Source organism: Myotis myotis, unplaced genomic scaffold (assembly GCF_014108235.1).
Source record: "Myotis myotis isolate mMyoMyo1 unplaced genomic scaffold, mMyoMyo1.p scaffold_m19_p_3, whole genome shotgun sequence".
Taxonomy (NCBI): domain Eukaryota; kingdom Metazoa; phylum Chordata; class Mammalia; order Chiroptera; family Vespertilionidae; genus Myotis; species Myotis myotis.
Window position 1 is genome coordinate 130,442,734 of NW_023416335.1, and position 288,358 is coordinate 130,731,091.

The 288,358-nt window shown below is 37.6% G+C and overlaps 4 protein-coding genes, 1 non-coding gene and 1 pseudogene across 18 annotated transcripts; 3 read left to right on the forward strand and 3 right to left on the reverse strand.

The window, feature by feature from the left end:
* Window positions 1-2,612: 2,612 nt before the first annotated feature.
* On the reverse strand, window positions 2,613-68,905 carry TMTC3 (transmembrane O-mannosyltransferase targeting cadherins 3). 5 transcript variants are annotated; one of them, XM_036301414.1, is made up of 15 exons: window positions 68,804-68,905; window positions 51,552-51,767; window positions 46,112-46,330; window positions 44,173-44,272; window positions 36,564-36,679; window positions 35,982-36,154; window positions 35,710-35,766; window positions 30,953-31,205; window positions 25,653-25,801; window positions 23,662-23,782; window positions 19,944-20,055; window positions 12,582-12,685; window positions 10,966-11,135; window positions 6,999-7,225; window positions 2,613-5,132 (listed from the first exon to the last, which is right to left on the reverse strand). In XM_036301414.1, the coding sequence occupies exons 2-15, from the start codon at window positions 51,738-51,740 to the stop codon at window positions 4,327-4,329; spliced, it is 2,796 nt and encodes a 931-aa protein (XP_036157307.1). In that variant the 5' UTR covers window positions 51,741-51,767; window positions 68,804-68,905; the 3' UTR covers window positions 2,613-4,326. The 5 variants fall into 5 exon arrangements, with proteins under 5 accessions (XP_036157307.1, XP_036157309.1, XP_036157306.1 ...); XM_036301416.1 differs by having other exon boundaries at window positions 19,944-19,962; window positions 68,713-68,874; XM_036301413.1 differs by having other exon boundaries at window positions 68,713-68,874.
* Window positions 68,906-69,142: 237 nt separating this feature from the next.
* CEP290 (centrosomal protein 290) lies at window positions 69,143-187,266 on the forward strand. 7 transcript variants are annotated; one of them, XM_036301405.1, is made up of 55 exons: window positions 69,143-69,343; window positions 69,887-70,016; window positions 70,168-70,245; window positions 71,508-71,577; window positions 72,029-72,075; window positions 76,692-76,835; window positions 81,998-82,051; window positions 82,650-82,670; window positions 82,797-82,949; window positions 83,346-83,528; window positions 85,224-85,313; window positions 91,466-91,588; window positions 92,741-92,864; window positions 98,029-98,201; window positions 99,138-99,300; window positions 100,825-100,925; window positions 100,997-101,084; window positions 102,098-102,210; window positions 103,369-103,461; window positions 103,746-103,830; window positions 104,585-104,727; window positions 107,711-107,875; window positions 108,175-108,324; window positions 110,800-110,915; window positions 118,248-118,350; window positions 118,603-118,833; window positions 122,282-122,455; window positions 127,961-128,072; window positions 130,916-131,121; window positions 132,160-132,311; window positions 133,766-133,877; window positions 134,548-135,003; window positions 135,700-135,864; window positions 137,527-137,634; window positions 137,844-137,978; window positions 139,465-139,731; window positions 140,454-140,561; window positions 141,172-141,371; window positions 144,553-144,766; window positions 145,900-146,037; window positions 148,942-149,163; window positions 149,493-149,615; window positions 153,992-154,137; window positions 154,476-154,631; window positions 160,802-160,925; window positions 164,414-164,548; window positions 172,609-172,695; window positions 174,106-174,270; window positions 174,813-174,935; window positions 176,054-176,226; window positions 180,338-180,479; window positions 181,827-181,900; window positions 182,450-182,544; window positions 185,534-185,613; window positions 187,011-187,266. In XM_036301405.1, the coding sequence occupies exons 2-55, from the start codon at window positions 69,915-69,917 to the stop codon at window positions 187,239-187,241; spliced, it is 7,536 nt and encodes a 2,511-aa protein (XP_036157298.1). In that variant the 5' UTR covers window positions 69,143-69,343; window positions 69,887-69,914; the 3' UTR covers window positions 187,242-187,266. The 7 variants fall into 7 exon arrangements, with proteins under 7 accessions (XP_036157298.1, XP_036157300.1, XP_036157299.1 ...); XM_036301407.1 differs by lacking the exon at window positions 103,369-103,461 and having other exon boundaries at window positions 69,143-69,310; XM_036301406.1 differs by lacking the exon at window positions 82,650-82,670 and having other exon boundaries at window positions 69,143-69,310.
* Window positions 90,703-90,825, reverse strand: LOC118652393. The gene has a single exon (XR_004966625.1). It is a non-coding gene; the product is annotated as a U6atac minor spliceosomal RNA (small nuclear RNA).
* On the forward strand, window positions 96,503-97,801 carry LOC118651831 (annotated as a pseudogene).
* Window positions 186,282-200,760, reverse strand: CUNH12orf29 (chromosome unknown C12orf29 homolog). Of its 3 annotated transcripts, XM_036301421.1 has the most exons (8): window positions 200,534-200,749; window positions 199,988-200,262; window positions 196,633-196,750; window positions 193,826-193,921; window positions 192,739-192,855; window positions 190,930-191,127; window positions 189,536-189,705; window positions 186,282-188,242 (listed from the first exon to the last, which is right to left on the reverse strand). In XM_036301421.1, exons 2-8 carry the CDS (start codon window positions 199,994-199,996, stop codon window positions 188,054-188,056), a joined length of 897 nt encoding a protein of 298 aa, XP_036157314.1. In that variant the 5' UTR covers window positions 199,997-200,262; window positions 200,534-200,749; the 3' UTR covers window positions 186,282-188,053. The 3 variants fall into 3 exon arrangements, with proteins under 3 accessions (XP_036157314.1, XP_036157313.1, XP_036157312.1); XM_036301420.1 differs by lacking the exon at window positions 199,988-200,262 and having other exon boundaries at window positions 200,570-200,760; XM_036301419.1 differs by lacking the exon at window positions 199,988-200,262 and having other exon boundaries at window positions 200,534-200,760.
* A 5,952-nt stretch (window positions 200,761-206,712) lies between these two features.
* Window positions 206,713-235,787, forward strand: CUNH12orf50 (chromosome unknown C12orf50 homolog). 2 transcript variants are annotated; one of them, XM_036297117.1, is made up of 12 exons: window positions 206,713-206,739; window positions 207,249-207,369; window positions 218,315-218,473; window positions 221,134-221,211; window positions 221,293-221,406; window positions 223,692-223,802; window positions 226,206-226,301; window positions 228,183-228,299; window positions 229,934-230,038; window positions 230,263-230,469; window positions 232,293-232,385; window positions 235,762-235,787. In XM_036297117.1, exons 1-12 carry the CDS (start codon window positions 206,728-206,730, stop codon window positions 235,785-235,787), a joined length of 1,239 nt encoding a protein of 412 aa, XP_036153010.1. In that variant the 5' UTR covers window positions 206,713-206,727. The 2 variants fall into 2 exon arrangements, with proteins under 2 accessions (XP_036153010.1, XP_036153012.1); XM_036297119.1 differs by lacking the exon at window positions 228,183-228,299 and having other exon boundaries at window positions 206,728-206,739.
* Window positions 235,788-288,358: the final 52,571 nt, after the last annotated feature.

A 288,358-nucleotide genomic window follows, 5' to 3' on the forward strand; every position in this document is an offset into this window, starting at 1 on the left:
GGAGGGGGGCAATGAAGGGAAAAAAGAGGGGGACATCTGTAATTCTTTCAACAATAAAGATTTTTTAAAAATGTATCACTGTTAGGAGCTAATTTAACACATGCCTTTCTTAGATGACTGCTAATAAAACTATCTGCCAGATTGTCTTTTTCATTTTAACACTAAAAGGCAGTTCCGGTTAAGGTTTTAAAAAGTATCAATTTAATACTGAATATTTAGAAATATGGTACACACAGACACCATAGTCATATAAAATGCATACAATTTTGAATTACTTTCTTATGAACTGTTAACATGGATGGCTGACAGTTTCTAATAGATAAAATTTTGGACAGTTACCAGACATTTTAAAGGGGTTCATTTTAAATACCATTTAGTCATGCAAATAGAGGTTTTTATAAAAATAAATATGACAAATGTGGATTTCTAAGTATAAATTGACATACAAATCTATATCTTTTCATAATGCTTCTCATTGAAATATCTTTAAAGCACTGTGTAACATGAAGTTGAAACCTCAAATTAGATGTAATAAAAGCCATGGTTTTATTAAAATTGTGCAAGTCACATAACAAATATTTACATAAAAGTAAACACAAAATTGCAAACATATTTTTGTCCTACAAGCCATCAACCTCATAAAATTACTTACTGAAATACTGTGAGATAAAGTTCCCAATTTTGAATGTTCATTAAGCAAACACATATAGGAACAATATATGAAAAACTTTATTTTTCCTTCTGAGAAGCAGTGAAGGATTAACAAATTACCCCTTGGGGATTGTCAAAGCTTTCCTAGAACTCAAGGGGAGTAGATTCTTTTGTAAAACAGAACTAAAATCACATCCTTCACCAGCACACAAACCTTTTATAAATTTTCTTTTCCAAACTTATATATGCTCACAACTCTGAATCACAGGTTAGTGAACTGGGCTAAAATGTTCCTACCCTCTAAAAGGGCAGCTCCAAAGGGGGAAAAAACACATTCCCTTTTTCTGACCTAAACAGCTTGAATAAATTTCTATTATGAATAAAAAGAGAAGAAATAATTACCTTACACATAAGTAAACTTGATGGAACTTAGATGGAATAAATACAGCAAGTACTCAAGAATCATTTTGTTCAACACCATTTTGATGTTATGTTGATGAGGAAAAAAAAAATCAATTCCCAGCTTGGGCCATGTCTGTGTGGAATTTGTATGTTCTCCCATGTCTGCCTGGGTTTTCTCCAGATACTCAGTATCTTCCCACTTCCCAGTTTTGCACATGAGATTAACTGGAGTGTCTATACAGTCCCAGTCTGATTGAGTATGGGTGTGTAGTGTTTCCTGTAATGGGAGGGCATTCTGTCCAGGATGGGTGCCTGCCTGGTGCTCTGAGCTGCTGGGAACAGCTCCAGCCTTCCTTGACATTGAACTGGTATAAATGGGTTGGAAACTAATTCTCTTACTTATTTTTATTAATCTTTCCTAAATGTATGTAGAACTCATTTATTTCAATGTTTATTATCAGGAGTGTTTTGGGTCTTTATTTAGAAGTTTGGTGAGGTTTTCATGACGGGAAATATGCTGTAGAAAAGTAACTGTTATTTATATCAATTAGCCTGTGGCAAAACTGGTTTCATCATATGTTGTTTCACTGAAAGTAGCAGTTTCCAAGAAGCTACTGATGACATTATGTGAAGACATATTGTACTAGTTATCAGAAGAGCGTATTTCTTAATGGAACTTAAATATTCAAAGCTTAATTGGAGAGCATGGCCAGCATGTCTCAGTGGTTGAGCCTCGACCTATAAACCAGAAGGTTGTGGTTCAATTCCTGGTCAAGGCACATGCCTGGGTTGTGGGCTTGATTCCCAGTGGGGGGTGGGCAGTAGGCAGCCGATCAATGATTCTCTCTCATCATTGATGCTTCTCTCTCCCCCTTCTTTTCTGAAATCAATAAAAATATATATTTTTTAAAAACTTAATTGGGTTATATTACTTATTTAAAAAGTTAATACAGAAGAAATAATAGGATTTTAAAAATTAAGTTAGATCAGTGGTCTTTAACGCTGACCACAACTTAGAATAACTTGGGGAACTTTTAGAAAAACTTAATAGCTCCAACCCTAAAAAATTCAGATTTAACTGTTGTGGGTAGATTCACATTAAGATCCCTGTAGATGATTGTAATATAAAGTGAGGGTTGCAAAACATTGATTTGGAAAAATTACTAACTTCAGGTTGAACCTGATTTAAATAAATTATTTAAAATTCAAATATATGAGCACTTCGTACATGGTAGGCACTGTTCTAAGAGTTAGTAAAGAGGAAATTCTTTTTTCTATAAAAATCATTGGATAACAATATATTTTTTATCTTTTGAATGTTATATAACTTTACTAAAATATTGCTCAAAGCTTTTATTATGGTCTGCTGTCATGAAACATTTCCTTCTACTTTTCTAAACTATACTCACTTGCTACTGTACCCAAAGAGATCAAACCAAGAAGCTTTTTTTCCCAAGGTATGTGGAAAGAAGATAAGAATAACACAGATTTCCTTTTTTTCAAGTCATAGCATATGAGGTATTCTCACTATATATCTGGAGTCACAAAGCCATAAGAACTGAAATTAGGTTATTTAATGAATAACAGAATCTCCTGCATCAAGAATGAACTACCATTAGTGTCAGTGCTTGCTTTACATTGCCTAAAAAGTAATCCAGGAGAGAGCCTCAGGGAACATAGTACAAGTGTGTCCTTAATACAAACCATATTTCTTGTGACCTATTTATAAAACATTTCTTTTAACAAGTTACAGGGATATGGTTTTTGAAACAATATGCAATTAGAAATGTTATCTCAAAAAACGGAAGACAAAAGCAATATATAGTTTTTCAAATACTTCATAATTTGCTACTATCCCAGGATGTTAGCATTAACATTTTAAGTCAACACCAACTTTATTAAGTATTATGAAATTCATTTGAAATGCATTTAAGTCAAGAAAAATATATGATTTAAATTAATAAATTTGCTTTGTATTTACTCTTTTAACAGTTTTCAGGTTCAAATATGCTGAAACCAAATGATCAAGTTATTAATTCAATTATTGGCTAATTATAATTAGAGCTGGACAGCAGGACAAAATGATGAAATTTTGGTTAAAGTGTAATACACGCACACATAGGAAAATGCAATAGCAATTTGTTTTCCATACTTAATAGAATTAAAACAGCTTTAAAAATTTTATGAAAGCTCAGTAGTCAAAATAAATATTTAATAAAAATATACACCATAACACAATATTAAGAACTTAGTGTTTAAAAATAAACATCACATTGTTTGCCTTCAGTTAAACAGAACTCAATTTAGTTGCTTAAGAAATCTAAGAATAATTGAGTTTTTAGAAACAAAATTAAAATTTAAATAACACTAGAGAGATAATACATCTTAAGATGAAAGAGAAACCATGTTTTAAATCAAAAGTTTAAATAAAGTTATAATTTTTGAGACTTCTTAGTATGACTATGATCCTAAGAAATATGAATAGTTTGGGGAATATAAGTCAAAGATAATCATGATTATGTGGTTCATGCTGTGAAATTCTCAGTATGTTAAGAAAATAAAAATACAGTATATATGAGCACCATTAGAAATGTATTGTATGTACATACATATATTTAAAACTTTACCTGACTGAAATTTGCATTTTAGAGTGAAGGACAGCACACAATTATAAAAATACATTCTTAATCTTACATGTCATGACCTATTTTAAAATGTTTCATCTAGCATTCCTTCTAAAAATCAACAAAAGAATACACACAAAGCCAGTATTCTCTTATAGGCAAAGTCCCTTGGTTAAACAGAAAGTCACTAAAGAAAAAATAAGTGTTCATTAAGTGTTTTCAATTCATAGACAAATTTCAACAGGTGAAGGAAAAATAAATTCAGTAATAAATGGGAATTCACAGAATGAAATAGCAAATGTTGGATTTGCTCCCAAAGGATTATCATTTAGGCCTCAGACTATTTTTAATTGATAGTAGTCACGATTATTCTGCTGGAAGAATCTTCCTTCTATAATATAAGGTACAAATTAGCCACCTGTAATTTAATATTTCAGCTATATTAACCAAAACTCAGAAAACTATGTGGTATCTTAGAATACATAATCTGGTGTAAGGTAGGTGTTTAATAAAAATCTTATTTTGATCCTACATAGAGGCAGCTCATGATACTGTTATGAATCCTTGCTATTTTTCAAAGTTGCCATAAGCAATCAACTGATATAGTCTGAAGTTCTTTGAAACCATTGTCACATAATAAAGAGTAATGCTATTCACCATTTAAAATACGTTCAATCTCTTCTAGTCTTTTTAAAGCAGCAACTCTTTTCTTCTCAATTTCTTTTATTTCTTTTGTTGTTTTGTGAGGGGTCTCACTGTCGGTATCTTTTCCTAACTGCTTGTTGGTTTTAGATGAACTTTTATTATCACTTGTTTTGATTACCTGTGTGGGTCGGGGTTCACTTCTTATTTCTCTTGCATTTTCAGTTGGAATTTTGTTTCCTGAAGTCTTACTAACTGGGAATATTGGTTGTTCTATTAAACTAGATGCGGAAATTTTATCCCTGACTATATTCAAATGGCGCTGGATATATTCTTCATGTGGTGCTAATGCCAATGTTTCAAGCAGGCATCTTTCAGCTTTTAGTAAGTCTTTCTCTTCAAAATAAACAACACAAAGATTGTGCTTTCCTTGCACATTCCTTGGATCCATCTCCAAAATCTTTTCGAAACATTTTTTTGCTCCAAGTATATCTTTCTTTTGATTCATCAGAATGTCTCCCTTTAAAATGAGACCCTTGATATGATCAGGATAGTATTTGAGTAACTCTTCTAAAACTGGCAAAGCCAGTAATTCCTTTGCAGTCTGAGAATACAGCAGAGCCAGATTAAACAAAGCACTTCTGAAGTCAGGTTGTAATTTTATGGCTTTCTTCATCCACATCTCTGCTTCAGAGTCCTTTTTGTCATCCATGGCAAGCATTCCCAGATTGAAATAACCATTGGCATCTTGTGGCTCTTCATTTATATAACTTAAAAGTCGTTTTCTAGCTTCAGGTCTGAGCTTAACCTCACCTATGAGTAATTTTAAAAAAACAACAACACAAAAACATTATATTGTTAGCAAATAAATTTAATCTTGAGGAAAAAAGCCACTTTCATATTTTATCTAGTTAGATTACAAAAAGAGAGCATCAAAACAACTAATTGCTGTACCTAAATCAAAAGCAGAGAGGGAAATCTTAGTCTTCATAGGAAAGAGAGAGTGTGTTCGACACTGAAATGTTCGCAAAATATCTCCTTACAGTTTAGAAGCTAACTGGGAGTAGCAGAGAAAGAATAGAGAATTAAAAGAAAGGCATGCGATTTGCCAACAGACATGCAATCAATCTTGATTCCGTTAACGTTGTGACTTTATACATTGAACAAGATATAGGACTTCTCTGGGTTTACTTACGAATTTTCTTGGAACTACATGAGATGGATGTAAAAATGCTTAGTAAACATTAACTATTATTGGGTAACAAAATGTTTCTGTCTTAAGATTTTTGTATGTTATTTCAAATTTTTTTTGATGTTTCAAAGGTAAAAATATACCATGAGTATAGTTTATAAATATATATTTGGATTTAATAAACAAATATTTATTGAGATAACTTTATTGTAAGTAAATACAAATGAATTCAAGGTCTACAACTATAAAACTTAAGGTACAAACTTGTGTGGGATAATGGGCCCTTTCATGATTACTAAAGTTAGCTAACTTCCCGAACTTAACCGGTTTGGCTCAGTGGATAGAGCGTCAGCCTGTGGACTGAAGGGTCCCAGGTTCAATTCCGGTTAAGGGCATGTACCTTGGTTGCGAACACATCCCCAGTAGGGGGTGTGCAGGAGGCAGCTAATCGATGTTTCTCTCTCATCGATGTTTCTAACTTTCTATCCCTCTCCCTTCCTGTCTGTAAATAAATAAATAAATAAATAAATAAATAAATAAATAAATGTTAGCTAACTTCACAAAAATATTAGCTCTTCTCTAAATTTATACTTTTTTGAATACCAGGCTAAAGCCCTCTTCTATTCTTTTATTTGACAATATGGTAAATAAAGAAAACTTGAAAATAAATCAGTAGGCTTAAGCTCCTATCTTGGACTAATTACTACAGGCAATATAAAGTTGGGGTAGTTATTATATATATTTGGTCCTCACTTTCTAATCCACTTTATAGAAGATTGGTAAAAGTAAACTTGCAAGTCTTCTTGCTCTAAAATAATATGATTTTATGATTCATTCATTTTTTCTGTAAAAGTTTTAAAAAGAATTGACTTAATATGTAACTCTATTTTCCAAATATAGAAGATTATAAATCATACAGTTTTCTTAGTACTAAAATCCCCATATATAAAAAAATCCTGATTTATTATAATTCATAATTTAGTTTTGCTAAATCATAGAAAATCATAAGAAATTATAATATTTCAAAAATAGTAAAACTGGATATAAAATAATACCAAAAGTATTTGGTCTTATAAATCAAGAGAAGATAGAATATTTCTTCCTAAAACATACAATGCTATTAGCTTCCTAGAAATAATTATGTAAAAATTTTTACAAATTCAGATTATTTGAGCAATATATATGTGAGATTATATTTTCGTGCATAAAGTGACAGGATTAATAAGACATTGCTTAAGAGATTGCCTAAAAACTCAGTCTTAACATATATATACCAGAAGAACAATTAGACTTGTCATATATGTAAGTGTATATTCCTTGAGAAGTTTAAGTATGTTAAAAATTCTACTTATAAATCATTTATACAATTTTGATACAAACTATCCATTCACAAAATGTTTGCTACAGGCAATATATTTTAAATTAAGATTTTATTATATTTCTAATTACAACGTGTTTAAATGTAGAACTATTTTGAGAAAACATACCTGATTCTTGCATTAATATACCAGAATTGAATAATGCTAGCTTATGTTTTGGATTTAGTTCTAAAGCACGATTAAAGTTTTTAAGAGCTTCATTTGGTTCTTTAAGTTCAATTTGAACAATCGCCAAGTTGTACCAAAGATCTGCATTATTTCTGTCCAACTCTAGTGCTTTAAGATATGCTTCTTTTGCTTTGAAAGGTTTATTCATTTTTAAAAGCAATTCTCCTCTGTGGAAAAATCAAGCACAAGCTTTAGTTACAATATTACCATGTCAGTTGGTAGATACTATTTTTCACACATTTTAAGCTTTTTCATATATTCACAGCTTTCTTTTTTCCTTTTAACTGAGGTTCTTAAAGTTTTCTTCCAAAATCATCGACTAGCCAAAGTAATACTGAGAAAAAGAACAAAGCCAGAGGTATCACACTCCCTGATTTAAAACTATACTACAAAGCCACAGTAGTCAAAAACATTACACGGAGCTGGCAGAAACGGAATTGACAGTCTAGAAATAAACCATACATATATGGATAACTAACTTTCAACAAAGGAACCAAGAATATACAATGGAGAAAGGAAAGTCTCTTCAATAAATGGTGTTGGGAGAATTGAAGAGCCACATGCAAAAGAATGAAACTAGATTACTATCTTACATCATAAACAAAAATTGACTCAAAATGGATTAAAGACTTGAATGTAAGCCCTGAAACAACAAAATAAATAGAAGAAAATATAGGTGCTAAACTTATGGACCTTGGTGTCAGAAGGTTTGTGAACTAGACCCTAAACTTAAGGGAAGTAAAAGCAAAAATAAAGGAATGAATCTACAACAAACTAAAAAGCTTCTGCACAGCAAAAGAAAAAAACCCCAAAATAAATATCAACAAAACAAAAAGGCAACCAACTGAATGGGAGAAGGTATTTGCAAACAACATCTCCAAAAGAGGCTAATATCCAATATATATAAAAAACTTACACAACTTAACAAAAAACGATCCTATTAATAAATGAACTAGCTATACAGATGGCCAACAGATATATGAAAAGCTATTCAACATCACTAGTTATTAGGGAAAGGCAAATCAAAACATCACTGAGATACCACCTCAACACCTGTTAGAATGGCTATTATAAAAAGACAAGAAATAACAAGTGTTGGAGAGGTGGGAAGAAAAGGGGAAACTTATAGACTGTTTGTGGGAATGTAAATTAGTGCAGCCATATGGAAACCAGTATGGCGGTTTTTCAAAAAATTAAGACTAGAACTACTATATAATCCAGGAATTCCTCTTCTGGATATTTACCCGAAAAATATGAAAAAACTTACCATGAAGATATCTACATCTCTATTTACAATAGCCAAGACATGAAAATAATCTATGTATATATATATTACTCATCCATAAAAAGTAACAAATATTGCATTTGTGATGACATGGATGAATCTTGAAAGTATTATGCCAAATAAAATAAGTCAGATGTATGATTTCACTCATACATAGAATTAAAACAAAAAGCAATAAACAAATAACAATACAGAGAAAATTCACAGATACAGACAACAGGATGGTGGCTGCTAGAGGGGGAAGAGGTTGTTGGGGGGAAGGGCGAAGTGGGGAAAGGGGGTTAAATATATAGGGATGGAAGGAAACTAAACTTTGGGTGGGAAACCACACAATGGAGTATATAGATGTCAAATTATAATCTTGTATACCTGAAAATTATATAATGTTATTAACCAATGTTATCCCAATAAGTTTAATAATAATAATAATGACAACAGTAAAAAAACAAACAACTTTTGGAAACTGTCCTCAAACATGAAGTCATAGCTTTGGCAAATATGACTTGATTTGTTTTCAAATATTATTTAAAAACAAAAGCATGCCTGATTTTAGAGAGTAAGATGTGGGGAGGTATTCACAGAAAAATATATTCTTTGAATATAACTTGAAAGGAAGCAGACTAGATTACTTCAGAAAAATAATAGCTACCAGAGGGAGAGATAATTTGTCAGAAAACCAGGTGATAGTATTTTAAGAAAGAAAAGAAAAACATAGTGATAGGGCATTTTAATATATAAGTCTTACTATCCAAAAAGTAGAACATTAGAAAAATTTTAACCCTTATCTTCTATGCATCCTTTAAACATTTTTTATTTTATTGATTTTTTTTTAGAGAGGAAAGGGGAGGGAGGAAGGAAGGGAGAGGGAGGGAGGGAAACATGGATGTGAAAGAGAAACATGGATCAGCTGACTCCCGCATGGGTCTGACCAGGGCATCGAATGTGCCACCTTTTGGTGTAGGGCAGTGGTTCTCAACCTTCCTAATGCCGTGACCCTTTAATACAGTTCTTCATGTTGTGGTGACCCCCAACCATAAAATTATTTTCGTTGCTACTTCATAACTGTAATTTTGCTACTGTTATGAATCGTAATGTAAATATCTGATATGCAGGATGTATTTTCATTGTTACAAATTGAACATAATTAAAGCATAGTGATTAATCACAAAAACAATATGTAATTATATATGTGTTTTCCAATGGTCTTAGGCGACCTGTGAAAGGGTCATTCAACCCCCAAAGGGGTCGCGACCCACAGGTTGAGTACTGCTGGTGTAGGGGATGACACTCCTACCAAGTGAGCCACACAGGCCTGGGTCAGTGTATTCTTATAAAATGACCATTCATTGGGGGTTGGGGGATGGGGGGTAAAGGGAGCTGGGGGAGAATTAAAAAAGCTGATCTGGAAGGGGCATTGGTGCCACCTGCAGATACCTTTGAGAAATATTGCTGGAACTGAGGATCACAATTTGAAAATTATTTTATAAATCTTTCTAATATGGTTCTATTTCCTGTTAGAGAGTTTAAAACATCATTTTTATTAAGTACATATATGAAAATCAATTTAAGTATGGATGTATTATAATATTCTTTCCTAAAGTATCAGCATAGGAATGAAATCAAATGAATGACTATTAGTATTCTTTTTTTGTTGTTGTTAGAACTCAGCAAAATAATATTCCCATTTATTTTTGGACAACATTGTTTCACACATATATCAAATAGGCAAAAAAATAAAAATAAACAGCAACTTCATAAACAAAAAAAATGGAAAAAAAGAAACCTTTTTATCTTTGGCCTTTTTAATCATTTCATACAAACAGACTACTTATACTACAGTAAGTACATACACAAAAAGTTACTGGAATGCTTGGAATAAGATTGTTTGTTGTCATTCTTGATTTTTACCAGGTTTTTTTCCTATTAATAATCTTTATTAGGGAAATTTTAGATGAGTGTTTTTCTAAAATGTTATCTTTTTAAGTTGAGACTGTTAAATAATTCTTTATGTATTAACACAAGAAAGGTTTTATTTACAGATGCAACCCCACTAAACCTAGAGAATTTCAAAAAGCACTGAATAAGGCTGAACAATGATGGCTCCCTAATAATTTCAAGATCAAAAACTTATTAAATTCTGAATGCATTTTCCACGTAGAAACAATGTCATAAATTATGCATAGGTTAACATGTGATACCAAAAACTTATTTTTAATGACAACTAAATAGTTTCTTTGTGGTAAAGGCATTAATAACCAGTCAACTCTCAGCATTTATTTAAGAAAGCTCTGAGAGTTAGATATTAAAAGTACGAATTATAAAATGTAAGTTTTAGGTGTTTTACATAAAATAAATTTGGTGATAAGAAGCAAATGAAACTAAGGAGCTTCTTTCACATAAAACCTAAAGTTTGCTGTTATAAGTTATGGACTCCCCTGTCAATTTCAAATCAAATCAATTTAATTTTGATTGCTAGTCCAAAATGGGCTATGTTTCTATGTTAGTTGCAACTAAGATTGTGGAGGGGGAAAAAGCTAATTTAATCAAAATAGTCAAAATGTAACATGCAGATAGATGCCGCATCAATTTTCTATAACAACAGCTTAACATGAACTATAATACCTGCTAATGTAAGCCTGTTTGAAGTCGGGCCTCATGCTTATCGCTTGTCGATACAGCTGATCAGCTTCTTCTAGCCGGGACTCATCTGCTCGGATCAGGTTGGCCAGATTAATATAAACGTTTAGGTGGTTAGGGGCAATTCTGGCTGCATATTTTTTACCAGGAATAATCTGTTCAAAAGAAAAGGCATTTCCTTAAGTTGATATTTCATTACCAAATAAAAGTCAAAAGTAAGTAAGCCTAGAAGCTTATTTAAAATATACACAGAATGTAAAAAGATAATGCTATTAGTTTTACTGCTACTATATTAAAATAAGTCATAAAAATGTGAAAGCATCTATAGTCAGAGCATGCAAAATAATATCTTCTTGCACTAAAGAATATATTTTTTTAATTCATGCCAGCTTAAGAGAATGAAGTCATATAAATCAGAACTTTTACAGGTTAAGGTATCAGTATGTTTATGTCAGACCAGAAATAGAACTTAAGACTCTTTTCTCTGTCTAGTGTATTTGTTAAATCATGTCAACTTTCATGTTGTTAGCAAAATATATTTTTTTTTTTAAATATATTTTATTGATTTTTCACAGAGAGGAAGGGAGAGAGATAGAGAGTCAGAAACATCGATGAGAGAGAAACATCGATCAGCTGCCTCCTGCACATCTCCCACTGGGGATGTGCCCGCAACCCAGGTACATGCCCTTGACCGGAATCGAACCCGGGACCCTTCAGTCCGCAGGCCGACGCTCTATCCACTGAGCCAAACCGGCTTCGGCAGCAAAATATTTATTTACTGGTTGTGACAATAAGGTAGTTAATTACATTTCATAGTTATACTAAATCCTCGCTTGTCTGGTGGAGTTAAATTATCTTATTAATTGATTATTCATGTTAAATAAACATTATCATAAATAATATATGGACCCAAATTTTCAATGAGCAGAATGAATTATATCTGATAAAAATCCACACTGAACACAATTTAACTTTAGAATCTTAGGAATGAATTCTTAAGGTATCATGTGGTCCAATTTTGTTTTTTAAAACATTTATCAAACTAACCATTCATTTTAATATTACTACTATTAATATAATATTAATACATACTAAAATCAAAAAAACTGTAGCCAGGGTAAACCATCTTATCCCGATGATGCATAGTTAGGTCAAGGGCAGGATCAGATTTTCCAAAATATGAAGAGAATCTTGTATCATTGTAACAATTAATGGACACAATATAGCAATAGAGATGTATCCATTTGTTTTATTCATTTATTTTTTTTTGGTAGGACTAATGCTAAATTTAGTGCTTAATGTACATACATACAATTCTCTTCATCTAAAGTAATTTAACTCACTGATAACTTGTAATAAAAAATATCAAAAATTCATTAACTATGAATTTAGTTTTTATAGACTATATGAAAATTTTTTTTAAATTGAGCTAGCAAAGTAAGTTTATTCCTTTATTATACTTATACTAAATAGATGGTTCATTGGACACCTTACTTTTATATCAATAAATTGAAGGAAAGATAAGGATTTTCCATCTAGATAATTTTATTCAATATGGATATTTAATAGACATGACACAACAGGAATAAATGATAACTTACTTGAGGCATCAGTGACTTGGCCATCATATAAGATTCTTCAGCTTCTTTGGTTCTATTTAAGTTTTTATAAGTTCTTCCTACATTCATGTGGGCACCAATATCATCTAAAATTTTAAAGAAATTATTTGTTGAAAATATGCGAAATAGAATTCAATGTAAACTACTAAGAGGACATGTTTCTTGCAACAAAAACAATAGCAAAAAATGTAAAAGCAGGCATTCCTCCTCAAAGTTCTAATACAACTTGTTATGATTTATGATCAATGTAGCAAACTATTAAATAAAGTAAAGACAGAAAATACACATATAACATGAAAAAACTATCTGAATGTACCGCTGATGCATTAAGACATGAGAAGAAAGAAAAAGAGGCAATGAAGAAATGTACATCATTTTTCTTCACTGTATTTTAATATACTATATACTAAGGCTTGCTTCCATTTCCTAAGCTCAGAGCTTTGGCATTTACTCAAAAAGTGTGGCTCAACTAACTCTAAAAGTAAAAAAGGATATACAAGTAAAAGGATCATCATAATCTCTAGAATTATTTTCAGTGTTATAACTAACAAATATGCCATAGTGGGATAGGGGCAAAGAGATATGAAAACACTTTGTGACTTTGTTTTATAAAATGTTTGTGAAATGTGGTTGGAATGCAAGTATAATGGAATGTTAGTATTATATAATACTACTTAATATGCAGCAGCCCATCTCTCTTAAATAATAAATTCCTATATAATTTATTTAAAACTTTTTGAAAGTTTTAAATATCAGAATGTCAGAAAATTTTGTCTCATTTTCTGATGCAGAAAATTGAATCCTCAGCAAATTTATTCAGGCGTAGAAAAACGTGCAAATATAATAAAAAAGATATGAGAGTTTAAGATACATTTCCCAGTAAATATTTCAAAGGTCTGGAATAAAGACAGAAAGAAGGGAGATCTTAAATCAGACAAATTTTAGCCAACATGAATCTCTAACAGACACGACAAGGTTTCAAATTGTGATTACTACTTGCCTGTGACACCGATGATTTTGCAATTGTGGAATAGGTCTCTGCCTGCAACTCCCAGGACACATAGGGGCCAAGCATATATATCTTAGGCATTCCCCTAGGAGGAGAGTAACAGTCCTAAGATCTTATTACATTATGTTTCAGGCTGGCAATTGTGTGCACCACACCAAAATGGTCAGGTGCAGTACAGGTTTGATTAGAGAACTAGGGGACAAGATTGGGAAGGAGGTTGATTTTAGTTTTTAGACGTATTACTGAATCTTATGAGATCTCAGGAGGCGGGGGTAAAAAAAAATGCTTAGGCCAACCATTCCCAATCCTGCTTTTAAAAATTTTATCTTAGCCCCACACAGCTCTATCCAAATAGAATCTTCAGGAATAGAATCTGCAGAAATGTTTTTAAAACGTTTAAAAGGCAATTTTGATGTAGAGCCAAGGTTGAAATTCACTGCATTACCAAGTGCACATAAAATAGGTAGTCTTTGCTTCTAGGTAGCTCAATTTTTTTAAACATTAGATAAACTTACGCCATTTACTATAGAGATCAGAAATGTAGTCAGGCAAAACTAAGAATATGTAAAACCTGAAAAAAATTAGTGTAAATAAAAATGTAATTGTCAGCTAAGTATTTAAAATGTTACTGAAATCAGTTCTAACCAGTCTTAAAAAAAGCTTATCTATTTGGATGAAAAACTAGGAAAATGGCTACCCACTAGAATCAGATCTCAGAATTATGGAGAGCAGATATTGTCATCAATGAATATTTCAGACACTAGAGTAAGCAGTCCCACTTTCTCAAAGAACAAATGATAGCAATTAGATAGCCTTTAGCATCAAAAGGATTACCCAATACAGCTAATAAAATGACAGACATAAGTTACAAAGTTTTAGGATTGCAGAGGAAGAAACAGCATTACTGGTAAGACACATTTAAATTTGGGGCGGGGGGGAGGTAAGCAAAGCAAGCAAGATGTAAAATTTGGTGACATTTAAATGACTAAAAAGCTATAAAATTTCAAAGAACAATCTTGCTATTATGAGTGCACTATCCAGGCCAACAGCAGCAGTCTGTCTTTAATTCAATGTAAAGGAGGAATGGCAAGTGTCAGGCAGCTCAGTGCCTAATGATTCCTCAGCCACCAACAATGAAGGTGAGTATTCCCACATTGAGGGTGAGGCATCTGTGTTGCTTCCCAGTATTTCCTATTCGAAACTTGTCTGTCAATACATTTATAAAGGTAAATTATAAACATATGGAAACTCCTAAAAACTCTTTAAAAGTCATTTATTTCCATCTTGATGGCATTCAAGTTGAATCACAGGTCCATGATTCTTTTCTAATATAAACAATTTTAAAGATTTGGACTTAGATAAAAACGAAATTATTGATTTTATGGTAAAAACAACCTTGAAGAATTCTGGTGGTTCTTGAGAAATATCTATCCTTGTCATGTAATGGTGTTTATGGAAACTGTAATTCCAACTGCAAAACTTTTATCCTTGCAATACTTTTATCTTTTTAAAACACTTGTAACCAGCAAAACAAAACAAAAAATGCAAACAGTTGTTCATTTAACATGATATGCATATCTCATGGTCCAAGTCTATTGTATAGTTTATATTCTCATTCTGGCTAAGAAAAGCCTTTAGACCAGTGGTTCTCAACCTGTGGGTCGCCTAAGACCATCCTGCATATCAGATATTTACATTACGATTCATTACAGTAGCAACGAAAATAATTTTATGGTTGGGTCACAACATGAGGAACTGTATTTAAAGGGCCAGAAGGTTGAGAACCACTGCTTTAGACTGATTTTTTTTTTTAAGTTAACTTTACAATGTTACAGATTCCTACTCCATGCGATGCTATACCGTTCTAGGGCTTAAATAGCATCTTTATGTTTGTTACTCCAAAGGTTTATATCTAGCCTTGACCATTCCCCCTTATCTCCAGTATTATAAATCTCTATCAGTATATCTAACAGGGACAAAAAAGGACTTCTGACTCTCCTCCCTATGTGTCATTTCATTTGTCAAATCTATCTAAGAAGAGCATAGCTAGAAAACAAAGACTAATTTGAAAAGCCCCTGAATGACAAATTCCATGTTTCTAAGTATGTGTACTTTTTCATAATAAATTGCAATACACTGGTTTACCTGTTTTCTTAGTCCATGGCTTATTAGAAACAATAATTTTGAGAGTATGGTCAGGAAATCATACTAAAGGAGAGAGGTTTAGCAAAGTACCTCCAAATCAGCAAAATAACAACTGACAATGAAAGGAAGTTATTTTAAAACTGAGTGCCTATACCTGGCAACATCCTATAATATGCACTCTACTCACTAAATAGAATTAAACATGCACATAAACATCCACTTACACCATTTAATTTAGTCTTTACAACAATGCAATGAGAAAGAATAACTTCTGATTCAGAAATGAGAAAGATAAAGCTGAAGGGGCTTAAATAACATCTTCTAAGTCTCAATGTCCCCTGTTTATTTAACATCAAAGATAACTCTGCTTCTCAAAAAACTCTAAAAGACTTTATGAATAAATTAAAACTATTACAATTAGTGACCACTGATTGTGGATAAGACCATGCTAGATGATGCAGAGGGTATGAAGATGAGTAAGATGTTCATGCTGACCCTGGGGAGTTCCTCAGTTTAAAATAGATAAATATTTTTCATAAATAAACAGAAATAAATATTATATAGTACTAAATAGGAAATTACAAATATCACAGGAACGACAGAAGTTGTAAAAAGTTTTAAAGATGAGCAATATTTGCTTCTAACAAAATACAGGGTTTTGTTTTTTGTGGTTTTTTTTTAGAAAAGAAGCCAGGTAAAAAGGGTTGTAAAAGATGGGTAGGATGTGATATAAGGTGGACTGAAAAGAAGGGAGAAGCGAAGAATTTAGACTCAAAGAAGCAGAGGTGAGGAAACCTGAGATATGTACCCTATGTTTCAAGAAAAACAAAACTATATAGAGAGCCAGGGGAGATAGAACTGGGTAGCTAGACCATCAGTTATACTTTTACAAATTTCTCTTCACCATTCTCTGACTGACATTTGGCTTTGCCTTGGGGACTTGACACTGTGGCTCTTCCAAGCGGTGCCTGTGTTCTATCCTGTGCAGCTCATGGCCAGGAGGAACGGTAGGTGTCCTCTTTGAGCCTTACCACTCCAGACCATTCCTATTCCTTTTTAAAAATCAATCATCTCTAAATTTCAGGTCACTAAACTGTATTGTCTACTATCCTCCTTGTTGCAGTCACCGATCTTTGGGTCAGGGATCCTGGCTCCTTGTCATTCTCTCCATCATCACAGTTGTAAAAATTCTTGGTGATTTCAAAATTTACGTTGACAAAATCTTCTACTACTTCGTGGCCTTGATGTCTTTTCTCCCGATGATTTTCACCTCCTGCCACTCCCTATGCCTCCAAGAGCATTTAGAAATGTGTGTATGGGGGTACTTTTTGGTCATCATTCTGAATGGGAATTACGGTATTTTGTGTGTGGGGGTCAGGTTTGATACATATCCTGAAAAACAGTTCTGCACACTCGAACAGTATTCCTACTGAAAAATATTTATACTCTAGCTGGATTCTACTCAGACACTAAAACTTTCCAGGCCTATAAACCTATCACCCTCCATTATTTCACCCTCCCTCACATCCTTTCTTAACTATCTTAGATTCTGTGTCCCATTAATATAATCATCATCTTGTGCCTTTCTTGTTTAATAATACATAGGACAAAATCCTAACCCTAGCTAACCAAATTCTCCATGCCTGTACCACTTCAGCGGCAAAGTAGTAGGAAACAAACATACAACCACATCAACTGGTTTAATTTTAATTTCAGTATTCCTAACCCAAATAGGGTATTAGAGCTGCTTGGCAATTAAACCACATTTTCCTAGTCTATACACTTTCTTAGACCTTTGTTTCTCAAAGTGTGATCCACAGGCTAAGCATCACCTGTGAATTTAATAGAAATGAGGAACTTCAGGTTCTACTCTAAACCTTCATTTATCAGAACAAGCACCATAAACAATATCTCCAAGTGATTCTTAGGCCCATTAAAGTTTGTAAAGTACTACCTAGAAAACTGCTTCACACCTTTTCCTATTCTTAGATGGCCAACACTTCCCCCTCCTCCCTCACTCTCTACTGGTGGTTTATTTCACTGAAAAAACAGCAGCAAACAAAGGGCACCTTCTAGAAACTTCCTGCATGTCATCTATTCACCTGCCCATATCCATGTCCATATACTGAGTCTTCCCTGTTACCAAAGGTTAACTATTGGTTCCACAACTGAATCAAGTCCCCAATCTGTACACCAGATCCTATTTATCTCTTCTCATGTACTCAAGAACATTGACCCTGTAATTCATTCCCTCACCTTGAATTATTACTTTTCCCAGCTTCAATAGATTTAGCTGCACACATGCTCTGCCTCTCCCACCTTAAAATGAAAAACAAAAACAAACAAACATCCTACCATGGTCTCTTGACCCCATGCCCAGCACCACTGTTTCAGAGTTATCATCATTATCAACTATTTCCAATTATTTCCCCACCTTTCTCCTAAACCAGTGATGGCGAACCTTTGAGCTCAGCGTGTCAGCATTTTGAAAAACCCTAACTTAACTCTGGTGCTGTGTCACATATAGAATTTTTTTGATATTTGCAACCATAGTAAGAAAAAGATTTATATTTTTGATATTTATTTTATATATTTAAATGCCATTTAACAAAAAAAATCAACCAAAAAAATGAGTTCGTGTGTCACCTCTGACACGCATGTCATAGGTTCACCATCACTGTCCTAAACTCACTTCTATCAGGCTTTTGCATCTACTACTCTACCAACAACTCCATTATGTCTTTAAAAAATTCCATTTTTTGGTGTCTTCTTCAATGTTTTTAAATGTCTTCCAGTTATCAGTGTATAGGTCCTCCGCACCCTTTGCCAGGTTTGTTCTGAGGTATTTCATTCTTTTTGTTGGAATTGCAAAATAAATTGTATTTTTTTTTTCTTTTCTGAAATTTCATAGGTAGTATATAGAAATGCAATGGATTTTTGTGCATTGATTTTGTATCCTGCAGCCTTACTGTATTCGTTTATTGTTTCTAATAGTTTTTTAGTGGAGTCTTTAGGGTTTTCTATATAAAGAATCATGTATGCAAAAAGCGACAATTTTATTTCTTCATTCCAATTTGGATGCCTTTTCTTTCTCTTGCCTGATTGCTCTGCTTGGATTTATGGTACTATGCTGAATAACAGTGGTAAGAATGAATTTCCTTGTCTTGTTCCTAATCTTGCAGGAAAAGCTTTTGTTTCTCACCATTGAGTATGATAATGGTTTAGGGTTTGTCATATATGGCCTTTATTATGTGGTACTTTCCTTCTATACCTATGTTGGAGAGGTTGTGGGGGAAAAGGAACCCTCATTCACTAGGAATGTAAATTGGTACAGACACTATAAAAACAGGATGGAGGTGCCTCAAGAAATTAAGACTATAACTACTATATGACCCAACAACCCCTTTTTTGGGTATCTTCTGAAAAATGTGAAAACATTTATTTGTAAAGTTATATACACCCCTATGTTCACTGCAACATTATTCATGATGGCCAAGACATGGAAATAATCAAAGTGTCCCTCAGTAAATGATTGGATAAAGATATGGTACATATACACAGTGGAATACTACTCAATTATTTGCCATTCGCGACAACATCAATGGATCTTGAGTGTATCATACTAAGCAAAATAAGTCAGACAGAAAAAGCCAAGAGTCATATGAATTCACTTATATGTGAGATATAAAACTGAGAGCAACAAACCATCTTTTTTTTAGGGTTGTCTTACTGTCCAATGTGTAAAAGAAAATCAAAACTGAAAGCAACACATGAACATGACAAACAAACAAACACTCATAAACAGAGACAACAGTATAGTGGTTGCCAGAGGGAAAGGAGGGGAGGTAATAATGATTAAAAGATGTCAAATATTCGGTGACGGAAGGAGATTTGGCTTTGGGTAGTAAATACACAATGCAACATACAGATGATATAGAAATATACACTTGAAACCTATATAATTTTATTAACCAATGTCATCCTAATAAATTTAATAATAAAAATTCCTTAAATATCTTACGTATTTCTAACAATTAATCAAATTCAAAATAAGCCAGTATTAAAAACTGGTAGTATTCAAATCACGGGAAATAAAGATTGAAAATAAACTCGACTCTATTTTCCTCAAACATAACTGAGCTTTTAAAAAGAAAATAAACTATTCAAATCGTTTTATTAATAATGCTTACCTGGCTGAACATGGGTAGCCTGTAGAAAATATTTCAAAGCTCTCTCAAAGTTCTTTTCATTTTCCAGAGCATGACCCACATTATTCCATAATTTGGCATTATTTTTATTTACCTTAAACATACAAATACAGTTAGAAATTAATTACAATTAAAATATGACTCCAATTAACAGCTATTTGTTTGATATACTATTAGAAATGGAGCGGTCCATGGAGATGTCCATAAATGGGTGAAGGTGGTCCAAAGGTACATACTTCCAATTATAAGGTAAGTTAGTTTGGGGGATGTAATGTGCAACATGGAGACTATAGCCAACAATACTGTAATGTATATTTGGAAATTGGTAAGAGAGAAGATCTTAAAGGTTTTCATCAAGAGGAAAAAAAATGTCTAAATGTGTACGATGATATGTATTAACTAAACTTTTAATTATTTCATAATATATACATGTTATATATCTTAAAAAGTTTATGTCAATTATATCTCAAACAGGAAAAAAAATCATTTTGATTTTCTCCCAGAAAAAAAAATAATGACTTCAATTAATGAAGATACTCATTTCGTATACTACTGGAATACAGTGTTCCACTGAGATGCCCTGGATATGAGGAAGAAGCCAATGAACACTTCTTCACTCAATTTACCCTCTCTCTCCTTTCAACATCAACATACTAAAACCACAGCAGTTTAAGTTCATCTATTTTATATATTAGAATTTTACTAAAAATTTTATTTAATCAAAGCATAGTGCTATTTGAAAACTCTACTTGTATTCTTTTGGAAGAAGAGATATTTGACTATGAGAATACATTTAAACATTGCACTAATTACTTACTTTTAGGCTGGACTTACTTATGTAGTTTATTATTGAAAGGGAACCCCAAGACTAAAGTTCTAAGTGATCTGTACTTTCAGAGTTAACAGATGGGCATGGTGTTACTGCAGGTAGAGGAGGGTATCTAGCTAGCCAAGGTATTAGCTACAGTGATTGAGGCTGTCGTTTTGAGCATTGTCCTGTGAGTAAGGACAAGCAAAGTTCCTGAAAACCATGGGGCTCCACTGGTAATCTGAAAGGGGAATTAATAATAATGGAAATGAGGTCTCATCTGTTTGCAGATTTCTGAGCTAGGGGAGACAGTAGAGTTACTTAGCAGTAAAGAGGACAGTCATTTGACCTTAAATAGATGTCAAATCAAGAAATGAGGCAGTGATCCAATAAAGTTAGGCAATGGAGAGTACTAAAATAGCCAAAAGGAAGTTAAGAATTTACTGATTTGAAGAGAGGCACTGGCAAGGGAGCACCTGAAAAAAAAAATTTTTGCTTTTAACTTTTATAGAAAACAAATTTTATGATTTTTTAAAAGACCTTATCCGAAAGAAGGCAAAAACCACCGAGGTAATAAAAGCTTAAGAGGGGGGAAAAATAACAACAAACCCCCCCCCAAAAAAAGCCTTATCCTATTTATATTGCTCATCCATAGGAATGCTGTATCAATCCTTTCTGCCAGTTCCTATCCTTCCTATAGGATTTTAAAAAAATTTATCTTTATTGTTAGAAGTATTACAGATGTTTTAACCATTGGTTGGTTATCTTCCACATAGTAGGTTGCCATTTTTTTGGTCATGTATGTTAATTTCATTGAATGTAACACGGCATCAATTTTATAAGAAACAAGGTAACAAATTAATTGTAAGATACCTTTCACTATAAGATTTATTATAATTTCAGGTATTAAAAGGTTAAAAAATGTGTACCTTAAGAACCAATGAACACAGCACTCTTATTTAAACATGTCTCATTTGAGTTTCTAATGACTGTATAGTGTTTAAGGAATTATTCATATGTGTTGTGGACATACAGGTCAGTACTATTAAATGCACTGGTTAAGGTATCCTATCTAATAAAAGAGAAACATGGTAATTAGCTGTACCTCCGCTACCCTTCCCATTGGCTAATCAGGACGATATGCAAATTAACTGCCAGCTAAGATGGCGGCCGGCAGCCAGGCAGCTTGAAGCGAACATGAGGCTTGCTTGCTTCAGTGACGGAGGAAGCCAAAGTTCCCCGCCTGCCGCTGCCAGCCTCTGAGCTTGCAGTTTGAAACACTGTTACAAATATAGAAACTAAACAAACTCCAGAAACCTGCTTTCAGCCAGCTGGGATCTCAGAGCTGGAGTTGAAACAGTGTTTCTATTATAGAACCCAAACAAACCAGATACCTGCTTTCAGCAGTCAAGGCCTCAGAGCAGGAGCCAAGCCTCAGAGCTAAAGCTGGCCCAGAATAAAAAAAAAAGAAAAAGAAAAAAAGGAGCGGTTGGGAGCTTCAGTCACCCGCCAGCCTGAAAACAGCCCTCAGCCCCTCACCCAGACTGGCCAGGCACCCCAGTGGGGACCCTCACCCTGAAGGGGGTATGACCAGCTGCAAACAGCCATCAACCCCTCACCCAGGCTGGCCAGGCACCCAAGCGGGACCCCAACCCTGATCCAGGACACCCTTCAGGGCAAACCAGCCGGCCCCCACCCATGCAACAGGCCTCTATCCTATATAGTAAAAGGGTAATATGCCTCCCAGCACCGGGATCAGCGGAGCCGCGAGGCCTCCTGGCACCGGGATCAGCGTGACAGGGGGCAGCGCCCAAACCCCCTGATCGCCCTGCGGCTCTGTGTGTGACAGGGGGTGGGGCCACAACCTCCCTATCTGCCCTGCTCTGTTCGTGACAGGGGAAGGCGCCCCAACCCCTTGATCAGCCCTGCTCTGTGCCTGATAGCGGGGAGCTCCCCAACCCCGATTGCCCTGTGGCTTTGTGTGTAACAGGGTGCGGTGCCCTAACCCCCCCCCCCCCCACGGGCTCTGCTCTGTGTGTGATGGGGTAGAGCCATAACTTCCCCATCGGCCCTGCCCTGAGTGTGACAGTGGCGGCACCCCAACCCCCTGATCGGCCCTGCTCTGTGGGTGATAGAAGGCAGCGCCCCAACCGCCCCCCACGGGCCCTGCTCTGTGTGTGACGGGGTAGAGCCATAACCTCCCCATCGGCCCTGCCCTGAGTATGACAGGGTGCGGCGACCCAACCCCCTTATCCGCCCTGCTCTGTGTGTGACAGGGGTCGGTGCCCCAATTCCCTATCGGCCCTACTCTGTGAGAGGGGGAAGCTCCTCAACCCCCTGATCGGCCCTGCTCTGTGCGTGACAGGGGGGAGCTCCCCAACCCCCTGATCGACCCTGCTCTGTGCGTGACAGGGGACGGAGCCCCAACCCCCTGATGGGCCCTGCTCTGTGCGTGACAGGGGGCGGCGCCCCAACCCCCCAGTCGGCCTTACCCTGAGCGTGACTGAGGGTGGTATCGCAACCTCCCAATCCGCCCTGCTCTGTGCATGACAGGGGTCGGCGCCCCAACTCCCCAATCAGCCCTGCTCTGAGCCCGACCAGGGGCTGCACCTAGGGATTGGGCCTAAGCCAGCAGGTCGTTATATCCCGAGGGGTCCCAGACTGCGAGAGGGCACAGGCCAGGCTGAGGGACCCCCCCCCTCCCCCCGAGTGCACAAATTTTTGTGCACCTGGCCTCGAGTATTATATAAAGAACAAACTATATTTTTTTTAGTGAAGTAATTAATAATGATAGTTAAATGTCTAATTAAAAGCAAAGGTAAAGCATCTTAGATATGGCTATAAAAAGTAATTGATGACATACTTTCCTGTCATTCTTGGATAATACTTTACCTTCAAGGCTGACATAAACAACGTATATTCAGACTCCCAATCCCAATTTCTGTGGATTGTTTTTAAGGCATGAGTGAATACCACCAAAGACAGACAAACCCAGGATAACTTTTTAAATACACTGTTTAAGAGAATAAAAGAAAAAAAACAAGAAAAATTCTTATCACCCAAAGCATTTTATCTTTTAGAACAGAAGAAATATGTTAAATATCCCCAATGTCATGTCTGAATTTATTCTAAGAATAGAGATTGTTCTAATAATCATCCTACTTCAGAGGGACCAACGCCAAAAACTTAAATAGCTGAATACTACCTTCCACTTCACTCTTCAATTACATTAAATACTCTAATATTTACCTCTATTTCTAAAGCATTGTTTAGATTTAATAAAAAGTTGATGAAGCCAGCTTTTAATTATGAATTTTTATATTTAGAGTCCTTTGTACCATTACCTACAACATGAATATTCTTACTTGCATTTAAAAAGGGTGAACCTTATCACTGGCTACATTTAAAAACATTTCTGCTTACAATTAATATACCATAGGTTATCATGACATTCTTGGAATAATTTTACATTTTAAAACTAGAACTGTTTATTAAAAGTCATAGTAAACTTAACTCTTTGTAAAATAGATGCACATTACTTATATACTTTAGGCTAATTATTTGGGACTCAATTCGTCTATAAAAAAGATGATTATACTTCAATAATCCCTATGATCTCATTTAGTACTAATGTTCTTTAACTCTGTGTTTTTGCCCTGGTAACACAGTTCAATTTATTTCATTTTGATAGACACACTTAACCAGAATATGAGTGCATGCATCAGAAAGAACATGGAATAGGAAATAGTCAGATGTACATTTGAAGACTCTGCTATTTACTAGCTGTGTGATCCTGCATAATACAGGTAACCTGTATGATCTTTAATTTTAAATATGTGCAAAACAGAATTAAGGAGTATCAAGAATGAAATGAGAAAATAAATCCAAACAGTCTATCAGGGCATCTGATACATGGTAGGCACTAAAAAATTGGTATTGATTAAAATAGGATATATGGGTCAAAGCTAAGGGAGAAGGTTTGGTAGATAGTAATGAAAATTGTAGACACAGAAGAGATCATACAGGGAAAATATGCAGTGTGAAAAAAATGGCTACGGTAAAACTCTGAGAAATAATATTTAAAGAGCAGGCAGAGGAAGAAGAAATCAGAGAAAAGAGAGAGCAGAAATAAAAAGATATAAAAAAGAATCAAGAGAGAAAGACTTTTTACAGATGCCTGGGAAATAAATTTTAAATACAAGCACTGACCAAATTTAGCTACCAGGAGGCAATTTATTATCTGTGTTAGTAGATGATACAGAGAGAAGTCAGAATTCTATGTGCTGAATGGTGACTGGAAGTGAGAAAGAAGAGACAGTGCTCATTTCTTGTATACATACAGCTAACTATTCTGTTCCTTAACTGTTAGTTTAAGGCAATTACGACATGGTGGTTATGAAGATAGTAATGACAGCATGAAATTATAGTACTCACAGTTGTGCGTACACAAAACAGAGTTTATTCTAGTATTATTTATTGTTATATTATTTTCCATGTGAACAATTGTAAACCTACTTTTTATATATAACTGTACATTTTATATATGACTCACTTAAGTAAGAAGATTATATTTTAGTTCATTGCATATAAAGTGGCAATGGTCATTTTTAACTTTAGTTTCAATAATATCCTTGTTTTCATTTGGGTCTGACTCAAAGTTTATGTCTCAGCCTGCAAAATAAAATTATATCAATATGGAGAACATAAGATGCAGTAGATGCTATGGAGCTTTCCTAACCTGAATTACACAAAAATGAGACTATCAAGATGAAAAATAGAAATGTATAAAAGTATGACTTATAAAACTGAATTAAAATAAACTTATTTAAATGTATCACATTTGATTTTATAGTTAGTCGCATGAAATAAATATTTAAATTCACCTTTTGTTTGATATTTTGTGCCATCCATGGGCTACCAAAATACAGAATCCCATGCTAGGAACATATAATACTCGTTCAGCAACAACAAATCCAACTGGAAAAAAAAGGTTCGATGCAGGAATAAATGGTAATGCCATTAAACAAAGCGCCTACAAAGAAAAAGAAGATATTTTATTAAATTAAACATATATGAACACTCAAGAGTCAAATCCAAATATTTTGTCATTTAATTTGGAAATGTACTGGTGGTCAAAAAAGAACTATTTTTAAAAGCCAGTTTTTATGTTACTACTAGAGGCCAGGTGCACAAAATTTGTGCGGGAGGGGTGGGGGGTGGAGTTCCCCCTCAGCCTAGCCTGCTCCCTTTCCAATCCAGGACCCCTCGGGTGATGTCCAACTGTCGGTTTATGTCCTCAGGACCGGCAGTTGGACATCCCTCTCACAATGCGGGACCACTGGCTCCTAACTGCTCACCTGCCTGTCTGCCTGCCTGATCGCCCCTAACTGCCCCCTGCCCCTGCCAGCCTAGTCGCCCCCAACTGCACTCCTGCTGGCCTGGCCACCCCATACAGCCTGCTGCTCAGTTGCTGGTCGGCCCTCACTAACCCCCCTGCTTTGTCCTGGTTGCCCCACGCAGCCTGCTTGTTCCGTCATTTCGTTGTCCCTCACCAACCCCCCTGCCGGCCTAGTTGCCCCACACAGCCTGTTCGGTCGTCCATTTGGTTGCGATGGTTGCTTACGCTTTTATTATTTTAGATTATAAGTAACCACATCATCTTGGAAATTAATAAGGTGTGTTTCAGACAAGACAGCAGACTATAACTTTAATACCTCAGCATTACTTTGCATTATATTCTGATGAGTCACATACATGTAACATAAGCTTAGTATATGTTTAAGAATAAAACTGCCTCCCTTTAAAACAATAGTCTTTTAGTCTTTTTTTCCTAAGACTTTGAAGAAATACTATGCTTGAAGCCACTGCCTGACTGGCAGTCTTTTCTTACTTAGGCAGGCAATAATTCCAAGCTTGTTTTATCCTCTGAAATATTCGGTTAAGTTAAATGACCCCAACAGATTATCTACACTAGCAATCTTCACTTCCTCATCTCCTAATCAAATCACTCCACAGAAATAAATTTCACTAAAGTAACTAACACACCTAAAAGAGGTCAACTCCAACTTTTCTACCCGACAGCACTGTTAGTGTTTGGCATTCTGTCTTTCTTGAAACTTTCCTACTCTTCTGTCCATTTATTTGGTCTAGCTGCTATTTAGGTTTATTGTCCTCTGCAATTCTAAATGATGGAAATTTTTCAGACCTAGTAGTAGGCTTCTTCTCTTTCACTTTATTCAGGCCCTTCAGCTATTTTCTGAGAGAGAATTGTGACCAAATACTCTAAGGCAGCCCTTTAAATACAGTTCCTCATGTTGTGACCCAACCATAAAATTATTTTCGTTGCTACTTCATAACTGTAATGTTGCTACTGTTATGAATCATAAATGTAAATATCTGATATGCAGTCTTAGGCCACTCCTGTGAAAGGGTCGTTCAACCACCAAAGGAGTTGCGACCCACAGGTTGAGAACCGCTGCTCTAAGGCATTCATTATAAGTATGAATGAACCATTCTATGAATCTAGAATCTACTAGCTAGTTACCATCTTTTAGAAATGTGAAAAAACCCCAGTTGAGAAAGGCTGCTCAAAAATGTCTCTACAGGCCTTTTTATCCACATTCTGGTTTCAATTTCTATCTCTATGCCAACTAATCAAATTTTTATCAGTAGCTTAGGTTTCTCTGAGCTCTAGGTACAAAGTGATATTCAAAATCTTCACTACACTAGGATGTTTCAAGGGTACCTAAACTCAACAGGTCTGAAGATAATAGTAAATATAATCTTTCCCCTAAACCCTTTATTCTATCGATCTTCTCTTTATCTCAGAAATAGGCTTTAAATTTTTCTAGAATAAAATTTCCCTGGAAATGAGGACTCGGAATTTCTTTTTATTATATCATTAGTGTCCAAATGCTGCCTGGTATATAGGTTGCAATAAAAAATTTTAATATATTCAATAAATCTAGTGGCTGCAAATTGAAAAGAGATAGTTGCAAATTATTAAAAACACTTTTGAGTAAATGCTCATGAAAGAATTAAAGACTATTAACATCTTCAGTAATTTGAAAGAAGGGAATTATAACTATTATGAATAAGAAGTGAGGGCAGAATAGCCCTAACTGGCTAGGCTCACTGGATAGAGCGTTGGCCTGGGGACTGAAAGTCCCAGGTTCAATTCCAGTGAAGGGCAGATGCCTGCGTTGCAGGCTTGATCCCCAGTAGGTGATGTGCAGAAGGCAGCCAATCAACAATTCTCTCTCTTCATTGATGTTTCTCTCTCTCTTCCTTCCTCTCTAAAATCAATTTTATATATATTGATATAGAGGCCACACACACACACACACACTAGAGGCCCGGAGCACAAAAATTTGTGCACTCAGGGGTAGGGGAGTCCCTCAGCCCGGCCTGTGCCCTCTCGGTCTGGGACCCCTCGGGGGTGACCACTTGCTGGCTTAGGCCTGCTCCCCGGAGGGATTGGGCCTAAGATGGCAAGCAGACATCCCTCTGGCAGCCCGGCAGCCCTTAGGGGATGTCCATTTGCCAGCGGGGAGCAGACCTAAGCTGCTGTCAGACATCCTTAGCGCTGCTGAGGAGGCAGGAGAGGCTCCCACCACCACTGCTGTACTGGCAGCCATCAGCCTGGCTTGTGGCTGAGCAGAGCTCCCCGCTGTGAGAGCGCACTGACAATCAGAGGGCAGCTCCTGCATTGAGCGTCTGCCCCCTGGTGGTCAGTGTGTGTCATAGTGACCAGTCATTCCCAGTCTTTCTGCTGTTAGGGTCAGTTTTCATATTACCCTTTTACTATATAGGATAGAGGCCTGGTGCATGGGTGGGGCCGGCTGGTTTGCCCTGAAGGGTGTCCTGGATCAGGGTGGGGGTCCCGCTGGGGTGCCTGCCCAGCCTGGATGAGGGGCTGATGGCTGTTTGCAGCTGGTCACACCCCCTTCAGGGTGGGGGTCCCCACTGGGGTGCCTGGCCAGTCTGGGTGAGGGGCTCTCCAGTGAAGTTCTTCTGTCTCTAGAGAATGTTCTGTGTAGGTTCTGTGCCTAGGTTCTGTCTCTCTTGGTTCCGTATCCTAAGTTCTGTCTCTTGCTGTCTTATTACATCTGTATTTATACCAGTTGATTCAATCCTATCAATCTTTATTACAAAGGTTAGGGCGTTTCTTATCTCCATTCCAGGGAGTAAAGATTATGTAGCTTAAGCATGATTGTTCGTAGTTAAAATGATTAATTACCCACCTGGCACTAGTTAAGAGGTTTTATTCCCTCCCTAACTTCAGGGGAAAATCCCTACCTGGGGAAACAACCTTTCTCAGAGAGGAGACCTTGGTTAAAACACACAGTGCCAAGAAGGCGAGCAAACACATCAAGAACAGTATGCCATATATGCGAGGTCCCTTGAAACAGCAAGCATGGACCGGCTCCCAGCAGGGCTGAGGGCCGTTTCCAGGCTGGCGGGTGACTGAAGCTCCCAGCCTCTTTTTTTTTTCTTTTCTTTTCTTTTTTTTCTGGGATTTATTTACCTTCTATGGCTGTCATTGGAGCTGAGAGCCGGCTCCAGCTCTGAGGCCAAGCTCCAGCTCTGAGGCCGTGGCTGGCTGAAAGCAGGTATCTGGGTTTGTTTAGCTTCTATAATTGAAACTCTGTTGCCATCACTGGCGCTCTAAGCTCTGAGGCCCCGGCTGGCTGAAAGCAGGTATCTGGGGTTTGTTTAGCCTCTATAATTGAAACATTGTTGCTTTCAGACTCAGAGCTGGGTCGCGGCAGGCGGGGAACCTTGGCTTCCTCCATCACTGGAGCAAGCAAACCTCCTGCTCGCTTCAGCTGCGTGGCTGCCGTCCGCCATCTTTGTTGGTAGTTAATTTGCATATCCTGCTGATTAGCCAATGGGAAGCATAGCAGAGGTATGGTCAATTACCATGCTTGTCTATTATTAGATAGGAGATATATATATATATAAAGTGAGGGCAGAATAAGAAATTTACAAAGAACTGGACTTCAGAAAAACAACAAAAAGACTTCCAGAGTTCTCTGAACAGACTAAGAAATACCTTAGGGAGTAATGATAATCTTGCTAATGAGAATTAAAGTGCTATATGTTTCTAGCTGCACATCTTAGATGACACTCTTCTCTGTGCCAAAAAAACAAAGAAGCATACAATATGATCTATTTCTTCAAAAAGTATATAATCTAGTTATGTAAAACGGTAAAAAATTGCCAGGAGCCGGTCCATGCTTGCTGTTTCAAAGGACCTGGCATATATGGCATACTGCTCTTAAAATGTTTGCTCACCTTCTTGGCACTATGTGTTTTAACCAAGGTCTCTGAGAAAGGTTGTTTCCCCAGGTAGGGATTTTCCCCTGAAGTTAGGGAGGGAATAAAACCTCTTAACTAAGTGCCAGGCGGGTAATTAATCACTTTAACTACGAACAATCGTGCTTAAGCTACATAATCTTTACTCCCTGGAATGAAGATAAGAAACACCCTAACCTTTGTAATAGAGATTGATAGGATTGAATCAACTGGTATAAATACAGATGCAATAAGACAGCAAGAGACAGAACTTAGAACTCAGAACTTAGAACACAGAACTTAGAACTCAGAACTTAGAACACAGAACCAAGAGAGACAGAACCTAGGCACAGAACCTACACAGAACGTTCTCTAGAGACAGAAGAACTTCGCTGGAGAGAACATGGCAAAAGTTCCTGGACAGAAACTGGCCTCAGAACCTAGAGACAGAACCTAGCGAGAGAACATGGCAAAAGATCCTGGACTGAACCTGACTACAAAAATTGGCAAGAGAACCCGACTAGAACCTGGTGACTGAACCTGGCTGGAGAACCTGGACAGAACCTGGCTGGAGAACCTAGCAAGAGAACATCGACACAGAACCTGGCTGGAGATCCAAACCAGAACTTCACTGGAGATCCTAAGCAGAACTTCGCTGGAGATCCAGACCAGAACTTGGCTGGAGATCCTGGCTGGAGAAATTAAGAAAATGATGCCAAAAGAGATGCCTCATGATTTCAGAGTTCCTACCAAATTAGGAAAATTTATATATTTTTTAACATTCTAAATACATTTCAAATTATACCTGCATATCAAATTCTGATATATAATTTTAGGATAACCCAAAATAAGTTCACAAATTAAAAAAATGAAGAATGTTCCTTACCATTAAAACAGTTTTGGAGGAATTACTGGGATATCTGAGACTGAATACTCCCAAAGCTCCCAAAAAACAAAAGAAAGTGAATGTGGCAACATTTCGAATATCTAGAAATGACTCTATAAGTGGTATTGTTCCCATGGTCCAGTCACAGCAGAGCTCTGAAGGATTTAATAGAAGCCAAGCATTGACAGGAAGGAGGTAGTTGAAAGTTAGCTGCCTCGTAGGAGTTGGGCTTACAGCAGCTGGGTTATCAAACCTGTATAAAGAACAACAACAACAAAAAAGTTATTCAAACTAAACCACTTTCTAAACATAAAATTAATATATAACTAAAGCACTAAATAATAATAAAAGCAATAAAACAGAAGACATAAGTATTTTTTATGAATACCTAAGATTTCTGCCAGAAGTTAAAGTGTTTAATCTTTATGGAATGTGATTAAAGGGCAAGAAGGTTATCTATTTCTAGTTTTTCTTATTAGAATAATTCATTCAGAAATGCATACTACAATATTATGATACTATAGAAGCACTATTATTAAATTATGACCTTCTGATTAAAAATAGTAAGAAAAGTTGGGTCAGATTCATTATTGCATGTGATGTATGAATGCTCCTGGAAAGTTTCTTTCAGCACTAAATGCTAAAAAATTACGCTCCTAGAAAAAATTACTATGTTCTTCTCTTGTCATAGGCAGAGACCCTATATCACTTATGAGCTTTTCGTGTATGTTTAGACTTCTATAATGCTAAAAACCAAATTTTCAGCAGAGTACTAACTATATAGGACTATGTAACATTTTATTTGTGTTCTATTTTTTCTCCTAGTATCTATAATAATAAAAGCGTAACATACTAATTATACCAGACGTCCTTCTGGATGACGTTCCGGATGAAGTCAGGGCTGCCAGGAAAGCCCGGGTCCCGGGTGCCAGAGGGAAGCTGGGTGCTGGCAGCTGGGGGAAGGCCTACTCTTGCATGAATATCGTGCATTAGGCCTCTAGTATATTAATATAAGCTTATGTCCTAGTTTATATTTCCCCAGGCCATGATATATTTAATGTACATTTTATTAAGATAGTCTACTTCTTGAAAACCAAGTCAAATCATTTTTTACAAGTACATTTCAAAAGAATGACTTCCTTTTATTTATGCTATGTTCTAAATTTTATTGACTATATTAATATACATAGTCCTGTTAAAAAATAATTTTTCATTTTAAAATGAGTAAGTTAATGAAAAATCAACCTCTACCATTTGTTTGACTTGGTCTTCTTAAAAATATCAAATGATTGAGAAAAGTAGATAATATTTAAAAAAATATTTTTTTAAAAAATTTAAATTTATCATTTAAATTTTTTAAAAAAATATTTTAATATCTATATATATGAAAAGTAATAAATCTTGAGAATTAGGGCTTAAATTCTTAAATAACCAACAGAACTGAATACAAAACTTTGTTTTTTTCCTGTAATCCACTATTCAGAGTTTATTTATTATAACGAATAACTTATTTAGGATAGCTGATTTAATAATTGAACTGTAGAGAAAGAGAGCATGTCAAAGCAAATTAAATCATATTATAATCAACTTCATAGGGTAAGATAGCAGAATAATATTTACATATACACACACAAATATATACTTATATTTAACATACCCCATACACTCAGCTACACATATATACATACACAAAACAAATACATTCAGACATTTTCATACTGTAGAGTTAGAAACAAGATATCCAATTTTCTAAAAGAAATGATAAACGGAATAAAAGCATTGAAACTAAGGGGTGAAGAAGAAAACATAAACTATCTATCTACAATTCAATCTATTTCCCATACTTTAATACTTAAATGAGTTGTTCACTTTTGCATGGCTAGACCTGAAGGTAAATATTCAAGAAGTTAAAAAATAATTGTCCTTTAATGAAAAAGATAGTGTTGGACATACGAGAATTATCTGAGTAAAATTTATTCTGAAAAGAAACGCACTTTATCATGGATAGCAACAAGAACACTATTTTGGCCTTTTGTTAAAATAAATAAATAAATAAAAAGTTCTTGCTTATAATGTCAGCCATGTAAATAAAATTCATTTAAATTTTAGCCAAGTATGGTGAAATGGAAAAAAAATGTTAAATGTTACAACAGTAAAAAATGACATGTAGATTATTAAAATTCAGTGCAAATTTTGCTTGTAGCCTTCAACAACTGAAAAACTGGACAAAACATATAAAGCTTTTTTTTTTTTAAATCCTCACCCGAGGATATTTTTCCATTGACTTTTAGGGAGAGTGGAAGAGAGAGGGAAAGACAGAGAGAAACATGGATGTGAGAGAAACACACTGATTGGTTGCCTCCTGCACAAGCCCCGACCAAGGGCCTGGGCTGGGGAGAGCCTGCAACCAAGTATGTGCCCTTGACCAGAATCCAAGCGGGATCCTTTGTTCCATAGGCCAATGCTCTATCCACTGAGCCAAACTTGCTAGGGCTATAAAGCTTTTTTTTTTTTAAACACACTGAATATCAAGTAAAGAAGGACAGTAATATCTGGGAGAAAAAAAACAGCCCTACTGGGAGAGGTTAGTACCTGGATAGAGTTTTTTTAGTCTGTGGAGCTGTGAGGGAGAACCCAGGCAGAGTCCAGGGAACTAGAGTTAGTGAGCAGAATATCATCAAGAATAAATGTGCTGAGAAAGACGACTCAGGAGATCTATAAAGAGTCTCTCTCCAGTTTTCAATACTGATGAGAACTTGAAGAAATACTCAAGGTTAGTGTCGTGGGTTGAATCGTGTCTCTCACAAATTCATGACTACCCAGCACCCCAGAATGTGACTTAATTTGGAAATAGGGTTTTTAGTTAATATGAGGTAATACTAGGTTAGGCTGGACGATGAATCCAGTGACTGCTATTGTTATACAAGAAGCAGAGAATACAGAGAAACACACAAGTAAAGAAGATTGAAGTGCTGCAGCAACATGCCAAGGAATGCCAAAGATTGTCAACAACCACCAGAAGCTTGCAAAGAGGCATGGAACAGATTCTTCCTCAGAGATCTCAGAAGGAAATCACTCTGGCCCGACACCCTGATTTTGGACTTCTGGCCTCCAGCATGGCGAGAATAATTTCTGATGCTTTAAACCACCCAATTTCTGGTAATTTGTTATAGCAGCTCTAGGAAAACTAATACAAATAGGACAGTACCTCCTGAAAGGATGACAGAAAAATCCCCAAATATCATACAGAGTTGGGAACAGTTTCTCAGCAGCAGCCAGAGTGGAAATCCTTACAATTCACAGTTCATATGGTAGTCAGAGGGTCATGTGTCAGAAGTGGAGCAATATTAGCCCTAAGGAAACGCTACTGTTATCTCACGAAACAAAACTTAAAAAAGCAAGGTTAGCCCTGGCTGGTCTGGCTCATTGGACAGAGCATTGGCCTATGGACTGAAGGGCCTGGGTTTGATTCTGGTCAAGAACACATGCCCGGGTTGCGGGCTTGATCCCCAGTGTGGGGCGTGCAGGAGGCAGTTGATCAATGTTTCTCTCTCATCCTGGATGTTTCTATCTCTCTCTCCCTTTCCCTTCTTCTCTGAAATCAAAAATATATTTTAAAAAACATCTGAGTCTATTCCTTTAAAAAAATAAATAAATAAAGAGCAGCCCTAGGCAGTTTGTCTCAGTGGATAGAGCATCAGCCTACGGACTGGGACTTGGCTTGATCCAGGTTGTGGGCTTGATCCCCAGTTTGGGGTGTGGGCTTAATCCCCTGTGTGGGGTGTGCAGGAGGCAGCCAATCAATGATTCTCTCTCATCATTGATGTTTCTATCTCCTTCTACCTTCCTCTCTAAAATCAATTTTAAAAAAAAGCAAGGCTAGAAGATGAAACTTTATATATATATAAAACAAAGTATATGCTATTTATAGAAAAACATTAAGGTAATGTTTTTCAGAACAAGGTATATGCTATTTATAGAAAAACATTAAGGTAAATTTCACATATGGTATCTATTAGAAAATTACCAGGAACGTGAAGAAGTTGAAAAATATAATCTATGAGGAGAAAATTCATTTAATCTAAATTGAATAAGAAATGACACATGATAAAATTAGTGGACAGGAACATTAAACATGTAGAGACATGGAACACACAAAAAAGGCTCAAGTAGAAGTTTTACTTGAACAAGATGGTAGATTTACATCAAATTATATCAATAATCATATTAAAGGTAAGTAACTGAAAAACTTCATTTAAAAGACAGATAATCTGACCAAACAAAAAAGAAAGACCCAACTCTATGCAGACTACAAGAAATCCACTTTAAATATAAAAATATAGATGGATTAAAAAGTAACAGGATGGAAAAAGTTAAACTATGTGACACTAAAAGAAGCTCATTTAATAATTATAAAGGGATCAATTCACTAAAAGAAAATTACAACCCAAAATATTTATGCACATTAATAGAGCTTTTAAACACACACACACAAAAAGATTAAACTGAAAGGGAAAACAGACAAACCTACAATCATAGTCTGAGATTTTTAACATCCTTCTCAATAATTAATAGAACAAGTAGACAAAAATCATTAAGAATACAGAAGACTTCATACTTTACCAATTTGAGGGTCATTGTATCTTGACTGTGCTGGTTTCATTAGTGTATATGTATCTCAAAATTTATTAATTTCTACATTTTAAATATATGCAGGTTTAAAAAATTAATTATAACTTAAGAAAGCTGTTAAAAACCTCAATGTAAACTGAAGACTTGGGTGGTGAAGGCCTGGGGTGGAGGGCGAGGGCAGGCTGGGGGGGGCGAATGGGGGAAAAAGGGAACATATGTAATACTTTCAACAATAAAGGTTTATAAAATTAAAAAACAAAAGATTTATAAAACAAAAAAGGTGCAATGAGAAAAAAAAAACACCCTGAAGACTTTCTGGAATATTTGCAATCACTTAAAATCCAAAGTGAATTTTAAAAGGATAGAAAAACAACAACAACGACACAGAAATTCATACCTGGTGAACACTGGAAGTTGAGACTGAATAATCTGGACTCTAATCACAACCAGTAATAATGTACTGAACATCAAAACAATGAGTTTTACTAATGTCTGCAGCATAGAAAATGGAATACTACTCTTGCCACGGAGAAACTGTCCAGCAGTAGTACATAATAATGGTAAAGTATACTGGAAAAGAAAAAAAAATGTTTTAAATAAATAACCATGTACAACAATGTTTTCAACAATGTAGTACTTTCTAAATGCAAGATTAAATAGAAACTGACTGTAATTATAAAATCGATACGGAACAATTTGTGGAACTGTAAAGTATTATTGTAAAGTATTCCAAATTGCTTACAATTCCATTATTTAAACTTTAAAAGCAGCCTTTAAAAAGCTGAAGGTGTTAAAATGTTAATACTTTTCAGTGGTGTGAGGGAAAACATGCTTGTTTCTTGAAAAAATTTGGTATTTTTATTATTATTATTGGTCAACAGATTTATTTGCATAATGATACGTTTAGAAAGTAAGTTTATTATAATCAGATCCAAATGGGATAAAAGAGAGCATCAAGAAAATTTATATTTCTCCTTACCCCCTGAGCAATAAATACTTCATACACACAGCAAATTCCCACAACTGTTATTCCTTGTTCTTTACACAATGTTGCAACAGCCACTAAAAACACTGTCAATGCAATTGGAGTCCATACTGCAATTTAAGAAGAGAAAAATATAAATTGACACAAAAAATTTTATAATATCACAAAAGGATATTTAAAGTTACAACTATTAGACATTATTCAAAAACTTTACTTGTGATTCTATATTCACATTTGTGCTATTTCCCAATGACTTACACTTTATATTTTAAAATGTACCAGTATAAGTAATTTATGCTTTGAACATTAAAAATAAAACATCAAGTTATATAATTTAAACTAAAATGTTTTTGTGGAGATAAAGATTATCTAACCAAATACTAACTTTTAAAACAAATGTAGGGTGGCCAATTTGGAGAAGAGAAACTTACAAGCTTGAATGTCATGATTAATGATCAATTTGAAATAAAGACAAATACCTAAAGTTAACACACAGATATAAACATACTTCATTTACTAAAAACCTGAAACTAAAAACTACTAGGAAAGGGAGAATACCATTCTTACTAAAAAGACTAGAAAAACTGAAACAGGTTAATAGTAAGAATATAAATCAATACCGTTATTTTAAAAATTCACAATAAAATATTCACATTTCTATTTAAATGAAAAATCGACATCAAGTTTAAGTATGTTTACTACTCAGTAATTTAATTAAAGAACAATGACTTGTGAGAGTAATTCTGGATCTACTAATAACTTGCTTTGTGACACTGGGCAACTGTTCTGAGCTTCAGTTTTCTTACTGGAAATATGACTTTCATTTTATCCAGTTAAAAAAAAGTGGTAGTATGATATGTGACCTCATTTTTTACTCATTAAAAATACTAATCAAAGCAAAAACTCAAATAAATGACTTATAACCAGGAGGAAATAAGAACACAACTCATGTATCTAATTTATTTTCTTTAGACTTAGGCTTAATATAGAAATTCATCTATTTTTGAAATTGTTTTTAATTTTAATGTATATTCTATAGATTAAAATTACTGAAAGTAAAAACAACTTAAAAAAAACAAAACACTGTTGGGGATACTAAGTATAATAGTATTTGTTCCTTGAAAAAATTGTCTGAATACTTTACAATACAGGCCAAAACCATCAATAGTGGTAAACATTCCTAGCTGGTTTGGTTCAGTGGATAGAGCGTTGGGTCCCGGCTTCAATTCCGGTTAAGGGCACATGCCTGGATTGCGGGCTCGGCCCCCAGTAGGGGGTGTGCAAGAGACAGCCAATCAATGATTCTCTCATCATTGATGTTTCTATCTCTCTTTTCCTCTCCCTTCCTTTCTGAAATCAATAAAAATATTTAAAAAAATATTGGTAAACAAATTATACCAAGGACTGAAATATCATGCTAAATTCAACAAGAAATTCATAAAGGAAAAAATCAGTAGATAATTATTTACAAAACAAGCTGAACCTAAATTTGGACTGTGAAGAATATATAAGACATGGGAAAATTGGGAAGTGGGTATGTATGAATAAAGGAATAAGGAAAGAATGGAATAAAGAATAGTATGACCGGATGCATATACATATAAAAAATTACTGGAAAATTATGGCCTTGAAAACAGATATTTTAAAAACATATTAAGCAGTTTATAAGACCAGTTTAGCATATATTATTTCATTGGGTCTCAAAAATCACCCTATGGCATAAGAAGGCAGATGTAATTGTACCCATTTGTAAGCTGAGGAAGAATTTTGGAGTTTTTAAAAGGTAATGCACAACAAGGAGCCAATGACTTTAACTTGCTTCTTTTAATATTAAATTCAGAACTTTTTACTAATTTGTATTTCCACTCCAAGGAAGAGAAAGCAAACAGTTGCCTTCCACAATGTTGGGTTCGCTCTCAGCAACTAATAGCTCTAAAACAGGCAAAAGCTTTACTAAAACCAGTTACTTCAGTTCTTTAAACTTCGGTGACTAAATTGCTGTATGGAACAGATACATTTTGAATTTTATAGTCAGGTATCTGTAGCCAAAATTACCATGTATGATTCTGTCCAAAACAAGTACCTCTACTAAGTAAGTTAACAACACATTAAAAGAAAGAATTGTAAGTATCAAATATGAAGAGATATACACTTTCAGCTGTCATGTATTCAACTAGTTATTTTAAGTATCTAGTCATTTTGTGAGGGAGCATGATAACAATCAAATAAACAAGTAAACATATATTTTGTCAAATGCTGACCGGTGACCAAAGTGTTATAGAGAAAAATAGAAGGTGAAGGGAAATAAAAAGGAGTGGGGAAGATGAGTAGTGCTACTGGTGACTAAGCAGAAACTTAAAGTAATGGAAAAGCAAGTGCAAAGGCCTTGGGATGGATCATGCTTATAAAAAGGGTGTGGGGTGCAAATAACTTAGAAATGAAAATCTTTGCATAGGAAAACAAACATTAGATAGAATGGAGGACACAAAGGTGATGACACAACTCTGTAGTCTCACATGTAAAATTATGTAATGTGGAGTGAGAAGTACCACAGGGCTTAAAAGGACAGAGTGAGGTCGACACAGGTTTTAGCATCTTATCCATTAGATTTTAAAATACAATATATTTAGGCCAGCCAGGGTGACTCAATGATTGAGCATCGACCCAGGCACCAAGGCACTGGTTCAATTCTGGTCAGGGCACAGGCTCGGGCTGTGGGCTCAATCCCCAGCAAGGGGCGTGCAGGAGGCAGCGGATCAATGTTGATGTTTCTATCATCATTGATGTTTCTTCCTCTCTCTCTAAAATCAATGAAAAACATATTAAAACTATACAATACACTTATTCACTTGACTATTTCCTCAGTAAATACCTGTATATACTGAATACCTACTGTGTACCAGGAACCACTCTAGGAAACGGAGATAGAAAAGGAGATAAAGATATCTACCTTAATAAATGCTACATTTTACTGTGAGAGAACAAGCAATGAAGAAGTAAAAGAAAAACGCAAAATATGTATTCTCAGGTTAGAAATGACCCTTATGAGTAGTGCGGGATAAAGGGATAAAAAGCAACATAATTTGATTTTTGTTTTGGTCAAGTGATAAACTAGCATAACCTGTTGACCTGTTGGCCTCTTCTGCAAAAACCCTAGAAAAAAATTAAGTGAGAGGAGCTAAGGCTTCTAAGTTATTTAAAAGCAAAAACAAAACAAACAACCCTAAAAAAACTAACTCCTGGGGACTGAAGGTTCTCCCTAACATGCCTGTGGGGTGCTATGAGGGACTGAATCTAAAGCACAAGAGGAAAAAAACACCTTTAATAACTTCTGCTGTAGCCAATCCTGGCTGTCTTGGGCAGATCCTTCTGTGCTCCTTTACTGTAGAAATCTGCAGATTGTGGGCATCCCCAGGATTAAATCAGAGCATTTCAGAAGTCTTGCTGGGTTAAAGGGTAGATTTTATTTTAAAAGGTATAAGTTTGGGAGATGGAAGGAGAGGGAGGCTGGGTGGAGGATAAAAATGAAGAAGAGGTGGAAGAAGGGAGGAAGAGGAAGGAGGTCAAATCTATAAGACAGTTTGATATTTTCTCAGACCAAAAGGAAATTTCCAGTAAATACTCCAGAACCTTATAGGACTGTTCCCTGGTTGTCAGCTGTTCTCTGATTATCTGGCAGGATCTCAAAGTGTCTTTGTGGTACTGGGAGGGTCTTAGCATTCTGAAATTTGTCAAACAGTTTGATAAACCAAATGTGCAACAGCAACAGATCTGAAGGGAACATCAGCTGGAATAAGGGGAATATTATCAGTAACTATTAAACTCACAACTGGAGGGGACCCTCACACACTTTGGCCCCAAGAAATCAAATTCTGCCCTCGTGGCTAAAAAAGATGCATGTTAATGGGGCAGATTAAATTTCCCATTCCTCTCTTGGAATAAATGCTTAAACTCAAGATCAATTTGACTTATCAAAATTATCAGAAAGAAATATTTCTTGCTAAAATTCATAGCAGTTTCATTAACTGCTTCCATTCTAGGTACTGAGTCATAGAAGTGGAAAAAAGTAGAATTGGAGATGTACTGGCATAAATGACTCAATTTTTAATACATATTTAGCTAATTTGCTTCAACCTCTGCTGTGACTGCAGTGAAGAATGGAATTAAAGATTGCTGACTGAACCATGTCTGTAAGTCATGACTAAATGGTTTCAGTAAAGATATAGGAAGTGTTGTAAAATAATAGTAAGGAGATATGGGTGTACAGTGGGGCCTTGACTTATGAGTATCCTGACTAATGAGTTTTTTGAGATACCAGCTGTCTCTCGCCAATTTTTTGCATTGAGTTGATAGAGTAATTTCAGTTAACTAGCTCCTTAACGAGCTCAGTCTCCGAATGAATTAAACTCATAAGTCAAGGCCCCACTGTATTTTATCTTGTCCTTTACGTTTTTATTTATTTATTTTATAATATTAAATGAAAAGTAGGGGAAGTATGGCTGTAAAAAAAAAAAAAAGGTATAAGTTGACCAACCACCCCTCGGCAGTCACTTCCACACATCTCCCATCTAAATGCAGAAGGGTAGACTGGCCTCTTCTCAACGCTGATTCTTTTTAAGAGACCAAGGTGGCATTTGGTAGAATGGTAACAACAATAGAGAGCAACAAAGGCCCTGGGGAACCTGAAGCTCTCCACCCTGGGTTTTCATGAATTGACAGGATGGAAAGAGTGACCCTTTCTCCTTAACAGACACAGTGATCAGTAACTTTAGGACATCATGTGGCTTGAGCTCGCAAGCCAAAGTAAGTAGAAATCTGGAGGATACAACAGTCGTAAAAGAGAGATAGCAAACATAATAACATATACTACTACAGCAGAAATTACTTGAAAAGATAGACCAAGAATTTAAAGTAAGTAATTCTAAAGGAAACAAGGGAAGATACAGGAGTTATGAAGGATAGGAAATCATTAAAAAGAACCAAGTAAAATTATGAGGAATACAAAATATAATACAGTGGAACCTTCATTCTCAAACTTAATTCTGGAAGGCTGTTCAAAAACCAAAGCATATTTTCCTATTAGAAACCATGTAAATTCAATTAATCTGATCCAGACCCCCAAATGATTCCATTTTCACCTTTCTTATATACCACAGATGTCTAATTTACTGTTTAATCTACAAGTAAACACTTAAAAAACAAAAAGGATATGATAATTTAACAAAAAGGAAATGAAATGTACAGTAAAAAATGAAACTTTTATAATAAGTAGCAACAAAAGCAAAAAAAAAAAAAAAAAAAAAGAGAGAGAAAATATTCACAGCACAATATCCTGAGATGTTAATAGTGGTAAACTGACTGCACTCTCGCATTCTCTCCTTTGTTGCCTGAGGGACTCGCGACTGATCATTCAGGTATCAGCATGCAAGATTTGCCGGTTGAGATCGAACTGTTCAAGATGGGAGATGCTTGAGAAACAAAGGAGGTTTGACTGAAAGTGAAAGTTTATTTTAGTTAGACTAGGAAAGGTTTCCTTAAGAGGGAAACAGCTGAGCTGAGGCCTGATGATATAAAGAAAAATATAAGTAAGACAATTATGTGAAGATTTAAGGGACGAAAATTCAAAAAAGAGGGAATAATAGCAAGTATACACAGGTGCTTCACCTATGTGAGGAAGAGAAAGGTCTCTTTGGTTATAGGGAAGGTACGCAGGGCAAAATGGCAGGGAAATAGGGTTAAAGAGGTAGGCAGGAGCCTGATCATGGTCTCGTAGGTCACAGTATTTTCTAAGTTAATTGCTCATGCTTTACTTAGGAAATTCTATATTAGTTACTGTACTACCTCTGACTGCATGAAGGCCAATAGGGAAAATAGGTACACTGCTTACTATGAGCCATGTACTAAATGCCTTACATGTTTAACTCATCCTGAGGCAGGAAAAGTGAGAACAAGTAACAGAGGCCTAAAGCTCTGCCCCTCCCCTTTTCCATTTGGCTGGAATATCATAGGTGTAATCTTCACTGACCACCTGTTACCCTGCTTCCCTCTCCTCAATATCCTGTAATTAAGACAAACAAATGGTCTTACCGAAATTTGGCAGCCTACTGACCTAAAAGTGACCAATAGGGCCATTGTAATATCTTTATCATAAATCTGCATTACGGTTTTGGGGCCCTCTCCCCTTACCCCTCGAATTGCCATGACAGTATTAGGAGGACCAAAAAAAGAAATTGCTACCTGGAGAAGAGGGATGAAGATGAGCCATTTCGGCAGGCACCCCACCAGTGCCAGAAATCAAGCCACCCTATGCCCACCTTGCCCTCATTTAATAAAAACCTTCCAGACCCCCACTGGGGCATCTTGTTCTCTGAGGCTGCCCAACTCTCACTTGAGTGGGTACTATCACTTTAAGAAATCTAATGTGCTTTGCTAAATCTTCCTATCACACTCTCAAATCCTTTATTGGGCCGTGATAAGATCCTGGACCTTGGTATTAGATTGAGGCCTCCCTTGGCCTCCTCAGATGCTATCTGGCATCAATCTAACCCTCACAACAGGTAAGAAAGGTTATTATTTACACTTATAGACAAAGAAACTAAAGCACAGAGAGGTTAAGTAATTTACTCAAAGAAGTAAATGGAGGTAGGAAATGGTGGATCTGGCATGTGAAACTAGGCTCTGGAGTCCATGCTCTTAATCTCCATGGTATGTTGCCCCTCAAACTGTTTTAAGAAGGTATTGTGCATAGCAGTGGAGGCAAACTCATTTATACAAATCTGAGAAGACATTAAAGCTGTTCTACTAAGTCACTTATTTCCTGAGCCTTAGTTTTAGTTTCTATACACAGAATATTAGGCTTCTTATCATAGGTACTTTGGGTCTATAGTGAGAAAATTCTCTAAGAATGCAGGAAAAAAAACTCAGCGTTAAACTTTAAGAACAATCAAATACAGATTAAAGACATTATGTACCCCGACCACCTGTTACCCTGCTTCCTTCTCCTCAATATCCTGTAATTAAGGCCCCTTTCACGCCACTGTGTTCACACTCATAAAAAGTCACTTTTATTGCTTGGAACTTGTTTTCTGACAATGCCAGGCATTATCAGCACTGATGAGCTACTGCATACAAAGCATTTTCCAGGGGTAGGCCACATGGTAAGGACTCAATAAACAGCTGAATTATGATCAACACATAATAAAAGTTACACTCTAATAGGCTTTTAACTTTGCCTAATAATATAATTTACAGTCTTCAGAGGTGTTTATTTACAGAAAGACAACTGAAATATTGGTACACACTTATATCATTTATAGGAAAAAGCAGACAGAACTAAAAATAATCCTAAAACTCCTATATTCTAGAATAAATTTTTAAAAATTAGATCATACAGAATCTGTCATGAGAAAATATAAACTACATGCAAGAAACTTTAATATTAACAATGTTGCATACTTTCATATATCCATAATGCTAAAGTAGAATAATATATAATGATAAGCCCCAAGTGTGGCATATGTTTTAGAAGCAGCACTAAAGTAGATAAAAATTACCTGATCAAGTTTTATAGCTACAGAAAAAAACTGAATGTTAAGACATTTACCTATGGAATTATTCGGTCCTTTAGATTTGGTATATGACAAAAATGCAGCTAGAAAAAAGATAGACGACAAAAGTTCTGCTCTTCCTACAACACCCGTTACCTATAAAGGGAAGGGGGGGGGGGTCATATTAATGAAGAGCATCTTGAAAACTTAAAGGTACATAACAGCAACAGCACTCTAACGAGAAACTAAATTGCCACAACTTTTCAAGTGAAAATTTCATTTAGACATTCTTTGAGTGCCCTCATGTGGTGAATTTGTATATCTTCCATAAAAATAAATTTGTCAGTGACTCCAAAGTCCTTTTATCATTAACTAGTGACCCAGTGCATGGATTCGTGCACATTGACAGGAAATTAGTTAGAAGGTGGCCGGCAGGGCGGGACTGGGTGAGACAGGCTGGACACATCCTGGAGCCAACCTCCTGCGGTCTCTCCCCAGCCAGCAGCACCTGGGGTGACACTGTGGCTTGAAGGGCATTTGCGGAGTGAATGGGGTCCCTCTGGCAAGTGGAGTCCCTCGGCCTGGCCTGTGGGGATCAGGCCGAAACTGGCTCTCCGACATCTCCCGAGGGATCCCAGAGTGTGAGAGGGCACTCTGCAAAGTTTTTGTTATACAGGGTGTGGAACACAAACCCAACTGTGCAGTAAACCAGATTTGGGGCTGACAGTGCCCCAGCAACAACATAACCCATGGCTGACAGTGGAATTGCGCGGTCCCGTGAGGAATTGGCTCCCTCCTTTCTGATTTCAGGGTCCATTACCCAAGAACTGCCACTGCCAACTCACTGCAGCTCCTGCATTGAGCATCCGCCTCCTCGTGATCAGTGTGCATCATAGCTACCAGTTGGAGGACACTTAGCATATTAGCCTTTTATTATATAGGATAATATTTTGAAGTAATTATAAACACACAGAAAGTTACAAAAATAGTAGGTAGAGGTCCCATGTACCCTTTACCCAGCTTCCCTCAATGGTAACATTTAAGGAATTCTTAAATATTTTCTTAAAATATAAGTGCTCTAAAAAAAAGTACCATAACTTCAACGAGTTATATCTCACAATAAGCCAGCAAATTAAAGTTTAAAAAGACAATCAACTTTAAAGTCCTTTTAAATTCTAAAAATTTAAATATAAAACACCAAGCCTCTCTCCCTTTAAAATATTCTGAACTCACTCTAAAATTTAAAACAACCTATCATTTTTGTAAATGTATGGAAAACTGCTAGATTCCAAAAAGTTCAAGATAGTGGGAGACACAAGTCCCCTGCAACACATACACAGAATTTAAACATAATTTTTTGCTTAGAATCAAAACAAAGCAATTGAACAGAGTCCTCTTTACTCTGCTGAGAGGCAATTTTGGAGTTTTAAGGTTAACAACAAAAACATTTATCATTTGAAGTATGTCTTGGTAGGTAGGGGCTGATGGACATATTGGCAATAGCAAGAACAGCCCACAGTTTTGAAATACATGGCAACAGACAACTTGAAACTACTGAGTATCATTCCTTGTTAGGATGTCTGTTCATGTTTGCATATATTTTAATATATTTTCATCCCTTATTTAAATCTGCCTTATTATTTTCTGTCCTTTGAAAACAATACCAAATTTAAAAAATATTTTACATTTATATTTATAAAACATTTAGCAAAGAATAAAATTGTATTCATTTACATATTATATTACTAAGACTGAACGATTAGATCTTGTTTTTGAATAATAAATGTTTATGTTTCAAAAACTGCTTTAAATTTTAAAATTTTATGTAGTACAAAGTTAGATTCTGTGCAGTGGGGAATTAGGACTTATTGCAGTAATTTAAGATTCTACAATAAAGTCATGGTTAAACATTATTCTTAAAAATATATACCATATAATCACAGTGTAGACTTTATAAAAAATAATGAAATAAATATTAATTTACAGTGTACTTACTGCTTCTGTGTGTATTGGGTGTACTGCAAAGAGTAAAGAAGCAATCACACTACTTCTGCTGTCCAGAAAAAGTTTGCAGACTTTAAGAAATATTATAGTGACCACAGCATGTAAAATCATATTTAGGAGATGATATGACATCGGTTTAAGTTCACTAAACAGATAATTTAGGCGAAATGTCAAGACTGTTAAGGGACGGTAAGACTTGTGACTTCTCTCCTAAAAGGAAAAAACAATCACTGATTACTAAGTACCCTGGTTCTTTGGGATATATGAACTAATCATTTAATTAACTTAAAAAAAAATCTTTATTCAAAGTATTACAGATGTTCCTTTTTCTTCCCCCATTGTCCATAATGTATAAACCTGAATTATATTACACCGAAAATCTCCAAATACTACACAGAGAGTAATGTAAGAGCAAAACCTTCTTAGAATAAGAGAATAGACACCTTTGCTATGGCAGTCTCCAACAGCAATACATCCAACATCCAATTTTATATGAAGTACTAAATTTCTTTATAAATGACAAGTCACATTTAACCAGAAATATTTTTGCTCTAAGACAAAATCAAGTCAGATTTAAGAATAAAACACACAGATGAAAACTATATAAAATATTATCTTAGTTATTTCCTGTAATTTTATATAAGGGAATGCACACTCAACATCTTTGCTCTCCTACCCCTTACATAGTTTGGTGTGTAGGTACAGACTTCAGCCTGTTCATACCTACTAGAGAACATACGGAAGCACAAGCAACAAATACTGCCCATTTTGAACTAGGAACATTTTAATCTCTCTGTTTGTATTGACTACACACACCATGCATGATGTCTACCTAGAGTGTTCTTTCCTGCTAGGCTAATAATTATACATCCTTTTTATTTCAGCTCAGGCATACAACTTTTATTTTAAGGCACTATATCAAACTGACATGATTTGTACCAGAAAGCAGAAAAAGGTTCGAGAAAATAGAAACACTGTGAGTGCCTGAAATGTTACTGTGGCTCCATTGGAACATATTTGCCAATTGAAAGGATGAAGCAAGAAAGGGGCAGGGAATAGGTATTTTTAATTGCAGTATACATAACTGCTTTGTTAGGTTTATTAGATGTATATATGCCATAGGTAATAACAACTAAAAACAGATTGTTAATATAACTAATTATTCACAGAAATCATTAACATTCTATTTAATAAGACTCCACTGTTGTAGATAATCATCAGCTTATATATCAAATTTACTCTGAAAATCTAGTAAAACAGCTAGTTTCATTATAAACAAGACAATTCTGATCATTATTATATTCAACTATATTAAAGAAAAAATTACTCATGTATTGGTTGGCAATAGAAACATAAGCACAAATATAATGAAAAAATAAGCAGTTAATGTAAATCTACATATATGGATGGCAAAACAAAGTAAGAAAGGATACCTGCAGAAGTTACCTTAACGCAGGTGGCTTTACAGCTCAGTGGTTCTCAACCATGGCTGCACCTAACTTACACAGTCCCTTCTTGCCCCCACCCCAACCCCACAAAAACAAGAAAGCAAACACACAAACGAAACAGGACAAAAAATACTGATGCCAGCATCCCACTCTGAGATAACTGTAATTAATAGTTTTGGGTAGATCCTTGGTAATATATATTTTTAAAGTGACCCAGGCAGATTCTATGTGCAGCTGGGGTTGCAATACAAGAAAACATCAATAAACAGAGTATTACATATTTAAAAAAATGGGCTTACTAAAGAGATTCATCTAAACAACGAGAGCACCAGAGGAGTCTAATGATTCCCTAATGTGGTAGTATTCATGTAGCTCAGGAGAATGTGTCTCTAAGATCTACACTGGTACAAATATCATTATAAAGATTGTGCCTGTGCAAGCTTCCAGGTTACCATTACTTGATAACATCAATCATTATGTCTTTGAAAGTGCTAATTCCAGGCTTGTCAAAAAACCTTATGACAACTAAATACTAGTTAGAATAATTTTTCCATAGTAGCACAGTTTCCTACAGGGAGAGAACATGTTTATCAGAAAATAAGAGGAAGCAACACTCTTCACTATAAATTGTTATTCTAATTTGTTTATACATTTTGGGTTTATTGTTTCTTAGGGTATTCTCTTACAGGTGCTCCGCACAAAATCAAATTTTCATCTGCAAAGCTGAGAAAATCATAAAATATAGCATTAATACCATGGTATAACTTTCATGAGCCCTTTAATCTGATCATCTAACTTTTCAGGTTAAAAATCTCAATGTCATGATTAAATCACAAAAGACACTACCATAAGATAGGCAAATGGACACTTACTTCTCAGGGTCTCTGTGGATTAAATGATAGAGGTCAAGGGGAAATAAACTGTTTCCCCTTCTTAACAAAAGACTTATTTTTTAAAGGCTAGAATTGGGTAAGAATAGCAAGGTTGCAAGAAAATAGAGACTGCTTATTTTATTTATTACTAGAGGCCTGGTGCACGAGATTTGTGCACTTGGGAAAGGGTTGAGAGTGGGGTTGGTCCCTCAGCCCAGCCTGCACCCTCTCACAGTCTGGGAGCCCTCAGGCCTAAGCCATCAGTCGGACATCCTTAGCGCTGCCTTGTTGTTGAATCATTAGACTCAACAACTGTGCTTGCCAGCAGTGAGCCCGGCTTTTGGCTGAGCGGTGCTGTGGGAGTGCACTGACTACCAGGGGGCAGCTCCTGCATTGAGCGTTTGCCCCTTGGTGGTCAGTGCATGTCATAGTGACTGGTCGATCTGCCATTCAGTTGATTTGCATATTAGCTTTTTATTATATAGGACTGTCTTTTAGTCCTCACCCGAGAATATATTTTTATCGATTTTTAGAGGGAGAGGGAGACACAGAGAGAAACATCGATGTAAGAGAGAAACATTTATGGGTTGCCTCCTATACACACCCTGACCGGGGACTGAACCTGAAACCTAGGCATGTGCCCTGATGGGGAATTGAACTCAGAGCCTTTTTAGTGTGTGAGACGATACTCCAACCAACTGAGCCACTCATTCAGGGCTAGAGTCTGCCTATCTGTACTAATAAAAGCCTAGGTGGCCCTCACGTGCGACGTCATCACAAGATGGCTACGTGCACAGTGGAAGCGGGGCCCAGTGGCTGCTTCACACGGTGAGGCCTGGAGATCCTGTGGCTCTGCGTGGCACGGAGGAGTCCGGTCACGGCGACTCCACTGCCTCGCACAGAGGAGGCGGGTCCTGGCAGAGGAGGCAGGTCGCAGCAGGGGTGGGCAGTTGTGGGTGATCAGGTCGGCAGGGGAGGGAAGTTGTGGGCAATCAGACTGACAGGGGAGGGCAACTGGGGGCTATCGGGACAGCAGGGGAGGGCAGTTGGGGCAATCGGGCCGGGAGAGGAGGGCAGTTGTGGGCAATTGGGCTAGCAGGGGAGGGCAGGTATGGGCGGTTGGGCTGGCAGGGGAGGGCAGTTGAGGGAGATCAGGCTGGCAGGGGAGGGCAGGTGTGGGCGATTGGGCAGGCAGGCGAGGGCAGTTGGGGGCAATCAGGCAGGCAGGCAGGCAGGCAGGCGCGAGGTTAGGAGTTAGTCATCCCAGATTGTGAGAGGGATGTCCGACTGCCAGTTTAGGCCCAATCCCGCAGCAGTCGGATATCCCCCAAGGGGTCCCAGATTGGAGAGGGTGCAGGCCGGGTTGAGGGACACCCCCCACCCCGTGCACAAATTTCGTCCACTGAGCCTCTAGTTTCATAAGAAAAAATACTTATTATGTGCTAGTGATGAGAGAAAGGAAAGAGTCCATCCATCCCCTATGCTTGTGAAGCTTCCAAATGTAGAAATGTGGGCTAGGCCATGAATAATGACTGACAAACTATAACTGTAACAAAATTTTATATATTATATTTCAACAACTATGTGCCAGGTAATGTAGATATATCAATTCATTTATTTATCCTCAAGATATAGAGTGGTAGGAAACTGACTTACCATCTAAAAGCTGCTTTCCCAACTATTTCACACAGCTATTACATAATATAATAAAAGGCTAATATGCAAATCGACCAAACAGCAGAAGGACCAGTTGCTATGATGCGCACTGACCACCAGGGGGCTGACACTCACCGCAGGAACTACCCCATAGTGGTCAGTGCACTCCCACAGGGGGAGCTCCGCTCAGCCAGAAGCCGGGCTTACGGCTGGCGAGTACAGCAGCAATGACCAGCCTTTCCCGCCTCTGCTAAGCCATCACCCGGACATCCCCTGAGGGCTCCTGAACTGTGAAAGGGCACAGGCCAGGCTGAGGGACCCCTTCTCGAGTGCACAAATCTTGTGCACCAGGCCTCTAGTTACATAATAAAACTAAAATTAGAATCCAATCTATATAATCCCAAACTGACAAGGGTTTAATCCAGCCCTGGGCAAACTACGGACCAAGGGCCAGATCCGGCCCGTTTGAAATGAATAAAACTAAAAAAAAAAGAAGACCGTACCCTTTTATGTAATGATGTTTACTTTGAATTTATATTAGTTCACACAAACACTCCATCCAAGCTTTTGTTCCGACCCTCCGGTCCAGTTTAAGAACCCATTGTGGCCCTCAAGTCAAAAAGTTTGCCCACCCCTGGTTTAATCCCAACTTAACATTGACCTTCAAAATGAAATTTCTGGCAAAGTAAAATTACCCTCATAAGAATGAAATGAGCTTTTGGGTTCTCAAATAATAATAAAAAAAAAACCTGTTAGATAAGAGAGATGATATTTAATGTTTTTAATAAGTCACTTTTTTTCCTGCAGAAAAATTGCCAATATATATGTGTACTTACTATTTTTTCACTTAAGGTCTAATTTATATTAAAGTTGCATGCATTTTTAAATAAATATATCACAAGTAGTCATCTCTTTTGCCTCATTCAGAAGAGAGGGAAAAAAAAGAAAGCCAGTGAGCAAGAAACAGACTTGCATTTTTTGCTAACACATTTGCTTTTCATACACATACATTATTTTTTAAAAGACTAAGCTAAGGTACACAACCAAGAAAGGAAACAAGTAATGCTTTAAAAAGATAAACACATCTTAAATTTCCTACCCAATTTTTTATAAACATGCTATGCCTAAAATTTTGGGGTAAAAAAATCTATTAATTGCTATGATGACAATGCTCGTAAAGAAAGAAATAGGGCCTGGCTAGTGTGCTCAGTGGTTGATCTGTGACCTATGAACCAAGAAGTCACAGTTCAATTCCCAGTCAGGGAACATGCCTAGGTTGCAGGCTCGATCCCTGGAAGGGGGTGTGCAGGAGGCAGCCAATTGATGATTCTCTCATTAGTATTGGTTCTAGCTCTCCCTCTCCCTTCCTCTCTGAAATCAATAAAAAAGAAATAGGAGTAATAAACTACCAAAATACTTTAAAATCTGAGATTCTTATAATATGTAATTACTTACCTCAGACATAGGGGTTCCCCAGAAGTCATTCTGAAATAAAGTTTTTAAAGGTGTAGATGGATGCAGGTCTTTATTATCCAGTATTGCTGACACATCATCAAAAACAAAACCACAAAAGAGGCTGTTCCAATAGCAGGCAGTAACCACACCTACTATTAAGGTTATTTCCTTGAGGTTAATATGAGCCATCTTTTCCAAAGCACTTGTACACAAAATCTGGGGGGTGGGGGGGGAGAGAGATTATAAAGATAAAATGAAATAAGCAACGTGTGTTTATTTTTAAAATAAGTACAACTTTAATAGATGGAGAGTAAGCAAATGAAGACTGAATGCTAATTATCTCAGAGAATTCATTCTTCAAAGCTCAGCTTAAATGTCATCCATCCTCTCCATATTCCTAATATAAGACAGAATTAATTGCTCCTTTATATGTGCTTTCAATCCTCTATTAGAGTCCTTTATTACACCACTTAATCTTTAGACTTATCTTTCTAGCAAGCTAGATAGTGAACTCCTTATCAATTGTCACAGGTCAGGTTACCTGGGAAATAAATAAATAAATAGATATGATAACTTTTAAAAACTAGTAGGAAGTGCTACTATTTTATTATTTTACTAGAGGCCCGGTGCACAAACATTTGTGCCCTGGGGGGGGGGGGTCCCTCAGCCCAGCCTGTGCCCTCTCGCAGTCTGGGACCCCTCGGGGGATGTCCACCTGCTGGCTTAGGCTCGCTCCCTGGGGGAGCGGGTCTAAGCTGGCAGTCAGACATCCCCCTGGCAGTGCAGGAGCCCTCGGGGGATGTCCGCTTGCCAGCGGGGAGCAGGCCTAAGCTGCAGTCAGACATCCTTAGCGCTGCTGAGGAGGCGGGAGAGGCTCCGACCACCATCGCTGTGCTGGCAGCCATGAGCCTGGCTTGTGGCTGAGCAGAGCTCCCCCTGTGGGAGCTCACTGACCACCAGGGGGCAGCTCCTGCATTGAGCATCTGCCCCCTAGTGGTCAGTGTGTGTCACAGTGACCAGTCATTCCCAGTGGTTCTGCTATTAGGGTCAATTTGCATTTTACCCTTTTATTATATAGGATAGAGGCCTGGTGCATGGGTGGGGGCAAGCTGGTTTGCCCTGAAAGGTGTCCTGGATCAGGGTGGGGTCCCACTGGGATAACTGGCCAGCCTGGATGAGGGCCGTTTTCAGGCTGGCCACACCCCCTTCAGGGTGGGGGTCCCCACTGGGGTGCCTGGGCAGCCTGGGTGAGGAGCTGATAGCTGTTTGCAGGCTGGTCAAGCCCCCGAGTGGGGACCCTCACCCCATGGGGGTTTGGACAGCCTGGGTGAGGGGCTGAGGGCTGTTTTCAGGCTGGCCACGGCCGTGGGCTGGAAGCAAATATCTGGGATTTATTTATCTTCTATAATTGAAACTTTGTAGCCTTGAGTGGAGCCCAAGTCCTGGAAGCCGGGGTTGCCCCTTGGCAACCCAGGCTCCCAGCCACTCCTTGAGCGGAGGCCATGGCAGCTGGAAGCAGGTATCAGGGATTTATTTGACTTCTATAATTGAAACTTTGTAGTCTTGAGCGGAAGCTCAGGGCCGGCAGGGCAGGCGGGAAGCTTGGCTTCCTCTATTGCCGGGGGCAACCCAACCCTCCTGCTCACTCCAGCTCTGTGGCTGCTGCCATCTTAGTTGGGTTAATTTGCATATTCGCCCCTGATTGGCTTGTGGGCGTGGCTTGTGTGTGTAGCAGAGGTATGGTCAATTTGCATGTTTCTCTTCTATTAGATTAGATGGATCTAAAGATCAACTATTACCTAAATCAAGGGTCCAAACTTGTAGCCTGAAGCCCTGTTTAGTTTGATCAAAAGGTTTTAAAAAATGTGTCTTGAATGCTATTATGCTGTTAACAACAGTTCCATTCTCTTTACTCAGACTGATTTGATTGATTTATGCTATCTACCTGACCCCTGGGGCATATGAGTTTATAACCTAGGTCTAAATCATGGCTTTTCTTTTTCCCATTACAAGACTTTTAATCTAGAGAACAAACTTTATATGTGATAATATGTAATTAAATCATTGCGTAGGAAGGATTCATTGAGAGAATGGTTTAGAATAGAAAGGACTACATTAACTGGAAGATACTGAAGAATCCACCCTATGATAAAAATAAGGTTGAGAGGTATTCTTACAAGCTGATGATATACTTTTCCAGTCAGAGTAGTGTCATTAATATCATTTTAGTGTTATCACTTGTGGATGGCTCCCCAAATTGTCCATATCCAAATCCCATTATCCTGTGAATATGTTACCTTACATGGCAAATGAGACTTTGCAGGTGTGTTTAAATTGAGGATTCTGAGATAAGGAGATTATCCTGGATTATCTGGGTAAACCAATTCAATGGGAAGAGACCTGTCAAATGAAGAGTTAAAAGGAGTCTAAAAGCAGAGGTCAGACTGATATGATGGCTGGCTGGAGGCCACAAGCTAAGAAGTCAGGGCAGACTCTAGTAGCTGGAAAAGACAAAGAAACACATTTGTCATTAGAGCTTCTAAAAGGACCACAACCCCATTGACATCTCAATTTTAGTCCAGGGAGACCTATTCTGAACTTGATTTATAGAACTGGAAAATAATAAATTTGTGTTATTTTAAGCTACTACATTTGTGGTCATTTGTTATAACAGCAATAGGAAACTAATAATCACTCACAGAGCCAGATGATCTGAGATCTGAGGTATACATGTATAAGAGTTCTGGTTAGATCAGAGAGAAAGAATAGGGTAGAAAGGGTAGGCAAAAATTTAAAATCATATGTAAGATTTGGGGGATGAAAAAGGGAGTATGTACAAGTTCAGTGATCAAAAGTAATCTCACAGGGTGATCTGACATAAATTCCCAACTAGGAAAGTCATGATGGGTATTAACCTCCAGGCCTAAAACGTTTACCCTTATTGTTTCTGTGCATCTAGGTCAACACACCTTTGAAATGCCTCTTTTTCAGATCCCTCAGAGGCATAAACACCCTCAAGTGAGCACATAATATAGTTTACTATCATGTACCTTGCTTTCTTTCACTTTCATGTCAATCTTCTTCCTTACATTCCCTCCTTAATTACAAATGTAGAAAAGAAACTGAAAAACAGTCATCCTTTGGGGTATTTGAGATCTTGATTCCCAGCAATGTCATCAGTGTGGCTCAAATAAACTCATAAAAATTCTCTGCAGGTTTGGATGTTTCTTACATTGATAATTTACATAGAGATATACAAAAGCCTATGGGAAAACATTAACTTATCTTTAGAACCAGAAAGAAAATCTTAGAAAGAAATGAAACCTTTTCATTAAAACATTTTTCATTTCTTTAAAAACGTTTTTATTTTTATTTATTTTTTAAAAACGTTTTTAAAGAAATGAAAAACCCAATCCAACAAATCAGGAGTGGAAATTAGCTGTATCTTTTGAAGAAATATAGTTTTCAATGAAAAGAAAGGGCTTTTTCCATTATGTAAGGTTTCCTTCCTTCCTTCCCTTTTTCCTTCCCCCCTTCCTTCCTTCCTTATAAGAAAAAGTTTATTTAGAAAGGTATAAAGGTAGTAGGAGTGAGCCAGCTGGGCTACTTAGGCTCAGGAAACAAGTTAGAGGCAAAAGAGGGCTCTGGGAGCTCAGGAGTGAGAAGGGCAAAGGTAATATGCCTTGGGGGAAGGAGAAGGGGAAGGGGAAGGTGTAGGCATCAGGCATGCTCCCAGAGAGAGCTCTGTAGGGCTTCTATTGAATCCCGAAGTGATTTACCATCTCTAAATGGTACTTACACACTTATTATCACACAAAAAAGTTAATGGTGCTTGTTTAAAGACTGAACAGGTAGGTATTTGTTTGCCTCAGCTCCTTCCCAAACATGCTAACATGACACTAAAGGTGTTAATTAAAAAAGAAAGAAAAAAAAGGCTATAAATTCACAAGAATGAAGACAATTGTGTAAATGAAAGAGGAGTTCCATGGAAAGTAATCTCACAGGGTTACTGATCATAAATTCCTAATTGGGAGGGTCATACTGGGTAGTCATGCCCCAGGTATATAGCATTTTACTAAAAGAATTATCTTTGCTATAAGCAGGCTGTGTCCATTATTCCTGTGCATCTAAGTTAACATATCTTTGAAATAAACTGTAATTATCCTCAAGAAAGCACACACAGTGGAACCTTGGCTTTCCAACTTAATTCGCTCTGGAAGGCAATTTGAGAAGTGATTTGTTTGAAAATGGAATCATTTTTCCCCATTAGAAATGATATAATGAATTAATTCATTCCAGACCCACCAATGATTCCGTTTTTACCTTTCTTACTAGTATATACAGTAAATGTTTAATCTATAAATAAACATCTCTTGCTTATATTTATCAAACCACCCCCTACTAGCCTAAACAAATTGATATTGTTGTAATAACCTGGTTATTAATTAAGAGGAAAGGAGTAAAGAGAAGGCCAGATAATATAGGCATGGCATTTATGCCAGGAAGCTGCAATTTAACATTCTGGTCTGTTCCCCACATGGGGGAAGGGACTGGATATTAGATGCATGTCCACTAAGGTCTGGATGACCTGGGAAAGTGCTTATCTGTCAATCACACCTGGGAGGGAATCACTGTCTAGAACAGGCATGGCCACCGCAAAGGTACAAAATCTGAGATACATAGGCACCTGAACAAAGGGAGTGCCCTCTCTTGCACACTGGGTTCTTGGTTCACTTGTTGCTCACATGGACTAAAGTCAGCCTGATGCTGTGGTGGACTCAACTCCACCATGACAGAAACTTTGGACACTGGCTTTGCTTCTAGCTCTGCTGAAGCCCCCAGCTGCACCTTTTCCAGGACTTGTTTAAGGGAAATAGGACTTTGGAAACCGAGCAATATAATTACACACAAATAAAAATCACTCATTCTTCCTGAGATTCTTAGAAAATTCTTTTTCTCAAGATATCATAAGAACTCCACTTCTACTAGCAACAGAAATTCCACCCAAGCAATTCTCCAATAACAGAATCACTTTCAGCCCTGGTTCCAGGGGTAACTTTCAGGAAGTCCACATGTAGCATCTTCGCTTTTTCACATATCACTGCTTCACTGCTTCAGAAATGCTGTCACTAGCTAACTGCTTTCCTTTATCCAAATGAACAATTTTGCTACCTCTTTAATTGCCTGTGATTACTGTTTTGTGTGCACTTTCACATCCTTAACATTAGCATTCTTGATGGCCTCTTTATGTTTTAAAATTGTGCAAATAATCGATTTTGCCAGCAACAAAAGCATTCTCGCCTTTCTTTGTGCTGGAGAGATGCTTTTTGTCATGCTGAGGTATCAGCATGAAAGGGCCGCCAGGTCCAAAACTGAGTTTTTTTCTATGAACAACTTGGTCAAAAACCGAAGTGTTTGAGATGGGATACCCTGGTCACGGATCAAACCTGCAACCTTGACATATAAGGACGATGCTCTAACCAACTGGGCCACCTGGCCAGGGACCCAATGTTCATTTTTAAATCAGAACCTATTCCCTTTCAACTAGGGAATGTTACAGGGCAACATATATTTTTGCTAGTCAAATCTGACCCAATTCCCAGTTGGGGAATTCCCTCTGAGTTATGTAGTAACTGAGGGACTCCTTTCATTGGGCAAATAATGCAATCGATTATAACATTTTGCCTATTCTACAGCATTTTCATTGTGCTTATCACCCCCAGTCTTCTGGAATGGTGGGTCTTACAAATGGTACAATTAAAACTCAACAAGCTAAGTTTTCAGAAGCTTTTAGTCTCCTTTGACCAAAAGGTCTCCCTACAGTGCTTCTCAACCTGAGAACTACTCCTTGAAAACACCGCCTTTCTCCTTATGAAATAGTCACTGGTTGCTCTATGCATCTGGAAGAAAGGGCATGTGAACCAATTTTACTCAGAGGAGACTTTATGCATTATTATCAAGGACTTAATTGGCTAAAATAAATTGACAAATTAGTGACTGATCCATTTTTTAGTGTGCTAAAAGGAGATACAAAGACTTCAAAGACTGTAGCTTACAACCAGGAGATTTCGTCTGCTGCAGCAATTTTCAACCTTTTTCATTTCATGGCACACATAAACAAATTACTAAAATTCTGCAGCACACCAAAAAATATTACTATATTTTTGGCCTATCTGACAAAAAATATATATATAATTTTGATTCATTCACACTGGTTGGTTATTGTATTAGCTGTTGTCATTTTTTCTTATGACAATTGAAGGGACAAGAGGTCAGTGCCCTGACTGAATAGTCAGGTATTTCATGTTTTAAAAATTCTTGTGGCTCACCAATGAAAACTGCTGGCTTACATAATACTAGAAAAATGACACAGAAGGCCATAGTTCATAGGATAGAAATAATCCAGACTGTTTTTTTGTTTGTTTGTTTGTTTCATAATATATATAATGCTTGATTGCCTTCCCTTTACCTGCCCCTCCCATTTTGGGAAAATTCAGCCTCAATTCAAATCTCATGGGTTACAGTATTGCCCCATCCCCCAAAAATCAATAAGACAATGAGGATACTGAGACTTCCTAGAAATGAGCCTTCTGGGAGCTGTGAGACCACACTATCTATCTACCAAAAGGCTGGACATCAGTGCATCCTTCGGATTGATTTATGACCAAAAGGGGGACCTGTGGACAAAAAGTGTGCTTCTATGGAAAGTAACCTCACAAGGTGATCTGATCATAAATTCCTAACTGGGTAGGTCATGGTGGATAGTAATGCCCCAGGCATGTAACTTTTTAGTAAAAGGTTTACCTTTGCCTTAAGCAAGCCCCCTCCATTGTTTCTATGCATCCAGGTTAACACATTTTTTAAACTCTCAAGAAAGACATAATTTTATTATCTATCCTGTAATCCCATCCCGCCTTACTTTCTCTCACCTCCAAGTAATTTTCCTTCCATTCCCTCCTCCCTCTTTAATTTCAAATGTATAAAAATCTGCAAAATTGTTGTTCTCCAGAACATTTGAGATCTTATTCCCTCTCCAGCACATATTGTTTAAAAAAATAAAAGTAAAAGGGCTTAGCCAAGTTTACATTTAGTATTGAAGTATGGTACCTATTTGCTTTGTTTAACAATGGACAGGTTACTTTGATTTTCTAAATTGTATAAGTCATCCCATTCGATTGAATGCCTTATCAATTGAATGACTATTCCGTTAATTGTTATCATACTGGTCTTAGAGAGCACATTCTTCTGTACCTGGGAAACAGGACAGCACAATTACCCTAAACTGTTTTAGTGGCCACAGGTGGTGTGTTCCAGCTGCCTCAGTGGTCCCGAGACCAGGACAGCACAATTACTCTAAACTGTCCTGACAACTCAGTGGTCGGGAGACCCGAGGGCTCTAGATAATGTGTTTCTATCAACTCAGTGATCCGGAGACCCAAAACTGTAATTTAGATAACATGCCTAATTTTAACCCAGGTTACCCAAGGACTCTAGATAATGTATTTCTGTCAATTCAGTGACCCCAAGAACGGGAAGTGCAATTAACATGCTTAATTCTGCTTCTGTAATCTGCTTTTTTGGGAGCCAGGTGCCACATTCCAAACCCTGGGATGTAATCAATACCTTTGTGACTTTTGCCTATATAAGTCTGGTTTTGCCACCATCTTATGGCTATGAGATTTGGGAATGGCCCCTCATAGTCCCGGATTGCAATAAATGTGACTCTTTAATTCGACTTCTTGAGGCGTCCTTCTGTGATTCGCAGGGTACATTACAACAGTATTGGAATTTTTATAGAATTTGAGTTGCTTTAGTGTTAAATGTAATCTACAGGCATTATTGTTTTGTTGTTCTTTTTTGTCTGTTGTTTTTATTTCATTTCAATATATTAGCTTTATAAAAGTTTTTTAAGTATTGAGAACATTTGACTTGTTAAGTCTAGCATCTAAATTCCTTCTATACAAATAAACATATTAAAATTACAAATGCAGTTTTAAATTAAGTCAACTTAACCAAGTTTTAAATGTAAATGATTAAGGTAATTTAGTTCTTTCAATTGGAGTTATCTATTATTTTAAAAAATGATACTTTACAAACAATATTTTTAGGCTGAATTTAAAGAATTAAAAACCACAAAGTTATAAAAATGTTACTTTAAGAAACTTGAATACCATGATTTCTAAATACAGTTAGGTAATTAAAAGTTATGCAATCACTTTAAGTTGTAAAACAGTTTCATTCAGTAATTGAAATGCTCAGTGCCAAAACAATAATCAAAAGTCTAAACTTCATTTAACTTTTGGGCTTATCCTCTATCCCAGGCTTGGGCTCATTGTAAATGAGAAGCCTGTTGTAATGAAATAGGGATTATGTTTCCTTTTTCTTTTCTTTTTTTTTTTCCAACCTAGAGATAAACTTTACATTCTTGTTAAACATAGTTTTTGAACACTATAAAGTTAAAGCAGAATGGAGATGGAAAAAAAAGAAAGAAAAGCAAAAGGGCTTACTTGACCACTTGATTAATCAATAATGAGACTATCAGGTGGTTAAGGGTTCTTTGGGACAAAACCCCACATCACTGGTGACTGTCACCTAAAGTTCCCTTTATATCAATTTCTTCTTCCTTCACTAGAAGGAAGCTCTCTGCTCCCTTCTTAGAAACTGGTGATACCTACCCAGCTTTTCTTTGTTGAGGTCCCACCCCTACCTCCAACCTCTCCTTCCACAGGTGGCTTTTTTGGGCAGAACCTCAGGTAAGTCCACAACTGGGCTCACAAGCATGCACTAGAACTACCTCTCTTTTTCTCCTTATTAAGCAACCTTGGGTAATCTTTAAAAGTTCCATTATCAGCCCTGGAAAGTGTGGCTCAGTTGGCTGGAGCATCGTCCCATGCACTGAAGCTTGATTCCTGGTCAGAACACATATCTAGGTGTGGTTTGGTCCCAATTGGGGTACGTTCAAGAGGCAGCTGATCATTATTTCTCTGGAACATCAATGTTTCTCTCTCTCTCTCTCCCTCTCCCTTCCTCACTCTTAAACTTGGTATAGATAGGGGTTTAACGATGAGGTGATAATGTTTACTGAGTGGATAGCATTAAAAAATGTTTATTAGTTGGACATGTGAACTTGGCTAGGCAACAGTAGTAATACTAGTATTCTAACACTAACCTAGGAGTTGCTATGAAGGTATTTTGTAAATGTGGTTAAGGTCTACAACCAGGTGACTTTAAGTAGCCCTGGCTGGGTAACTCTGTTGCTTGGAGTGTTATCCAGATACATCAAGGTTGTGGGTTTGATCCCATCAGGGCACACAGAAGAATCAACCAATGAATGCATAAATAAGTGGACAGCAAATAGATGTTTTTCTCTCTAAAATCAATAAATGTTTTAAAAATTTTTTTAAAGATGAATTTAAGTAAAGGAGATTACACTCCATAATGTGGCTAGACCTCATCTAATCAGCTGAATCACCTTAAAAGCAAAACTGAAGTTACCTACCCTAAGAAAAAAATTCCACCTCAAGACTATAGCATTAGGTCCTCCTGGAGAGCTTCTAGCCTGCCAGCCTACTCTGCAATTTCAGACTAAGAGACCCATAATATTGTAACTCCATTGTCTTTATTTGATGTATACCTACGTACAAATGTGTGTGTGTGTGTGTGTGTGTGTGTGTGTGTGTGTGTGTATCCACCCACACATTTCTTCTGCTGGTTGTGCCTGGGGACACTCCTGCCTATGGTTATCCTGCTTGATTAAGACTAGATATCCTGGCTGGCATGGCTCAGTGGCTGACCATTGATCGGTTCGATTCCCGGTCAGGGCACATGCCTGGGTTGTGGGCTCGATCCCCCAGTGTGGGGGGTGCAGGAGGCAGCTGATCAATGATTCTCTCTCATCATTGATGTTTCTATCTCACTCTCCCTTCCTTTCTGAATTCAGTAAAAATATATTAAAAAAAAAAAAAAAAAAAAAACCGGATATCTAAAAGGTAAGGGAAGGGGAGGGGTCTCAGCTTAAAAAGCTAGTCTAGTACTTGTGGCCATATCATCTAGTAGGTTAGCCGGAACGTCTTAAATGGTGACTTTAGGAGAGCAGGAAGGCAAGTCCCAGTGTGCAAGCTCTTTTCAAGTCTCTGCTTACTGCATTTATACTTTTAAACATCAACAAGCAATGTAAACCCAGAATAAATGTGAGAGAGGTTATAAATGGGCCAAAATAATAGATTTTTTGAAGGTTCTTCAAGGGAGGGAGAGAGAGCTAGTTCTCATGCAGGTCATAAGCTCAGTTGTGGAGTCATCTTAGATTCTGTCCAAAAGAGCTATCTTTAAGGGTAGAGGTTAGGGCAGCCGTGGGCAAACTACGGCCCGTGGCCGGATCCGGCCCGTTTGAAATGAATAAAACTAAAAAAAAAAAGACCGTACCCTTTTATGTAATGATGTTTACTCTGAATTTATATTAGTTCACACAAACACTCCATCCATGCTTTTGTTCCGGGCCTCCGGTCCAGTTTAAGAACCCATTGTGGCCCTCGAGTCAAAAAGTTTGCCCACCCCTGGGTTAGGGGAAAGAGGGTAGAGGTAAGGGGAAAGGGCATAGACAGGGGGAGACATGATTCACTGGAGGCCATTACTATAACAACGTAACACATTACTGTTACATGTTAGCTGTGGGAATGCTACAAACTAGATGCTGATGTTCCCCCCCCCCCAAATCAAGTTAAATCCTAAGGCAACGCCCAATATGATGGCATTTGGAGGTGGGGCCTGTAGGATGTGATTACATTGTGGGGGTGGGGCCCTCATAAATGTGATTAGTGTCCTTATAAAAGAGATTCCTTGCCCCTTCTGCCATGAGAGGATACAGAGAAAAGACCCCCTCTATGAATCAGGAAGTGGGTCTTCACCAGACACTGACTGAATCTGCTGATGCTTTGATTTTGGACTTAACCGGACTCTAGAACCGTGAGAAATAAATTCCTGTTGTTTATAAATCACCTAATCTCGAGTACCGTGTTAAAAGCAGCATGAACAGACTAAGGCAGGGAACTTTAAGTTCTTTTTCTAGGCACACAAGCATATTCACACAGATGCATATGATCTGAGTGGATGGGATGACTGATTTATGCTTGCTTGCAAAAACAGGATGTCACAACATATGTGTAAAAAGTTCAACTGCAAATGAAGACCACTCATGAGCTACATTACAGACATACAAAACAATATAATTCCTTCAAAAAAATTGTACTGATTGTTCACTTTTTCTAATAATACAACATTTTAACTGTAGAAAAAAAATTAACCTGCAGGAAAATTTTATATAGATCTGGGAAAATTTAGCCTGAAAAGGAAAGTCTTCTCAGTTCAATAATTTCATGATTATACCTTTTTCAATAGGAATAATCGACTATATTTTATCAATATTTTATAGCTCATAAAACTTGGCCTGTTAAGTTTGCAAAGTCTGCATTCACTATGACTCCCACTAATCTTTCCAGTCTCCTCAAGTTGAGAGAAGACAAGTACCTGCTTGCTGCATAGATTCCTCTCCATGACAACAAGGCAAAACAAAACATTTATTATAGACAAGTGGATATTAAATTGCTCATGGCCTTGCCTTATTTCAGAAGTTGGAAAAGCTACAACTCATTTTCTTGATAAGGCAGCAAAACGGCAATGGGAGTAACATCTAAGGAATGAACATAGGTTGATTGATAAAGAGAACAGAGGTAGCAATTACTAAAAGCAAGTCTTTCTTGTGAAATGAATTTGGTCAGATAAAACTAGCCATAAAACCACAGAGAAGAAAGAAGGCAAGTCCAGGCAGGTGTTCCTGTAGTAAAGCCATTTATAAAATTGTCACATAAACCTTTTCTCTTGAAAAGGTGAAAAATGACTAATGAAGAAAATATGCTAAAAAAAATAATGGTGAGTTTTAGCAATTTTCCTCAAAATTATAGAAAGTGACAGAACTAGAACTTGAGTTAAATGTCTTGATTCTGAGTTAGTTACAAACATACTATAGTGCATTATGACCTAGACCAGTGGTCGGCAAACTGCGGCTCGCGAGACACATGCGGCTCTTTGGCCCCTCGAATGTGGCCACGAAGTTTCAATCGCACTGTAAGTACGCGCCCGCACGTGGTGTTTTGTGGAAGAGCCACACTCAAGGGGCCGCAGTTTGCCGACCACTGACCTAGACCATAGATAACTCATTTTAGCTCAAAATTATTTTTAGAATGAGTAAAATAATAAAATTTAAGCAAGATTTTGCATTTAGCCAGGACTGTAATTGAGATCTAGGTTGCAACCTTAGCTTCCTTAAGTATTAGGGAATTATTTAGTTTCTCTGAACCTGTTTTCACTATTAAAAAATGGGAATAAAACATATTATTAAAAAGAAAACGAACAACAACAAAAATTTACCATTAGACCAGATACCTTGAGTTGTTGGGAATATAAATATGAACAACAGGGTGAGGGAAATAAATGGTAGAAAAAAACAATACAGACAAAATAAAACTAGTAAAAGAATAAAAAGGGCCCTGGCTCATGTGTCTCAGTGGTTGAGTGTCGTCCCTTGCAGGTTTACTGAAAGGTTGCATGTTTGCTTGTCAGTCAGGGCACATACCCAGGTTTCAGGGTTGATCCCCAGTTGGGGGGGTGCAGGAGGCAGCCGATTGATATTTTGCTCTCACATCAATGTTTCTCCCTCTCCCTTCCTCTCTAAAAATCAATACAAAAAATAAAAACAAATAGGAACTAATAGCTACCTACAATGAATGAAAAAAACAAGAAAAGTAAGGTTCTAATATGTGCTTAAGAAATACTATTCCATTTCATACCTATCTTCCCCTGCTAAATTATGACTTAAAAACACTGAACATGAACAGTATTTAATTTGCCCTGGCCAAATGGCTCAGCTAGTTGGAGCATTGTCCTGTAAACCAAAGGGTTGCTGGTTGAATTCTGGATTGAGGGTTCAATCACTGATCTGAGCACAAATGGGAGGCAACTGATGGATATTTCTTTCTCCCTTCCTTTCTAAAAGTCAATAAAAATAATATCCTCGGGTGAGGATAAAAAAAAAAGGCTTATTACTGGGAAAAGGAGATTATTTAATTCACCTTCTTGAGTAAACAAAGTTATATAATTAGAGTATGAAATATTTACTATAAATTGCAAGAATGAAGTACAAGCACTTTATGAATATTAGTTAACAGCATGCCTGAGGAGGCAGTATAGCAGATTCAGGCAGGTTCCTCCAGCCAGAAAGATTGTGTTCAATCACATAATTTAAAATTGATTGAGCAGAATACTTAACCTCGCCAAGTCTAGTTGGAAAATGAGAACAATATAAGCACCCATTCCACTGGATTGCTATGAAGATTTAATGACAAAGCTGTAATACTCAGATCAGTACAGTATTGGTATAAAAACAAGCACATAGATCAATAAACAGAATACAGAGCCTAGAGAAGCTCTCCCACTGCAGACACAGCGGACTCTCATAGCCAGTTAGCCTGGAGGTCAAATCACCCCCGGTATTGCCACCAACAATCAAGGCTTAACTACAACAAGACTGCGCACAAAGACCACTAGGGGGTGCACGAAGAAAGCATAAAAAATGCGGAGACAAAGAAACAGGACAAAACTGTCAATGGAGGATATTGAGTTCAGAACCACACTTTTAAGGTCTCTTAAGAACTGTCTAGAAGCCGCCGATAAATGTAGTGAGATCCTCAAGAAATCTAATGAGACCCTCGATATTATGATAAAGAACCAACTAGAAATTAAGCATACACGGACTGAAATAACGAATACTATACAGACTCCCAACAGCAGACCAGAGGAGCGCAAAAATCAAGGCAAAGATTTGAAATGTGAAGAAGCAAAAAACACCCAACCAGAAAAGCAAAATGAAAAAAAAATCTGAAAATACGAAGATAGTGTAAGGAGCCTCTGGGACAGCTTCAAGCGTACCAACATCAGAATTATAGGGGTGCCAGAAGATGAGAGAGACCAAGATATTGAAAACCTATTTGAAGAAATAATGACAGAAAACTTCCCCCACCTGGTGAAAGAAATAGACTTACAGGTCCAGGAAGTGCAGAGAACCCCAAACAAAAGGAATCCAAAGAGGACCACACCAAGACACATCATAATTAAAATGCCAAAAGCAAAAGATAAAGAGAGAATCTTAAAAGCAGCAAGAGAAAGAAACTCAGTTACCTACAAGGGAATACCCATACGACTGTCAGAGGATTTCTCAACAGAAACTTTGCAGGCCAGAAGGGAATGGCAAGAAATATTCAAAGTGATGAATGCCAAGAACCTACAACCAAGATTACTTTATCCAGCAAAGCTATCATTCAGAACTGAAGGTCAGATAAAGAGCTTCACAGATAAGGAAAAGCTAAAGGAGTTCATCACCACCAAACCAGCATTATATGAAATGCTGAAAGGTATCCTTTAAGAAGAGGAAGAAGAAGAAAAAGGTAAAGATACAAATTATAGCCGAAACCGGTTTGGCTCAGTGGATAGAGCGTCGGCCTGCGGACTGAAGGGTCCCAGGTTCGATTCCGGTCAAGGGCATGTACCTGGGTTGAGGGCACATCCCCAGGGGCTGTGCAGGAGGCAGCTGATCGATCTTTCTCTCTCATTGATGTTTCTAACTCTCTATCTCTCTCCCTTCCTCTCTGTGAGAAATCAATAAAATATATTTTTTTAAAAAAAGATACAAATTATAAACAACAAACATGCATCTATCAACAAGTGAATCTAAGAATCAAGTGAATAAATAATCTGATGATCATAATAGAAAAAAAGAAAAAAAAGAAAAAAGAATACAGAGCCCAGAAATAAAGAAACCAGGAGTATACAACGAGGAAAGGATAACCTCTTCAATAAATGGTGCTGGGAAAACTGGAGAGCCACCAGAGGCAGAAAAATGAAAGTGAACCCGCTACCTTACACTACTCACAAAAATCAACTCAAAATGAATTGAAGATTTGAACATAAGTCCTGAAATAAAAATCCTAGAAGACAACAGGGGGTAACCCCTTGACACTGCTCTCTTGGCAATGGATTTTTGGATTTAAAACCAAAAGCAAAGACAACCAAAGTAAAAATAAACAAGTGGGACCAGATCAAACTAAAAAGCTTCTGAACAGCAAAGGTAATCATCAGCAAAATGAAAACAAAACCTATGGAACAGGAGAAAATATTTGCAAATATATATCTGTATAAAGCATTCATATTAACTCAATAGCAAAAAAACAAACAAACCCCTCCCCCCACCCCCCAACAATCAGATTAAAAATGGGCCGCGGAACTTTTCCCAAAGACACAAATGGCCAACAGGTAAATGAAAAGCTGCTCATCACCAATCATCAGAGAAATGCAAATGAAAACCACAATGTAGATTTCACCTTACACCTGTTAGAATGGCTGTCATCAAAAAACAAGAGATAAGTATTGTCAAGAATGTGGAGACAAGAACCCTGTGCACTGCTGGTGGGAATGTAAACTGGTGCAGCCACTGTGGAAAATAGTATGGAGGTTCCTCAAAATTTAAACATAAAACTACCATATTATCCCTAATTCTACCCTAATTCTATCCCTAATTCTACCCAGAAGGAAACAAAATCATTCTCGAAGAAATATCTGCAACCCCATATTTATTGCAGACTGTTTACAACAGCCAAATCATGGAAACAAACTAAGTGTCCATGGAGAGATGAATGGATACAAAAAATGTGGTGTATATACACGATGAAATATTAATCAGCCATAAAAACGAAGAAAATCCTGTCATTTGCATGAATGGACCTTGAGGGTATTAAGTGAAATAAAGTCAGATAGAGAAGGAGAAATATTGTACACTCTCACATTTGGAATCTTAAAAAAAAAAAAAATGAACACATAGAAAAGATTGATCAAAAGTTACAAATTTCCAGTTATAAGTTCTGCAGATATAATGTAGAACATAGGTTTTTTTTTTTAAATTAATGAATAGTATTTGACATATTTCAGTAAAGGATTAGGAAAAATGATAAATCTGATGTCTTTAAATAGCTCTCTCAAAAGTTATTTGTTTTTATTTTTTACTAAGCTATTTCTACTGAACCATGTGTTTTGTAAAGAAACCTATCATTTATTTTAATAGGAAAATTTATTATCAATTATAGTAAGGAAAAAAAAGTGCTTTTAAAAAAAAGATCGATGAAAGACACGAGTCCAAACAGTTGAAAATGCCTTTTAGAGTTCAAATCTATTTTTTTCAAGTTTAAAAATTTTTTATCTTTATTGTTTAAAGTATTACAGTTGTAAAAAAGAGGTCAGCATTTTTATTTTTCCAAAACATGCTGCTATAAAATATTAGAGCCCTGACAACAGAGATGGGAGGAAATAAAGTTAAGACATATTTAGATGTTAAAATCTACTACAGTTGTTAATGACTTGAACATGACCGCTAAGAGTTGAAATATAAGGGGAAGGAAGGCATCATGGATGGCATTCAGGTGTCTGAAGAGTTTTTGTAATAATCCAGAGGAAATTTCAAATGAGTAGGTATTGGGGACCCTATGAAAGCTGTAGCTTCTTGAGAACGTATCGTACTCCAGAATGGCCGAGAGAAGAGGGAAGAGCAAGACTTGCACCAACAAGAGTTGTAAACACCAAAGGTGCTTTCTGAGAAGGGCACCTGCGGGCCCAGGTGAATGACGGGAACCGTGAGAGCCGGGCCCCTTCCCCAGGCACACCCCGCAGTGGCCGCACCAGTTCCAGCCTCCCCTCCGGAGCCTGCACTCCCCGCCAACTCCTCCGGCGCAAAGGTCCCGGCGCCGCAGGTGAGGCGGCGGGTGCGCGGGGGCGGGGTCCTCTCGCCGATTCTTCACTCGCGCCCAGAGGAGGATCTCCACCGCGCGCCCCTCGCTCCACTTCACACAGATTCTGAAACCAAAAAAAGGCTAAAACTTTTTTCTCCCTAGTCTTCCTACAGAGAGCGGCACCCGGGCCGCAGCTAGCAAACGCCTAAGGAGAAGGTGGGGTCTCCCCACCTCTTCAGACTCGCACCGGGCCCTTCCTCCCCAATGGAAAGAGCTCCCCTAAGCCGGGACAGCTCCCCTAAACTCCTCCCCGGCCGCTGCCCGCCCGCCCATACCTGCGAGCGGTTCCACCAGGAGGTGGCTTAGGGAAACCTCAGGAAAAGCGGGCCAGCGAGCAACGCCACCGAAGGGACAGTCATGGTCTACCTCGTCCAGGTCAGTAGCGCAGACGCGCCCCGGCCGCGGCTGCGCCTCCCGCCTCCGGGTGGATCCCCACCGCCCCAGTTCGCTCGCAGCCTCGCACTGCACGCCGGGAAAGGCCTCCCTCCACTGTTCCGATACTTCAGTTCCCAGGATGCACAAGCCTCCAAGAAGAACTGCACCCTGGGATTTGGAGTCCTAATTCTACGCCTTGTCCTCGTCCTTAACGCAGAATCCTGGGAACCTGCTAGGGGATCTAAACGTAAAGCATCACCCACGGTCGTGAAATGTAGGCTCTTTTTGCATCCGGGACCTTGTCCCAGTCTTGGCTGGGTGGAGAATGGTGTCGCCTAGCAGCCGCCGCCGCTATTGCTTGCTGGGAACCAGTTGGCGGGATCCAGTGTCCGCTTGGAATCGCGCTGTGGAGCGGTCGGGCATAGCTGCGGGCCCGGCTTGGTGGATGCGGTAGATAAGAAACCTCCGCTGGTTGCCAGGCGTGCTGGGTGGATCCTGGTGAGCAGGAGCTGCGAACCTCTTCCCACGCAGGTTCTTTAAGCCTCAGGGCCCGTGTGCAATAGCCCAGCTTCTCCGCCCCTTAGTCTTTGCTTCGAAATCCGTCTGCCTTCTTGCTTCAGCCCTGTTTACTCCGACCCAGATGCACTCCTTTCAGTCGTTTATTTCTGCACTCCACCTCACGCCCCCTCCCCCCTCCCCCCGTGCCAGCTCCTCCGAATCAGGGGTCAGCCTTCCAAGCACCCCCGCGCTTGGCACCATTAGATGTTCGCGCGCCTTTGGTGGTAAAGAGCTTGGAGAAGGTTACTCAAAACCTTAGTTCTGACCTAAATTAGTTTTAGCAAGAGCGTTGTCATAGTTTATTTAGCCGGTACAATAATTATGGTTTGTACCAACTGCTCTAATTTTGAGGAAGTCTGTTTTACTCACGTATTTGTTACACAATTAAGGAGCCATAGCATAGCTCTTTGCTAACACCACAGTTATAGTAACGTAACCTATAAAAAGTGTAAATTACTGTAAAAACAGTAATGCTGTTTACCTTGAAAATGCTAATATCCACCTGTTTTGTTTCAGACGTTAAAGCATTGCTAAAGAATTCAAGATGCCACCTAATATAAACTGGAAAGAAATAATAAAAGTTGACCCAGATGACCTTCCTCGTCAAGAAAAATTGGCAGATAATTTATTGGTTTCTTTATCCAAGGTGCTTAATTGACAGATAATGCGTAGATATAAACATATAACCATGCTGAATCTAAGTTGTCCGTGAAGTCATGAGTGGTTTAACTGGAAGAATTTTTATATTTTGGTTGAGAGTTATAAAATATAAAATAGTTGCTTTTCTGTTTACTTAGGTGGAAGTAAATGAGCTAAAAAACGAAAGTCAAGAAAACGTGATACACCTTTTCAGAATTACTCAGTCACTAATGAAGGTTTGTATGTAGTAGGTTTTAAAAACAGCTTTGACTATTAGAAAAATTTAATGATCTATTCTTAAATAAGTTAATCTTTCTGAAAGTGCCTAAATCACCACTAAAAAAGATATCATCACATGTGATTTGAGATCTCACATGAGATTTTAGTGTGTAAAACATTGCTAGTTTTTGCTCTAAAGTTCCTAAAAGAATATGTAGGGGAAACAGAATGGGTATGTTTAAAAATAACATAGGGAGGTCCTCTGTTAATTATATTAACATAATCCTGAGGTAGAAATGAAAAATGCAGATGACTGCTATAGGGATTTGTTAGAAGGGGAAGAGAGTTAAGTGTGAGAAGACCTCATAAAGGTCAAAGACTGATGTTGTTTTAGGTAAGTGGAAGGCAGTGGGAAAATGTTAAGGAGCTTCTAGAGCTGGAGGCTGCCATAAATAAAAACTGGGAATTGAAAATGTGTATATTCTTTACAGTTGAGGAGACACGTGCAAAAAGTTTATAGCAGCTTACAGAGGAAACATGGTGGGTATTTGTATAGTTTGACAGCCTTGTTATTTTATGTTGTCAGCAGTGAGGACTCATTAAAGCGTTTTGAGCCACAATTGATAGATACAAAAATATGCATTAGGAAGGCTAACGTGGATATGTTAATAGGACAAATTGAAGGATATAACATAAAGAAGGAGACTAAACATAAAATTATGGACTAGAACAGCCGTGGGCAAACTACGGACCAAGGGCCGGATCCGGCCCGTTGAAATGAATAAAACTATTGAAAAAAAAGACCGTACCCTCTTATGTAATGATGTTTACTTTGAATTTATATTAGTTCACACAAACACTCCATCCATGCTTTTGTTCTGGCCCTCCGGTCCAGTTTAAGAACCCATTGTGGCCCTCGAGTCAAAAAGTTTGCCCACCCCTGGACTAGAATAATGACAGAATTGAAAAAAGAAATAGAAAAGAGAAAAAAAAGATATTGGAAAACATTACAAAAGGAAACATTAGCAATACTTGATGTAAGACTTGAGAGGAAAAGAGGAAACAAAGATGTTTTAAACTGTTAAGAATCTAGAAATTATAGCCTTAAGGAAATCATGTAGTATTCATGTAACAAATATTTATTGACTGCCACTGTGTGACAAGCACTGCAGACACTAAGTATTGGGAGAGCAAATAAAATTCTCATTTTCAGTTCTTACATTCTAGTTTAAAGGCATATTAATGTTAGCTTTTTTTTTTTTTTTAAAAAAATACTTAGATGAAAGCTCAAGAAGCAGAGCTAGCTTTGGAAGAAATTGATAAAGCCGGAGAAGAACAAGCAAAAGTTGGTAAATACCTTGAGAAAAGTTTATGGTATTAAGAGATTAGCCAAAGAACATCTGTGCAAATTCCATGGACACAGACAGCAATGTGGTGAAGACCAGAGGGAGGTGGGGTTGGGTGCTGCGTGGAGGTGGGCAACGGGAGGGGAAAGAAGACACATCTCTAATAGCATCAACAATAATTTTTAGAAAGTTTATGCTGTTAGATAGTGGAATCCATTTATTCACTAAACAATAGAGAATTAGCTTTAATATAATCTATAAAATTTGTATATTCTATTTTGAAAGATCACTCCAACTTTATGGGTCTGGTATAAAATAGTATTTTTCCTCTTACATAACAACCATATAAAATCATAATGTAATCTTTAAAAAGAATTAATTTTATTGAAATGTATTTAAAAGCTTGATAAATCTGACCATTTGAAACATTTATTTATTTATTTATTTTAAACAGAAAATAAATTCCAAACTGAATTAATGAGACTGGAAAGTGAACTGGAGGTATGTCCTTTTGTATTCTCTAGGGTATAATTGTTGTTACTTTTATTATTTGGAATTGTTGTTTTTATATTTTTATTTTTATTGGTTGGAAAAATCACAAGAATGATATTATATTCATACTTATTTGTTCAATATTTATTTTACATGCCTATTATGTACCTTAAATTCTATTAAGAATTGAGCATTCAATTGTGAACAAAACAAAAACATTCAATAATCCTATAGAGGCTATGGTTTAGAGAGGTATACAAAGGATTACTAATAACTGGTAGAGTGAGGCATGTGGAAATTTGAGGAATAGTGACAGAAGGTATAATAGAAGCATCTTTTGAGAAAGCCAAGCAAGAGTCAAAATAAGAAATTTATTGTTAAGGAGCTGAATATATTGAGATTCCTGAGAATGTGGGACAGAATGTGATACAAATGGGTTAGATTTTAAAAGGAGGAAGGGAGCATGAATGGATGTGTACAGAAGCCTTTAGTTTGTAGGTTTTGTGCCTGGAAATTGAGAGAATGCAGAGAAGGTCTTCTGCTAAAATTAAGAGTAGGAGATGTGTAGTCCAGTTTTAAGGAAGTCAGATAAAGCAGGACATATAGAGATTACTAGATCTGGAGTAAGACTATGTGAGTTCAAATCCTGATTCTTTTATATGTTAACTCAGTGAATTTTGTTTTTTATTTCCTATTGTATATTCTGCTTCTAGGATAATACCAACTACTCTCAATACTTACTAAGTAAATTAAAAAGTCTGATCCATTCTGTGTTAGTGTATGGCCTGAGAGTTGCTGTTAGAAGAATAGAGCTATTGGAGATGTTGGTAAGAAAGTGGTTGAAGTGATGATTATGAAATCCTAGCTGAATAGGCAAGTAAGTCAAGATTAGAGTGGTATGAGAAGTTAGGAAGAAGAGGAGTCAAGGATTAAAGGGCCCCATGAGGTCAAAGGCAGATATCTACACTAATAAAAGAGAAACATGCAAATTGGTGTCATTCCACTACACCTGCCAGCCAATCAGGGCAAGTATGCAAGTTAACCCAATAAAGATTGCGGCCGGCTACGGAGCTGGAGGCTTGGGTTGCCCCCAGTGATGGAGGAAGCTAAGCTTCCCGCCGCCCTGGCCGCTGCTCAAGGAGTGGCTGGGGGCCTGGCTCACCAAGGGCGACCCAGGCTTCCAGCCTGCCCTGGCCGCCGCTCAAGGGAGAGAATAACACACAGGCGCTGCCAGGAGCCTGAGAGATCAATACAGAGGGGCTCCTGTTCCAAGACTCCACGGTGCAGCTGGGGCAAGCCCCCAGCGGACACACACACACACGGGGCGCCTGCTCCGAGCCTCTTCTGCTAGACTGTATGACATCTACTGAGGGCTCATGGACTATGAGAGGGGGCAGGCTGGGCTGAGGGACCCTCCCCCCCCCCAGTGCACAAATTTCATGCACCGGGCCTCCAGTCCTGGAAATAAAGCAGAGAAAGCTCCTTCCTGAACAAGGTCCTGGTGTGGGTGTGGGAGTGGGAATTAATAATGAATTCTAGAAGCAAGTTAAAAAAAAAAAAGGCCAAGAATGAAAGTTATCTAATCTAATAAAACACAAACATGCAAATTGACCATACCTTCACTACGCCTTAAGCCACGCTTACCAGCCAGTCAGAGCAAGTATATGCAAATTAACCCAACCAAGATGGCGGCTGACAGCCACGGAGCTGGAGCGAGCAGGAGTCTTGGTTGCTCCGGTGATGGAGGAAGCCAAGCTTCCCGCCTGCCATGGCCGGTTCTTAGCTCCACTGAAGGCAACAAAGTTTCAATTATAGAAGATAAATAAACCCCAGTTACCTGCTTTCAGCCAGCCACGGAGCTGGAGCGAGCAGGAGCCAGCTCTGAGCTCCACTGAAGGCAACAAAGTTTCAATTATAGAAGGTTAATAAATCCCAGAATAATAAAAAAAAAAGAGGCTGGGAGATTCCGTCGCCGGGGGGGGCTTGGCCAGCCTAAAAACGGCCCACAGGCCCTCAGGCTGGCCAGGCACCCTAGTGGGGACCCCCACCCTGAAGGGGGTGTGACCAGATGCAAACAGCCATCAGCCCCTTCCCCAGGCTGGCCAGGCACCCCAGCGGACCCCCCCCCCCCCCCCCGATCCAGGACACCCTTCAGGGCAAACCAGCCAGCCGCCACCTATGCACCAGGCCTCTATCCTATATAATAAAAGGGTAAAATGCAAACTGACCCTAACAGCAGAACAACTAGGAATGACTGGTCACTATGGCACACTCTGACCACCAGGGGCAGATGCAAAATGCAGGAGCTGCCCCCTGGTGGTCGTGCACTCCCACAGGGTGAGCTCTGCTTAGCCACAAGCAAGGCTGATGGCTGCCAACACAGTGATGGTGGTGGGAACCTCTCCCTCCTCCTCAGCAGCACTAAGGATGTCCGACTGCAGCTTAGGCCTGGTCCCTGCTGGCAAGTGGACATCCCCTGAGGGCTCCCGGGCTGCCAGAGGGATGTCTGATTGCCAGCTTAGGCCCAATCCCCTGGGGAACGGGCCTAAGCCGGCAGGTGGTCATCCCCCGAGGGTCCAAGACTGCAAGAGGGCACAGGCCGTGCTGAGGGACTCCCCCCACTAGTGCACAAATTTTTGTGCACCGGGCCTGTAGTCCTATTAATAAAAGCCCAGCAACCGAACAGCAGAATGACCAGAATGATCGATCAACCAGTTGCTATGATGCACACTGACCTCCAGAGGGCAGATGCTCAATGCAGGATAAGTAGCACTTCTACAGCAGGCAGATCCCCACAGGCCACGCCTTCCACCAGTGCACGAATCCCATACACCGGGCCTCTAGTATAGATATAAATATTGCTTAGAGCAGTGGTTCTCAAACTGTGGGTTGCGACCCCTTTGGGGGTTGAACGACCCTTTCACAGGGGTCACCTAAGACCATCAGAGAACACATATGTAATTATATATATTGTTTTTGTGATTAATCACTATGCTTTATGTTCAATTTGTAACAATGAAAATACATCCTGCATATCAGATATTTACATTACGATTCATAACAGTAGCAAAATTACAGTTATGAAGTAGCAACGAAAATAATTTTATGGTTGAGGGTCACCACAACATGAGGAACTGTGTTAAAGGGTCGTGGCATTAGGAAGGTTGAGAACCACTGGCTTAGAGAGTCTTTTGATGGAAGACTATGACCATGTGCCAAAAATTCTCAATGAATTTTTTGAGTGATTGGGAAGTTGGTAGTTTGCTTCTGTCCTGAGTAGGTAGAGATCTGTAGCTGGGTGTATTGAGGTTTTGCAGAATAGTGCAGGGATGATAGCTTGGAAGTTGCATAAGTAAATCATCACCTCTTGACCCTGAGATATGTGGATGTAAATGAGCATTTTCTGATTGACAGAGTTTCAAAGCAACTTAGTATACTAAAGGAGCCAATTGCAACTACGGCAAAGATTTGGAAAGGATGATTCAGTAAAAAAGATTGAGGATGTAAAATATTACCTCATCTTGAAGAGGATTTTCAATAGCACGAAGGAAAATTTTTGAAGCATGGGGAAAAGGAGGAAAATTTAGTTAAGGTAGGGTAACAGAATCTGGTGAAGTGATGAATGTAAGACAGATTAGATGACCAAAGGATTCGAAGTTTTGGATCATGACCCAAAATAACAGGAATGTGAAGTGAAATGGATTTAGTCTGCTGCAATATTTTAAAGATAATCAGATGAATAACTAAATTCATTGTAATTAAAATTAAGCATTCAGTTCTTTAGTTGCACTAGCCACATTTCAAGTGCTCACTAGGTACATGTGGATAGTGGCTCCTATGCTGAACAGTGCAGAGAACATTCTATTCTAGAAAGTCCTATTGGATAATACTGGTCTAAATAGTCTGTGATATAATAGTAAGGGCAGGTTCAGTCAGAAAAAGACAAGTATCACATTTTCTCACTTATATGTGGAATCTGATGAACAAAATAAACTGATGAACAAAATAGATCCAGAGGCCTTAAAGCATGAAACAAACTGATGAATTTCAGAGGGAAGTGGGTAGGGGGGATGGGTAGAGATTAACCAAAGAATTTATATGCATATACGCATAACCCATGGACAGACAATAGTTTGATGAAGGGCTGGGGAGGGGGCAGGAGCAGGGTGGAGGGGGGTCAATGGGGAAAAAAGGTGACATTTTTAACACTTCCAACAATAAAATAAAATTTAAAAAAAAGAGTAAGGGCAGGTTAACACCAGAGTTCAGTGACTGGGATGAAGGTTCTGGTAGTTTGTAGCCTGGTTTCAGAGCTCTGTTATTCAGGGGAAACCTAGATAGTTCATCTGTTTTCTGTGCCTTGGCAGTTTAGTTTGGCTCAGAAGCTATAACAGAGCCTGAGTAATTCACCGTCTGTTCTTCATAGGTCTGGGTGGCTCAGGAAGAGCTTAGAGGGTTGTCATCCTATGAACTAAATCTTAAATAAGCTAAATTTTAAAATGTATTTCTTAAGGTAATGTGACTTTAAATATTATAATATACATTTAAAGTCAAGATAGTTGTTTGTTGTTGATTTATTTTAATCTCTGAATATGGGACTAATTTATACTTTTGGTTTATTTAAGATGGCACAACAGTCTACAGGTGGACGTGACACTCGGTTTTTACGTGATGAAATTCACCAGCTTGAAAAGCAATTGGAACAAAAAGATAGAGAATTGGAGGACATGGAAAAGGAGTTGGAGAAAGAGAAGAAAGTTAATGAACAAGTAAGGCACAGTTTTTCAGTGAATCTTAACTGTTTAAGTTATCTAAAATACACCTGTTTATGCTTTTTATAGTTATTCATAACTATCAGTTTTTATGGTTGTATTTTTATGTGAAAATTGATGTAAACTTATCTCTAAAGTTTTATATTATAACTAGAGGCCCGATGCACGAAAATTCGTGCAAGAGTAGGCCTTCCTTCCTCCAGCTGCCAGTACCAGCTTCCCTCCTGAACCCGGGTCCCAGTTTTCCGTCCTCCAGCCTCCGGCAGGCACCCGGGACCTGGGCTGGCTTCCCCCGGGCTGTCTGCAGGCACCCGGGACCCGGGCTGGCTTCCCCTGGGCTGTCCGCAGGCACCTGGGACCCGGGCTGGCTTCCCCCGGGCTGTCCGCAGGCACCCAGGACCTGGACTGGCTTCCCCCGGGCTGTCCGCAGGCACCCAGGACCCGGACTGGCTTCCCCCGGGCTGTCCGCGGGCACCTGGGACCTGGACTGGCTTCCCTCTGGCCTCGGCTTCATCAGGTAGGAAGTCTGGAATGAGGTCCGGGAGACGTTGGTCTAATTAGCATATTACCTTTTTATTATTATAGATTTGTGTGGTCATCACATCTTCATAATGGATCGGGTACTTCTAGTGAATATGACTTGGAGATTAATTCTTTATATTTGGAGGTACATTTTTCTCAGGATTACAATAGTTTTACATAAAATTTATTATTTGGTCTGGAAAATTGGTATGAAGAAATTAATAGACATTTGAAATATTGTTTTTTATATCTGCCATAGTTTATTTTGGGAAAAAAGGTATTTTTTATAATCCATTTATATTAGTAATAGACTTAGAAATTAATCCTTTAATGATGTATTCATAATGATTAATCAGATTTCTTGTTTTGAGGTGTACTTCACATTATGTAATATATAGGTTCTTAAAAAGTTGTGCTAATGCCAGCATTTTGTAAATCAATGCATACTTTATTTATTTATTTATTTTCCAATGCATACTTTAAATCATGACATTTCATCTTTTATACGAGCATAATTTCCTATTACCTCTTACTTTAGTCCTTATAAAATAATTTATGCTGTGTTCACTTAAATTTTGTTTGAGGAAAACATTTTTTTGTAGATAAGTTCGTATTTCCTGTCAGAAAATAACATGTTTTAATTTTGGCTCAGCTGTCAGTAAAATTAGTACAGAATTGGATGCCTACCTGTTGTAACTGTTTCATACCTGATGCCCAGAAGCTTTTCCTAACTTTGTGTCCTTTAGAAGGTCAATGTTGTATTACATCTTGATAATCTTCTTCCATCCATTGGTTATACATTTTAAGTAAACAACAGAGATTTTTAGGTGATTTGCTATTTAAAGAGAATCCATCATAAATTAATTTGTAAGAAAAAGCATCCCCATTCTTGATATGTCTGTTTTACTACGTAATTTTGAAAAATCATACAGTGTAAAAAGTATGGATTGATGCCATCTAAAGGTTAGGATTAAACTCTTAGAGCATTATCTGTTTTGTTGACTCAATAAAACATAACAGACCTGTGGATTTCTTAATAATCATAACGGATCCAACATATGCTATACAGTAATACAGTTGCTTAGGGGGATGTCTGTTTGTGTGGTTTTCTGTCTGGCCCATATATTAGTCAGCTTCTTACTACTCATATCACACACCCTTAGCTAATCATAGCTACCTGTTCATTCAGATCTTAGACTACTATCTTTATTCATAGTCACACACACAGAAAACGTGAATCAGGCCTACGTACTTTGCAGCTGTTAGGTTCCTTAAGATGGAATACGTCTATGAGTTGCTCTGACAATTTCTTTTTTGTTCATAACCAGTCATTCGGTTTTACTGAGTATTTACAGCATGCCAGATAATATGCTAAGTACTAGGGATATAGTGGGTAACTAATTGTATTCTGTTTCTCCATGATATTCACTGTCAATAATAATTGTAACATAGAGATAATATAATACTTTGGGGGTACATATGTATATAAGAATATTTTGGGATATTCTGGGGAGTAATACCTAAATCAGTCTTGATATTCAGGAAGTGATCTGTAAACTGAGACCTGAAGTATGAGTTAGCCTGGCAAAGACAATGGGATGTACATGGTGGTTAAGAAAAGTGCATCTGAGTAGAAGATAAAGCACTTGGTAAGACCTAGAATATTTATTTTGGCTTGAATGTAGATAAAAATAGCTAGTGTAGAGTTCTTACTATGTGCCAGACACTACATATACATTAGTTGATTATTCCTTATTTGATACTTATATGAAATAGGTGACATTTCTTTCATGCTACAGATGAAGAAACAGACACAGAAAGGGTAATTGCCCATAGTTACACAACTAAGAAGTTATAAAGCCATGATTTGAATCCAAACTTACTCAAGAATTTGTGCTCTTAATCAATGCACTATATCCTGCCTTCCTGTTTTGTTTTTTAATTAAAAAAAAATGATTTTGGAGAGGAAGAGAGAGAGACAGAGACAGAGACATCGATCATCAGTGTGAGAGAGATACATTGATTGGGTGCCTCCTTACCAGCCCTGGCAGGGGGTTGAAGCTCCAGCCTTCTGGTGCACAGGATAACACTCCAACCAACTGAGTCACATGGTCCAGGGTCTGCCCTTCAGTTTTAACATTCATGATCCTCTGGAGAGATAAGCAAAGGCCTGTTCCTGAGAAATTTGGTCTTTTTTTGAAAGGAGCCAATGAAGAATTTTGAACACAGGGATATCATGATCAATTCTATGCTTTTAAAGTTTACTTTGTAGAGAGTGGATTGACGGGGGTAAAGACTAATTAAGAGACATTTCAGGCAAGTGTTGAAGTAATGACTGAGTGGGGGGGTTAGGGACATAAATACATTTGAGTGATGTAGATGTAATTGGACATGATGAAGGATTGCTTGTTGGTGAGGAGGGAGGAATGGGGAGTCCACCTAATTTTCTGGGTTGGACCACTGGATAGATGGAGTACAGGAGAAACACTGGATAGATGATAAGGATTTGTAGGTTATCAGTCTAGATATTGAAGCCATAGAAATTCTTGTTAGGCAGATCTCTGAGACATAGAAATGTCTAATGAAGTAGGAAGAGATGCTTCAAGGAACAGCTCAAGGAAGGACAACTAACAAGAGTGTGATGCTTCAAAAACGAAGGGAAAAAAGGGCGTAGGTAGTGGTAAATGCTTTAGCCTTAAGTTCTTGACATCTCTCTACTTGTTAACACGTTTCAATTCAAAACAGCAAGACTGTTTCTTAGCTCCCATATAATAATAACTAGAGGCCCGATGCACGAAATTTGTGTGTGTGTGTGTGTGTGTGGGGGGGGGTCCCTCAGCCCGGCCTGCGCCCTCTTGCAATCTGGGACCCCTCACTCCTAACCTCCCGCCTGCTCACTTCTTACCACTTGTCTTGCTACTCATTAGCACTGCCACAGAGCCGGGAGAGGCTCCTGCCTCCGCTGCTGCGCTCACCAGCCGTGAGCCTGGCTTCTGGCTGAGTAGCCCTCCAGCTGTGGGAGTGAACTGACCACTAGTGGGCAGCTCCTGCATTGAGTGTCTGCTCCCTGGTGGTCAGTGCACCTCATAGTGACTGGTTGTTCCAGTCATTCCGCCATAATGGTCGCTGGGCTTTTATTATATAGACTAGAGGCCTGATGCACGAAAATCGTGCAAGAGTAGGCCTTCTTTCCCCTGGCTGCCGGCACCGGCCTCCCTCCGGCACCCAGCACCCGGGCTTCCCTCTAGCCATTGGCAGGCACCCGGGACCTGGGCTTCCCTAGCAACCCTGGCTTCGTCTGGAAGGTTGTCGGAAGGACATCCAGGAAGACATCTGGTCTAATTAGCATATTATACTTCTATTATTATAGATAATAATAAGAAGAAGTAATTTTTAAGATTTATATAGCACATTGCATTTTATTATGAACTTTCTTTAAATTTTAAAAACCTGCATATCGTCATAATGATTGCAAGAAAAATAATACTCTTATACTGTTCACATAGGCTCAGAAGTTAACATTTTGCCACATTCTGTGTGTCTTTATACACAGAAACTTATTTCTCTCTCATTACTGAGCCATTGATAATTGATTTCAGATCTTATGATACTTCCTATTAAATATGCAGATATCATGATACTTCATACTTAAATATTCAGTATGTTTCACCTGAAAAGTGAGGTATTTTCTAACATAACTGCTCTATAATTAGCATAGTAGGGAAATATAATATATTTTATCTATTGACTCAATAATGCCCATCATAGTCTCCCTACCCACTATCCAAGGTTCAATCAAGGATCTCATATTGTGATTAGTTATGTATTTCAGACTTTTAAATATATTATAGTTGGCACACATTGTGATTCTGTCTTCTTCTTGAGATAAGGAGGAAAAGCAGAAAAGTGAAAGGTCATAAGAGAGATTGGATTTGACCATAGGTGAAAAAAATCCACAATAGTGGTAATAATATGTGCCTGTTTAGAGAAACTAAAGAAAAGAGTCACAAATGTGGAGAAGAGAACAACACTTCAAAATTTTTTGATATTCCATGCATTGAATATTGTGCTAAGGACTTTATATGCATCATACTTAATTCTATGTCAACATATGAGATGAGAAAACTGAATTTCAGAGATGTTAACTGACTTGTTCACACTTAATTAGAAAGTGTTGAACAAGGTATATAAACCTAGGCCAGTCTGATTTCAAATTTCTTCTTTTTAACCATTATGTTTTACTACCTTATATTTATAAATAATTTAATGTTCACTGGGAGCAAAGAGTATTCTAGCCCTGACATAGTACAACTGTGAAATGATAGAGAGCTTGGACAGAACACTATTCATTATTAGGATATATGGGTAGAGGAAGGAATAATGTTTTTTGCTTTCTGTATCCTTGGTTAGAATTTTTTGCCTTTTTATTTTTGTAATTTTTGAACTCAACCTGTTTTACTTCCTAATCTTAGTTTTCAAAAATTTTGTCTTATTATTTATGTCTTGGGTTGATATGAAGTCCTTAGTAATTAAATATACTTTCCTTTATTGGAGAGGATTTAAAATTTAAATTGATTAGATGAAAATCCTGCGTATTAAATTACTGCTGAATTTTATTTATTCATTTGCTCTTTTAGTTGGCTCTTCGAAATGAGGAAGCAGAAAATGAAAACAGCAAATTAAGAAGAGAGGTTGGTAAAAAAATTTTAGTATCTGTGGTGTTTCAACAAAGATACTTTTAAAAAAATTTTTTAAAAATTTATGCTGTAACCAGAACTGGAATCATCTAAGTAAGTGATGTTTTCAAACTGGCTGATTTTATGACATGACTTTGTGTCAGGGAAATAGAAAATGAATCTAGAGGTGAGGCCATTAAGTAATACATTCATCTCTTATGCCTATTTGGATAAATCTTGCTTCCTGTTGTATAAACTATTCTTTGTTAGTTTCCTAACTGAATATATGACTGGATTTCTGTCTTATTTTCTTATATTTATCCAGCGTCCTTTTAAGATTTTTGTTGATGAAATCTTGTCAGTTCTAATTATTATTTGGTTTTTCTGAGCCAAATAATGTTTGTACATTGTTTATCTTGATACGAATTTTTATCTTTTTAACACAATCAAGATGTTTTTTTGTTGATAATTAATATTCTTGCTTTCTTTGTTTATCCAAAATAATATCTCATCCTTTTAGAATTTCCCTTTATTTTTTTTTAATTTCTGATTATTATTTTTAATTATATTGCCTTTTTCATTTCTAATTACTCTTTCCTGTCCTTTTCTGGAGAACAAACGTCTAAAGAAAAAGGTGAGGCTTTAGGGGTGGTGAAATCTGGGAATTTTAAAGATGTGTTTTGAGATCACTTTTTAGAGGATAACATTTTCTTTTTCTGGATAGTTTCTTAATAGAATTTTGTATTTGGTCTACCTTCAGAATGAACAGCTTCGTCAAGATGTTATTGACTATCAGAAACAAATAGATTCACAAAAAGAAACACTGTTATCAAGAAGAGGAGAAGACAGTGACTATCGATCACAATTGTCTAAAAAAAACTATGAACTTGTTCAATATCTGGATGAAATTCAGGTAAAATAGATAGAAGTCAGTTCAAGGCAGTGCTTCTTATAAAACTTTAAGTTCATTATAGAATTAAACTATTTAGCCCTACATTTAAATTCTTTTGTATAAATCTATAACTGTGTATTTGTAAAACATGAAATAAATTGTATCTTGGAAGGTGCAAATCTTGCAAATTATTCTTTTTATATGCCTATCTTGGGCATTGTTTAAGAAGAAGTAAGATCCGTAGGTAAAGTGTTCTTGATATTAATTTGATTTAATTGGTCAACAACAGTTGATACTAAAGATCTATGAAGAATTCTCTTTTCTCCAGCAGATACTTATGATGCCATTTAATTTTAATTTAGCTTAAATTTCAGTTTCTTAAATTGTTTTTAATCAGAATGTCTTTAACTTTCTTAGACTTTAACAGAAGCTAATGAGAAAATTGAAGTTCAGAATCAAGAAATGAGAAAAAATCTAGAAGAGTCTGTACAGGAAATGGAGAAGATGACTGATGAATATAATAGAATGAAAGCTATTGTGCATCAGACAGATAATATAATGGACCAATTAAAAAAAGAAAATGAGCATTATCGGCTTCAAGTAAGAATTTCTGTTGAACTAACTTATTTTTACAGACCTCATAATGCCTTGTTACTAATTATTTGAAACTAGATAGTACTTTAACGCTCTAGGATATGAATTTTTGTTTTATGCTGCAGTATGTCATTTTATACTGTAATATGTTGCCTTGCTGATATATCTTCTTTATATATAAAAGGCTAATGTGCAAAGTGTTCCCTTGGGACTGGGAGTTCAATTGCTTGCCATGACATGCACTGACCACCAGTAGGTGGCACGAAATGAAGGGATGCCCTAGTCAGCAGCCTGCAGCTGGGGAAGGGAGGCCCCAGCTGGCAGCTGGAAGGAAGGCCCTGGCCGGCAGCCAGAAGGGCCCGATCAGCCCTGATCGCCGGCCAGGCTTAGGGACCCTACCCATACAGAATTTCATGCACCAGGCCTCTAGTTTATCCATATCTAGTTCTCTAATTTTCTTACATGTACCTCATAATTCTTGCCATGTAGGACGTATAGGTGATACGTAACGAATGTGTAGATCAGTGGTTCTCAACCTGTGGATCGCGACCCCTTTGGCAGTCGAACGACCCTTTCACAGGGGTTGCCTAAGACCATCCTGCATATCAGATATTTCCATTACGATTCATAACCGTAGCAACATTATAGTTATGAAGTAGCAATGAAAATAATTTTATGGTTGGGTCACAACATGACGAACTGTATTTAAAGGACCAGAAGGTTGAGAACCACTGGTGTAGATAGTAGTCCTAAAAAGCTAATAATTATGGGAATTTTCTACAAAGACTCTTAGGAGTACTGTGAAACATAAAGTTTAATTTTACATCATAAATATACAATAAAAATCAAACCAATATGTTGTTCACACATGGGTTTAAACTTTATTTAAGAAAATATATTAATACTTAAAAATATAATTTTCTAGTAATGAAAAATAATTATACAACTCTAAAGATGCAGTAACCATTAAATGTCAACTCTAACTAGATAACTGCTCCAATAATCTATACTAATAAAAGGATAATATGCTAATTAGACAGGGAGACCTTCCAGGAGACCTTCTGGATGTCCTTCTGGACAAAGCCATGGTGGCAGGGCCAAGGCAGAAGCGGTTAGGGGCGATCAGGCTGGCACAGGAGGGTATTTGGGGCAGTCAGGGGAGCAGGGGAGGGCAGTTGGGAGCATGCAGGCTGGCAGTGGGGGGCAGTTGGGGGCTATCAGGCCGACAGGGAGGCAGTTGGAGGCAATCAGGCCAGCAGGGGGGGCATCTGGGGGCGATCAAGCTGGCGGGGGGGCAGGTGGGGGTGATCAGGCTGGCAGGGGGGGCAGTTAGGGGTGATCAGGCCGGAAGGGGGGACAGTTGGAGTCGATCAGGCTGGCAGGCAGAGTGGTTAGGGGCGATCAGGCAGTCAGGCAGGTGAACGGTTAGGAGCCAGTGATCCCACATTATGAGAGGGATGTCCGACTGCTGAGGGGTCCCAGATTGGAGAGTGTGCAGGCCGTGCTGAGGGACCCCCCCCCACCCCGTGCACGAATTTCATGCACTGAGCCACTAGTGAATATACATTAATAATGTACATGTGTATATGTGTATGTAAATGCATATTGTGTGTGTAATATATTTATAAGTATTCATATATAATAAGTGTATTTATATTACACTAATTTGCAATAATTCTAGAGATGATTGTTGCCTTCTAGGTGCAGGAGCTTACAGATCTTCTAAAAGCAAAAAATGAAGAAGATGATCCAATCATGGTAGCTGTTAATGCAAAAGTAGAAGAATGGAAGGTGCCTTTTCCAATTGACATAATGGTTTTTTCATTTGCAGTTTAGATTTCAATTTTTAGTCCTGTTTTCTTTAAAGGCCTTATAACAGTTAATGACATATTTATTAGGCATTTAAAAAAGTATATTAAATGTCCTAGCTAGAAAAACTCCTTTGTCCTGCATAGTCCTCTAGCTTATTTGTTGTTGAATGAGCTCTTCCACATTCAGTGAGTTCAACTTGTAACGAAAATTTTTGATAGAAATCTAAGTCCAAAATATAATGTATTTGTCATCTAAAATAGACAATTCTAAATAGACTTAATTACTTTAACATAAATCATAGTTACCTTAAATATGTTAGATATGTAGTTCCAGGTTACATTTTAGTGTAGCCAATTTTTCTGCCTCTCCTTCCACGTCAGAGTAATTAAGCTTTTGGCATTCAGTGGGAATGGGAGTAAGGAAAGGGATCTTTCAGAATCATCTGTGATGTCTTTTCAAAAATGTCTTCCTCCTCACTGCTCTCCAACCACAGCATATCCCCAGGCTTACCATATCAGAAGTAGGATCCTAACAGTTACATATTTTCAAAAAATCTGAAATGATTCTGAATAAATTATATTTATATTTATAAAAGCCTAAGCAACCCTTATGACCAAATGACCGGAACGACCGGCCAACCAATTGCTATGACCTGCACTGACCACCAGGGGTCAGACGCTCAACACAGGAGCTACCCCCTGGTGATCAGTGCACTCCCACAGCCAATCTCTTGCAGCCCCTCCCCCTGGCCAGCCCCCTGATGGCCCCGATCAGGGGGCGCCATCCGGCCAACCTCCCACAGTCCTGCTCCACCCCGCCCCCCCCCTCCCCCCCCAACCAGCCAACCTCCTGCAGTCCTTCAGGCTGGCCAACCTCCCGGGGTCCCTTCCCCCAGCCAGCCGGCCCCCCACAATAGGCCTCAGTTGCAGGCCCACCTGTGCATGAATTTGTGCACCAGGCTTCTAGGCTATATATATAAAAGCCTAAGCGACTGACTATTCAACCAGTAGCTATGATGCACACTGACCACCAGGTGGCAGACACTCAATGCACAGGCATGGAAACATGGAACAGACTGATGAATCTCAGAGGGGTGGGGGAAGGGGGAAGGGTGGGAAGAGATTAACCAAAGTTCTTAATTGCATACTAGAGGCCTGGTGCATGGATTCGTGCACCAGTGGGGTCCCTCGGCCTGGCCTGCAGGGATCGGGCCAAATCTGTGCACTGGGCCCCCAACATCCCCCGAGGGGTCCCGGATTACGTGAGAGCTCCGGCCAGGCCTAGAGGCCCACCAGTGCACAAATCTGTGTACTGGGCCTCTAGTTTTAATTATAAAAGCCATCACTTTAGTCAATGTTTCTAACAGGGTTCACATAAATCTTACTGATTATTTGGAATTGGTTATCACTTGGGAAGCTCAGATAATCTATATTTTAAACAAAGGCAAATGAGTCCTATAGAATCAATTAGAGGACAATAAACCTGTAAAAGACCAGGGAATAAATATTTTAGACCATTTGGTCTTTGGTATCATTACTCAACTCTGCTATTGTAGCGTGAAAGCAATTGTAGACAGTACATAAATGAATGAGCAAAGTACTAATACATCTTTACAAAAATAGGTAGCAGGCCATATTTGACTTGTGAGGCATAATTTACCAATCCCTAGGGAAAAAAAAGTTGTTTTTACCATATTTAATTTTGGGAGGAGAGATGGTAGCATATGTATTCTTTTGTACTTTGTTTTTCCTTAGTATCTTTTTTTGTTCAGATATTTCTTTTTAAAATCTTTATTGTTAAAAGTATTACATACATCCACTTTTTCCCCATTGACTCTTTCTAGCCCACCCTCTTAGTATCTATCTTTTTGCTTAGTATTTTTTTTTTTAATTAAATCTTTATTGTTCAGATTATTACATTTGTTCCTCTTTTTTTCCCCCCATAACTCCCCTCCTCCCAGTTCCCGCCCCACCCTCCGCCCTCACTCCCCACCCACTGTCCTCATCCATAGGTGCACGATTTTTGTCCAGTCTCTTCCCGCATCTCCCACACCCCTTTCCCCCCCAAGAATAGTCAGTCCATTCCCTTTCTATGTCCCTGATTCTATTATAATCAACAGTTCATTCTGTTCATCAGATTATTTATTCACTTGATTCTTAGATTCACTTGTTGATAGACGCATATTTGTTGTTCATAATTTGTATCTTTACCTTTTTCTTCCTCTTCCTCTTCTTAAAGGATACCTTTCAGCATTTCATATAATCCTGGTTTGGTGGTGATGAACTCCTTTAGCTTTTCCTTATCTGTGAAGCTCTTTATCTGACCTTCAATTCTGAATGATAGCTTTGCTGGATAAAGTAATCTTGGTTGTAGGTTCTTGGTATTCATCACTTTGAATATTTCTTGCCACTCCCTTCTGGCCTGCAAAGTTTCTGTTGAGAAATCAGCTGACAGTCGTATGGGTATTCCCTTGTAGGTAACTGAGTTTCTTTCTCTTGCTGTTTTTAAGATTCTCTCTTTATCTTTTGCTCTTGGCATTTTAATGATGATGTGTCTTGGTGTGGTCCTCTTTGGATTCCTTTTGTTTGGGGTTCTCCGCGCTTCTTGGACCTGTAAGTCCATTTCTTTCACCAGGTGGGGGAAGTTTTCTGTCATTATTTCTTCAAATAGGTTTTCAATATCTTGCTCTCTCTCATCTTCTGGCACCCCTATAATTCTGATGTTGGTACGCTTGAAGCTGTCCCAGAGGCTCCTTACACTATCCTCGCATTTTTGGATTCTTTTTTCATTTTGCTTTTCCGGTTGGGTGTTTTTTGCTTCCTCGCATTTCAAATCATTGACTTGATTCTTGCGCTCCTCTGGTCTGCTGTCGGGAGTCTGTATAATATTCGTTATTTCAGTCCGTGTATGCTTAATTTCTAGTTGGTTCCCCAATATAAGATCGAGGGTCTCATTAGTTTTCTTGTAGATCTCATTAAGTTTATCGGCGGCTTCTAAACAGTTCTTGAGAGACCTTAAAAGTGTGGTTCTGAACTCTATATCTTCCATTGACAATTTTGTCCTGTTTCTTTGTCTCCACATTTTGTTATGCTTCCTTGGTGCACCCCCTAGTGGTCTTTGTGCGCAGTCTTATAGTTAAATCTTGATTGTTGTAGCTAATTCCAGGGAGGGTTTGACCTCCAGGCCAAGTGGCTATGAGAATCAGCTGTGTCAGCAGTGAGAGAACTTCTGTCTTCTAGGGAGGTGCTAATCTAGCGTTTGCCTGAGGCTATCCGGCAAATGCCTCTGTGCAGGGCTTGGGTGGGGCGGGTCGCACAGGATCAACAGGGTGGGCTGGAGAGAGCAGTTATGGCGGCTCTCAGTCCTGTCCCCAGGGGCTCTGCCTCTCTGAGTCCCAGCACCCGCTGCAAAGCTCGGAGAGAAAGCTGCACTCGCTCTGACCGAAGCCAGACAGTCCCGCTTCTCCCGTTTGAGTCTGGGTCGCTAAAGACTCGCCCGGATCTGGAGCTCAGAGTCTGCGACTCCCTCCCGATTGAAAACGCCAACCGCGCCCTCCGCCGCCAGCCCGCTCGCGCACTCTGCACCTCAGAATTTGACTTCAGCACTGCGCCTCCTCTGAGTGTCCGTATGCGTTTCTCTTTCCTCCTAGTTGTAGGACTTCCACTCAGCCGGCGTTCCTGTGGTTCTGGGTGATGTCCCTTCCGTTTTTTGGTTTCACTTTTGAAGTAGTTGTTCAAAGCAGCAAACTCCGGCGTTAACCTATGCCGCCATCTTGGTTCTCCCTGCTTAGTATTTTTAAAAATTTTTATAAATAGATTTTTTAATGTTTTTTTAATTGATTTCAGAAAGAGGAAGGGAGAGGGAGAGAGAAAGAAAAACATTAATGATGAGAGAGAATCATTGATTGGTTGCACGCCCCCCAGCAAGGATCAAGCCCACAACCCAGGCATGTGCCCTGACTGGGAATTGAACTGTGACCTCCTGGTTCATGGGTCTACTCAACCACTGAGCAACACAGGCCAGGCTGCTTTTTAAGAAACATTATATCAGTGCATATAATATTGCATTGTTCTTTTTAATGGCTGTGTAATTTTTCTTAGTGTAATATTTAGGAGGTTTCCATTTTTTTCTGTTGGAAACTATTTTAATGAAATATCTGTGTATATTCATTATTTTGAAAATCTGTATCTATAGAATAAATTGATACAAGTATAATTGTGATACACTTTGCAACTATATTCTTTCAGTTTGTCATTTGTGTTTTGGCTTATGGTATTTTTTTTTTTTTTTTGGCATCCCTGGGGGGGCTTATGGTATTTTTTTGCTATGAAATATTTTTTATGCATTATATAGTTGTATATTTTATGGCTTTTGGCCATTATATTATAATTAGAAAGGATTCTGAATATAAAATTATTTCCTCATATTCTAGTATCTTTTACTTCCATTTTTTACATTTAGATCTTTGAAGTATATGTAATTCATTTTGGTATAAAAAATGAGATATGTATGCACTTAGAGCTAGTGTTGTCCAAACATAATTTATTGAATATTTTATCATTCTCCTACTAAAATATGGTTCCATTTTTTTTACAACAAACTCCTGTTCAATTTGAATTTATTTTAGTACTTCCTTTTTTTATATCGATTGATCTATTTTTAACCATGTACACTTGTTTTAATTATTGTTATGTGTAAATATTTGGAAAAAGCTGTTCTCATTTTTCTATTTTTAGACTCTTCCCTATAAATGTGTTTTTTAATACAAATTTTATATATGTGTGTGTATATACATATATTTTTTTTGGTTAATCCTCACCCAAGAATATTTTTCCATTGATTTTTAGAGATAGTGGAAAGGAGGGGGAGAGACACAGAGAGAGAAACATTGATGTGAGAGAGACACATTGATTAGTTGCTTCCTGCACACGCCCCAACCAGGGCCAGGGATCGAGCCTGCAACGGGGGTATGTGCCCTTGACCAGAATCAAATTCAGACCCTTCAGTCTATGGGCCGATGCTCTATTCACTGAGCCAAACTGGCTAGGCTAGAAATAATTTTAAAAAATATTTGTTATTTTATTGTGTATGTATTCAATTTATAAATGAATTTATAGATTGCTGTTGATATTTGGTCCTACTAGCAAAGAACACAAGATTCTTTTTTTTAAATTGAGGTGTAATTGACATAACATAACATTATTTCAAGTGCACAGTGTAATGATTTCATATTTGAATATATAGGAAAATGATCATCACTGCAATAAATTCAGTTAACATCCATCACTATATAGTTACAGTTTTTTTGTGTGATGAAAACTTTCAAGATCCACTCTCCTAACTATTTTCAAATACGCAATACAATATTAAAAAACAAAGGTTAGCTGCTGTGAAGTAGGTGGCAATGCCTTAATCCTATGCATGTTGTCATGCCCGAGCACCTTTTCCATCCTTGTCATGGGGAGGGCTAACCTCTCCTTTCATACAACACTATAAGATACCTTTCATTCATTCAAGGTATTTTATGCTTCTCAGTGGTACTTTAATGTTTCCTTCATAAAGATTAGTTATACTGCCTGGCTGATGTGGCAGTGGTTGAGTGTCGACCTATGAACTAGGAGATCACTGTCAATTCCCTGTCAGGGCCCATGCCCGGGTTGCAGGCTCAATCCCCAGTGTGGGGCATGCAGAAGGCAGCCAATTAGTGATTCTCTCTCGTCATTAATGCTTCTATCTCCCTCTCCTTCGCCCTTCCTCTCTGAAATCAATAAAATATATATGTAAAAAAAAAGATTAGTTGTACAAAACTTTTTGTAATACATGGAAGTATTTGTAACTTCTTGTTTTAGGAATGGGTTTTGAAAGTCTGAGATTGTTTAGAGAATCAATTTCTAGAATAGCAAAAACCACAGTATGTATTTTTGAATCATTTCCTATTTGAAATTCAAGTTGTACACACAAAAGGAACAATGATTACTCAACTGTTGTTGATACTTTTTCACTTCAAAGAATTGTATTTCCTGTATTTTTTTTAAATCTCCTGATGGTATATATTAGAGTATTTATCATAATTGAGGAATGGTTTGTTCGTTTTTCTCTTACGTAACAGGTCCTTTTTCATTTATTTCCAGTTAATTTTGTCTTCTAAAGATGATGAAATTATTGAATATCAGCAAATGTTACATAACCTAAGGGAGAAACTGAAAAATGCCCAGCTTGATGCTGATAAAAGTAATGTTATGGCTCTACAACAGGTAAAATTTGGTTTATCAATCTGTTTTATTAAAGTAGGCTATGAAACTTTGCACTGTCATTTAATCACCAGTGCCAATTATAGTGGCTTGCACTATTGGATATATAATAAAGTCTCTTGAAGTTTCTTATACCATCCAGTCCCACAAAAAAATTAGAATTAAGTTTTGAGTTGGGAATATAATTATTTTGTGTACTTTTCTGCATTGATATAGATAATATATTCATTGTTTTGATTTTGGAATTATTTAATATGAAACTATTAAAAACTTTAGAAGTTTAAAACATCTTAATACTCTGTTATTAAAGTTTATTATATTGTATTTTAGTGCTAAAATATCCTGTACAATGTGAAATAGGCTAAAAGTGTGGTTATAAGACTGTACTACATAAGGATTTCTAGTTTTAGTACAAATGTATTTGTAGAGAAAGAATTCACACTTTCATTTTCAGTGCTCTATAGTCATAATTCAAAAGAGAAGGAAATTTTGGAAGTATTTGGTGAATAACAATTTCAGGGGACAATGATTTTGAGTTCTGCAAGATTAAAAGCTAAGTTAAGTAAGTGAGGATGCACAGGGCTAAACACAAACATACAAAATGGTAAAAAAGATGGAATTGGGTGGATGATGGGAAAAAGTAACATAAAAGGAACCCTAAGAAACTACAAATATTAGAGTTCTAGAATTCCTGTTTGCTGGAGTGTTAGTCATTAAATCGTCTTTAAGTTATTAGAATGACAGCATTGTACTTAATGTTGTATAGTGCAATTGAGATATATAAGATAGTAAAAGGCATGTTTTGACCCATAAAAAATATATTCTAGTCTTAATAAAAAAAACAAGACCTACCTTTTTATTTTAAGAATTTCTTTTTAAAAATATGTTTTATTGACTTTTAGAGAAAGAGGAAGGGAGAGGGAGAGAAATAGAAACATGGTTAAGCTGCCTATTGCACACATGCCCCTACTGGGGATCGAGCCCTCAACCCGGGCATGTGCCGTGACCTGGAATCAGTCTGGTGACTTCTTGGTTCATGGGTCAATACTCAACCACCGAGCCCATTGGCTGGCAAGACCTACCTTTTTCTTACTTTAAAAATGTATGTTAATATTGATGAAAAGATAATATGTAATATTAAAAAATATTTTATAGGGTATACAAGAACGAGACAGTCATATTAAGATGCTCACTGAGCAAGTAGAACAATATACAAAGGAAATGGAAAAAAATACGTTTATTATTGAAGATTTGAAAAATGAGCTCCAAAGAAACAAAGGTAATTTAATATTTTATAACTATATCATTATTTTATATACCATCACATTTTAAAATATTTTTAAAAAATAAAATCATGTCATGTCAATAGATATATTATTGCTTTTTCTCTATATGAATTTTATTATATTTTCAAAAAATTGTATGGGATATCATTAAGTACTTTACATATCCTCCTAGTGTTTCAATTCGTAAATCATGCAGATGTTTTCTATAATTTTTCTCTAATGAAAATCACATTAACCTTTATTACTAGGTTGGCTGAATGAAAGAAATGAAAATGGTGATATAATTGATTTTTTTTATTTAAAACCCCTTTTAATAATTAATATAAAATGGAAGACAATAAAGTTTTGATCAATGTAGCAGCATTGCACCTAGTTTTCAGGGTAATTTGACTTGTCAACATTTGAATTAATCTTACCCAACTTAATGTCTTATCATATTCTTCCTATCCTGGGTCATACTACCTTGTTTAACACATTAAGCCCTCTGAACATAAGCCTGTAAAACATCAGTGGTCTTCTACTTCCACAGTACTGCATACCATAGATATATCAGAGCACAGTAATGCAAACTATTCACAGTAAGTTTATGATATATCTATCCATATAAAAGCCTAAGTGACCGGTATGACCAGTCGAACGAACGACTGGTCAGTATGATGATGCACTGACCACCACCAGGGGGCAGATGCTCAATGCAGGAGCTGCCCCCTGGAGATCAGTGTGCTTCCACAGCCAAACTCCCACGGCCGGCCAACCTCCCACAGTCCCTCCCCCCTGGCTAGCCGGCCCCGATCAGCCCCGATTGGCCCGATCAGCAGCCAGGTCGAGGGACCCCACCAGTGCACGAATTTGTGCACTGGGCCTCTAGTTTATTATAATCCTGAAGATAAAAGAAATAGGCACAAAGGAGAGTTAATGGGTGAGCCTATGTGTGTGTATGTAACTGTCAGTGATAGAATGGTGATTGTGGTTGGTGGTGTGGTTGGTGTGATATCTGAACAAAAACTTAAAGGGAGTAAGGAAGTGAGCTATGTAAATGTCACCTAAGTAGTGGATATAAGTGCAAAGGTGCTGAAGCAGGAGTGTACCAGGTATATTTGAGGAACAACAAGCTTTTGTGACTGGAGCAGAGTGCCAAGTGGGCAGTAGTTGGTGAAGAGATCAGAAATCAATAGTCAGGAGTCATATCATATGGAGCCTTAAAGTTCATTGTAAAGACTTTGGCTTTTTTTTAAGTGAGAAGGGACACTAAAGAAAGTTTCTGAAGACAGAAGTGATATAATTTGACTTAGGCTGTGTCTGCCATAGAGTATAGGAGGGGGAAGGACAGAATCAGGGAGACCTGCTATAAAACTATTGCAATAATCCTGTATAATAAAAGGCTAATATGCAAATTGTCCCCTCGCCTGGGAGTTCCACCAGGTGGTGGGGCCGGCCAGCCTACTGCCCCGCCCGTGGCCCCTCCCCCTGGCCCGCACCACCCCTGATTGGCCTTGATGGTGATGAAAAGGGTCAACTAGCTTAAGACAAGAAGGGGGGCAGGGTCCAAGAAGGATGCAGGCATTTCTGGCCTGAACAACTAAAACAGCCATAAGTTAGATCTAAAACAGCCCTGACCTAAGGGGTAATAAAACATCTCTGGCTAGGACAACTAAAAGGAAGCCATAGGGTGGTCTAAAATAACTCCAACCGGAACAAATAAAATAACCAAAAAAACAACAACATGAAAATGGGTATCGTGAAAACTTATTACAAGACTAAGGTTCCATGGTGGAAGAGACACAATAAGGAAAAGAATGGTCTTCAGAATACATAATAAATACCTCAGACAAAAAACTACAGCCTATAGGAACTCAGAGACAAAAAGACTCAACAAATTACAAATTACAGATTCAAATTTTGGATTTTTTCCCATGAAAGAGGAAGAAAGCAAGCCTTTCCCATTTGGAGTTTGTATCTGCTTCCAATAAACTTCTACGTTTTTTATTAAAGAAGCGTTTTTGTACACAAATTTATTCAAACTTTGTAGGGCAGAAACTGACAGAAGAAGTCTGCACCCTGAACTCCACGTTTCAGTGAGAACTTGCAGAATTTCTCTGATTGCTTCTGTTTTCTCAGTAAACAGGAAGCAAGGTTTTCAGCTGAAAGTGGGGATAGGGGAATATGTATTAGAAGTTTGAGGAGAGAATAGAAAAGAAATATGAAATGGTCATGTGCAAGAATGAACAGACTAGGAAAATGTAGTGTGATTGTTGAGCAACATCAAGACCCACTTGATATACATATTTCTATATGTGTGTGTATTATGTATGAGAATTATACTTTGACAGTAGTTTAAAGTGCTTTAAAAGGATGACTGATATTATGGGTGTTACATATTCCAGCCAACAGGAGAAAGTGGCAATTGATCTCTGCTGTTGAATAAGGAAGAGGTCTTTTCTAATGACACCTCAGTCAGTCACAGCATTTGACCTCTAAAGCCCACAGATGTGTGTATTGGAGTATACTCTATGTCTTGATCAACTTGTAAATATGACAGCTAATGGTCTTTCCCCTTTCATTGGTTAGGATTAGGTTTAGCTGTCAGAAACATCAGAAAAATAGTAACAAAATCAAGATAGAAATGTATTCCTCATTTGTGCATTGGAATTAGGAAATACCTAAATCAAGACCATTGCACAGGGGTGTTGCCCTCATCTGCCTTATTTGAAATGGAGCTTTAGTGTCACATCCACGTTTCAGACAGCAAGATGAAGGAAGAAGGGGAAAGAGGCAAAGAGCACATACTGAAGTATAGGCAGGTAAATGTAATGGAGGGCCTTGTGGAAGAAAGGGAGAATGGATATTGGGGGCCACTCAGCCTCTGTCACATTCTCCATCTAAGGCTAGGCTATTCACTCCAGAGAACAGGGCTCCTTTTTTTTTAAATATATTTTATTGATTTTTTACAGAGAGGAAGGGAGAGAGATAGAGAGTTAGAAACATCGCTGAGAGAGAAACATTGATCAGCTGCCTCCTGCACACACACTACTGGGAATGTGCCTGCAACCAAGGTACATGCCCTTGACCGGAATTGAACCTGGGACCCTTCAATCCGCAGGCCAGCGCTCTATCCACTGAGCCAAACCGGTTAGGGCAGGGCTCATTTCTTATACAAAAGTGATCTCCCACACTAGTCCAATACCAATACGTAAGTATATACCCAATAAATCAGTAGATGTTTATTATGGATGAGTATAAGAATTATTTGTGTCAATAAATTTTACAATGATGGGAATACTATATTTTGGTCTAGTTAAGATAATAAAGTAGTGATTTTTTTTAGCTATTAGTTAGGTTTAAGTTTAGCTGCAGGTGACAGAAATATCAAATGTAACAATGGTTTAAGCAGGATAGAAATCTCTGTTTTCATGATATAAACAAAATTGAGGCAACTAGTTGAGGGTTAGTGTGATAACTACACAAATCAGATATCAGATAGTCTGTATACTCTGCCTATCTTGACATCTGGTTTCCATCTCCTGTCCTAAGAAGACCGTGTGAGTTCCAGCCTCAATGCATATATTCCAGCTGCCAGGAGGGAGGAAAGAGAAAAGAAAGATTCACTTCTTTCCTTTAAAAGCATTTCTTGACCAGCATCCAGGAACAGAATGAATGGAGACCAGAAGTTGGATGTTTTTGACCAAAAAAAGCAGAATTTCATCCAGCACTTATCCCAGATTGTCAGGGTATTAACTGAGGGTGACATGGGGCACCCAGATACAAGAGATGCTATTGCCTGGCTCAAGGAGGTCCTGGAGTACAATGTAATTGAGGGTAAGTACCAGCAGGATGTGACGGTACTCATAACACTCCAGGACCTGGTGGAACCCAGAAAGCAGGATGCTCATAGTCTCCAGGAGGCATAATTGTGGGCTGGTGTGTGGAACTGCTCCAGGCTTTCTTTCTGGTGTCAGACAACATTATGGATTCATCCCTCACCTGACAGGGGCTAGATCTGCTGGTATCAGAAGCCAGGCATAGGCTTGGATGTCATCCGCCATGCTATGCTTACAGAAGCATGTATCTACCAACAGCTGAAGTTCTGCTGGGAGCAGCCTATTACTCGAACCTAATCAAGCTCTTTCTGTAGAGTTCCTATCAGGCTGAGATTGGACAGAGCCTGGACTTCATCACAGCACTGCAGGGCAACACGGGTATTGGCATATTCACTGAAAAGAGGTACAAATCTGTTGTTAAGTATAAGTTAGCTTTCTACTCTGCCTTCTTGTAGTGGCTGCCATGTATATGGTGGGCATTGAGAAGAGAAGGAACATGCCAATGCCAAGAAGTTCCTGCTGGAGATGGGAGAGCTCTTTCACATTAAGGATGACTACCTTGACCTCTTTGGGGACTCTAGTGTGACACACAATATTGGCATTGACATCCAGGACAACAGATGCAGCTGGCTGCGGTTTAGTGTCTGCGACGGGCCTCTTTGGAACAGCGCCAGATACTGCAGCGGAATTATGGGCAGAAAGAGGCTGAGAAGGTGGCCCAGATGAAGGCACTCTATGAGGAGCTGCAATCTGCAGGCTCTGTTCATGCAGTTACGGCCACTTTGTGGGTCTCATCAAGCAGTGCTCTGCAACCCTGCCCCTAGCCGTCTTCCTGAGGCTCACACACAAGATCTATAAGAGGAAAGAGTGGTCTAGAGACTGCAAAGGCGGGGAGGGGATGCTCTCAATAAGAGACAGTAAATCCTAAAAAAAACCCACCCATTTCTTGAAATGTGCACATGGCTTTTCTGTCTGTATCGCATTAGTTATGTGGTCATATGTCCAGCTAAAATTCCATAGTTTATTACAGTGGACAAAGAGAGGTTAAATATTAGAAAAATGTTAGCAGTTTTCGCATAGTGATCATTCTTTGTATAGCAGTGTTTTGCAATCTTTTACAATCCATAACCCTTCAGCTGAGGTTTTATTGAACTTTGTTTTTTTAGTTTGTTTTATTAATACAACCAAATTAGAGCTTTATTTTATAAATAAGAAATTGTGATATTAAAAGGGCGTTTTTAGTGATATATCACTTTTTCTGCACCTATATTGGAATCAGTGATTTAAAGGAATGAGTAATCAATTCAACTCATTTATGATTTTCACTTGTACCTTGTAGGTGCTTCAACACTTTCTCAACAGACTCATTATATGAAAATGCAATCTAAGGTTCACATTTTAGAACAGAAGACTAAAGAGGCTGAGAGAACAGCTGAACTGGCTGAGGCTGATGCTAAGGAAAAGGATAAGGAACTAATTGAGACTCTGAAGCGATTAAAAGATTATGAATCTGTATGTATTCTTATCTTGTCAATCAAGTTTAGAATTTTTCTTGACACAGTTAAACTGTCCTATGCCATTTACTGCATACCATCTAAACGCATTTCAGAAATATAATAAAGATTATCCTGCCCTGACAGGTTTGGCTCAGTGGATAGAGCATCGGCCTGTGGACTCAGGGGTCCTGGGTTCGATTCTGGTCAAGGGCATGTACCTTGGTTGCAGGCACATCCCCAGTGGGGAGTGTGCAGGAGGCAGCTGATCGATGTTTCTCATCTATGTTTCTGGCTCTCTATCCTTCTCCCTTCCTCTGTGTAGAAAATCAATAAAATATATATTTTTTAAAAAAGATTATCCTAATCAATTTATATTAAAGTGTTCAAACTTTTGAGTAGCATTTACTTTTTGGCAGGAGAATTATTTTCAAACCATTTGCCAGATAATCAGCTTTGGTGAGGCAGCAAGGTTAGGTTCTTTGTAATCTGTGTCAGTATGCCACCATGTAGATGTGACACCTGGTTAGTTTGATAAAAGTTATAACAAGGACTGTTTTATTGCCTACCATGGCAACACAGCCTGACTTTGTACTTTTTTTTAATATTTTTAAATCTGATTACCACTAAGTAAGGCAAGAAATGATTTACTTATTGTAATGGTATTGCCGATTGACCCTTAGTATTTATTTTTTATGTTTTGTGAATCCTTTTAATGTAATATTCTGAGTCACTTTGCCATTAGGGTGCTGTTTTGAGAAGTTTCAACTCTTCCATTTTCTGTCATCATTATTGGACTTTTTTTTAAAAAGCACAATAAAAAACACAGTTTAATGATGCAAACCTTAGGTATATGTGCACTTTCCCACAGACTTAATAAGAAAATAAATTCATGAGTTTAATAATTTATTCCAAATAAATCATGTTATATTTAAATTAGATGGGTATTTTTTAGGGAGTATATGGTTTAGAAGATGCTGTTATTGAAATAAAGAATTGTAAAAACCAAATTAAAATAAGAGATCGAGAGATTGAAGGATTGACAAAGGAAATCAATAAACTTGAGATGAAGATCAATGATTTCCTCGATGAAAATGAGGCACTTAGAGAGCGTGTGGGTGAGTCATCTTTTAAGATATGTATTTTGCTCAATCCTAATTGTCAAGTCATTTTCAGTTTCCTTTTTGATTGTTTATTATTTTTAAATAGTTGTCTTAAAAAAATACATTCTTTTATAAAAATGTTTAAAACAAATAAAAGTGGAGCTACTCTGATTGACGTGGGATTGGGGATTTGGTTGGGCTGGGATGGCGGGGGGCAGGCCTGGAGCACTGCTCTGTGCAGGCCAGGATCTCCTCAGTAGTAACTGCTGGTCTAAAAATGAAAGTCTGCTAAGTTAATACCACATATTAAAAGTGAACCCTTTAATTTTTTTCAATCAGAGTAATGTCTATGTGACCCATGTCAGTTTGTAAGATGCCTTTGTTTCATAAGAATTCTTGAGGACATTTAGAAATACTATATAAACCTTTTTAAGACTTTTAAGTACTTGACTTTTATAATTTAGACTACTTAAGTTTTTCTTCGGTTGAGTATTTTAAGGTTACTATTGATTCTAAGAAGAAATATAGCTTCAGAAGTTATATATTGATTTCAATAAATACCTTATTAGTGAATATTACCAATTTTAATGTTTTGCCATTCCAATCTAAATTGCTACTTTAAAATGAAAATAAAGATCTAAATAATGATTTTATTTTACTTGGTAAATACCAGTTAATGCTTTCTTAGAATTAACGTGATCATCTGTAAAAACTGTTATCTAGAGGAAAGAAAAGTAAATATTTTATACAGACGATTTATCTGTAAAAATGTGTCTGACTAGGACCCAGAGTTGTGCTAGGACCTCAAGTTACACTTCTGATAGATGACTTATCACTTGATTAGCCAGCTTTGATCTGGAAGTTCCTAAAGTTGACTGAGCCATCCAGATAGCTGTCAAAACAGCAGATTTTCTGTACTGTAAAGGCTGCAAAACTTGGTTATAATTATTTGAGACAGTCTTAATGTCTGGTTTTCAGAACATAGCTGCTTAAGTAATAGAAAGTTATGAGACATGCACACTGGAAGCACCAGATTAGTCATGATAATATACGAAAGAGAGTGTATTAGTGAAGCACTGAGACAGAGTGGCTACTCCACAAGCAGAGCAGCCAATATTGTTGATATTAATATTAAATAATGACTACTATGTGCCAGGCACTGCACTAACTCTTTATTTGGGTTGATTTTAATATATCCCTGACAACAAGCCAAAATATATATAGTTATACAGTTTTATCCCTATGACTTAATTATGTTAATTACTACATTTATAGTACCTCACTGACAGCCAAACATAGACAAGATAGATCCTAAATATTTTTTGTCAGGATTTTCATCAATAATTGTGACAAAATTTAAACTTGGAGGGTTATAGTTCAAACATCAGGAAAGTTCTTGCACAAAATATACCCTCTTCTGTAGTGATGCTGACTTAATAAATTATAACGAGTTGCTTGATGATAACTAGCTGCTATATGAACCTTTTGTAGTTCATTTGAATGTTGATAAGGTTTTAATCACATTACTTTCTATTTTAGGCCTTGAACCGAAGACAATGATTGATTTAACTGAATTTAGAAATAGCAAAAGTTTAAAACAGCATCAGTACCGAGCCGAAAACCAGATTCTTTTGAAAGAGGCAAGTGCAGTAGTCAGTTGGTTATTTTTCTTGTTGCGCTAAAGAAAATACTAATCATTTTTACTTTATAGATTGAAAGTTTAGAGGAAGAACGACTTGACCTGAAAAAAAAAATCCGCCAAATGGCTCAAGAAAAAGGAAAAAGAACTGCAACTTCAGGTATACTCAGTTATTTCAAACCTTTAAAAAAATCATTGGAAAATGAATCGTCTGTATCTGAAATTTTCTGTATGTTAAAAATGTCATCTCTATATTACTGTGGTTCTGCTACAAGTTTAGTAAATGAAAATAATGGCCTGATGAAGATTATATAAATGAGTGTCATTGGGTTCAGTCCTAAGTATGGAACTGGTAAACAAATAAACAAAACAAAAACCAACAAAACAAGTGAATAAAAACCAAACTTTCAGCATTGTGAACTTCTGAAAGTTTACAGTGAAGTTTGTATTAATTTGTAGACAATGCCAGTAAGTTGTGATTAGTAATGATAAAACAGTAATTTTTATGTTAATATGTTACTGATGATATTTTTTCTTAAGAGAGTTATGTATTGAAAAATTTTTAGACATTATTTACTGTATAATGTTTTGTTGAATAAAAATTAGCATTTTTTGTTTGTTTATCTTACATGATATAAAGAGAACAGTTGGTTAAGTGTCTTATAGCTGTTGAAGACCACAGAAAAGAAATTTGTTTTTAACTAAGTTCATAAATACCTATGAGTAATATATTTTTTTGTTTTGTATTTTTTTTTTTTTTTTTTAGCATTTTAGTTCCTATAGTACATCAAAAAATTTCTAGAAGGGCAAAACTTCATAATTTATTAGTATATTAACCAGTTTTCTCATTATTCAAGATTTTTGTCTACTTTCTTTTTTTAAATTTTGTTTTATTGCTTAAAGTATTACAAAGAGTTATATGTGTTTTTAACTATATATAGAACGGATAGGAATGATAGAGAGGATACAGTATATATTAGTTTCTCATACTAATATCTTGTTAAAAGTGAATTAAATGAGAAGGTTGTATAGGCTACATGTTTATCAGGGATTTTAGAAATAATTATTCTATCATTTTTGAGTTAAAACTTGATTCTAGTTTTAAAGAGTGAAAGTATTAAAATAATAGGAGAGTTAGTTCTATGTCTAATTTGTTATATTTTTTATATGTAGGCTTAATAGTTGAGGACCTGAACCTAACAGAAAACTTTTCTCAAGAAAATAGAATGGGAGAAAGAAAATTTGATTTCATGAGCCTTGGTAATATGAATGCAGCACATTCAAAGGTAAACAGTATTTGCTATGACAGAGAAAATAAAGAAAATTGTCAGTTCTTTAATTTTTGCTGTATTATCTCATTTTAGACATTGCTATTTTTTTATAGTTGTTAAATTAAAAAATGTTTTCTTACTTAAATAATCTGTTGATTCAAAGGTTGATTAATGAGACATTATTTATTCTGAATACAGATTAGGAGTTCAGATAAAGTAGAGCTGCTGCATAGGAGAGCGTCAATCAGTATTCCAGAATCTTACCAGAAAGAGTCAGAAGAGAACATGACTATAGGATCATTACCAAGAATGTTATCAGAAGTTCATCATAGTGTAGCGAGTGAAGTGGATCCTTTTGTCTCTTTAACTAGACATTCCTCATCTACACAAGTAAATGATAATACACCTCCAGAGTCTATTACAATAAGGGAGATTTTTAAAGCACCATGTCTACAATCGTTAGTCAGTGCCTTTAGTAGGGAGAGTCATGAAGAAATAAACAACTTCCTATACTCTTCTTCTGATGACTCTCTGAAGAAAGTGTCAGAAAGCCATCAAGCACCTGAGAAGACAAGTTTCACACAAGAAAGCAATTTGTCTTTACAAGCCTTATCAACAGCTTCTGACTTAATGTGGAAGTTATCACTTAGGCAAAAATCTGCAATATTTTGTCCACAAATTCATGATAATAAATCTGACATGGATAATTCACGAGTAGCAGCACCAGAAGATGAGCGGGTTCATTCCCAAATAAAATGTGCTGATAGTTTGAAAGAAGATAAAAGAAAAAGTGAAGTACCCTTACAGGCAGAGATTTTGAAAAGTAAACTTGAAGTTAATCTTCCAGATCCTGTGCGTGTTACTGCACAATTAGAATTATCTCAGGTAGATCCAGTTGAAAATGTTACAGAACAGCTATGGAGAGAACTAATATTTCTTAGATCTGAGGTGAGCTTTCCTCCAAATTGCATTCCTGGGATTGCTTTTTTATTAACTCTTTTTTTTTTTAAATTTCTTTTCTAACAAAGTTCTATAAATAGTAATTACAATAAGATTTTTTTAATGTTTGAACATTAGCATTAATTTATGCACATTCTTTTTTTTTAAATCTAAAAATGCAGTACATTTGATATGAACTTATCAACTTGCCTAATTTATTAAATATTTCTTTAGAATGAAATCATAGCACAGGATTTATTGATCAAGGAAGCACAGAGTAGAAATGCAGAAATAGAGCTTGAACGTCATAGAAGCCAGGCAAAACAGGTAGTGTGAATATTAAAACAGTTGATTGTGGTACTAAAGACAAAAACCTTCATTATATCTGTTTGCTTTTTGCCATGGGTATGGGTGGGGAGGGCAGAGAAGGGAGAAGATGGGAAGAGGATCACCGTCTGTTTTATCATTTAGATTTTACTTTTATGACTGCTATTATGTCTCTATAACTTGTATTTGGTGTGTTAAACCTCAACCAAACTTTGTTAAAAGTTCAGAACTAAACTATTGTGATATTTTGTAAAAAAAAATAATTTTATTTATGTTTTGTTCAGTGTGAATTTCTTTCAAGAGAACTAATTGAAAAAGAAAGAGATTTAGAAAGAAGTAAAACAATAATAGCCAAATTTCAGAGTAAATGTAAGTTACTATTATCTCTTATTTTTCTTTACCTATTTATCTTATACTGAAAATCATGGATCTGAAAGGACTTTAATACATTCTGTTTTCTAATCTGTTTTAGTCTTAATTACCTCTATAAGGTATAGACCAGCCGTGGGCAAACTACGGCCCGCGGGCCGGAATCCGGCCCGTTTGAAATGAATAAAACTAAAAAAAAAAAAAAAAGACCGTGCCCTTCTATGTAATGATGTTTACTTTGAATTTATATTAGTTCACACAAACACTCCATCCATGCTTTTGTTCCGGCCCTCGGTCCAGTTTAAGAACCCATTGTGGCCCTCGAGTCAACAAGTTTGCCCACCCCTGGTATAGACGTTAGTTTCTCTCTTTCATCCATTTGGTTTGCTCTGCTGTATTCATAGTCTGAGAATGTTCTTAGTCTGAATATTTTTGTGATTATAAATAACTAATTTTTCTGTTTTATTCTTTCATGAAAGTAAACAAATTTTTAAAAAATTTAATAAAGTGAAGGCAAATATGCTTATGATTTATTTCTTTGAGCTATGAGATATGTATATGTATATAATTTCAATATGTATATCATTTAGCTCAACTATTCACACATTGGATTTATAGTTGAACTTTTTTTGTATATTTATTTGCATTTTACAAATGAGTTATTTTTCCTATACGTGAACTACTTGTCATCGATATAGAATAGTGCAAATGGTGTAAAATTTATTCATTCAATGAGAAACATATGTCATTATAGTAAAAGAATTAGTTGAAGAAAATAAACAACTTGAAGGAGGTATGAGAGAAATATTGCAAGCTATTAAGGAAATGCAGAAAGATCCTGATGTTAATGGAGGAGAAACATCTCTAATAATTCCTAGTCTTGAAAGACTAGTTAATGTAAGTTATGTTTTTATATTAATGGTTTCATTTTGTTGTTTCATCAACTTTAATGATATTGTTCACTGTCTACTAGTCTAGACAGTTTCTGATGACATTTGCTGTCAGCTGAGTCATTGTTGCCTGTATGTAATGTGTATTTTTTTTCTCAGGCTGCTTTCAAAACTTTCTCTTTATATTTGTTTTTTACCAGTTTGACTATAATGTGCCTGTGTGTATGCACACACATTTGTATATATGTATATGTATCTTGTTCGGTGTTTGCTGAGCTTCTTGAATCTGTTTTCTTAATGTTATTCACCATAATTAGGAAGTTTTCTACCACTAATTTCTTTAATTACTTTTTTCTGTATGATTCTCTCTGGAATTCCAGTGAAACACTTTATATTTTTTATAAGAGAGAGTATGTTCTTTAATTTAAAAAAAAATTATTTTAGAGAGGAAAGGAGAAAGAAACAAAGAAACATCGATTGGCTGCCTCCTGAATGTGCCTGGACCAGGGATCGAACCCTCACCTCAGCTTGGGTATATGCCCTGACTAGAAATAGAACCCGTCACTTTTTGGTGTCTGGGACGACATTCCCACCAACTGAGCCACACCATCCAGAGCCCCAGTGAAACATTTTAGACCTTTTGATGTCCAGAGGTCCCTGAAGCTGGTTCATTTTTTTCCTAATTTGTTATTTTTTTCTTCTCCCAGTTGTGTAGTTGCTATTGCTTTTTCTTTAGGTTCACTGATACTTGCCTCTGTCAACTCCATTCTTTTGCCTCAACAGTCAACCTTAGACCTGGCATAGTTTTTACACAGAATTTGAAAATCCCTTTTGCTAGCTTTTTTCTTTCGTGTGGCTTTAGGCTGGCTCTGACCTCTGGTTTTCTAGGCCAGAAAGTAACTGCAGGCTGCCCTCAGAGGAAAGCTTTAAAAATGGCAAATCACTCCTGGCTATTGCCATTTTTAAAGTAACAAGTCCTCTCCAAAATCTGTTTGCTTTTGTTTATTTTCTAGAACCTTTAAGTAATCGTTTTTGTATTTACTTGTTAAATGTGGGAGGGTAGGTCTGTTAGGATCTTATGCCATAAAACTAGAAGTGTAATAGATTGTAGTAAGAATATTTTAAATATATAAAGAATTAAGCATTGCTACAGGAAATATTTTAGCCATCAAGTAATATTCTATTTATATTTACCATATAAGGACTTAAAAAGTTTCACAGTATTAATGATATTAGATAAACTTTAATAAAATATGCATTTTATATTTAGATTTTTACTATGTTGTTTATGTAATCTGACCACATTTATGTTGTTTCCCAAATTTGTGGTTGATTTAAATATTAAAAACACCTCATTATTCATTGAATTGTTTTTTTAATAATGACCAGTCAATAGTTGAATACTTTTTTTAATGACATTATATTATTAGGAGAGAGAGATAGATGATGAAAACTTCCTGAGGCAAGAAAACCATTTGACATAAGTTATGAGAACAATTTGATTCCTTCTATGTGTTACTCATTCTGACTTTTCTTTTGCCTCTGCTATTTTGAATGTCTAAAATGATTCTATCTTTTGTCTATTATGCTGCCCACTACTAGTATTATATCTCAGATCAAACTTTATTCTCCAAGGGAAACTATTTAGTAAATGAATAGACTAGCAAATTTTTACTTCTATTTCAATTCATAGTCCCTGGCCTTCCTACAGCCACCGCTTCCCTAGGTTTTTATCTGCATTTATTCTGGGTTGTCATTCTTTTTTTCTGAAATATATCCCTGTCTAAAACTCACAAATAACCTAATAATACCTCCTTGTAAGAAATCTTCAGAATCTTGAGATCAGATAATTCTGGTTTATGCACTTCAGTTCACTTTCTATTATTACAGGTTTTTGTTTTGTTTTTTTTCAGTGCCCTGAGTCACTATCTAATTTAGTATTATTTTACCAAAAGACCATGTAGACAGGATGGTGCTATTTCTTAGCAACAGAACTAACTAGACTTACTTTGTTGTCTGTCAGAAATCCCCTTCTGCCTATTTCTGTCTTCCTGGTATCCCTTTGAATTAGTATATCTTGTTACTTTACATGTCCTTCTCTGAGCTCTTAGTGTAAAGGCTTCCTTTTATAAATCTGCTGCCCAGAGTTCAACACTAGTTCACCTTCCTGAGTATAAGATTACATTTGGTTTTACTCATCCTACCACTTTGTCTTCAGCCTTCACTTTTGAAGCTTTACTTTGCATTTAACAGGTTTCTTCCATATAGTTCTTTTAAAGTCATAATGTGTGTGTGTGTGTGTGTGTGTGTGTGTGTTTAGATTTTTGATAGTTGGAGAATTAGGACAATGAAGGCGCTTTGATATTCTAATATTTTGACATATTACTTTTGCTTACCTAGCACTCTTGGATAATACTATGTTATCATACTTTGCCTTTGTTACCATGTGTACTGTGGAGAGAAAGCAATGGAAAATTCACTTAATTGGATGTAGTAACTTTCATTTCTTTGCTCATGCTTTAAATTCAGGTGCTCCATAGTTTCAAAGTATTTTCATGTATATCTCATTATGACTGCCAATATTGTGAAGTTGACAGAGCTAATATTATTTACTCTTCTTTAGAGATAAGGAAACTAAAGTATAAAGAATTTAAGTCACTTGCCAAGCTAGTAAGAGATTGGTTAAGATATGAACCCTTGTCATCCTGTTCCTATTCAGTTGATTTACTAGGCTACCAGTCTACTAAGGTTAGCTAGATGTTTGCTAATTTTTATAATAAAGTAGTTACTAAACTTGGTAATACTGTTGTAAGTTAAAATAGTTTTATAAACAAATTCATTAATGAGAAATAGATTTGGCTTATTTTGTTATTATACATGGCAGTGGGAATAGTAAAATGCTTAAATGTGGATTTTATTTAAAAATAGATTTTTAAACTATGATTTTAATGTTTTTTTCACATTTCTGAAATATAACCTAAATCTATTAGGCAATGGAATCAAAGAATGCAGAAGGAATCTTTGATGCCAATCTCCATTTGAAAACCCAAGTTGACCAATTTACTGGGAGGAATGAAGAATTAAGACAGGAGCTCAGGGAAGCTCGGAAGGAGGCTATAAATTATTCTCAGCAGTTGGCAAAAGCAAATTTAAAGGTGAGAATTTTATCAAATAAAAGATAATGTTAAGCACTGAACATAGGTCTAATATGAAACTTTTAATTTTTTAAAAAATGACTACTTTATTAGAAAATGCCCCTTGAATTAATTATTTTATCATTAAGAAAACACCTGTTTGGGTTTTTCTTATAAAATTAAGTGGAAAAATAAGTGTATTATAATATAACAAGGTATTCATATATCTACTTTAAAAAAATATTCAGTTACTGCTTTTAAATTTGTCTTCCTTTTGGTATAAGAGATGTGATTCTCATTCCTGAACTCTTGGTTTCCAGATTGATCATCTTGAAAAAGAAACCAGTCTTTTACGGAAATCAGAAGGATCAAATGTTGTTTTTAAAGGAGTAGACTTACCTGATGGAATAGCACCATCTAGTGCCAATATTATTAATTCTCTGAATGAATATTTAATACATATTTTACAGGTACTGAAATTTTTATATCTGAATAACAATTGATAGTATGTTTTTCAATTTAGTCTTCACATATTTTTTGAGTTCTTAACATATTAACAGAGATATATTTGAATGGATTTTGATGTTAGATGGAATGTTATGGATAAAATTAATTTATTCCATTTATCTGCATGAGAAGCATACTGACACACCTTGTTCACTGGATATTATTTATATAAAATATATGATTGACAGTTGGAATAATATACAGCTGCTCTAACCTAGTAATGTATAAATGAAGTGAGCATTTTTATTTATGTATTTATTTTATTATTTTTTTTATCCTCACCTAAGGATATGTTTTTTAAAAGAGAGGAAGGAAGAGAGAGAGAGAGAGAGAGAGACAGAGAGACAGAGAGACAGAGAGACACAGAGAGAGACATCAATTGGTTGCCTCCTGTATACACCCCAACCTGGGATCAAACACTCAACATAGATATGTGCCCTGACTGGAAAACGAACCCACAATCTTTTGATATATGGGATAATGCTCCAACCAAAAGAGCCATCTGGCCAGGGCTAACATGGGCACTTTTGTTTATTGCTGGTTAGAAAAGCAATTGAAGTGAATAAAGTCTGACACTGCTTTTTAGTATGATGGTTAAAATTACTCCTTTTTTTTAACTGCAAGAAGAAGAAAAATAAATTCTCTTTTATTTATTTTTTTTCATTTACTCTGTAAAGTGTTAGTTAATCCATCAGCAAATTAGATTGTGGACTGCTTGCCCTCTGTTTCTCAGTTTTGCCATCTATATCGTGGTCATTATGAATGGCCTCATGAAGGATGCTTTTCATTATTTCATTTGAAGTGTGATGACCCATAACATTACATACATTACAGTATAATTACAAAAATGAGTTCAAAATAAGTGAGAATATATTTTTTATTATAAGCACTTCTGTTTTCCTTTCCTAGATAATCCATGTCTGAATATACTTGAGTTAAGATGATCAAATTCTTATTTTTATATTTGTAAGTTTCATTAATGAATCTTTTTCTGGATATTGGAATTTATATGTTACCTTAGGGAGCAACAACCTTAACTACTTAGAACATCACTGTATATTTAGTATTATACATTACTTTTAATGTAGGCCCTGGCCAGCAGCCAGCAGTTGGAGAAGGAAGGCCCCGATCAGCCATGATCACTGGCCAGGCCTAGGGACCCTACCTGTGCATGAATTTTGTTCACTGAGCCTCTAGTCTTTATATAAAAAAACATGAGAAGCACTGTGGTAGCATAGAGAGAGACCTCTGATTGGGAATCTGAAAACCTTTTCAAAGTGGTAAAACAGGTAATTGGACTTAAATCCTAAAACAGCATAGAGTGAGGGAAGTAGCAAGGCCTTTGGAGTCAGACAGACATGACCTACAGTGTTGCATGTACATATATTTAAGGTACCTGGCGCCAAACTCAGCATTAATGCTTAGGAAATGGTTGCTAAAGATACTGATAATGAGTTTTAATGTTGAGTAAGTTACTTAATCTTCTAAGTCTCAGTTTCTTCATCTTTGAAAAGAATTAGGATAATTCAAGTGGAGAAACATATATATACATACATATATATACATACATACATATATATGTATATATATGTATATATATACATATATGTATATATATATATACACACACACACACTAGAGGCCCAGTGCACAACAGTTGTGCACTAAGGGGTTGGGGGGTCCTTCAGCCCAGCCTGCGCCCTCTCGCAGTCTGGGACCCCTCGGGGGATGTCCACCTGCCAGCTTACGCCCGCTCACCTGGCTTCTGGCTGAGCGGCACTCTCCCGTGGGAGAACACTGGCTACCAGGGGACAGATCCTGTGTTGAGTGTCTGCCTCCTGATGGTCAATGTGTGTCATAGCAACTGGTCGTTCCACCGTTCAGTTGATTTGCATATTAGGGTTTTATTATATAGAATACTAGAGGCCCAGTGCATGAAATTGTGCACGGGAAGGGTCCCTAGGCCTGGCCAGCGATCTGGGCCAATCGGGCCCCTCTGGCTGTTGGCTGGGACCTTTATTCCGCACTGTCCACTGGTGGTCAGCCCATGTCATAGCGAGCAGTCAAACTCCCAAGGGGACAATTTGCATATTAGCCTTTTATTATATAGGATGTTCATGAAAGGGTATGTGGGACTGAGTGACTAAAGGTAAGTATACAACTACTGCATCTGATAATTTGTGTGGTTACTGTAACTATCATATATGATAAAATTAATTTTACCTGTTTTATAGTACTTCTCTTTTATATATATTGCCTCATTCCATATGCCTTAAACAAAGATATTCAAAATAATCATAGAAATGATCTGTGTTACTTAAGGTGATTTTTCTCCTTTATATAGTTCTCTGTACTCTTGCCAGAATATAAATTTCTACCTTCAGATTTAAAATGTATTCTGATGTTTTTCACATTCTTATTTCTAAACCCATTTTTAGGAACTAGAATATAAAGAAAATAAGTTAAAGGATTTAGAAGATTCTCTTGAAGAGTATAACAGAAAATTTGCAGTAATTCGTCATCAACAAAGCTTATTATATAAAGAATATCTAAGGTATAAGTGTTGGCAACATTTTATAAACGTAATTGCAGCATATTCATGTTAATAATGAACAGAATATAAGAAATTTACATATTTTGTTTACCCTTCCCTCCTGCCTCTCCCACTCCACTTTATCTGTGTCAGTTTAGTATCTGTAAAATTCTGTGATAATAATACCTTTTTCATGGAGTGTTCTGAAACAGGTGAGTTATATGAAAATGGTCAGATATGAGATTTTTGTAAATGTCATGGCACATATGAACATTTTGTGTCAGCTGTTGGCATCATTTTTTATCATCACCATCATCATTCATATTTTCATAGGGGACTAATGTGTTTCTTCTTATCTCTGCCAACCCATTTATATCAATAGAAAAAAAAATTTTAGTAGTAGTTAGAATACTTGATGAAAGGTGATTTAAACTCTAAGGGTGATTATTATCTGATCTAATAAGAAACCCATAGCTAATTATAGGTAGGTCATATTCTTTCCTACTGACGTTATAAAATAGATACAGGAGTACAAGGAAGATAGAACTATTTCGCCCATTGAAGAAGAGGGGCATTTTTTCCACACAACTTTTTATTTTTTGATAAAATTTTTTTCCCAGAGACAATTGCAGACTGTGATTTAGATCTTATTAGCCAGAATTGGGCTAATGAGCTAAGTCTTAAACATGTCAGTGTCAGACAGAATGACAGCATAATTAGTTTATGCCAAGCTGATTGCAGGTGACTTTGGAATATCTCTTGGTTATGCAACAGTGTCTAACACATCTTTTTTATTTTTTAAAATTTATCTTTATTGTTGAAAGTATTGCAGATGTCCCCTTTTCTCCCCCCATTAACTCCCTCCACCCTACACCTACCCCCTCCCCAGGCCTTCCCTGTACTATTATCTGTCCATGAGCTATGCATATATGCATATAAGTTCTTTGGTTAATCTCTTCCCAACCCTCACCCCCTTCCCTCTGAAGTTAGTCAGTCTGTTGCAGGCGTTAATGTCTCTGGGTCTATTTTGTTCAGAAGATTCCACATATAAGTGAGATCACATGATACTTGTTTTTCTCTGGCTGGCTTATTTTGCTTAGCATAGTACTTTCCAGGTTCTTCCATGCTGTCTCAAAGGGAAAGAGAGCCTTCTTTTTTACAGATGCATATTGTTCCATGCTGTAAATGTACCATAGCATTTTTATCCTTTCATCTACTGATGGGCACTTGGGCTGTTTCCAGAGCGAGCTATCTATCTATCTATCTATCTATCTATCTATCTATCTAAAATAGAGAAATATGCTAATTAACTGGGACGCCATAACGTATCGACTGGACAGGAGAAGGCTGTGCATGCAGCATCAGGGGTGGGGTGGCAGGGGCCTGCACTGGAGGAGGGTCTGGTCTGCAGCCGCTGAGGCTGCTTCAAGGGCTGGAGAGAGAGGCGGGGTTGGACCCGCAGTGGCTGCGGCTGCTGTGGGGCCCGGGGAGCCAGGCAGGGCCAGACTGGCAACTCCAGGGTGGGTGGCGCAGCCGACCCGCCCCGAGGCGGGTTCGGCTGTGCAGCTTGACAGCAGACAGTAGGGCCTGCTTGGCTGTAGCCGCAGTGACCCACGAGCAGGCAAGTGTGGCCCAGAGGCAGCGCTCAGCAGGGCCTGCTTGGCCGTTGCCATGGCGATGTGCAGGCAGGCAAGCATGGCATACAGGCAGCACCCAGCAGGGCCTGCTTGCCTATCGCCGTGGTGTGGAGCAGGCAAGCCCTGCAGAGAGCAGAGAACCACGGGGAGTGGGCCTAAGCCATCAGTAGGACATCCCCTGAGGGCTCCCGGATTGGAGAGGGTGCGGGTTGAGCTGAGGGACCACCCCCCGCCTGCATGAATTTCGTGCAGTGGGCCTCTAGTTGTAAATAATACTGCTATGAACATAGGGGTGCATGCATTCTTTCTGATTGGTGTTTCTGGCTTCTTAGGATGGATTCCTAGACGTGGAATTATTGGGTCAAATGGCAGTTCCATTTTTAATTTTTTGAGGAAACTCCATACTGTTTTCAATAGTGGTTGTACCAGTTTGCATTCCCACCAGCAGTGTACTAGGGTTCCTTTTTTTCCACATCCTCGCCAGCACTTGTGTTAATGTGTTGATGATAGTCATTCTGGCAGGTGTAAGATGGTACCTCATTATCATTTTAATGTGCATCTCTCTACTAATTAGTGACGTTGGACATTTTTCATATGTCTCTTTGCCATTTATATGTCCTCTTTAGAGAAGTGTCTATTCTCAGGTCCTCTGCTTATTTTTTAATTGGGTTGTTTGTCTTCCTTTTTTGAGTTGTATGAGTACTTTATAAATTTTGGAAATTAACCCCTTATCAGATATATCATTGGAAAATATGTTCTCCCATACAGTGGGTTCCGTTTTTATTTTGATGCTTGTTTCTTTTGCTGTGCAGAAGCTTTTTAGTTTGATGTAGTCCCATTTGTTTATTTTTTCCTTTGTTTCTTTTGCCCTACTCATTGTATCAGTGAAAATTCTGCTATTTGAGATGTTTGTTATTTTGCTGCTTATATTTTCTTCTAGAATTTTTATGGTTTCATGATTTACATTTAAGTATTTTATCCAATTTGAATTTATTATTGTGTATGGTGTAAGTTGGTGGTCTAGTTTAAATTTTTTTGCATGTATCTGTCCAGTTTTTCCAACACCATTTATTGAAAGATACTGTCTTTACTCCATTTTATGCTCTTGCCTCCTTTGTCAAATATTAACTGAGCATAATGGCTTGGGTCAATTTCTGGGATCTCTGTTCTGTTCCATTGATCTATATGCCTTTTCTTACTCCAGTACCAGGCTGTTTTGATTACAGTGGCTTTTTAGTATAATGTGATATCTGGTATTGTGATCCCTTCAACTTTGTTCCTCTTTCTCAAGATTGCTGTGGCTATTTTTTCTTTCCATATGAATATTTGGAGTATTTGTTCTAGATCTGTGAAATATGTCATTGGTATTTTGATAGGAATTTCATTGGATCTATAGATTGCTTTGGGAAGTATGGACATTTTAATGATACTAATTCTACCAGTCCATGAACACAGTATATTCTTCCACTTGTTTATGTCTTCTTCCATTTTTTTAAACAATCTATAGTTTTCTTACTAGAGGTGTTTTACCTCCTAGTTAAGTTTATTACTAAGTATCTTAATTTTTTTTTTTTACAATGGTAAATGGGATTTTTTTTTAGTTTCTGTTTCTGAAAGTTCATTATTGATGTATAAAAATGCCATCGATTTCTGGATGTTAAATTTGTATCTGCTACATTACCGAATTCATTTATTAAATCTAGAAATTTTTGATGGAGTTTCTAAGGTTTTCTATGTGTAATATCATGTCATCTATGAATAATGACAGTTTTACACCACCTTTCCAGTTTGGATGTCTTTTTTTTTTTTTCTTTTCTTTTCTGATTAGTGTGTGTAGGACTTTCGGTACGATGTCGAATAAAAGTGGTAAAAGTGGACATCTCTGTCTTGTTCCTATTCTTAGGGGAAATGGTTTTAGTTTTTGTCCATTGAGTATGATGTTGGCTGTAGGTTTGTCATCTATGACCTTTATTATGTTGAGGTATGATCCCTCTATTCTTACTTTGTTGAGAGTTTTTATCACCAACTAGAGGCCCAGTTCACGAAATTCATGCACTGGTGTGGTCCCTAGGCCTGGCTGGCAATTGAAGTGGGAGCGTGTGATATGGAAGGGCAGGTCCCAGCTGACCTTTGGGTCCTGGGCAGCACCTGGGCCCTACTCCCCCCCCCCCCCCCCCCCGCCACCACCACTGGTCGCTGTCTGTAGGGCTATTGGCAGGGCGCTCGGTCACCTGCTCCACCATCCCACCATGGTCCTGCTCTCATTGGGGCCCATTGAGGCCAGCAGAGTATCCACTGCCACCTGCTGCCAGCTCCACATTGCCGATGCCCACCATGTTCCATGCCGCTCCTTGGTGGTCAGCACATGTCATAGCAAGCAAACTCCCAGTTGAGGGAACAGTTTGCATATTAGGCTTTCATTATATTGAATGGGTGTTGGATTTTGTCAAATGCATTTTCTGGGTCTATTGATGTGATGATGTGATTTTTGTCTTTCAATTTGTTTATGTAATGTATCTCATTTATTGATTTGAGAATATTGTACCAGCCTTACATCCCTGAAATAAATTCCACTTGATCATGGTGTATGATCTTTTTAATATATTGCTGAATCTGATTTGGTAATATTTTTTTGAGGATTTTAGTATCTGTGTTCATCAGGGATATTGGCCTGTAATTCTTTTTCTTTGTAGTGTCTTTAGTTTTAGATTTAGGATAATGCTTGCCTCATGGAAAGTGCTTGAAAGTATTCCTTCCTCTTGGATTTTTGGACTAGTTTGAGGAGCGTATGTATTAATTCTTATTTAATTATTTGGTAGAACTTCCTGTTGAAGCTATCTGTACCAGGGCTTTTGTTTGCTGGGAGGTTTTTTTTTTTTTTCCTCATTATTGCTTCAATTTCATGGTTGTTATCACTCTATTCAAATTTCATGATGCTTGATTAAACTTTGGAAGATTATAGTTTTCGAGGAATTTTTTCATTTTGTCCAAGTTTCTAACTTATTGGCAAACAGATGTTTAGTATTTTCTTACAATCCTTTGTATTTCTGTGGTGTCAGTTGTTACATCACCTCTTTCATTTCTGATTCTATTTATTTGGGTCCTCTCTCATTGTTTCTTGATGATTCTGGCTAAAGGTTCATCAATCTTGTTTATTTTTTAAAGAACCAGCTCTTGGTTTCATTGATCTTTAGTATTGTTTTTTAGTCTTTGTCATTTATTTCCCTTCTGATCTTTATTATTTTCTTCCTTCTACTTACTCTGGGCTTTTCTTGTTGTTCTTTTTCTAATTCTTTAAGTTGTGGGATTAGATTGTTTATTGGAAATTTTCCTTATTTCTTGAGATAGGCCTGTAGTGCTATGAACTTTGCTATCTGTACTGCTTTTGCTGTGGCCCATAGATTTTGGATTGTTGGGTGTTCATTTTCATTTGTTTCCAGGAAGTTTTTTATTTCTTCTTTGATCTCATTGGTAACCCATTCATTCTTTAATAACATACCATTTAACCTCCATGTGTTTGACTTTTTTTGGATGCTTTTATTGCAGGTGATTTTTAGTGTAGGCCATTGTGATCTGAGAAGATGCTTGATATGATTCAATCTTCTTGAACTTGTAGAGACTTAGTATGGTCCTAACATGTGGTCTGTCTTTGAGAATGCCCCATGTGCACTTGAGAAGAATGTATGTTTTCTAACTTTGGGTAAAAATGTTCTGTAAATGCCAATTGAATTCATTTAATCTAGTATGTTGTTTAGGGTCACTGTTTCCTTGTTGGTTTTTTGTCTAGAAGATATATCCAATGATCTAGTGGTTTATTAAAGTCCCCTACTATAATTGTATTCTTGTCGATCTCTCACCTAAAATCCTCCAGAAATTTTTTTTATATATTTGGGTGCTCCTGTATTGGGTGCATATATGTTTATCAGGGTTATGTCATCTTTTTGGATCCATCTCTTTAGTATTATGAAGTAGCCTTCATTGTCTCTTACTATGGCATTTTTTGAAGTCTATTTTGTCAGATCTGAATATTGTTACCCCTGCGTGTTTCATTTCCATTTGCATGGACAATTTTTTTTCTATTTTTCACTTTTCATCCTGTGTGAGTCTTTTGTTCCAAAGTTGGTCTATATAGACAGCATATAAATGGGTCATGTTTTCTTATCCATTCAGCTACCCTATGTCTTTTTTAAAATAATTTTATTGATTTCAGAAAGGGAGAGAGAGATAGAAACATCAATGATGAGAGAGAATCATTGATCAGGAGCCTTCTGCACGCCCCCTCCTGGGATTGAGCCCACAACCTGGATATTGCCCTTAACTGTAATTGAACCAGGGCGCCTTCAGTCTGCAGGCCGACACTCTATCCACTGAGCCAAACCGGCTAGGGCTACTCTGTGTTTTTTGATTGGAGCATTTAAGTCATTTACATTTAAGGTTATTATTGATAGGTACCTATTTGTTGCCATTTTTATTCTTTATGCCTGTGACACATCTTTTTTTTTATTGTTTAACATTGTACATATGTCTTCTTTTTCCCGATTGACCCCCCAGCCACTCCCACCCCCGAGGGTAAGCCCCAACTACCCCAGTGTCTGTGTCCATTGGTTATGCAAATATGCATGCATACAAGTCCTTTGGTTGATCTCTAACTCCCCCCCCACCCCCCCGCCATTTGTCTCTGGCTCTATTTTTGTTCATCAGTTTATGTTGATCATTATATCCCACATATGAGTGAGATTATGTGATATTTATCTTTCTCTGACTGGCTTATTTTGCTTAGCATAATGCTCTCCAATTCCATCCATGCTGTTGCAAATGGTAAAAGTTCCTTCTTTTCTATAGCGGCATACTATTCCATTGTGTAGATATACCAAAAGTTTCTTAATTTACTCATTTGCTGATGGGCACTTAGGTTGTTTCTAAATCTTAGCTATTGTAAAATGTGCTGCTGTGAACATAGGGGTGCATATATTCTTTCTGATTGGTGTTTCTGGTTTCTTGGGATATAGTCCTAGAAATGAGATTACTGGGTCAAATGGGAGTTTCATTTTTAATTTTTTGAGGAAACTCCATACTGTCTTCTTTTACGTCCTATGATTTCTAATTTGATTTATATTCTAAATATTTTGCAAATATTTAACACTCAAGTTTAAGAGTAGGGTCAGAATATTGAGACTTGATTTCCAGAATTAGTTTGAGGGATTGTCTATTTTCCTAATGATTTTCTATTTTTAATAAAATGTTTATAAGATTCAGCAGCAGTTGTTATATTGGTACAATTGTAGGGTGATGATTCATGGTATAATGAAAATTATTGATAAAATAATTTTTTTGCCTTTCATTTACTACATAAAAATGTCACTTTCAGGCTAAATCTTTTTTTGAAGAGAATTTTGATATTCTTATTAGGTACTGAGTAGCTACAGTGACTCTTTAAAAATACATTTTAATTGATTTCATAGAGAGGAAGGGAGAGAAAAATAGAAACACTAATTATGAGAGTGAATCATTGATTGGATGCCTCCTGGACGTCCTCTACTAGGGATCGAGCCTGCAACCCACGCACGTGCCCTGATGGAATCGAACTGTGACATGGTTTATAGGCGACGCACAACCACTGAGACTAGGGACTCTTGTTTTATGAGACATTTTCTCTTCCTGCGGTAAATATTTTATTAGGTTTAGCATATTGTCACTTTTATTTTTATTTTTTTAGTGAAAAGGAGACCTGGAAAACAGAATCTGAAACAATGAAAGAAGAAAAGAAAAAACTTGATAGTCAAATTCAACAAGATGCTATAAAAGTAAAAGAATATAATGTAAGTAAAACATTTTTGAAGTCAATGTACGATATTGTAGCCTGGCCTGAGTTGCTCAGTGGTTGAGTGTCTACCCATGAACCCGGAGGTCACAGTTCAATTCCAGGTCAGTGCACATGCGGGCTCGATCCTCTGTAGGTAGTGTCCAGAAGGCAGCAGATCAATGATTCTTTCACATGAGGGAATATATATGATAGTGTGTAAACTAAGATAGCTAAAATTAACAAGTAATGTAAACATGTCTTTGTGCAGAACTTGCTCAGTACTCTTCAGATGGATTCAGATGAAATGAAAAGAACACTTTCCGATTATAGTAGAAAAATCACTGTCTTGCAAGTCAATGAAAAGTCACTCATAAGACAGTATACTACTTTAATAGAAATGGAGCACCAACTTAGAAAAGAAAATGACAAACAGAAGAATGAATTGATATCAATGGAAGCTGAAGTTGGTGAAAAAATCGGACGTTTACAACGATTTAAGGTATATCTGAATATCTTTGAAAATTTTCAAACATGAAGAAGAAAGGATAGTATAATGAACACCTAATATCTGGATTAATAGCTAACGTTTATTACCACTGTGCCATAATTGCTTCTATTTTTTGTAGGAGTATTTAAATTACAGACATTGTTCTCCTAAGTATTTTAGCACGCATCTCTAAAATCAAAACTTTTTTGACATAACCACTATAACTTTATTACACCTATTAAAATTGATAAGAATTTCTTTTTTTTTTTTTAATATATTTTATTGATTTTTCACAGAGAGGAAGGGAGAGAGATAGAAAGTTAGAAACATCGATCAGCTGCCTCCTGCACATCTCCCACTGGGGATGTGCCCGCAATCCAGGTACATGCCCTTGACCGGAATCGAACCTGGGACCCTTCAGTCCACAGGCCGACGCTCTATCCACTGAGCCAAACCGGTTTCGGCGATAAGAATTTCTTATATCATCTAATGTCCAGACAATATTTGTATTTACTTAGTTGTCCTAGGATTCAGTTAAGGACCTTGCATTTTTTTTAAATGTTACATGTCTTTTTAATATAGAATCCCATAGTTTTTTTCTCTCTGAAAAATGTTGATGATTTATTCTATCTAATAAAGAGAGAACATGCTAATTGAACCTCACACCATTGCAAAGATGGTGGCGCCCACAGCCAATAAGGAGTAAATATGCTAATTGACTGTCCCACCCTCAAAGAGGGCGGCGCCCACAGCCAATAAGGAGGGAATATGCTCATTGACTGCCGTGCCCTCAAAGATGGCGGCGCCCACAACCACAAGATGGTGGCACCCAGTCCCCTCAGCCCTGCTGGGGTGGCAGGCGCGCACCAAGGCTAGGCCTGCCCCCAGGCGGGCCTGGCTGCTCTGCTGCCTGCCTCCAAAGTCCCCCAGTCCCCTCAGCCCCCCAGCCACCCAGGGCTGGCCTGAGGCACAGGTAACCAGGGCCGGCCGAGACTTGCACTGCCGGCAGGGGCAGCAGCAGAGGTGTGATGGGGCATCACCTTCCCCTGAGCCCCGGGTCTCCTCCCGCCCCTGAGGGCTCCCAGACTGTGAGAGGGTGCAGGCCGGGCTGAGGGACCCCCCCCCCTTCCAGTGCATGACTTTTCATGCACCAGGCCTCTAGTATGATAATAGTTATTTTCTTTTTTTGCATAATTCTACTTGTTTCTCTATCCATTGCATTTGCTAAAGTTACCCTGAAAGCCTTGGTTATATGCAGGTTAAATATTTTTGACAAAAATACTTTATAAGTAATGTTTTTTGCTTTATAAGTGCCCAGAGGCCTGGTGCACAAAAATTTGAGCACTTGGCGGGGGGCGGGGGGGCGGTCCCCTTAGCCCGGCCTGTGTCCTCTTGCAGTCTGGGACCGCTCGGGGGATGTCCAACTGCTGGCTTAGGCCCGCTTCCCGGGGGATCGGGCCTAAGCCGGCAGTCAGACATACCCTCTGACTGCCAGCCTGGGAGCCCTTGGGGGATGTCCACTTGCCAGTGGGGAGCAGACCTAAGCTGGAGAGGGTACAGAATTTTGTGCACTGGGCCTCTAGTTTAATATATATTGAAGCTCATTTGTTTTTAATTTCAGGGATTGCTTTTTTCCTTTTTTTTTTAGTTGAATTTGAATTTAGATGTATTTGCATATTCAAAAAAAGTCAGAGAAATCTTCTTACCCTGTACCTTTTACCCCCTATATGTAACTGATTATCCTTCTAATGTTTCAGTTTGCAAATGTTAACAAAGACACAAAATGTTACCTGCTTATATGTACTCCTCTGCACCTTGTTCTAAATCTGATCTTATTATATAGCTTCTTTAAAAAATATATTTTTATTGATTTCAGAGAGGAAGAGAAAGGGAGAGAGAGATAGAAACATCAATGATGAGAGAGAATCATTGAGCGGCTGCCTCCTGCACATCCCCCATTGGGGATCGAGCCCACAACCTGGGTGTGTGCCCTTCACTGAAATCAAACCTGGGACCCTTCAGTCCACAGGCCGATGGTCTATCCACTGAGCCAAACAAGCTAGGGCAATGTAGCTTATTTTAAGCATGTGTATGCTCAGTTGACATGTCTAAATTTACATAGCATCATATAAACAGAAGAATTTAAAGTAAAATTAAAATGAATTTGAGTTCCTTATCATCCCCTTTTAAATATAGTAATGGGTGAAATTACTATGCTAAGAACCCTATTTTCAATGTAATCTTAAAGCTGAATCATGATGCAACAAAAAACCTGTTGAAAATAAAAGCTATTTTTACTTGGACATATTATAAGAAAATATTAGCACTTAAATATTCTTGTTTTTATTTGTGCATTAGATTTTGTAGAATATACTTTTCTTGAGGTATTACAAATACAGCTGGTGTATAAGATAGAAGGGATAAAAGAACTAGAATTTTATTCCTCTTCAACCTGATTGTTCAACCTGGATTTTTTTTTCCAACAATTAAAAAAACAAAATAAAACAAAACAAAAAAGGGACTTTAAAAGGGATCAGAAGAATAACTTCCCTCACCCTCCACAAAGAAAAAGTGAAAACAAATCTCAAGGGTATTGTAGAATAGTGTATACTTATTTACATGGAGAAGAAAGGTTGTCAAAATAAGATCTGAAGCACCGTTACAAATATTTGATTTCCTTACTACTCAACTTCAGAATGAATTATAACTATAAATTCTTTATCTTTTTCACTTCATAAAATTGGTTGTTCTTTGCCCTACTTCTTTATCAACTTACTTTGAAGAAAGCTGAAAGTTTAGATATTTTTTTTTGATGTTAAATTATGTATTTGAATAGTGACTTTTTTAGCTGTGTAATGAGTAGAACATGAGCCAAGTAACTTAAAAATTTTAATACTATTTATTATAGATAGATATGATAAAGATAACTCTTTTCTCTTAATTAATGTTTCCTTTCTGTGAACAAAAAAATATTTTATTACAGTTAGTCTTTGTAACTATGATAACCAGAAATAGCTAAGCTGTAAAGGTTACTTGTGGCAATGCTAATTTTGCCATCCAGTTATCAAAAGAGAAGTTATTTTTTTAATTTTATGAAATTTAGAGAAGCCAGCGAAAGATAGTCTAAATTATGTATTTTCCTGCTGCTTCTTTTATTTTGCTCAAATTAGCTGAATTTTATTTTATTATGATAAGAGTTATTAAAGGATTCACTTTATTTTTATTATGATTAAAAATTCCAAATAAGATTTGTTATATGAAAGAAAATTAATTATTATTGCAATATTTTTCTTATATGAGAAATCTATTCTTTTTCTTTTTTGAGAAATCTTATTTTTAAAATTATTCTCAAAGCCTCTTTTGTTTTTGATTGTATTATGTTATCTTTCTCAAAAGTGGCTAGTGCCTCACCAGAAGAAACAGTACAGTAATTTAACTGATTATATCCTTATTTACATAGGAGATGGCCATTTTCAAGATTGCTGCTCTCCAAAAAGTTATGGATAATAGTGTTTCTCTGTCTGAACTAGAATTGGCCAATAAACAATACAATGAATTGACTGCTAAGTACAGGGACATCTTGCAAAAAGATAATGTGCTTGTTCAAAGAACAAACAACTTGGAACACCTAGAGGTAAGTTTGTGTGATCTGAGAACCCTGTGGTATCAGCCATTTTTCTTTGGCCATATGCATCTGTAAGTGCAGAATGCCTTCCGGTCATCCGGGTCATCCTCCGTAGCCAACTTGCTTGATATTGCTGAATCAAACCTCTTTCCATCAGGAAATTAAGAAAGAAATAGGAACATGGAACAGATAGAATATTATAATCAAAAGAAGCAGCAGCATTAAGTACCCATCCCTTTTTCTTACCTTTGCTCCTGGAACAAATTATTCTCTCATGGCCCCTGGCTTTTCTGTTTCTTGTGGTGGTTGTAACTGAGAGTGGGTGAGATATTAATGGCTCTTCCCCAGCCATGGATGAGCTTGGCAAATTCCCATTCTTTCTTATGGTAGAGATACAGAAGAGCAGGATGAAGTAGCATACGTTTAAATCTGTTAGTGAATATGGCCCAGAGCCTTTGTGTGGCCACTTAACTCTTCTAGCCACTTAACCTCCATACCCTTTATGGTAGGCAAATTAAGCTTCTGATTTGTTCATCTTCCTTATCAGAAACTAGAGGCCCATTGCATGAAATTTTGTGCACTGTGGGGGAGAGGGGATTCCCTTAGCCCGGCCTGCACCCTCTTGCAGTCCAGGACCCCTTGCTCCTTACTGCCTGCCTGCAGCAGAGGCGGGAGAGGCTCCCACCACCGCCGCTGTGCTCATCAGTCATGAGCCCAGCTTTTGCCTACACAGTGCTCCCCCTGTGGGAGTGCACTGACTACCAGGAGGCAGCTCTTACGTTGAGCCCCTGCCCCCTGGTGGTCAGTGCGTGTCATAGCGACCAGTCCTTCCACCATTCGGTCAATTTGCCTATGAGGGTTTTATTATATAGGATACGATTATATGCCTTTTGGCTTACTATTTATTCTCTTTTATGATCCTCTAATGGGGTGGAATGACAGAGAATTCTATTGACTCAAAAGCCTTTATTTGCTTAGGGGAACACAGTCAATAAAACAAAGCATTATTAGGCAAAAAAAAAAAACACAAAACAAAAACAAACAAACAAAAAAAACAAAGCATTATTACCAATAGCTTTCAATGACTCCTACAAAATTAACATGATTTATTAATACTAACTAGAAATAATGTTAGTTTAATTTTGTTTTTTGCCAAGGAGAGATAATTATGTTACTTTTTATGAAAATTGTGATTATTTAGCTGTAAAAGTAATTCATTTATTTTTATTAACCTTCACTCGGATATTTTTTTCATTAATTTTGAGAGAGAGAGAGAGAGAGAGAGAGAGAGAGAGAAACATTGATGTGAGAGACACATTGATTGGGTGCCTCCCACATGTGCCTACAAGGCCAGGGATCAAACCTGCAACCCAGGTATGTACCCTTGACCAGGAATCCAACCAAGATCTCTTTGATGCATAGGCCCATACTCTAACCATTGAGCAACTGGCCACGGCTTTTTTTTTTTTTTTTCATGTCCTCTGTCCTCTTTGTCATTAGAAAATTAGGTAAGCAGTCTTCTGTAGATAACATATCAATGAGAAATTTTAACTTTATTTTATCTATTTTTTAAAAAATATATTTTCATTGATTTTAGGGAGGGAGAGAAACATTAATGATGAGAATCATTGATCAGCTGCCTCCTGCATGCCTTCTATTAGGGATTGAGCCCACAACTTGGCATGTGCCCTTGACTGGAATCGAACCTGGGACCCTTCAATGTGCAAATCCACTGAACCTTTCTCAAAATTAAAAAAAAAAATTATATTTGTATTATATCCTTTTCCTCATATTTCAGTTATAATTCTGAACATATATTTATCTTTATTGGTGATGTCTTTTTTTCTTTATTATCTTTATTGTGGTAGTCATTACTCATATCCCTGTCTCCAGTGTTACATCCTTCCTTCTGTCACTAGAATGATAATTCTCAACATGAATCTATGTCACTCCCTTGCTTAAAACCTTTCAAAAGCTGCCATTCACATAAAGAATAAAAGTCAACCTCCTTTTGTGATTAGCCTTCATTTAATTCTCTTCATCTCCTATAACACTCTAAGGCAGTGGTTCTCAACCTGTGGGTCGTGACCCCTTTGGCGGTTGAACGACCCTTTCACAGGGGTCGCCTAAGACCATCCTGCATATCAGATATTTACATTACAATTCATAACAGTAGCAACATTACAGTTATGAAATAGCAACGAAAATAATTTTATGGTTGGGTCGCAACATGAGGAACTGTATTTAAAGGGCCAGAAGGTTGAAAACCACTGCTCTAAGGAGTTTCATTATGTATGTTTTAGAAACTGAACTACCAGTTTTTTGTAACACGGTGTTTTTTCTTACATATATTCTTTTGTATATGCTCTTACCTTTATCTAGAAACCCCTTCCCCTCTCCCAGTTCATCTGCTCAGTGTATTTCTATTCATGTTTCAAAACTTTGTTCAGACTCCTTTTCTCTGAAGTATTCTTCATAGAACAAATTCCTTCCCCCTGTCTATATTAGTTCTATATCTTGTACCTAGTTCTGCTGTTTATCACTCATATTATATGTATTTCTATGCCTGCCTCCCTCTTGGAATAGTAGCCTCTTAATATCAGAATCTCTGCTTAATTCATGTGTGTATTTAGTATTTCGTATTTGGCACAGAGTTAGAGCTAGTAAATGTTGACCTCAGACGGTAATTAATAGTATAGAGCCATGGTGCAAAGATCATCATATATGGTGACTAGGAAATCACCTTTGCCTTTTAAAGGTAAAGATACATGAAAGTAAAGGTAATTAAAATTGAATTTCCAAATTTTAAACAAAAGGGTAGGTGATTAGAAAGTACAAAAACTGAATTATGCAATAGAAGAATTGGAAATCTGATAATAGAAGAGAAATAAATATATATTGAATTAGAATCAAGAGGAGGATTAGTTTTATCAATTTTTTTTTTTTTAGTGAGACCAGTGAAGTTTGAAGGGAGAGGGAAAGAAACTTTAGAGCCAGTAAGGAGAGAATGATTAATGACCAGATTAGAGATTGGAATGGTAATAAGTGAAGCTGCAATACCAGGGTGGGGGTGAAAATGGGCTCTGGAGCAAGACCAGAGTTTTACTTTGAAAGAGTATGGAAATAAAAGGGTAGAATTTAAAATACCCTAAGCCCTTGTTTGTTTTTCCCCTATGTATTTACAGTATCTAGAATAGGGTTTTAATTGTGCATGTTACCAAAAGGCAAGTTTATTCTTTTATCTTGCTTTTCTTTTTATCATAACATCCCCTTTTTAAAAAACTCTCATTATTCTACTTTAATGTTCTTCATAAATCTTTTGACCTGACATCTATAATAACTAAAGCATAATATGCTAATTAGACTGGACAGGCAAATGACCTTCCAGACGTCCTTCTGGACAAAGCCGGGGCTGCGAGGGCGAGCCCCTTGCACGAATTTCGTGCATCGGGCCTCTAGTTGTGTTATATGTTAGCTTATTGCCCAACTGCTTCACTGAAATGCAAATTCTAGGATGGGATTTGTTTACCATTGATGTCTAGTGTGTAAAATACCTGGCATATAGTAGGCATTTTATCCATTAAAAGAAAGAATAAATGAGCTTAAAATAGACTACGAGCCAACTTCTACTTTTATGTCCCCAGCCTGACTTCAAAGCTGTCTTCTACTGTGTGAAATTACCACTTTACAACTAATATTTCAAGGGGTCTCACATTTAATATATCCAAAATGAACTCCTGATGTCTATTTTTCTCATAGTCATTCCTATTTCAATATGTATATGCCATATTAGGAGTTCAGTTAGTTAAAGGCAGATACCTTACAGTTGTTCTCTAGTCACTGTTTTTGCTATCATTTTTATTTCCCAAATGTAATTAATTCATGTATATCCTCTTTTCTCCTTCTTTACTGCTATTACCCTAGTCTAAACCAGCATCATCACTCATCTGGACTTTATAGTATCTTCCTAATTTCTGATTTTTCTGTTTACCCCTTTATTCTCTACATTGCATCCTGGAATTGTTTAAAACTTCCTCCTTAACATTTTAAACGATTCCCTTTTATTTATTAAGTTAAATTCCAGTTCGTCATCTTGACATACCATGCCCTGTTATCTTTTTGTTGTTGTTCTTTTTTTTTCATTTGTTTTATTTTCATTGTTTTAAAGTATATTTTTATTGATTTTAGAGAGAGAGGAAGAGAGAGGGATAGAGAGGTAGAAACTTCGATGACAGAGAAACGTAAGTCATCTGCCTCATGTGCTCCCCCTACTGGGGATTGAGACCGAATGTGCCCTGACCAGGAATTAATCCAGTGACTGATTCATGGGTTGATGCTCAACCACTGAGCCACACAGGCTGGGCTATTTTTTTTTTAATTTTTTCTCTTTATTTTGTGTGTGTATATCTCCCTGTTATTTTTCCAACTTTATCTTATTCCACTCTTCACTCTTATTTTTTTCTCACTATGCTCAAGTCCTCTGGCACTTCAACATCTTTCTTTCCTGCTTTAGAGCACTTGGGTTCACCAGTATATCATTTCATTCTATGGCTGCTTTCTTGTCAAGACTGGCCCCTTCTCATGTCTTCGGTCTCAACTTAAAAACCACCTCTTCCATGGTTAATACCTTCTTTATCCACTCTGTCTAGACATGCCTCCTTTTATTATTCCCTGGGTCCATACTTTGTTTCTTTCTAGATCTTGACATTTTAAATGATTTGTTGTTAGTTTGCTTACCTGTTTACTGTCTGCCATCTTACACATCCTTCCCAATACCTGCCATACATACATACCCACAGACACCAAAGGTCAGGCCTTTTAAGGCCAAAATGTTTTTTGTTTCTCTTCACCATTAACATATAGTACCTGTCACTGATAACATGCTAGGGATGTTCGGTGACTATTTGTGTGAATGAGGAAGAAAGCTCTAGTGTGTGAAGGTTTTGAAGCTGTGAGTATTCTAGCTTAACCAAAGGTACATGGCAGCCTCTAGGGCCACATATTTGATATACAAGATTTTGATTATTTTAAAATAATGTTTTATATTATACTAGAGGCCCAGTACACAAAATTTCATGCACTGGGAGGGTTGGGGGGGGGGGGTGTCCCTCAGCCATCCTGCACCCTCTCGCAGTTCAGGACCCCTCGCTCCTTACCGCTCCCCTGCAGCAGAGTCACCACTGCCTCGCTCGCCAGCTGTGAGCCTGGCTTCGGGCTCCCCCCCTGTGGGAGCGCACTGACCACCAGCAGGCAGCTCCTGCGTTAAGCATCTGCCCCTGGTGGTCAGTGCACACCATAGCGACTGGTCGTTCCGCCCTTTGGTCCTTTTGCATATTAGGGTTTTATTATGTAGAATATGTATAAACCTAATGTGTGAGAACTTCTAATTTTATTAAAAAAAAAAACTGGATTGTAAGTTTTAGGAGATATTATATAAAGTTGAGATAATGTCATTTTTGGGGTAGTAGTCTGAATTATAATGTATTTTCTCAATGATGTTTCTGTTTTATTCAGTGTGAAAATGCATCTCTAAAAGAGCAAATAGAGTCTATAAATAAAGAACTAGAGATTACTAAGGAAAAACTTCACACTATTGAACAAGCCTGGGAAAAAGAAACTAAATTAGGTAAGTGCTATGACTCTAATAATATAAAATGATTTAAGATCTAATAGAGAATATTTTGCACTTAAAGTTCTTTTTCTATACCACATGGAAAGGAAGTATTTTGATAAAAGTGAATTCTCTATGTTACAGTTTAATTTAGCAGGCAGTTGAATAATATCTTGGACTAAACTCTACCAAAATTTGGTTTTTAGTTATAAAATTAGATTTGTTCCAAATAAAATCATATGTTAAAAAACAGCATTTTCTGTTTTGAACCATTTAACAGTGAATACTGGTGATAATTTTGAAATACCTGTATTTTAATGAGAGTAATATGAGTTCTTTCACTATGTATAAAATTTTACAATATCAAATAGATCATTTGATATTTTTAAGATAAAAGTTTAGTATATAGCATCAAAAAATTAAATTTATATTACCCATAGTTCCACCACTATATTGTAATTTTTTGTATAACCTTGTGTACACTTAAATATTGCACATTAAATTATAATAAACATACACTATATTTATTTAGTAGATGTCAAACTATTGCTATGTTTTATTCATTATACTTTTAAATGTTTATGTAGTACCTTTCTGTGTTCGAGTGATTACATCACTAGCTTTTCTCATTTCTGTTATTGCTTGTAGTGCTACAGTGAATATTCATGTATATCTAGCAGATGTTATTGTCTCCGAGGGTATTAAAATATTTGTTGCTCCTGCTAGGGTTTCCATATTAGTTTTCAATAGGTTATCTTAGTTTATAGCATTTAAATCATTTTATCTTGCTAGCATTATGATTTATAATTTTCAAATAAATTTGCTGCTTTGGTTAAGGTCTTTTCATGTTTTTGTTTTCTAGACCTTAGAGCTCTAAGCTGTGCAAACTTTCTGTTACTAAATACTAGAAGAGCTGTGTTATTATATTGGTAACTGAGATATATAGTTTACAGAGACCTAACAATGGGAAGTCTAAAATAAGCTACTTTTAGAAATGTAAATTTTAATTCATTAAGAGATTTAAAGCGAATTGATTTCCATGTAGCTTCTACATGACAGAAGATACCATTTAAGATATAAAAAGTGTATTACATAAAATATTAGTAAATTTTCTGTTTATTTTATCCTATCTCTTTTTAATAAGGTCTGAATATCTTTAGAAATTTCTTAATTTTCAAATACCTTCATCTTTCCCATACATGGCTTTATGTCATGGAAGTTTAAAAGCTTTTCTTAATTTCTGTTGTTATATCTTTGTTTAAAAGTGTCACTTTATTAGGTTTTATTATCCAGGAGTTTGTTGATGATGGGTTGTTGTGGACTACCCCCTCTCTCTAAGAAAACTCCAAACACAAGAATGTACACATGGCTAATCTGCTGCAGCCCCGGTGATCTGCCTCTCTTCATTAGCATAGTTTAGCACAGAAATGAATGATGAAGGGGTTTTATTTTCTTTGTATATTTATATTTAGAGCTTTCTTTTCTTTCATTCATGGTGTTAAGGGTTGCCTGGACTGATTTACTAACACTTTTAGCTTCTTCAGTAACTGTTACTGTTAGTTATTTATCACTGCGTACAGTAGCTATTCTAAATTCATTTGTTTAAAGATACATACAGAACCAAATGAAGTACTTTTTAAAAACTGAGGCAGACACCAGAACTGTTTTTTTTTAAATAATATATGTCTTTTTGCAAATTCATTTCTAAAACTCAAGCTTATTATTAGTGTTATGAATTACTACTTAGTTTCTTAAAATAATTGATTTCCCTGAATATATTATTAATTGATTCTCCAAAAATATAAAACACTGTACCAAATTTGTTTTTTGTTTTTCTCCTGTAGTATGTGGGTTATGCAAATCAAAAGTATTAGTTTTCTCCTTTTCAGAAAACAACTAAGTAATTAATGGTAATCCTGTGTGATGACTTCTCATGGTAATTTTTTTTTTTATTTTGTTCTCATTTGATTTAACCACAGACTTTTATGTCCAAAGACAAGCCATATCATATATGTATTATATAATCTTCGATATACAAATATGCATATATGTATCTATAATATTGATGAGATTAATAACCAGTACAATAATTTAAAATATTTGATATTCAATGTTTACAAAGGCCAAGTAATACTCATAGTTAAAGAAGATATTTGGTGAGATCCCTAAATTATATGGCTTCATATTTTACTTTCAGTTTGACTCCATGAGACTTTAAAATAAAGTCACTGCATTTATATTCACAAAATAGTGTTGTTTTATTGAGTTGCTTCTTATACCGTTTTTCTCCTTTTAGTTACAAAATACACATATTTTCCCTTTTTTGATTCTCTGCCTGTGACACCATCTACAGTATACCTTTTACATTTCAATAATTCCATGAGGAATTTTTTCTCCTATTAATGCTCACTTGAGAATATTTTTCTATTGATTTTAGAGAGTATGAGAGAGGGAGAGAGACAGAGAAAGAAACAGTGATGGCAGAGACACATCAGTTGGTTGCCTCCCACAAGCACCCCAGCCAGGGCTAAGGATTGAACCTGCAACTAATGTATGTGCCCTTCTTTGGAATCTAACCTGGGACCTTTCAGTCCTTGGTTGAAGCTCTATCACCTGAGCCAAACCGGTTAGGGCGAGGAATAGTTTTTGTTATCATTTGAATGATGAAGAACCTAAATTCCAGAGAGATTAAATGGGATAGGCAGCCGGTAGACAGAAAATAATAGAGCTATGACTGGAATTTGGATCTGTCATAATTTAAAAGCCTCGTGTTATCCCTTGAACATAATGTCTAAAATATCTAGAATATAATTTTGATAAGAACAGCATAAGAGTAACTTAAATATTGTTGTATACAGGAAATGAATCTAACATGGATAAGACAAAGAAATCAATAACCAACAGTGAGATTGCTTCTATTTCAAAAAAAATCACTATGCTAGAGATGAAGGAATTAAATGAAAGGCAGCGGGCTGAACATTCTCAGAAAATGTATGAACACATAAAGACTTCATTAAAACAAATGGAAGAACGTAATTTTGAATTGGAAACCAAATTTGCTGAGGTTCGATGTTACCGTTTTTATCATGTAATTGGAAAATAAGGAATTAGTCATGGTAGACATTGTATTATGTAAGAGGTTTGTTTGTATCTCTGAAGTAGCATATTAATATAGTGCTTGTGTTTTATGTAATGGATAAAAATAAAAGATGTTTTTAAATGTTTATAAAGAAAGCAAATATTTTTTGAGAATGAGTTTTTATTTCTCACTAGCATTACATGATTAGATTTAATATGCAGAAAAGTTTATTTGCTTAATAATGAAATGCCTTTCCACCCATTCATTTAACAAATATTTATTGAGTGCCTATTTCATTTCAGACACTGCATAAGGAGTTATAGCAGGAAACAAAATACCGCAAACAGCAATCCATGCTCTCAGAGACTTTATATTCTAATACAAGGTTTTAGACTTTTTTGACATGTTCAGAATAATTAAAGTGGATGGCAATAAATAGAGTTTACAAAAATTCAGCAATTTATGATGAAGTAGCATTCATGTAACATTTGTTTTACCTTGAGAATTAGTATAATTTTTAAAGCATGATGTTGTTTATTTTACTGTCACTAAATATATATTAAGACTTTAACTCATTTAGATTATTTATAGGTTATATAATTAAAGTAAAATATAATAAGTGTACTGCATTCCTAGCAAATTAAGAATATCAGAAATTCTGATATCATTGGGTTGTGAGCTGCCTAACATAAATGACTTTATGTGGGTTGGTATATAATCAGAGTTTGCATAATTTGTTTCTGACTCTTTCCCTCTTTACCCTTTTCAGTCTATTCTTAATACCTCACACTCAATTCAGTATCTGGATTAATGCAAAGCAAAGAGGACTGCAGTATGCTAAAGCTAAATTAAAAGGAAAACCTTTTTGGGGTGGTGGTGGGTGCACGATGGAGGAGGTCAATGGGGAAAAAGAGGCATCTGTAATACTTTTAACAATAAAGATAAATTTAAAAAATAACAATAAAGGGAAATCTCTTCAAAAGCTGATATATCTGAATATTTTTTTTTGTTATTTTTTCTTAGCTTACCAAAATAAACTTGGAAGCCCAGAAGGTGGAACAGATGTTAAGAGATGAACTAGCTGGTAGTGTGAGCAAGACAGTAAGTGATGCTGATAGACAACGGATTCTAGAATTAGAGAAGAATGAAATGGAACTAAAAGTGGAAGTGTCAAAGTGAGTGCATGTAACTTTTTGTTCATTTGATTAGATGTGTCTATTCTAATTTGTCTTTAAGAAACCTAATTACAGTGATACAGGAGTAATATTCTTAGTGGCAATTAATACTGGTTTCCTTTTAAAAGAATATGGTTAAATAATATTAAGTAGTTCTTCTGCATATTAAATAATTTGGGGGGAGGACCATTAATTTATTTAAACTGAAGTTTTTTCACTTTATTAAGGAAGGAATAGTATGTCTTTTATCTGTATAGAAGGTTACTGTGAAAATATAATAAAACATTTCAGATTTTGGTTCCATTTTGGGTATCTACTATGTATACTGTGCTAGGTATTGAACAGATGTTAACTCATACAATTACACTTACTAACCCTGAAGTAACATTGTTATTTTCATTTTACGTGTGGAAACAGTTTATTTGCTTAGAACACAAAATATATGTAAGGTGTAAATACTCTGTGCCAGTAAATACTGTGTAGTCACTCTCCTTTGTAATCATGCGTTACTTCAGTGGAAAAGTGTGAGGATCCCAGTTGGGGTGGTGAACACACAATACAACATACAGATGATGTCTTACACAATTGTACACCTGAAACCTATATAATTTTGTTAACCAGTGTCATCCCAACAAAATAAATAAATAAATAAATAAATAAATAAATAAATAAATAAATAAATAAATAAATAGAAAAGTATAAGGATCCCTGAGTTGATCTGTCAAGTACAAATAATTAGTGAAAAAGGTTTTATGGCCTTTTGTAGTTATAGCCATTTTTTGGAGCTTTGATATCCTTTTGGGAATATCAGTCATTTCTAACCATTTTCACTGTGAAGAATACTTCTTTTTAATTCTTCCTTTCATCTCATGCACCTTACCTTTTGAAATAAACTTATATTATTCATTTTAATTAATTATATTGTAATTCATTATTATATTTTAATTAATCAAAACTTATAGAACTGTTATTGAGAACTTCTAATCAATATGAGGAAACCTAAGTTATCTGTCACACGGAACTAAAATTATTTCAGCCTACAGTAAAGTGCATTTTACTTTATCTGTGTAGTCTTCTCATAGTAGTCATAGGAAATCTAATAAATTACCATAAAGCCCCCCCTTTTATTGGCCACATACATTTGGAAAATGCTATATATGTATAGTTTCAGATAATTTTCACTTTAAAACTTCTCAGAATATTTAATACGATACTGTGTATTATGAATTTTCAAGGGAGGATGGGTGTTGAAAATGGAGTTTTTCCATGAAACATATGTTAACCTCTCAGGGCATTGTGTTTCATGAAACAACTTCGGAAACTTTGCTTTAGCATTTCATATGAAGAAGAGATGATGGAATCTAATGGCTTTTCCAAGGCTCTAAAAATTTGAAATCCTGGTATTTATTTCCTTAAAAAATGTACCTAATTGTTTCTGAAATATTACTTCCTAGACTGAGAGAGATTTCTGACATTGCCAAAAGGCAAGTTGAAATTTTGAATGTACAACAACAGTCCAGAGAAAAGGAAGTAGAGTCCATCAGAATGCAACTGTTAGACTATCAGGTATGCACAGCGTTGCTCTTCTACATAGATTTTTTCTTTTTTCTAAATTCACATTAGATATTGGGATGATTTTATAGTTTTAACTAAAGAATATATCAAGGAGGCTCATATTCTTGTTAATTATAGTCTGATTAGGTTACAACTTAATGTGAAAAACCATAATACAGAAAAGCATTTAAATGCCTATAAATGCATTGTGCTGACTGCTGATCAGAGTTAAGACAGTGAAGAGAAATAGTAAGCCTTTCATAACAATATTTTCTCTTATAGCTTTTCACATATTCTCACATTATTTTTTTAAGAATTAATAAAAAAGAAAAAGAAATGCGTGAGGATCCCTGAGTTGATCTGTCAAGTACTAATAATTAGTGAAAAACACTGTACACATCAGTATTATAGTTTACATATGGAAGTTAAAAAAAAGCCACCGTAATATCCCAACTGTTACTTAGCCAGTTGCCAGATTTGGATTTTACACATATTTGATTCTGTTTTTCTGCTGTTTTTGCTTTTTAATTTTTTGGTAATTTGTCTTAAAGCAAGGTTAGATTTTTATAGGATCTCATGTAGCGCACTTTTAAATGTTTAGTAAATTTTGATATTAAATTCATGATAAATTTCATAGGAAAAACTTGAAACTTGGAACAAATATATGCATTTTTTATATTAGGCACAGTCGGACGAAAAGGCACTAATTGCCAAGTTGCACCAACACCTTGTCTCTCTTCAAATTAGTGAGGTTACTGCTCTTGGTAAGTTGGAGTCAGTCACATCAAAACTGCAGAAGATGGAGGCCTATAATTTGCGTTTAGAACAGAAACTGGATGAAAAAGAACAGGCTCTCTATTATGCCCGTTTGGAGGGGAGAAACAGAGCAAAACATCTGCGCCAAACAATTCAGTCCCTGCGACGCCAGTTCAGTGGAGCTTTGCCCTTGGCACAGCAGGAGAAGTTCTCTAAGACAATGATTCAGTTACAAAATGACAAACTGCAGATAATGCAAGAAATGAAAAATTCTCTACAAGAACGTAGAAATATGGAGAACAAAACAATGGAGATGGAATTAAAGTTAAAGGGGTTAGAAGAGTTAGTAAGCACTTTAAAGGATGCCCGGGGAGCCCAAAAGGTAAAACAGTGATTTTTAAATTAAGTATTTCCAGAAGAGTTACATAATTTTAAGTTCTTAATATGTACCTATATGAGAAACATTTAACGTATATTTTAATTTATTTAGAATTTATAAATTAGGGGTTTTGCCTATTTGAATGTCTGTTTGTGAAAATTAAATGAGAGTCATCTAAGCAATGGTTTTAGTAGAAGTACTTAGGTTTTAAAATAACAGAATTTTAAATACTCTTAAGAAGTTTATATATTAATAAAATACTAATTATAATTTTAAACATTATAGTGCTTATCAATTCAATTCTACTCTTTGTAATCATTAGTTGTTTAAAATTTACAAGTAGTAGGCCTGCATGTATTTTTAATATAATTTTGTTTTAACCTTTTTTTGAAGCAATTAAGTGAAAAATAATTATCTTGCAACTAAACTTTATTCTCTAGGCTAGAAATATAGGGTGGCCCAAAAAATGTATACACAATCTTTGAATCATTATAAAGGCATTGTTTATTAAAATACATTTCATTTTCAAAATTGAGCTATCAGCTGTTAAAGTGTATATACATTTTTGGGGGACACCAAAATAATTTTATATTTTATTTTATTATAGTGTCTATTAATTTGAATTAAAATCATTAGGGTATGGAGAAATATTTATTTATATAGTATTGACATTTGTATGTATAATTTATAAATCTTTAGGTAATCAGTTGGCATATGAAAATAGAAGAACTCCGTCTTCAAGAGCTTAAATTAAATCGAGAATTAGTCAAGGATAAAGAAGAAATAAAATATTTGAATAATATAATTTCTGAATATGAGCATACAATCAGCAGTCTGGAGGAAGAAATTGTACAGCAGAACAAGGTTTCATTTTATATTTATTTTGATGTTTTGTTGCTAAGATTTTCTTTTTAAAAATATTTTTTTATTGATTTCAGAGAGGAAGGGAGAGATAGAAACATCAATGATGAGCGAGAATTGGCTGCCTCCAACAACCCTGGGCGTGTGCTCTGACCGGAATCAAACCATGGCCTGCTAATTCATAGGTTGATGCTCAACCACTAAGCAACACCAGCTGGGCTGTTGCTAAGATTTTAAACATAAGAACAAACCTAACCGGTTTGGCTCAGTGGATAGAGCATTGGCCTGTGGACTCAAGGGTCCCAGGTTCGATTCCGGTCAAGGGCATGTACCTTGGTTTCGGGCACATCCCCAGTGGGGAGTGTGCAGGAGGAAGCTGATCGATGTTTCTCATCGATGTTTCTTAACTCTCTATCCCTCTCCTTCCTCTCTGTAAAAAAATCAATAATATATATATATATATATATATATATATATATATATATACACACACACATATATATATACATATGTATATATATATAAAAGAACATTGTATAAGTGACTACATCACTCTCTTACTTGAATTTAGCTTCCATTATTATGGTATAAAATATTCCAATTTCTGTTTTCTAAACCATTATACAAATGCATATTTATTTATGTTGAAACTATGAAACTAGAAGCCTAGTACATTAATTCATGCACGGGCGGGGTGGGGTGGGGGGGTGTGGGGTTGGTTTCAGCTGGCCTGGTCCCAGTTGGGGTGGATCAGGGCCAGGCCTGCTGGGGGGAGGGGCTGTGGATGGTTGGCTGGTGGGCCCCACCCCAATTGGGGTGGGGGGCCAATCGAAGGTCAGCGGCCAGGGTAGGGGCCATGGAAGGTTGGCCGGCTAGCCCTACCCTCAATAGGTGTGGGGGGGCCGGTTGGGGGTGGAGCTGGCTGGAGGGAGGGGCTGTGGGCCAATTGGGGTGATGGGGGCTGGGGGAGGCCATGGGGAGGGACAGTGGGCTGGCCAGCCCTGCCCTGCCCTTGAATGGGGGTGGGAGGCCGATTGAGGGCCGGTGGCCTGGGGGAGGGGCCATGGGTGGTTGGCCAGCCGGCCCTGACCCTGATCAGAGTCAGGGGCCAATCTGGGGTGTGGCCAGGTGGGGGAGAGGGGCTGCAGGAGGTTGGCTGGCCAGCCCCACCCCAGAATGGGGTGGGCGGGGCTGGCCAGGGGAAGGGGCTGCAGGCTGATCGGAAGTGGGGCTGGTTAGGGGGAGGGGCCATGGGGGGTTGGTCAGCGCCCCGCCCTCCATGGGGGTGGGAGAGGCCGGTCAGGGGCGGGGCCAGCTGGGGTGAGGGGCTGCGGGACTTGGCTTTGTTTACTGTTATGCTTGCATCGCCTAGAATAGTGATTGTCATATAGTACATGTCATTAAATATATTTTGGATAGATAGGTGGATAGATGGATGAATAGATGAATGCATGGATGGATTAAAATCCTTACTCCATATCTGCCTATCTCTTTGATGGAAAGATACTTTACCTCTCTTGAGTTTACTTCCTTTCCCCATAAAATAATAGTAGTGACCTCAAAGGGTTGTTGTGAGAATTAAATAAGAAAATGTATGTAAAAATTTCTGTTGTTTGCTTGGTGAGTGTTTCTATGTATGTCTGATGCAAAATACCTTTTTTTCAGTTTCATGAAGAAAGGGAAATGGCCTGGGATCAAAGAGAAGTTGAGCTGGAACGTCAACTAGACATTTTTGACCGTCAGCAAAATGAAATACTAAATGCAGCACAAAAGGTCTGAGTGATTAATTCTATTTGCTACTCTGTAGCATGGCCTATAATGTTAGCCATAGTAATGTTTTCTAATGTCAGAGATGGAATTTTAACTTTCTTTTTATATTTCAAATATAAGTGGGCTTTAACCATGTCTTGTCATATAGTTGTAAAAATTAATGTTCTTTCCTTCAATGCTACAACTGTTTTTTTTAATGCTATTTTTAATAGTTTGAAGATGTTATAGGATCAATGCCAGACCCGAGCTTGCCCCTTCCAAATCAACTTGAGATTGCTCTAAGAAAAATTAAGGAGAATGTTCGAATAATTCTAGAAACACGGGCAACTTGTAAATCACTAGAGGAGGTAATTAGAAAAATTTGCATTTTGATTAGTATATTATTGGATATGTAGAATTTTTTAAATGAGTAATATATTTTAATGAGGACGATGTATAGAATGATGAATCTGTTGCTAGTTTTACCCTCCTTTTCTACTCTCCCATAATGCTTGTAATAGGCAATAAAGAAAAACAGATATGGCTAATTAGAATTAATTATTCATTTAATTACTACTTGTTACTTTGGGGCACACTAATAGTTGTATTGAAACAAAAAGAACATTTGTAGTTTTATGAGCAATATATTACCTTCTTTTGTATGATCAAGAATTGTTTTCAGCCTTGTTTATTTGAAGTGTACGTTGTATACTCTGAATCAGTTTCAGTTAATTCCTTTTGTGTGTGGTTAAAGGGTTTGAAGGAGAGCTAGAAATTAGTACTTGTTTCTTTAATGTAGGCCAGTGGTTCTCAACCTGTGGGCCATGACCCCTTTGGGGGTCGAACGACCCTTTCACAGGGGTCGCCTAAGACCATTGGAAAACACATATATAATTACATATTGTTTTTGTGATTAATCACTATGCTTTATGTTCAATTTGTAACAATGAAAATACATCCTGTATATCAGATATTTACATTATGATTCATAACAGTAGCAAAATTACAGTTATGAAGTAGAAACGAAAATAATTTTATGGTTGGGGGTCACCACAACATGAGGAACTGTATTAAAGGGTCGCGGCATTAGGAAGGTTGAGAACCACTGTTCTAGGCCTACAGCTTGATTAAGAGGATCAAATATCTCCTTTATTTAATTATATGGAAAGTAATTTAAACTGAATATGATTTCATCTTAGTTTGCATCTAAATCTATTGTAAATACATTTAAAAATAATTTTGCTAGTAAAATTGTATATTTTTAGTCGATTGAGGACACTTAGATTTTCTTCAGTAATTGTAAGATTTATCATTTATGTGAATTTTCATTGAGTTACTGCATTTAAAATATCTGCCTTAATCCTATTGAATAGGCAACACTTTTTTTTCTATTTTGTTTTCATAATCCACAGATTTTATAATAGTGATTTATTGACTTGAGCCAGTAAAGTTCCAATTTTTATACCCAGCTGATTTATGAATTACTCTTCTAGTGCTTTGATAGTCAATGGGCTGAAGTAAGAGGAACAATTTATTACAGTTTTTTTCCAAATTTAGCACCACCTCACATTTCTAGTTCTAAAACTATAACATCTAAATAAAGTACCTTAAATTTCATTTTCATAATAATTGTTTCTTAACACATGCAATAGTCTTACAAATAAAATATGCATCCAGATAACTTAGCTGTCACATAAAAATATCAGTTTAACTTTATTAATATCTTTTAGCTATTTTAAGTATGTTGTGAAAAATAAAGGGAAACTCCTCTCTAAACTTGTAACTAATTTAAAATTCAGATGAAACATTTTAAAAGAAAAAATATACTTTAATAATATGATTTGATCATTGCAGAAGCTAAAAGAAAAAGAATCTGCTTTACGGTTAGCAGAGCAAAATATTTTGTCAAGAGACAAAGTAATCAACGAACTCAGGCTTCGTTTACCTGCCACCGCAGAACGAGAAAAGCTTATAGCTGAACTAGGCAGAAAGGAGGTAGAGCCACAGTTCTATCACACATTGAAAATTGCTCAGCAGACTATTGCAAACATGCAAGCAAGGCTGAATCAGAAGGAAGACATGTTAAAGAAGTATCAGTGTCTTCTGGAAAAAGCCAGAGAGGTAATTTATTTGTTTGTTTGTTTGTTTGTTCTATCTATCTATCTATCTATCTATCTATCTATCTATCTATCTATCTATCTATCTATCTATCTATCTATCTACCTACCTACCTACCTATTTAATGCAAATATTATTCTGCCCTGAAGTGGTAGTGCATTTCTTGCCTTTCAAATGATTCTATTTAGGAATTATCACTTTCATGTGATTAGATTACAGATCTGTCAGAAAAACTGGCAGTGTATATATGTGAATCTTTCCCGTATGGATTGACTAAATCAGGAATAGCTGTCACAGAGAAACCATGATAATGAAAAATACCAGCTGAATTTATGATATTGAAAAATACCAGTTGAGTTTATAGGTCAGAAAGTTAGAAATCTGTCTCACTAGTAGTAATAAGTGAAATCAGATTTGCTAGAACTTTGGTGGTGGTGGACAGGGGAAATCTGCATTTAAAACGTAAAAATTTTTTTTTAGAAACAAGTTAAAAGTTGATAGGTACATATTATTCTAATATTAAAATTAAATTATGATCTAAGGCTGGACTTGTCAACTTGAAATGTGTACTAGTGAAAATGCATACTGGTGTAAATATATGCATGCAGATATTCTTTCCCTGTCTCAGGGATTTTGGAAGATTAAAGATAACAGATATTTAAGATTCTAATGTGAATTTATTTAAATCACTATTTAAGATATAGTTTTGATTTTCTATAAAACAGGAGCAAAGAGAAATTGTTAAGAAACATGAAGAAGATCTTCATATTCTTCATCATAAATTAGAACTACAAGCTGATAGTTCACTCAATAAATTCAAACAAACAGCTTGGGTAAGAGTCTAAGAACTTTGTTCTATTCTTTACAGTTTTTTGAGATCGTATACTTGAAAATTTAGCTCTCTTTTTTGGGGGGGTGAGGGAATAGAAGCCACCCTATTTTTTATTTTTTGCCAGAATAATCTTATGAAAACACAACTCTGATCATTCTTCCCCCTAGACTGATGCTTATTAAATCTTGCTTATCTGTAGCCATGTACTAAAAGCCTTCCATGATCTGACCTCAGTTTTTGTTTTTGTTTTCAAATTTTGCTCATTATAACTGATTTTCATGTTCTGAATTCAGCTTATACTTGGTGCTGATCTTGTCTTCTGTATGTGTGAAATGACCTTTCATCTCCTAATATGCAAACCTTATCATCCTTGAGCCTTAACTCATTAATTCAAAACACATTTCTTGATACATCACTACATGTAGGGACTTCGCTAGATACTGGGAATACAAAGAACCCAATCTCTATTAACTGTTTTCTTTAAGCTTTCATTGCTTATTAAATTTTAGATTAGATATTATTTTTGATTATTTGAGGAATGCATTAAAATTATGGAATAAGCATTGCATTGAATTATACATGTTTATAGCTAATTTATTCACATTTCATAGGATTTACTAAAACAGTCTCCTACTCCAGTTCCTACCAACAAGCATTTTATTCGTTTGGCTGAGATGGAACAGACAGTAGCAGAACAAGATGACTCTCTTGCTTCACTTTTGATAAAACTAAAAAAAGTGTCTCAAGAATTGGAGAGACAAAAAGAAATCACTGAGTTAAAAATCAAAGATTTTGAAAATACCAAATTACGGTAAGCCTTAGAAATGTATTATAACAATAGGCAAATAGTAATAATGATATAATGAGGATAAACCTGTTTTCTATGTGCACTGTTCTGAAAACTTTATGTATATTATCTTGTTTTATCCTCAGGACACTTATGACATAGGTCATATTCTCCCCATTCTTCACATAGGAAACTAGGCTACAGGGAGGCTCAGTTACAGGCCTGGGAGCAGGTGGAAAAGTCAAAATTTGAATCTAGTCAGTCTAGTTTCAAGCACCAACCCAGAATCTTGTCCAGAATCTTGTTTTTAACCTCTATGCTTCTGTTTCATCATCTGTAATATGGAAATGACAATATTTAACCTGGTTCCTTCAGGATGATTATTTGAAGGCCAGATGCTCTTATATAAGAAAGTAATTTCAAAATTGTAAAGTAACAAATAAATATAAAATTTTTGTTATATGCCTATAACAATTCCTGGCACACAGTAGAGGTTCAGTAAATATTTGTTGTATGAAAAATTAACTATTTTTTTTTATTATAGTGACAGTAGAGGGTTCACGGCATTCATTCTCTGCATTAGAGATTTTAAACATTGCTCAATTAATTTATCAGAATATAGATTTTTAAACCTAAAGTAGATTTATAGTTATGTATTTTATAATCATTGTAGAACTAACTCTCTGCACCTTGATTTCTTATCTGAATAAATGAGAGAGCTGAACAACTTATAGTTGCATTCCAGCTCTGAAACTCTTACTAGAACCTTTTTGACTCACTTATCCAAGATGCGTCTAACAAAATAAACATTATTTTTGCTTTAGTAAGAAGCTACCACTTTAAAGAGATTATTCTCTAAAAGAGAATTAGCAATAGCATATGGTGTCCTTTAAATCAAATTTTCCCCATTCTATTAAATTTTATAACTGAGATGTTATTTTGATAAAGTAAGTCTCTGTCATGTTTTAGAGTATAAAGTTGCTTCTGCTTTTCAACCCAATCCCTGGGTACAGAAAATAATCATCTTTTGAAATTACCTTGTATATGTAATTTCTTTTGCCAGTTGAAATATTTGAGTTAGTTTTTTTTAGTCATGTCATTTTAGTGTAAAATTATACTTTTATCCTCTGTGTGCAAATTGGTATTATTGACAGAGAACATTAAATCTGTAGAAAAATTTTGTAAGAGTTTATTAGAGTTTAATTTGAACTGAACATATGCCTGGAAGCAAGATCTCTATAGACAGAACAATGCTTCCCAGGACAGTTTGCGGTTTCTTTTTTGCATTTGGAATTAAGGAAAGAACGGCAAGGAAGATTACATGAAAGGTGGGAGAAAGCAAGGCAGGGATTACGGAATAATAAGATTGTGTGCTCTCTTCCAGGGGTCTAAAAAATAGGCCTTTCAAAGGTTTCTGAACTTAGATGTACAAAAACAATGGGCAGAGCTCGCTTGGAGCAAAGATAAACCTTTTACTAAAGAAGTTAAAGTCTCTGGAGCATGGCTACCTACCATGACCTGCTCAGTTAAGAATTTATAATCAGAGCATCCTGAGGTTATTTTCCATTAGATTTATTACAGTATCCCTTTTTTGTCCACAGTATGCATATTTTAATGTCTTAGAAGTGTATAGAAAATTATAGATTCTTGTGTTTTCTTATGACAAGTTTTTCTGCTGAAAACAACAAGCCTCAGAGTGTTTAACACTTGTTCATAATTTAATACAATCTTCTCTTTGGTCAAAGTTTAATTTATTTGTATCTCCATATTGCTGACACTATTAATGCAGTGTTTAAATGCAAAGTGAACTGGATATAATTTAGTATGACTTATTAAAGATGAATGAACAATAGGATTAATCACATTAACTAAGTCTGCTGATAGTATCTATTTCCATGTCTATAGATATAAGTATTATAGATGTAATACTAGTGACTTTGTAACCATAAACAATAATACATGTAATTTCTGTGAAAGTGTACATTTTGTCTTTGAATAATGACAATATAGAGCAGTGGTTCTCAGCTGAGGTAATTATTGCTGCCCTCCTTCCTCCGGGGACATTTGGTAATGTCTGGAGACATTTTCCATTGTCACAACTAGGAGGTACTATTGGCACCTACTGTGTAGAAGCAAAGGATACTATTAAACACCTTGCCATTAATGCAGAGGACAGTTCATAAAGAATTATTCAGTCAAACAGTCAGTAGTGCCATGATTGAGAAACCCTGATCAGAGGAAAGTCACATCTTGCCTGGCACATGGTATTTAAAGTGCTGTATGTTCATTTTCTGTATTATTTGTCTAGAGCAGCGGTTCTCAACCTGTGGGTCGCGACCCCTTTGGGGGTCGAACGACACAGGGGTCGCCTAAGACCATCGGAAAACATATATAATTACATATTGTTTTTGTGATTAATCACTATGCTTTAATTACGTTCAATTTGTAACAATGAAATTGGGGGTCACCACAACATGAAGAACTGTATTAAAGGGTCACGGAATTAAAAAGGTTGAGAACCACTGGGCTAGAGTCACAAAATTGCTTGATGCAATCATTACCAAAAATAGTAGACAGAAACTAGAAAGAAAAAGTATGTTAAGTTTAAGAGTGGTCAAGTGGAATAAATAAAGAATTGCATTTATTTGGCCCCAGTCAGTGTTGTCCAATAGCTGAGTGCCAACCAGGAGGTCACAGTTCGATTTTGGTCAGGGCACATGCCCATGTTGTGGGCTCGATCTCCTGATCCCCAGGGAGGGACGTACAGGGGGCAACCGATCAGTGATTCTCTCTCATCATTGATGTTTCTATCTCTCCCTTTCCTTCCTCTCTGAAATCAATAAAAATATATATTTTTTAAAAAGATTAGGTTGTGCCCTGACCGGTTTGGCTCAGTGGATAGAGCGTCAGCCTACGGACTCAAGGGTCCCAGGTTCAATTCCGGTCAGGGGCGTGTGCCTTGGTTGCAGGCACATCCCCAGTGGGGAGTGTGCGGGTGGTGGCTGATGGATGTTTCGGTCAATGTTTCTAACTCTCTGTCCCTCTCCCTTCCTCTCTGTGAAAAATCAATAAAATATATATTTTTTAAAAAGATTAGGTTGTAAGAATATTTAGGACAAACGTTTGCTTTTATATAAAATTTTTGTCAATCAAAGTGTTAATTGCAGCAACCACTTTACTGAATACATATGTTTGCTGATATTAGGCTCCAAGAAAATCATGCAGCTGAAGTGAAAAAAGTGAAAGCACAAGTAGAGGATTTAAGGTGCCTTCTGGCCCAGTCCCAAAATGACTTACAGAGTTTAAAATCTGAACTTCAGGCTCAAAAAGAAGCAAATTCAAGAGCTCCAACAAGGACAATGAAAAATCTAGTGGAAAGGTTAAAGAGCCAATTATCCCTTAAAGAGAAACAGCAAAAAGTAAGTAACAACATTGTCAACATTCAGGAAATACATGTGGTAGATTGCTTTTAGAGTAGAGTTGTAAGAGATGATGTTATCTCTCTCTCTGTTGTAGGAAAAAGTTTGAGCCTCATTTTATGCTATGAAGTAGGGTTTGTTAAGATAATTGTTTTAAACAGCCTGATTTGTGGGTTATTTGTAGAAAATAAGAGGAGATCTTATTTTATTATTTCCTTTCCTTTTCTACTGGGATTTTATGCTACTGTGAGGCTATTTTGAACAATTTAAATAACTGAACAATTTTGAAAAATTTGGGGATTAGTTGGGGGATATGACAGTGAATAAGAAAGGCTAAAGAAGAAGGTTACAGCCGAAACCGGTTTGGCTCAGTGGATGGAGCGTCGGCCTGCGGACTGAAAGGTCCCGGGTTCGATTCCGGTCAGGGGCATGTACCTGGGTTGTGGGCACATCCCCAGTAGATGTGCAGGAGGCAGCTGATCGATGTTTCTCTCTCATCAATGTTTCTAACTCTCTATCCCTCTCCCTTCCTCTCTGTAAAAAATCAATAAAATATATTTAAAAAAAAAAGAAGAAGAAGGTTACAGAGATACTTTTATGAAAAGAAGTTGGTCACTGGGTTATCTGATTAGTTTTTTAATTTATCAGATTTGATATATTCAAATGTCTTAGAAGTTACTGTTGTTTTTCTGTGCTAGCTCAAGTAATTTATTGGCAAATTCTAAGCCCTTTTTTAATCTTGTGACTTTCCTAATGTACTTAAATTCAATTAATTTCATATGGAAGTTTGTCTTGAGTAATTTGGATAAATACCTAAATTTGGATATTTGAAACCAAAACATACCTGGTTTTTATAATAAAAGTTTCCTGATTTAATGCTATGTTCCCAAACTTATTAATGTCAAGATTTTGAACTCTCATACTCAATTTTAAAATAATTGAATTCAGTTACTAAAGGAAATTTATTTGAAAAAGTTGGGTTATTAGTTTGTGATTATATTTGCTTAAACATATGGCATTTTAGGAAAATAGTTGAAAGTAATAAAGCCTACCTATATTTAGTATTATATATTGCTCATATAAAATATCAGATTTTCCAAAAAAAAAAGTGGTATATCTGTTATAATTTTTAGGCACTTAGTCGAGCACTTTTGGAACTCAGAGCGGAAATGACAGCAGCGGCTGAAGAACGTATTATTTCTGCAACCTCTCAGAAAGAGGCGAATCTCAATGTTCAACAGATTGTTGATCGACATACCAAAGAGCTAAAGGTGAACATCAACACATTTATTAATATTAAAAATCCTGATAATTCCATTAGAAGAGAATCCACCTTTTTTTGTTAATAATAAGTATCTTTATTATACTTATTATACTTTATTATACTTTATTATACATCTTGGAATTAGCAAAATATAGGCTATTATAAGCTACTCTTCCTAATAGAATTAAATTTAAGAAACATTTACATATGATTTTTAGTGTGTATATTTTTTTTTTCTTTCTTTTGCTATATCAGAATTTTCTGTCTGGTTTTTGCTAGTTTATGAGTTAATTAGCTTTCCTTTTTTATCCCCTGAAATAGTTTATGAGAATCATGTAGTTCTTGACTTTTAATCTGTAGAGCTACTTGGCTCTGAAAACTATTTTTGAAATTATTATTTTGGGGCAATGTATTTTATTATTTTGTTACCTGACTGTTAGGTTTGGTAGTTTAAACTTTTTTCCCCCCAAAATATATATATTTCATAATGATTTTTAAATTTCTTTACGCAAGTTTCATATACTATATTCTAAGTAAAATGAAAAATCTTTTTATATATTGTTTTTGTTTATAATTTTGACTTGCTCTTTGTTTATATGTATATGCACTTCATTACCATTAAACTGTATAATGATTAGATTTTACTCAGACTTTTTAAAATAAATTTTTTTTTTAAATATATTTTATTGATTTTTTACAGAGAGGAAGGGAGAGAGATAGAGAGTTAGAAACATTGATGAGAGAGAAACATCGGTCAGCTGCCTCCTGCACATCTCCCACTGGGGATGTGCTCGCAACCCAGGTACATGCCCTTGACCGGAATCGAACCTGGGACCTTTCAGTCCGCAGGCCGACGCTCTATCCACTAAGCCAAACCGGTTTCGGCATTAAAATAAATTTTTAATATATTATTGACTAAGGGCCCAGTGCACGAATTTGTGCACCTCGAAAGGAACTGTGGGCTGCGAGGCTGCGGTGGGCACAGGGCGGGTCTCGGCCCATCCTCTGCGCCCCCGCCAGCCCCTCCCAACGTGGCCCCTGGTCTCCTATCTGCTGGCAGCCCTGCTCCCACCGCTGCCGCTCCCACATGCTGACAGCGCCAGCCTCACTCGCACCTTCTGATGATGCGGAACAATTGGGGCCGGTGCCAGCAACGTGTGCAAGCGGGACCAGTGCCATCAGCAGGTGCGAGCGGCGGCTGCCAGCCCTGATTGCCCCTCAGGAGCAGGGGGAGGTGGAGAAGTCCTCAGGAGCAATCAGGGCCTACAGCCGCTGTTTGCACTTGCTGACGGTGCTGAGTGATTGGGGCCGGCGCCAGGTGCCGGCAGCAGGTATGAGCGGCGGCTCCGGCAGCCAGTGCAAGTGGAGCCAGCACCAGCAGCAGGTGTGAGTCTCCAGCGGGACTGTGGCATGTGGGAGCAAAGAATTTTCCGTAACGACCAGAGGCTCGCCCCAATGACAGCCACCAGCGCCCCGCCTTGGTCTGGCGCCCCTGCTCACCTGCTACACCATCCACTGCGGCCGACGCCCGCCATGTTCTGCGTGTGCCCCCGGTGGTCAGCGCACATCATAGCGACTGGTTGTTCGGTTCCGCTGTTTGGTCTCTTTGCATATTAGCCTTTTATTATGTAGGATTTCAGAGAGGAAGGGAGAAGGAGAGAGAGATAGAAACATCAATGATGAGAATCATTGACTGCCTCCTGCATGCCCCCCACTGGGGATCAAGCCCACAACCCAGGCATGTATGTGCCCTGACAGGGAATTAAACGGTGACCTCTTGGTTTATAGGTCAATGCTCAAGCACTAAGCAACACCGGCTGGGCTTACTCAGATTTTTTCAATCTTCCATTGCACCTATCAAGATTATGAGCATAGTCAACAGTAAAAATCCATTATTTAATAATTATAAATAAGTAATAACCCTGTGTTAATGTCTTCTTTAATACCTTTCTCTTTTCCTGTAATGGCTTCTCAGAATTCTTCACATTCTTCAACTCCTTTTCCTCAAAGCTTAATCTAATTTCTCCGGGAAAATTTATGTTTTTCTCCTAGCTGCATTATATACTACTCATTTCTATGATTATTATTACTAGCAATACTTTTTGCCTGCATTAATTTACTCAAAACATTTTTTAAAATATTTTTTTATTGATTTCAGAGATGAAGGGAGAGGGAGAGAGAGATAGAAATATCAATGATGAGAGAGAATCATTGATTGGCTGCCTCCTGCATGTCCCCCACTGGGGATCGAGCCCGCAACCTGGGCATGTGCCCTGACTGGGAATCGAATTATGACCTCCTGGCTCATGGGTCAATGCTCAACCACTGAACCATGCTGGCCAGGCTCAACAAAATATATTTTAAGTACCAGTATTTCCATCACTGTTAATGTATAGGACAGCAAAGACCTCCTTCCTATGTGTACTTTCTTAAGCATATTGTCTAGTATTGCCAGTTACCCTTTTATGTCTTGTCTTTACAAAGTAAATTAGAAATTAATTCAAATCAGAGATTTCATTTATACTATTCTGAAGTTTCATAGTGTTTAAAACACTGCTGTATACCTTCTACATTGTACTTGTTTCTTTAATAAATTTGTTCAGCCACAATGAAACATTTACTTATCCTTATTTGATAAAATTTTGGCCCGAGGTATTTGTTGAAGATGAATTGCTTTAGATTGTTTCTTCATGTTTTGTTTTATATTTTTTTCTCAAAGTAGACTTGATTAATTGTAATGAAGATGGAAGAATATATATAGTTTGTGGTTGATTTTTTTCCATTATATTTAAACATTTAGATTAAAACTTTTTTCTTAAGTCTTAATGGTGTAATTTCATATTATATTGCTTTTATCATTAATATTTGGTGAAGATTCATGAATTAAATTTTTCTGTATTTTATATATTAGTCACAAATTGAAGATTTAAGTGAAAATCTTTTAACATTGAAAGAAGCTCTTAAAACAAGTAAAAACAGAGAAAATTCACTAACTGATAATTTGAATGACTTAACTAATGAACTACAAAAAAACCAAAAAGCCTATAATAAAGTGCTTAAAGAGAAAGATGAAATTGAACAAGAGAATGATGAACTGAAAAGGCAAATAAAAAGACTAACCAGTGGATTACAGGTAATTTTATATTGTGATAATATCTTTGATTTATATGTAGATAGCAGTTCATTCCCACTTTTTAATTGCACATATATTTGCTGGAACTAGCTTGCATGTCCCCTTGATTAATTTAGCTAATTCCTTCAGTGATCTCCACTGTATTTATAATTTTAAAGAAGTATATCTTATTGAAATGCAGAAACAATTACCATGTTATATATCAGTAGTGTCATTTAGAATGTTTGGTAAACTATAGTCTCAGAAAATTTCTGTAGTTGGAATATTTGGTGTGTATTTTGTTGATACTTTTTTACTTATAAAATGTTAAAATGCATATTATTTTTCAGGGCAAAACTCTGATAGATAATAAACAAAGTTTAATTGAAGAACTCCAAAAGAGAATTAAAAAGCTAGAAAGCCAACTAGAAAGAAAAGTGGATGAGGTAGAAATAAAGCCTATGAAAGAAAAGGTATGTGGAGAAACATATTGATCTACTTAAGGTGGTGCAAGACTAAGTTAAATAAGTAATTGATGAATAGCTAATATACTATATTAATTTGAGGACCTAACATATTTTAAGTGATACTGAATAATGTAGAGAAGTCTAAGACAAGTGTACTTGAGGAGACCCGTATAATGTCACTCTTACTTGGAAATTACTACATCATGTCCATGTCATCTTCCTGACATCCAAAAATCTCTGCACATTTTGCTTATTTATTTATCACTTCTCCCAATGTAGTTGTTGACATTTGGTGATTTGACCTTTGGGGGAAAAGCTGGGCATTTTTCTCCTCTACCTTGACCCAAATGTGTCCTTTTATCCTTTAGTAGGCAGCACTGTTCTTTCAGGGTAAACAATGTGACTTGGAATATAGTCAGTATTTACAGCAAATTAAAGTAACCAACCCACTCTTAAATTGATTCTATAATGTAAGAAAAATGGCTTAAAATTTTCATACAATTTAAGTAAACTATCCTATCTAATAATAGACAAAGATGGTAATAGACTGCACCTTTACTACACCTACCATTAGCTAATCAGCACGATATGCAAAATAACCGCCAACAAAGATGACAGTTAATTTGCATACTGCAGGCAGGGCGGGACAGTGCGAGCCGCCATCCGGGCCCCATGTGCAGACCTGGGTGGCGGGGCTTAGGGGAGCAGGCCTAAGCCGCAGTCAGACATCCCCCCAAGAGCTCCCCAGCTGCCAGAGGGATGTCTGACTGACAGCTTAGTCCCGATCCTCTGGGGAGCAGGCCTAAGTTGACAGGTGGACATCACCTGAGGGGTCCCGGACTGCGAGAGTGCACAGGCTGGGCTGAGGAACCTCCCCTCCCCCGAGTGCACGAATTTTCGTGCACCAGGCCTCTAGTTTTATAATAAAAATTACTGATAGAGCCCTGGCCAGATGGCTCAGTTGGTTGGAGCATCATCCTGGTCAGGCACATGCTAAGGTTGCAGATTGATCCCTGATCAGGGAGCAACCAATCGATGTTTCTCTCTCACAGCGATACCTCTCTCTGTGTCTCACTCTTTCTTCCTTCCCCTCTCCAAAATCAGTAAAGATGCCCTTGGCTGAGGATTAAAAATAGAATTAATCAATCCAAAGAAAAACTAACATTAGCTAAAATATATGTAATTAATTTTGGATAAATGATAAACTGAAGACTTTTATCTTGTTGGTAGCATTGAAATATCAGTAGTGCCCTGGGAAATATTGATGCTAGTAGTAATGTTTGCCCCTGAAGAAAATCACAGTGGAGGAACTATGGTTAGGAAAAATTTATCCAGAAAATATTCGGTACCTATAAAATAAATTTTCATAACATGAAAACTACATATTTTAATGACTCTGTATAGAAAATAGGTAATGGGACTAAATGTTTTAACAGAGTACATTACAAAAAGTGTCAAAATTGACCAATGTCAGTATAATTTTGATGAAAATGCTTGCATTTATATACATGGAACCACAACATACTTGCTGTCAGAAGCTTTATTGGTGAAAACTGGAAGATCAAAATGTCTTTACCCTTCTAGATTGCTCTCTTTGCTCTCTCCTTCCTGGGGAAAAGGTCTAAATAATCCTTGGATACCAGTTCCTAATCTGATTGCCATCAGAATACCTCAATAGCCTTGTGGCTTTCCCTGGACTCCTAATCTGTTTCAGTTTATTACTCCTTAAATTAGATAATACTATTTCTATTAGCAATTTCTCAAGATTATTTTGACAGTGAAATAATTTGTGAAAGTTTTTTGTAAGCCATCAAGTTCATCCCAGTGTACGACGTTATTACTAACTAGAAATAAAAAGAGAACACAGAAAGTTACACTAATAGTAAAATTTATAGCTAGGAGTCTAGTGAGAATGTTCTTTCAGATTACACAGTGCTGGGCATTCCTAATTCATGAATGTTTTTATACTCAAAGAATCCTTTCATTGAGTATAAAAACAAATTTCAACACCTTTTCCTCTGTAAACAGTGTTTGTAGCCTGTCTGTATTTAAAAAAACCCACCCCGATGCCTTGCAGTCTTATTTTTCTTATGATACTTTACTTTTCTCCATAGGACTTATTACTATCTGACAGACTAGAGATTTCCTTAGCTATGTGTTCATCTTTTGGTCTGAAAGCTTTGATGGCAAGAAATGGCCTGTTTGGTTTATTGTTGTCTCCTTAGCACCTAGAAGAGTCCCTGACACATAGTAGAGACTCAGTATTTGATGAGTGAATGAAAAAATTTAAATGCAGTAACATTATTCTGAAATCTACATGTAAGAAGCTGTTGGAACAGAAAATATGAAAGGATTACTTCTCTCTCCATCCTCTCTTCTTGCCTTCTCTTCCCCAGTCTAGAACAGACCCTTGGTGACATTTGCCTTTGTTGTTTTTATTGTTGTTATTGTTCATTTTTAAATTTTTTTCTTTCCTAAATCTTACTTAAGAGGGTAATGTCAGATGGGATAGAATTACTCAATCCCTACAAAGCAATATATGATGCAGAAAAATTTGCCTACATACGTTATGCCCCCAACTAATATTTATATTTCTGGAGGTACATAAAATTCCTGGTTATATTTCAGGGGAAAAAAAAAAAGAAGTTAATGATTATCAAACACTTAGTGAAGTTTTTACATTTTTTTAAAGGATAATTTTTAGCTGAACTAAATAAAAGAGATTAAAAACTTAGCCAGTATGAGAAAGGTTAGTTTTGAGAGGGCAACGTTTTAAAAATGTTTTTTATTAATTTTTAAAGAGAAAGGAAGGGAGAGATAAAAACATTGATGAGGGAGAAACATCATTGATTGGCTGCCTTTGCATGCCCCCCTACTGGGATCCAGCCCACAACCAGGGCGTGTACCCTGACTGGGAATCGAACCAGCAACCTCTTGATTCATGGATTGACACTCAATCATTGAGCCACACCAGCTAGGCACCTTATGTTAGTTGGGCATTTGACTTTCAACTGGGTGTTTGACTTAAAGTTATGGTTGTTAACCCTTTCAACCCCAACATTCTTTTTTTATAGTAAATACAGTGTTTCATAATGTCTTCTTTACTATTCCAAATGAAAGTCCTTGTTAATATAAACTAGTACCTACATGCTTAATTTCAAATTTATCATTATAAATGTCCTAAATAAAAGATAAAGGAAAAGCATAAAAGAAAAAATTTATGAAAATAGTATATTTATATATTTTGCATATTTCAGCACATGTAAATGCTCTGGCATGACTACCCTAAAGTCATAATGGGGTAGTCTTGTCCTTGCATCTCTAGGTTGTGTTAATGTGAATTCAGAGCTATGAATTCAGACTAATACTAGTACAATATATTCTATTGGCAGCTCGTATGTCACAGTGGCATTTCCATTTATAATCTCATTTCTAAAATGATACACAATTGTTGGTACAGTTTTTAGCAAAATTATATGTACAGATTTTCCTTTTATAAGGCTGTTGGCATTCCTAGAAAGTTTATTACATAGTAAAATAATTAAAACTTGCTTGGTAGAATGAAGATATAAGTTCTTAGCTCAGATAGTTGTGAACAGAATTTTTAACTATATGAGTGCCCAGTAGGACATCTGAAACTTGTGCAGTACATGGACTGTTTTGCTCTTTTCTTGGACACTTTATCTTAATTATCACAAAGCATGACACCTATCCCTAAAAGGCCCTAATTCCTTCCCTGTCCCCCAGCCATTTTAGCACTTATGACACTAACATAACTACAATTTTTCTTTTCTTGTTTTTTGTTTGTTTTTTTTCTATATTTTGCTCCATTTCCCTAATCCATACACTCAACCAACATAAACTGGACTCTAATATTCATGAAGATAGGTTTTTTTTGTTAGATTTATTCATTGCTTCTATTCTTAGGTAGTACTTAGTACATATCTAGCACTAAATAAATAATTTGTTGAATCAGAAAAGTAACGTTCATTGAAGATTTGAAGGGGCCATGATGCTAGGATATTGCTATGGGGTGACAGAATTGGGTTGATCATTTACACATATAGATTCTTTGATACAAGCTTACTGTAGTCATGATTGTCTATTTTAAAAATCTTCATGTAAAGACTCCGTAAGGGTGTTATTATTAGTTCAAACTGTTCTCCAGAATTGTAATTGTCAAGTTATAAAATACAGGCTACTTAAACTGAAGGTCATTTTTGCTAATAGCTTGGCATGTCTAACAATTGTAGAAGTTAGAACCTATTTACTTATTTTCTAAGAAGAATTATTTTACCATTGTTCTAGTAAGTTGTAACTGATAACTCTTAAAATTGAAAATAATACTGGTAATTTTCTTCCTCCTTTATTATTGTTTATAGAGTGCTAGAGAAGAATTAATTAAGTGGGAAGAAGGTAAAAAATGGCAAAGCAAAATAGAGGGAATGCGAAACAAGTTAAAAGAGAAAGAAGGGGAAATCTATATTCTAACAAAGCAGTTGAATACTGTGAAGGATCTTTTTGCCAAGTGAGTGTAAAGTAAACCTAATTAATTATGTGTAAAGTCTTTAATTGACCTGGAAGTTATATAGTTTTATTGTTCTTGATACTATAAGAAATTCTCTAATTTTAATTATGAATTATTATCTATTATTTTTTATTTTCTTTCTTTAAAATGTGTTTTGAATATATTTTAACAACTTATAAATGGGGTTTCCTATAATTTAAAAATAAGTTAGCTCCTAGGAAATGCAGAACAATCTGATTTTTGTATATTGGTCTTGTAATGAATAAGCTGCAGTTCAATAAATTGAACAAGCCACCCAGTGGATGGTATGTTTTCATGTTTCTTATTTAATCCCACAGAGTTGATAAAGAGAAACTAACTTTGCAGAGGAAACTAAAAACAACTGGCATGACTGTTAATCAAGTTATGGGAGTGCAAGCTTTGGAGTCAGAAAAAGAGTTGGAAGAATTAAAAAAGAGAAATCTTGACTTAGAAAATGAGATATCATATATGAGGTACACTATTACTTGGAAATGTGCTATCTATACTAATAAAAGGGTAATATGCTAATTAGACCAGATAGACTGGATGTCTTCCAGACATCATTCCAGACATCCCTCCTGACAAAGCTGGGGGCATGGCAGGCCTGAAAACTGCCCGTGGCCCCTTGCCCAGGCTGGCCCCGCCCCAGCAGGGACTGCCACCCCAATCAGGGGCATGGCCAACCTGCAAACCGCTAGCAGCCCCTCACCCAGGCCGGCCCTGTCCCTAGCATGGACTTCCACCCCAATCCGGGGCCCCCTTAAGGCCAGGCCAGCTGGCCCCCATCCGTGCACCAGGTCTCTATGCTGTGTAATTTGCAAATTGACCCTAATGACAGAACAACCACTGAACCAGTCACTATGAGGTACACTGACCACCTCTTGGTTCCTTTCCCTGGCCGGCAGGCTCCAATCGCCTGATGGTGAACAGCGAACCAGGGGTGGGTGGTGGCAGGGGGCAGGGCCAGCTGAGGGCAGCTTGGGAAGATGGCCCTGATCACAGGCCAGGCCCAGGGACCATACCGGCGCATGAATTTTGTGCGCCAGGCCTCTAGTTCATTATAATGAAGGAAACTGGTTGACCCATAGAAACTGATAAAATACTAGTAAAAATGTTATGTATTTTAAAGTTGGGTTCTGTTGATGGCTTTTCTGAATTGAGATATTCCTTTTTTATATGCCATGTAATTTTGAATTGTATTCTTGAAATTTTGAATAATACAGGACACTGGATTTTGGTTAAATGCTCGGAAAATTCTATTATAATAAAAATAGCTACATAGCAGGTAGTTGGTCTGGATAGGTTCAGGCCCAAAATTCCCACCTGTTTTCTGTGGGCTGTGATTCCATTATCAGTGCTATTGGCATCTGTCCTGCCTGTGTACCTCCCAGTTGACAGTCTGGTACGTGTCTTCTCTCTGTTAGTTCAGTCCTCAGAGTCTTCAGTGTTCACAATAGGATCAGATCCATGCATGTACAGCTCAAGGGTGAGCCCAGAAGTTCATAAACAACTTTATAATTGTTGAAGCTCCTCCCTTTCTGTTTCCCTACAGCCCCTTTAGGTACTTTCAGCCAAATAGGCACTTTAGTTACCCTGTTATCCTGTGTACTTCAGCAATTGTGTACATTTGCAGCCAGGCAAACAACAGAAGGGCAGGAAGTAGGTGAGGGTAGGTGGGGGAACTACTTTCTTCCTACCACCTTACCAATCACAGCTAATTGGAGGAAATGATTTCCCTCCATAAAATTTTGCCACCTCTGGATTCCCATTGCTGTCTCTGCCACCACTGCCTATGGTATTGCTTGAGGGTTGAGGCATGAAAGACCAGACAGAAGAAAGAAAGAGTGAGGGATTCTTGTACTCTTCGCGCTAGAACTTGAAGGCTTCCCCAGAACACTCTCCCTCAGTGTTAATACTCACTTTAATGTTTCAAGTAATATGTTTGAGCTAGTAAATATCAGAGGAAAAGAAAACGTAAATTCATCACCTGTTTGCTAATACTTCAAAGTCTGGAATTTTGTCCCAATCTGTAAACTATTTAACTTTTCAAGTTCTTAAGTAGATGCTCCATGCATTTGGGAGACAAGATTGGGTGTGTTTACTCCACTTTACCTAGAACCAGAACCCTGAAGGCCACTTTTTAGTAAATACTTTGAGATTTTCCTGCTTTGCTGTCTCTTTCCAAGCTTTGTCTTGGTAGTACATAGAAAAATAAAATCATATCCTAACAACAGGAGTTAAAACCGTTTATAGATTTCTGTTTCACTCTTTTCTTCCAAGATGAAGGTAGATTTGCTTTACCTAATTCATTTCTTCCTCTTCAAGGTGTTTATAAATGATCTGGAATCATGTTAAATGATCATTGTAAAGTTGGGTACCTACCTATAATATTTGGATATGAGGATACTTAACATTCTTCAATTTATTCTACTTCGTTTTTCTTTCTATTAATCTTCAAAAATCACCATTAGTGTTTCTTCATTAACATGTCCTGTTGTGTCAGTATTAAGTAGTGTGAGCATGTGAAGTTGAACTCCTTTATAGGAATACTCATGAGCTTCTAACTTACATACCATCTGCTTTTCTTCTAAGTCAGCGGTTCTCAACCTGTGGGTCGCGAACAATGAAAATACATCCTGCATATTAGATATTTACATTACGATTCATAACAGTAGCAAAATTACAATTATGAAATAGCAACAAAAATAATTTTATGGTTGGGGGTCACCACAACATGAGGAACTGTATTAAAGGGTTAGGCATTAGGAAGGTTGAGAACCACTGTTAAGTCATTGTTTCCTTAATCCTTCAGAATTTCACTTGATGGAGAAGGAAAATGTGGTTGAAGAATTCTTCTTTCCTTTGACACCTATTTATAGTTACTATATGGTCTTGGCAGTGGCATCTTCCCTCTTATTTTTTTTTCTTAGTCAACCTATATATTCAGAGCAAAACTAAATCCTTTTATTCTCCTTTTCGGTTTTTACAGGAATCAAAATATTTTAGATTGAAAACTTCAAATACTTTAGAGGTTTAATTGCTCTTTTTTTCCTTAATGATGTGAATCTGTGTGGGCTGAAGTATTTGGAAAAGATTTTTTGTGGTCTATCCTTTGTCCTAACATGTGGTCTCTCTTTGTGAATGATCCGTGTGCACTTGAGAAGAATGTATATTCTGTTGCGTTGGGGTGAAATGTTCTATAAATGTCTATTAAATCCATCTGTCCTTCAGAGTTTTGGTCTGGAAGATCTGTCCAGTGAAGTCAGAGGGGTGTTAAAGTCCCCTACTGTGACTGTATTGTTATAAATCTCTTCACTAAAGCCCTCTAGAAGTTTTTTTATATATTTAAGTGCACCTATATTGGGTACATATATGTTTACCAGGGTTATATTCTCTTGTTGGATCTATCCCTTTAGGATTATGTAGTGACTTTTGTTGTCTCATGATGGCCTTAATTTTAAAGTCTATTATGTTAGATATGAGTATTGCTACTCCAGCTTTTTTTCCATTTGCAAGGAAAAATTTTTTCTAGCCCTTCACTTCCATCCAGTGTGTGTCTTTTGTTTTGAGGTGGGTCTCTTGTAGACAGCATATAGTTGGATCATGTTTTTGTATCCATTCAGTTACCCAACACCTTTTGATTGGAGCATTTAATCCATTTACATTTAGGGTTATTATTGAGAGGACCTTATTTATAGCCATTTTAATTCTGTATGGCCAGGTTTTCTCTCTCTATTTCTTCTTCTCAGCAATCCCTTACAGCAGTACCTTTAGCATGTCTTGTAATGCTGGCTTGGTGGTGATGAATTCCTTTAGCCTTTTTTTGTCTGGGAAGCTCTTTATTTGACCATCTATTTTTGAATGATAGCCTTGCTGGATACAGTAATATTGGTCTCAGGTCCTTGCTTTCCATTACCTTGAGTACTTCATGTCATTCCCTTCTGGCCTGTAGAGTTTCTGATGAGAAATCAGGTGTCAACCTTATGGGAACTCCTTTGTAGGTAACAGTTTTCTTTTATCTTGCTGCCTTTGAGATTCTCTCGTTGTCTTTAATTTTTGGCATTTTAATTATGATGTGTCTTGGCTGGGATCTGTTTGGGTTCTTCTTGTTTAGGGTTCTTTGTGCCTCCTGAACTTTTATGACTTTTTCCTTTACCAGGTTAGGAAAGTTTTCTACCTTATTTCTTCAAACACCTTCTCTATTCCTTTCTCCCTTTCTGTCCCCCTGGCACACCTGCTATTCTAATATTGGTATGTTTCACGTTGTCCTACAGCTCCCTTAAGCTGTCCTCCTGTTTTTTTAATTGCTTTTCCATTTTAGTTCTCTGATTAAGTCATATTTTCAATTCTGTCTTCTAATTCACTGGTTTGATCCTCAGCTTCCCCCATTCTGCTGTGTATTCCTTCCAATGTTTTCTTTAGTTGTGTTATGTCATTCTTTATCTCAGACTGTTCTTTTTTCATAGTTACTATATCTTTTTTCATACTGTTTAACATTTTTTTTTAAATTAAATCTTTATTGTTCAGATTATTACATTTGCTCCTCTTTTTTTCCCCCCCATAACTCCCCTCCTCCCAGTTCCCGCCCCACCCTCCGCCCTCACTCCCTACCCACTGTCCTCATCCATAGGTGCACAATTTTTGTCCAGTCTCTTCCCGCATCTCCCACACCCCTTTCCCCCCCAAGAATAGTCAGTCCATTCCCTTTCTATGTCCCTGATTCTATTATAATCACCAGTTCATTCTGTTCATCAGATTATTTATTCACTTGATTCTTAGATTCACTTGTTGATAGATGCATATTTGTTGTTCATAATTTGTATCTTTACCTTTTTCTTCCTCTTCCTCTTCTTAAAGGATACCTTTCAGCATTTCATATAATCCTGGTTTGGTGGTGATGAACTCCTTTAGCTTTTCCTTATCTGTGAAGCTCTTTATCTGACCTTCAATTCTGAATGATAGCTTTGCTGGATAAAGTAATCTTGGTTGTAGGTTCTTGGTATTCATCACTTTGAATATTTCTTGCCACTCCCTTCTGGCCTGCAAAGTTTCTGTTGAGAAATCAGCTGACAGTCATATGGGTATTCCCTTGTAGGTAACTGAGTTTCTTTCTCTTGCTGTTTTTAAGATTCTCTCTTTATCTTTTGCTCTTGGCATTTTAATGATGATGTGTCTTGGTGTGGTCCTCTTTAGATTCCTTTTGTTTGGGGTTCTCCACGCTTCTTGGACCTGTAAGTCCATTTCTTTCACCAGGTGGGGGAAGTTTTCTGTCATTATTTCTTCAAATAGGTTTTCAATATCTTGCTCTCTCTCATCTTCTGGCACCCCTATAATTCTGATGTTGGTACGCTTGAAGCTGTCCCAGAGGCTCCTTACACTATCCTCGCATTTTTGGATTCTTTTTTCATTTTGCTTTTCCGGTTGGGTGTTTTTTGCTTCCTCGCATTTCAAATCATTGACTTGATTCTTGCGCTCCTCTGGTCTGCTGTCGGGAGTCTGTATAATATTCGTTATTTCAGTCCGTGTATGCTTAATTTCTAGTTGGTTCCCCAATATAAGATCGAGGGTCTCATTAGTTTTCTTGTAGATCTCATTAAGTTTATCGGCGGCTTCTAAACAGTTCTTGAGAGACCTTAAAAGTGTGGTTCTGAACTCTATATCTTCCATTGACAATTTTGTCCTGTTTCTTTGTCTCCGCATTTTGTTATGCTTCCTTGGTGCACCCCCTAGTGGTCTTTGTGCGCAGTCTTATAGTTAAATCTTGATTGTTGTAGCTAATTCCAGGGAGGGTTTGACCTCCAGGCCAAGTGGCTATGAGAATCAGCTGTGTCAGCAGTGAGAGAACTTCTGTCTTCTAGGGAGGTGCTAATCTAGCGTTTGCCTGAGGCTATCCGGCAAATGCCTCTGTGCAGGGCTTGGGTGGGGCGGGTCGCACAGGATCAACAGGGTGGGCTGGAGAGAGCAGTTATGGCGGCTCTCAGTCCTGTCCCCAGGGGCTCTGCCTCTCTGAGTCCCAGCACCCGCTGCAAAGCTCGGAGAGAAAGCTGCACTCGCTCTGACCGAAGCCAGACAGTCCCGCTTCTCCCGTTTGAGTCTGGGTCGCTAAAGACTCGCCCGGATCTGGAGCTCAGAGTCTGCGACTCCCTCCCGATTGAAAACGCCAACCGCGCCCTCCGCCGCCAGCCCGCTCGCGCACTCCGCACCTCAGAATTTGACTTCAGCACTGCGCCTCCTCTGAGTGTCCGTATGCGTTTCTCTTTCCTCCTAGTTGTAGGACTTCCACTCAGCCAGCGTTCCTGTGGTTCTGGGTGATGTCCCTTCCGTTTTTTGGTTTCACTTTTGAAGTAGTTGTTCAAAGCAGCAAACTCCGGCGTTAACCTATGCCGCCATCTTGGTTCTCATACTGTTTAACATTTTTACCATCATTACTCTGCTGCCATATTTAATGTGAGGATCATTTTATAATGTAAATAGTCATGTCCTAATTTAATTTTATAAAGTTTATAAGTTTTTTTGAATTTAAAATAAGTACAGTGTAAATAAATATGTTATATATTTTCATTCTCTCCTGTATAGTTTAATATAAAAAACACAGTGAAAAGTTGAAGTTTGATAGTAAAGAGAGTGTGGTTGTTGTTTTTAGGACCCATCAGGCTCTTCCTCGAGATTCTGTTATAGAAGATTTACGTTTACAAAACAGATACCTCCAAGAAAAACTTCATGCTTTGGAGAAACAGTCTTCAAAGGATGCCTCTTCTAGGCCTTCTGTAAGTGCTTTTCTTTTCATATTTTTAATGGTCAACTTTGGAAGTAAAATCAATTTTTACCTTTATCTGGGCAAAACCAGTATATCTCTGTGCTTAATATGTATTAATACAATAAATTCAACTTTTATTTTTAGTAGTTACTGATATATATTAACTTCTTTAATCCTTCTTATATAATAACTGTAAACTTAAGATTCTTATGATGCTTGTATAACTTCATTACAAATGATTTCTAGAGACTTTAAATGTAGTTGTTATGAGTTTGCTGTGGCAAGACTATGCGATTAAGTAAAGTAGAAAAATATGTTATTGCATTATTATCCATCAAGCATGTGACAATGTTTTTAGTGTTCTTTATAAAGACTCATTAATGAAAAATTGTTAGACTCTTACTTTAAATCACTCAGTGTGTACCCTTTTATTATTGTTTTTCTTTTCTTTTCATGTTTTTTCTTTTTCTGCCTGAAGCAGAATCTGTTACATAACACAAGTACTCTTTCTATCCTTTCTAACAGTGTAAATAAATACAGGCACAATATTTTTCACAAAAAGAACACTTTATACAGGAATAACAACAACAACAACAAAACCCTAAGAGTGCTCAGAATTAAAAATGGGAAGGGAGCCCTGACTGGTTTGGCTCAGTGGATAGAGCGTCGGCCTGTGGACCGAAGGGTCCCGGGTTCAATTCCAGTCAAGGGCATGTACCTTGGTTGCGGGCATATCCCCAGTGTGGGGTGTGCAGGAGGCAGCTGATTGATGTTCCTCTCTCATCAATGTTTCTAACTCTTTATCCCTCTCCCTTCCTCGCTGTAAAAAATCAATAAAATATATTTAATAAAAATAAAAATGGGAAGGGAATAGTTACCAGTGACAACTTATATCATCAGGAATTGAGAAATACTCTACAGCAGCGGTTCTCAACCTGTGGGTCGCGACCCCTTTGGGGGTCGAACGACCCTTTCACAGGGGTCACCTAAGACCATCGGAAAACACATATATAATTACATATTGTTTTTGTGATTATACACTATGCTTTAATTATGTTCAATTTGTAACAATGAAATTGGGGTCACCAGAACACGAGGAACTGTATTAAAGGGTCGTGGCATTAGGAAAGTTGAGAACCACTGCTCTACAGTATCATAGTAAGAAGAGAAAACACAAAGCAGACTATGTTGTAGATCCTACTGAGTTAAATATACCTGAGGCAAGGCCAAACAATAAATCAGGTCTACTTAGGCTAAATGATGATACCTTGGCAGATTTTAACTCCAGTTTAGAAAATGATCCATATCCTGAAATTGAGAAAATTAATCAAGACTGTTGTGAAAATAATAAGCAGGAATATAAAGTCAAAGAAGAGAATGAACTAGTGAAGAATGGGAAAGGAAAGGAACACATAGCTGAAGACCTCAGTCACAGCAGCTGCACAGACCCAGAAGAATCTCCCGGGGAGGACCAGGCTCCTGCCGCAGTTGCTGCTGCAGTGGATCAATGTGCTGAGGAGGCTAACTCTGAGACTGACGTACCAGTCCAGCCAGGAAATGGCGGGCCCCAGGTTTGAGTACATGGCAGTCCTTTATTTCTTTGGTAGCTGAATTTTCTTATAGCAAGTAGTATGCATATGTAGTACAAATGAAAAAGTTGTGTAGGATTTGTAAAAGATATTAATTATTAGTAAACTTCTCCTTAAACTAACATTTGACTAGTTCTTACAAAATTAATGATTATGCATTTCCTAAATCATTTTAGTACTCCCTGTTTTACCATTGGTGCTCACTTGAAATGATTAGATTAGGTAACAGAGTAACAAAAGTAAGGCACTTTAGAGGTGTTTGTTTTGCCTTAGAAATTTCTAATTCAGCATGCTATAAAATCTCAATACAAGTAAAATTTCATACAGTGAAAATATCAATAAAAATTTGTTGTGATGCTGTGTGACATTCTAACATACATAGCAAGTTCCTTCAGTGGTTTTTTTTCCAGGTATTATAAAGATACTTTTTTATAATGAAAAAAGGGAACTTACATGTATTGCTATCTATGTTGTGTTAGACTCTCTATCTGCGTTTAATATCCACAATACTTTGCAGATTATTATTGGTGATTTACATGGGAAGCTTAGAGAATAACATCTCTAGTGATTGATGCAGAACACTTCCTCTCTCTGTAACCAATCAAAATATGTTTAAAACAAAAGAATTACTTATAAAAAAAAACATGCAGAACAGAATTTCATTGCAGGTCTAACAGCCTAACTCTACAGTTTATGAACTTTTTGTGTACACATCCTTTTGGGCAGTTTACACAATGTGGAATAAGACAAGTTTTTTCCCAATTGAAGTCAAATAGCATTTCTTTTTTTTTTCTTTATCCTTTCCACCTTAGATATTTCAGTCACCTAAGTTCTCAAAACACTTACTAAAATCACACCTTTAAATGTTCAGAGAAAATGGATGAAAGTTAATTCTCATTTCTTTTGTCAGGTTCATAATGGTTCCTTTTCCGCCCACTACATAAGTAACTGAGAATTTGAGACTTTCCACTTTATAGAAAAAAGTAATCAAGCACAGATTTCTCTTTCAAATAACCTGTGGTTTAGAATGAGATTAAAAATGAACATAAGTAAAACCTAAGGAGGATTTATGCCAAGAGAAATGCAAATATACTGTTCCTGATGAGGGAGTGATTGCTTCAGCTCAAGGAATGAGGAAAGCTTTCAGAAGGAGGAAGGAATTGACGCACTTATTTTTGTAGGCTTGTGTGTATTGGTTTGCTATGGCTACCATAACAAAGTACCACAGATATGATGGCTGAAATAACACGAATGCATTCTCACAGTTCTGGAAGCCAGAAATCCAAAATTAAGGTATTAGCAGGGTTAATTCCTTCTTCAGGCTGTGAGGGAGTATCTGTCCAGCCCTCTCTCATTATCTGTTACCTGGCAGTCTTCTCCCTGTGTCTTCACATGTCATTCTTTGTTATATGTCTGAGTGCAAATTTCCTTTTTGTGTAAGAACACTAGTCATTGGAGTAGGGCCCAACCTAATGACCGTATTTTAACTTGATTTTCTCTGCAAAGGCCCTATCTCCAAATAAGGTCCTGAGGTACTGAGAGTTAGGATTTCAGCATATGAATTTGGGAGTGGGGTACAGGTAGAGTATAATACAGTCATACTTTATTATTGGACTGAAAATAAAAACATTAAAGTTTAGTTGTTATGAGAGTATTTATGGAAGCATTCATTATATGTGTAGATGCTGTTAAGTGATACTTGACTTTTCTTTCAATATTAATTAAAATATATGACCTTTTCTCCTGCAAATTTTATATTCTTACTTATTTTTGGTTGTTTTCGCCAGAGCTCTCCATATTCTTTTGAGGAAAATGTTCCATTTTAGCATTGTGTTTTCTGATTCAGTATGTCTTATGCAGGTTTTATTTATTAAATCTTAAAAGTATTTCTAACTGTATTTTCCTGAAGACTTCAGAAATAGAGTCAGATGATCATTGGCAAAGAGAACAGGAGCTTCAGAGGGAAAACTTGAAGTTGTCATCTGAAAATATTGAACTAAAATTTCAGCTTGAACAAGCAAATAAAGATTTGCCAAGATTGAAGGTAAATTTAGTATTCTTTATTACAGTTAGGAAATCTAATGCCTGAAAACCATTTTCTTCCTATTTAATTGTTATGCTTACCATATTCGTTTATGAAGAAGTAAAAAACTCATATTCATAAAAATGTTATACTTTCTACATTTATTCTTTTAACAATTATTTGTTGAGGGCCTACTTTGTTGGTTTTTTTTTTAAATATATATATTTTATTGATTTTTTACAGAGAGGAAAGGAGAGGGATAGAGAGTTAGAAACATTGATGAGAGAGAAACATCGATCAGCTGCCTTCTGCACACCCCCTACTGGGGAGATGCCCGTAACCAAGGTACATGCCCTTGACTGGAATCGAACCTGGGACCCCTCAGTCTGCAGGCCAACGCTCTATCCACTGAGCCAAACCAGTCAGGGGAGGGCCTACTTTGTGTCAAGCACTCTTCTAGATGCTGAGAAACAGCAATGAAAAAAATCTTGCACTCAAGGAATGTACATTTTAGTGGGGAAGGCTGATAAACAAGTATACAGGTCAATATCTATAATAATAAAAGTGTAATATGCAAATCAACCAAATGGCTGAACAGTGGAATGACTGTCCAGACAACCTTCTGGACAAAGCCTGGGCTGCGAGGGCGGCCCTACTCTTCGCCCTGCGAAGGCAAAGGCCTACTCTTGCATGAATTTTGTGCACTGGGCCTCTGGTAGGATGATAAGAGGATAATCGACTGAACAGTGGAACGACGGGTCGCTATGACGCACACTGACCACCAGGGGTCAGACGCTTAATGCAGGAGCTGCCCCTTGGTGGCACAGTGGGAGTGCTGCTCCTCCAGAAACCCTGACCCAGGCTCATGGCTGGTGAGCGCAGTGGTGGTGGCAGGAGCCTCTCCCACCTCCATGGCAGCACTAAGGATATCAGACTGACGGCTTAGGGGAGTGGGCCTAAGCCATCAGTCAGACATCACCCAAGGACTCCGGGATTGCGAGAGGGAGCAGGTTGGGCTGAGAGATGCCTCCGAGTGCACGAATTTCATGCACCAGGCCTCTAGCCCTATATAATAAAAGGCTAATATGCAAATAGACCAAATAGCAGAACAACTGGTCACTATGACATGCGCTGACCACGAGGGAGCATGCGCAGAACATGGCAGGCGTCGGCCGTGGTGGGATGGTGGAGCAGGTGAGCGGGGGTGCCAGACCAAGGCGGGGCACTGGTCATTGTAATCGGGGCGAGCCTCTGGTGGTTACTGAAAATTGTTTGCTCCTGTGTGCCGTGGACCCACCGGCGCTCACACCTGCTGCTGACACTGGCCCTGCTCACACCCGCTGTTGGCACCAGAGCTGCCACTTGCACCCACTACTGGCACTGGAGCCACAGGTCATACACACTGCTGGTGACGGCCCTGCTCGTACCCCCTGCCAGCACCGGAGCCGCCGCTTACACCCACTGACAGCGCCTGGCACTGGTCCCGATCGCTTGGCGCCATCAGCGGGTGGGAGTGGTGGCTGCCAGCCCCAAATGCCCCTGAGGGCTTCTCCATCTCCCACTACTCCTGAAGGGCAATCGGGGCAGCAGCCACCACTTGCACCCACTGTCGGTTCCAGCCCTGCTCGCACCGTTGTTGTCGCCAGCCCCAATCGCTCCATGCCGTTAGCATGTAGGAATGGTGGCAGTGGGAGTGGGGCTGCTGGCAGACAGGGGAACAAGGGCCACAGTGGGAGGGGCCGGGCAGGGGCATGGAGGATGGCCCGAGACCCGCTATTGTGCCCACTGTAGCCTCACAGCCCACAGTTCCTTTTGAGGTGCACAAATTCGTGCACTGGGCCCCTAGTCTATCCTATCTAATAAAAGAGAAACATGGTAATTAGTGTGCGTCTGCTACTTTTCCCATTGGCTAATCAGTGAGATATGCAAATTAACTGCCAGCCAAGATGGCAGCCGGCAGCCAGGCAGCTTGAAGCTAACATGAGGCTTGCTTGCTTCAGTGACGGAGGACTCCAACGTTCCCGCCTGCCTTGCCGGTCTCTGAGCTTGCAGTTTAAAATATTGTTACAAATATAGAAGCTAAACAAAACCCCAGAAACCTGCTTTCAGCCCCCCAGGAACTCAGAGCTGGAGTTGATACAGTGTTTCGATTATAGAACCCAAACAAACCAGATACCAGCTTTCAGCAGCAGAGGCCTCAGAGCTGGAGCCAGAGCTAAAGCTGGCCCAGAATAAAAAAAGAAAAAGAAAAAAAGGAGCGGTTGGGAGCTTCAGTCACCCGCCAGCCTGAAAACAGCCCTCAGCCCCTCACCCAGACTGGCCAAGCACCCCAGTGGGGACCCCCACCCTAAAGGGTGTGTGACCAGCTACAAACAGCCATCATCCCCTCACCAAGGCTGGCCAGGCACCCCAGTGGGGACCCCCACCCTGATTCAGGACACCCTTCAGGGCAAACCAGCCGGCCCCCACCTGTGCACCAGGCCTCTATCCTATATAGTAAAAGGGTAATATGCCTCCCAGCACCGGGATAAGCGGAGCTGAGAGGCCTCCTGGCACCGGGATCAGTGTGACAGGGGTCAGTGCCCAAACCCCCTGATCGCCCTGCGGCTCTGTGTGTGACGGGGGTGGGGCCACAACCTTTCTATCTGCCCTGCTCTGTTCATGACAGGGGAAGGCGCCCCTACCCCCTGATCAGCTCTGCTCTGTGCCTGATAGGGGGGAGCTCCCCAACCCCCTGATCTCCCTGCGGCTCTGTGTGTGACAGGGTGCGACACCCCAATCCCCTGATCGGCCCTGCTCTGTGGGTGATAGAGGGCGGCGCCCCAACCCCCCCTCCACGGGCCCTGCTCTGTGTTTGATGGGGTAGAGCCATAACCTCCCCATCGGCCCTGCCCTGAGTGTGACAGTGGCGGTGTCCCCCCCTGATCAGCCCTGCTCTGTGTGTGACGGGGGAGTTCCCCAACCCCCTGATGGGCCCTGCTCTGTGCGTGACAGAGGGCAGTGCCCCAACCCTCTGATTGGCCCTGCTCTGTGCGTGACAGGGTACGGAGCCCCAACCCCCCTGATGGGCCCTGCTCTGTGCGTGACGGGGCAGCGCCGCAACCTCCCCATCGACCCTGCCTTGAGTAGGACAGGGGGCGGTGCCCCAACCCCCCAATCGGCCCTACCCTGAGCGTGACTGAGGGTGGCATCACAACCTCCCGATCCGCCCTGCTCTGTGCATGACAGGGGCGGCGCCCCAACTCCCCAATCGGCCCTGCTCTGAGCCCGACCAGGGGCTGCACCTAGGGATTGGGCCTGCCCTCTGCCACCGGGAGCAGGCCTAAGCCAGCAGGTCGTTATTTCCCGAAGGGTCCCAGTCTGCGAGAGGGCACAGGCCGGGCTGAGGGACGTCCCCCCCCCCCCCCCGAGTGCACAAATTTTCGTGCACTGGGCCTCTAGTATATATATAAAAGGCAAGCAACTGGAACGACCGGTCACTATGACAGGCAGTGTGGCCAGCCAACTGGCCCGATGGAGGTGGGCCCGGCCGGCCCACCTCCCACAGCCCCTCCCCTGGCCAGCCATCCCTGATCTGCCTGATCAGGGCGGGCTGGCCAGACCCCATCCGTGCACGATTTCATGCACATGCCTCTAGTATAGTATGTCAGCTTATGTTAAGTGCTAAGGAGAAACGGCATGGTTGATGTGAATGTGGTGTGTGAGGGGGAGGTGGGGGGTTGAGGAATTGCTATTTAAAATATCGAATTGCCCTGGCCGGTGTGACTCAGTTGGTTGGGCATCGTCCCGTGCACTAAAATGATTCCTCATCATGGTACATGGCTGGGATGTGGGCTTGATTCCAAGTAGGGGGCATATAGCGGGTAGCCAATTGACATTTTGCTCTCACATCGATGTTTCTCTTTCCCTCTCCCTCTCTCTCTAAAACAAACATGTCAAACTCAAAGGCTAACATGAACCAAATAAACAAGGTTTAAGTTTATGTGGGCCACAAAAAAACAAAAGCTTCAATTTTCATAGAAACGTAGGTTTATTTCGATAGAGACATGCTGAATACAAAGGACTAAAATAAATGAGACATAGTTATCATAAAATAATAGAATATTTTAATAAAATTAATATTTTTTCTTGTACATTAACTTACCAGACACTGAATAACTGCACAAATTAATAAATGTAGCTCAAATAAACCTATTTTTCTTGTTCTCTGAAAGCACAATATTTCCCATTGCGCACGCCAAACAAGTCAGTCTAAGGCTAATGACGTGGCAGTCGGCTGCTAAAATATTCGCTGCTAGTATTAGTGGGGAGAAATGGTACACCTGTATGTAAGGCGCATAAGGAAATGAATGCAACATGATTATAGTAATAAGTCATTAGCAAACGTTATAATTCGTTATTAATAACTAGAGGCCCGGTGCACAGATTCATGCACTGTTGGGGGGTCCCTTGGCATGGCCTGCGGGGATCAGGCCAAAACAAGAAGTCCAACACCGCCTGCCGCTCCTGCCTGCTGCTCTTGCTCATCTTGGCCCCACTGTGCCTGCCACCACCGCCACTCAGTAGGCTTGCCGCTACTCCGCTGTGGTGTCCGCCCGCCCATCCTAGTATGATACTGGCGTGCCCATGACCAGGAAGCAGCCGTGGGCTCGCACCCAGCCGGTCCAATCCTGGTCCTGGTCCTGGTCCTGGTCCAAATGGGGGAGGGGTGCGCAGGGGAAGTTTCCACAAGAGAGGCTCATGCCACTGCAAATGCGCTCGCCAGCTGTGAGCCCAGTGTCTGGTGCCTATCAATCAGCTGAGCAGCGCTCCTGCTGTGGGAGCGCATTGACTACCGGGGGCAGCTCCTGCATTGAGAGTCTGCCTTCTGGTGGTCAGTGCACATCATAGTGACCAGTTGACCAGTTGCTTATGATTTTATATACATAGATTATGTATAACAGGATATTTTAGAAATTAAGTTACAAAATTTTTATTAAAATACTAGGGGCCTGGTGCACAAAATTCATGCACTGGGTGTGGGTGTGGGGGGGGGGGGAGCGTCCCTCAGCCTAGCCTGCCCCCTCTCACATACTGGGAGCCCTCAGGCGTTGACCCCCATCACCCTCCAATCGCAGGATCGGCCCCTTGCCCAGGCCTGACGCCTCTGACAGAGGCATCAGTCCTGGGCAGGGGACCCTCATTTCCCCCCATCACTGGTTCTGCCCCCAGCCCAGGCCTGATGCCTCTGACCCAGGCGTCAGGCCTGGGCAGGGGACCCCCAGACCCCTCCGATTGCTGGCTCTGCCCCTTGCCCAGGGCTGATGCCTCAGCCAGATGCGTAGACCTCCATCACCCTCCTATTGCCTGATCGGCCCCTTGCCCAGTTCTGACGCCTCCGCCAGAGGTGTCAGGCTTGGACAGGGGACCCCCATCTCCCCCCGATCACTGGCTCTGACCCCTGCCCAGGCCTGAGGCCTCTGGTCCAGGAATCATGCCTGGGCAGGGGACCCCCATCTCCCTCTGATCGCTTGCTCCACCCCCCGCCCAAGCCTGACGCCTCTGACCCAGGCTTCAGGCCTGGGCAAGGGGACCATCATATCCCCCCAATCCCCGGCTCCGCCCCCCACCCAGGCCTGATGCCTTTGGCCCAGGCATCAGGCCTGGGCAGGGGACCCCCAGCCCCCTGACCAGGCCTGATGCCTCTGCCAGAGGAGTTGACCCTCATCACCCTCCAATCACCAATCACCGGATCAGCCCCTTGACCAGGCGTGAGGCCTCCAGCAGAGGTGTCAGGCCTGGGCAGGGGACCCCCAGCTCCCCACGGTTGCAGGCTCCACCCCTGCCCAGGCCTAACGCCTCTGGCCTAGGCGTTAGGCCTGTGCAGGGGATTCCCAGCTCCCCACGATCTCCCGCTCTGCCCCTGCCCAGGCCTAACACCTCTGGCCAAGGCATTAGGCCTGGGCAGGGGACTCCCAGCTCCCCGCGATCTCCCGCTCTGCCCCTTCCCAGGCCTAACGCCTCTGGCCAAGGCATTAGGCCTGGGCAGGGGACCCCCAGCTCCCTGCGGTTGCAGGCTCCGCCCCTGCCCAGGCCTAACGCCTCTGGCCTAGGCATCCGGCCTGGGCAGCGGGGACCCGCAGTGGCAGCGGGGGGCGCCGCGATCGCGCGGGCTCCGCCCCTGCTCCTGCAGGACGCCTCTGGCTGAGGCGTCTGGCCCGGGCAGTGGGGACCCGCAGCTGCAGCGGCCCCGCGATCATGGGCTCCGCTTTAGGCCCAGGGAAGGGACCCCTAGCTCCCGGGACTGCCAGCTTCAACCGTGCCCAGCTCCCATCGCTGGCTCCACCCCTACTTCCTGCTATCACTGGCCAGGGCGGCAAAGGCGCCTGATTCTCTGATCATGGCTGGGGGGCAGGGCAAAGGCCGCCCCAGGGCCGCCTTTGCCCTGCCCCCCAGCTCTTAGCTCCCCCCTGGTTTTCCGATCACTGTCAGTGGCAGGGGGCTTCTTCCTGCTTTCCCTTTCGCCTCCCTGCATTGTGCCTACATATGCAAATTAACCGCCATCTTTGTTGGCAGTTAACTGCCATCTTAGTTGGCAGTTAATTTGCATATAGCCCTGATTAGCCAATGAAAAGGGTAGCGTCATACGCCAATTACCATTTTTCTCTTTTATTAGTGTAGACTTCTTACAGACCGTTACATTGGTTGGGCTGCAGAAATATTCGTTGTGGGCCACATGTGGACCATGGGCCACAAGTTTGACATGCTTGCTCTAAAAATAATATAATAATAATAATAATAATAATAATAAATAAAAATTTTTAAAATACCCTAGTAAGGAAGCTCTGCCCAGTAGCTCAGTTGGTTAGAGCATTGTGCCAATACACCAAGGTTGCAGGTTCGATCCCTGTTCAGGGCACATACAAGAATCAACCAAAGAATGCATACATAGTGGAACAACAAAGCAATGTTTTCTCTTTCTCTCTCAAATCAATCAATTTAAAAAATATATGGTAGTTAGCAAAATATGATATTTTAGCAGATAGCTAGGGACAAATAAAGAAGTGGGTCATGCAAATAATTGAAAAAGAGTTCCAGACAACAAATAGCAAGTTCAAATGCCCAGCACTAAGAGGATTCCTGGTGTACTTCATTAACAGTTTTCACACTTTAAGATATTAGGATATCTCTAAAAAAAAATAAATCTTAAAATTAAAAATATATTAGGTTAATTGTCTCTCTTAGAAATGTTATTTATTTTGATGTTTGTATAAAGTTTATCTTTGGTTTTTCAAATCTTATGCTATTTATGGGAATCTTCTTTTTCTCTTGGCTGGTTAATTGTTTCAGTTCTGTTTCTAAACCTAAAATATCAGCAATCTGTTAGTTCCACTGGTAATCATATAATTTATCTATTTCTTGCTTCACATTGTGATTTTTACACTGTTAGAGCCAGTGTTAGAAGTTCAGTTGTCTGTTTCTCTATACCAGGGGTTCTCAACCTTCCTAATGCCGCGACCCTTTAATACAGTTTCTCATGTTGTAGTGACCCTCAACCATAAAATTATTTTCGTTGCTACTTCATAACTGTAATTTTGCCACTGTAATGAATCATAATGTAAATATCTGATATGTAGGATGTATTTTCATTGTTACAAATTGAACATAATTAAAGCATAGTGATTAATCACAAAAACAATATGTAATTATATATGTGTATTCCGATGGTCTTAGGCGACCCCTGTGAAAGGGTTGTTCGACCTCCAAAGAGGTTGCGACCCACAGGTTGAGAACCGCTACTCTATTCCAAATGGGTTTACATATGTAATTTATGGGACATTTAAAATCAGGGTCCTAAACTCAAATTTATATTGCACATTAAGGCAAAAATAGTTCTTGAAATTCATATACATAATACGCTGTATTTATACACTTTAATTCAACATATGTATTAGTTCAAAATCCTTTTTGTTGCTAGAGATCCACTAGTTGAGTTTGGCTATTCATTTATAGCGATTGCTAGTTCAGATGCATGGTTTATCTTTTCTTTCCTATTGCGGTAGCTGTGTTAAATTGTTATATGTTTGCTTTTAATCTTACAGAATCAAGTAAGAGATTTGAAGGAAATGTGTGAATTTCTTAAAAAAGAAAAAGCAGAAGTTGAGCGGAAACTTGGCCATGTTAGAGGGGTAAGTTTTGGAGAATATGCCATATATTTGTTTTGGTTTCAGAAGTGGAAATGAAAAAGTAAGTATGGGTATGTCCTAACAGCAGTGATATGCCTTTACTAGTTTACAGTTTCAGTTTTTATTCTGCTGCATCTACAATATAAAACATTATTAAGCTTTTCTGTGTTTCAAGTTAATGTTTTATCATCTGTCACACCTACATGCATTTTATTTCACTTGTACTCCACTTCATCTCTTTTTTTGTTGCATATCTTTCCACACCTTGAAAACATTTAACTTTCAGGAATCATCCTTTTGTTCATTAAGGTAACTACTAAGTGCTCCTTGGTCCAATTCTAACATTTTGTAATTATTTTATGCTGTCCACAGCAACTTCTTAATATAATGCTCTGTAAACATGTTTCCCAAATTTTTTTTTTATTATTGCTTTTTTCTTTCCATGTATTTTGTATTCACCTTTTACAATAAATAAATGTTGCCTACGAGGTCAAGACCAAATATTTAACCCCTGTTGATATATTGTTAACTGGTACAAGTGGAAGCAATCATAATGGACAAAAGCTTTGTCAAGTAATAATCTTAAATATGTGATAGATTTGATAAAAATATTTAATGTCATTACAAAAGTATTCAGACAAATATCTGTTGGCAGTCAGCAACATTCATTTCATCAATAAAAATCTATTTGTTAATTTAACCTTTTCTAAGTTAATTATGAAAGTATTATTGAAATTATGTAAAAGTTTATATTTTAGGGTTATTTATTACAGTGTGAATACTGCATAAAATGCCAAACAAGTAAGCAGATTATTTTACTTGACTATTAAAAAACTTTTTACTTTAAATTATAAGCAGTTAAACTTATTAAGTGCTTACCCAGCTCTTTTGATAACTTTACACCAGGTTTTTAATTTCAGCTATCTCTTCTATTAGTCAGAAACTGAATTTCTAGTCAATGGTTATTCTTAAAGAAAATCATCTTTGTTATGCTGCAATTCAAATTTGATAACTTATGAGCTCTTTAAAGACAATGTGTGTGGGGGTTTAGGGGGTTATCAAATATAAAGAAAACTGGTATATTGTAATGAACATTAGCTAAATAGAATATTTAGGTTCTTATGTTTATTTATTTGGAACAGGCATCAAGGATAGAGTATTTAAGCTGTTACTTAACAGCTGCATGACTTTAGGAATATCAAATCTTTGACTCTTAATTTTCTTGTATGTAAAATGAGAATTATAATTCTCAGAGGGTTATTATAATGATAAATTGAAATAATATAAGCTCTGGCTTCAAATGTTAGAAATCAATAATATGAGTATAATAATGAGTTTGGTATGTTATTATTACTTTATATTATATTCTCTAAAATATTTAACTTAATTGAAAGTTAATATATTCTTTTGTAGTCCGGCAGAAGTGGAAAGACAATCCCAGAACTAGAAAAAACCATTGGTTTAATGAAAAAAGTAGTTGAAAAAGTCCAAAGAGAAAATGAACAGTTGAAAAAAGCATCAGGAATACTGACCAGTGAAAAAATGGCTAATATTGAGCTGGAAAATGAAAAGTTGAAGGTAATATTTTAAATATGATCATTTGTATGGAATATTTTACTATTATAATTTTTATTAATTTTTAAAGGAAAATTTTAAATATCCATCTACATAAATGGCTTTAATGACTGCAGGAGATATTTTGCACATACAGAAAAGCTTACTGGAAACAAGACTAGGGGTAGTTAGAATAACTATTTGATCATTTTATTATTTCAAGACCAATGGTTCTTATTCTGGCAGCATAAAATTAATTACTTGTATCTATTTTCAAAAATATAGATGCCTAAGTCCCCATCCTGGGATTGATTAGATTCCTCTGGGGTGGGTGCTATCATAGGTATTGTGATTTAAAATTTTCAAGTCATCAGTTCATTATAGTGTGTATAAGCAGGGTTGGGAACCTATGCTGTAGATGACTAGTATTAGATAGAAGACTTTAATTATAATTACGTCAAATATTATCTTTGCAACTACTTTGAATTAAGTTTGATAAGTTTATAAGATCATCTTTTACTGTATTTCATTGTTTTAATAATGTACAGTTAATTTTTTATTGCTAGGCTGAATTAGAAAAACTTAAAGCTCATCTTGGACGACAGTTGAGCATGCACTATGAATCCAAGACCAAAGGCACAGAGAAAATTGTTGCTGAAAATGAACGTCTTCGTAAAGAACTTAAAAAAGTATGACTTTCATTAGGGATTATAATTTTATGTTAATTAACTAATACATCTTGGAAAAACTGAATGAAAAAAGTTGATGGCATGTTTATTCAAAGTAGTTACTAAGGCTTCTGTGAATTATGTTTTTATTTTTGCCATCCTTTCACCATGAGGAATGTTGAAAATAAAAACTTAATGAATTAAGAGGCAGTATAATGTAGAAGCTGGGATTTAAATCTTAGCTCTGTCATTTATTAGCCATGGTAACTAGGTGAAACTACTAACCTGTATCCCTAGTTTCCTCATCTGTAAAGTTGGGAATAATAAGTATATCTGTTTTACAGAGCTGCTGTAGGGTTTAAGTGAGTGACTTTTTGTACACATGACTTAGAACAATGCCTACTGTGCAGTAAGATGTATATGAAACTGTTTTGTTAAATGAGCAGTAAGATTCCTTTCGAAGTAGCAAAATATATTCTTTGCCCGAACAAGTAGGTATTATTATTTATATGGATGATCTAGTGAATAAGTTGAAATTAGTATTTTTAATGTTTCCCTTTTTTATTAAATTTATTGGGGTGATATTGGTTAACATGATCATATAAGTTTCAGGTGTGGGTTTCTATGTTACTAAGATCTGTATATTGCACTGTGTATCTACCACCCAAAGTCGAATCTTCAGAGTGATGCCATTCTTTGAACATGGGTGTTTAATAGTGGAAATAATCTGTGGTACTTATACATAATATATGCGTATGGGTAGGTCTCTCAATTAGAGTCAAAACAAAACATTTTTAATGTGTAAAGACATAAACTACCCATTATTCTGTAAGTATTATAGACAACGATGACAAACTTAAAGTAACCAAACAAAATGACAAATTTAGAGTAACCACTAGAATTAAATACTTGTAAATATATTTTTCTAACCCCATTTAAGTGATCTGTTGTTCTAATTATTCTGATTATATTGCTGTTTTAGAGTAAAGCAACATGGGATTTTTATTGGAATTTTAATCAGCATTTAGAACTCCAGATTATTTTTATTTTCTAATTTATAGTGATCATTTTGAATATATTGCATCTGTGACAACAGTGTGACATTTTGTCATAATATACTAATTAGCTCTTAATGACAGGAAACTGAAGCTGCAGAGAAATTGCGGATAGCCAAGAATAACTTAGAGATATTGAATGAGAAGATGACAGTTCAGCTAGAAGAGATGGGAAAGAGGTTACAGTTGGCGGAAAGTAGAGGTCCACAGCTCGAGGGTGCTGACAGCAAGAGCTGGAAATCAATTGTTGTTACAAGGTACGAATAAGTAGTCTAAAACTAAAACACAATTGAATTAGTTCTAGTTCTGCCATTTTAAAAGAATATGACATTCTTCTGATTCACTTAGTTCTTTCCTGATGAACTGTTCGGTGGTTTGTTTTAACATGATACTTATTCTTTTTTTGATCCTAGCATTGCCAGAGTCTTTTTCTTCCTTCAACTAATTTGGGTGGCAGGGCCTGGGACAGAGCAGAGCTGAGCTGGGCTGAGCTCCTGGAGCTGGATGGGCATCTGGAGGCTGCTGTCAGCCAGGTGCCTAGACTGCTGTGCCATCTCCTCCTGGGCACTGCTTTTGTCCAGCTTACTCAAGTATAAGCCAGGCATAATTGAGCCGTTTTGTCACAACCTGTGGCACATTGGTTCTGGCCCGGGCTGTCATTTTGGCATTGTATTCTGTGCAACTTGTTCTTTAAATAACCCCAACAGATGAATTCAGCAACCACTGTAGTGTCTCACTGGCCTCTGCTCCCTTTCACTTGCTTTTCTCCTACTCCGTGAACCTTTTCTACAAGTATGTGTGGTGCCTGACTGTCAAATAAACCTTGTGGCTATGAAAGAGGTGATGGGAATTCACAAGGAAACATTCCTGTGTGCATTGCCACTGTCACTTCAGTCGTTCATCATGACTGATGAGTCAATAAAAGGCTTGATGTCAATCTCATTTCCAACCATAAGCAGCTGCTTATCCTATATAATAAAAGCACAGTATGTAAATTGTCCCCTCAACTGGGAGTTTGTCCGGGAGTTCAACGAGGTGGCGGGGCCAGCCAGGCGAAGGGAGGGAGTACCTGGCCAGCAGCCGGCAGCCACTAGGGACCCTACCAGTGTACAAATTTCGTGCACTGGGCCTTTAGTAATAGTACAAAAGCCTATTTAGTAATAGTACAAAAGAATGGGCAATGAAATCTTGCCCATTCTTTTCCCATTAAAGCCATCCTGTATTACTTGTGTTCTTTATTTCTGCTGGCCCCATTTCAAAGGCAAACACATCTTTATCTTCCCATATTCGTAGGGTTCTTTATGTCCATGCATCCCTAGTTTCCCTTTCATTGTTTACCTGCTATTTAGGATGGACTTGATGAGGGATGGGATGGCAATCACCACTCCTACAACTAGGATGGAAGCCTCAGCATTGTGAGGCTACAAGTCCCTTAGTGGACCTGCACTTGGCTGACAAGACTTCCTTGTCAGCCAAGTCTAAGGAAAAAAGAAGGTTATGCAGGTAATTAGAGGGCAGCCCAGGTGGCCAGGCGGTCCTGGTGAGGGGTCCTTGGTTCCTGTCCTAATATACTGAGAAATCAAAGCCACTGTTCCCCATTCTAGCCTTCTCTTACTCCCGTCAGAGGGCAAGTGTAGGAGCTAAGTGAAATAACGTGTAACAGGATAAAGGGGAGAAGGTGTTTCTTCTTTTGTCTGCTTGGACCCCAGCAGAGGCTCTCAATCAGCAACAGTGTCAGTTGATTTTTTTGGTCCTTTATTTTATTCTATAATAATGTATGGGCTCAAGGGATTTTGAGTTGCTTTAAGATGTATTTATTCAGCAAATATTTGCTCAGTACCTGCTGCATGCCAGACTCTGTGCTTTTTGTTTTCCTAACAGGCCTACTTTGCTTAGCTTCCTTCAGAGAGCCAGGCAGCTTCATGGAGAAACACCTAATTTCACTGTGACCTTAACTACATTACATCTCTTCTCTGTGAGATCAAGTTTTTTATCTATGAAAATGATAACCCCTGTCCTTCCTTTTCTAAAAAGGGCTCTGTGAGCCTTTAGAGAAGATTATTAATGTGAAAAGGGTTTCTGAAGTTCATAAATATTTGAGAGGGGTGGTAATATTTAACTGAAGGTGACTTTGCCTTTTAGATTGTGTGTTTAATCTGAGAACAGTACAGGTAACTGAGCATACTCTAGGCCAGTGGTCGGCAAACTCATTAGTCAACAGAGCCAAATATCAACAGTACAATTATTGAAATTTCTTTTGAGAGCCAAATTTTTTAAACTTAAACTATATAGGTAGTTACATTGTTACTAACTTAATTAGAGTACTCCTAAACTAGCCTTTGCTAAAAACGTCCTCAATCTGATTGAGGTACGTTCGCTGAGGTCGACCCCTTCCAACTCTCCCATCCACACTCGTCTTGTATACTTATTTCGTCTATCTCCTTTTGTTCATCCTCTCTATATGTCCAAACCATCTCAACATACAGGGCACCTAAAAAAATGTTTCATTTTATAATAATAAAGCCACCAACACAAAATAATTACAATTCTTAAATTGATGACAAAAATACCTGTAGGATTTGCAGCTGGTTGGAAAAATACAGGTAACTTTATGCTTCGAGTAGGTACTTTTGTCACCCGTGCGCGATTTGCAGACGCGACTAGCACTAACCACTGCACAATGAGGCTGCTGACTGACTGGCTTACTCAACTCATGCATGAATCACAGGCGCCTCCCCCGTGCTGCATATCCTGCAGCCTGCCTGCTCCGCATCTCCGGTTGCCTGACCGACCGACCGACCGACACCCCCCACTTCTTCTAACGCCACTTCTTCAAAATAGACTGGCCCAGGCCAAAAACCGACTTCTGCGCATGGGCCACGAAGTTTCAATCACACTGTACGTGCGCGCCCACACATGGTATTTTGTGGAAGAGCCACACTCAAGGGGCCAAAGAGCCCCATGTGGCTCGCGAGCCGCGGTTTGCCGACCACTGCACTAGTCATTCAGTAAACCCTCTTGAAAACTACATAGTAGAATCCACTTGACAGAAAACTCATTTTGATCCTTGGCCTCCAGCCTCTCTAAATACACCAAAGAAATTGCTACAGTCTGTAGCTGGGATCCATGTCAGGCCTTATACTGACTGCTGAGACAGGCTGGGTGATGCAGCCCTAGGCGATCAGAGAAGGCCCCTCTGATTGGCTGGCATTTCAGCAAGAAAATTGAATGAAATGAAGAAGTGAGCTTCTAAAATTTTACCACTTTGGTTGATAGTCTTTGTTAGGGTAAGAACATTGCCTTCTAATCTGAGTTTCTAAGATTTATCAAAAGCTTTTGGAATGTATTGAGATAATAATTTTTCTTGCTTGTACTGGCCTTACCTGATTTTGTTACCATAAAATTCCTTCTTTTCTCTGGAAAAGTTATAATATTATAAGCATTGTCTCCCTTTAAGGTGTTATGATGTGCTTGTAAAACCATTTTGGCTCAATGTTTTAAAATTTTTTATTGGCATTTGGGTTTGTTGTTATGTGTTTTTTTTCTGAACTATTTATCATTTTTCTAAAGGTTATGTATCTATTCAGATTTTTATAAGCTTCATCCCTCCCCATCATAGGCCATTTCACTCATCCATGCTTTTGTACATTCTCTCTCTTCTCCCAGCAGTGTCCTGTGTCCTTTTGATTTTGTTCTACCTGGATACCTTTTTGGTGTCTGTGTGTGTGTGTGTGTGTGTGTGTGTGTGTGTGTGTGTATGAAATGCTTTAACTGGTGATCTTTAACTATATTCATAATATTCTCCAACAGCCCAGCTGGTACAGCTCAGTGGATTGAGTGTAGTCCCATGCACCCGGAGGTTGCTGGTTCGATTCCCGATCAAGGCATATGCCTGGGCTGCAGGCTGGATCCCTAGTAGGGAGTGTTAAGGAGGCAGCTAATCTATGTTTCTCTTTCATCAATATGTCTATCTTTCTCGCACTTTCCCTTTCTTTCTCTGAAATCAATAAAAACATATTTTTAAAAAAAGAATATCCAAGAATATAGAATTTGATATTCTAATGAATTTTACTTTTAATTTTTTGTTTTGCGACTGAAAAATACATTTAATATTTTACATTGATCAAATTCAGGCTCCACCCTTATTTATAACCTTGGGAAACACCTAACTTCTCTTTTTTAATTGGCCTGTCTGTTAGTTATGAGTACTTACTGTCAGCTAATGCTAAATAAGTAGGTAGCAAAAGGTTTGACTTAAACAGTATAATAAGATATTCTTTATTATTTTTAGTGCAATAATTTGAACTGTCTTAAATCAATGAAATTATTTTCCATGTTTACACCTATTATTTTCCTTAATACTTTTAGAATGTATGAAACCAAATTGAAAGAATTGGAAACTGATATTGCCAAAAAAGCACAAAGTCTTACTGATCTTAAACAGCTTGTAAGACAAGCAACAAAGAGGGAACAAAAAGTTAAGAAATACACCGAAGACCTTGAGCAACAGGCAAGTAATGTAATTTTTATTTACATGATAAAATAATGTATTAAATCTCAAGCCCTTCCTTGGTATTGTCTAATATAGCTAAAAATGAACTCTTGACTAATTTCTACCCTGGAAGGCCCATCTAAGAGAATGACATCATCATTCACCCATTTGTTTAAGCCCCAAACCTTAGATCATCAGCTCCTTTTTTTCCCACACACCTCATATCTTTTTCATAAATCATGTTAGCTCAGTTTTCAAAGTCTACCCCAAATCTGACAATGTCTCAACACCTATAACACTGCCAGGCTAGTCCAAGCTGTTCTATCACACCTGAACTATTCTCATTATCTCCTAACTCAGTGATGGCAAACCTATGACACGCATGTCAGAGGTGACATGCGAACTCATTTTTTTGGTTGATTTTTCTTTGTTAAATGGCATTTAAATATATAAAATAAATATCAAAAATATAAGTCTTTGTTTTACTATGATTGCAAATATCAAAAAATTTCTATATGTGACACGGCACCAGAGTTAAGTTAGGGTTTTTCAAAATTCTGACACGCCGAGCTCAAAAGGTTCGCCATCACTGTCCTAACTGGTCTCCCTGCTTCTACTCTTGCCTTGTTTCGCCTTCTCCCTTCCCTGGTCTATTTTTTCCACATAGTTTCCAAGTAATCCTTTTGAAGCATAAAGCAAATATAGCAGTCCCATCCGTAGAATCTTCCAATGGTTCCATTATCCTGGAGTAAAACTAAAGTTCTTCTCATACCTCTAAGGACCCACATGGTCTGGCACCTGCTTTCCTCTTTAGCCTCCTCTTTACCTTCCCTTCATCCACAGTGTTCTAGCCACATTGACCTTTCAGTCCTTTGAACAAACCAAATTCATTCAAGCTTCAGGGCCTAGCTCTTGTTTCAAGTAAGATTTACCCAAATATTCCTATAGCTCACTTCCTCACTTTACATCTCTGTTAAAATGGAGGCTTAGACCTTCCCTAACCCTATAGTACCTTCCATCACTCTTTATTCTCTTACCCTGGGTTATTTTCCATCTGGTACTGTTATCACCTCACAGTACACACTCATTGTCTTTCCTCACTAAAAATATAAGGACCATGGGAACAGGGAGCAAGGGACTTTGCCTGCTTTTTTCACTCTGTGTCCTCTATGCCTTGGACAGTGCTTGGCATGTACTAGTTAATAAGTAATTGTTGAATGAACACTGAGTAGAACATGATGGATGCATGCTCATCTGTGCCTTTAAAAACCCAACTTTTAATAGTATGCTTTATTGAAAATATATCTTTATAAAATCTCATTTTCATGTCTAACTTTGTTTTCTAATTTTTCATTATGCCCAAAGATTGAGATTCTCAAACATATTCCTGAAGGTGCTGAAACAAAGCAAGGCCTTCAAAGGGAGCTTCAAGTTCTTAGGTACGTTATCTCTTCATATGACAACTCTTTTCTTTTTTACCTTTTTGTTTAACCAGGTTTACTATATCTAGAGAGTAAGATTTTTCAACCTTGCTATCTAAGAGGCTTATCAGCCTTATTTTATCCTCCTAATTCCAATCATTCTATCTTTTATATAATAGATGCTGGGAGAAAAATCACGGTAAACCAGGTCCTAATATCAGTATCGTTTGTAATGTAGTTTAAACTTTCTTAGTAGCACAGACCTTAATTTTTCAGAGGCAAATACTAACGGGTTCTGAGTAGCCTGCTCTCAGGAGCTCTTCCAGTAGGAAAACATCTCTTGAAAATAACATCAGGTCAGATGTTAAGAAAAACATGAAGACTTTTGATTCCATGATCTTTCTTTAAGAATGGTAATATTGCAGCAGGGAAAGTAAATGAATACCTTTATAAATATCAGTGAGTTCTAAGCACTGTACATTATAGTTCATAGGAAATGCCATATATTTTGTGGAACAGTGGTTTTGGTTTGTTTGTTTTTTTAATAACATTACCATTGTGCTCTAGATTAGCGAATAGTAAGCTGGAAAAAGAAAAAGAAGAATTAATCCATCAGACAGAAGTACACAAAGACCAAGGCGGAGCTGAGAGCACCGTACATGGTGATGTATTTTATAGCGTACTTATAGCATGTTAGGTAACTGACGTTTTGAATTAGGGTTTGCATTTTTTGTTTGTTCACGGGTTTCTGATAACTTTCTTCCTATAAAGTCAAATCCCAATGTAAGTTTTGTGGAGCTATCTCTTCCTCCGTGTAATATTATTCCCAACAAGCCCTTATCAAGTGCTTAAATGTTTTTTTCATTATGTTCCATTTGGTGTTACAGATTTAATCAGGATACAGTGCTGAGTGATGATTGTTGCTTCCAGTTTTTAAATATAGGTTGTTTTAAACCCTCTGACATGTTTTTCTAAATGTTATTGTAATCTTGTTAATTTAAAAACTACATAAACTGCATGTATAAGTAAAAATATTTTTTCCTTTAACAAAGTAATGTCTATCCTTCTACCCCCTTCTTTTCTCATTCAAAAGTGACCACTAGTCATCCCCCTATTCTTTTGTGCTTATGTATATATGCACATACACACATAGTGAATAGTTGATACTTATCATTTGCAGATTCTGTATTTGAGTTCACTTACTCACTAAAATGTATTTGTAACCCCAAAATCAGTACTCAAGGTATGTTGTGAAAATAGAGTAGTAAAAAATGTCAGACCCACACTTTCCCAGATGAGATCCAACAAGGTGACGCTCAGCATTCTTATTCAGCTTTCATACAGAGATGACCAGAGAATGGAGACAGTAGGGGGCAGTGCAATTTAGAGCCAGAAGCTAAGGTTCTGGGGCCAGCTGGACTAGGTTTGAATCCCAACTCTCACACTGGCTAGTGGGGCAGCCTCAGGAAAGCCACTTGGCACTCCTAAACCCTTTCTCTTTTGCAAAAAGAATCTACCAGAATGTTTCCAGGATTTAAGATTATAATCTGAGATATATGTATATGTTTAGATATAGGTATAGATTATATATCTACTATCTATATCATATATATATATATACACACACACATATATAAAATTTTCCCTTAAGAGCAATGGTTCAATATTCACTAATTCATTGTGTTGACTTTATAGACCATAACTATTGTAAATAATGAGAATCCATTATTTGAGCTGTATGTTTGATGCTTGATGGAAATGGCAAATTCTGTGCCAAAGAATTATACCAATTAATATCTGAACCACATGACTACTTCATATAGCTTATTCACATAGTCTTCTTGATACTCTGTATTAAAGCTATCATGTGGTATGAGTTGTACCAGACACTATGCTAAATCCTTTATGACCATTTTATAATTTATAATCCTGTATGGTGGGTACTCTTGTCTCCCTTTTCCTGTGATAAACAAATTTGAAGAGGTTAAGTTACCTGTCCCCAGGGCCACAACAGGTAGAAAGTGGCAGGGGCAGGATGAAACCTGAATCCAGGAAACTCCAAAGCTCCTCTTTATTTCCTGCCATTGACCAGTATGCTGCATTGCCACTCGGTGACTAAAAGTACATATAGCCTCTCTCTCAATGGTATCTCTCAAAGCAGCTAGCTTGGTGTAGTGGACTAGACACAGTAGACCAAAGACCTGGGAATGCTGTTAACAGGCAAGTTCTAAACCTGTTTCCTGAAAGGGAATTTCTGAGCCCCCATATTGTATTTCAAAGATTAAGGCTCAAAATCAAGCCTTAACTGTTATGGAAATTATATTTTAATATAAGTGGTCATTAAACTAACTTTTGAAAAGTGCTACACATTACCAAATCAATGGAATATATAGCAGCACACTGATTAAGACAATCTTCTCAATACAGCATCCCAGTGATTAAGAATCAATTCTGTAAAAAATCATTAGCACTTTCTGTAAAGGTGAGGGAAGCTTTGAAAAGTACGATTTTGCTCTGCCTTCCAAAGGAAGATGGGTTCTGCTATTTCCATGAAAAGGGTGAGGAAAATATTTCCTGTCTCCAACTTACAATTAGAGGACCCTTTCATAGGCACCTTATTAGAATATACTTCTTATCCCATTCATAAAAATGTGTTTACTGCTCATTATTTTCCTAAACTTTTTTATTGCTTTTTTAATTATACCCTTCAGTGGTTGCAAAATGACCACATGACACCATATAGGAAGTGTTTAAAGAAAATATTTTCAGAAGACAGCAATTACATCAAAAATACCATTTGCCCATTGATTCTCATTATAAAATTAGACATTAATTCTGGGGAGGAAATCCATAAATTAAAACCCTTATGCTGTTTTTGTACTTACCTTTTCCACCTAAGTATCAGGACTTATTCATGTTTGTGTTATCCATCCTGCCTAGCACGTTTTCTATATGGTAATTACACAATAATTGAGAAATGACCTACATGGACAAGCCAATGCTGCTACGTAACAGGGGCAATTTGAGCGGCTTATGGTTGTAGCTCTTTACCCAACGGTCTACTTATTCTCCTGTTGTACTTTTAGTACTTAAGTTTTCTTGGCTTTAGAATTTTTTTTTGGAAAATAAGTTTCTTCCATGTAAAAAGTTAACCTCACTCTTTACATCGAATATCTGGCAAATGTATTTTCTCTTTGCCATAAAATTATATTACCTAATAGAGGTAACATATAGTATTCACAGCCTGAAGTGTTTAATCCATAAAATGCAACATTTCCGGGCTCTACTTTCATAAGTTTTCTCCTTATTCTCTAAAACAAATCCCTTTATCTTAAAGGGATTAATCCCTTTATCTTAGAGTAGAAAAAAGCTGGGTCTAGTATATATATATATATATATTATATATATATATATATATATATAAAATGTATGTATAAATTAGAGGCCCAGTGCACGAAATTCGTGCATGGATAGGGTCTTTAGGCCTGGCTGGCGATCAGGGCCAATTGGGGCCTTCTGACTGCTGGCCAGGGCCTCCCTTCATTCCACGCCACCTCCTGGTGGTCAGAACACATCATAGTGAGTGATCAAACACCCAAGGGGACACTTTGCATATTAGCCTTTTATATATATAGATTTTTTTTTTGGCAGATCATGATCAACTAAAGGAAAAGATAAAGGATCTAGAAAGACAGCTGAAGACTTCAGATCTAGAAAAGCAGCATTTGAAGGTAATATATCTAATTATAGTATTACTAGAGGCCCGGTGCATGAATTTGTGCACCAGTGTCCCTCAGCCTGGCCTGCGGGATTCGGCCCAAACTGACTCTCCGACATCCCCCAAGGGGTCCTAGATTGCAGGAGGGTGCAGGACAGGCCAAGGGACCCCACCGATGCACAATCAGAGCCGGGGAGGGACATAGGAGGTTGGCCAGCCAGGGAGGGACCATGGGAGGGCTCCAGGGCATGTCCGGCCCACTTCGGTCAGTCCTGATGGGCCAGACCCCAGTAGCAATCCAACCGATCGGTTGGAGCATCTGCCCCCTGGTCGTCAGTGCACATCATAGCGACTAGTCGACTGTCTGCACCCTGGTGGTAAGTGCACATCATAGTGAGTGGTTGAACGGCAATAACATCATTAGCATATTACGCTTTGATTGGTTGAACGGAAGACTGGACGACCTGACACTTAGCATGTTAGGCTTGCATTATATAGGATAAATGTTTTATGAAAACAGCTGCTGAAAAGTTTTATGGTCACCATGTTTGAATTTTAAGTATGTATCATAAAAATTCCTGGGACTACATTTTATATTTGACCTTGACATTGCAAAGTCCAGTATATTCAACTGTTAAAAAAAATATATAAGAGCTACCAAAAAAACTGAGATAAAACAAATAGGATTAAAGAATAAATTTATTTTTTAATTGTCACAAATATAGAGCTCATTTTAATATTTTCGGTCACATTGCGAACAGTGTCTTTTATTTCCTTTTGAAAATCTTTTCAGGAATAGTTCCCCTCCCTTAAAAAAGATATTTGCTATGCTTTATGTCTTTCAAGAATCTGTAACTAGAATAAAAAAACATGATATGAAAGTTCACTAGCGATTATTGGCTATTCTAAAGCTCAAATTGCCTCTTCACCAGATGCATAGCTCTTAGCCAGGCAAAAAGCCCTAGAATTTCCCTGATCATAAATATATTTATAAGAAATTGACCATTATTCATTACAAATTACATATTTGTAAAGAAAATATAAATGAAGCCTAAGCTAAAGAATATTAACCAAAACAACCTTAATGCTGTGAATAGCCATGTCTTTTTGCTTGCCTCACTGAATATCTGAGAGTATGCTTTTGGAGAAAGATGAAATCCCCCTCTAATTTAAGAGCTAATAAATTTTAGACAAAGACTAGGACATAACTTACATAACAGGCCATTTGATTTGGCATTTAACAAGTTAGTTACTTATACTGCACAATAAAATCTTATTAAAATCTTAATACTTCAGTCTTTATATTTGCTATTCAGGTTACTTTGGTGCTCATGTTTATAATTAAATCTCTTTAGTTTAAGTATATTATATACTTATTGATGTCTTTTAAAGACAATATATTTCTATTAGGAGGAAATAAAAAAGCTGAAAAAAGAACTGGAAAATGTTGATCCGTCGTTTTTTGAAGAAATCGAAGATCTGAAGTATAACTACAAAGAAGAAGTGAAAAAAAATATTCTTTTAGAAGAGAAGTTAAAAAAACTTTCTGAACAATTTGGAGTTGAATTAACTAGTCCTGTTGCTGCTTCTGAACAGTTTGAAGACGAAGAGGGAAGTCCTGTCAATTTCCCTACTTATTAAGGGCCAGCTATAATTACAGTTTTTATTTAACTATTTACAAGTCTCTGTACTACATGATATCCTTTCCAATACCCTGTACCTTTACCTGAATTTGAAATTTTAGTAAATAAAGTTGTATGAAATTTTTAACACATTAGAAAAGTATATATTTGAAGATTTTTTAAAGTTATGACTATCAAGTAGGCAATGAGCTATAGTGAACTTCTGTACATTCATAATGTTTTAAGTTTTTAAATATGAGAGTAACAATTTTAATTTTTAAAATTGGGGTTTTATATTCTTACCTATTTATATATGTGTCATGGTTCTTAAATTTTATATGTATTTATAACTTGTATATGTATATCTGTGTGTATATATATATATATATATATATATATATATATATACACACACACACACAATAGGGCTGAGCCATATGTCTTGTTAAATGTCAAGCAAGATTAAATTAAACTCAGCTTAAAGTATTTAATTTTGAAAGTAAATGATCCAAAATTGTTGGTTTCCTTGTTGTCTTTAAATTACTACTCAGTTATAGTGGACAGAATCCAACCCTTTGTACAAGCTGGGGAGCTTACTATTACTTACATTTTTAAATCCAGAGGTTAAAATTCATTTGCTGATTCTAAATAAGACTTTGACTAGATATTTCCAACTGGAAAATTCATTTCTTCAAATGCTAGAAGACTTATTTCTCCATTAGTCACTGAACAATAAATAGGAACCTTGAGATATTTTCACCTTTTACACATGGCAGAATATTCAAGATTCAAGATAACACAATAAAGCTAGTTTTTAATTACATTTCCAGTCTACTCATCAAGTATTATATCTTTGAGCCTACTAAATTTCTGATGATCTATTTTTGAAAAATGATTAAATAGACACTTAGTATCAAAAGCATAGTCACGTTTGTTCAAGTTCATGTTAATAATAACAGGTTTTGAATTCATATAAGTATCTGGAATTGGCCAGCATAAACCAAGATGATGGCGATGGACCTAGAAAGAGAAAGGAAGGTATTAGCTTTAACCTGCACTTTCTTCATTACTTAAAAATATTTATTTTGTGTGCCTACCATCTTCCAGGCACTATTTAAGGCTCCACTTTATCTTACCCTTTATGTTTTTCATAGCTGCTTCTCCCCCTGACATATTACATATCTGTTTATTATCTATCTGCCCCATTAAAATGTGAGCTTCATGAAAGCAGACATTGTTCAGCTGGACTTCGTATTTCTAGTACCCGGAAACATGCCAGGAACATAAATGAGGGGCTCCAAAAAACTTAATAATAGAGTCTGTTAAGTTCAGAAGCTGACCAACTGTGGGTAGGGAGACAGTCTAACCAAAGGGACTATCATGTGACAAATTGTGTATATTTCCTCTGTAATTATTTAAGTATGGTTAGAACAGATACAATGTGGATATGTTTGGGATATGGGGGTGAAGGCAGTTCCAGAAAGTTGAGTAGGGGCCAGATCATGAAAAATCTTAATGTCATTAAACAGTTTTATGCAGGAAGTAACATTCTCATTAATTTATAAAGAATGAACAGGACAGGAATAACACTGAAAGTTAATGTTTAAGAGGGTGATATAACAACTCAAGTTATGAATCTGGGCTTAAATCCAAATTAACAACTAATTGGTTGGAGAGAAAGATACAGATTCAATAGATCAGAGTCTTTAAGAAGTGATAATTGTATGTATGAAGTAATGGAGAGTGGGGTTAAAAATGTATCTTAAGTTTTTGGCTTCAGTGAATTGTTGGAGTCAGGGGGTTGATATAACTAGGTCCAGTTTTGAACATGAATTTTAAGAACCTGTGAGAAATCAAATAATCAAGTCCAGGAGACAGACCCAAAGGGCACAAAGTATAAGATAATTCATTCTGTATATATTAACTGACCCTTGGCACTTTCTAACCAACAAACTCTATAACCAAGTAAGTTTGGGAAATGCTGGATTAAACAGGATTAAATGCTGTCATTAAAGAATGTCTCAGAGCACTAAAATGCAACATGAATTTCCAAGAAAGGAATATGTTGTATGCAGGGTTTTCCAGACATTTCTATCACTTTAGTTCTGAAGCACTTCTAGAACAACCGATGCCCCACAGAACAAGTACACTGGAAAACACTGTCATATAAGAATGGTGGCATGTGAGACGAACAAATTAAATTTCTTGAGTGCACCATCAGAATTACTGCAATTGGTAGAAAGCATTTTAGTGCCACTTTTACTCTGAGGAATATAAGAGGACATAATTCCACAAGCTGTTTTCTGCCATTACCTTGATTAAACAGCCATCATTGCAATGCCATACTATTCCTTCAATTTTACCCTCTCTGCAACCTTCAAACCAGGACAGCAGATCACTGTGCTTCAAGGTAGGTAGATTTCTTATTTGAAATGCTCCATGTGGTATAAGAAGATGTAATGGATGCTTCTTGCTTCCTAACCCTAAATGATAAAATCGTGCCATTAGCTATACAAAGGTTTTAAGAAGAATGAGAACATTTATCTTTCCAAATAAAAAAGCCTTTTAAAATATCTAAGCATAGATTTACCAACAAGTTTAGTTGGTTTCCTTGCAGAGATATATGCTAAAAGCACTTTCACTCAAAAGTGGCACTATATCCCATTAAATTTAAATTCTACCTTTGTGTACTCTATATCAGGAGTCCACAGACTATGACCTGTGGGCAAAATCTAGCCAGATGCCTGGTTTTTTATAAATAATGTTAATGGAACACAACCATACCTATTCATTTAAGTACTATCTATGGCCTGTTTCAGAGGTATGGCCCATAAAACCTAAATCTTTCCTATCTGGCCTTTTATAAAAAAGTCCACCAACCCCTGCTCTAGGCTCTACATCATTTGCCACATTCAACTATTTTTCAGTGTTTGCCAAATAGCCATGCCAAATTACTTTCTTAGCTTCTTGCTGCCAATCAGTCTGCTTCTGATCTTTATATAGGATTTTGCCATTCAAGTTGCACTGTTCTTGGGTCTGTCTTCATCCATCCCCTTGTCAACAATGTACTCCATAGTGCCCTTGGGACTTTTACTCAACTCATCATTCACTGCCAATTCTTTATTCACTTTATACTCAGCTATTAATTAATGCTACACTAATTACCTAGTCATGAAAAGCATACCATGATTTTCATTCAGCTCAGTTCACCTAAATTTTAAAAAGCAATGAAAAGTTACACTTGAGGAATTACCTTTTATACATAGTTTTATAATGTTAATATAGGAAAGAACAAGAGGCTAAACATCAACATTTTGTACTAATAAAACTATTAGGTAAATTTCTCCATGGACATAACATAAATAGCTATTATTCTAGGCCAGTGGTCAGCAAACTCGTTAGTCAACAGAGCCAAGTATCAACAGTACAACGATTGAAATTTCTTTTTAGAGCCAAATTTTTTAAACTTAATATAGGTAGGTACATTGTTATTAACTTAAATTAGGGTACTCCTAAGGCTTAGGAAGTGCCACACTCAAGGGGCCAAAGAGCCGCATGTGGCTCGCGAGCTGCAGTTTGCCAACCACGGGTCTAGGCTACTTAACTCAAGTTTATTAGTAATTTTTCTCTGTGTGTAAGTTGAACCTAGGTTCTCCTTATAAATGAATTACTATAACTACAACTGAACAGAAAAAGGCTTTACTCACCATATGGGTTTCCATTAATATTCGTTCCTATAAGCTCCAGCGTCTGTTCTAAAAGGTCTGATAGTGGCACCGCAGTTATTTCCAAAAGACCAGAATCATCAGGATGATGCTTCAGTACCAGGGCTATTTCAAATTCATAATTAACTACAGAGGAATGCCAGCAATACTGCTTGTTGTTTTTCTCCACTGGTACCCACCCTATCATTTAAAGAAAAAAAGTGGGGGTTTTTGGCATTGTCTTTCTCTGCATTGAGACAAGGTAATTTTAATTTTTGTTGTAAATTTTCCGTATTTTCTGGATATAGTATTACAGAGTCACTTTTAAATTCAGTAGAAATAACAGTTTTACTACTTTTTAAATCATAATAATTTTTTAAATTATAAGGTTTCATTTTGATTCTGTTGAGAAATTAACTTGATTATTCACTATAGAGCACTCAGCATTTTTACTAGAAAACTTTTCAATAAGAATTGAGCACCATTTTAAGACACAGAATTAAAATACTTTTTTAAAATTAAGTTTTCTCTCTACCTTCTCTCATTTCAGGGACAAGAGACATATGCACTTAACTGTTGTACAATTTATTGTACTGTCTCCATATTTACTGAAAAATGTTTGATTCACACTATTGACTGTTACTACTTTTCCCATCCTAACTTCAGTTGCTAGAATAGAGTTCCTCATTGTGCCTGCTATGACATACACCACTGTGGCCATCATATCTGTGGCTGTCGTTACCCAAGGTTACTATAATAACCTTTTTCTTGGTATACTAGTCTCCAGGAAACCCCCCCCCTCCATTTTTATATTAGTTCCATTAAAAAAAATGTAAATTGATAATCTTCATGACAAACTTCAAATTCCTTTAGAAGGAATACAAACCTTTTAAGATCTGAGCCCATTCCACATCTCCAGCCTCAAATTTTAAAATTGCCTCAAATGTCATACACTTAAACATTCCAGCCAAAATAAAGTGTTCAATAAAATTTCCAAAAGACTCCAGGGGAGTTTGCCTAAGTAGACCCTCCCCCTTCCTTTTAGCTAATGTTCTGGTTCTTAAGCTTCAGTACAGATGTCACTCCCCTTACTAGTAAACCTCCTCTAGCCACCACACATTGGAATATGAATTTTTCCTCTTTCTCCAACTGTATAACCTGTATACCTTTTCCTTTTGATTCTTAAATCATACTGTTATTGATGGATTTCCCCTCATGTCTACAAGATCTTTGAGGATCAGGGTTCTGATCCTCATTTTGTATTACCAGAACCTAAGAGTACTTTGCACCTTACAGGTACTCGAGATATGCCTGTTAACCTGAACCTTAATTTGGGGTATCTTTCTACTCAGCACACTTCTGCAAAAATTTTCCCTTCTCTAGTAAAACTATTTGTGGGATATTTATTTTCACCTCCCTTAATTAAAATAGTCTTCTAGGACCTTTGCAAAAAATATAGACATTATTATCCCCAATTTAAAAAAATGAAGGCTTAATATCTCATTTCAGAAAAGATGAATTATATCATCTATCCTGACAACTTTAGGGCTATTTCCACTCAACACTTTATTTTCACAGACTACAGGTAGTAAACTGTCCATCTTAGGATTCTAATCCTGAGAGGACATTCTCTGTATGAAACATCTTTGGTATAACTTACTTAACATAAATTAGACTCAAATTTTGTGCTGAACAGATAAATACTATGAAAAAACAGATTAAAGTTAGATTCCATAATTTCTGATCAAATGGATCTTTTGTTCTTTATACTAGTAAACACAAAACTGCATTTTAGAAGAGATTTCATGATACCAGGAATGTGTCCATTTTCATCAGGCATCGGATTTCCATTTAATTGTTCAATTTCCTTCGCTGGTATCCAGCACTCTGGAACAGGTTTGAAGTCCTCCTCGACATTCCAAAAAAATTCTAAAAGAATCAGATAATCTTATATGTGGCAGTACTTTTAAAAATATAAAATGCCGCAAAATTTGAAGTGGGAATAGCTAATAAACCCCATAATATCAGGTATCATATAATTATTCTCCATTCATTATCACCACAATCTGACAATACTTCTCAGGGTTAGGGTACTAACACTTCTGCTGTACAATTTTGGATACACCACCATTTGCAGATACAGGGTAACAGTCTAACTCAGTGGTTCTCAACCTTCCTAATGCCGCGAACCTTTAATACAGTTCCTCATGTTGTGGTGACCCCCAATTTCATTGTTACAAATTGAACATAATTAAAGCAGAGTGATTAATCACAAAAACAATATGTAATTATATATGTGTTTTCCGATGGTCTTAGGCAACCCCTGTGAAAGGATCGTTCGACCCCCAAAGGGGTCGCAACCCACAGGTTGAGAACCGCTGATCTAACTAAAGTAACCAATGTTCCTGTATGTGTAGATTTATGATGAATTTTTAATGCACTATGAGTACATATATAGGTAGGTTATATATATGAGTGAGTAGATATGCAGTGATGAGTACCTATCAACTTATATATTTAGAGGCATTTTAATTTAATAATTAAAAATATTAATAATCCTTTAAGATTTTTTCCTGATTTATAAAATTACATGGTTGTCTCTTAGGCAGACAAAATCAAAATGTATTTCTCATTATAATATATATATAGTAATTTGTATGTTTTAATAAAATTGACTTATGATAATGAAGCGTCACAGAAATGTTAGAAAGACATTTAAAAATACTTTTCCGGGAAATTCTTTTACATAGAACAATATTTAATTCTAATTTTCTTTTTCCCCCAAAGTACTTAAATTGTATATAAGGCTACAATGTATAGAAACAACACAGCAAAAAATAACTCACACATTTCAGCTAATTAAATCATGAAAGGCTGAAGAAGAAAAAGACCTACTAACCTTTTGAGTTCTGTTTTGAATGTAGAAAATTTTTAAACCTTTTTTCAGCTAGTTTGTTAGGTTTTCTATCTAATCGAGCCCACAGATATGGCTGACCTGAATAAATAATAAAAGGAAAAGAAAAATATTAGGAGGAAAACTTACCTCAAAAGAAATTTCAGAATAAAATTTTCAATAAATAGTAGGGTCACCCTCTCCAAGAGAAGCAACCCTAGAAGACAAACTGAAATAAGCAGACCAGACAGACACATACTATCTAGCGATACCTGATATTGTAAGAAGACTCAAGTTTTGGTTAAAGAATGATGGGAAAGCCCAGCAGGCATGGCTCCATGATTGGACGGCGACCTATGAACCAGGAGGTCACGGTGGATTCCCGGTCAGGACACATGCCCTGGTAGTGGGCTAGATCCCCAGGGTGTGGCGTGCAAGAAGCGGCTGATCAGTGATTCTCTCTCATCACTGATGTTCCCATCTCTCTCTCCCTCTCCCTTCCTCTCTGAAATCAATAAGAATATATTTAAAAAAAAAATAATGATGGGGATGAGATAAAAAGTAAGTATGTGACCCTTTTATAAGGCCATATTTTATTATAACTAGCATTTGTGAGAAACTGAAGCTACCTCTATACTAGAGATATGACAGGGAGACTAATGAGTTGCACCTGGTCTCGGTGAGACTCCTGGAGGACTCTGCTACTGAGGCTGTTCAGTTAGCAGGATGATGCTTTTGTGACCAGCAAAACACAGAAATCCCCAGCTGGGACTCTATTTTGGATTCCCTGTTTTAAAGTTGTTCCCTGTACACATCAGGGATTCCTGATTTGAGAGTGTCCTGATGGAGCCTGGGGTAGGTGGGTGGGGGTGGGGAGATGGGGGTGGGGTGGGGGGGAGACAACAGTTTTCACCTGACCTCTCCTGACCCTTTGCTGTAAGAAGGTTTAGGTTGTGAGGCACATCCTTACTTTTAATTTTTAATACCCTTGCTATATTATGGACCTTCCACCTGTAATAAACTGTGAGCTGTAAGCACTGTCATTACTAAGTTTTCTTTAGCAAACCTTATTCAACTGCTACCATTATACATAATCCCACATAATGATGCACAGTGAAGTTTCTTAATATTAATAGAGAAGAACTTGATTAAAATTATATTGTCATTTCTGGTTGAATGGACCTTTGTTCTTTTTACTAGTAAACACACAAAAAAATTGTTCTTTAAGATCATTACTATAAAAACAAACAAACAGAAAATAACAAGTATTGGTGAGGATGTGGAAAAATCGGAAATGTGCATTGGCAGGAATACAATTGGTGCAATTTCTATGGAAAACAGAATGAAAGTTCCTCAAAAAAATTAAAAATAGAATTATATGATTTAACAATTCCACTTCTGGATATATACACAACAGAACTGGACGCAGGGTCTGAAAGAGGTATTTTTTACACCATGTTCACAGCAGCATTGTTCATAAGAGCCAAAAGGTGGAAGCTGCCCAAGTGTACATTCATGGATGAGTGGATGGATGTGGTATATACATATAATGGGATACTATCCAGTCTTAAAAAAAGGAAATTCTGACATATACTATAAAACACAGGTGAACTTCAAGGTGTTATGCTAAGTGAAATAAGTCAGTCACAAAAAAAGACAAAAAACTGTACGATTCCAGTATTTGTACTGGAGGTACCCACAGTAGTCAAAATCATACAAAATAGAATGTTGGTTGGCAAGGACTGGAGGGAGAGGAAATGGTGAGATGTTTAATGGGTACAAATTTTCAGTTCTGGAAGATGATAAGAGTTCTGGTGAAAATAGTAGCACAAGGCAAACTGTATACACCACTGAAGTGTATACTTGAAAATGGTTAAGGTGGTAAAATTTTATGTTATGTGTATTTTACCATAATTAAAAATGAAAAAAAAACCAAAACATTTCAGAAGGGATTTCCTGATACCAGAAATATAATCAATTTTCATTTAACTGTCCTATCTCTCTTGCTTGAATTGAGAGGTAATTTTACCATCCAAAAGAAATTAAAAAAAATTATTTCTCTTTCAATTTGAATTTCTACTTTTTTCCAAGTACATTAAAATAAAATAAATCAGAGACATTGTCAATATTAGCGAAAACAATGAATCAGCACTGGGATCAGCTTTAAGGTCAGACAAACCTAGGTTCTATTACCAGTTTATCCATTCATTAATTATATGGTACTAGAGGCCCGATGAATGAAATTCATGCGGGGCAGTGGGAATCCCCCAGACTGGCCTGCAACCTCTCGCAATCCGGGACCCTTTGGGGGATTACAACTGCTGGTTTAGGCCCGATCAGTTCTAAACTGGCAGTCAGACATCCCTCTCGCAATCTGGGACCCCTTGCTCCTAACTGCCCACCTGCTCGCTCCTTACCGCTTGGTTCGCAGCTCCTTAGCGCTGCTATGGAGGCGGGAGAGATTCCTGCCACTGCTGCTGCGCTCGCCAGCCGTGAGCCCAGCTTCTGGCTGAGCAGCGCTTCCCCTGTGGGAATGCACTGACCACCGGGGACAGTTCCTGCATTGAGATCTGCCCCCTGGTGGTCAGTGTGCATCATAGCGACTGGTCATTCTGGCCATTCCACCATAAGGGTCGCTGGGCTTTTATATATATAGATTGGATAAATTACTTAAGTTCTCTGAGCCTGTTTTCATACCTGTGAAATGGAGAGCTTAATGTATAAATTAGAGATAATATGTATAAAGCAATTATCAAACTGGATGGCCCTTAGTGAGTTTTAAGTAATAAATATTTGTAGAAGTTTTATTTTACCTTTGTAAGTAGTAACATAACAACATGTTCCATCCACTTTTTCTGTTGGAATTGCACTGTATATATCTGCATCTAATGCCTTGTGACTTACAGTTTCAGTTGCCAAAACTTTAAATGTCTTAAAAAAGAGAGAGAGAAAACTGTTTTAACAGACAGCATCTACACCCTCATACATACTCTCACCTGGAATGTCCTTATAATTTCACTAGTTCTAAGGAGCAGTCTGTTTATCCTTAAGACAATTTAAAAATATTTTGTCCATGAGGTTCTTAGGAATCATTCCCTCGTTTCTGATATCACAGCAATACCCGTTTTTCTTTTTTTGGTTAATAAAACCAAAGGATATTTTTTCCAGTGCTTTTTAGAGCAAGTGAAAGGGAGGGAGGAAGGGAAGGGGAGAAAGAGAGAAGCATCAATTCGTTGTCTCCCATACCCATCTGACCCCGGCTGAGACGGAATCTGCAAACCAGGTAAGTCCCTTGACTGGGAATCAAACCAAAGACCCTTTGGTGTGCAGGCCAACCCTCTAACCAAGGAGTCACGCCAGTCTGGGCAATACCTGGCCTCCCACACAGATTATTAATTGTTCACGTTTCTTTATCCACTATGATGAGCTTGACACCAGGAACTATGTCCTATGCAGGGCTGCATTCTTAGCAAAGGTGTTCAGTATGTTTAATCACTTGACAATTACAGTGGGGCCTTGACTTACAAGTGTCCCAAATAATGAGTTTTTCGAGATACGAGCCGTCTCTCGGCCGATTTTTTGCTTTGAGTTGCGAGCTAAAATTCGGGTTACGAGCCAGCTTCAGATACCCCACCGCCAGTTGGCGCAGCGAACGTCACAGTGAACGCCACATCAGCCCAGCATCACGTCTCACTCGTTCACAATTGATTTGACATACGAGTCATCTGAGTTACGAGCTCCGTCACAGAACGAATTAAACTCGTAAGTCAAGGCCCCACTGTATTTGCTAAATACCTCCTGAGGGCTAAGTATTGTTTTTGGCCCTGGGAAATATAGAGGTGAACAAAAAAGTACCTGTCTTTGGTGGAACTTCATTTTAAGGAGGGAGACAACAGTAATAAAATGCAAAACACAATGCTAGGTCTGATTAAGTGCTAAAGAGAAAAACAAGCAGGGGACCTTTCAGCGTTATTAGGAGTAAACGGCACATTTATGACTTTTCTACTATCAGGAAGACTAGCCAAGAGCATCAAGAATGGAGGAAAAAAACTGTTTCTAGGGTTCCTACCAACTCTTCATGTGTCATTTTTCATTTCTGAGAAAGGTTTATGCCACTGTTTCAGTCTAAATTATTTGATGTAACATTCATCTTACATAATGTGAAAAAACACTGCACAATGTAAACACTGCATTCATGTGTGGCTGACATCGATTTGTTGTTCCACCCATCTATGCTTTCATTGGTTGGTTCTTGTATGTGCATATGTGCTCTGACCAGGGAATCAAACCTGCATCTCTGGTGTAAGACATTCTAACCAACTAAGAAGCTACCTAGCCAGGGCCTGATTTAGTTCTCTTAAGATAAAAGTAAATGGGGAGTTTATTACTAATTTATGACATAAGTATCAGAGGATATCAATCTAACCTGTGGTGGTAGAACCGAGGTCTGGCCCAGTCGTGTGCATTTATGTCTACATTTATCAAAGATCCTACAGAAGAGATCACTGTGCCGGTGGAGCTCGATTACAAACATCCCTTCCATAATACAGTACCTACCACCGTAGACATCTCCGAAGGACAAATAGGATAAAAAGGGGCACACAAAGCTCTCCTTCTTTACTGCCATTAAAGACTGTAAACTAAGGCATGTCTGGATAAGAACTAAGTCAGTAGAGTGATCCTCTACAATTTTGGGGTAGGGTTAATGTCACAGAGATCTGATTCAAAAAATTAAAAATTCTGGAGGTTATCTCAGTAGAGTACACAGCAAAACTAGAGACAGAATTGTGCCTGGAGTGCTCGCAGGATAAAATATAGACTTTGCTAGAGCAGAGACTTCACTTTAAGTGATTAGAGAGTAGACTGACTGGGCCGGATGAACAGGAAGCGTTGAATTATAGTTAAGGATTTGTATACTATGCTGTAATTAATACTGTAAGCAATGCTATAAACTACTCTTAATTGCAGAGGGAAGAAGAAGGGGCTCATTTTTCCTGGTGGGGGAAACTCTCACAAACTACACTCCCCGCCCCACCTACCAAGTTGAGGATCACAGCTTGAGTGAACCATTATTCAGGATGACAGTGTTTCGCATAGATTGGGTTTGTTAGGAGTTAAAAAATAAAAGCTTGACAACCCCTGCTACAGACATGTAGTAGTAACGGTGAGGTTTGAACTAGAAAAAAAGCGTAATGGTGATCATTCCTGGGGCAAGAACAATTAGGTAGTTCATAATACATAAACATATTAAGACTATTAACAAGTGATGACAGTGGGAAGCAGACTAGAAAGAGAGGTTATACGTAAAAAGCATCAAGGTGAATGGAAAACTGGCACGAAATGACTCCAGGGTTCATTCTTCAATCCAACAGATGTTTATCCAGTGCCCACCATGGGGCCGGAAATAACAAGGCAGTGTCGGCCTCAAAGGTCCTTTAGTCTGGAACACAGGAAGGCCGGTGGGAATACTGTCAGGGGGCTGGCTGGCGGTCCATGAGCAGGCAGCGCCCAACTGATACCTGGGGGTTCTGCTACCAAGGCTCTGCTATACACTAAGGCATGATCCTCATACAGATGAGGCATGGCAGCAACCATCTCGGGTAAAAACTGCTGTTTAATATTTTAACCCTGGTGTTCTGGCTTCTGTAATTATTCGCTTGCTAAAATAATAGAAAAGTTATTTTGATTTTCTGAACTCATATAAGTTATCCCATTTGATTGAATACTCCATTGATTGTGGTTTGAATACCCCATTGATTGTAGTATTACTGGTCTTTCAAAACACATTCCTCTCTGCACCTGGAGACCAGGACAGCACAATTACTCTAAATGGCCTCAGTGGCTCCATATAATGCGTTTCCGTTGACTCAGTGGTCCCAAGACCTGAAACTATAATTAATCTTTGTGGATAACTAACTTGCTCAATCCAAGCTTCTGTAACAAACTGCTTTTTGCAAACCAGGTTCCTCATTCCAAACCTAGAGATGTAATCGATACCTTTGTGACATTTGCCTATATAAGTCTGATGTTGCGGCCAAGGGGGCACTGCGAGATTTGGAGCTGCTTCTCCCTCGCAGTCGCCGGCTTTATTGATTGATCAATGACGCACTGATTTGATACTGCGCCCTGTGCGTCACTGGTGGGGACATTACAACACAGGTTACTCACCGGATACATCAGTATTTACTAAAAACGCTCTAGGTGTCAAACTCGGTCCTGAGAGAATAGCAAACCTTGAGATGGGAACCCCAAAACTGGAATTAAGTAGGTAATTGCTGGGACAAGAGTCTGATCTTTAGTGACCAAACTAGGCTGGTTAGACCCGGTAAAATAAAGCAAGTCTTCTAAAAACGCCACGCGGTCACCATCCTCTTGAAAAGAGGTAAGGCTTGCACCGCGGTGATTATGTGAACACTGAAGGAGTTTTCCCCGAAAGTAGTAACCTGCGAAGGAAGGAGTATGATTAAGATGTGGGGTTCCCATTCACACGCGAGGGCAAGTGTGAATCGCCTGACCAGAAAAACTCCCTTGCAGAGTCCCCCCTTGCAACACAGAAGGTCCAAAGATGTGGAGCTCGGACCCCACACCTCCCCAGGGAAACGTGCAGGAAGACGCCAGCCCACAGGGCGGCTCCACTGCGTCCGAGCGCCCTCCCGCTCCCGGGGCAGAAACGCAGCCGCGCCGCGGGGAGAAGCGCGCCGCCGCCCCCGCTACCTGATGCTCCCTTTTGGTGGAGGGCTCCTCTTTCACCTCCGTCACAAACACGCACGGCATTTTCCGCTGCACGGAGCCCAGGCGCCTCATGGCGGGCACGACGCGCAATGCGAGTGGAAAGCGTGCCTCGGAACAGCGACGGGTCCCCGCGGGGAGAGGCGGCAGCAATCGCGCTCACGCCACACACTCCTCACGCCCAGGCGCAGCGGCGGCGGCCGTGACCACCTACTGAGCGTGAGGCGGGGACGTGCGCCGGAAGCGTACCTGGCCGCGTTGCCTTCTGGGAGTTGTAGTGCTGGAGCCGAGACACCGCCCCCTGCTCTCCCAAGTGTTTCTTCCCGGGTTCTTGAAAAAACAAAGATCCGTTTGTGGGATGTGTGTACTTAACTACACAAAGTAACCGACGATATTTATGATAATTAAATAATATCAAGTTTATAAGTAACGAATCATTTCAATGGCGATTTAACACCGTTCTGATGAAACCTACTTACCTGTTCTCTTTAATAAGTTCCTGGGGGAAGCACTGTAGAAGACTAGAAATATCCAGAGACATCCCAAAGCCGAACGAAAACTGATTTCCCAGTAAGAACGTTAAAAAAATGCTATAATTAAAACACCTGGGGCAACATAAATAATTACCATTTGGATTACCCCTCGATTTGAACCGTAATGTGGTCAGAATTGGTTCTGATGTTCTTTACGGAGTGCAAACCCAAACCACAGGATTACCTGCAAGCAGATTTCAATCTCAATTTTTTTTATGGGAATTTCGTTTATCTTAATATGAGCTCCAACGGAGTCCAAATGGCTTGAGTCGTTGTAGCCAGTCAACTGCAGAACTAAAAACAGCTTGGACTATTTCTCAAAAGAACAGTGAGGATTGGGGTGGGGGCGTCACCTGATGCCGGCTCCAAGAACTTGGGACCAGAGCCTTCTTAGCATTTTATAGTCAAGAATTAGTGACATTTTTGTTCCTCCAAAGGAATCCTGGAAAGCAGCTTCCTTCATAAGTCTCAAGGGGACATCAACCCTCACAACCATCAACTGCCATTTCCCAAACTGCCACAGAATCTTCTAGGTCCGACATTCTATCATTTTTTGAGAAAGGATTATCTTAAAACACATTACACTTGCTTTTTTAATAATACCAATAAAGCTAACCCATTCCTCAAGAAAGCACTCTTTATTTCCAGTGCTTTTGTTTTGTTAGTGCCTGAGGCAAAGCCTGTTGCAGAAAGGGGTGTCAAGTCAGGAAACTACCATAGGACCAATCCAGGCTTGGAAACTGGACTCCTACTCTGATGGGTGGTAGCTAGCAGTTTTGCCTGATTCTCAGGAGCCTGAAAAGCCATCAGGGATTACTACCTGCCCCCACACTTAAAGTGGTGTTACTGGATTACAAACTGGAAGAAAGACTTTTTTCTGTGACTGATGTGCTAGTGTTCTAACATGCACCTATCATGAAAGACACAATTTGAGTCTACCTTGACCAACACAAAATATTTACAGAATTTTGGGGCCTACCCCCAGCTGCAGAGGCAAATTTCTCATCACTTCATTACTAGGAGTAAAAATCCTCATTGATATGGTCATAGCTTTCCCTTGAAGATGAGAATGAATTTAATAATAGGAAAAAAGTGAATAAGGAAAAGAAAAAAAAGAAAGAAAGAGAAAAGAAATGTTAAAAAGATAGAGATTAGAGTTCCGGGCATTTTAAAGACTACCAAAATGTACGGATCTATTTGCTGTTCTTTGCAATGACAAATTTTTTTTTAAAATATATTTTATTGATTTTTTACAGAGAAGAAGGGAGAGGGATAGAGAGTTAGAAACATCGATGAGAGAGCAACATCGATCAGCTGCCTCCTGCACGCCCCCAGTGAGGATGTGCCCGCAACCAAGGTACATGCCCTTGACCGGAATCGAACCTGGGACCCTTGAGTCTGCAGGCTGATGCTCTGTCCACTGAGCCAAACTGGTTCGGCACAAATTTTTTTTTTTTTTTAAATTCCACATTTTGGCTTTTGCTGTGTTTAATGGAATATAGTTGTTCACAACAAACTTCAAGAGGTAAAAACATTATTTTAGCCTTTCCCAGGTGTAAAACAGATTTTTCACAATGGCTTTAATCAGGGTGTTACATGTAATCATGCAATAATGGTGTTTGGTAACAGTAATTGCAAATAGTCCAATGCAGCTAAAACTTAAGTGGAGAAGGAGTTTATCTGGAGGTAAAGACCACTTAAATATATTTATTAGGGGTGTTTTCCCCAGTAACTTATTTGCCTAAAATGGATACTTTTTTGTAGAGTTAGTAGGGCAAAGTAAAAGGCAAGATATTAGATTTTTCCATAATCTTTGCTAATATATTTAAGGGTTCAGCCAAATATTTATTCTCTACTTCATAACTTACTTTGAATACTGCCCAGTTCTTTTTATTATACTCTCTCACTTAAAGTTATAGGCAACCAATTCTCTCCTAAATATTAGTTTCTTGTTTTATTTCCTAGATTTTTAGTCCAAAGTATTTTATTCAACAAGTTCATATTAAGTTGATCTGTTTTACTTAGACAATGGGAATCCATATGTCGATCTATTACATTTCCAAATATGTGCATTTCAATTTAAAAGTACATTTTAATCTAGTGTAATCTATCATTTCTATGGCATCTTCTAAGTCACCTACTCTGAATATTTATGTTCATTTCTGCTAGGTTGTAGTACTTTTAGTAAAGATAATAAGATGAAGAAACACTCATCTGTGGATTGAAATGTCTCATTCTACAATCAAAGTATATCACATGGCTTTCAACACAGTCTCAAAATTTGCAAGTGCTCTGGACGCTTTCTACTTTAGGAAGAAGCGCTTTCTCCTTTTATGATGGATGAGTAATGAATGGAATATAGCTACAAGATGAATAAGTAATCCAATTTATTTTCAGGTACCTATTAAAATATTGCAATCGGAATGATTTTTTTTTCAAAATCAGTGGATAGTAGTGAGTATATATTTTAATAATTTATTATCTTAAAATATAGATAAGATATTTACCTATCTAAAACTTCAGTTTTGTTTTCAAACCATATGTAGAAATAAGGTTTAGGAAAATAGCCATTTACTTTGAAATACTTAATACTTTTGAGTTATACAATTATGAGCTAGTTTATTTTCATATTCAATCAGAACATTGAAAGAAAATATACTATTTTATTTTTACTAGCTGTTTTGGTTAATATACAAGAATTGAGTAAGAGAAATACTGCATGGTATTCAGTAAGGCAAACTAACCTACAGTTATAGGTGAGGTCATTTATGATGACCAAACAATGGATTTGATAACAGTGAGGAAAATTCTGGAAGTTTGAGTTTGTGTGCGTACTAGCAACCACTTTCAACATTTCTGCAAAGCTAGAGAAGGTATCTTCTAATTTAAATTTCTTTAAGAAGTATCTATTGTGTAATATACTGTCAACAGGAGGTCAGTTTTAAAGGAATAATACTGATAGCCTGAAAGACTGTGGAAAAGAAATTATTTTTCCCCTTACACACTGATAGTTCTTATATTTGTATTTCTGCAATTTTTATATTAAAAAACATTGGATTGGCAGCAAGAAAGTTGCAAATGGCAGAAGTTGGGAATGACTGCTATTTCTTTTTTAATTCCACATGCATAAAGGTAAATATACAATTTATAGTACTTCACATGTTAAAGATTTCTAGAATGAAGGCAGATGTGGCAATAATTTGTATTGCTGAATCAAAATTTACTATTTTTATGTAAAATATTTTATGTATTTAAAATCTGAAGTAAAAAATTATCATGTATTATTGATATATTGAATTTCTCTGAGGAAATCTGTGATAATTTAAAATATTAGTTTAAACTGCCCTTATATACGCCAGTTACATGCCAATGGCTCTTTTCATCTTGATGTGGCACTTTGCCTATATTATGGTTCTTTGAAATATCAAATTTCTAATATGGAAACATAATATGACACATCATAATGTTTTGGTTAATGTGGTTTCAGTCATATAAATTCAAATAAATTCAGGTCATTATCAAACTTAGTTTAATAAATCAAATTGATTCCTTATTTGAAATTCATTAACCCAAGTAATGAATTTTCCCCTGTCAAAAATCTAAGTAACAACAAATATTTTATATCATGGAAAAAGGAAAAGAAGTAATATAAACAAATTAGCCAGATATTAATTAGGTTTATAAAGTTAATTGGGGGAAAATATTTGAGATTAGGATTAATGGATCACAATGAAACCAAATAAATGTAGAAACTCAATGTTTGGAGCTTTATGTTCATGCCAGAATGAACCCAGTGAAAGGTATGATGTATCTAGTTTAAGGTGTTTTATCTCTGCTAGGAATCCTGAATGTAATCAACCTCTTTGACTGTTAGAATTGATTCACTTCTAGTGCCTGTTACCTTATGGTTAAAAATCTATAATAATAAAAGGGTAATATGCTAATTAGACCAGACATCTTCCAGATGTCCTTCCTGACGAAGCCAGGGCTGGAGGGAAGCCAGCCTGGGTTCTGGGTGCCTGTGGGTGGCCCGAGGGAAGGCAGCCCAGGTCTTGGGTGCCTGAGGGAAGCCAGTGCTGGCAGCCAGGGGAAGGAAGGCCTACTCTTGCATGAGTTTTCATGCATCGGTCTTCTAGTAATAATATAATTTATGTTCTATATGGGCAGAGAGTTTTGTCTGTTTCACAGTATGTCTCCAAGTACTTAGCACAGTGATTGATGTGATAGTAAGTTCTCAATCAATCAATAAAATGATAGCAACCACAATACAGTATCTCACATAACCTTTAAAACAATCTGTGAGGAGGTCATATTATCCTTTTCACATATGAGGAAACTGAAGCACAAAGAAGATGAATAATGCATTGACCATGATTATCAACAAGTAATGGAGCCAACAGTTCAAATACTGACTTATCTAGACTCTCTGCACAGTATTGTACTATGAGATCCACAGATCCACTTTTAAAAGGGTGAGAGCCCAGCCCTGATTCCAACACTGTGGCTCAGTGGTTGAGCATCCACCTATGAACCAGGAGGTCACAGTTCAATTTCCTGCCAGGACACATATCTGGGTTGTGAACTTGATCCCCAGTAGGGGTTGTGCAGGAGGCAGGCAATAAATGATTCCTCTCATCATTGATGTTTCTATCTCTCTCTCCCTCTCCCTTCCTCTCTGAAATAAAAAATATATATATAGTTTTTCTTAAAAAAGGGAGTAGAGAGTGAAGACCAGAGTAAAAGGGTGGTCAAAGATAAGAAACAATCATGAAATATGTGTCAAAATAGAGAAGAACTTAATGGAATACTTTTATTGTAAGTTATCTATCTCTCTGCCTAAAATAAATTCCTTACAGTTTTTTTTTCACTATGGATCTATGTATAAAAGACAAAGAATAAAAAAATGTATAATAGTCCATTAAAATAATCCACATCTGCTTTTATTAGTATAAAAAAGTATTGGTATGTACATGTATTGGCACAAGTGTTTGATCTGTGCAAAACAAGGGCATAAAGCATATTTAATGTACCATAATGTAATAATTACTTAAAATTCCACAACAATTTAAAATGTAAGCTCCATTCACTTTCCTTATATAAACACACTTAACAGTATCTTCATAGACTGAGAAAACATTATATAATAAAAAGGTTGAGTAATAGAGGGCATCTCCGTAAGTAGAATATGGCTGGAGAGTCTATAAAAACACACTCTGGCTTTCTTCATTATGCTGTGATCAAAAGTATCACTGGTCTCATATTTATTCTGAGTGAGCCATATGGATTCAATGATAATAAAAGAATAGTGTTTAATCACCGACTCGTGACATGATGTGTTATTGAATTAGGTTATATTGTCAATCTCTCACTAAAAAATAGACTAATTTGTCAAATTTTAAATTGATGGCCTTATATTTGTAGTATTTTTTAAATTATAATTTGATCTCATATTTTCTTTAATTAATTAGCAGCCTACTGTTGTTGAACATTAACGCTAATATATTGAGTTTTCTACACTGTTTACTTTTTTTCTTTCAGGGTTCCCAGTGCCGATTCCGACACTGTGAAAAGGCCCTTGGCAGTGACACTGTGTGCTCATTATGGAGAGAGGGAAAATGTCTAAATCCACTTTGCAGATTTAGACACATGGAAATGCAGGTAGAGTTACTCAGCATCATTGTTTGTTAAAAAGATTTCCCTTCAATAATATTTATACTCTTATAAAACAATAGAAAATACATATTTTTCCACTACTTAATCTTAGGCATTTTTCACTTTGCTCAATTTAAAATCATAGAAAAATGGGGGAGTATGTTTTAGGAATATTCATTGCATCTTTTATTTTTTTAAATATATTTTTATTGATTTCAGAGAGGAAGGGAGAGGGAGAGAGATAGAACATCAATGATGAGAGAGAACCATTAATCGGCTGTGACCAAGAATTGAACCATGACCTCCTGGTTCATAAGTCCACGCTCAACCACCGAGCCATGCCAGTTGGGCCCAATTGCATCTTTTAAAGAGCAGAGCTTAAAAACACTGAAAGCCAGGAAACACACACAGTATCCTATATCAGTAATTGCAATAGTTTTTCTCATATTGTATTGTAGCTCATGGTATTTTTTATGACATCTGATCATTACATTTCTCCACCTTTTTTTGTTTAGCAAAACTGCAGTATTTCATGCTTCTGGGAAACTCAACCTCTTGGCTGTGTGAAGATCAGTTGTATCTTTTATCACAGCAAACCTCGAAATATCAATGGATTATTTTTGCCACCAAGTAGCAGTGAGTATATGTTTTGAATAACATAAACATATCATGCTATAATCTGGTTTTGGAGTAGCAGCAGAGAATAACACATTAAGTAAAGTATGACAATTTGAGTAATGTGGTTTAATAGCCAATGGATGATTTGGGAGGATTCTATCAAGAATCATGAGATGAAGTTAGAATGAGTCATCAAGTAGCTAACACGATAAAGGAAGTGAACAAAGCAAGTTAAACTTTCTGTGACTGTGTATCTAAAGTGGATTTTATTCATCTGAAAAATGAGATGACTACTGACCCCACTAGGCAGAAGGAAACGGTGTCTCTGCAAGCATCACACCACTGGAGCCAAGCTCAGAGGTCATAGCCTCACCGCTGTCCCTTCGAATGTGTAGGAACCTCTGATAGGTAGGGAGAGCAAGGACATGCTCTGTTTTGCACACGTCTGCTTCCAGAAGAGCAGCTATATAAGTGGTTCTTCCTAAAACTTCAGTGGTAGAGGAAATGCTGCAAAACCTGTAGCACAATTTAATCCAACCAAATGATACTGAGGTTCTATTCTGTGGTGAACCTTGCTCTACTTTCAGGGGGTGGGGAAGATTCAGAAGACGCCAGGCCCTAAAACAGTGAATGGCAAGAACCTTGCTTAAGACATTGGCGGTGGCAGGTTTCCCTGATGTTGCTCTCTTGCTGTGACCAGGACATTCTCCTGATGGAATAGTTCTAGAAATAAGCCTACAGGGTATCAGTCCTTGTGATGTGAAAATTTGGCTTCAGATAATCCTTGGCAAATGGATAACAAGAAATTAAGTCTCTCTGTTATAGTCTTCTGGAAAATTCTCATAATTTTCATCACACATGTAATAGCTTGACCAGTGTTTCTCTTACTAAACTGTAAACATTACAAGGATGGGGATCATAACTAGTTCCCTTACCAATGCTTTGCACATTATCTAGAGCACAGATGCTCAGTAAAACTGGATGTATAGATAGATAGACGGATGGGGGATGGGATGGATCACTGCTGAAAGGTAATCTACTGGGATGGTAGTTTTGCATCTACAAAGAGATTGGCCCCATTTTTGTCAGTTTTTCTAGGGGGAAGAAAAGCACTTCTGTGTTTTTCCTTCACTCTTACCCTACTGGCATACTCACAACACTTCTAACACCAGACGAGTGTTTGCCCCCGCTACACCAAACAATTCTCTGTGACATCAGCTGAGTATCCTACAATTCAATTTTATTTTGACCATAATCAGAATTAGCAAAGACCCCAAACGCAGGTCTTAATGAACTAACTTTATTTTAACTTTGTTTTTTTTAAAATATATTTTTATTGATTTCAGAGAAGAAGGAAGAGGAAGAGAGAGATAGAAACATCAATGATGAGAGAAAATCATTAATTCGCTGCCTCTTGCATGTCCCCTACTGGGGATCCAGCCAGCAACTGGGGCATGTGCCCTGACTTGGAATCGAACTGTGACCTCCTGGTTCATAGGGCGATGTTCAACCACTGACCCACACTGGCCCAGAGAGTACCCCCAACTTTAGATATCAATTGCAAGTAGTAGACCCGTAGGTTACCCGCAACTAACTTGGCTACAACTTGGAGGCTCCCATGATCTCACTCCTTGAATTGAGTCGCTTGCTAGAATAGCTCACAGAACTCAGAAACTCCTACTTACATTATCAGTTTATTATATAATGAGAGGCCCAGTGCACAAAATTCTTGCATGGGAGGGGGGTTTTCTCAGCCCAGCCTGCATCCTCTTGCAATCAGGGACCACTGGCTTCTAACTACTCGCCTGCCTGCCTGCCTGATTGCCCCTAACCACCTCTGCCTCAGCCCCACACCCAAGCAGGTGGCTTCAGCTTCGCTTCTCCTGGGCTGCAGCCACAGGCACTGGCACCAGGGACCGCGGGCGGGCGGCTTCTCCCAGGCCTGGCTTTGTCAGGAAGGACGTATGGTCTAATTAACATATTACCCTTGTATTAGTATAGATAGAGGATATTATAAAGGATACAGATAAACAGCTAGGTGGAGAGATATATAAGGCAAGGTCTGAAAAGGTGGGAGCACAGGAACTTCTGTTCCTGTGGGGTTGGGGTATGCCACTTTCCTGGTACGTGGACATGTTCACCAACCTTAAAGCTCTCTGAATTCTGTACTTTGGGAATTTCTTAAGGAGGCTTAAATGACCCTACTTGATCTAGTGCTCTGTTACCTCTTTGAATTTATCTCCCACAGCTCTTCTACTTGCTCACTCTGCTCCAACCACCCTAGCTTCCGTGCTTTTTTCTAGAGCATGTTAGCATGCTCCTGCTTTAGGGTCTTTGCATGAAATCCTCTTCTATCAATATCTTTATGGTTAATTCCTTTACCTCTTCAAAGCGTTAGTCAAATATAACCTTTTAATAGGTGTATTCTGGACACTCTTTTTGAAATGTAATCAGCCTTTCTACTTCCTCCCTATACATTTCCAATCTTCCTGGCCTTGCTGTACTTTATTTTTGCCATATTCTTTATAATTTTTTTTCAGATACAATATAATATACCTGTTTTCTATGTCTAATGTTTGTTGTCTGACTCCTCTCTTTAGAATGAATGTTCCTTAACAGCCAACGTCTTCCTTTGGTTCACTGATGAATCCCAAGCACCTACTATAGGAACTTCGAATTACCTATCACATAGTGGCCAATTCTACCCTAGAAAGTTCTGAACAGTATGTACAGAGGTGGGCAAAAGTAGGTTTACAGTTGTGGGTTTGCAAAACATAGAGTTTATTCTTGTATTTTTATTTATTCATTTTTCTATCATGTATTTGTATTACAACTGTAAAACTACTGTTGCCCATCTCTGTATTTGTGTTAAGCAGCCAGCTATTTTCCCTCTGTCGCAACACATTCCTGTGCTCTAGGAAAGCAGGTTCAATTCCTAGACTGTAGGAAAACTACCAAGCTGATAGAATTATGTATTGAATGACCATATCATCAGTTCACTTTGGAAATATTTTAATACCTCAAAAATTATAGTTTGATCTTTTGTAGATCTAATATTTCCTATAGTATTTCTAGGAGCACCTATTCACCAAGGTCCATGTTAATCAAAACTGAGACTTCTGACCTCAAAGATTACTTTATAAAACTGTACATTTGTTGAAATCTACCTTTTTATGTTTTAGTAAATGCATGTGATTGATAAATTTAGGGTAGGATTATGACAACAATAATAAAGTATTGATTCACATTGCATAGCTCAATTTATGTGTAGTTTTGTCAGGTTAAAATAGGATAAAATTTAGACATTTAAATGTGTAACTTGTGATAATTTCTAAGGCCTCTGGCCAATGAATTAGGACTCATCACGTGGTCCATACTAAGTGGGTGAGCTGGAGCCCCAGCAATGCTATCTAAGCGACCAGCTGTGCTCTTGCAGAAGGAGGTGTTTGCCAAAAGCAATTTTTCATTCGTTGATTTGCTGTTGTATGCTGTCTTTAAACACCAACTGCAATTATCAAGAGTTCTGCATTTTTTTGTTTAAAAGTATAAAACTGCCTGTCAGTCTTTTTGCAATTTAAACTTTAACCTGCTAGCAAATTAAAAAAAGTTTGGGAAGCTTCTGAAAGAGACTTCATTTAAATGTTGCTAAACCAGACATTTAAAAAAGAGGCTTAATCCCTCTGGTTATCATCTACAAGTTTAAAAGAAAATAGCAGCTAAACCAAATGATAGTGCTAAGAAAACATAAATCAGCTGATATTTGCTATAATTATGAAAAGTAGGTAGGTATTTCTGAGTACATTTTATATTTTCTTTGCAAGTATGGTAGATACTTTTTATCTCTGCCATGACATATGTTAGAGGTTAGTGTACTCAGAATAACTGTTCCTCTTAATGAACTTTCCAAATTTTGCTAGGGGATAGTTTGTTCAAAACACAGTAGCTGACACATTAGAGCAATTATTCATCTCCTTGGTTAATTGCCATGTTATTCTATCATGAACAACTGAATGGGCCATTTGATTCTCATTTATTCTAAGTCAGTGTCTTAGAGAGATGCCTTGGCCAACTATATGGCCGCTTTATTTTATTTTTTATATTTTTATTGATTTTAGAGAGGAAGTAAGAGGGGGAGAAAGATAGTAAGTGAAATAAGCCAGTCAGAGGAAGACAAATATCACATGATCTCAATTATATGTGGAATCTAATGAACATGATGAATGGAAAAGCAAAATAGCTCCAGAAACAAAAGATGTATGGAACAGGCTGACAGATCTCAGAGGGAAGAGGGATATGGGGGACTGGAAGAGATTAACCAATGAACACATATGCATACATGCACAGCCCATGGACATAGTCAATAGTATGATGAAGGCCTGGGGTGGAACAAGGGTTGGGTGGAGAAGGCAAATGGGGGAAGCTGGGGGGCATCTGTAATACTTTCAGTAATCTACACTAATAAAAGAGAAACATGCAAATTGATGTCACTCTGCTATGCCCACCAGCCAATCAGGATGAGTATGCAAATTAACCCAACAAAATGGTGGTTAATTTGCATATGCAGTCGTGGAGCAAAGACTGAAGATGACTGAAGACTGAAGATGACTGAAGACTGAAGAGGCTTGGCTTCTCCACTGCAGCTGGAGCGGAGAAGCCAAGCCGTGCTGCTGCAGCCAGACCAAAGACCTGGGTCCCAGGTGCCTGAGGAAAATTGGTGCCGGCCACCAGGGGAAGGAAGGCCTATTGCGTGAATCTTTGTGCAATGGGCCTCTAGTAATAATAATCAACACTAATAAAAGACAAACATGCAAATTGACTGTACTTTTGCTATGTCTTAAGCCACGCCCACCAGCCAATCAGAGTGACTATATGCAAATTAACCCAACCAAAATGGCGGCCGGCAGCCACGGAGCTGGAGCAAGCAGGAGGCTTGGTTGCCCCAGTGATGGAGGAAGCCAAGCTTCCCACCTGCCACAGCAGGCTCTGAGTTTCATTCAAGGCAACAAAGTTTCAATTATAGAAGGTAAATAAATCCCAGAATTTAAAAAAAAGTAAAAAAAGGACAGGCTGGGAGCTTCCATTGCCGGGGAGCTTGGCCAGCCTGAAAACGACCCTCAGCCCCTCACCCAGACTGGCCAGGCACCCCAGTGGGGACCCCCCCCCCACCCTAAAGGAGGTGTGGCCAGCCTGAACACGGCCATAAGCCCCTCACTCAGGCTGGCCAAACCTCCATGGGGTGAGGGTCCCCACTGGGGGTGGCTTCACCAGCCTGCAAACAGCCATTAGCCCCTCACCCAGGCTAGCCAGGCATCCCAGTGGGGACCCCCACCCTGAAGGGGGTGTGGCCAGCCTGCAAACACCCATCAGCCCCTCACCCAGGCTAGCCAGGCACCCCAGCCGGACCCCACCCTGATCCAGGAAACCTTTCAGGGCAAACCAGCCAGCCCCACCCATGCACCAGGACTCTATCCTATATAATAAAAGGGTAATATGCAACTTGACCCTAACAGCAGAACAACTGGGAATGACTGGTCACTATGGTACACACTGACTACTAGGGGGCAGATGCTCAATGCAGAAGCTGTCCCCTGTTGGTCAGTGTTCTCCCACAGGGAGAGCTCTGCTCAGCCACAAGCCAGGCTGATGGCTGCCAGCACAGTGGTGGTGGTGGGAGCCTCTCCCGCCTCTTCAGCAGCACTAAGGATGTCCAACTGCAGCTTAGATCTGCTCCCTGCGGGTAAGTGGACATCCCCTGAGGGCTGCCAGGCTGCCAGAGGGATGTGTTACTGCCAGCTTGGGCCTGATCCCCCAGGGAGCAGGCCTAAGCCAGCAGGTGGGCAATCCTCGAGGGGTCCCAGACTGCAAGAGGGCATAGGCAAAGGCCAAGGGACCCCCCCCCTCCCGAGTGCACAAATTTTTGTGCACTGTGCCTCTACTAATAGTAATAAAGGCAGGTACTCAAATATTAGTTCTCTAGTCCTACCATTTGTTAATTGCATCTGTGGCCTCCACAGACTTGCTTTTTGGAACAATCTCAATTAAAATTTTAATTATGATTTTAAAAAAACAAAGTAGCATTATCAGAAATGGGAAAAATCTCATATTTAGTGTTTTTAAATAATATCCTGTATTAAGCATTTTCTATGTGGCAGCACTATTGTGGACACTTTGCATGCCTAATTTTATTACTCATTACAAAACCCTGCAAAATAGTTAGTGTTCCCATTACAAATGGGTAAACTGAGACTAAAGAAGCTAAATATCTCATGCAAAATAACATATCTCATAACTGGCAGTTCCTCAATTAAAATACATTACTGTCCGACTCTAAAACTGTCTCACTAAACAAAACAAACAAATGATGCAAAGATCATTGGTATTTAAGGTCTCATGGAAAAGTTACCACAAATCAACAAAGGCATAAAAATATGTATCAAAACTGTTAGCACATCACTGTTTTAACCATTATGGAGAGGTAAAACTTAACTACTGTGTGAGAAATTTTTTTTTGCACTATTTGATTACCAAGTAATTCACCTGAATTAATCTATTTCATATTTCTAACTGGATAGTTTCTGGTCATAAATGTGTTGTCTTTTTCATCCTATAACATTCTCCTTCTGAAAAATACTTTAATACACTGAATGGAAAGGTGTAATCATCAGTGGTCTTTATATTTTTTATTTTTTAAAATATATTTTATTGAGTTTTCACAGAGAGGAAGGGAGAGAGTTAGAGAGTTAGAAACATTGATGAGAGAGGAACATCGATCAGCTGCCTCCTGCACACCTCCTATTGGGGATGTGCCTGCAACCAAGGTACATGCCCTTGGCCGGAATCGAACCTGGGACCCTTCAGTCCACAGGCCAACGATGCTCTATCCACTGAGCCAAATCGGTTAGGGCAGTGGTCTTTATTTTTGATGATCTATCTTCTAAAACATTTTTGATTAAACCATTTCATCATAAATTTGAATAGTTGCAAAGGATGTACTTCCCAACATTTTATCAATACTAAAATTTAAAAATAAAATTTTTATTGCTTTTTAAAATACATCCAATAAACTGTGAATTACCATAACGATTTGATGCCCATCATCTATTTAAAAAATATAAGAACAACAATCTCAAATTCAAACAGGTTCTAAAATTTATCTGGAAATTCAAAAAGCCAAGAATAGTCAAGACTTGCTGGAAGAAACCAAAATTATAGGACTTGTTCAACCAGATACCAAGGCCTCTAAAGTGATAAAGATTATGACAGTGTAGTGCTGGCTGAGTCAAACAAATTGACAAATGGAACAGAATGAAAATCTGGAACCATCCTTGCAGAGACGGACACTTGATTTGTAACAGTTAGCCTGACTGAGCAAGGGGGAAAGGATGGTCTTTTCAGTTAAGGAGGGAAAAATGAAATTCTCTCACATCATACATAAAAATCAATTCTAGGAAGATCATAGACCAAAATTTAAAAGGTCAACCTTTAAAGGTTTCAGAAGGCAATCAGACACAAAAAATATTGTCTATTCAAGAAAGGATGCATGAATTGGATCCATTAATATAAAAATTTGTATTCGTTAAAAGGGTGTAAAGATAAGCCACAGAATGGGAGAAGATATTGTACTACATGCCGTTTATATGACTCCCCCCAAAAGACTTGGACTCAATATTTGATGAAAAATCAAAAGGAAAGGCACTATTGACATTTTGTGCTGGATAATACTTTGTTGTGGGGATGTCTAGCCTATGCATCATAGGCTGTTTAGCAGCATCTTTGGCATCTACCCCTAGATACCAACTCTTTGCAGTTGTGACAACCAAAAATACATCCAACCATTCCCAATTGTTCCTTAGGGGAAGCAGGTTAAAATGATCTCTGGTTGAGAACCACTGTGATAGAACAATGAGCAGAAAGCAGACAGAAGTTTGAAAATTAGGAGATCCAATGTCAGTCAACAAATGAAAATGCAATCATTTATTAGTAATTACAGAAGTTAAAATTGAAAACCACTGATATATATCATTATGCACCCATTACTAGCAAAAACATTTAAATCTGCCAGCTGTTGGTAAAGACAAAGAACATTGGGAATTCTTGTGCACTGTAGTTAGTTATATAGGTTGAAACAAGCAGTTTGGAAAACAATCTAAAATTATTTCATCAAGATAAAGTTATGCATAACTTAGGGCTAGAATGCAGCTCAGAGTTATAATGTTGACTACATGAAGACAAAGAAAAAGATACTGTTTGTTTCCATTTTAAAAAATGTTCAAAACTAAGCAAAATTAAACTTTAATTTTTTATAGATGCATACCTACTAATAAAACTAGAAGAAAAATCACAAAGTGATTACCTATAATAGATATGGAGAAGGAAAGTGGTATAAACTGGCCCTAGCTGGTTTGGCTCAGTGGATAGACTGATAGAGTGTCGGCCTGCAGACTGAAGGGTCCTGGGTTTGATTTCAGTCAAGGGCACATGCCCAGGTTTTGGGCTCAATCCCCAGTAGGGGGCGTGCAGGAGGCAGGTAAACAATGATTCTCTCTCATCATTGATGTTTCTATTTCTCTCTCTGCCTTCCTCTCTGAAATCAATAAAAATATATTTTTTAAAAAGTAAATGGTATAAACTGGAGAGGACACAGGCTATTTCTTGACTTAGGTGTTAGCTTTGTGATGTTTGTTACATTATACCTTTTATGATTTGTGTACTGTCCTGTATATGTCCTATATTTCACAATTTTAAAAGGGTAATAAATATTTTAATAAACAATTTTTAAAAATTAATATTTTTCCTTCTCCTAAAACTATTTCCACTTCCTTCCTTCACATATTTTTTTATTGATTTTTAGAGAGAGTGGAAAGGAGGCAGGGGGGAGAGAAAGAAACATGGATGTGTGAGAGACATTAATTGGTTGTCTCTCCACATGAGCCTGACCTGGCCCCGGGATTGAACCCACAGCCCAAGTATGAGACCTTGACCAGAAATCAAACCTGCAACCCTTTGGTGCATGGGCTAATGCTCCTAATCACTGAGACACACTGGCCAGGGCAATCCATAACTTTTAAATTGTATGCTGTTCTGAGTAACGTGATCAAATCTCACATGGTCCTGCTCAGTCCTGCCCTGCACATGAATCATTCCTTCTCGTGTATTCAAGGTATATATACTACCCACCTATTAATCACTTAGTAGCCCTCTCAGTTATCAGATTGTTATGGTATAGTAGTGCTTGTGCTCAAATAACCCTTGTTTTACTCAATAAAATTGTAGCAAACTCTATTAAAGAACATTAAAAAAGGATTGTAGTACATAACCAAGTAGGACTTATCCCAGACATACAGATTGGTCTAACTTCAAAGAGTCAATGTAATACACCAAATCAATAAAATAAAGGGCAAAAAACACATGTTAATGATAATAGATGAAGGAAAAGCATTTGACAAAGCCATTGTCTCATGATAATAAAAACACTAAACAAGTTCTGAATAGGAAGGAACTTGCTCAATCTGATAGCTGTGGATTTTTTGTATATATCCTGTAGTATACTTAATACTGAAGACTGAAAGCTTTTTCCCTAAGATCAGCAAGATGAGGATGCTCATGCTTGCCAGTTATATTCAATCCAGAAGACTTGGACAATTGACAATTAAGCCAATTAAAGGCATTCATATTGAAAAGGAAGAAGTAAAACTATCTTTATGGCATGATCTTTTATTTAGAAAATTCTAAAGATTGCAGGCTACAAGGTTAATATACAATAATTATATTTCTATATACTATCAATAAATAAACTAAGTGAAAAAGTTCACTTACAATAAAATAAAATATTTATAAATTATTTTAACAAAGAAGTGCAAAAATTATAAAACATTTTGAAAGAAATTAAACTTAAAAAAAATAAATGCTAACCATTGTTTATTAATTGGCTTTATTGTTAATATGAAAATACTGACTTGACCTATAGACCTATAGATTAACTTGACCTATAGATTCAATGCCACCCTTATTAAAATTTCAACTTATTTACAGAAATTGATAAGCTGATTCTGAAATATATATGGAAGTTCATGGGACACAGAATAGTAAAAACAATATGGAAAATAAAGAATAACATTGAAAAACTCACACTTGACTTCAAAATCTAGAAATTACTACAAAGCTACAGTAATCATGATCATTTAATTCTGGCATAAAAATAGATATGTAAGCCTTCTCATGACCCAGGACCCCAGTTAGAAGGTCATTGATTTGGAGCAGTGGTTTCCAAACTTGGCTGCCTTTATAATTTACCTGAGATATCGAAACAACAGTATCAGATTTCCCAGCTTAATCCAGACCTGCTGAACCAGAAATTTAGAAAGCAGAGATCCAAAAGATGCTTTGAAAATTTTCTTTAGTTGACTCTGATAATTAGCCAGATTAGATAAATATTGGTGTAGAAAACAAAGAAAGTTGATTTAGTAATTATAAAAAGTACAGTATTCACTAGCCACTTCCATTAATTGCTGGTTAGTTATGAAGGTCAGAGAACATTTAAATATGACCTAGAGCTTTGGCTAGTCTAACTCCTGTGTAGCCAATAGAGAAATCTGAAGGCATCGTTTTTTCTTACTTCCAAATAAGACACACAAACTCTGCCAGCATAAGTTATGCCTTAAGTGAGCTTGACTTTGTTAATTTGTCATAATGTGATTAAGTTATAGCCTTATCCTGCAGATCTAATGTAAGAATATGGTAATGCTTGTGATCCCTTTTGACTTATACCAAAAGTGTGTGATATACCAATTTTTGGTTAAATTACTATCTAATATGTATGAATTAATATACTTTCCACACCATCTAGGCTGTTGATTTTTTATGTTAGTTTAATAACCTTTTCATAAATATACAGTTAATCAGGAGAACAAAGGTTGATCATTATATATTTTGATTAGACTGAAAAGTTGCATTTTCTCTGTAGATATTACACTACAAAAAGATACTCAGGAAGGAACTCCACCCCCAACCCAGAGTCAGGAGCCCCTGAAACCTCAGGAGAATATATCACGACCCATTCAACATCCTTTAGTTTTAAAAACCAACTTTGAGGAAGAAGAGGAGGAAGGAAATGAGCAGAATGGTTAGTAAACTTTTTCTCAGATTTACAATGCACATTCAAAAACCTCATAATATTTTCAACATATCTTTTTACTTCTAGAGTTTTATAGTGTAATATATAAGGGCATATTTTGATGAGGAAATAGCTTTAAATTTAATAAGTATGCTAAATTCATTATGTTGTAATTTGCTCTATGTCTATACATGCTTATTATTTGGATTAGAAGGTTTTTGTTGTATGAGGGGTGGGAGACAGTTTTCCTGTTTAAATATGTAAAGTTGCTTGTAGGGATATTAATCTCTTATTTTTTAAAGAGTTTTCACTGCTCATTTGCTTAATAAACTCTTTTTATTTATCTTTTATATATTTTTATTGATTTCAGAGAGGAAGGGAGAGGGAGAGAGAGATAGAAATATAAGTGATAAGAGAGAATCACTGATTGGCTGCTTCCTGCATGCCCTGCACTGGGGATCAAGCCCACAACCTGGGCATATGTCCTAACCAGAAATCAAACCATGACTTCCTGGTTCATGAGTCAATGCTCAACCACTGAGCCATGCCAGCCAGGCTCACTTATTTTACTTATATGTAATTTAGCATTGATATGCCTGTGTCCATCTATTTATTGCATTACATCTATCGGTCTCACATTTAATCCTTAACATTATAGAGATCCATAGAACAGTTTAATCTAATAAAAGAGAAACATGCAAATTGACCGTAACTTCGCTATGCCACAAAGCCACGCCCACTGGCCAATCAGAGCGACTATATGCAAATTAAACCAACCAAGATGGTGGCCAGCAGCCACAGAGCTGGAGCAAGCAGGAGACTGGTTGCCCCAGTGATGGAGGAAGCCAAGCTTCCCGCCTGCCCTGGCTAGCTGTGGCCTCTGCTAAAGGCAAAAAATTTTCAATTATAGAATATAATAAATCCCAGATACCTGCTTCCAACCAGCCTCCACTGGGAACTTGGGTAGCTGGGAGTTGTGGCCAGCCTGAAAACAGCCATCAGCCCCTCACTCAGGCTGGCCAGGCACCACAGCAGGGTCCCCACCCTGAAGGGGTTGTGGCCAGCCTGCAAACAGCCATCAGCCCCTCGCCCAAGCTGGCCACACCCTCAAGGGGTGAGGGTCCCTGCTGGGGGGCTTGACCAGCCTGCAAACAGCCCTCAGCCTCTCACTCAGGCTGGCCAGGCACCCCAGCAGAAGAACCCCCCTCCCTGAAGGGGGTGTGGCCAACCTGAAAACAGCCCTCAGCCCCTAACCCATCCTTGCCAGGCACCCCAGAGGGACCCCCACCCTGATCCGGGACACACTTCAGGGCAAACCAGCTGGCCCCCACCCATGAACCAGGCATATAATAAAAGAATAATATGCAAATTGACCCTAACAGCAGAACGACTGGGAATGACTGGTCACTATGACACACACTGACTACCAGGGGGCAGAAGCTCAATGCAGAAGTTTCCCCCTGGTGGTCAGTACGCTCCTACAAGGGGAGCTCTGCTCAGTCACAAGCCAGGCTGATGACTGCCAGCACAGCAGTGATGGCAGGAGCCTCTCCCTCCTCCTCAGCAGCACTAAGGATGTCCAACTGCAGCCTGGTCCCCGCTGGCAAGTGGACATCCCCCGAGGGCTCCTGGGCTGCCAGAGGGATATCCGACTGCCAGCTTAGGCTCGGTCCCCTGGGGAGCAGGCCTAAGCCAGCAGGTGGACATCCCCTGAGTGGTCCCAGACTGTGAGAGGGCACAGGCCGGGCTGAGGGACCTCCCCAAGGGCACAGATTTTTGTGCACCAGGCCTCTAATAATTTATAAAGCCCTATCTTTTGCATTATCCCAAGTAATCCTTGCAAAGGTATAAACAAGGTTAGAACTCAGTTCCTTTTCATCCTAGTCTATCCTGCTCCTTCTATATTATCACAACACTGTGCTGCCAATATATATGCACAAACAAGATAAATATGCTGAAAAATAAACTCCCACTGTCTTTGCTTGGACTGTGTCTTTCTGTGAGCTACAGGCCACCCCAGTGAATATTCTGTTTTTGTCTGCTGTAGCTCCATGTTTCCCTTACCCACATCTTCCTCTAAACCAGTGGTTCTCAACCTTCCTAATGCCGCGACCCTTTAATACAGTTCCTCATGTTGTGGTGACCCCCAACCATAAAATTATTTTCGTTGCTACTTCATAACTGTAATTTTGCTACTGTTATGAATCGTAATGTAAATATCTGATTTGCAGGATGTATTTTCATTGTTACAAATTGAACATAATTAAAGCATAGTGATTAATCACAAAAAAAATATGTAATTATGTATGTGTTTTCCGATGGTCTTAGGCGACTCCTGTGAAAGGGTCGTTCAACCCCCAAAGGGGTCTCGACCCACAGGTTGAGAACCACTGCTCTAAACAAACAAAAATGATCTCAGCATGTGAATCTGTAGCTCCAGCTTAAGACACATAATGTATAATTAGTCATTTCTTTTCTCTTGACTGATTCTAATATGTGAAATATAGAAATTAGAAATATTCTCCAGTCTACAAATTATTGATTTAAAAAATTAAAATAGCAAAAAAATAATCTATCCATGAGAAAAATGGGATTTTTCATTTTGGTTAATACATTTTCAGATTATTTGGCTTTGGGACAATTTAATTTTAAAATTATATATCTTATAGATGCTTCAAGTTTATGGACAAAGACTCCTGAAGAAATTGAAGAAAAAAGAGCAATAAAGGAGATGTGTTATAAATCTGGTAAGAAATCAAACATTTGTGGATTTTCTAGTACTTGATGTGACAAATATATTAACCATTACTTTTCTTATGGGAGATTAGGTGAATACTACAGGGTACATACGCCTCCAGATATTTCATCATCAAAAAGCACAGCCTCTACACCAGAAAAAGAGGTAGAAAAGCCTTTGGAAAATGGCAGTGAATTACAAGAAGGTAAGAAATTAAATGGCAGATTTCAAGGTAATGCTTCAGAGATACTTGGTATGATAGGCTGTAAATTAGTTAGTAAGATATACTATAGAGTTAAGTGATAAATGGTACATCAAGATTGAGAGTGATAAGGAAGTTTTTTTATTGTGTGACCTAAATTTAATATAAAAAGCTGCTATTAATATAATTAAGCTTTCCCAGAAGAGCACAAAATGAAGACTTCATGAATACATGGTGACACTATATAAACACTTCACAGTATTTCTGTAAATAGTTTGCTTTGATCATTTTATTTCTCTATAAAAATAAATCTCCATGTGAAAAAGGAAATTTGTGAATAGAAAAGGCAACCTAGCCCTAAAGGAGATCCATACAATGACATTAGTGACAGAACAAGGGTACATTTGTTCATTGAATGAGTGCCTTTTGTGTATCAGACAATTACAGGGGTGATTTAGGCAGATAATTCCAAGGCTGTGACTTTCATGGATATTTGGTGAATCTGATTTTGGTGACTCTCATTTTGGTGAATCTGATTTGGCTGTTGGTGAACATGTTTCCTTTGGCAAGATAAGAACATTGTTTTCTGGCTACAAAACCAAGAACTCAGAGAAAATCCATAGATGCCATACATTTATATAATTTTCTTGCCACTAGGATGAGCTAAAAAAACAGTTTTGCAGCAGTAGGAGAGATCTAAATCTCTTCCTACCTAAAAAAATAAAATGAAATTTTTAAAAAGTTGGGAAAGCCTCCCAGGATCAATATGAGTATAGAATAAAGATTAAAGTGCCTATCTTGGCCCTAGCCGGTTTGGCTCAGTGGATAGTGCCCTGGCCTGCGGATCACAGTATCCCAGGTTCCTTTTTGGTCAGGGGCACTATCTCTTGGCAGGGGCTCTGGTCAGGGGCGTGCAGGAGGCAACCAATCGATGTGTTTCTCTCAATCGATATTTCTCTCTGTCTTTCCCTATCTCTTCCACTCTCTCTAAAAATTAATGGAAAAATATCCCCAGGTGAGGATTAAAAAATAATGAATGAATGAATGAATGAATGAATGAATGAATAAATAAATAAAAACAAAGTGTCTGTCTTACAAACCATTTAATCACATGGCGCTAGGTGGCAGCAACACTCCATCAGATGGTAGAACCATCAGCAAGAGCTAGTTGAGGTAGGAGCTCACATTACAGATCACCCAGACAAAAAGAATCCCTAAGAACCCCCAAACAATAACAAAACAAAAATGAAGAAACCAAGCTAGCAATGCATATGGAAAATGGTAGATAATAAAGACAATTATATGCACTTTGGCTTTATAATATGTTTTAAGAAGCTTTTTATGCTCTTCCCGGGTAGCTCAGTTTGCAGGTTGCAGACATGCCAAGATTGCAGGTTCCATCTCCTGTCAGGACACATTCAAGAAGCAACCAGTGATGCACAAAATAAGTGGAACAACAAAGCAATGCTTCTTTTTCTCTCTCTCTCTTAAATCAATCAATAAAAAAAGAAACAAAAAGCTTTTTATCTTAAAATAATTTCAGTTAATTCATGAACACTCTTTACCCAGATTTCCCCAAATGTTAACATTTTACACATGTGATTTTCACTTTCTCTCTGTAAATATACACATTGTTATTATTATTTTTGAATTGTTAGTAAGTTTCATACATGATGCTCATACATATATCTTACATAACTGGAGTATAAATAGCAAATTCAGGAAAAATTTCCTGAACTGTTCCATTGATATCTTTTATAGCAAAATGAAGATTTTTTTCCTGGTTTAGATTCCAATCACGTGTTTTATTAGACTGTCATATTTCTTTTATTCTGCTTTTAATGGTTTATTTGAGAAGAAAATTGGACATGTATAAGGGAAATGGTGAGAATTGTTTATCACAGTATAATTAGCATTTTTGTCAATAGCGAGTAATACTTTTTACTCAATTTGTTCATAATGAATAGATATAAACAAATATAACAAAATTCATTATATAAGAAAAATTAAATAATCTAAATACATTATGTACACATGATAATGTTAGATTGCTTAAATTTTTTAAATTGTCATTATTAATTATCCACAGAGGAAAATAAATTTTCTTGACACTTTCCTGATAATTATAAAATGTGCTTAAAATTCATGTAATTTATTGTTCATCATGTAATTATATAAACAATTCTTTCATTAATTTTTAGGTTTTTTGCTATCATTATGAATTCTATCATAAACTTATGTAAGCACTCAATGGTTCCTGGGGTAATTATATTTTTTTTAATTTCAAGGGGATGGTCTTACAGTTCCAACAAAATTTAGCCTAATTGAAAGGCACGGTGAGGTCAAAGCATCATTGGATAGGAAACCAAGGACTGACATTGTTGCTTTTGAAAATGGAGGTGAGTTATTTTATTACTGGTTGATCCTCAATATATCTTTATATAATAAATGAGTCTGAATTTTCTCTTATAACTAATTTTGTTTCATCAAAATCATTTGCCATGTTTATTGTTGGCTTTTGGTAAGCTCTTTAAGGCCAGGAACTGCACATAATCAGTTGCCCCAGATGAATCCCTGTAGTAGAATATCTGGCAATTGCTGTGTTCTCTGTAAATATTTGTAAAATAATTGCCTTTATTATGTTTAGACAATTAAATGAGTGGGTGAATGGAGACGTGTTTATAAAATTTACATGTGACTGGAAGTTAATATATTGGAACAATGAGCCAAGTTTAACAAAGTAAACTCAAACTAGGATCAGCAAGGTCTTGCATTTTAACTCAAAATGGATTAAAGACCTAAAACAATACATTACATAGAAGAAAACATCGATAGTAAGCTTATGGACCTTAGTCTTAAAGAAGATTTTATGAATTTGACCACAAAGGCAAGGGAAGTAAAGGCAAAAAATAAATGAATGGGACTATATCAAACTAAAAAGCTTCTGCACAGCAAGGGAAGCAGCCAACAAAACAAAGAGGCAGCCGACCAAATGGAAGAAGACATTTGCAAACAACAGCTCCAGCAAGGAGTTAATATCCAAAATATATAAAGAACTTATACTACTCAACACCAAACGAACATTCAATCCAATTAAAAAATGAGCAGAGGACCTGAACAGACCCTTCTCCCAAGAAGAGATGCATACCCATGTCCGAGAGAGATATGGAAAGATGCTTAACTTCACTAGCTATTAGACAAATGCAAATCAAACTACAATGAGATACCACCTCATACCTCTTAGAATGGCTATTATCAATAAGACAAGTAATAGCAAGTGTTAGAGAGGTTGTGGAAGAAAAGGAAACCTCATTCCCACATTCACTGCTGCCAGAAAAGTATACTGGTACAGCCACTATGGAAAACAGTATGGTGGTTCCTCAAAATATTAAGAGTAGAGTTACCATATGACCCAGCAACCCATCTTCTGATTCCAAAACATTTATTCAGAGAGATATATGCGCCCCTATGTTCATTGCATTATTACTCACAGTGGCCAAGACATGGAAATAACCAAAGTGTCCTTCACTAGATGATTGGATAAAGAAAACGTGATACATATATATACAATGGAATACTACTCAGCCATAAGAAAAAGATTAAGTACTACCATTTGCAATAACATGGATGGATATTGAGAATATCATGCTAAGCAAAATAAGCCAGACAGAAAAAATTAAGAAGAATTGTATGATTCCACTTATATCTGGGATGTAAAAAAAGCAACAAATGAAAAAAACAAGAAAAAAACACAAAAACTCATAGACACAGAGAACGGTAGGGTGGTTACCAGAGGGAAGAAGGGGCGGGTGTGTAATGGGTAAAAGGGGTCAAATAAATGGTGAGAGAAGAAGATTTGACTTTGAGAGGTGGGCGCACAATGCAATATACAGATGATGTATCATAGAATTGTACACTTGATATCTGAATAATCTTATTAATCAATGTCACCCCAGGGAATTTAATTCTAAAAATGCCTTATTAAAGCTAAGGAAAAAAAGATCAAGACATTAATAGTAGGTTTTCTTCAATTTGGAAAAGACCTGACATGGTACAGATTGTAAGGGAATAATAAATGTTTGTTGCCCACAAGATTTCAAAATGATTCAGTAACATGTGTCATCTAGCAAACAGCTAAGGTAAAACTCACATTGAATTATTAGGAGGAGTATAGGAAGATAAGTATATGTGATAAGTCATTTAAAGTACTCAGGCAAGTGTCTGACATATAAAAGAAGGCTCCATAAATGTCAAATATTATTATACTAGTTTCACTGATTTCTGTACAGGGCAGCTCACATTTGGGTGTCACCTTTAAAAAAGGTCATTTAAAACACTTATTGTATGTTGAGAAAGGGTGACTTGTGTGGTGAAGTACCTGAAAATTAAGTACATAAGCAATATTTAACACAGCTGTGGATATTTATCCTGAAAAATAGAAGATCTTTAAGGAAAAAAACCTGAATTCATATATCTGATGATATATGGAAGATAAATTATATTTACTCTATCTCTAAATGGTGAAAGATTATTTTACGTTAAAGGCAAATTAATTGTGTTGACTATGTAAATTTTCTTGCAATCAGTATGTAAGTGTTCATACTATGTATCCATATACACATACATTTATATATATTAATCTAAACATATATGATATATATTGAGGTGGGGTTGGTATCATTGAGAACTGTGTAAAAAGAAGTGGACAAAAGAGATGTTATAGAAGTGATAATCCTGTACTGAAAGGTAGTTTTGTAAAGCTTTCTGCCATCATTGCCACTAACAGTAAGGTACTATCATAGGAGGTGATTGCTACATTCCACAGAGGATCATATTTCTCGGAGTAGATGAAAAGAAAGAGAAAGAAATCACCATGTCGAAATGTTCAAATACTAAAGGTAATAAACCATTTATTATTTTAATCAATTTTAATTCGAATTGATGCATTAAACATAAAGCTTAATTTTTGTGGAAATACATAATAGTCAAAGTAATAAATAAAGCTTTTCGCTAAATACACTAAATAGGAGTCAAGAGACCTAAGGTTCCAGTCCTGGCTCTGTCCCTAATTGTTTGAACATGGCGCTTTATCTGATTAGCCTGAAAAATTAGCCTGTAGGGCTACATAATTTCTAGGAGTCTTGCTAGCTCTAAAGTTATTGGTTCTCTTAAATGGTAGTACTAAGTCATTTTTAGTTTCTTTTTCCTACTTCAAGCACTCAGTATGATTGCATTTTCCTAGAAAGCTTTGTTTCTGACCACTGTGAAGAGTTTTAATCTCATGATGACTTCCCCATTTAATAATTATTACTAACGATAGTCTGTAAATAATCAATATATACGATAATAAAATACTCCCTCAATGTTTTATGATGCCCTTACCATGCTTAAAATCTCCCAACTGGTACCTCTCTGTGGGGCAGCTCTCCCAGTCACATTACATATTCTCCATCTAAATATTAAACAACCTCATCTACTGTTTTCTTCCACTAATAAATGTTCTCAAGAATAGGAAAAGGCAGTTGTAATCAAATTCAAGGATTGTTAATGGAAAATTTATGTAAATCTCTCTTCCTTTCTCTCTCAGAGATGAAAAAATTTTGCCTAATCCACACACAAAAAAACAAAACACCCTACTCAAAAAATACACTAATTACAGTAGCTATTACTCATTTAAATTGGCATATTTTATGTCAAATTGATAATGGCTGTTTAAGTTAATTAAAATGAGCCCTGGCCGGTGGTGCCCAGTAGTTGGAGAGTGGGCCCCGAGCACTAAAGGGTCATGGATTTGATATCAGGTCCAGGGAGTGTACCTGTGTTGTAGGTTCCATCCCTGGCCAGGGCACGTGCAGGAGGCAACTGATCAATGTGTCTGATTTTTTTTTTCCTCTCTCTCTCTCTCTCTCTCTCTCTCTCTCTCTCTCTCTCTCTCTCTCCCCACTCCCTCCCTTGCTTCCACTCTCTCTAAAAATAAATGGAAAAATATCCTTGGGCGAGGATTAACAACAACAACAACAAAATCTAATGAAACAAAAAAACCCAGCTCTTCAGTTGCACTAGCCATAGTCCAAGTATTCATTATCCACAAGAGACTAGTTAGTGGTTTAGACTATTTTCGTCACTGAAGAGAGCTCTGTTGGGTAGTCCTGCTCCAAAGCATAGAACAAGTGAAAGTTGTTACATTAGAAATATTTTTGGCTGCCCTGACTGGTTTGGCTCAGTGGATAGAGCATCGGCCTGTGGACTGAAAGGTCCCAGGTCGATTCTGGTCAAAGGCATGTACCTTGGTTGTGGGCACATCTCCAGGAGAAAGTGTGCAGGAGGCAGCTGATCGATGTTTCTTTCTCATAGATATTTCTAACTCTCTATCCCTCTCCCTTCCTCTCTGTAAAAAATCAATAAAATATATATTTTTTTAAAAAGAAATATTTTTGGGATCTCAATTTAAATTGGCACATTTTATGTCAAATTGATAACCTTTTAATTCTTTATGGAGTTATTAAAAATGGAGTTATTAAAAATACTGCCACAAATATGTAATTTACATATTGAAAATAATGGCTGTATTACTGGATTTTTAACATTTTGTTAGTGACAAATTTGGGGGACTCTAGGCAGTGATTAGGAAATTTCAATAATGCATCCTAAAAATTAGCATACATATGTATATTTTTAAAAGTAGTATGCCCATCATATAATGTTTGAAAAGTGAAATACCAACCGAGACACTTCTTTTACTAATACTGACGTTTTATTTTTTTAATTTGCTTTAAAAGACAACAAGGACAGTCCTCATCCAAACCGTTCCCTAGCTACCCGACTAGCACCTACAGCGCATGTATTAAATGCTACTGAGAATATCAGTTTGAAGTGCAGAGAGGACCCCTCTTCAAGTGAGAGCTCTCTTTTTGGCCTTAGATATATTTGTCTTACCATGGATTTGTTTTGCTTACTTAAATAGAATCTTAAAAAAGAAATTTAAAAAGGATGGTTTAAAAATTATTCAAGATTAAGAATTAAAGACAACATTATTTTACTAGCTTGGCAATGAATTGTGATGTAGGTCCTAGTAAATAATATACTTTCCCACTATTTTAATTTAAGTATTAAAATTAATAGTAGACAACCTTCTCAGAAGATTCATTAGCGTTGCCCTTTTAATGTAACCCATAATAGAATACAATGATAGGTTTTTATTATGTTTTGGATTATTTTTCTTGGTTTGGCTTCTCCTTGCCATTCAGCACTCCTAAGCTACTTTTTGTGATACAATTAAGACCCATGACTCTTCCTCTCTGTTTTCTTCCATCCTTTCTCCTTTCCCTTATTTCATTTGTTGAACCCATGTATCATCCTTGGGTCCCAGATAAGCACTAAGGGAACTATGATGCTTTACCCTCAAGAAGCTCAGTTTAGTGGCATTTGTTAAAAATAGGGTTTCCAAAACCTAGGAGCAGGAGCTTGAGAATTAAGCGTGGAGCATGATATTTGCACAGGAGGCGGAGAATCTGTCTCATTGAAGGCCTAATGCTTAAGCTGAGGTTGAGAGCAAAAGCAAGACATTTATCGGTCCACTACGGAGAGCCAATGCAATCCACACAGTGCATTTCTTACGTGTGAATAGTCAGGATCCCTCTGCAGTGGTTCTCCACCTTCTGGCCCTTTAAATACTGTTCCTCATGTTGTGACCCAACCATAAAATTACTTTCGTTGCTACTTCATAACTGTAATGTTGCTACTGTTATGAATTGTAACGTAAATATCTGATATGCAGGATGGTCTTAGGCGACCCCTGTGAAAGGGTCGTTCTACCGCCAAAGGGGTGGCGACCCACAGGTTGAGAACCGCTGCTCTACCGAGAAGTAACAAAGAATGCTCCTCTCTACTAAATTATTTTAGCGTGTCTGGAGAAATATACCTTAAAAATTTCTGGAAAATTTAGCATGCATATAAAATTTTTGATGAAAAATTATGCAAGTAGGAAGTGAATAATCTAGTAATATTAACACATAAATTCTGATTACTTGGTCTTGTTTTACTAAACTATCTACACTCAAAACTTCTTAAGATCTTAAAAGGAAAAGGTAAAATTCTCTAAAAGTGTTTTACATTAATCCAACTTCCTCAGAAGTCATAGTTTTGACTAAAAATGTATAAAAAGTTTTATGTTCAAAATAGCAATTCCAAAACTACTTGTAATAACATTGTAATGAGATAGACACATAATTATGTATGGAATGCAATTTTATGTTCTTTAAAAGGAATCCACACATTCCTTTGAAGACAAGCATTTTTCTCTGAGGAATGCTAATTATTGAACGTTTTCTCATGTATTTTCAAGATAGATTTTTTGGGGGTATTTAAAAATAAATCACCCTTTGTTCTGGAAAGTAAAGTATTAGGATGGTGAATTATTTTTTTTCCTCTTGCGTGGCGTGTGAATGCACAGATATGTAATTATCACCTACACTAATTTTCAGATGAAAGCATCTTTTAAAAAACTGTAAAAATTTGTATTTCCTCTAAGTGAATGATGTCCAGCCAGTGAGGAAGCCTCATTTTAAAGGCGTGAAAAAAAGAAAATGGGTTTATGATGAACCAAAGAACTTTCCTGGCCAAGGAGTGCGGAGAGGTAGAGTGTCTCTATATTTGATATTTCTAAATTGTAATTTGAAAATATATTAAATATCAAACAATATTTTATACCTGAAAATCAAATTGTGAAATGTGTTATTTTAGGTGTCAACCCAACTCCAATAAACTTAGTTCTTTTAGCTTGCATTGTCTTCCAGTGTTATTAATTGGTATGAAACCAGCTCTTTTTTTTCTCCTCACTCCCCCCCTTTTTTTTTACAGCACTACAGACCCCAAATCCAAAAAATAAAACTAGTTACCATCGCAGTAATAAAGACAGAAATGCTGAGAATGCATCCTATATCCACGTTCAGAGGGATGCTGCTGTCAGGACTGTCTCATTAAACGCACCTCCCTGCAGCAGGCCCACACATGGCTTCTACAATAAAGTCAACGCGAACAAGGAACCCAAACTCAATCTCTGTCCAGGTGGGGCTCTTTATTTACTGGTCTGTGGTTTGCTTTCCCGTGGAATTTCCTGGTGGCTCAATGAATCTTTGCTGCTACCTACTCCCCTTTTCCTTTTCCAGGCCATCACCACCAGCTGAGAAAGCCAGTGGAAGGGTTTCTTCCATATGCCGGAGTGCACGTGACTCAAAGGCTGTGGAAAAAAATATGTTGGTGCAGATGACTTGGCACTGAAGCTTCCTAGCACTGTGTCTCAGAGCACTGCACTTTGCTCCCCCTGCATAGCTTTATTTCACTCTTGAGGGCTGTTTGCAGATGCTTGACATTTCCTTGTTGCACTAACTGCATTGTTCAAGGATCATTTCAGGCCCACGCCTTGTCTTTTCTCTAGACCTTCATGATTACTTTCTGAAAGGGTTAGTTTGAGGGTTAACTGCAATATTTTTGACAAGCCCTTGTCTCTGCCACTATGCCCAGATTGCTTCTAAATCATTTCATCACGTAATAGGCAAAATCATGGTATATGTCAGGAAGTACAAGGCCACAAGGGAGGAGGGAAGAAATCTCTTTTTCTTCCTGTCTCAGACAAATTTTGCTTTTTCAAAGTTGGGTTTAACTTTTCTCAACTAAGAAAAGGCCACTCAATTCCCTGTAACTGCATGCTTATATTTTCCTCTGTTCACAGCCTGATCAGTGGCGTTCTGAATGTTGTGTACTTTGTGAAACATGAGTGAAAACTCTGTGTCTCACTTAGGATCTTTGTTTTACAGTTTAACTTGAATTTAACTTTATTTAAATTGTTTTTCTCCTGTTTTCAAACAGAATGATGTAAAAATAAGGATACTCTTAGGTTAATAAAAAGGCTTTTAATTTTATTTCTTACTATCATGACATTATTACTAATTTTGTTATATTTCCCTGTTCGTAAGTGGCTGTGAAGAATACAGTGACTTTCAGAATAGTTTTGTGCCATTGTCTATATTTGTGTTAAGGTGGCCACTGTTATACTCACTATTCCCTTTGCATCATTAGTGCAAATGCCAACAAGAGAAAGAGCAAATCCATTTTTAGTATTTTGGACCAGGCGTTGAGAATCACAGTTGCATAGTCATACTTGGAAACGCAAATGCAACATTGCTAGATGAGAGTTAAATTTAGAGCTCTCAATAGACATTTTAAGACCAAGTTAGTATATACATGCTTTGGTTTCCTGGGACAATAAGTTCTCTATGGTAGAGCAATCTGCTATCATGGGAGTCACTTCATGGAGGGAAAAGGGAGTAGAGCTGTATCTCCTACTTCATTTTTCCTTCCTTCCTACCTTTGGGCGCCGCCTCCCTGCTGGCCTGGTCCTTCCTTCCTCCCTCCCTCCCTCCCTCACACCCTCCCTCCCTCCCTCCCTCCTTCCCTCCCTCCCTCCCTCCCTCCCTCCCTCCCTCCCTCCCTCCCTTCCTTCCTTCCTTCCTTCCTTCCTTCCTTCCTTCCTTCCTTCCTTCCTTCTATAAATATTAGCAGAATTGCATGAAAAAATCATAGTTAAACAAGGCAAAGAAATATTTTTTATCTCATTCAGATACTATTTTCTCCTCTAGCTTAGTCTCTAGGCTTACAGTCTTATTTGAGGACCTGGACAGCCAATTAAGAGAATGTGTACCTATGTTCATTGATAACTTAAATAGTCTTAATAAGCTCATTTTTGTCACTGATCCCTTAGCTTTGAAATGGTAACATGAATTAGAGAATTACATCTCAGATGTTTATAAATTTGAAAAACTCCTAGAATATGATTTTAAAGTTATACAATATTTAACTCAGTCTTCTTTTTTTTTTTTTTCTTCTCTCAGATAAATATATGTCAACACCATATAATGGTTCAGCTTGGCGAAAAAGAATTCCTTTTTCAAAAGCATATTCAAAAACTCAAAAGATATATACAGGTAAACTTTTACTAATATTTAATAATTATACAATTCTAAAAATGAGTGACAAGTTTTCAAGCTCAAGGAACATAATTTAGGAAATTTGAACAATTTCATGATATATATGAACATAATTACTTGGAGTTTCATAGACCTTTTTCTACTAGCAATTTAATTTTGCTTTGTTTTACTGTGTTCTACTTTGCCTACTTTTATGTGTTACCAAAAATCTTTTGACATATTTCGCTCCTTAGCTACAAGCATAGCAGCTGCAGGATTATATAACATGTTAAGATGCATTCTTTGTTGAACCACAAAGCAAATATATAAAACCATATTTTTGAAACAAAGTATTAAAGCCCTACTCTGTTCACCATCGACAAATATTGGCTGGTGGAGACTTATAGGTCCCCTAAGATACAGTTTTCGGGTCAGGAGGTTCATAATGACTGTGGGTTCCCTTTGTTGTGTTCTTTTCTCTGGGAAGGGGGTGGGACCCTTGGAATCTCCCAGGGTAGAGGCTTATAGACCCAACCTCAGATGGTCTTTTTGCTAAAAATCTTGATGTCTTCTCCTGGCTTATTCTGGGGCTGGCTGAGTAGGTTTGGAAAACCACACGAGGTAAAATGGTTTCAGTTTACTTCTCAGAAAATTGAACGTTTCAGGAAAAGTTATAGAGAGGGAATTCCTAGATCAGTAGCCTAGAATTTTCAGAATCATCTGAAATTCATATGCTTTTATACAAGAGCTTTCCAGAATGAACTAGAACATATCCAGACTAGAAACTGTCCCCTTCCCAAAGTAAATAGCTAGGATTTTCTAAAGCAGTATTTCTCTAAACTCCTTTGAGTGCAGCAATGACATAGTACGCAGACTTGCTTGTATATATATGTACTGGAGTCAATTGTTTTTTCCTTTTTCCCATTTCTTTCCCAAACATATTGCATTGCAAGAAAATTCTGTTGCAGCACAATTTAATTGACTATATTTTCTCTTAATTTTGTATCGGTTTTTACATATGATGGCACTTAATTTTAGGGGGAAGGAAGTGAAAAGTCAGTGGAAATCCCAGATAAAACCACAGATTGTTGAGTCACACATTTTTCTCCCATGGTTTCCTTGTGGGTGGGAGTTATTTGGAGCATTAAGGGATGTACTTTTCACCCATGCACCGTCCCAGTAACTGCTCTTTTATTCCAGCAGCCTTCTCCCTCCCATCCCAGATAGTTAAACACGAATTACAGAAGGATTTTGGAGAGGGGGCGGATGACTTTAAGTTTCGACCATGAAACATGCACCACCCATGCACAGCAGAGGAAAGGGGATGTGATGGGATGCGAACTGACAAAACCAGTTTTTTCTTTCAACCCTGGAGAGTGATAAGGAGGGTCTGGAGAAGCAGCAGGAGACTAGATACAATGTGAAGCCACTCGCTTGTCCCTTTCTTCTTTTCTCTCACCACCTCAGCTATGCCAGGACCCAGGTGTAGAAAGACCAATGACAGAATTTCCCTTGAAGTTTATAAGAACCTGAGCATAAAGCGGATCTGCAGTGCACTTGCCAGAGGCAACCTAGCGGGGGTACGGTGGGGAGGGGTGGGGGTGGGGGAAGCTTTGAAGAGAATTTCTCAGTGTCATCTGGTGGTGGGTTGGGTGTAGAGCAAGCCATGTCTAAGATGAAAGGGTTGGAGACTACTTGAAATTTCCCAACTCCACGTCTGCTTAGGAGAGCATCACCTATTCCTGTGAGTTTCAATGAGAGTGAGTTTCTTGGAGAGAGGACAAGTGGGTCTACACAAAGCCTCCTGGCTGGGACTGATAGCAGCAGGAAGACACCTTTTTGGTTAGGTCCTATTGGAGGGGAGAGCGCAGCTGGAACCTCAACAGATTGCTCTGCTATTATTCACCAATCAAACCCTTGTTCCTTGAAGTATGACTTGAGGACCTCCAGCAATGACATCACCTAGAACAGTGATGGCGAATCTTTTGAGCTCGGCGTGTCAGCATTTTAAAAGACCCTAACTTAACTCTGGTGCCGTGTCACATATAGAAATTTTTTGATATTTGCAACCGTAGTAAAACAAAGATTTGTATTTTTGATATTTATTTTATATATTTAAATGCCATTTAACAAAGAAAAATCAACCAAAAAAATGAGTTCGCGTGTCACCTCTGACACACGTGTCATAGGTTCGCCATCACTGACCTAGGAACTTGTTAGAAATGTGGAATCTCCATCTCACACCTGCTGAATCAGAATCTGCATTTAACAAAATCCCCAGGATGCACATTCAAGATTGAGAAACCTTCGTCTGTGTATTTGGGCCACCATTCACCAGCACATGGTCCAAATCTTATTGAGACATGAGATTTTTGAAATAGTGTTTCTTTTCCCAGTTGTCACAGAACAGCAAACATTATTCCCTGTCCCAACCCTAGAAATTAGGATAAGCAGCAGGGAGATGTGGGAGGGAGAAAAACCCTGAGAAAGAATTTCAAATATGAATGTGATTGAAATATAAATATGAATCAACTAAGAAATCACAGAATTTGATAAAGTTTTTGTGCCAAGTACCAATAAGTTTTACATCAGACAAAATGGGGACTTACAGTCAAAAAATAAAAACCAGTTGTAAAAAATAAAGTTAGTTTTCTTATTTACCCAAGCTTTTGACTGGGGAATTTGTGACCCTTAAACTCTTATCCATGCCAGTTGTTTTCATCACCAGAGTAAGAGAGAAAGATTAGCTGGTATTTCCTCCCCTACACCTCCTACTAGGGCACAGAGGAGCGATTTCAGCATTTCCCAGTGGGCAGATGGACTGCTAGAAACAGGCAGCAGAACACACCAGCTGCCACTAGTCTATTCTTCTAAAAAAAATCTGCGAGCCAAGGCCACAGAAATATAAATGGGCAAGAGGAGTCTTTTGGGAAAAATGTCATTGGCTGCTATGAAGATAATGCAATAGGAGAGGAATATGTGTGTTAGGAATTGAGGAAAGTTCCTGAAGGCAATCAGAGATGTCTTTCTCATTGCCAACCTTCCTTGAGGCCACATGTCCTTTCTGATAGAGACATAGCTGGTGTGGGTGGCGGTACTGACTCCATAGGATGGAACATTCATTCTGCTCATTCTGGCTGCTCCATGGTGTGTAGCCTTATATATAGTATTTTTCCATTCCTTCCCAGTCCTCCATCCAAATCCAAAACCCAGAAAACTCCAGAAAGAAGGTGGAATTAGTTTGAATGGGCTTCAGACAATTTATGAATTAAAACAATAGCTTCGTTTTTGTTTTGCGTTTAGATTTATGGTAATTAGCAAAAGACATGCAACATGGCAGTACTTTAAAGATTGCTGAAAAAAAATAATTGAAATATTTTTTGTGTTTTACTAGAGCCAAGAAGAAATGGGAGCAAGTAAACCTGCAGGTTGAGAGAAGAGAAAAATGAAAAAGAAAAGTCCCAGACATCATTTGATTTATAATCAAAAATGAAAATTCAAAGAATGAGATATTCAAGTACTCCCTACTGTATACTGGGTAGCCAAAGATGATAAATGCAAATTCTGAAAATAAGATGCAGGAAGTACATTGTACTCTTTCACAACTGATAAAAATGCAAATTGCAAACAGCTGCCTGCGTATTTATATAGGTCTGGAATTCATTTGATGCATTGCCACAACATTTAATAAAATTTAAAAGTTTGACAATTAAAATCATTCTTTAACTGTAAACTAAGTTAGATTGAACAGATTGAGGAGCAAAATTGTGCCTTTGATGTCTGTTTTGCAATATTCTTTACAGGAGAAACCTCACATTTTCTTTCTCTACCTAGATTTTAAGCTTGGCCTTCAGCTATAATAACAGATATAAAGTGTAAACAAATTCAATGAAGTCCCAGGGTAACAATTTGGTGATGAGTATGTTAGAGGAATTCTAATAGAAATACACTTTGATGTGCTATAGAAAGAGAAGGATTGTTTATCATGCAGGGCAGTTGCTGAACAATGTCTTTTAATTGGCAACTACAAAATCTATCTGCTATGTGCTACATTTAATGCTGAAAAATAAACATTTTTCTTACTATGAAAACAAAAATTATATGATCCTATCGGAGAAAAGGACTTGATAAAGGGGAAAAAATGTGAATTAATAACCTGGTGTCCCAAAAGTTTTTGTGAGGTATTTGAGGCTTTTATGACTCCAGGAATACAAATGCTTACAAATGTAAGAGAGATACCATTTGAAACGTATTTCCATTTCTTTTGTACTTGTTTAGAATTGTGTATCTGGAATAATAATTATGTAATTTAAAAAATTTTCCTCTGCAGCGTGACTGAAATGAAAAATTTGTTCTTCACAAAATAAACTGATAAACAAAATAGATCCAGAGACATAGAAGCATGGAACAGACTGTAGAATCTCAGAGGAAAGGCAGGGGTGGGTGAGTGGGTGGAAAGAGATGAGCCAAAGAACTTGTATGCATGTATGCATAACCCATGTACACAGACAATAGGGTGATGAAGGCCTTGGGGTGGGGGAAGGGACTAGAAGGGGTCAATAGGAGGGAAAAAGGGGATATATATAATGCTTTCAACAATAAAGATTAAACAAATAAAAATTTGTTCTGCAAACTTAAAAACAAATATGAAAGCAATATAAGTAATTAATTTTTCAAATGATGCTTTTATAAGTTTGTAACCTTTATGCTTCTGAGTTCATTAAAGCTCAGAACTTCACTAAAACTTGGGAGCCTGTATTTTTATTTACATGCATTTTATGGTTTTTGGTAGCCTTTTGTTCAATATCTATTCGGAAGTGGAGATCAGTGCTCTTAGAAATATTTTGTAAAACATTTTATAAGATGTGATTCCAGCTTGTGAATTAATACATCTTAGTTTCTGACTTCTAATGGTGCTCTGTTACCCACTTTCAAACACATGAGGATATAATCATTTTGTTTTCACAAATAGAGCAGATATAAATTAACGCTCTGCCAGCAAAATATCTTGGTTTGACAGACCTGAGAAGGCTATAAGAGCTGAGCAGAAAAGCTGTCGAGAAGGAGGCTCGGAGGAAACATCCTATAATTGCACTTAAGCAGATTGTGTCCTTCCAAAGCTTCAACTAATGATGAAGAAAGAAGGGTTCTAAGAAGGCAATTCAAGATGTCTTTCTTGAAGTACAGATTCTCAGTGTGTATCTTTATTACATTCGAAATGCTGAAGAATCAGTAAGAAATGAGAAGAATGTGAAGGAGGGCTTGAATGTCATTCTTTCCAATGTGTGCATGTATTATTCCTGAATAGGTGGAAATTTTTATTATGAAAAACTTTGTCTAAAGAATCAAGTATATGATGGAATTAACTAACCCTCTTTTTATTGTGATTTTTGGAAAATAAAATTAGTTTAAGTGGGGTAAACTAGAAACCAAACAGAAAAAAGATAGCAAACCCTATCTAAAATAAGAGATGATAGAGGATGACAGAGGTAAGTGGACAACCAAAAAATTTAGGAAGCCCACAGGAAGCTCTCCTTGCTTATTCCTGAATATAAAAGTAGTGCATCTATGATATCAGTGGTGGGCAGCTGCTTTTCTAGTACCTACAAAAGCTTTCAATGCATTTGACAGGTATTCAATGATTCTATTCTTTTCAAAATGCAGCAGTGCTAAAAATAGCATTTTTTGGATGCTTGGTATATTAGTTTTCTAGAGTTCCTGTAACAAAGCCCCACAAAATGAGTGGCACAAACAACAGAAATTCATTGTCTGGCAGTTGTGAGTCTGAAATCAAGGTGTCGGCAGAGCTGGTACTTTCTGAGGACTATGAGGGAGAATCTGTGTCAGGCCTGTCTCCTTAGTTTGTAGATCACCATCTTCTCCTTGTGTCTCTTCACATCATATTTTCTCTCTGTGTGTGCTATGTCCAAATTTCCTCTTTTCTAAAGACCTGAGTCATATCAGATTAGGACCCACCCTAATGACCTCATTTTAGCTCGATTATCTCTGTAAGAATGCAATCTCCATGTAAGGTCACTGGGAGTTAGAACTTCAACATATAAATTTTATGGCGGGGGTGGGGGGGGGGGGACACAAATGTGAAGTAGGGCTTGAATGTCATTCCTGGATCCTCCCAAGGTAGGTGAGTAGGTCTTAAATGAAATGACAAATTCACTCTAACATTTCAATCTCCCTAAACCTTTGAATTCTTTCCTCTACAGTAATCCAATGCAGGTCTGGCATTTCTAGCTAATTCACTGGCCACCTTCTCGCCCTTATTTAATCCAACCAACCAAACTGTTAAAGCCTTTCTAATTTCCTGAGAATTGCAACTGTAAATGCAGAATATCTTCTTAGTGGGTTCATATCAACAAATTTGGCCTGATATAACTTTATGTTCCTTTCACCATTTTCCTAAATTTTTAGTATCCCTGCACATATTCCCAGGAATTCTGTCTGTATAAATTGGAAAACTAAAGTAGTTCTTTTGGAGTGTAGTGTACATCCTCATGGGTCATGCTTTGTACCGTACCTTTAGTGGCCTTGAGTCTGTTTATAAATCTAGTAGCAAAGAGTGGTAGTGGGGGTCAATCCTGAGAGGAATCAGCATTGTCATGCATGGCGACTACCTCAGGGTTAATCTCAGAGATCTGATAGAACTACCCTCTTGGCTTCCAGCAAACACAACTCCAGGTTCTGGATGCCCCAACTGCCTGATTCCTAGTGACTTTGCTCTACTAAGGGACACTCTGAATTGTGTAGCTCTGGGGAACCACACCCATCACCTTCCCTGAAGCCTGGCCAGCACTTCCCTCTATGGGAGAGCTCCATCAGCCGAATTCTCACTACTTTGACAGAGGCTGTTTCCGTTACTGAGCCTAACAGGCAGCCAGCGGGCAGAGATAGGTGGAGGTGGATCTCAGGGTCACTTGGGACATTTGACCTGCCCCTGGACCCAGTGCGGGAAAAACCATGTGCACTCAAGCCCTGCAGAGGCAGCCACAACTGTGAATAGCTTGTAGTTCCAAACAGACAGCTGAGTGCCAGACACAGACTTTGTCTGACATGGACCTGTACCAGAGTCCTTCCCAAAAGGCCCAGAACCAACACGCCCAGTGGCCAGCTTCAGACAATATCAGAACAGGAGCCAATAAGCTCCACAAAGAGCATATACAAAAAGAGGTCTTGGCAGGCACCAAACCCTGCTGAAGTGAAATCTGTTTCATGTGGTCAGCACCCACTTAACAGCTCCCAAGCCATGGGTTCAGCCTCATAGTCAGCCAGTCAGAGGGTTGATCTCAGGCACTAATGGGCCAATAGCAATCAAGACTCAATTACAATAAGACAGCTCACATAACACACACAAGGGACATTCCTAGAGCATAAAGCTCATGTGATCAAGAAGATTGCACCACTAGATCCCAGAAAACACCTACAACATAAGGCCACCCCACTGAGCACTAAGACTGGGAATCATAACATATCTATCTAATACATAGAAACACAAAGAGTTGATCAAAATGAGGAGACAAACAGACCCCAAATAAAAGAACGAGAAATCTTCAGTGAAAGAGCTAAAGGAGATGGAGTCAAATATTTTATCAGATAGAGCTCAAAGTAATGATTATAAGGATTCTCAAGAACTCAGTGATAATTACACCACCAACTGAGTATTATAAGAAATGTTAAAGGGCCTGCTTGAACAAGAAGAAAAAGGAAGAAGAAGGAGAAGAAGAAGAAGAAGAAGAAGAAGAAGAAGAAGAAGAAGAAGAAGAAGAAGAAGAAGAAGAAGAAGGAAAGAAGAAGAGGAAGGAGAACCATCACTACCATTACTACCACCACCAGAGGAACATAGTTAAAAAATTAAGATGGCAATAAATAGATATATCAGTAATCACTTTAAATGTAAATGCTTCCATCAAAAGATATAAAGTAGTTGAATGGATAAGAAAGCAAACCCACATAGATGCTATCTACAAAAGGCCCATGTCAGAAAGAAAGATACACACAGACTAAAAGTAAAGGGATGGCAAAAGATATGTGATACAAATAGAAATGAAAAAAAAAGCTGATGTAGCAATACTTATATCTGACAAAATAGACATTAAAACAAAGGTTTTAGCCCTAGCTGGTGTGGATCAGTTGATTGGGCATTGTCCTATGCACCCAAAGGTTGCTGGTTCAATTCTTGGTCAGGCCACATGCCCGGGTTGCATGCTTGATCCCCAGTAGGGGGCATGCAAGAGGCAGCAATTGATGTTTCTCTCTCACATTAATGATTCTCACTCCCTCTCCTTTCCTTTCTCTCTCTAAAGAATCAATAAAAAATATTTTAAAAATAAAACAAAGGCTATAGTAAAAGACAAAGAAGGACACTACATACTGATATAGGGAACAATCCAACAAGAGGATATAACCCTTGATAAACATTTATGCACCCAACATAGGAGCACAGAAATATGTAAAGCTAATCTGGATGGACATAAAGGGAGAAATGAACAGTAATACAGTCATAGTAGAAGGTTTAACACCCCATTGACATCAATGGATAGATCTTCCAGACAGAAAATCAACAAAGGGAGAGTGGCCTTAAATGACACACTAGATTAAATGTATTTAATTGATATCTTTAGAGCATTTCACTTCAAAGCAGCAGAATATACATTCTTTCAAGTGTACATGGAACATTTTTTAGGATAGACCACATGTTAGGACACATAACAAGTCTCAGTAAATTTAAGAATATTGAAATCATATCAAGCATCTTCTCAGATCATAATGGTATGAAACTAGAAATCAAGCACAAGAAAAAACTGAAAAACACACAAAGACATGGAGGATAAATAACTTATTACTAAACAATGAATGAGTTAATGGGATTAAGGAAGAAATCAAAAGATATCTTGAAACTAAGGAAAATGAGAACACAGCAATTCAAAATCTCTGGGACACAGTGAAAGCAGACCTAAGAGGGAAATTCACAGGCCTACCTCAAGAAACAAGAAATGGAACTTTATACTAAAAGGAACTGGAAAAAGAACAACAAACGAAGCCTAAAGTGAGTAGAAGACAGGAAATAATAATTAGAGATGAAATAAAGTAAAAAAGAAACCCACAATATAAAAGATCAACCAAACTAAGAACTGATTTTTTTTGAAAAGATAAACAAGATTGACAATCCTATAATCAGACTCATCAGGCAAAAAAGAGAGAAGGACCCAAAGAAATAAAATCAGAAATAAAAGAAGAGAAGTAACAACTGACACCAAAGAAATAAAAGAATTGTAGGAAAATATTAAAGGCAACTGTATGTCAACAAATTGGACAATTTGGAAGAAATAAATAAATCCATAGAAACATCCAATCTTCTGAAACTTTATCAGAAAGAATCAGAGATTTTGAATAGACAGGTTACAACTAGTGAAGATGAAACAGTAAAAAACAAAACAAAACAAAAACAAACAAACAAAAAAACTCCCAACAAACAAAAGTCCTGGACCATATGGCTTCACAGATGAATTTTACCAAACATTCAAATAAGAACCAACACCTATTCTCAAATTATTCCAAAAATTGAGAGGAGGGAAGACTCCCAAGCTCATTTTATGAGTCTAACATTATCCTAATTTCAAAACCAGATAGAGACACTACAAGGAGAGAAAATCATAGGCCAATATCCCTGATGCACATAAATGCTAAAATCCACAACAAATATTAGCTGGATACAACAATACAATAAAAAGATCATACACCATAATCAAGTGGAATTTATTCTGGAGATGAAAGGTTGGTACAATATCCAAAAATCAATAAATGTGACATACCAAATAAGCCAAATAAAGGATTAAAACTACATGATCACATCAATAAATGCAGAAAAAACATTTAATAAAATCCAGCAACCATTTATGATAAAAACTCTTAGCAAGATGGGTAGAGATATCATACCTCAATGTAATGAAGGCCACATATGAAGAACCTGCAGCCAACATCCTTGCCATAGCAATCAGACAAGAAGATAGAAAAGGCATTGAGATTGGAAAGGAAGAAGGAAAACTGTCATTATTTGCTGATGACATGATACTGTATATAGAATACCCTAAATATTCCACCAAAACCCCACTGGAACTGATAAATGAATTTAGTAAAGTAGCAGGATACATAGTAAATTCCAGAAATCAGCTGCATTTTTACACCCTAATAATTAACTATTAGAAAAGTAAACTAAGAAAACAATCCCATTTACAACTGCTTAAAAAAACACACACACACCTAGGAATACGTTTAATCAAGGATGTTAAAGACATATTCTCAGAAAGTTATAAGACACTGAAGAAAGATATCAAAGAATATTCAAATAAGTGGAAGCATATACCATGTTCATGGATAGGAAGCATTAACATTATTAAAATATTCATACTACCCAAAGCAATTTATATATTCAATACAAATCATAGCAAGATACTAATGGTGTGTTTCACAGAATGAGAATAGATGTCCCCAAAATTTATATGAAACCACAAAAGACTCCAAATAGTCATAGAAATCTTTAGGAAGAAGAAAAGTTGGAATAATCACGCTACCTAATATTAAACTACAAGGCACTAAGTAGTTAAAACAGCATGGTACTGACATAAAAACAGACATATAGATCAATGGAACAGGAAGGTTTGTTTTTTTAGAAAATATGTTTTTATTGACTTTAGAGAAAGGAAGAGAGAGGGAGAGAAAGACAGAAACATCAATTAAAAGAGAAACATCAACCAGCTGCCTCCTGCACGCCCCCTACTGGAGCATGTGCCCTGACCAGAATCCAACAGGCAACCTCCTGGTGCATGGGACAATGCTCAACCTACTGAGCAACACTGGCCAGGTGAGAGAGAAAGGTTTTAAAGAATTGACTCATGATTGTTGAGGCTTGGCAAGTCCAAATCTGATGAGGAAGGCCAGAAGGCTGGAGACTTGAAAAAGTGTTACTATTTGATTTCAAAGACAGTCATTTGGAAAACCAGGAAGAGCTGATATTAAAGACGGAGTGAAGGCAGTCTGATGGAGTGGACAAGGTCAGTCTGATGGAGTTACCTTGGACAAGGTCAGCCTTTGATCTATTCAGGCCTTCACTGACTGGCGAGGCCCACTTACATTATGGAGGGCAATCTGCTTTACTCAAAGTCCACCTGTTTATATGTGAATCTTATACAAAAACACCCTTAAGAAACAGCCAGAATAACATTTGACTAAATATTTGGGCAATATGGCTCAGCCAAGGTGGCACATAAAATGAATCTACCTAGATGATCTAGGATTGTCTCACTGTTTTAATGTCAGGCAAGTGCCAACCTTAATTCCTTTTTGTCATATAATCTAACATATTCACAGGTATAGAAGGAATCTCTTTAAACTGATGAAGGATATGCCCTAGCTGGTTTGGCTTAGTGGATAGAGTGTTGGTCTGTGGACCACAGGGTCCCCAGTTCGATTCTGGTCAAGGGCATGTACCTGGGTTGCAGGCTCCCCACTGGCCTGGGCCCTGGTTAGGGCTCGTGAAGGAGGCAACCAATTGATGTGTTTCTCTCACATCGATGTTTCTTTCTATCTTTCCCTCTCTCTTCCATTCTCCCTAAAAATCAATGAAAATATATCCTTGGGTGAGGATTAAAAATAATAATAATAATAATAAAAATATAAACTGATGAAGGATATCTATAAGATCCTACAATGTACATTTAATTGTGAATGCTAAATAATTTCTTTAAATTGGAAGAACAAAACAAGTGTGCCTACGACCACTGCTTCAGTTTGCCATTTTCTCAGAGGTCTTAGTAAGCATAGTAAAGATGAAAAAAGGGAAATAAACCCTATAACAATTGGAATTAAATGAAGAAGTCATTATTCCTATATGATATTTTATTTATACAGAAATTGCCAAATTATTAGAATTATCAAGAGAGATTAGCTAATTTGGAATATAAGATTGTTATACAAAGTCAATTATACTTTATATACTAACTAAGATATTCTATCTAATAAAGAGGGAATATGCTAATTGACCCTCACACCATTGCAAAGATGGCAGTTCCCACAGTCAATAAGGAGGGAACATGCTAATTGACTGCCCCACCCTCAAAGATGGTGGCGCTCACAGCCACAAGATGGTGGTGCCCAGTCCCCTCAGCCCCCTAGCCGCCCAGGGCTGGCCCGAGGCTCAGGTAACCAGGGCCAGCTGAGGCTTGCACTGCTGGCAGTGGCAGCAGCAAAGGTGCAATGAGGGCATTGCCTTCTCCTGATCACCAGGTTGCCTCCCACCCCTGAGGGCTCCCTGTCTGTGAGAGGGGGCAGGCTGGGTTGAGGGAGCCCCCCTCCAGTGCATTAATTTTCATGCACCGGTCCTCTATTTAGAGTAATATACGTGAGTGAGAAGAGATATATTTATAAAAACAGCAAAACTATAAGATGTGTAGCAGTAAAACAAACAAATAGGCAAGACTTTTGTGCAGAAATTTATAAAACGTTCATGAAAGTTATTAACAAAACCTAAATATATGAAATGGCATACCACCATACCATGTTCATAGACACGATATATATTAAAAATATCACCCTAGCTGGTTTGGCTCAGTGGATAGAGTGTTGGACTGCGGACCAAAGGGTCCTGGGCTCTATTCAGGTAAAGGGCACATACCTGGATTGCAGGCTGATCACCTCTTTGTCTTTCCCTCTCTCTTCCACCCTCTCTCTAAATAAAACAAAAAACAAATATAAAATCAATTGTCTTCAAATAGACCTCTTCAATATTATGTCATTCAAAATTTTAGCAGGTTATTTTCATGAAACTTGACAAACTTATGCTAAAATTGATATGAAATTTGAAAGCCTCAAGAATAGCCAAGACACTACTAACAGAGAAGATAAAGTGTAGAGAGTTTTCCCTGTCAGATATCGACTTATTCTTTTTGTGTGTGTGTGTGTCCTTATTCCCACGTTACCCCCATCACCCCACTCATGCCCTCACTGCCCTGTTGTCTGTGTCCATTGGTTAGGCCTATATGCTTGCATATAAGTCCTTTGGTTGATCTCTCCCCCTCACTCCCACCCTCCCCTACCTTCCCTCTGAGGTTTGACGGTCTGATCAATGCTTCTCTGTCTCTGGATCTGTATTTGTTCATCAGTTTATGTTGTTCATTATATTCCATAAATGAGTGAGATCATGTGATATTTATCTTTCTCTGACTGACTTATTTCACTTAGCATAATGCTCTCCAGTGCCATCCATGCTGTTGCAAATAGAAAGAACTCCTTCTTTTTTAATGCAGAGTAGTATTCCATTGTGTAGATGTACTACAGTTTTCTAATTCACTCATCTACTGATGGGCACTTAGGCTGTTTCCAAATCTTAGCTATGGTGAATTGTGCTGCTATGAACATAGGGGTGCATATATCATTTCTAATTGGGGTTTTTAGTTTCTTGGGATATATTCCTAGAAGTGGGATCACTGGGCCAAATGGGAATTCCATTTTCAGTTTTTTGAAGAAACTCCATACTGTCTTCCATAGTGGCTGCACCAGTTTGCATTCCCACCAGCAGTGCACGAGGGTTCCTTTTTTTCCACATCCTCGCCAGCACTTGTCGTTTGTTGATTTGTTGATGATAGTCGACTTATTCTAAAGTCATTTAATATTATAGTTATGTTTTATATTTGTTACAGCATAGTGTTGACATTGTTATATTTGAGATAGAAATAAAAGAGAACAGAGAGCTCACCAGACTCTATCTATGTAAATCTTATATATGGCAAGTGGTATTGCGGATCAGTGGAGAAAGATGCTATTAAATAAGTGTTTTGGGAGATTGAGTATCCCCAAAAAGGCTATGGATCTTTAATCTCATGTACAAAATACATTTCAGATGAATCAAACACCGGACTGTCACAGTGAATACTTTAAAATTCACAGAAACTATATGTTGTGTGTCTATGTAATTCATAGCATACTTAGAAATGTACCACTAAATGAGAAGTTTGATAAGCCTCAAATGACTGCTCTGCTTGCCAATATTTGGGTAAAGGAAAGAAGGCAAGAAGAGAGACAGGTAAGCATTTCTACTTCTACAGTCTCATAGAACCCCTGAAATATGCTTTCCAAATAAAGAAAGGCACATTTATAAGAAATTAGGCACTACTTCTCTGACATTTATCATTTCTGGGGCTGTGTGTTTCATGGCATTTCTCTAATTTAATTCATTATTCTTGGATGTACATAAATTCTTATCTCACAATAAAACTATTATACATTTTGACCTAAATTTTCTTTTTCTAGATTCACTTGTAAGACACAAGTACCATGTTTTTCTGTGTATAGGACACCCCCCCACTTTTCCAACCCAAAATTAAGAAATCAATATTTTAAACATTTTGCTGGTTTTCCTCTTAAGGCCTTCATCTTTTTTTGGCATCTTAAGGAGTTGTTCTTCTTGTTTTCTCCACTGTCTGATCATACACTCAGTGGGAGGAGGTCCAAATTGTCTCTCTGCTGCTCTATTTCCATGCTCTTTTGCAGAGCTGATTACATTCAGTTTGAATTTTGCAGAGTAAGACAAACGCTTACCAGTATGTATCTTTTTTGTGTGTGACATCTTTATGGGCTCAGAACGCTCCAGTTCTTGGTTGCATCTGTTCACTCTCCACCTCCAATTAGGGCATCAGCTGACGTCAGTAACAATAAGGCTCGTGACTAGAGGAAGCCTGTTTGACAAGGTATGGGCAGCTATACACCTTCCTGACTCCCTCTTTGGCTAACTTCCGTGTATAAGATGCCCCTTGATTTTCATTCTAAGGATTTTAGAAAAAAATAGCATGTTATACATGAAAAAATACAGTAGTTTGTCTTCAATGCTAATCTTAGGATATGTCTTTGCTATCTTTTTAAAAATTAATTAGTTAATATTTTTACAATATACAAAATAAATCTATTACCAGATTGTAGATAAAAAATAATTAGCCATTTACATGCAATAAACATTAATATTTCAAGATGTCTTTGCTATCTTTAAGAAAATTTTACTATAGATAACCTTCCCTTTGAAAGTGATTGTTGATTCCTTTTACCAGAGGCTGCCATCGTATCTGGAAATAAAAGATTTTGCTAGGCACTTGCTTTTTACTTACAACTTTTTTGTCAAAAATTGAAGTATAAACTTCCTAGTAAAAATAAGAGCCACAACTTCTCCTTTGCTCCTGGCATAAACTCAAAAGGACAATTTGTACCATTTGTAAGCTAATTAAAACATATCATCAGAAAGAAAGCTCGGGGAACACTTTTGGTTTCAATTCAATCTGCTTTGACTTGGCTTTGGATGGTAGTGTTAGTGGAGATAATTGCCCCTATTGCCAAGTGGACGCTTATGTTCTTTCCCCCAAGGAAAAGAATGCCACAGAACAAATTAAGGGTGATTAGCAGTAAAAGTAATTGCCAGTGATTTCAATAAATTTACATGGGCTTTTTTTGTGGGGGGGAGGTGGTCCTGGTTTTGCCACTTGCTAGTTGTTGGACCTAGGAAGGCACAGTTTCTCTGCACATAAATTTCCTCATTTGTAATACTTTACTGATAGGGTTGTTATGGGCATTAGAGATAATATATGAAGTGCCAACCATTGTGTCCAGGATAGGGGTGGTTTTGCATAACTGATACCCATTTATTATTGTTAAAAAATATTTGACAGGCGATGCCACTTGCTGATCATTATAATTGAAATAATGTAACCATACTCTTAGGATTTAATATGACATTTAATTTGCATGATATTAAGCTGCGACTAAGTATAATAAGATTGAACGTTCTGGCAGGGGCATAGGCTAGAAATAGTGTGAAGTTGTTTTTGAGAACAGATTGATAATTCTCAGGCTCACTTTGCTTCTATTTATGAGATCTCCTGGTAACTAAGAATGCACAGATGTTGCCCTTTCTTACATTTTAAATTCAGAAACAAATCTGTATCTAATACTTTAATAGGAATATATATCTGAAACATAAGAACAAAATAAATTTGATACATTATACCACTAAAAATTAAACAATAAGTCACATGTTGTAGCAGAATTTGAAATGCTTTTCAGTTTTCTTTTTAAAATTACGATCCCTAGGTATGTAGCCTTGGGAAATTTCTACCCAGGGCCTTTTAGCTCTGCATAAAGTCAACTAAATGATTTTCATGACGTTTTCCACAGGGAAATAACTTCAAATTTGCTTCCTCCTGACACTCAGAAGCTTCTCCCTTTCTTCCATGGCTAGTGAGTTATTATGTTTAAAACATATAAAATTACATAACATTACATAAATTATTTCATCAAAATGGTACATTTAAAATTAAATAGAAAACATGTAGTAATTGGTTGATTTTGTGGGTTATCAACATCATGCTTCTTCCATGGGCCTGAATAATGAAGCAATAGTAACTCAGTATTGGGAGAAAAAAATTATATATATAAGGTTCAGACTAACACTGCATTACATAATTTGTAAGTGTGACTCTTGCCGAAACCGGTTTGGCTCAGTGGATAGAGCGTCGGCCTGCGGACTGAGAAGTCCCAGGTTCGATTCCGGTCAAGGGCATGTGCCTGGGTTGTGGGCATATCCCTAGTGGGAGGTGTGCAGGAGGCAGCTGATCGATGTTTCTCTCTCATCGATGTTTCTAACTCTCTATCTCTCTCCCTTCCTCTCTGTAAAAAAATCAATAAAATATATTAAAAAAAAAAGTGTGACTCTAAAATATATTAATGTGCTATTATATACACTAAGGGTTTTTTTTTTATTATCAGAAGTGCACAAAATTCAGATTTCATACTTTGTCAGCATTTATCCAGTGGAGTGCTGATAAATGTTTAACCACTGGTTCTCAGGAAAAATAGCTGCTGTTTGTAGCATTGCTGTTTTCTGTTGTGTAAAAACTCTTACCATTGCTGACTTAAAGTTATTAAAGTGAATTTGCAGAATTGAACACCAGATTAGGAAGACATGCAGAGAACTGGCTTTCCTGAGCTAGAAAGAACGCACTCAAGCACATCTCTACAGATTCTCCATGTTATATCGACATAATTAAAAACAATGAAATTAAATCAAATTTATATGAATTGAGTGCCTATTATAAACCAGATCTATTTAAGATAATTGATGATATCCCTCTAACTATACAGTATATGTGCTATATGTTCATTTGTTTGTTTATTACCAGTCTTTATCTTTTTTTAATAAAAGGCCTCATGAAATTAAGGACTTTTTCTTTTTGGTTTATTTTGATTTATTTGGGCCTAGAATGATAGCTGACACATTGCAGGTGATGAATAAAGATTCATTGACTTAAATGAAGGAGTCTATCAGAAAAGGAAACAAAATGTTATTTAAGATACAAACAAATTAGAGTATATTATAATCATAAGCTTTAGTATTTGTCTAAAGTTGAAAATTACATTGTAATAAATTCCATAGTAATATAATTTATATCTCTAACAAAATTTCTATTTTATTGAAGTATTATATGTTGACTGTGACGATAGGGTGCTTGTTTCATGGTAGTCATATGCTGTGAATTACATGTGTTCCTGCATTTATTTATCTTTATATTATTTTAAAAATGTACTGATTTTACCTTTCCACTTTATAAATGAGAAAACTGCAGTCCCAAATAATTCAGTAAGTTGCTGAAGTCAGCAACCAATACCTGTCAGCCTCCGTTTTGAACCCAAGCTTCTCTGATTATGCAGTCTATGCTCTTAATCTCTAGCCATCCTTTTAAACACACGTTTTCCGCTTTGTTGTTTGAAAATAGTCTTGGAGAGGTCACATTTTCATGGTGATGTTTCTCACTGTGCCGATGCAAGATCACTAATTAGGATTGTTTTTAAAAGTTAATGATGCTCTACTATTGGCGACAGGGTCTCTACAAAGTGCTGCAAATTGGCCACAGGATTTCAATGCATGCACTGCAAGTTTTGAAAGGAGGAAGTCATTAACAATCTTTTCTTGAGGTTGGGGAACCCACTGGCAAGCTGTGTAGACACTAATGATGCAGTTCCCTTTCGATGTTTTAGGAACTGCGGTAGAAAATAGAAATATACATTTCTTATGCCAACTACTGCTTATTCTCTTGTCTAGTACCTATACAATTTTCATACGATAATTTATCCAACATCTTCACCTGATTTTCATAGCCTTCCTGATTCTGCTGCTCACTGGTGTATCACTTTTGGCAAGTAAATGGTGATATTAATAATACAGCCTCATAGAGTTGAGAGAAGTATATAAGATGATCCATATAAAGTATTTTAAATAATATCTGGAACATGGTAAATGCTTTTATATATTAGTTTTTATTGTTATTTTAAAGAGTATTGGAGAGACCTAAGTTAAAGAAGAACAACTATTTAACATTTCATAAGTTAGGTGACAGATTGCTATTTTTTTTTTGTTCTGAAGTATAATGTTATTTTAGGGCTTGGGGTACAACAATGAATGAGATGTAGACCAGGGCACAGTAAAACTTCCCCCACTAATATTTTCTCCCAAGTATAACAATTAACCAGCAGTTCACAAGTTGCTCTTTTAAAATATACCCCCACTTTCCTTCAGATGTTTAATTACTATCATATATTAGCTCTCTTCCTAATTTTCATTTCAAAATTGTTTTATTTCTTAGTAGAACATTATCTTTTGCAATAGCACATAAACAAAATGAAGGATAAAAATCATATTATCATGTCTTCTAAAATGTTATTTAATAGATTCTTCTAAAGTTGCTGAATCAGAAATTCAAAGGAAGCAAAGGGAAGCGATAGACCTATGAAGTATGTTTCTTCTGCTGGAACCTAGATTTTAACTATTACCTTTTCTTATTTTACTTCATATCTGTCTAGGGCCCTAGGTAAACTCCCATTGGCAATGCATTTACATATTTTATAGAGTATATTAATGAAGGTGCTCAACTCTTTAAGTCAGGCATTACTAAGTTTTGGATAACTAAATTTCAAATAGGTTTTGCTTTAGAGACACAAAAAGGCACTCTATAGCCATTGATTTCTCAATTCATTTTTATTCTTTCATACAGCAAATATTTGAGTAGTTCCTCAATACCTTTATCAAATTGCCAGGGTTTTAGCTGTAAACAAACCAGAAAAAAAAGTCCTGCCTCCACCTTCCATGGAGTTTATATTGTATTGGGAAGAGACAGACAACAAATATATAATTAATTTAGATAGTGATAAATTCATTAAATAATAACGAAGCAAGTTACGATAGATTGATGGTGTAGAATTTGCTGTTTTATATAAGGCAGGAAAGCTCATGGATAGACTGGCATCTATAATAATAAAAGTGTAATATGCAAATTGATCAAATGACCGAACAGCAGAACGACCGTCGGGATGACCTTCCGGACGACCACGCTATGACACCCACTGGTGCCAGGCTGGCCAAGATGGGTGCGATGCTATTGGTCGGGGGCCTGGCCATCACCCCATGATCACCCTGCAGAGGCAGGCCCAGGCCACTGGCTGGTGGGGTGATTGATCAACTGGGGGCTCCACGATTGCCCCAAAGAGGGAGGGTCAGGCTACCCCATGGTGGCATGTGTTGGGTGGGCGGGACCTCCCTCTATGGGGGTGATCCATCACGGAGCCCCGGCCAGGTGGGTCGGGCCTACCTCTTTGGGGCAATGGATCGCAGGGCTCCTGGACTGTGAGAGGGCACAGGCCAGGCTGAGGGACCCTGCCCCAGGGAACAAATTTTGTGCAAATGGCTTCTAGTTTTGAATAAAAATCTAAAGGCAATGAGGATCAAGTCATTCCTACAGATCAACACATTTCAGAGGGAGGGAACAGCAAATACCCAGACTTTAAGGAATTAGTGTGCTTGGTGCTGTCAAAGAGTAATTGCACCTGACAAAGTTAAACAAAGAATATTTATTTTATTTAAGACTACTGTAATAGGTGAGACACACTGGACTCAGGTCTACAAACAAAGGGCTAGATATTTTTAAGAGCTGTTTTTGGTGGAGGAATCAAAGGCCACCTGTGTCTATTAATTGGTATTACTCAGAGGAAAAGCAAACTTCATAGCTTCACATACAGGAAGTGGTGTTACCGTGTAGTATAGGGCAGTTAGACTCTAAGTCCATAGATACTGGGAGATAGGGGTACTATGTTTCTTAATGGTTACATTTTAAAACATTTTCTCTCAGGTCCTTGAGAAAGACATTTCTAAATTTTAAATTTGTGTCCAAAAGGGGCAGAGAAGGAATACACAGTTAAAAGTTTATAAAGTAAATGCTGTAATAAAAGGAAAGTCAGGGGCCTAGAGGCAGGATGAACCCTTTATTAAAAGAATTAATACCTATCTTTTATAATTGAGCAATTACAAAAAATTTAAGAGGTGAGCAGGTTCCCAAACTCATTTTATGAGTTCAAGATTACCCTGATACCTAAACCAGACAAAGGGACTCCATAAAAAGAAAATTATAAGCCAATGTTCCCAGAGAACATAGACGCAAAAATCTTCAACAAAATTAGCAAAGCAAATACGCAATACATTAAAAATTCATACACCATGATCAAGTGGGGTTTATTCCAGAGATGCAAAGCTGTTTCAATATCTGCAAATCAATTAACATGATACACCACATAAATAAAATGAAGGATAAAAATCATATCATCATATCAATAGATGCAGAAAAAGCATTTGGCAAAATCCCACATCCATTTATGATAACACTCAGTAAAATGGGACTAGAGGAAATTTACCTCAACATAATAAAGGGCATATATGAAAAACACACAACTAACATGATATTCAATGATGAAAAGCCAAAATATTTTTCTTCAAGATAAAAATAAGACAAGGATATCATTATCACCAACTTTATTCAACATAGTATTGGAAGTCCTAGCCATAACAATTCAATAAGAAATAATAAATAAAAGTTCTTCAATTTGAAAACTAAAAAGTAAAACTGTTATTTTCAGATGACATGATACTATGTATAGAGAGAATCCTAAAGAATTCATTAAAAACCTAATATAAGTGATAAATGAATTCAATAAAGTAGCAGGATGCAAAATTAAAATTTAGAAATAGTTTGAATTTTTATATTTCAATTACAAATTATCAGAAGTGAAATTAGAAAAATAGTCTCGTTTTCAATTGCATCAAAAAGAATAACATACCAAGGAATACATTTAACCAATAAGGTAAAAAACCTTTACTCAGAAAACTATAAGACATTGAATAAAGATATTGAAGATATAAATAAATAGAAGAATACACCATACTCACAGATAGGAAGAATTAATCTCATTAAGGTGTCCATGCTACCAAAACAATCTACAGATTCATGCAATGCCTATATAAATACTAATGGCATCTTTCAAAGAACTAACACAAATAATTCTAAAATTTATATTGAACCATTAAAGATTTCAAATAGCAAACTGAATCCTGAGGAAGAACAAAGTTGGAGGCATCATGCTACCTGATATCAAACTACACGGCTATAGTAATCAGAACAGCATTTTACTGGTATAAAAACAGACACATAGACCAATGGAACAGAATAGAACCCAGAAATAAACCTATGCATATTTGGTCAATTAATCTATGACAAAAGAGGCAAGAATATAAAATGCAGTAAAGATGGTTTCTTCAATAACTGGTGTTAGGGAAACTGGATTGACACACAAAAAAAGAAAATTTCTTACACCATATTTAAGAATAAACTCAAAATGGATTAAAGATTTAAATGTAAGATCTGAAACCGTAAAACTTTTAGAAGAAAATATACTGTAAAGTCTTCGACATTGCTCTTAGTAATATGTCTTTAGTTACGTCTCCTGTAGCAAGGGAAAAAAAGAAGAAAAAATAAACAAATGGAATTACATCAAACTAAAGAGTTTTTTGCACAGTGAAGCAAATTATTTTAAAAAATACTATAAAGACAACCTACTGAATGGGAGAAGATATTAGCTAACAGCACATCTGATAAGAGGTTAATATCCAAAATATATAAGGAACTCATATAACTTAACACTAAAACTACAAATAACCTGATTAAAAAATGGGCAGAGGACCTGAATCAACACTTCTCTAAAGAGGACAGACAGATGGCCAGTAGACGTATGAAAAGATGCTCAACATTAGTAATTATCAGTGAAATGCAAATTAAACTACAGTGAGATATTACCTCACATCTGTGAGAATGGTTATTATAAATAAATCAACAAACAAGTACTCTGAGGATGTGGAGAAAAGGTAACCCTCATGCACTGTTAGTGGAATCATAAATTGGTGCAGCCACTATGGAAAAGAATATGTAGTTTCCTCAAAAAATAAAATATAAAATATTGAACTATCATATGACCCAGCAATTATACTTCTGAGTATTTATCTGAAGAAACCAAAAACACTAATTCAAAAAGATACATGTGTGCCGAAACCGGTTTGGCTCAGTGGATTGAGCGTCGGCCTGCGGACTGAAGGGTCCCGGGTTCGATTCCAGTCAAGGGCATGTACCTGGGTTGCGGGCACATCTCCAGTGGGAGATGTGCAGGAGGCAGCTAGTCGATGTTTCTCTCTCATCGATGTTTCTGACTATCTCTCTCCCTTCCTCTCTGTAAAAAATCAATAAAATATATTTTTTAAAAAAAGATACATGTGCCTCCTGTATTCATTGAAGCATTATTTATGATAGCCATAATATGGAAGCAATTTAAGTGTCCCTCAATCTATGAATGGATAAAGAAGTGGTACATATATACAATGGACTATTACTCAATGATTGAAATCTTGCCATTTGAAACAACATGAATAGACCTTGAGCATATTATGCTAAGTGAAATAAGTCATACAGAGAACTACAAATACCATTGATTTCACTTATATGTGCAATCTAAACAAACAAACAACAAACTCATAGATACAGAGACCAAATTGATTTTTATCAAACAGTGTTGGGGGGAAGGGTGCAAAAGTAGGGGTAATTAAGACATACAAACCATCCTTTATAAAAATAGTCATGGGGATGTAAAGTGCAACAGGGAATATAGTCAATAATATTATAATAACCATCTATAGATGTCAGATGTGTACTAGATTTTTTAAAACATATTTTTATTGATTTCAGAGAGGAAGGGAGAGGGAGAGAGATAGAAACATTAATGATGAGAGAGAATCATTCATCGGCTGCCTCCTGCACACCCCCTACTGGGGATTGAGCCCACAACCTGGGCATGTGCCCTTGGTCAGAATCAAACTCGGGACCCTTCCGTCCACAGGCCAATGCTCTATCCACTGAGCCAAACCAGCAAGGGCAGATGTGTACTAGGTTTAGTGGGGTGATGACAAGTTATACAAATGTCTAATCACTGTTGTACATCTGAGACTAACATAATATTGAATGGCAACAGTAATTGAAAATTAAAAACAAGCTCTACCTGGTTTGGTTCGGTGGATAGAGCGTCGGCCTGCGAACTGAAGGGTCTCAGGATCGATTCTGGTCAAGGGTATGTACCTTGGTTGCAGGCACATTCCCAGCAGGGAGTGTGCAGGAAGCAGCTGATTGATATTTCTCTCTCATCGATGTTTCTCTCTATCCCTCTCCCTTCCTCTCTGTAAAAAAATCAATAAAATATATTTTTAAAAAAAGAAAATTAAAAATAAAAAATGATCTCATTAGTATTTTTATATTGATTACATGTTTAAGTAAAATATATTTAGAATATATTGGGTTTAATAAAACATATTACTAAAATTAAAAAGGAAAGAAATAGCCAAGAGGTTTGTGTGGCAGGATCAGAGACACACACTCAGAGAGGAGTGCTTGAAAGATGACGTTAGGGATGTGAGGCGTGGAGGCAGGTCAGCTGGGGATTTGTTGGCATCGCCAGACTTCAGCCCTTTCTCTGAGAGCCATGGAAGCCATCTGAAGATTCTGAGCAGAGGAGTGCCGCAATCTGCTTTCCATTTCTAAAGGACCTCCGTGACAGTAAAGCTAGTGGACTCTGTAGCCTTAGGAAGACCAGTCAGAAGGTCATCACCTAATCCCAAGGGGAGAGAACATGTGGCTTGGGACAGAGTCATGGTGGCAAGAGTGTGAAAAGTGGCTGGATTCTGATGTGCCCAGTAGTAGAACCCACTGCATTTCTCATGGATTTGTAGGGTGAAAGAAGTTTTTAGTGTGAACAAAGGGAAGGCTGGATACCATAAGAGAACTATGGAATTTTGTATTGGACTGTCTTACGTTTGAGATGCCTCAAAGGGAGTGCTATGATGAATTGAAAATGTTTATATCTCTTTCCATCACCATTGATTCACCCTTTGCCTTCGTCTATGTCCCCCACCTCCCTATCCCTCTTGTAATCACCATACTGTTATCTCTGACTATGAGGTTTTTTCTTTGCTTAATCCCCTCTCTATTTTTTTCACCCATCCCCCCACCCCCTCTACTCTGACAACTGTCAGTCTGTTTTTGTACCTATGAGTCTGTTTTTATTTTGTTTGTGATCTAATATATTATGTTCATTAGGTTTCTCAGGGGGTAAAGGGGGGGGGGATAAATGGTGATGGAAGAAGACCTGACTTGTGGTCGTGAACACAAAGCACAACATATGGATGATGTGTTATAGAAGCATACACCTGAAACCTAAGTAATTTTATTAACCAATTTCACCACAATAAATTCAATACTATTAAAAAATTAAAATGTTTATATCTTTTCTAAAAATTCATATTTGAAGAAGTCCCTAAACCTTAATTATCAGTGTCAGTTCTTATATTTAAAGGCAATTATTTATTACTGAACTTAGAATTTTTAAAAAAATCAGATTCCATTAATAGAAGAGACAAACCCACGAACCTTGAAAATAACAAGAATCAGTGAAGTTACAGAAAGTATTGATGTTTGGAACGCTAGAGGGCAGCAGTATCACAGAAATACAAAATGAATCTAGGAAGCATTCTCAGTAAGACATTTTGTTTGGGTGTATTTGTCTCCAACTCACTGATGCTGGCAATAAGAGTCTCCAGAAATAAAAATAAACAAGGCATAACCTTTTCATTGAAGACATTTTCTATAAAAATAATTTATTTCAGTTTATGAAGATCCAGAGAAGATATAATGTAGCTTGGAGGTTTCTCTAGTATTTGAAAATAAAAGTATAAAGACAGATGTATCAGGGATCAACTCTGGGGCATATTTTTCTCTGGATGCCTTTGCAGAAATCATGCTGGCAACGATGAATTGCATCAGGATAGAGAGGAGAGAAGCCCAGGTCACCCAGTTCAAATTTGATATTCCTCCCAAGGGCCGGTTGCAGCTTGGGTATGTGTGCCTCCTAAGAAAGGTGACATTGCTGCTTGAGGCCCTACTTAAATCAGTCGTAGCAGTGGGGCCTGTAAGGTCATGAGTGATTGAGTCTGGAATGGCAATCTTCCTTTCATCAGGGAATAGAGCAGGATGCAAGAAATAAAACAAGCAATAAATAGTGCATAAAGGAAGAAAGTGCAGAGTTGAAGTAAAACTAATAATGCTTTAGAGTCTGCCAAAAGGGGTAAGAAAAAAGAACAATTTACTTATTTTAATACTAGTGAAAGAGACACACTAACTGATATAAAATAGGCAGTATATCTATTTTTGTTAGAAAAAGGCATAGGTGGTGATATGGATAAGTGAACTGTCAGGAGCTAACATGCTAGATTTAGGTTTGGGGGAGGGTGGTTATCTCTTGGAGAAATTCATTACCTATTACCACAAAAGGTGATGTGATAAATTAAAAAGTGTATGTGTATGAGAGAGGGACAGAGAGAGAGAGAGAGAGAGAGAGAGAGAGAGAGAGAGAGGGAATATCTATTTCAGGTACTTTTTTATCCTCTGTTAAAATGCTGTTTATAGCTAAAAATACAGTCAATCAGGGTATGTTTCTTGACAATGGTATTTAAAAATATGATGCTCATAGAATAACATTATTATGTGTCAAAATTGCTTCCTCATTTTCTCTGTGGAATAGAGAAGGATATAAATGTTTATATCTTTTTATAGAGATACAAGACAAATGCATTATAATTTATTTCTTCAAAACTCTGAATGACAATGGGTTAAATCAGTAGTTCTCAACCTTGGCTGCACATTAGAATCACCTGGGAATCTTTTTAAAATCCTGATTTCTGGGCCTCACTCTGAAATCAGGATTTTAAAAAGATTCCCAGGCGATTCTAATGTGCAGCCAAGGTTGAGAACCACTGGGTTAAATGGACTAAAAAACTATTAAGGTCAATTAGGCCCATGCTTACAAAGTACTATAAATACAACTCATTGTTGGCACCTACATCAAGTTCTTCTTTCATCATTACTTCATTCACCTGTGAGATCAGTCTTTGCTCCTTTCAGCCACAGTCTCCTATCTCTTGTAGATAAAGGACTTTGTGACATCAGTTATTGATGCATTTGGTTCCACTTTTTCTTTCTTGGATCACTGAAGACATCCTTCCATCTTTACTTCAACCCTTTATTTAATTCCTCCTTCCCTCCTTCTGTCTTTTCCTTCTTACCTCATTCCCTCCTTCCTTCCTTTTTTCTTTCCTTACACTCTCCCTCCCTTCCTCTTGTCTTCTTGGATTCAGTGAGTATGTGTTAAGCTCAGTCTATGGCAGGCACTACCCTAGATGGTAACATTAGAGAGCTGAAGAAGACACACAGGACCTACCACCAAGAAACTCAGGTTCAGTGAGATAAATATGAGAACAAATAAAGTGCTATTCAATAAATGTTGTATCTAAGGAATTTGGTTTTTTTTTTCAATTTTAAAGCTCATAACTCACAAAAGTAGAATATCTAATACCATTTTCACTTTACATATATGATAAAAGGATTAGAAGAGTGAAATGATACACATGAAAATTCATAATTATTAAATAAATAGTGAATAGGTTGCATGAAGTATTTATGTTGCTGTATCCAAAATTGCCATGCTACCACTTTATTCCCACTCTTCATTATATCTTTTTCATGTTTTTATAGAACACTTACATTAGATCTTTCCTTATGACTCTTATTTCACTTCTAGTTCCTTTGTGTCACCTTCATTACTAGATCTCTTTCTCAACTAATATAGCTTTTTTTTTTAGTGAATAATTGAGTGATTGTTCTCCCCTTTCTATTTTCCTACTAGTCAATACAATATAGAATGCTTTCAGTGTTACTACTTAGCTACAATAGGAGGTTATAATACATAGAATTTCTTAAAATAATTTAAGCAACAATTTTTCAATATAATATTTTTTAGACCTTTGTTCTATTTTGGGAATATATTTTCAATATTTAAAATAATAATAATTTACTCACTCTCTGTTGGGAAAACTGGACCATTATAACCAAGAATGTGAATCCAGTATAAAATATCTTCTTATTGTTACCTATTCCACTACCATTAACATTCTGTTCCATCACTGTTAAAATTAGTATAAACTGTCTTCAAGTTTCCAGTCTGGCATGTAAAGAGTTTATAAATTGCCACTTCATCCTAACAACAAGGAATGTTGAACAAATGGAAAATATCAATAACTCTCCTTAAATTCATCAGAGAAGTGAAGTCACAAGGCAAACTGCTGCCCCCAGATTGGAAAGACAGACAGGCAGATACAGAGAATCACAACTTACCAGAATAGAAACTCACTAGCAGAATTGTTGTTATTGCTATTGATATCATAGTTCTGAAATATTTCTGCACTCACACACGGGGCTGGATTGCCAAATCAGATGAACAGGAATCAGAGATCCTACCTGATATCAATGTTTGCTATACAGTAATGAGGATGAAGGCCACGAGAGGGCTTGGATGAAGCAGAGAGGGGGCTGAGGCATCAAGCACAGTTTACACGATTCTTCCTGCCCATGTCAGACACGCCCTTCTGGCCCAGGAAGGTGAAGTCTCTAAGTGTGCGCTTCAAGCTCTTCATACTGTAGGAAGTACCACGATTATGAAATATCTTCATTTTATAGCCCAGCGAATTGCATAGTTCACATGACATCCTTCGGGGAGTTATGTCTCCTAGATCCCAAGTCTTATTCACTACGGGTAATCCTTAGTCAGGGATATCAGGGAAATCTATAAAGTGTAAGGACATTTAAGAGATAAAGTCTTTTCTTTCTAGTACATATTAATAGTCTATTTACCCAGATGCCCAACTGACAAGGAGTTAAAATTTATTGGTTCACCTGCTTCTTTTCTTTTCCCTGATGGTATGTCCTCCATGAAGGAGGTGAAAGGATCCCAGTTTACTCTATTTTTTTAGCATGTTTTATTGATTTCAGAAAGAGGAAGAGAGAAGGGAAGAGAGCTATAAAGAGATATAAACATCAATGATGAGAGAGAACATTGATCAGCTACCTCCTGCACACCCTCTACTGGGGACCGAGCCCGCTACCCAGGCATGTACCCTGACTGGGAATCGAATCATGATCTCCTGGTTCATTGGTCAATGCTTAACTACCGAGCTACACCAGCCAGGTCTAGTTTACTCTTAACTTCTGCACAATTTTATATCTACATTGTAAGAGAAACACATAGACCAATGTATCTCATGTGCATTACCAAAGATTTCTTTGGGTAAGGCTGAAAGAGAGTAGTAGCTCATTTGTGCTTCATAGCAGCCATGTGCTCATTAAGCTGTCTTCTTTGCACTAAGGAAATTGAGGCTTGGAGAAAATTTAGAGACTAATGAATTTATACAGCTCATGAGCAGCCAAGGAGCCACTGGGCTAGGACCTAAGTCTTGTGTCTCTGTGTCCAAAGTTATTTTGTTTTTCTAGCTCGAGCTACCTCGCCAGTCAGTGAAGTGTGGTTCTTTCCTGAGATCCATTTGCTTCTGATGACTGTGTGTTTGTGACAAAAGGTGATATGATGGCTGATAAAACAATCACAGAAAAGTTTTATTTTTTAATTCCTCTTCAAAGTCCCAGTCTTACATTTCACTGTGGCAATCTCAATTGGCTTTGGGGAGAATAAGGTGAAGATTAAAGAAAGGAGAATTCTTTGAAGAGTTTATAAAATTAGAGTAGAAGAAATTGAGAAAATCATTTTATTTGACTCATTGTTATGAATTCCTTCCCAAACACACCATCTTATTAAACAAACTGGTATCCATAGGGATTGAAAACTGAACAATAAATAAAAGGAACAGCCACTGTTTCCTGATATGACTGCCAAGTTTGACATTCAAAAACAATAGGGGTGAGTGTACGTATGAACAACATCAAAGTGTTAAGGGTTAACTAACTAGCTTAATTAGATAGATAGGAAGCGGGGGGGGGGGGTGCGGGGGGGGGGGTCCAGGAAGGATGGAGGCATTTCTGGCCTGAGCACTTAAAATAGCCTTAAACCAAGGACATAGGTATCTCTGACCTGAGCAGCTGGGAGAGCCATAAGGGGGAATAAAACATCTCAGGCCAGGACAACTGGGAGAGGGTCCATGGGAGAGGAAGGCATAGATGGGGGCTTGGAGATGCCAAAACGCTTATCTTACTGGTACAGAGGATAGAGAAATGCCACAGGATAAGGGTGGAGGAAGACATACATTCACAGAGGATAAAGAAAAGTCATAGGATATTGGGAAAGAAAGAAACACATTTTCATAGAGGATAAATGAATGTTGCAAGATAAGGGGAGAGAAAGAGGGAGATCATGTGGGCTTTGAGCATTGAAACTAATACTATGTAGCAGGATGACCAATGAGGAAAGCACGGAGCTCCCAAATTAAGTAAAGGGACCAACTAGAAAAGGTACTGTCCAGTCAAAGAGCAGCCTTTATAAACTGGAGACAAAGAGACTCAGTAGATTTAGATTTTTTTCCCATTAGAGAGAACGAAAGCAGGCTTTTCCCTTTTGGGGGCCCCTACCCAGGGGGGCCCCCTTTGGGGACATTCCTGCCCAAGTGGAGTTTGCATATGCTTCCATAAATGTCTACATTTTTTTTATTAAAGAAATCTGTTAGTCCATGAATTTATTCTTCAACTTCATCAGACAAGTACCCACGAGAAATAAAGTCTGCACCCTGAACCCCACATTTAAAAAGTCAATCTTTAAAATTTGTGAAAAGCAACAGGAACTGCAACAATCAAGTCATAGTCTACAAGGATTAAAAAGATATACAATCCTAGATTAAGGGAGGATAAAAATGCATGGAATTGTCTCCAAATTTTCTACACTGTAATTTTTTTTTTTTAGGATAATGTTCCATCTTACTCATTTTTATGTTCCTAATACCTGAATAATGTCTGGCCTATGGCAGACTGTCAATCAGATTTTGTAGTACTGGAATCTTCTTAGCAGTTGTGTATTCATCTGGGTTTTCTCTCATAGGAGCAGGCACAAGCCAGCCAACAGCCTTCTGTGATTATTCACAAAGAAAGTGAAGGTACAATGGTTTAATAAGCATTTAAATCACCTTCCTAGCTGCAATTTTGTTCACTTTCCCCCTAATGTCCTAAGTACAGTGGGGCCTTGACTTACGAGCTCGTTAAGGAGCTAGTTAACTCAAATTACTCTATCAACTCAATGCAAAAAATCGGCTGAGAGACAGCTGGTATCTCAAAAAACTCGTTAGTCAGGACACTCGTAAGTCAAGGCCCCACTGTACAAATGAACACCTTGCGTTTCCAAAAATATTACCTTATATACCTTTTAAACCTAATAAAACAATCAATGAAATTTCTTACGTTTGTATAGTACATTACATTTTAAATGGTTTCCTTTAATTTCTACAAGCAACTGAGGTAGAGATAGTATTCCTTTTTTCGATACCAGGAAACCAAGTTTTTGATATGCTAGTTCACTTGCCTCATACTATAGAGTTCTAGCACTCACATACAGGTTTTATACATTATTACAAGTAAGATACTGAAGGCAGTTTTATTGTTAAAATTAAAAGTTATACTTGCTTATTGTATTGGAAATTATAAAACATATATAAAGAAGATAATTAAAGTTATTTATAATCTCACAGTTTGAGATGACTGCATACTCCTTCCAGTATGTTTCCTATGTGTATGTATAAAATTTTACAGTTAAAGATCATACAATATATTCTGTGCTTAGTCTCTTTATGTCTGTATCAGTTCAGTTTGGAAACTTTGACTAAACCTCTGTAGGCAATTTTTTATTACTATGGGGTCTAGAATAATAAAGCCTTGATTATTATACAAAAGAGATGAGCTGGAAGGCTTTGCATTTCAGAGCTAAGTGCCATCACTATATAGTGTAGCTTTCTATGTGTCAGGCATTATTCCGAGTGCTTTACATGCATAATTAATTTAACCCTTACATCAACACTATAAGGTAGGCACTGTTGTTATCACCATTTTGCACAGGCAAAAACAGGCACAGATTGGTTAAGTATCTCCCACCAGTCACATAGCTAGTAAGTAAAAGAGTTGGAAGTTGAATCTGAGCTAAATGCAAAGTCCCATGTTGCCTCTCAGAGTCTAGGATAATCCTCTGAGGAAGTGAGTAACTGTGTGGAGGACTAACAGCTTTGTGGGTTTTCAATGAGGGTCACCTGTGGCCTAGTCTAAACTAGAGAGAGTGGGATATCTGGCAGAGTGGTCCTCCTTCAAAAAATTGTGGCTAGGGAGCTCAGCAAGAGAGATTTGGATAGGTCTGTGGCATGAGCCAGCAGGGTTGAGGTAACACATCTTGCAGAGTGTATCCGTGACGTTGGGAGGACAAGCGTCAGTGATGACAACTGCGGAGAGGTAGGCACCTGACCTCTTTCCAGCCTGGGAAAGAAAGCCTGGCCCACTTCTCTTTCGTTTGGATAAGCCCTTCTGGCTTTTGGATGATGGGTGAGGTGCATGGGGTGGTGGGAAGAGGAGGAATCCCAAGAGTATGATAATAAACCTTTTGCAATTAGAGGGTGGCGCAAGTCAATTCTAATATGATTTGAGTTATAAATAAATACAATGGTCACCAAAATATGTATCACACTTCTGTAACCATTGCCCTATCACAAATATTTAGTATTGACATAAATAATGCTATAATACACATGTTTGAAAATTTCACATTTTAGAGCGAGAATCTTATAGAGTGATAAATAATTCCTTAGTCATAATTTTGAGACACAGAAACATCACACAACAAATTATAAACTGCCAACTCTATGTATATGACATTTAAGAATAAGAATTATCAATTTATATTGATAAAGTAAAAATAGGGGTTACTTATGTGGATAATTGCTTGGAAGGGAGATAAGAGAGTCTTTTAGGGATGTTGAAATATTCTATATCATGACCTGGGTTGTGTCGATGGGGGTATATTCATATATTAAAACATATCAAGTTACACACTTGGGATATACACTTGTAATTTTTGGAATATAATACATAAAAAAGACGATTAATCAAATAGAGGCTGGGTATTCAGAGTCTCTCTCTCCCCTCTCACCCCCCAGCTTAAAGGAGTTTCTTCTTTCTGTTTTGCTTTTCCATCTCATGGTCCAATCATTTAGATAAAGTCGAGTCGTAAACTTTGACCCGTGGGCCAAACGCGGCCCACTGTCAGTATAAGTAAATAACATGTTATTGGGACACAGCCATGCTTATACGTCCATGTACTGCAGACACCGCTTTCATGACACAAAGGCAGAGCTGAGCAGTAAGAAAGAGAGCATGTGGTTCACGTGGCCTAAAATTCTCAGCATCTGGCCATTTACAGAAAGAATCTGCTGATTCCTGGTCTAGATGACCTTTTGGTTCCCTTCTAACACTGAGATTCTGATGTATGATTCTGGAGTCCAAGATATAGTCCTCTGAACTTCGCCAGTCCTAATGCCAGTATCTCTTAAGATTTATTATTTGTAAAGAGTAAGTAAACAAGAGGACCATAGCCCCCCCCTTTTTTTTTGTCTTGATCTCTACCTTATACTTTTATTACAAAAAAGAAAGAAGTGTTTTGCACATAAACATTTCCAGGATACTTACATGGGTGGTTTGAACCACAACTTAAGCTATGACTCCTATGAAAAGTGTCCTTTTTGTACAGGAAATAAGATAATGAAATCCACAACAACAGAGGGACATGGAACTGAAATTTTATTCCTAGCAATTTTTAGAATATGAAGGTAAAAAAATAGGAGAGGGGGAATTGAGAGAGAAACCACCCTGGGAAATCTCCCAGCTCCACCTCTGCAATGTTTCAAGTCTGACCATTGGCTAACGCTTAATATTTCTTTGAGGCTGTAGATACCTGCTGTTTGATTTAAGGCATTAGAAAGGCGATCAGCTTGCTCTGGCCAAAACCGCTGCAGAATAACAGCCTCATAAGGCTAGCACGTCTGTGCTTTTATTGTATTATTCAACCCCTCAGTTTCTCTCCACTCTCTGTAGCTTCACAGGATTTCAGAGTATCTAGTCCTAGCCTATATTAGTGTTGCCAATAGGCAACCCCAGAGACTGCTGTTTTAAGAAAGCATTACTGGAGCAATCGTAATATAACTCTTCTGAGTTTCTTGGGGTTTCATTTTTTGTTTTGTTTTGCTTATTTTATTTATTTTTTTTTGGTTTGGCTCTTTTCCCCTTTGCTCTGTAGAAGCTGTAATTTGCCATTTCTTGCTGCCACTTACATTTTCTCCCCTGCTGACACTTTGAATTAAGGTTTTATAAAGTTACCATTCTATTTGGGGGGGGGGGGGCAACCCTATCTCTACAGACTATGTAGCTAGAGCCTTTCTGGCAACCTGCTGTTCACAACACACGAATCAAGAGCTACAACAAAGGCCATACAATTCCTTTGTTGTTGTCATTTCAGACATAATGAGCACTGTCAATGTATTGAGCATACACAACAGACTTCCTACTCTCTATAAGCTTTCACATTGGCCTTCAAAAACATATAAACTCTTAGGGAAAACAAAGCAATTAAAATTAGTGAAAGCAGTGATAGTAACAAGCTCAAAAAATAGAGCCCACGAATGCACATGTACTAGTAAGAGCATCTGACAAATTGATTCTCCAACTCTAAAGCCATGACCTGTAACTCCCGTTTGCTCTAGGACACCTCTCAAAAGCTTGCATTCTTCAAATTTTCCACAGAGACAGCCTGATAATTTGTCCTTCATTCATGTTTCTCTTGGTCCTTGGCAAGACAGAATCTAGCATGCCACACTCTCAGAAGAGGGGCTGCTGCTCAGCTGTGCTGCCATCTCTGGGGTCAGAGGAGGGGACCCATGGGGCTGTCGCCCAGGCTTTGAGAGAGGGCCAGTCAGAGTAGATGATATCAATGAAGCTGGTTGTGCAAGTGCTGGGAAACCTGAGCACCGGATTCCGTTGCTGCTGTGGGAATACTTCTGCCAGGGTGGAGTTGTATTGTTGAGTTGATGCTCCCTGGCATCTCAGAGGCAGCACATAAGGAATGCATGGGAAGGAGCATGTCTCCTTTCTGGTCTCTAGTTTCTCAGTCTTCCTCTATCTTCCTGTGGAAAGGAAGTCCAGGGTAATGGAGCCTTGCTGATTTGATGCTCATAAAACCACTGCAGTTGGGAAGTCTACCAGCAGCCACCAGAGAACAGGAAAGAGCAAGCCGCTGCTCTTCCTCTAACCTAGCAATCTCCTTCTAGCTCCCGTCATGATCTAAGCCAGTGATGGTGAACCCATGACACGCGTGTCAGAGGTGACACGTGAACTCATTTTTTTGGTTGATTTTTCTTTGTTAAATGGCATTTAAATATATAAAATAAATATCAAAAATATGTCTTTGTTTTATTATGGTTGCAAATATAAAAAAATTTCTGTATGTGACATGGCACCAAAGTTAAGTTAGACTTTTTCAAAATGCTGACATGCCGAGCTCAAAAGGTTCGCCATCACTGAAGGCAGCCGTCTGTGTACAAGACAAGTGGGTTGCATAGTCCCATCACAAAGGGTAAGAGAAGGCAGGTGCACAGCTGAGAGATGGTAACTTAATAAATGGCATAATTATTCTTCCCACGCTTTCATTGATTGTATTGAAGTCAGGGTGGGTATTAAGAAGTACAGAGTGAAGTAGAAAAGGGGGAAAGAAGAAGAAAGGCTTTGAGGAGGGAGCTGTGGATAATGTGGTAGGTGTTGACTTCACTTTCCATTTGAGGCACTATTGCAGAGAAGTTGTCCCCACCTCCCAAACATCGTATAGTTTCTCTATACTATTCATCCTGCTCCTCAAACCCTCTGCAATGCTCTGGGCTGGGACGTGATACACAGAATACCTAGAGCAAGCTACGTACTATGGATTAAGAAAGGCAAGGTGAGCATATGCTTGCAATTCTCCCCCATGCATGGAAGCCTCAATGTGGTTTCTGTTGGTTTTGCTGGCTAAGTGCTAAGCAGCTGGCTGTCATCTGGTATGCCAGTTGGTGTAGCACACAAATGGCTCTACTTCCTCATTTCCCACAGGCAGTATTTGTAATGGCATGATTATGTGTCCAGAATTCAAGCTGAGGGAAAAAGAAAAGAAATCCATGAGCTGAGTGGTACTTTATTGAGATGAGGAGATAATGGTTTCACTGGCAACACTTGTGTGCTATTCTGCAGGTGAAAATAAAGAGGAGTGAGGTGCAATTAAATCAATGGTCCAAACATTTTTAAACCCTGGGAAATACACAATCTCAAACATTGAAAGGAAATAAAGCACCTTAGGAAAATAAAAAGAATTAAATAAGCGAATTAAAGTCATAGAATGCCAGATCCATTTGTCAGCATTAAGAAATGGGTGATTGCACTCTTGTGTTAATGATAATTTCTAGAAAAGTCAGTGCCATGTTTTGTAATAGCATAATATACTTTGAGACATGGTCGGTAAGAACTGATCCTTAAAATATATTTTTCTTCAAAAATTTTTCTCTTTTATTTTAACTTGTAACAATTTATGGATATTGTTGTTTTATTTTCACATCCTTGGATAAAGTTGGCTATATTGTATATCTTTAAGCACTTCAAAGAAAATACAACTGAGTGTGAATCTTGTCTCAGACACTTAATGAGTGAGATACCTTGCTTAAAACATATGAGTAGGTCCAAAGTTCCTTTTCCTTTTTTTATTCAGGGATAAGAATAAGCTTAGGCTGATTAACTAATTTAACACCCTGACTTGCCCATATGTACCACCAAAATATTAGTTTTGTTCTTGTTAGCTTGTATAATGTAATAAGTATATTATTATTATCATATTTATCACTATTAGTATTATCCTATATAATAAAATCCTAATATGCTATGTGTCCGACCGTTTGTTCAACTGTCTGGCCAGTCACTATGATGTGCACTGACCACCAGGGGGCAGACGCTCTGACTGGTAGGTTAGCTTGCTACTGGGGTCCAGCTGATCAGGACTGGGTGAGATGGGCCCTACATGCCCTGGAGCCCTCCTGCGGTTCCTCCCCAGCCCTGATCATGCATTGATGGGGTCCCTCTGCCTGGCCTGCACCCGCTCGCTCGCAATCCGGGACCCCTTGGGGGATGTCAGAGAGCCAGTTTCAGCCCCAACCCTGTAGGCCAGGCCGAAGGATCCCACCGGTGCACAGATCCGTGAACCGGGCCTCTGGTAATTTACATATATAAAAGGCTAATATGCTAAGTGTCCCTCCCTTCATCCAACCGGTCGCTATGATGCGCACTGACCACCAGGGGGAAGACGCTCAACGCAGGAGCTGCCGAGCTGCAGTGACTTGGCAGTGGCTGTTCTCAGGTGATGCACCCCAAAACCAGAGAGGAAGGAGCCCGATTCCTCGCGGGGCCAAGCGATTGCGCCTTTTGCCGTGGGTTATGTTGTTGCTGGGGCATTGTCGGCCCCGAATCTGGTTTATTGCACACTTGCATTTATGTTCCACACCCTGTAGGACAGCAACTTTGCAGAGTGCCCTCTCACACTCCAGCACCGCTTGAGGAATGTCGGAGAGCCGTTTTCGGCCCCCCCCCCAGGCCAGCCTGAGGGACCCCACCTGTTGGAGGGACCCCACTCACTCTGCAGATACCTTTTGAGCCATGGCACCACCCCAGGTGTGGCCAGCCGGGAGGGACTGCAGGAGGTTGGCTCCAGGGCGTGTCCGGCCCATCTCATCCAGTTTCACCCCGCTGGCCACCTTCTAATTAATTTCCTTTCAATGTGCAAGAATCTGTGCACTGGGTCGCTAGTTAATAATATAAAGCATTGTTATGGTTATTGTGTTACCTATGTTTATTATTTCTTAAAATCTAATTTATACTTGTAGACTAAAAGCATGGCTTGCTTTCCTTACCCATGTATCTTGCCTGAAGGAGCAGCAAGCCAGAGAAAACAAAACTCTTTTTAAAAATTTCTTTATTGATTAAGGTATTACATATGTGTCCTTATTCTCCCATTGTCCCCCACCCCCCTTGATAAGGGAAGTGAGCATGAGGCTATTCCGCAGATGCTCCGTAAAATGCCAACACACCAGCGGGCGACAGTCTGTCTCCAGTTTGAACTTACCTGCTGAGGTGGTGCTCACTGTGAGCAAATTCAGTTTGCATGTCTGGTTTAATACCTTGGTGATCAAAAAGGCATTTAAAATTCAAATTGACATCATCTAGCAGTACCAGTACTAATGAAGCAAATTTGCATTCCTATAAACTAACAATGACATGGGAAATGATATAAAAATTATACTTGATTGGTATGACTGTGGAGGGACTCTGTAGTCTATTGTTAGACCAACACTCAAGAATTTGAACTTTTAGCACTGAAGATAAATGAAAGATTCCTAATTTAGTCCTATTAACTGCCCAGAATACTACTACAGCTAATGGGATTTCCGTGAACGATTTGAACAGGCTTTTGATCTCTCTGAATAATAACACACTTGGGACTATATAGGAGAAGTAGAATTTGAAGACACATACTGTAAGGTTACAAGGTGAAAATAATTTGGAAAAATGTCCTAAGGTTTTGGTGGAACTGAACTAATCTCTTTCCTGAAATGTCAAATAACTGTGACATGTTGAAATGATGTGCTTCATTTTAACTACTTGCAAGTGAAGTTCCGGACTCCAGCATCTGCTCATGTGCCCAAACTGTGACGAATGCCTGCTGTTAGTGTTGCTGGGAAAGAATGTCATTCTTTGGGCGTCTTTTCTTGGTAATAAAAGAATGTCTTTGAATTTACTGTCCATAGGTAGTAATTTCCTTTCCAAGTCTATTTCTCTACATAGATCAAATACCTTATTTATAATAAATGCATGGTAGTGAAGAAAGTTATTTTCTAACCACAATATTCACATCTAAAAGCAAATTATCCCTCCTAAAGGATAGGTTCAAATGTTTAACAAATTGTAACAGTAATTGATGTAAACAATGGAATCTTTGAAAGATGATCTCATATAGCTGTACCTTATCTATTTCTTTCTATCCCTAATGACTTTTTATTAATTCAGGTGGGGTGGACAGATTCCTGTACCACCCAAGCCATGTTGGGGGACTCCACATGGCAAGGAACTGCTGGTAGCTTCTGGGAGCTGAGGCTAGACTCTGGCCAAGTGTCAGCAAAACCTGATGTTCTTAGTTCTACAGACACAAGGAACTGTGTGTTGTCAGAATCCATCAAAGTGGGGAAATAGATGATTTCTTAGTCTCCAAATAGGAACACAGCCCTGGCCAACACGTTCCAACAATATACGATCTTAAGCCAGATTGAATTCCCATTCCACAGAAACAAAAATGTGTTGTTTGAAGCCACTAAGTTTGTGATATTATTATGTAGCAATTATTGTAACCTAGTAGTGATAAGAGTACATACGTTGCGTAAGTTCTCTACTGTGGTTTCAGACATTGCTAATATTACTGTGGCTTTTTGCCTACATTAATAATTATAGAAAATTACAAGTCTCAGTTAGAATTTAATAATAATAAAAATATAAGCATTTCCCCACCTTAGTCCATGAACCTCCTTGTATTCATGGACCTCTCGGAATTTCACTGACCTCCAGATTAAGAATAATCTGTCCTATCTCCCTCCAAACTAATCTTAGGCATGCCAGTTCTTTAATAAACTGTGTTAATGGGCATACAAAGAAAATGCATCAACCTAGTTGTCACTTTCACCTGGAATCTTCTTGGCACCCCAAAGCACAGGTTAGGGTTCCTTGATCACAAGCAATAGCCACTAATTTTGGCTAATGTAAGCACAACATAATTTATGGCTTGACTATTAGGGTTCTCAAAACTGATCATTAGGGAGAGAGTGTTGAAGGCCATGGAGGCAGGAAGCACAGTAAATGTCTTGTAGCAGGAATAATTTACTTTGGCTCCTTCAATGGGGATGAATAATGGATTTCAAACACTTCTTCTGTACTTGTGATACTAACTTGAGATGTATGTTCTGGCAGAGTAGCTGGTTAGTTGAGCTAAGCTAATACCCTCATGCCCTGAATTACCTGGGCTGTGAAAAGAAAGAACTAGAATGTTTTTAATTTTGTGCTATGAGTCAGGGATCTGAATTTACCATGCCGCCAGTACTCAGTGGGAAGGTCATTCTCCAAAAGAAAATCCAGGAGCTTCAGTAAGGGAAAATAAAGTGAGAGTCTCCCCAAAATACCAATGTCCGCTATGCTGTGGCTTCTAATTGTTCCTGTGGTATTCTGTGCGTCCCTTGTGATCTTGCCTATTCTGTAAATACTTCACTGGGTTCTAAATTCTTGGAGGACAAAGACTGTTTATTTTGTTTATCAGATCATGAATCTTCTGGAACATAGGTTGTATGTAATAAATTAATGCTAAATAAATAATAAGAAATTTTTGATAGATTTGATTAAAGTCATTATATTACCTCATTATACTTCTGTGGCAATAGCAGAAAACCTACCTCAAATACACTTAGTCAATAATGAAAATGTATTAAGTTCTATACTTAAAAGATCAGAGACAGAGCAGGTTTCAGGATCCGTTTCTCTCAGCCCAGCCTTATGCATGGTCAACATTTCCTCTGGAATATGGTTTTTGTTTTTTTGGGTTTTTTTTTAATGTTCATCTGACAAGAGACAGGTTTGTATCCAGAATTCCTGGAACGGGGCTGAGGAGAGTCATTTCTGGACTAAATCCTTTGCCCAGTAGGAGGAAATGAGCTTATTTTTTTGACTGACACCAGGCTTGGAGTTTATTTCATTAGGAAATGGTAGGAAGGGAAGGTTTCTGGTGAGGCTACCAACAAATATTCATATCACCAGTCAGGCTTTCTGACCCCATCCTACAGACTGTGCTGTCATTCTGCTTAGTCTGATGTTCTTCTCTTTCGGGATCCTAGAAGAGCTTATTAACAAAATGTTTCTGTATGATCAAGAAGGCTTTTATTCCGGAAAATCAGATCTTTTCTGTGAGTTTGCTGTTTGCCCTTTCCATTCTTTCTTCTTTGCCATGTCTGGCTGATGGAGATGACAAGCCAATATCTACTCCTATCAGAGGTTGTCCAGAGACAGAAAAGTCTCTCTGTCTTAGTGCTTTGTAAAGCCCTGTACTCCCATTCCTTAATTCCCACAACTACAATTTGTTTTGCTGACACAATTATGGACAGTGATGTACTAAGCCTGGGAAAAGAAAAAGACAGCTGAAATAGCTTTTTTCCTAATCCCCAGAAGCCTTTATATATTTCTCTTCAAGTAGGAAAAAATCCAGAGGGAGGCTTTCTGGAGGATGTTCCAACAGCAACATTTATCAAAGTACAATATAATGTATTGGTCTTTCAAGGATGTTAATGGAGAGCAGCATTTAACCAATTCACCATCCTCATTTTCACTTTTTAGCATCTGATCCATTAACAACAATGTGTTATTATTAAGCGTCTGTTTATTTAAATGTTGTTGTTTTTTTTAAAATATATTTTATTGATTTTTTACAGAGAGGAAGGGAGAGGGATAGAGAATTAGAAACATCGATTAGAGAGAAACATTGATCAGCTGCCTCCTGCACATTCCCCTACTGGGGATGTGCCCGTAACCAAGGTACATGCCCTTGACTGGAATCAACCTGGGGCCCTTCAGTCGGCAGGCCAACACTCTATCCACTGAGCCAAATCAGTTAGGGCGCATCTGTTTATTTTTAAAACACTAAGCTAGGCACTGGCCACATTGGTAAAGAACCTGCTCCTTGCTGTTCTCTGAGAACATCTAGGATGCAATTTCTTATCAATAGGATATTATGTGTGAGAGATATGCGATCTTAGTATTACCCTAATTAAATACAAAATACTTGAAAGCCAAGTCATGACTAAAGTAAGGTATCGTAAAAACTTTTAGTACTTGATATGAGTGAATGCCGCCTCCCACAAGCCCACTAGTTTTCAAATCTTCCCGTTGCGAAGGATGAAATGTACTTCTTTTCTTTTTGACTCAGTGTAACATCCTGCCACAGCCTTTAATCTGTTTTTAACTAATGAACTGTTGTTAATTGACTTTCAAAGGTGTTTTGCCCTAGAACTGATATTTTACCAAATCGAAATTTCCTTACAAAGGTTAAGGAGTGACTTTTAACCTGCCATTTATCCAGACATCTACTTTAACACTTAAATAAGAAAAGTTAAAAACCATGTCATAACTTTAAAATAGTCAATAAATTTCAGAATGTAGCTCATGGCAAGTAAAATGCTGGATTTTGGTCTGTGAGAAAATAAGAATTTATTGAAAAACCATGTGACATTTTAGCCTCAAGAGGTTGATTTTCTGAGGATAAACAAGCATTTTCTACCTGCTAACAATGTTCAACATCTGTTTCCAGGCTTTAATTTTCTTTAGCCTTCCTGTTTTCTTTTTCTTTTTTTTTCCACCTAAAAATCAATGATCCCTAAGAATTTGTTAATGGATTTCTCTCTTCCTTTAGGCCAAAAGGAGCCTTTAATCAGATTTGCTTTTGTCCTTGCTTACTCTATCTTTCATAGAGACAGCCAGATTTCTGCAACAATTGTCAGCTAGCAGGGATAGAGCGTGGTCATAAGCAGAGTCTGTGAACATTCTCAGAAAGCAGAGTGTTCTAAGTAAAAAAATAATTATATCTTGGAGATGAAAGGGAAATACTTCTTAAGGCAGTAAAATGTCTTGCAATGTGTCCATTCCATTATATATTTAAAAAAGATATGTTTCATGAACTCTGATGGCATCTGAGTGAAAATATCCTGAGAATTCTGAGGGACGTCTTCTGCCTTTATAATGGTTCACTAGAAACATTTCTAAGTATTTATTTATAACCATACTAATAAGTGAGATGCAACTTTAAAAGATATTCTTGATATCTGGCTGGTGTTGCTCAGTGGTTGAGCATTCACCTATGAACCAGAAGGTCAGGGATTGATTCCCTGTTAGGACACATGCCCAAGTTTCGGGCTCCATCCCCAGTGTGGGGTGTGCAGGAGGCAGCTGATCAATGATTCTCTCTCATCATTGATGTTTCTTTCTCCCTCTCCCTTCCTCTCTGAAATCAATAAAATATATTTTAAAAAATAAATAAAATATATCCTTGATAAATGATGAGATGGACCATTATATTCAACTTTCTGCAAAAAAGCATTTTTTTTTTATAATGTCTGTGTAACTTCCCGTTCTTTCCAGATATATGTCTTACAGGGCTTTTTATTAACCTTTATTGTAATATTGCTGTTTGTGGTCGCTCACAAAACATGAGCACAGGATTGATCCCCCCACCCAAAATTGTGTTTGTTTATTTGTTTGTTTTTAAATGCGGAGGCTGAAGGTGCCACACATGTACCAAGAGAGTATGAAAAAGTTTATTACTCACATAATGAGGCTTTCTGAGGAGAACAGGGCAGGCACCCAAGCCAATCTGGGATGGATGTTGACTGGTTTTTATTGTGTTTAGGGTAGAGCCAAGGTGAGTTCTGTGCACGGCTCTGAGTGTGTGTGCCTTGAACTTCCCTAATGACACCACAGGAAGGAGTGCCTGAGCCTCCTTACTGGCTTTCCCAGATGGAAGGAGAGAAAGGAAAGGGTAGGGAGGGGCCTGAAAGATTTCAGTGTTCAATCATACAAAATGGAGGGAGACTCTTTATTGGTCTAAATGAAAATCTATTTTCGTAGATTTTTAAAGAAGGAATTACAAACATTGAAGAGGTTAAAAACCAAATGTATTACGGGGAACTTGCTTAGGTTTTTAAAACGTTTGTAACATTTAAAAACATAATTTCAGACTTACAGAAAGGCTGACTACCAGGAAGCCCAGGCTTTATCTCACATCATTCTCCCCAATTCTGTTCCCTAGGAGTCCTTAGATACAGGTGTGCTTGAGAGTCAGAGCTGGCACTTTTTGCCCTGCTGTTCCACTTTCTAGTTCTACTTCTCCACCTCTTCTTCTGCTCCATGACACCTGCTGTTCTCTCATGGTGGCCGCCTGTACTGGGACTGTGGGGTGAAGGGAATGGAACCAAATAGGGTGCGGGTCAGATCATAGTTAGGTAGCACCTCATATTGGATGTGGAATCAATCCCTCTTTTGCATTATATTCCTTGATACCCAATGTCACCTGTTTTGCCAGACTTTTTCACTCTTGTACCCTTTTTCTTTACTGAGCTCTTATCTTTGCTTTCCTTCCAAATAAGCTTCCATTGGGATTCCCAGTCCATTCGGCAGGTATTTACCTACCTACATTTCATTTATGAGCTGTGTTTAATGTTCTTAATGTTCTTATCCATAGGGCTCCTGGGCCCCAAACAAGTCAAGGATTTGACTGCAAAATTTATTTTCATGTCCCTAACATTTTGTGACATAAAAAGGAGAAACTGTCAAAATAGACTGAGATGGGAAAATAACCAAGAGGGTGGTATTGTAGAAGTTAAGTGAAAATGTGTTTAAAAGGGACTGATAAACTATGTCATATGTACTGATGGATCAAATAAAACGAGGCCTGAGCATTGAGAAAGGCAAAGTAAAGGTCATTGCTAACCTTGAATGTCAGCATTTTATGTGTGTTTTGAGGATAAATCCTTATGGAAAGTATTCCAGTGAGAACAGGAAGAGAGAGAGTGGAGACTATTGAATGTGAACGATAATTTTAAGAATTTGTGCTGTGTGAGGAAGAGGGAGAGAGATCAGTGCAATGCAAGGGCAATGGCTTTGAGTAGTAAAAAGGGAATATGATTGATGAGATTGAGGACATAGCGAAGGGGGTTGGCCTTAGAGAGGAGCATGAATTATTTATCCATTGTAACCAGAGGGAAAGCAGAGAAAACAGAGAAATAGGAACAGATGTTGGCAGTTTGATCGTAAACACTAAAAGGATTCTCTACTGATTACTTCCATTTCACAGTGAAATAAAAAGCAAGTGACTAGCACATACTTATGCTTAGGTTGAAAGTATATGGTTGATGACATCACTTGAGTTAAAATCTTCAAAATTTTTCCTTTTTAAAGGAAATTTCCCCTCAGAACTTTTAGTATAAAAGACTACTTTTTATTGAGGGGGTGGGGGGTGAGCAATTCCACCAGGATTTATTTAAACATTCTTCTATTAAGATTCTTACATTTTTTGTTACTATAAATAATGTTATGATTAGTGTTTTTATACATATCCTTATATATAAATCTTTTCATCTCTGTTTTTTTAGACTAATTTCTAGAAGTAGAGGTGCTGGGTCAAAGGGTCTGGAAGTTCTTATTTAATTTAAGTATAGTTGGTATACAATATTATACTAGTTATATTATTTTCAGGTATACAATAATATGAGGGGGATACATTTGAATAAGGTGGGCTCAGATCAGAAAGATTGCAAATTGGTGATGAAGCACCTAAAGTACTCCTGTAGATGGCTTTTTATTTTTAGTTTTCACACAGTTTAAACATTTCAGAATTGTTTTATTTAAATACCAGAGGATTTTATGTTAAAACCAAATTTCACACTTATCAAATGAAATGGATTGCCTAGTAGCCCTGGGACTGTATTTCCTGCATGGAAATATCAGGATGGAGTTGAATATCACTAAGCCTTTAGACAGGGCACCCAAGTTTTCTCTAATCTCCAACACTCAGAGTTGGCTTGATTCATTCCTTCAGATTACCTTTCTGGCCTTGCAAAAGTTTTGAAATTGAGGGTGCGATTCCAGGGGCACCATTCATATTGCAGGGTCTATGAATGATACCCCTGGAGCTGGGCCCTGTGGAGATCCCTAGACAAATAAATATCTGCAGTTCCTCTCTTTCATTAATATTATGAATATACTACAATTTATTGATATATTTACTACTGAGGAGTATTTGGCATTTTTTTAAAATTCCTTTATTGATTAAGTTATTACATATGTGTCCTTATCCCCACATTACCCCTATCTCCCCACTCATTCCCTTACCCCCCTGTTGTCTGTGTCCATTGATTAGGCCTATATGCTTGCATATAAGTCCTTTGGTTGATCTCTCCCCCTTACCCCTCCCCTCCCCTACCTTCCCTCTGAAGTTTGATGTCTGATCAATACTTTTCTGTCCCTGGATCTGTTTTTGTTCATCAGTTTATGTTGTTCATTATATTCCATAAATCAGTGAGATCATGTGATATTTATCTTTCTCTGACTGGCTTATTTCACTTAGCATAATGCTCTCCAGTTCCATCCATGCTGTTGCAAATGGTAAGAATTTCTTCTTTTTTAATGCAGCATAGTATTCCATTGTGTAGATGTACCACAGTTTTTTTTAATCCACTCATCTGCTGATGGGCACTTAGGCCGTTTCCAAATCTTAGCTATGGTAAATTGTGCTGCTATGAACATAGGTGTGCATATATCCTTTCTAATTGGTGTTTCTAGTTTCTTAGGATATATTCCTAGAAGTGGGATCACTGGGTCAAATGGCAGTTCCATTTTTAGTTTTTTTAGGAAACTCCATACTGTTCTCCACAGTGGCTGCACCAGTCTGCATTCCCACCAGCAGTGCACAAGGGTTCCTTTTTCTCCACATCCTCACTAGCACTTGTCCTTTGTTGATTTGTTGATGATAGTCATTCTGACAGGTGTGAGATGGTACCTCATTGTCTTTTTGATTTGCATCTCTCGGATGATTAGTGACTTTGAGCATGTTTTCATATGTCTTTTGGCCTTTCTTCTGTCTTCTTTCAAAAAGTATCTATTTAGGTCCATTGCCCATTTTTTGATTGGGTTGTTAAGTTGTTAACTTCCCTTTGTTAAGTTGTATGAGTTCCCTGTAAATGTTGGAGATTAAACCCTTATCGGTGATAACATTTACAAAGATGTCCATACTGAATTATGCAGCTGAAGAGCAGTCCTGACAGACTGGTTCTCAAACTTAAGTCTATTTCTATTGGTTATGTCATATTTTTAAAAGAAAAAGCTCTGCCATGTTATTTTCCTTCAGTGAGTGTAATAAGTTGAATTGCATTCTTCCAAAAGATATGTGTGTTCAAGTCCTAATCCTCAGTATCTGTGAATGTATCTCATTTGGAAATAGGATCTTAGAGAGGAAGGGAATGGGGAAGACCGGAAGTGGTTAACCAAAGAATATATGCATAGCCCATGGACACAGACAATAATGTGGTGAAAGTCTGGGGTGGAGCAGGGGCTGGGTGAATGGGGGAGGAGAGAGGGCAAAGAGTAGAATATGGGGGACATCTGTAATACTGTAAGATGAAAGTCCCCCATTCAAATTAATGACTCCATTGCAACATTTAATAATCTGTATCTCATTGAAATAAATTCCACTGTTTAAAATAATTTAATTGTTCTAGTGGTTACGAAATTAGTTTTTTCTATGATTTTCTTAAATATATACATTAAATTAAGTGCTATATTTGTAAGTGTAGAAATGTCGATTCAAGGAAGATGGCGGCGGTATAGGCAGACGCGTCCCAGGTCGTGTCCCTGAGCAAATGGAGTGAGCAGCTGAAACTAGTAACATCCACCCCGAATTGGCGAAATTCCTCAGCTGGCGAGACGGTTTACAGCCGGGAAGAGCAGAACTCCCCTGGAAAGGTAAAAAAACCAGGGATTTGGGCAGGAAAGTTTGCCAGACCTCTGAGCCCAGAGAGTCAGAGGGAGACCGCGTGGCAGACAGCCGAGTCCCTTGGGACAGGCACAGCCCCTGACGGGGGAGGGGAGAACCGCGGGATTCCTGGCGCTGCCGGGGGAATTGAGAGCTCGGTCTGTGATCACAGAGGACTGAGCCTAGAGGGGGCAGCCTGAAGAGCTGATCAGACCGTGCAGTCCCGGTAGGAGAGGAAGCTTACAGAAGCCGAGCCTTCCCCGTTTCCGCGGCCGGCGTTTGTTTGTTTGTTTTCACTGAACCCTGTTCATGGGTCGTTTCGGATGCAGATGCTCACCTGTGCTGGAGAGAGGGAGAGTGTGCGGAGGAGTGGAATCTGGGGAGGGACTGGGGAGGGAGGGGGGGCCGGGAGAGGTGGCAGCGAGTTGAGTGCTGAGACACCCCTGAGCCCACTTCTGAGGCAGCCATTCTCTCCAGAGAGTGAGACTCCTCCCCCCAGCCCCCAGGCAAGGAGCACAGCCACACCCAGATTCCACCCTGTAGGAGATCAAGGATTAAAATAACCTGATCAGTCCCTGGGAGTTAACAGGGTCTGGCCTATAGAGGGATTTTCAATCCCAGCAACAACACAGCACTGGTAACTCTTACGCAGCCAGCTCTGGGCAGTGAACTTCCACTGGACAGAGAGGCCCTGTAGCCTCAGAGGCCAACCCCAGAACACTGCCACCCAGAGGCTGACCCACAAACTGACTCTTTGCTAAACACAAAATAAGGCAGTCTGGGAAACAAATGCGGCTTGCTTTAAAATAAGGACTGTGGTTTACAACACAGAGGAACAGTGTATCGCAGGGAAACTCAACACTCTCCTGAATACCGGGCAGGTCTAAGGCGAGCCACACTGAAGAATAGAAGAACCGAAGGACCTTCACTACTGCAATATTTTTTTTTTCTTTTTTCACCTTTTAACTAAGAAACCAATTTTTTTTCTTTTTTTTTTCTTTTTTTTTTTCTTTTCCTCTTCTTCTTTTTTTTTTTCTTCTTTTTTCCATCACCTGATTTTACCCTTTTAATTACTACCTTCTTATTTTTAACCAGTATTATTACTGCTACCATTTTACCATTTTTTTTAAAGTGCCATTTTATTTTCTCTTTATTTTATTTTGGGATTAGTGTTCTCCATTCTATTTTCATCGTTATATTATTGGTTGTTTCTAGTTTGCATTTATCTCCAGGGAGCTGTTGCTGGAATTTGTTGGGATTAATGGCTGTTCTATAGGAGCATTCTCCTCATATAAAAAGTCTCTTCCCCTCTTCCACTTCATTCTCTCTTTTCGCTCTTTTTTTTTCTTTTCCTTTCTTTTCTCGCTTTTACTTTCCCCCCTCCTTTTTCCCACTTTCATTTTTGCACTCCTTTTTTTGGTCCCTAATTTTCTTTTCTTTTTTCTCTTTTCTCTTTTTCTCTTCCTTCTTCCTTATCCCCTAATTCTCTTAATTCAGGTGGTCACCTTTATTTGGGGTTATTAATATCGTGAATATATTTGTGTATAGTGCCTGGTACGTGGTGCCTTGTTGTGTTGTATTTTGTGCCTTTAAATCAACACAGCAGATCCAAGCAACAGCAACCTCCTGAGCACCACACCCTCTGCTGAGGAACAGCAGCTGTACGTGAAACCTCGCCCCACCAGCCAGAAGAGCCACCACAGCTGTGAACAGCACCCACCAGAGGAGTTGCTGCCAACTGAAGAGCAGCTGCTACCGCAACCGCCCGAAGAGGAACCGCAGACCAAGGAGTCACTGCCACCAAGGGAGCAGCCACTGAACGACTCAACGTCTAGATATGTCAGTGAGATCAAACATGGGTAGACAAAGAAACCCCCAAAGGAAAGAGAAGGAGGACTCTCCAGAAAAGCAGCTAAGTAATACAGAGGCATGCAACATGACAGAAAAAGAATTCAGAATAAGGGTCCTAGAGTGCATAAACCGGATGGAGGAAAAAATCGACAACCTCAGCAAGAAGCAAGAAGAAACAGATGAAAAAATCGATAACATATGGAAGAAGCTAGAAGAAACAGATGAAAAAATCGATAACATATGGAAGAAGCTAGAAGAAACAGATGAAAAAATCAACAACTTAAGTAAGACCCAAGAAGATATGAAGAGCGATATAGCTGCAATGAAAAACTCCATTGAAAGTATCAACAGTAGACTAGGAGAAGCGGAGGACCGAATTAGTGATTTAGAAGACAAGGAAGCAAAACACACCCAAAACGTACTGCAATTGGAGAAAAAAATGAAAAGACAGGAGGAGAGCCTAAGGGAGCTTTGGGACAACATGAAACGAAACAACATACGAATAATAGGGGTACCAGAACAACAGAAGGATGAACAAGGATTAGAAAACCTATTAGAAGAAATAATATCAGAAAACTTCCCTGAGGTGGGGAAGAAAAAAGTCACACAAGCCCAGAGAGTCCCAAACAAGGTGAACCCAAAAAGACCCACACCAAGACACATCATAATTACCATGGCAAATGTTCAGGACAAAGAGAGAATCTTACAGGCTGCAAGAGAGAGACGGAAAGTTACATACAAGGGATCTCCCATTAGATTGTCAAATGATTTCTCAACAGAAACACATCAGGCCAGAAAAGAATGGACGGAAATTTACAAAGTGATGCAAAGCAAAGGACTGAATCCAAGAATACTCTATCCAGCAAGGCTATCATTCAAACTTGAAGGGGAAATAAGAAGCTTCACAGACAAAAAAAGGCTAAGGGAGTTTATCACCACCAAGCCAGCAATGCAAGGAATGCTAAAGGGACTGGTATAAAAATAAGAAATAAAAAGCTCAGAAAGAAAACAGCCACACAAAAACAGAAATGCCTACAAACAAGTACCTTTCAATAATAACTTTAAACGTAAACGGACTAAATGCTCCAAACAAAAGACATCGAGTGGCTGAATGGATAAAAAAACATGACCCATACATCTGCTGTCTACAAGAAACCCACCTCATTAGAAGGGACTCACACAGACTGAAAGTGAAAGGATGGAAAAATATCTTTCAGGCAAATGGAAAGGAAAAGAAAGCTGGGGTAGCAATACTTATATCGGACAAAATAGACCTCAAAGTGAAGGCCATAACAAGAGATAAGGAAGGCCACTTCATAATACTAAAGGGATCAATACAACAAGAAGATATAATCCTGGTAAACATATATGCACCCAATGCAGGAGCACCCAAATTCATAAAAAAACTCCTGGAAGATATCAAAGGAGACATCGACAACAATACAATCATAGTAGGGGACTTTAATACACCACTGACAGCACTGGATAAGTCCTCTAGACAAATAATCAGCAAAGATACAGCAATCCTAAATGACTCACTAGATCAGATGGACTTAATAGACATCTTCAGAACACTTCACCCGAAAGCCAGGGAATATACATTCTACTCAAATGCTCATAGGACATATTCAAAAATAGACCATATATTGGGTCACAAGCAAAGTATCCCCAAATTCAAGAAAATTGAAATCATAAAAAGCGTCTTCGCAGACCACGATGGCATAATATTAGAAATAAACTACAATAAAAACAACCCAAAATACTCAAACACCTGGAAGCTGAATAGCATGCTATTAAATATTGATTGGGTTACCAATGAAATCAAAGAAGAAATTCGAAACATCCTGGAAACGAATGACAATGAAAACACAACAATCCAAAACCTATGGGACACAATGAAAGCAGTCCTGAGAGGGAAGTTTATAGCTCTACAGGCCTATCTCAACAAACAAGAAAAAATGGTAGTAAATCATCTAACTCTACAACTCAAAGAATTAGAAAGAGAGCAACAAGAAAACCCCAGAGTGAGCAGAAGGAAGGAGATAATAAAGATTAGAGCAGAAATAAATGACATAGAGACCAAAAAAACAATACAGAAAATCAATGAAACCAAGAGCTGGTTCTTTGAAAGGATAAACAAGATTGACAAACCTCTAGCCAGACTCACCAAGAAGCAAAGAGAGAGGACCCAAATAAACAAAATCAGAAACGATAGAGGCGAAATAACAACAGACCCCACAGAAATACAAATGATTGTTAAAAAATACTATGGACAGCTCTACTCCAACAAACTAGACAACCTGGAGGAAATGGACAAATTCCTAGAAAAATACAACATTCCAAAACTCAATCAGGAAGAATCTAAAAATCTCAACAGGCCAATAACTATGGAAGAAATTGAAGCAGTCATCAAAAAGCTTCCAGCAAACAAAAGCCCAGGACCAGACGGCTTCACAGGGGAGTTTTACCAAACATTCAAGGAAGAACTAAAACCTATCCTCCTCAGACTACTACAAAAAATTCAAGAGGAAGGAACACTTCCAAGCTCATTCTATGAAGCCAGCATCACCCTAATACCAAAACCAGGTAAAGACAACACAATGAAAGAGAATTACAGGCCAATATCCCTCATGAACATAGATGCCAAAATCCTCAACAAAATCTTAGCAAATCGGATCCAGCAGTACATCAGAAAGATCATACACCATGACCAAGTAGGATTTATCCCAGGGATGCAAGGATGGTACAATATCCGCAAATCAATAAACGTGATACATCACATAAACAAATTGAAAGAAAAAAACCACATGGTCATATCAATTGATGCAGAAAAAGCATTTGACAAAATTCAACACCCATTTTTGATAAAAGCTCTCAGCAAGGTGGGAGTAGAAGGATCATACCTCAACATAATAAAAGCCATATATGACAGGCCCACAGCCAACATCATACTCAATGGACAAAAACTAACACCATTTCCCCTAAGAACAGGAACAAGACAGGGATGCCCCCTCTCACCACTCCTGTTCAACATAGTACTGGAAGTGTTAGCCATTGCAATTCGGCAAGAAGAAGAAATAAAAGGCATCCAAATTGGAAAAGAGGAAGTAAAACTGTCCTTATTTGCAGACGACATGATATTATACATACAAAACCCTAGAGACTCCATCAAAAAGCTACTGGACTTAATACATGAATTTGGCAATGTAGCAGGATACAAAATTAACCCCAAGAAATCCGAGGCATTTCTATACACCAATAGTGAACTTTCAGAAAGAGAGATTATAAAAACAATCCCGTTTACCATCACACCAAAAAAATTAAGCTACCTAGGAATAAACTTAACTAAAGAGGTAAAAGACCTCTACTCAGAAAACTATAGGACGTTGAAAAAAGATGTAGAGGAAGACATAAACAGATGGAAGAACATACCGTGTTCATGGATTGGTAGAATCAACATCATTAAAATGTCCATACTACCCAAAGCAATCTATAAATTCAACGCACTTCCCATTAAAATACCAACGGCATACTTCAGAGATCTAGAACGAACTCTCCAAAAATTCATCTGGAATAAAAAAAGACCTCGAATAGCTGCAGCAATCCTGAAAAAGACCAAAGTAGGTGGGATCTCAATACCAGATATCAAGATGTATTACAAAGCCACTGTTCTCAAAACTGCCTGGTACTGGCACAAGAATAGGCATATAGATCAATGGAATAGAATAGAGAGCCCAGAAATCGGCCCGAACCAATATGCTCAATTAATATTTGACAAAGGAGGCAAGAACATACAATGGAGCCAAGATAGTCTCTTCAATAAATGGTGCTGGGAAAATTGGACAGATATATGCAAGAAAATGAAACTAGACCACCAACTTACACCATACACAAAAATAAACTCAAAATGGATAAAGGACTTAAATGTACGACAGGAAACTATAAAAATTCTAGAAGAATCCAAAGGCAACAAAATCTCAGACATATGCAGAAGCAATTTCTTCACTGATACAGCTCCTAGGGCACTTGAAACTAAAGAGAAAATGAACAAATGGGACTACATCAAAATAAAAAGCTTCTGCACAGCAAAAGAAACCATCAACAAAACAACGAGAAAACCCACTGTGTGGGAAAACATATTTGCCAATGTCATATCCGATAAGGGCCTAATCTCCAAAATTTATAGGGAACTCATACAACTTAACAAAAGGAAGATAAACAATCCAATCAAAAAATGGGCAAAGGACCTAAATAGACACCTTTCAAAAGAGGACATTCAGAAAGCCAAGAGACATATGAAAACATGCTCAAGGTCACTAATCATCCGAGAGATGCAAATCAAAACAACAATGAGGTACCATCTCACACCTGTCAGACTGGCTATCATCAACAAATCAACAAACGACAAGTGCTGGAGAGGATGTGGAGAAAAAGGAACACTTGTGCACTGCTGGTGGGAATGCAGACTGGTGCAGCCACTATGGAAGACAGTATGGAGTTTCCTTAAAAAACTGAAAATGGAACTCCCATTTGACCCTGTGATCCCACTTCTAGGAATATATCCCAAGAAACCAGAAACACCAATCAGAAAGGATATATGCACCCCTATGTTCATAGCAGCACAATTCACCATAGCTATGATCTGGAAACAGCCTAAGTGCCCATCAGTAGATGAATGGATTAGAAAACTGTGGTACATCTACACGATGGAATACTATGCTGCTCTAAAAAGGAAGGAACTCTTACCATTTGCAACGTCATGGATGGAACTGGAGAGCATTATGCTAAGTGAAATAAGCCAGTCAATGAAGGAAAAATACCACATGATCTCACTCATTCATGGATAATAGAGACCATTATAAACTTTTGAACAATAATAGATACAGAGGCAGAGCTCCCTCAAACAGATTGTCAAACTGCAGCAGGAAGGCCGGGGAGGGTTGCGGGGCAGGAGGTAGGGGGGTAAGAGATCAACTAAAGGACTTGTATGCATGCATAGAAGCATAACCAGTGGACATAAGACATGGGGGGATAGGGGAGGCTAGGGGACTGTCTAGGGCGGGGGGATAAAATGGACACATATGTAATACCCTTTGTAATACTTTAAGCAATAAAAAAAAAAAAAAAAAAAAAAAAAAAAAAAAAAGAAATGTCTAACCATAATGGAGAAATGATTTCCAGAATCCAGAGTCAGTTGTCTTAGCAAAGATGATCAAATTATGGGTATATTATGTTTGGTAATAACAAGTATAGTTACTTTACAAAGATATGTTAATATTCAGTCTAAGGTAATAGTATTAGTATAGTACAAAACTAAATCCTTTTATATTTAAAAACCTGTTAATTTTTTTTACTAAAATAGGGAGACTTTTTTAAAAGCCTCATATAGACTCTATTTGCTGCTGACTTTCCATGGAGGAAGCAGCAACTGAAGAGCTGGAGAAGTATTTTCCTGCATATAGTCTTATTGCTGTTATCAACAACCCTAACAATACCACACTGTCTAGATGTGAATTCACAGATAATCATAATACACAATAGCTAATCTGCCTCCATGGTATCACTGTATGACTCAGAACCAGTCTAATTTCATTTGGTCAATTTAGTTATGATATATTAGAACTTTAATATGCAATGAACACAAAGGCAATTTTTAATGGGAAATTATTTATTTTTTATTTATCAAATATTAACTAAAGGCCTATTTCCTAATATCAGGGATATATATAACTGTAAAAACAGACCTAGAGCTTTATGAAGCTTATCATCTATGTAAAAATAAATATTTCTGTAAATGGGATTTTGTTTTCTAAGTTTTTATTGTACACATTAAGTGAGTGGTATAGACTGACTATGTCCCCTTGTCCCCTCACAAGTACATATGTTGAAACTTAGTCCCCAATGTGCTGGCATTTGGATGTGAGATCTTGGGGATGATTAGGTCACAGGCCTCCTGAGTGAGATTAGGGCCTTTGTAAAAGAGACTCCAGATTGTCCCCGAGTCTCTTTGCCAAGTGAGGATACAGCAGAAGATAACCATCTGTGAACTAGGAGTTAGGAAGTCACCAGACACCAAATCTTCAGGTGCTTGGCTCTTGGACTTCCCAGCCTCCAGAACTGTGAGAAAGAAATGTCTGTTGTTTGTAAACCAACAAGTCTATGATATTCTGCAACAGCAAACTGAATGGACTAAGACAGTGGGGCACATGTAAATGCCTGGCCAAGTCAAGACATCTTGTGTTCTTTCCTTCTATTGGATTTAACAGGTTAATAATTTTGCTCTTATATCAAATATTTTCTTCACAAGACCACACTAGTATTTTTATAAAACCTTACTCCAGCCAATCCCAGGTGATGACAATAGTACAGTTGGTTTCTGCATACCTTTTATCTAGTTTCCCCTGATGCTACCATTTACATAAACATATTTGTCAAAACTAAGACGTTGACCTTGATATGTATTTAACTATTAATTAAATTTCTAACTTTAATATGATTTCATCAGTTTTTCAATTCATGTCTTTTTTTCTGTTCCAGGATCTGGTCCAGAATACCACATTGCATTTTGAGGGGCATCGATTTTGTGATTTCCTTCATTTTAAATCATATGTGTTGACTAGAGATAAGGCAAATTTGCTACTTCCCCCTCTTCATACTCCCTGCTCTTATTCATTTTAATTATTGTGTTTTAAAAAAATATTCTTTATGTTTGTTGAACCATTCCCTAAATTTACAACTCTGCTGTGTTTTAGGAGGTAGGTTTAAATGCAGTCTCAGAAAACTTTTTAGGAAGGAACAATACAATAAACTCTTCTAAAGTTCAAAAGACAATTGAACATCATAAGACCCAGTAGAAGAAATGATTTTTCCTCTCAAATTACAGAAAAATGTTTTGTACTTCAGAGTTAGAAATAAATTGATCTGATTGCTGCCTGACCTACAAATTTACAGTCTTCACAGAGATTGAATTCCTGTTTGTACAAAATCAAACTGAAATAACTTAAGAACTATAAGATTGGAGTTAGAGAGAGGTCACAGTAAAAATGTCAGCAAGAGCACTCAGAAATTTTTTATAGGATTCCTTGTATTACTTCAATCTTCTGACAACTGTGAACACCAAAATGATTAGCAAGTAGTTG

Bases quoted from the DNA above. Each gene is read 5' to 3' on its own strand.
- TMTC3 (XM_036301414.1), bottom strand. From the start codon at position 51,740: ATGGCTCATATTAACCTCAAGGAAATAACCTTAATAGTAGGTGTGGTT. The intron at 20,056-23,661 runs GTAAAGTATTAT...TGTATGTTTAAG, and splicing joins TGTTTATGTCAGCCTTGAAG to GTAAATAAAAATAATGCCAA. The intron at 11,136-12,581 runs GTAAGTTATCAT...TCTTTTGAACAG, and splicing joins CCAAGTCACTGATGCCTCAA to ATTATTCCTGGTAAAAAATA.
- CEP290 (XM_036301405.1), top strand. From the start codon at position 69,915: ATGCCACCTAATATAAACTGGAAAGAAATAATAAAAGTTGACCCAGAT. The intron at 132,312-133,765 runs GTGAGTGCATGT...ATTACTTCCTAG, and splicing joins CTAAAAGTGGAAGTGTCAAA to ACTGAGAGAGATTTCTGACA. The intron at 172,696-174,105 runs GTAAGTTTTGGA...ATTCTTTTGTAG, and splicing joins AACTTGGCCATGTTAGAGGG to TCCGGCAGAAGTGGAAAGAC.
- CUNH12orf29 (XM_036301419.1), bottom strand. From the start codon at position 200,623: ATGAGGCGCCTGGGCTCCGTGCAGCGGAAAATGCCGTGCGTGTTTGTG. The intron at 193,922-196,632 runs GTAAAATAAAAC...TTATTTATTCAG, and splicing joins TTATGTTACTACTTACAAAG to GTCAGCCATATCTGTGGGCT. The intron at 189,706-190,929 runs GTGAGTAAAGCC...TTTATCATTTAG, and splicing joins TATTAATGGAAACCCATATG to GGTTAGGAAGCAAGAAGCAT.
- CUNH12orf50 (XM_036297117.1), top strand. The intron at 218,474-221,133 runs GTTAGTAAACTT...TATATCTTATAG, and splicing joins GGAAGGAAATGAGCAGAATG to ATGCTTCAAGTTTATGGACA. The intron at 221,212-221,292 runs GTAAGAAATCAA...ATGGGAGATTAG, and splicing joins GGAGATGTGTTATAAATCTG to GTGAATACTACAGGGTACAT.